At 41.6% G+C, this 288,358-nt stretch overlaps 6 protein-coding genes and 2 long non-coding RNA genes across 11 annotated transcripts in view; 3 read left to right on the top strand and 5 right to left on the bottom strand.

Annotated features, from left to right (window-relative positions):
• The first annotated feature begins 10,473 nt into the window (after positions 1 to 10,473).
• Positions 10,474 to 157,451, top strand: plxnd1 (plexin D1). The gene is made up of 36 exons (XM_061904274.1): positions 10,474 to 11,821; positions 23,937 to 24,113; positions 34,168 to 34,299; positions 37,231 to 37,331; positions 45,600 to 45,729; positions 51,966 to 52,143; positions 53,781 to 53,889; positions 69,181 to 69,280; positions 70,693 to 70,791; positions 72,128 to 72,217; positions 72,386 to 72,485; positions 78,377 to 78,534; positions 85,982 to 86,127; positions 97,201 to 97,306; positions 100,809 to 100,948; positions 104,271 to 104,450; positions 104,652 to 104,736; positions 104,821 to 105,090; positions 112,631 to 112,780; positions 118,121 to 118,235; positions 119,940 to 120,047; positions 127,724 to 127,836; positions 130,834 to 130,938; positions 131,779 to 131,909; positions 134,704 to 134,902; positions 134,983 to 135,129; positions 135,210 to 135,366; positions 135,763 to 135,866; positions 144,251 to 144,314; positions 145,355 to 145,389; positions 145,859 to 145,963; positions 148,396 to 148,559; positions 148,639 to 148,786; positions 154,884 to 155,024; positions 155,107 to 155,181; positions 156,594 to 157,451. The coding sequence occupies exons 1-36, from the start codon at positions 10,610 to 10,612 to the stop codon at positions 156,708 to 156,710; spliced, it is 5,691 nt and encodes a 1,896-aa protein (XP_061760258.1). The 5' UTR covers positions 10,474 to 10,609; the 3' UTR covers positions 156,711 to 157,451.
• Positions 42,262 to 73,487, bottom strand: LOC133554947 (uncharacterized). Its single transcript, XR_009807247.1, has 3 exons — positions 73,221 to 73,487; positions 45,589 to 45,715; positions 42,262 to 44,454 (listed from the first exon to the last, which is right to left on the bottom strand). It is a non-coding gene; the product is annotated as an uncharacterized LOC133554947 (long non-coding RNA).
• An 18,396-nt stretch (positions 157,452 to 175,847) lies between the features above and the next one.
• LOC133554950 (rhodopsin-like) lies at positions 175,848 to 194,982 on the bottom strand. Its single transcript, XM_061904279.1, has 5 exons — positions 194,622 to 194,982; positions 194,387 to 194,555; positions 182,781 to 182,943; positions 182,157 to 182,396; positions 175,848 to 175,976 (listed from the first exon to the last, which is right to left on the bottom strand). The coding sequence occupies exons 1-5, from the start codon at positions 194,980 to 194,982 to the stop codon at positions 175,848 to 175,850; spliced, it is 1,062 nt and encodes a 353-aa protein (XP_061760263.1).
• A 2,284-nt stretch (positions 194,983 to 197,266) lies between these two features.
• On the bottom strand, positions 197,267 to 232,969 carry ift122 (intraflagellar transport 122 homolog (Chlamydomonas)). Its single transcript, XM_061904275.1, has 29 exons — positions 232,604 to 232,969; positions 232,051 to 232,117; positions 231,888 to 231,972; positions 231,215 to 231,293; positions 226,010 to 226,086; positions 225,742 to 225,808; positions 225,497 to 225,643; positions 224,666 to 224,741; positions 223,655 to 223,846; positions 223,124 to 223,262; positions 212,457 to 212,659; positions 211,634 to 211,771; positions 211,326 to 211,490; positions 210,976 to 211,173; positions 210,512 to 210,652; positions 210,246 to 210,299; positions 209,749 to 209,910; positions 208,491 to 208,657; positions 207,235 to 207,406; positions 205,882 to 205,984; positions 204,223 to 204,363; positions 204,030 to 204,127; positions 203,239 to 203,342; positions 200,989 to 201,154; positions 200,760 to 200,874; positions 200,564 to 200,689; positions 198,266 to 198,342; positions 197,869 to 198,033; positions 197,267 to 197,778 (listed from the first exon to the last, which is right to left on the bottom strand). Exons 1-29 carry the CDS (start codon positions 232,645 to 232,647, stop codon positions 197,692 to 197,694), a joined length of 3,555 nt encoding a protein of 1,184 aa, XP_061760259.1. The 5' UTR covers positions 232,648 to 232,969; the 3' UTR covers positions 197,267 to 197,691.
• LOC133554951 (uncharacterized) lies at positions 207,113 to 209,702 on the top strand. The gene is made up of 2 exons (XR_009807248.1): positions 207,113 to 207,278; positions 208,503 to 209,702. It is a non-coding gene; the product is annotated as an uncharacterized LOC133554951 (long non-coding RNA).
• Positions 232,970 to 232,997: 28 nt separating the features above from the next.
• On the top strand, positions 232,998 to 238,313 carry mbd4 (methyl-CpG binding domain protein 4). 2 transcript variants are annotated; one of them, XM_061904276.1, is made up of 8 exons: positions 232,998 to 233,141; positions 235,354 to 235,581; positions 235,657 to 236,210; positions 236,294 to 236,359; positions 236,426 to 236,560; positions 236,633 to 236,782; positions 236,857 to 236,960; positions 237,103 to 238,313. In XM_061904276.1, the coding sequence occupies exons 2-8, from the start codon at positions 235,472 to 235,474 to the stop codon at positions 237,175 to 237,177; spliced, it is 1,194 nt and encodes a 397-aa protein (XP_061760260.1). In that variant the 5' UTR covers positions 232,998 to 233,141; positions 235,354 to 235,471; the 3' UTR covers positions 237,178 to 238,313. The 2 variants fall into 2 exon arrangements, with proteins under 2 accessions (XP_061760260.1, XP_061760261.1); XM_061904277.1 differs by having other exon boundaries at positions 236,687 to 236,782.
• A 2,617-nt stretch (positions 238,314 to 240,930) lies between these two features.
• On the bottom strand, positions 240,931 to 253,002 carry LOC133554952 (protein disulfide isomerase Creld1). Of its 2 annotated transcripts, XM_061904281.1 has the most exons (12): positions 252,745 to 253,002; positions 250,220 to 250,256; positions 249,235 to 249,355; positions 249,082 to 249,164; positions 248,727 to 248,837; positions 248,549 to 248,640; positions 246,766 to 246,945; positions 246,572 to 246,667; positions 246,409 to 246,492; positions 243,656 to 243,751; positions 242,023 to 242,163; positions 240,931 to 241,948 (listed from the first exon to the last, which is right to left on the bottom strand). In XM_061904281.1, the coding sequence occupies exons 3-12, from the start codon at positions 249,349 to 249,351 to the stop codon at positions 241,728 to 241,730; spliced, it is 1,221 nt and encodes a 406-aa protein (XP_061760265.1). In that variant the 5' UTR covers positions 249,352 to 249,355; positions 250,220 to 250,256; positions 252,745 to 253,002; the 3' UTR covers positions 240,931 to 241,727. The 2 variants fall into 2 exon arrangements, with proteins under 2 accessions (XP_061760265.1, XP_061760264.1); XM_061904280.1 differs by lacking the exon at positions 250,220 to 250,256 and having other exon boundaries at positions 252,745 to 253,001.
• A 13,454-nt stretch (positions 253,003 to 266,456) lies between these two features.
• LOC133554954 (interleukin-17 receptor E) overlaps positions 266,457 to 288,358 on the bottom strand; it is a 26,636-nt gene continuing 4,734 nt past the window's right edge. Inside the window, exons 2-17 of one of the 2 annotated variants that reach the window (XM_061904282.1) lie at positions 285,985 to 286,000; positions 285,812 to 285,901; positions 285,129 to 285,217; positions 284,952 to 285,044; positions 284,767 to 284,869; positions 276,552 to 276,700; positions 276,408 to 276,476; positions 276,263 to 276,323; positions 275,802 to 275,983; positions 275,680 to 275,727; positions 271,757 to 271,802; positions 271,529 to 271,680; positions 271,391 to 271,456; positions 271,239 to 271,290; positions 268,226 to 268,333; positions 266,457 to 268,030 (exon numbers count right to left, since the gene is read on the bottom strand). In XM_061904282.1, the coding sequence (XP_061760266.1) occupies positions 267,156 to 268,030; positions 268,226 to 268,333; positions 271,239 to 271,290; positions 271,391 to 271,456; positions 271,529 to 271,680; positions 271,757 to 271,802; positions 275,680 to 275,727; positions 275,802 to 275,983; positions 276,263 to 276,323; positions 276,408 to 276,476; positions 276,552 to 276,700; positions 284,767 to 284,869; positions 284,952 to 285,044; positions 285,129 to 285,217; positions 285,812 to 285,901; positions 285,985 to 286,000 (2,199 nt within the window). In that variant the 3' untranslated portion in view covers positions 266,457 to 267,155. The remainder of the gene's footprint in view (positions 268,031 to 268,225; positions 268,334 to 271,238; positions 271,291 to 271,390; positions 271,457 to 271,528; positions 271,681 to 271,756; positions 271,803 to 275,679; positions 275,728 to 275,801; positions 275,984 to 276,262; positions 276,324 to 276,407; positions 276,477 to 276,551; positions 276,701 to 284,766; positions 284,870 to 284,951; positions 285,045 to 285,128; positions 285,218 to 285,811; positions 285,902 to 285,984; positions 286,001 to 288,358) is intronic. The other variant, XM_061904283.1, reaches the window with a different exon arrangement.

Below are 288,358 nucleotides of genomic sequence, written 5' to 3' on the forward strand. Positions count from 1 at the left end.
GTAGAGAACATCCACGATAAAGTTCGCAACTTTCGGTCGCTAACAGAAAAGCCCTGCCTGTACTGGAAGTCGTAGACGATGATGTCACTCGTTGATGGTTCCTCACATATTCACATTGATTTTAATGGGAGCAGCCAACAAAAACAGCTATTCGGACTGAGAAAACGACATTTTCCCCATTAATTTGAGCGAGGATGAAAGATTTGTGTTTGAAGATATTGATAGCGACTGACTATAAAAAAAAAATTTTTTTAAACGCGATTGCATTGGGACGGATTCAGATGTTTTTGACACATTTACTAGGATAATTCTGGGAAATCCCTTATCTTTCTGTTGTGTTGCTAGTGTTTTAGTGAGTTTAACAGTACCTGATAGTCGGGGGTGTGTCTCCACGGGTGTCTTGACGCCAATGTCTCGGGGAAGTCGACGGCAGCTTTATGGACGGGGAAAGCTCAGCTGATCTCCGGTAAGAAGCGACTTTTTACCACAATTTTCTCACCGAAACCTGCTGGTTGACATTCGGTCGGGATCCATGTTCGCTTGACTGCGCTATGATCCATAGTAAAGTTTCACCTTCGGGAATTTTAAACAAGGAATCACCGTGTGTTTGTGTGGCTAAAGGCTAAAGCTTCCCAATCCATCTTTCTACTTTGACTTTTCCAATATTAATTGAACAAATTGCAAAAGGTTCAGCAACACCGATGTCCAAAATATTGTGTAACTATGCCGTTAAAGCAGACGACTTTTAGCTGTGTGTGTGTGCAGCGCTCATACTTCCTAAAAACATTCTGTGACGTCACGCGTACACGTCATCATTACACGACATTTTCAACAAGAAACTCCCGGGAAATTTAAAATTGCAATTTAGTAAACTAAAAAGGTCATATAGGCATGTGTTGCAATGTTAATATTTCATCATTGATATAAAAACTATCAGACTGCGTGGTGGGTAGTAATGAGTTTCAGTAGGCCTTTAAATCTGTCATTAAGACGGTGTTCAAAGTGCTGCAAAATGAGCAATTATCCCTATGGGCTTTTCAATGACTCACTGTTGACTAAAAATTTAGCAGCTTAGCATGAGGCACTTCAAGTAGAACAGGCAAACACCTGCAGAGCCCGACTACCACTATGGTGAACATTTAGTCAAGTGACCGGTTTCCATAATCATGTGCTACCCCCAACCCCCCACCCCCACCCCAGTTGTTGTGGCCCTAAACAATGGTGTAGTATGCTTATGCCTGTGTTGCACTTTATATCGTCGCTTCCTTGAACTGCCACGTTTGATTTGCAATTACCCAAATGGAGAGGCTATCTGCTCTGACTTTAAGTATTGCATTTATTCAAGCACGAGTCTTCTTAACATTCATTTCCATTCTTATGTGCCAGACACACACAAAAAAATATCCCTCCTCATATTGTTGAGTGGGAGAGCATGTGTTGGGTCCTTGAATATTTATGATGGTAGAAAAAAATAGAAACGTGAATGTCAAAAAAATGGAAAGGTGTGCTAATGTGCCCATCTGGTTGCACTTTCACGGTGCTTACTGTGCCGTGTGTGGATCTGCAGAACTAATGTGAGGGTTGAGGGACGGAGGAGGTGAGATGTGGTGACCTGTCATTAACCTCAAGGTGAGTGGAACCAAAAAAGGGGTTGTCTTCAAAGGAGGTCGACCATCACAACTTCCCAAGGCAGGATAAGGTTCTTCCTATTTGGGCCGGTTGTTTAGGGCCACAACCACTAGGGAGGGTCACATTGTTCTGGCGACTGGTCACTTATTGTACGTAACGGATCATCAGTGTGGTTGTTGTGCTCTGCAGGTGTTTGCTCTACTTTGATGGACTAACTTAAATACTTTTAAACCTTACTAAACTTTTAGTTTTAGCTTTGTTTAGCAGCATCGCAGCCGTGTCCATTCAAACCTCCATAGAAATAATTGATAGTTTAGCATCGCTTCTAAAGCTGTCAGCGGGACAAATTAATGCCCCACTTTTTGTGGTCAAGAGTGATACAACAAACCCTTGTTTGTCGCTGGTGATTGGTTTCGGGCCTGGCCGTGGTGAATTAACTTCCGCAAAGTAGGAATTATTCATTTTAAATTGAATATTTTTCATAGTTGCAGCACAAAGAACACTATCACTAGGCTGCAGTCAGCGCCATATATTCAACTGACACATTCGGGTCAGGAATGACACCATAGCCCTGAATTCAGTTGAAAACTTGGTAGAGGAACTTGGACCACTGTAATCACATTGATTGGCACATCCTTGCATTGCAATTTTCATCTTGCAAGCAAACATAACACTTGGGTCAAAACTTGTGATTTACATAGCTGAAGTGTTCCTCTAGCCATCCCTTCAAGTCAGGGGTTTCCAAGCCAAGGCCCAAGGGCCAAGTCCTGCTCGCACATGAATTATATATGGCCCCTGTACGGGATGATATTTGATTATTGTTAGCCACCTGCACCAAATGGGGTCCCACTTTTTTGTAACCGTTTTGATAACAAATGATACATGTATGCATTATCCTGTTATAGCTCATATTCTCATTTGGTAAAGGGTTGTCGTAAACGTTACTTCATTCATTAAAAAAAATGGTATGCATATGTAAATGTATTCAGTTATTAACATTCATTCACTTTCATTTTTCCTTCATGGATCTAAACCAGTGGTTCTTAACCTTTTTGGAGGTACCGAACCCCACCAGTTTTTATATGCGCATTCACCGAACCCTTCTTTAATGAAAAAAAAATGTTTTTATTTTTTCAAATTCAAGACAAATTTATGTTTTAGGTTTTTTTTTTACCAGTGCACGAACATCCCCTTGTTCAAAGAACAAAACCAACACAGTGCATGAACTCACAACAAATTACACACTTGCAAATCAGATGGATAATGAGAAGAAACATTGTTTAGGGGTATACATAATACTTAGACTTCCTTTTTTTATTGTCATTCAAATTTTAACTTTACGGTACAGATACGCCGATAGGGAGACGTTTTAATTTACACGATTTATTGATTGATTGAATGAGACTTTTATTACTAGATTGCACAGTTCAGTACATATTCCATACAATTGACCACTAAATGGTAACACCCGAATAACTTTTTCAACTTGTTTAATTAAGTCGGGGTCCACGTTAATTAATTCATGAGTCTGGTGGAGGCTCTGCCGAACCCCTAAGGCCGACTCACCGAACCCCTAGGGTTCGATCGAACCCAGGTTAAGAACCACTAATATAAACTCTACCGCTGCCGGGTATTTTTTTTTTCTATACTTCTTTTGTCATATTTCTAAGAATATGATTGTTCTATGTTTGGCCAAAATAAGACATAAAAAACAATCTTAAATTGTCTTTATTTTTTTAGTTTCAATGCCATGATTTCAATAGTCCAGATTTCCCTCCATGCGGACCCTGAGCTAAAATGAGTTGGCCACCCCTTATGGACAGTATTACAGTATATGTAACAGCTGGAGCCAAAAAATTAAATTTAAAAAATATCAGCATAAAATAGAGAGTAGATCCAGCTGAAAGTAGACATTGTAAACAAAGAGAGGTAGCTAACATGGAAGCGGTCTGACAAATTACAAAAAAAAACTTGAGATTTCCTGCGGGGTGGATTTCGGACGCTGGCAGCCCGTGGGTCGTAGTTTGGGAACCCCCGATCAAAACTTCACTGCTGCCGGGTATTTTTTTCTATACTTTTGTTGTAATATTTTCAGAATGTGTTTGTTCTATTTTTGACCAAAGCAAGACAAAGAAAACAATCTGAAGTTGTCTTCATTTTAACATTTAACATGAAACAATATTATCCAACCATCCATCCATTTCCTACCACTTGTCCCTATCGGGGTCGCAGGGGGTGCTGGAGCCTATCTCAGCTGCATTCAGGCAGAAGGCAGCGTAAACCCTGGACAAGTCCCTACCTCATCGCAGGGCCAACACAGATAGACAGACAACATTCAGAGGTCCTAAAGAACAGCAGAGCAAAAATAAATATAAACCAAATTCAAATGTGCATTGTAGATAACGCTGGTAAAAAAGAATTATAGTAAAGGGAGAATTCCGTAGTTTTCTGTTAATGTGGCCTTTACTACCCGTCCCTGTCCTGGCGTGTTACAGTTTCTCACAAGCGGTCAAAGACAGGCTTATAGACCACCAGTCCTGCTCACATTAACAATACCTGGCGGGATCAGTCTGATGACACCAGAGTAACATTCCTGTCTGGTAACTTTTTTTAATGTATGCAATGTCAATGTGGTATTTGGCTACTGAATGATACACTTATGGATACCATCTGATGGCTACAGTATGTGGACTTTTATAAAAACTGCTGCTTTTTATATACTTCTGCACTTTAAATGAAGCTGTTAAAAGACTATAACTGATTTGTAACTCACTTACCCTCTCTATGTATTGTACTTGTGTGGTTTAAATTGCTTATGATGGTGTCATTTTTATATTGTTGTCTACTTTCAACCATGTTTAATTTTATTGTGGATGTTATAGGTGCGCCATGAAAAGGACTACAGATGGGAATTAGCATGGTGTTAAATCTGGTGTCGCCTTCTTTTTAACATGGGGCGGTATAGCTCGGTTGGTAGAGCGGCCGTGCCAGCTACTTGAGGGTTGCAGGTTCGATCCCTGCTTCAGCCATCCTAGTCACTGCCGTTGTGTCCTTGGGCAAGACAAAGACACTTTACCCACGTGCTCCCAGTGCCACCCACACTGGTTTAAATGTAAAAATTTGATATTGGGTTTCACTATGTAAAGCGCTTTGAGTCACTAGAGAAAAAGCGCTATATAAATATAATTCACTTCACTTCACATAACTGTGGCGACTAGTCCAGGGTGTACGCCGCCTTCTGCCCCAATCCAGCTGAGATAGGTTCCAGCGACCCCAAAGGGGACAAGCGGTAGAAATTGGAATGATGGATGGATGCACATTGTCGTTCAAATAAACAAATACAAACAAAAGGGGAAAACACGAAATAACTAAATGTGTTTAAGGGCCACAGGCTAAACCTACTCATGGCCTAGTGGTTAGAGCAGGGGAGTCAATATCATTTTAGATCGGGGAGAAAAATCTACTCCCAAGTTGGCCGGACTGGTAAAATCCCTCCATGATAACTTAAAAATAAAGACACCTTCAGATTGTTTTCTGTGTTTAAAAATAGAAGAAGCACATTCTGAAAATGTACAAATCATAATGTTGTTTTTTTACACTTACATGTTGCGGTTAATAGTATTCTATCTTTATTTGTCGTTATTTATATTTTCTGAATGAATGATGTGATGATTTTCATCAGCCAACTCAATGGTGTTCATTTTCAATCCATCAAGATAAAAAAAATTATCAAAATCAAATTACAGTATGCTATGTATGTAGTTTGATGATTTTCCTCGATTGATGTACTAACATCATGTGATTTATTTTGTACATTTGTACCATCATCCAGAGACACAAAGAATTGCTATTGCAACATCCAGTAGACACATGTAGAAGAGCTGTTTCTTTCATTCAAAAATTTCAGGTTAATTTGTATACTTAGCAAACTCATCCCGCGGTCCGGATAAAACTTGTTCGCGGGCCTGTACCGGCCCGCGCGCCGTACATTTGACACCCTGGGTTAGAGTGTCCGCCCTGAGATCGGTAAGTTGTGAGTTCAAACCCTATAAAAATGGGACTCATTCCTTACCTGCTTGGCACTTAGCATCAAGGGTTGGAATTGGGGGTTAAATCACCAAAAATGATTCCCGGGCGCGGCACCGCTGCTGCTCACTGCTCCCCTCACTTCCCAGGGGGTGATGAAGGGTGATGGGTCAAATGCAGAGAATAATTTCGCCACACCACGAGTGTGTGTGTGACAATCATTGCTACTTTAACTTTAACTTTTTGACACAGCAAGCAAATGCGAGCACATGCTTTTTTTTTTTGATTGCGTAAATTAGATTTCAATGACGTCATTTTACGACGTCAGTTCCCCAGTGGGCACAAAGACGTTAATTCAAGGTTGAAACGACGTTACTTTCCCGTGTTGAAATAACGTTGGAGTTGGGTTGAAAATGAAAGTTGGATCAACGTTTAAATACCGACGTTGAATCAACGTCAATGTTTCAACGTTGATTCAACTTTCAGTTTCTACCTAACAGAGACGTTTAATCAATGTTAAAACAATGTGTGTTGAAATAACGTTAGACTTGGGTTGAAAATTAAAGTTGGATCAACGTTTAAATACCGACGTTGAATCAACGTCAATGTTTCAACGTTGATTCAACTTTCGGTTTCTACCTAACAGAGACGTTTAATCAACGTTGAAACAACGTTACTTTCCCGTGTTGAAATAACGTTGGATTTCGGTTGAAAATGAAAGTTGGATCAGCGTCTAAATACCGACGTTGAATCAACGTCAATGTTTCAACGTTGATTCAACTTTCAGTTTCTATCTAACAGAGACGTTTAATCAACGTTGAAACAACGTGTGTTGAAATAACGTTGGACTTGGGTTGAAAATGAAAGTTGGATCAACATTTAAATACCGACGTTGATACAACGTCAATGTTTCACGTTTGATTCAACTTTCAGTTTCTACCTAACAGAGACGTTTAATCAACGTTGAAACAACGTTATTTTCCCGTGTTGAAATAACGTTGGAGTTGGGTTGAAAATGAAAGTTGGATCAGCGTCTAAATACCGACGTTGAATCAACGTCAATGTTTTAACGTTGATTCAACTTTCAGTTTCTACCCAACAGAGACGTTTAATCAATGTTGAAACAACGTGTGTCGAAATAACGTTGGACTTGGGTTGAAAATGGAAGTTGGATCAACATTTAAATACCGATGTTGAATCAACGTCAATGTTTCAACGTTGATTCAACTTTCAGTTTCTACCTAACAGAGACGTTTAATCAACGTTGAAACAACGTTACTTTCCCTTGTTGAAATAACATTGGATTTGGGTTGAAAATGAAAGTTGGATCAACGTTTAAATACCGACATTGAATCAACGTCAATGTTTCAACGTTGATTCAACTTTCAGTTTCTACCTAACAGAGACGTTTAATCAATGTTGAAACAACGTATGTTGAAATAACGTTGGACTTGGGTTGAAAATGGAAGTTGGATCAACATTTAAATACCGACGTTGAATCAACGTCAATGTTTCAACGTTGACTCAACTTTCAGTTTCTACCTAAAAGAGACGTTTAATCAATGTTGAAACAACGTGTGTTGAAATAACGTTGGACTTGGGTTGAAAATGAAAGTTGGATCAACATTTAAATACCGACGTTGAATCAACGTCAATGTTTCAACGTTGATTCAACTTTCAGTTTCTACCTAACAGAGATGTTTAATCAACGTTGAAACAACGTTACTTTCCCGTGTTGAAATAACGTTGGATTTCGGTTGAAAATGAAAGTTGGATCAGCGTCTAAATACCGACGTTGAATCAACGTCAATGTTTCAACGTTGATTCAACTTTCAGTTTCTACCTAACAGAGACGTTTAATCAATGTTGAAACAACGTGTGTTGAAATAACGTTGGAGTTGGGTTGAAAATGAAAGTTGGATCAGCGTCTAAATACCGACGTTGAATCAACGTCAATGTTTCAACGTGGATTCAACTTTCAGTTTCTACCTAACAGAGGCGTTTAATCAATGTTGAAACAACGTGTGTTGAAATAACGTTGGACTTGGGTTGAAAATGGAAGTTGGATCAAAATTTAAATACCGACGTTGAATCAACGTCAATGTTTCAACGTTGATTCAACTTTCAGTTTCTACCTAACAGAGACGTTTAATCAATGTTGAAACAACGTGTGTTGAAATAACGTTGGACTTGGGTTGAAAATGGAAGTTGGATCAACATTTAAATACCGACGTTGAATCAACGTCAATGTTTCAACGTTGATTCAACTTTCAGTTTCTACCTAACAGAGACGTTTAATCAACGTTGAAACAACGTTACTTTCCCATGTTGAAATAACGTTGGAGTTGGGTTGAAAATGAAAGTTGGATCAGCGTCTAAATACCGACGTTGAATCAACGTCAATGTTTCAACGTTGATTCAACTTTCAGTTTCTACCTAACAGAGACGTTTAATCAATGTTGAAACAACGTGTGTTGAAATAACGTTGGAGTTGGGTTGAAAATGAAAGTTGGATCAGCGTCTAAATACCGACGTTGAATCAACGTCAATGTTTCAACGTGGATTCAACTTTCAGTTTCTACCTAACAGAGGCGTTTAATCAATGTTGAAACAACGTGTGTTGAAATAACGTTGGACTTGGGTTGAAAATGGAAGTTGGATCAACATTTAAATACCGACGTTGAATCAACGTCAATGTTTCAACGTTGATTCAACTTTCAGTTTCTACCTAACAGAGACGTTTAATCAATGTTGAAACAACGTGTGTTGAAATAACGTTGGACTTGGGTTGAAAATGGAAGTTGGATCAACATTTAAATACCGACGTTGAATCAACGTCAATGTTTCAACGTTGATTCAACTTTCAGTTTCTACCTAACAGAGACGTTTAATCAACGTTGAAACAACGTTACTTTCCCATGTTGAAATAACGTTGGAGTTGGGTTGAAAATGAAAGTTGGATCAGCGTCTAAATACCGACGTTGAATCAACGTCAATGTTTCAACGTTGATTCAACTTTCAGTTTCTACCTAACAGAGACGTTTAATCAATGTTGAAACAACGTGTGTTGAAATAACGTTGGAGTTGGGTTGAAAATGAAAGTTGGATCAGCGTCTAAATACCGACGTTGAATCAACGTCAATGTTTCAACGTGGATTCAACTTTCAGTTTCTACCTAACAGAGGCGTTTAATCAATGTTGAAACAACGTGTGTTGAAATAACGTTGGACTTGGGTTGAAAATGGAAGTTGGATCAACATTTAAATACCGACGTTGAATCAACGTCAATGTTTCAACGTTGATTCAACTTTCAGTTTCTACCTAACAGAGACGTTTAATCAATGTTGAAACAACGTGTGTTGAAATAACGTTGGACTTGGGTTGAAAATGGAAGTTGGATCAACATTTAAATACCGACGTTGAATCAACGTAAATGTTTCAACGTTGATTCAACTTTCAGTTTCTACCTAACAGAGACGTTTAATCAACGTTGAAACAACGTTACTTTCCCATGTTGAAATAACGTTGGAGTTGGGTTGAAAATGGAAGTTGGATCAACATTTAAATACCGACGTTGAATCAACGTCAATGTTTCAACGTTGATTCAACTTTCAGTTTCTACCTAACAGAGACGTTTAATCAACGTTGAAACAACGTTACTTTCCCATGTTGAAATAACGTTGGAGTTGGGTTGAAAATGAAAGTTGGATCAGCGTCTAAATACCGACGTTGAATCAACGTCAATGTTTCAACATTGATTCAACTTTCAGTTTCTACCTAACAGAGATGTTTAATCAACGTTGAAACAAAGTTACTTTCGCTTGTTGAAATAAAATTGGATTTGGGTTGAAAATGAAAGTTGGATCAACGTTTAAATACCGACGTTGAATCAACGTCAATGTTTCAACGTTGATTCAACTTTCAGTTTCTACCTAACAGAAGCGTTTAATCAATGTTGAAATAATGGCACTTTCACGTGTTGAAATAAGGTTGGATTTGGGTTGAAAATGAAAGTTGGATCAACGTTTAAATACCGACGTTGAATCAACGTCAATGTTTCAACGTTGATTCAACTTTCAGTTTCTACCTAACAGAGACGTTTAATCAACGTTGAAACAACGTGTGTTGAAATAACGTTGGACTTGGGTTGAAAATGAAAGTTGGATCAACGTTTAAATACCGACGTTGAATCAACATCAATGTTTCAACGTTGATTCAACTTTCAGTTTCTACCTAACAGAGACCTTGAAACAACGTTACTTTCCCGTGTTGAAATAACGTTGGATTTGGGTTGAAAATGAAAGTTGGATCAAGGTTTAAATACCGACGTTGAATCAACGTCAATGTTTCAACGATGATTCAAGTTTCAGTTTCACCCTAAGATCAACCCAATATCAACCAACCAATTATCAACGTAATATCAACCAATATATAAATATAATTAAAGACAACAAAATAGAGTGCATATATAGCTCCAGGCTGAATCCTGTTAATGTAAAATTAAAATTAAGTACAAAGAAAATCGAGAATGTTAATCAATATTATTATTTATTTAGCTTGCGATGCCCATCCTATTCCTCCCTTCCGTCCAGGGGCATATTTCAGTTTATTTTTTATGGCATCATGGACCATCGTTTCGGTCCACTTCTGAGTTTCCAAGACACTATTGATGAAGTCAGAATAAGTTGCGTGTGCATGTTTAGAAAGTTGTGTGCAGAGAGGGAGTGAGCAGAAAGAGTGAGCACTAAGAGTGAGCAGAAAGAGGCACAGCCTGCAAAAAAAAAAAAAAAAAAAAAAGGAAGCACGACTCGCCTTATCGCGTCACTCGCTTTTAGGCGTGAGGCAGGAAGCAGCCTTTCCTCCCAGATTGTCGCTCTTGGAACAAACTCGCAATTTTGTCTTTACTCAATGCAACCCTCGGCCCAGAAGACGCGGAAGCCGAGCAGAAGGAAATATGCCTCCTCCGATGGAGATCGCTCTCCTGCTCCTCGGCGTCATGCTCGCCCCGGAGGCGCGCAGGAGCGCCAGTGCGCTGCGCATCCAGCAAGCCTTCTCGTCTCCCAACCGCACCAATAATTTCGTGCTGGACCAGGCGTCCGGCAAGATTTACCTGGCCGCCGTCAACAGCGTCTACCAGCTGAACGGGACGCTGGGCGTGGAGGCGGAGACGCGCACCGGGCCGGTGGAGGACAACCTGTTGTGTCATGCGCCGCAGCTCCCGCAGGCTCCGTGCGAGCATCCCAAGTCCCGCACCGACAACCACAACAAGCTCCTGCAACTGGACCACCAGCAGAAGGTGGTGGTGGTGTGCGGCTCTGTCTACCAGGGCTTCTGCGAGCTCAGGAGGATGGGGAACATCTCCCAGATAGCCGTGGAGTTCCCACCCCAGGGGGAGAAGACTGTCTTCCCAAGTATGCTCAACATCGCCGCCAATCACCCCAACGCCTCCACCGTGGGCCTCATCTTGAAAGGTCAGGGGGGCAACACCCGGCTGCTCGTGGGGGCCACCTACACCGGGGCCGGGACTCAGTTTTTCCCCAGAAACCACAGCAAGGAAGACCTGCGCTTTGAGAACACGCCAGAAATCGCCATCCGTTCCTTAAACATCCAGGATTTATCCAGACTTTTCACTTATGACATCAACCCCTCTGAGGATAATGTCTTTAAAATCAAACAGGAGGCGAAGACCAAAAACAAGCTCAACTTTGTGCACGCTTTCATCCACCAGACCTACTCCTACATCGCCTTTAACAACGATGCCAAAATGGGCCACAAAGAGAGCCAGCCCAACAGCCTTCTGGCCCGGATCTGTCTGGACACCAGCAGCAGAAAGCCTTCAGGACCGGAGAGCAGAAAGCTGACAGAGTCCTACATCCAGATGCCCCTCCAGTGTGGACACAACGGGGACATTTATAACCGCATTCTGTCCGTCTACCCAGCTGACATCCACACAGAGGAGGCTCAGGGCACAGAGCCGTATCTATTTGGGGTCTTCTCCAAGGGGGACAGGAAGTCTGCACTGTGTGCCTTCAAGTTCGGGGACATCGAAGAGGAGATCCGTCAAGGTCGCAGGAGCTGCTCCAACTACCCCAGCAGAGACGTCCAGGTGCTGGACAGTGTCATCCAGGGCTCTGGAGCAGCCTGCATCCAGAAATGGAACTTAGTGGTAGGAATCACGCACGTTCAATTATTCTCTGTGGGCTACTGTGGATAAGGACTGCATCTACGGATTATTTCTGTCCTTTCGTTTGTTCGATTAATTGAGTAATGCATCCATTAGTTTGTTCGGTTAATTAAGTAATCTATTAATGTGTCCGATTAATCGAGCAAACCATTGGTTTGTTCAATTAATTGAGTAGTCGATCCATTAATTTGTTTGATTAATCAGGTGATACATCCATTAGTTTGCTCGGTTAATTAAGTAATCTATTCATTTGTTAGATTAATCCAGCAATCCTTTTTTTTTTGTTCAATTAATTGAGTAATCTATCCATGAATTTGTTTGATTTATCGAGTAATACATCCATTAGTTTGTTCGATTAATCGAGTAATTAGATAAACCACTTTGTAGGCTCAATGCTCATTTTAGGGAAAATAGTAGGAAAAAACAAACACATTTTCTGCTTGCCATAACCTTCATTACTTTCTTTTGAAAGTAATGAAGATCACAGCACCCATACACCACTGCGTCACCACATCCACACACGGCACAGTATAATCTATTCATTTGTTGGATTAATCGAGCAATCCATTGGTTTGTTGAATTAATTGTGTAATCTACTCATTAATTTGTTTGATTAATCAAGTAATGTATCCATTAGTTTGTTTGGTTCAATAGGTAATCTATTCATTTGTTTGATTAATCGATTAATCTATTGGTTTGTTCAATTAATTGAGTAATCTATCCATTTATTTGTTTGATTAATCGAATAATACATCCATTAGTTTGTTTCGTTAATTAAAAATATTCCATTCATTTGTTCGGTTAATCAAGTAATCCATCGGTTTGTTCAATTAATCGAGTAATCTGTCCATGAATTTGTTTGATTAATCGAGTAATATATCTATTAGTTTGTTTCGTTAAGTAAGTAATCTATTCATTTGTTTGATTAATCGAGCATTCCATAGTTTTTTTTTATTAATTGAGTAATCTCCTTATTAATTTGTTTGATTAATCGAGTAATGTGTCCATTACTTTGTTCGGTCAATTAAGTAGTCTATTCATTTGTTCGATTAATCTATTGCTTTGTTCAATTAATTGAGTAATCTATCCATTAATTTGTTCGCTTAATCGAGTAATTAAAAAAAAATACTTTGTAGGCTCAATGCTCATTTTAGGGAAAATAGTAGGAAAAAGCAAACACATTTTCTGCTTCTTCATTACTTTCTTCTGAAAGTAATGAAGAGCACAGCACCCATACACCACTGCGTCTTTTTGCATTCTATTTCAGCAGCCGTGCGGAAACTACATTCACGTATTTTAAGTTCCGGGCACTACATGTGGTCTGGATTTATGAATTTGTTTTAGTTACACACATTAATCAAATAATTTTTCCCTCATCAAATTAGTCAATTTATTCGATTGTTCGTCGTGGCCCTGCAGTAGATCATTTGTCATTACATATTGATTATTTTAGTAATTGAGTAATCTATTGATTAGTTTGTTCGATCAATCGAGTAATTAGATAAAACGCACTATAGCCTTAATATGCCTATCATCAACATTGAAGTTGCACTAACATGTGCACATCAATGAAAATATGAATAAAATAAACTATTCGCTGTTTGCTACCAGACAGATCATGACACCTCATGCCATTGAAGAGGTCATCCGAAAACTATATCTGTGGAGCTAAAGTTCCAAGCACTACAAGCATTTCATATTTTATTCATTTTCATTACTTGGGCTCATTATTCAATTTTTTTAATCAAAATAATTGATATATACTGTAATCCCTCACCATATTGTGATTCAGATATTGCAACTTGACCACATTGCAGGTTTATGGGGATATTTTGTTGTGTCTAAATTGAGCATTTTCATAAAAATGTCTAAATAGACTTCAAATATCAATACTACAAGTAGTACTGGCCTCCAGAGGAGACCACACCAATCAGAGCACTCAATTCAGTATTGTGACTACTGATTGGCTCAGCCTCAGCCAGCATTACCATATTGGATTAGAAGAGTGTAAAGGTGACTAAAGTGTGTTATTTTGTGTCGGGAGGGCTCTCATAATTTTGAAAAATGTATTTAGATCAGGGGTGTCAAACTCAAATACAGAGTGGGCCAAAATTAAAAACGGAACAAAGCCAAGGTTGAAGAAATTAACCTTTTAATAGTGACATGCAAAGTCGAGTTTCAAATTATCCATCCATCCATCCATTTTCTACTGCTTGTCCCTTCTGGGGTCGCTGGAGCCTATCTCAGCTGCATTCAGGCGGAAGGCAGGGTACACCATGGACAAGTCACGACCTCATCACAGGGCCAACAAAGATAGACAGACAACATGCACACTCATATTCACACACTAGGGCCAATTTAGTGTTGCCAATCAACCTATCAATAATAATTCAAAAATATCAATGGCATATCAAATAAAATGTAAATGAAAATTGGGGGAGGGGGGGGGCGGGTTTGGTGGTAGCAGGGGTGTATATTGTAGCGTCTGGAAGAGTTAGTACTGCAAGGGACTCTGGGTATTACGTGTGTTACGGTGCAGATGTTCTCCCGAAACGTGTTTGTCATTCTTGTTTGGTGTGGCTTCACAGTGTGGCGCATATTTGTAACAGTGTTAAAGTCGTTTATACAGCCACCCTCAGTGTGACCTGTAGGACTGTTGACCAAGTATGCCTCGCATTCAATCATGTGTGTTAAAGCCACAGATATTATGTGACTGGGCCGGCACGTTGTTTGTATGGCGGAAAAGTGGACGTGACAACAGGTTGTAGAGAACGCTAAAGGCAGTGCCTTCGAGGCACGCCCCCAATATTGTTGTCCGGGTGGATATCGGGAGAAATTCGGAAGAATTGTTGCCCCGGCCCGGGAGATTTACGGGAGGGGGAGTGAAATTCGGGAGGGTTAGCAAATGCGTTGTTACAGCGGCCCCGCCCCTGTATGATACCGGCGGGCCAGCTCTAATCTTAATTTGATATTACCTCAAGGGCCAAATGAAATTACACGGCGAGCCACATTTGGCCCATGGGCCAGAGTTTGACACCCATGATTTAGATGGTCGTCAACAGGATACTTAATCTCTAGCTTTGAAAACATTTTATTTATAATAAATATTCATACTTTGCGGAAATTCGTATATCGCGGTCAGGTCCAGAACCAATTAACAGCGATTGACGATGGACTATTGTACACTGTGGTATTTGGCTTGACAACTTCATCAAGACAAAATGTGCATAAAAGCTTCAAAAAGTACCAAGTGTAAGACGACAAAATGTAGGACTTATCATTCCTTTGACTCCATTCCAGCGTGGACAAAGAAGTTACTTGTGATGTATGAAACTTTCTGGCCGGAGGTTATTGTGCCTTAAAATGGTCAAATGCACTCGTGACGGCTGTCTTCTCCTGCCAGCACAAATTCATAATCATGTGTTAGAAGTGAAGGAGGAATCCCCTTTGTCACTAAAAGAAGATACCCCATAGCCAGGCTCAAATGTTATGGGAAGCGAGACTCTCCTCACATCCAGCAGCTCACCCAGCAGAAAAGGGTCATTAGTTAGTTTTTTTCCATTGTCTTGTATTTTCCTGCATCCGCGGTTAGAGTGTTACCGAACCACAAATATGGCGGAGAAGAAAGAGTTGCCTTGTCGCACTCACAAAGTCAGAGCATTTCTCATATTTCCAAATAAGCAGCATTCAATTCATTCATTTGTGTGACTTGAAAGCCTGGTCACATGCTTCACAAGACAAATACATCTTACAAAATGAGCTCTGTTGCTGCGTACTCAAGGGCAAAACTAAAAGAAAGACCCAAACACTTAGATTTAATTTTATTGCATAAAAGCTTATAAAAATGCCAGGTGTAAGACAACATAATGTAGGATTTATCATTCCTTTGACTCACAGCAAAAACATTTCATCCACTTGTGTTGTTGTGAACGACATCATTGATGTAAGATCAATGCACAAACAGTGGTCGCAACTTGAGAGGCTCTTGTTTTTTTTAACAGCCTCTAGCTCAAAACAGCAGCACACTTTCCCTCCCTTCACAATAAAAGCACTGTGTGCAACATGCGGTCTGTCTACGATAACAAAATGAAGTATCTTACATAAACATAATGTACTTGAAGCACTTAATATGGCGTGGCAAAGTTGGGAGAGTGGCCGTGCCAGCAACCTGAGGGTTCTTAGTTCAATCCCCACCTTCTACCAACCTCGTCATGTTGAAGTTAAAAAGTTAAAGTACCCATGATTGTCAAACACACACTAGGTGTGGCGAAATTATTCTCTGCATTTGACCCATCACCCTAGATCACCCCTTGGGAGGTGAGGGGAGCAGTGAGCAGCAGTGGTGGCCACGCCTGGAAATCCTTTTTGGTGATTTAACACCCAATTCCAACCCTTGATGCTGAGTGCCAAGCAGGGAGGAAATGGGTCCCATTTTTATAGTCTTTGGTATGACTCGGCCGGGGTTTGAACTTACGACCTACCAATCTCAGCGTATAACCGCTTTTCCCATTTTTAGCATAACAAATATTTTTTAAAAAGGTCAAATGGGGTGATTTGTTTTGGACGTTGTCTTTACAGTTTTTTTTCTAAAGGTGAAAACATATGTTAAATAAAATATCTAATTATTGCATTTGTGCTCAATCTGGACAGTAATTATATATAGATCTGTTCTTTCTCTAGACAATGTAGTATTAAAGGCTAAATCTATTTTAGTGTTCTGTGAGATACAGTCTGGTGTGCCGTGGGAGATTATTTAATTTCACCTATTTGAGTTAAAATAATTTTTTGCAAACCAGTAATTATAGTCTGCAAATTATGTATTGTCTAGAGCTCGGCAGAGTAACCCTGTAATACTCTTCCATATCAGTAGGTGGCAGCCAGTAGCTAATTGCTTTGTAGATGTGGGAAACAGCGGGAGGCAGTGTGTAGGTAAAAAGGTATCTAATGCTTAAACCAAAAATAAACAAAAGGTGAGTGCCCCTAAGAAAAGGCATTGAAGCTTAGGGATGGCGATGCAAGACGAAACTAAAACTGAACTGCCGACAAAGTTAAAAAAGACAGAATGCTGGACGACAGCAAAGACTTACTGTGGGGCAAAGACAGCGTCCACAATGTACATCCGAACATGACATGACAAACAACAATGTCCAAGCAAAGAAGAATTAAAAACAATAGCAATATTCTTGATTGCTAAAACAAAGTAGATGCGGGAAATATCACTCAAAGGAAGATATGAAACTGCTACAGGAAAATTCCCCAAAAAAGACACCAAAATAGGAGCGCATGACAAGAAGTAAAACATTACACACCGGAAAAACAAAACAAAACTAAAAATAAGTCACAGTGTGATGTGACAGCTCATGACAGTAGACATACTTTGAGACAAGAGCTATATTGATGGATGGTTGGTTATGGTTTAAAGTCATATCTGACAATTGTGACAACAATTTTTTACTGTCAACGGAGTTTTTTTTGGTAATGATTTCTGCTGGTGCTGTGCCTCTGCATTTTTTCAACGCAAAAAAATGTGCCTTGGGTCAATGAAGGTTGAAAAAAACTGTTCTATTCAACCATTTTCAGGTGATGTGTAAAGAGGAGGGGTGTGGCTTATATGCTGTATATCAACATTTACATGGAGTTGTGACTGCCAGATAATTAATCATGTTTGCTGTAAATATTCAACAGAATAGCCTCATAAAAACAGACTTTGAGGAGAATTAGAGTTGAAAATAGCAGCAACCCATTTTCGTCAAGTACCTCAGTTTATGTTAAGAACTAAGGTGTCTGTTGAAGGGCAGCACGGTAGGCCAGAGGTTGGTGGATCTGCCTCACAATACGAAGGTCCTGAGTAGTCCTGGGTTCAATCCCGAGCTCGGGATCTTTCTGTGTGGAGTTTGCATGTTTTCCCCGTGACTGCGTGGGTTCCCTCTGCGTTCTCCGGCTTCCTCCCACTTCCAAAGACATGCACCTGGGGTAGGTTGATTGGCAACACTAAATTGTCTCTAGTGTGTGAATGTGAGTGTGAATGTTGTCTGTCTATGTGTGTTGGCCCTGTTATGAAGTGGCGACTTGTCCAGGGTGTACCCTGCCTTCCGCCCGAATGCAGCTGAGATAGGCTCCAGCGAACCTCCCTGCGACAAAGAGATAAGCGGTTAAAAATGGATGGATGGATGGATGGATGGATGGATGGGTCTGTTGAAAACCCAAACAATTTTACCCATCAGAAACAACATAAATACTTTTGCAAACAATAATAACACTTCTTTTTTGAGAATAATTATAGTTTTATACACAGAAAACAATGCAGGATGCAAAATGCATTCCCATGTAAGCACATATCATCACATAACATCATCCTGATATCATTCACTCTATTTCTTCATAACTTTACTAATAGTGAGGTAACATTTAGAAAATTTTAACGTTCAAGACTTTCCTACTAAGACCCACAAACCTGAACCTTCCCACGTGTCATTACTGCTGGTGTTGCTGTCAATCTACTCAGTGGCCTAGTGCAGTGGTTCTCAACCTTTTTTCAGTGATGTACCCCCCAGTGAACATTTTTTTAATTCAAGTACCCCCTAATCAGAGCAAAGCATTTTTGGTTGAAAAAAAGAGGTCAAGAAGTAAAATATTGCACTATGTCATCAGTTTCTGATTTATTAAATTGTATAACAGTGCAAAATATTGCTCATTTGAAGTGGTCTTTCTTGAACTATTTGGAAAAAAGATATGAAAATAACTAAAAACTTGTTGAAAAATAAACAAGTGATTCAATAAAGATTTCTACACATAGAAGTAATCATCAACTTAAAGTGCCCTCTTTGGGGATTGTAATAGAGATCCATCTGGATTCATCAACTTAATTCTAAACATTTCTTCACAAAAAAATAAATCTTTAACAGCAATATTTATTTGTCCACAAAAATCTTGCTGTCAACACTGAATATTGCATTGTTGCATTTCTTTTCACAGTTTATGAACTTATATTCATATTTTGTTGAATTATTATTCAATAAATATATTTATAAAGGATTTTTGAATTGTTGCTATTTTTAGAATATTTAAAAAAAAATCTCACGTACCCCTTGGCATACCTTCAAGTACCCCCAGGGGTACGCGTATCCTCATTTGAGAACCACTGGCCTAGTGGTTAGAGTGTCCGCCCTGAAACCGGTAGGTTGTGAGTTCAAACCCCGGCCGAGTCATACCAAAGACTATAAAAATGGGACCCATTACATCCCTGCTTGGCACTCAGCATCAAGCGTTGGAATTGGGGGTTAAATCACCATAAATGATTCCCGGGCGCAGCACCGCTGCTGCCCACTGCTCCCCTCACTTCCCAGGGGGTCATCAAGGGGATGGGTCAAATGCAGAGGACAAAGTTCACCACCTAGTGTGTTTGTGACAATCACTGGTACTTTAACTTTAACTTAATCTGTCGCTGTACTTCTTGTTAGAAAAACGTTGTGATATTTATGCTTATCGTCTTCTCATGCGTGAGGCTAGAGCGGCCGTGCCAGCAACTTGAGGGCTCCTGGGTTAAATCCAGCGTTCGCCATCTTAGTCACGGACATTGTGTCCTGGGCAGGAAACGTCACCGACCTTGCTCCTGATTCGTCGTGGTTAGCGCCTTGCATGGCATCTCCCACCATCAGTGTATAAATGTGTGTGTGAATGTGACGTATAATGTAAAGTACTTTGAGTATCGTGCAGGTATAGTAAAAGAGCTGTATGAGTACAGACTATTTATCATTTATGCAGGTGTCTTGAGCCTAACTCGGGGGTCGTCAACGCGCGGCTCTCGAGCCACAAGCGGCTCTTTAGCGCCGCCCTAGTGGCTCCCTGGAGTATTTTCAAAATTGTTTGAAAATGGAAAAAGAAGGAGGAAAAATATATTTTTTGTTTTAATATCGTTTCTGTAGGAGGACAAACATGACAAAAAACTTCCTAATTGTTAGAAACCCCACCGTAGACATTAATTATGCTTCACTGATGAGTTTTTGGCGGACACCATTTTGTCCTACTAATTTCGGAAGTCCTTGAACGCATCGTAGTTTTTTTTCCTTGTTGCTGCCACTGTGAGACGAGTTTTTTACCACTCTTTCTTTGTCTGTATTTGTCCACCAAATTTTTTATATGCTGTGCGTGAATGCAGAAAGATGAGCCTTTTTGATGTTATTGACTTGTGTGGAGTGCTAATCAGGCATATTTGGTCACTGCATGACTGCAAGCTAATCGATGCTAACATGCTATTTATGCTAGTTGTGTGTACATATTGCATCATTATGCCCCGTATTTTAGGTATATTTGAGCTAATTTTATTTGTAGTTGTCCGGATCATGTTTTGGTTAGTTTTGTTAGGTTTAGTTTTGGACTCCCTTAGTTGCTGTTTTGTGCACTCCTGGGTTTATTTTGGTCACAATGGGGATTAATTGGGTTCACCTACCTCTGGTTAGTGGTCCCACGCTCAGCTGCTGTCAACCACTAATCAGAGAGCTATTTATTCACCTTGCTCGCCACGCTAAGGCTGGCGTCATTGTTTGCGTCATGCCTTGTCTACTAAGATTTGTTTGATTGATTGATTGATACTTTTATTAGTAGATTGCACAGTACAGTACATATTCCGTACAATTGACCACTAAATGGTAACACCCGAATAAGTTTTTCAACTTGTTTAAGTCGGGGTCTACGTTAATCAATTCATGGTAAGATTTGTTTGCTCCACGCGACAAATTACGTTGGTTATTCCTGTGATTCTTGATTCTTGTTCCTAGGCTAAGCTTCGCCATAGCTTGCCATGCTATCGGCCCGCTTTTCTGTTTATTTTTGTTTTTGTCTGCTTGTATCTACGGTGTATGATTCATGAGAAATAAATCATCTCTTACCTTCACGCTTTCGTGCGGAGTTGTGCGTTCTGCATCTGAGAGGAACGACCCCGCATGAAGATGCGACCCCAACGTGACAATGTAAACAAGTTGAAAATTTTATTTCGGTGTTACCATTTAGTGGTCAATTGTCAAGAATGTGTACTGTATTGTGCAATCGACTAATAAAAGTTTCAATCAATCAATCAATCAATCAATCAATCAATCATTTTTACCCTTGGCCATTTTAAGCCAGTAATTTCCAGGAGTTATCACACCCTCTGAAAATATTCTGTTTTAGTAATGTTTTCCAATGTTGTAAAAATGTGTTGAATAAATATTACATTTCAACATGTTTGTCAACAAAGATTTGTGTCTGCCTGCGACACATAGTAATTTTGATAGCTAATATGGACACTAGCATCATGTGTTTCCTTCATTATAACAGTATGTAGCTTTATATTTTTTCAGGCTTCAGACAGATTTTTTTTTTTTTTTTTTTGGTCCGCTATGGCTTTTTCAACATTTTGGGTTGCCGACCCCTGCCCTAACTCCTCCCCTGTTCCAGATGACACTTGATGTCTAGGCTGACCCGTGACTAACCGCCAAATTTAGACTCAGAAGTTAAAATGTCAAGACCTTGCCAAGAAACATCAACTGCTTTCAATGTTTTTATGGGCCGATGACACGTGAGTGACTGGTGATGGATGTGATGCTCTGGATGTGGATATTTGTAATGGATTTACCACCTGGAAGCAGGTGCCAGCAAGGTGGAGGAGGTTCCTCAAACAAGTTGGTGTCATTTAGGACATGCTAGTTAGACCTTCTCAGCTACCACATCTGTAGCTGAGTCGAAATACATCAATGCTTTATTTCGAGATGCCTACCAAAACCTGACATTGTTTTTTACAAAGCTGTCCTCAATATAGGAGTGGTTTTACATCCACAATTTGTCCATTCAAAAGCGTTTTTTCATTCATGACATCATTAAACATTAAAAAGTGTCTTTTCACCATTAGAGCAAATAAGCGAGAGAAGTTGTGGATTTATTTTCATGTTTGGTGATCATATACAGGCTCTAAGGACACATATTACTGTTTGAACATCTTTACAAAGTCCGTTTTGCATAGAATACAACCTTTAAATGAAATTTCGGATTGACCTCGAGCACCATATTTGGTCAACAGTAAATTAAAGTATGTGATTTTCCAAATAATCATAAGCATATTGTAAAAATGCTGGATCTTGTGTCTGCTTAGGCCACAAAAATGATAGAGTTGTACATTGAACATTATCCAACTAAGTCAGCCACTTTATTGCAGAACAGTCGTCTTCACAGCTCCCCATAGAGAATGTCATTGCAAGTTGTGTCTGCAACTTGCAACAGATGCTGTATTTTGGCCAGATGCGCTGATATTGGAGAGTAAAAACTGCTTGTGAACGTGGATAAGCACCATTATTTGTTGGTCATTCTGTTATGTATAAAGAAGTTTTCAAGTCAACAACACTGATCCAGTAAAGCAGGGGTATTCAACTAAATTGTTTTCGGGGCCGCATTTCCAGAAAGCTAAGGATCAGGGGGCCGGACTTCTCTTTTCGTTATTATTGTTTTGTATATTCCGGAGAACCATCGTCCTCTATGGTAGATTTGTTTTTGGTATTTATTTTGCCAGAGTTACAGGAGCTACCATGTTGCCATGAATTGATTAACGTGGACCCTGACTTAAACAAGTTGAAAAACTTATTCGGGTGTTACCATTTAGTGGTCAATTGTACGGAATATGTACTGAACTGTGCAATCTACTAATACAAGTATCAATCAATCAAAGCTCTCTGCTGTTTTAAGGACCTTCTGCAAAAAGCTTGTCAAAAGTCATCTCTGTGACAGGACTCTTGTGTTTTTAGAATCTGCTGCAGAAATGTGAGTCACACACAAGTTTTTTTGAACTGAACTCACAGGCCACCAGTTGAATAGCCCAAATGATAAAAAAGAGAGGACCTAAAATGGTCTGAAGTAAACAACACATTAGTTACAATAAATCACATTACAAAAAAAATTTATAACTTCCAAATAGGAGATGACTTAAAGGGGTCCTTTGAGGAACCCCTCACTTATGTAAACTGCAAGTTTGGACCATGAGGTGCTATGTTTGCTAGCAAGGTTAAAATGTCAATGCAAGGATCTGTCAATGTGTTTACAGTGATCCAAGTTATTCTATTCAACAGGAGCACTCTGCAGTTTTTAGGAATTTGTTCCAAAAATGTTGGTCCCCCAAGTTTTGAAAATAACTTGCGCCAGATGTAGTCTTTGGACCACCATTTTAATAGCCCAAGTATGACATGCATGAAGTCAAATGGTTTACATTGATATGGCTCCAACATCTATGCCTAATGCATAACAAATGTATAAATATTTCCCATCAAGGACATTCATTGTGCGTTATGTTTGCTACCCTTGTTTGTCTTTGTATGGATGTCACTTGGCTGCAAGCACAGAGACAAAAGTGTGCACAGTCTCATAGGAATTCCAGTGTTTTATTGTAGATTTGACTGACAGAAGAGAGGTGAGGATAGGTCATTCTTCCACCATTGTGCTGTCAGAGCACAAAGTCAGTTGTCCTTCTCGCTGGCACCATTTGTATGCACACTCCCCCTGTGACCATTCTTCTCAATTGCTCACTCAAACGCCTTATTTGTCTTTCTGTTAAAAAATCTCATTTTCCATGGCAAAAAAATAAAGTTAATCCAAACTTGTGATTATCATTTAAAATTCGGCTGCTACAGACATGTGATCTTTTTTGGTGTCTGCAGTATGAAGCCCAGCATCGAGGGAGCACCACACACAATTTATGATAGGAGAAATAAGGCTGCCAGCCGAAAGACCTGTGGGAAACAACTTTGCAAATATCTCCCCTGCTTAATTCCCTTTTTTTGCTTCAACATGTTTTAAAATATTCAGAAAACTCCCCAAAGATCCTTGTGATCAGTCTCGCGTGACACTGATGGTTTATCACTGCCTGCTTAGCATTTGACAAAAGCCCAGTCTGATGAGTGTTGAAGACCCTTTTAAGGCCCTTTCAACTCTTCAGTGCTTCTGAAGCAAGACTAGTAACATTGTGATCATTCTTGTTTTACTCCGGACTTTCATCACTCGTCCTTGTTCTGGTTTTCTCGTAGGACCGCCGATGCTGACTGATATTGTTCATTGTGTCTGTGTCTGTGTGTTGTAGCTGCAGCCAGAGCAGCTGGACTGTGGTGCGGCCCACCTGCAGCATCCTCTGGCCCTACGAAAGCCCCTGAGGGCCCTTCCTTTGTTCGAATACAACAGCCTCACCTCAGTGTCTGTGGACAACGTGCTCAACCACACTGTGGTTTTTCTGGGGACTAGTAATGGACGACTCCGGAAGGTAAGATACAGACCACACACTCACTCTTAGGTATGAGTCTGCTTTAGGGCCTGCAGATCCAACAGATGGCGCTGATTTGACTTAGATCAGTAATGTGTGTATTCCACAATCCTTCTTATGCACATACCATTTGTCATTTCTTTTTGGAGCAGTTAAGTGGTCTGTTTGCAACCTTTACATGGAGACCGAGAGGGCGCTAACATTCCAAAGTGTGTTAAAGGGGTCATATTGTGATTTTGTTTGACATTTAAAACACTTCCTTGTGGTCTACAGAACTTGTGATGGAAGTTGTTTGGTCAAAATGATGCATAGATTATGTTTTACAGACCATATTCAAGCCTGGCCGTCCCTTTAGGATGCGCCGTTTTGTGGGCGGTCTAGTTTACGTGGCTTTACTTTTCTCCCCGTCAGCCATGTTGTAGTTTTTTAGCCGACCCATATGGAGTTTACTTACAAATATAAATCCGAAATACGCGTTACTTTGTAATAGAAATGGCAACAGCTGGGGATGCATGTGCATGTACGAGCCAGTCTGCTCCACTACAAGAGGATAGAGAAAAAAATTAACTCATTGACAATAACATCAGGTTATAATGGCGTACTCGCGAAAAGCTCTTCTGGTAAAACTTTACCATGAATGGAGCTATCCGCTAACGTCACCAAATTGGGCACATTCCAGATGGCTCGTTTAGAGGAAGTATAAAGGACAGCAAGATTGTTTTGTATTTTTCTCTGCAATGCCTCCATGGTTTGATTTCAAATTTCCGGGAATTATGCAGATTCCATAGACACAAAAATAAAAAAAGAAAAGAAACGGAAGATCAACTGTTCTAAAAAGGGGGTCTATTTAAAAGCTAGAGTATACAAATGACTTTTAAGATGAGACTTAAATGTTTCTACTGAAGTGGCATCTCAAACTGTTACCGGGAGGGCATTCCAGAGTACTGGAGCCCGAATGGAAAATGCTCTATAGCTCGCAGACTTTTTTTGGGCTCTTGGAATCACTAATAAGCCGGAGTCTTTTGAACGCAGATTTTCGAAATAAAGGGAAGGTGTGTTTACCCTGAGGTCAGGATCGAGGTTAGGTCTTTTAAGGAGAGGATGAATATTAGCATCTTAAGCTTGCTACGATGCCAGAAAAGTAGTTTCTCAGTGTAGGCGCTTACAATAACAATGTAATAACAATAGCTAGGTTGATATGCAGGCCCTGCCATGAGGTGGCGACTTGTCCAGGGTGTACCCCGCCTTTCGCCCGATTGTAGCTGAGATAGGCGCCAGCGCCCCCCGCAACCCCAAAAGGGAATAAGCGGTAGAAAATGGATGGATGGATATGCAGGGCACGGCATGTAAACAGTACGTTGCTGGAAGTTTTTTTAAGAATGCTTAATAGTTGGAAAAAAATGAATTACAATTACCTGTTTTGTTAGCCACCTTATACTAGCGATTTTTAACAGTTTAGAATGTACAGAAAAAGGAATTAAATGTGTCCTTATTTTATGTTGTGATTGTGAATGATGGGCAAAATTCCTTTGTAATTCCAAGTGTAATTGGTACAACCCAACACTGTATAGTCGAAAAGTTCAGTTCATTCCTTGCACTTTTTTCAGGAGCGTGTGTAGTTCTGTTCACCTCCGTTAGAGTCTATCTTAATATTATGATTGAAAAGCTCAAACAGCGGTAGATTTAGAGCAGTGGTTCTTAACCTGGGTTCGATCGAACCCTAGGGGTTCGGTGAGTCGGCCTCAGGGGTTCGACGGAGGTCAAAACACACCCGATTCATCGTGTCAATAAAAACTTCCACCTATCGGTGTACTACGGACATGGCAACAGCAGAAGTCACACTGATTTGCAGGTGTGTAATTTGTTGTGAGTTTATGCACTGTGTCGGTTTTGTTCTTTGAACAAGGTGATGTTCCCATGCACGGTTCATTTTGTGCACCAGTAAAAAAAACATGGTAACACTTTAGTATGGAAACATATTCACCATTAATTAGTGGATTATTTACATGCAAATTAGTATTAGGGTCATCATTAAGTACTTATTAATGCCTTATTCGGCATAGCCTCATTATAACCCTAACCCTCTAACCCTAACCAAATAACTCCAAACTAAGTCTTTGTTACTTAAAATATGTTCCCCTAGTGTCAAAAAACCTTTAAATTAAGTCTCTGTTACTGAGAATATGTTCTCCATACTAAAGTGTTACCAGAAACACATAACTTTGTCTTGAATTAAAAAGAAAAAACATTTTATTTTTCAATAAGAAGGGTTCGGTGAATGCCCATATGAAACTAATGGGGTTCGGTACCTCCAACAAGGTTAAGAACCATTGAGTGGCCCAATTAACCAAAGTTAACTCTGATCCATGCAGCAACAAGCTACTCGGTGCCACCACCAGCACCAGCCGACCCCCCTGGCCTATGATGTGGTCATAATAACGGGCTAGTTGGTGGCTGACACCCCAGCTGAAACGCTGTTAACATGACATCTTGACCACGTATGAGTCACTCCCTGCTTTGTTGTGGCGATGCCTACCCTCCACCTCAGACATCAGCAGTGGGTCTAACTTGTGGGAAAAAAAGACAAATGTTCCCGTCCAATTAACAACATTCCTAAAATCTGTCTCAACCACATTCCTAGTCACCCCTCACTGGGCTGCTCTGCGGCAGCCTGCCTGCGAGCGTCACAAGCTGCTCCTCAGCCGCCTAAGAAGGGAAAAACAAAGCAGGAGTGCACTCTAAATGCTTCCTGACCTTTTGCATTAAAAAAACACAACTTTTGCAACATTGAAAACAATCCAGCTGCAGTGTGTTTTTCTCCAATTCTTTTAAGAGTACCTTGTTTCTCTGCTGGAAGGAGAGCGCTGCTTTAGCCATGGTTGAGTATACAGTAATTACTTTTTTTATGCACAGGGCAGGCTTCAAAAGGTGTGCGCCACTGGGCCCATGTGTTTGTGTGTTTGCTTGATTGCAGGTTTGACTGTCTTTTGGTGTTTGACTTTGTCTCTGGAACAATGTAAGCGGTTTGGTAATTTCACATGTTTACCCCGCTGACTTTCTACCCTGTGATCATTGTGCAAGTGTGTGTTTTCTCTCTGTGTGGGCCTTATCCTGGTCCTTATGTGTGTCACCTTGAGCAACGAGCTCAACGCTTTATGGCCTACTAAGATCCTAAATAATAAGTTCTACAAAGAGTGTGCACATGTGTTGCGAGTGAGCTCCTGTACTAAGACTGCTTGCACAACCTATATAAAGTGAAAAAAGAGGTGCAGACCGCCTCAATTATATTAGGCTTATGCGTGTACTACCGGCGGTCACCATGGATTCAGTAATTTTCCTTCACATCTATGGCATCAAGCTCCATCCCTTGGTGGTTTGCCATGTTGAAGAACATGCAGCACACAAACGTTAGTCTGTGACACCTTTTCTGGGGTTATAAAGCACTCCTCCATTGCAATCTACAACAAAATCCACTTTTTAGGACGCCGGAAGGTGCGCTCTCGAGACACCGGTGTTCTGGCGAGAGATGCTCACCATTAGAAATAATTGCACCCTCTCCCTCCCCCCACATGTGCACATTCATGACTATATGAACATGTCACCCATTTCAATCATTACACTAAATAATGTTATAATTTGTTAATTTAGCATAGGTGTTTCAGAACTACAAAAAACTACACTAAGGTTCGATTTATTAGGTTTTGGTTCTATGTGACGTTGTTGAACATGCACTGCTTCAAGGGATGATTGGGAGCACATTCGGTTTATCGGCAGAAAAAAACAATACAACCTTAAAAATCATACATTTGATCGTTTGTGGTAATATTAACAATAATGATAATGGATTAGATTTATATAGTGCTTTTCTATCAACTAGATCAGGGGTCCCCAGACTACGGCCCGCGGGCCGGATACGGCCTGCGGGCCGGATACGGCCTGCCAGGGTCTAAAATCCGGCCCGCGGGAAATCCATCCATCCATTTGCTACCGCTTGTCCCTTATGGGGATGCGGGGGGTCGCTGGAGCCTATCTCAGCTGTTTTCGAGCGGTAGGCGGGGTACACCCTGGGCAACTCGCCACCTCATCGCAGCCCCCAGGAAATCCTAAGTTAAAAAAAAATATATATATATATTTTAAAATTATTGTCGAATTCTGTTTTTTTTTTTTTGTTCTCCCCTAACTCTAAAAGGGTTTTAATATTTTGACCAGGGGTTTCACTGGGACTTCACTCCTTGTTTCAATCCAATGATTAGACAAATCTTTGTTTCTCCTTTCATTTTGGACTTGATTGTCTCTTTTTTTTTTCATTGAATAACTGTAAGGTGAAAAACCTTTGGAAAAGGTTGACAAATACAAAAGCAATTAGAGACCAATATAAACAAATTACAATAAACCATTTTTAAAGCAAAAGTGTTACCAAAAGTACATATAGTGACCCTTAACAGCTTGGATTTGACATTTAAACATTTAACAACCAACCACTTGGCAATTAAAATAAATTCAACATATCAAATCCAAACATCAAAATAATATAAAGTTATCTCACCGTTAGCCACCCTGGTCTCTGTAAACAGTTGTCACTTCTGTATTTGGTAAATTCTCCTGGAGCAGTGTTTGTTGGCCTCTTCTGTATTTGGTAATTTGTCCTCGAGCAGTGTTTGTTGGCCTGAAGTTTGAGCTGGAGCTGCAGACTTAAAAGGAGTGGATTTGATTGCTTCAGGTGAGAGCCTTCCTGATTAGTGATGGTCTTCAGCTGTTGGGATTTTGTGTCTGTAATTCCATGTGTGTCCCCTGGAGGAAATGGGAGCCAAACTCATATTTGAACATGAGGTGTGGGTGAAGGCTTTGGCCTTTTGTACAGTTTGCCAAAACAATTATTATTTTTTAAAAATCTGTCCTTTCTATTTCAATATTCTACCGCTTGTTACTATCAGTGTCTCTTAGCCACTCAGAGTCTCTTAGCCACTCGATCAGTCAATTAGTGTCGTAGGAATATATATATATATATATATATATATATATATATATAGACACCCCAATGCGGCCCCCGAGTCAAAAACTTTGGGGACCCCTGAACTAGATACTCAAAGTGTGAAACATCCATCCATCCATTTTCTACCGCTTATTCCCTTTGGGGGTCACGGGGGGCACTGGTGGCTATCTCAGCTACAATTGGGCGAGAGGCGGTGTACACCCTGGACAAGTCGCCACCTCATTACAGGGCCAACACAGATAGACAGACAACATTCACACTCACATTCACACACTAGGGACCATTTAGTGTTGCCAATCAACCTATCCCCAGGTGCATGTCTTTGGAAGTGGGAGGAAACCGGATTACCCGCAGGGAACCCACGCATTCACAGGGAGAACATGCAAACTCCACACAGAAAGATCCCGAGGCCGGGATTGAACCCTGACTACTCATATTGTGAGGCAAACGCACTAACCCCTCTTCCACCGTGAAGCCCAGTGTGAAACAAAATTACAAATACATACCTTCTATCCATCCATCCCTCCATTTTCTACTGCTTGTCCCTTCCGGGGTCGCGGGGGGTCGCTGTAGCCTATCTCAGCTGCATTCGGGCAGAAGGCGGGGTACGCCCTGGACAAGTCGCCACCTCATCGTAGGGCCAACACAGATAGACAGACAACATTCACACTCACATTCACACACTCGGGACCATTTAGTGTTGCCAATCAACCTTAAATTTCCAACTCCTTGGATTCATACGCAGCGCAGATGCGGAGTAGGCATGAATTCCAATGGAGTGCAGAACAGTGGCACTCACCGTGATGGTGCAATGGAATAATCCCGATACAAGAAGATGCATGTTGCAAAATGTTTTTTCATATAGAAGATATATTAACTAATTTTTGGGGTCTGCTGGCTTCAAATCAACCCGTAAGTCAGTTCATAAGGATGATAGATGACATGTTTACTATATTTATTTCTGACAGTCCAAATATGTTGACACATGCATGGAAGACAGTATTTTAGGCGTTTAAATAATCAGTACATATTCTGCATATACATGAAGACAGGTACTCTGAATGGATTGCGCTCTCTGGTTTGTTCGTGTAAGAGAGGCAATCCTCTGCTCACGAGCTTAGTTGATCAGCTGTGCGTGCATGAATAAGTTTGCACATGTTTTAAAACACGCAAACCTTCACTTCTTCAGGACCTATATCAGAGGTGTCAAACTTGTTTTCATGGAGGGCCACATGGCAGTTAGGGCTGCCCTCAGACGGCCGTTTGTAAGAGTGAATAAAATATGAATGTAAATGTATAAGGACTTGCCTCATGATATTATTACACAAGTGCCATGGCATGTATTTTTTAATGTACTGTGTACACTGTAAAGAAAAAATGTTTGCAGTAGAAAACTTTCAGTACAGTACTAAATGTTACTATAAATTAAAAAAAAAGGTACGGCTTTTTTTACAGTAAAATTCTGGTGACCGTGCTGCCAGGGTTTTTTTTTTTTTCGCTGTAAAGTCTACTTTTTTTTTTTACAGCTTATTATTGTTACTGGAAATTCTGTACCACTGTTTTTTTATGCTAAAATAACTTGTAGCTCAGGAGCTAGGATTATACCGTACAATCTACTATCATTTTTACAGTGTACAATTTGATGGATAACTTGCTTTGAAATCATAAAGCAGATATTGAAGTACTTATTTTCATTTTCATTTAAAAAAGAGGGATTGTATGATGATATAATATTTGTTGCATTATTAGTTAATATTAAAGTTTAAAAGATATACAACTGCATGCAATAAAATTATAATGTTTTTTGTCAAAATGGAAAGAGCGAATACATTTAATAAGGAAAGATTAAGTACTTATTATATAAAAGTATGCATATTATACTCATGTAAAATATTGTCGTGAGCCAAATCTTTGACACCTGTGACCTATATGGACAAAAGTAGTGGGACACGAGACAACAACCCTTTGCAAATTCTACTGTGGAAAAATGATGTCCATTCATCAAGAAGATCATTTGTGAGGTCATAGGTCGCTGGTTTTGGATCGTCTCTGTCAACCCAAAAGGTTTAATGGGGTTGAAGGCCCCCAGGTTCTGCCATACTAAACTAATCAATGTATGCCTTTATGGACCTTGTTTGTGCACCAGTAAACAGTCATGATAGAACCGAAACTCCCTGAGGTTGCAAGCATTAAATTGTTCTCAATATTTTGGCAAAATTTAGTAACCTTAGAATGTAATGAAAATTAAGAGAGAACTACAAAGCTCCTTCCCCCGAGTGACTAAATAGTCAATTAAGAGATGTGTCTCACTACTTTTGTCCATGTAGTGTTTGTCTGGTTTGTTTGGAAGTGAACATATGTTGCCCGGAGGACAGGGCTTCTTGTAGAGGTTAATGGTGCTGTTAGCGTGTGTAATGTGATTCTGACTGTAAGTTTGGCTCAGACTAAACACAAGGGAACAGTGGCTGAGATTAAGTTATGGCTCTTTGACTGTGTTTGAGAGAGCCCTCGCTGAAATCATTTGTAATTACATGCATATTTTTTTAAATGAATGAAGTCCCCCCCTCTCATCATCAGGGCTGACGTCCATTTATGTCTGCTTTTATCTCACTCCAACCTCCTACACACACACACACAAACACACACTTCATCGCTTCATCATGCCCACCCTCTGATGCATTTTGCAAACAAGCAGACTTTATCTTGCTGATGCCCCACCTCCACCTGCCTTTATTCCATCTCCTCGACACGGAGAGAGCAGCTGAGGACTCCCTGAGTTGAATGGGCTCTTTCATGCGTGGGGTAGATAGACCGAGAATAGAGTGGGAGTGACCTTCCAGAGCAGCAGGTGTTTTGTTCTGTGACCTGGTGCCACATCTCTGCTCATCACTGCTTATTTTTCTCTTCTTTGTCGGGGTGTGTGGCCTGCTGTTTACCCACAGTGTCACCCTAGTTACTTCCTGGGATGTTTGTTGAGGACGTTAAGGAACTACGAGTCGTGTGTATGTGTAAACGGGTCAGCGGTGCTAGAAAAACAGTATTATTTGGAAGATGAGATAAAGCCTTTCATCCCAGGTTAGGCTTCTATCTGCTCAGGTTTAACATTAACCAGCAAGTCTCTGTGGGTGGTAATGTTTGAGCCTTTTCCGCGTGCTCGTGGATGAGGAAGCGACATGGCGTGATTGTCACCGAGTTTGTCGGTCCATCAGGACGTCTCCGGTGTGAAGGAAGACCCTATAAATTGCAGACATAAGAGCTTTCACTGTCTGCGTGACAGGAAGTCTCACTCAGCAGGGTTTGTTTTCCTCTGCGGCTGTGTGTGTGTGTGTGTGTGTGTGTGTGTGTGTGTGTGTGTGTGTGTGCGTGCGTGCGTGCGTGCGTGTGCGTGTGTGTGTGTGCGCGCGTGCGTGCGTGCGTGTGTGTGTGCGCAGGACTACATGATCATGTCACCCATTTCATTTTCCTGAGCTGCAGGGAGGTCTGCATGCAGATAAATCACTGTTCTGGAACCAGATTATGCACATCGTAATCATTGTGTATAAATACCGCGTGCAGACACTGAAAAATTCCCAAGTCAATTATAGGAATATTAATAGCAAAACAGATCCGTGTTCTTTTGTTCTCATATTCATACATATCAGTGTTTTTTTATTTTAAAGAAGAACAGAGAGGAGAGGGGTGTATCGTGTATTTGAACAATGCTCAAAGGGTCTTTGTGGTAAAATATTTACTTTCCTAAATGTGAGTGTAGGATTTGAATTGAATCCTTTGACAAGCAGCCTGGTAGACTTCAATTTATATGCAGCTGGTGAGGTGGTGCTAATTTATCAGGATATCTGCCCTACGAGGGAGGACTGAAAACTGAAAACATTTGAAATATTGGTTGCTCTCAAATAAGGAGGGACGACATAACCTAAAATCTATTTTGTGGTATATATTTCAGCCTCCTGCAATAACAATATATACTATGACATGTCATTTTGCATATAAATGATAATACGACCAACCCAGAACAGGTTACAAAAGGCTCCCTAATTTAGCTACTGACATATTGGGTAACACATTGTTGTATTATGTAAAAACTATTATGTATCTACTTGACAATTTGTCGTTGTGGTTTGTGCAGCCCTTTGAGACACTAATGATTTAGAGCTATATAAATAAACATTGATTGATTGATAATATCTGGTTACTTTCTGTTGTAACACAGTTCTACCTACACTTCTGTTCAAATATAATAAGCAGCACTTATTCTTCTGTTGTTTGGCTACATTTTATTAGTTCAGGCGATACTACAAATTTTTTCTGGTCGTCACTGAGCAATATTGGTCATACCAATTTTCATACTCAAAATTTACAGGAAATGAATACAATTTTACTCACAACTGTAATCTGATAATATCAATGTATATTTAAACTATTCCCTCATGCCCTTTTATTACATACAGATTTTATAACAAAGTCAGTAGTGCAAAACCCCCCCAAAACAAAGCAAAAACATTTTTTTAAACAATTACAAAAACGACCAAAAACAATTTTGTGATAGTAAAATATGTTGATTTAATCACTGTATTATCAGCCATATACTGACACTATACTTGGTATCGTTACTGTCAATATTTGTATCGGTTCGCCCACCCCTGCTTACATTTAAGAGTTTTATCTTAGCAGTTAGCTATGCTTTGCTGTATCTTTTCTAGTGTAGTTTGGTTGTCCTCCAGTGATAATAACACTTGTTAGAAACAGAGTTTATTTTCCGCCACAGGGGCGAGGATTAGTGATGTGATTCAGAAACAGCACTGTGGAGGCACATTAGTTGCTAGCTCGCTAGCAAGGACGCCATTGCTTTAAGGATGCCTTTGTTCGCCTGTCACTGTCAAAATTGCGGTACACAACTAGATTGTGTCATCAACGTCGGCGACCACATTTATATAATTTTATTTTGTATATCATCTATATCCCGCAACCCTACTCTCAAACTGTCTTATACGAATGTTTAATTATACATTGTCCTGGTATCTTTTTCCAATACTTAAATCCAACATGTTCTCTTTTTCACAGTTGACCCTCACGCCAAACATGACCTTGGCTAATCAGTGGTCACTGAAGCTGCCAGCCAGTGAAGCAGTCCACCACATCATGACCTTTGACCCTAGCGACAGGACCTTCCTTTATCTCATGACCTCGCACCATGTAAGAAAGAAGCTGCAGTTTGTTTATTCTCTCCGCATATGTCAATGATTAATGACCAAAAACGGCATCACTGGTGAGCTCATGTGACCAGCAAGTCTCCAGCAATGCAGTGAAAAAGATACATCATGGCCCTTATTTGTCCCAATTTAAACATATAGATTCTCCCTGTCACATATTGCCTTAAAATCAACTAAAGAACACATTCAATTATAGTGCAAAAGGTGAATAAAAAAAGCCCTTTGTGAAGAAATGGATGGCTAGTGAATCAACACTAAATTGGCCCTAGTGTGTGAATGTGAGTGTGAATGTTGTCTGTCTATCTGTGTTGGCCCTGCGACGAGGTGGCGACTTGTCCAGGGTGTACCCTGCCTTCCGCCCGATTGTAGCTGAGATAGGCGCCAGCGCCCCCCGCCACCCCAAAAGGGAATACGCGGTAGAAAATGGATGGATGGATAGCAGGTCCATTCAATGTGTCATACTTGATCATTTCGCGATATTGCCATATTTTTGCTGAAAGGATTTAGTAGAGAACATCCACGATAAAGTTCGCAACTTTCGGTGCTAAGAGAAAAGCCCTGCCTCTACCGGAAGTCGCAGACGATGACGTCACATGTTTGACGGCTCCTCACATCTTCACATTGTTTTTAATGGGAGCCTCCAACAAAAAGTGTTATTCGGACCGAGAAAACGACAATTTCCCCATTGATTTGAGTGATGATGAAAGATTCATGTTTAAGGATATTGATAGCAACGGACTAGAGAAAAAAAGAAAAGGCGATTGCATTGGGACAGATTCCGATGTTTTTAGCCACATTTACTAGGTTAATTCTGGGAAATCCCTTATCTTTCTATTGTGTTGCTGGTGTTTTAGTGAGTTTAATATTACCTGATAGTCGGAAGGGTGTCTCCATGGGTGTCTTGACGCGCAGTGTCTCAGGGGAGTCGACGGCAGCTACCTATGGACGGCACAAGCTCAGCTTTTTTCCGGTAAAAACTGACTTTTTAACCACAATTTTCTCACCGAAACCTGCTGGTTGACATGTGGTCGGGATCCATGTTCTCTTGACCTCGCTCTGATCCATAGGAAAGTTTCACCTCCAGGAATTTTAAACAAGGAATCACCATGTGTTTGTGTGGCTAAAGGCTAAAGCTTCCCAACTCCATCTTTCTACGGTGACTTCTCCAATATTAATTGAACAAATTGCAAAAGATTCAGCAACACAGATCTCCAAAATACTGTGTAATTATGCCGTTAAAGCAGACGACATTTAGCTGTGTGCGTGCGTAGCGCTCATACTTCCTGAAAACCTGTGACGTCTTGCGCACACGTCATCATTACACGACGTTTCGAAGACGAAACTCCCGGGGAATTAAAAATTGTAATTTAGTAAACTAAAAAGGCCGTATTGCCATGTGTTGCGATGTTAATATTTCATCATTGATATATAAACTATCAGACTGCGTGGTGGGTAGTAGTGGGTTTCAGTAGGCCTTTAACTTTTTAATATCCAAGAATAATGTTATGCAATTGAATGGAGACAAGTCAAACACTAAAACCAAGCGGAAAACGGCTGGCTGTTCAGGCTAAAGCTTGACCCTGGAGACCGCCCAACAGGCTTATTGATTGGCTTTCTGGGGCTAGCAGCACGTAGTGGCTGACCAATCCGATGGCAGTCTTGTGTTGCAGCAGACATACATGGTGAACATTAAATTAAATCATATTGCAATCTTGCAATCTAAAGTTATTTATTGTATTCTGTTAAGTTAAAGTGCCAACGATAGTCACACACACTAAGTGTGGTGAAATGATCCTCTGCATTTGACCCATCCCCATGTTCACCCCCTGGGAGGTGAGGGGAGCAGTGAGCAGCAGTGGTGGCCGCGCTTGGGAATAATTTGGTGATTTAACCCCCAATTCCAACCTTTGGTGTTGAGTGGGCGATAATGGGTCCCATTTTTATAGTCCTTAGTAAGACTCAGCTGCGGTTTGAACTCACAACCTTCAAGTCTCAGGGCGGACACTCTAACCACAAAGCCATTGAGCAGGTGGTTAATAACACAATTAATTGTGTTATTTTGTAAAAGAAATACAATTATTGAACAATTTGTTTCCTGTTCATATCATTTATCCTTCAAGCCACGCCGCCTGTGCAAAAGCTCTGGCCCGCCACTTCTGAAATCCAAATTTCACTCTTGACTGGAAGTACCTGAACTTCCTCCCACATCTCCAATAACATGCATGTCAGGTTAAAGGGATACTTTAAAATCGTCCATACATATAAATACCTTTATGTGTCCTGTAATTTACTGCTGACTAGTTCAGGGTGTATCCTCCCTCTCGCCTTTACTCACCTGGGATAGGCTCCAGTTTATTTGCTGTAATTTAATTTAATTGGTGCACATAACCCTTTTTTAACCTTGGGTAAATACAGTACCTTTTGTACATTTTCGTCCCTTAAAGGGATGCAAACAGTTTGTCTCCTTAAGGTCCAATAATTAGTCATCTATTGGTTAGTTACATTATTAGATTACTGTATATATGGTAATGCGAATGCACCATCTGGTAATAGAATCGTGCTTCCAACCTCAGATGTTTACAGTCTCGGCTGTAGCAAGTTCTGTCTTTTTCTTATTTGAGATGTTTACAGTCTCGGCTGTAGCAAGTTCTGTCTTTTTCTTATTTGATCAACTAAGAATGCAAATTATACATTTTCTTTCCTGACAATTTTTCCCCAGAGCCCAAGCAAACATATTTTCATTTATATGTAAACAAGAGAGGAAGGAGGAAAAAAAAGATGTCCCACTACAAAAGATGAATTTAATGACCATATTGCATCATTGCTGTAAAAATTGCTGTAGCTTGTGCAACAATAACTGTGTTGACTGCTTTGAAGTTTGGAACAAGTGCATGTGTGCTTTATGTTGGAGCAGATGCTGAGGGTGAAAGTGGCTGAATGTGACCAGTGGACCAGCTGTGGAGACTGTTTGGGAGCGGGCGACGCCCACTGTGGCTGGTGCACGCTGGAGAATAGGTAAGGGTCAACACAAAGTTAGAATATTGTGAATATATCTATCTATGCCTCCTGAGCTGCAGTTATGAATTATTGTAGTAATCATGTAGTTTGGTGATTAGTTTTTTCGATTACCGGTAATCAAATAAAACACTTTATAGAGAAAATGTGTTGAAATAAACAACACTTTTTCACCTGTATAAAGTTGTCCCCCTTATCATTGCAAATACTAAAATAAAACTATCATTTGTTTTTGCTACATTTCAGCTGGTTTTTGCTGTAACATTTTTTGCTGGTGCCATTACGGTTTTTAAGTTATTCTAAAGAACATTTTCTGACAAGTGACTTAATGTCATCCAGCTCCCCGACCTTAGTTTTTATGTTAACGTTATAGTATTCATACCCAATCCCCCAAACCAAATCAAAATCTTTCCCAACTTATCACATTTGTTAATGCTACATTTGTGCTGGTTTGTGATTCAACATTTTTTTTGCCTAACTATTATAAAAACATGCGCCCGGGGATAGGTTGATTGGCAACACTAAATTGGCTCTAGTGTGTGAATGTGAGTGTGAATGTTGTCTGTCTATCTGTGTTGGCCCTGTGATGAGGCCCGAATGCAGTTAAGATAGGCTCCAGTACCCTCCCCGACGCCGAAAGGGACAAATGGATGGATGGATTGATGGATAATATAGTTTCATGTTATTAATGCTTTACTCTTAATAACCGGACCTCCACCTTGTAAACATCTCCAGAAATTTCTTCCAAACATTTGTGCTACAAAAATGATTTGTCTAACTATCATACTTTTTATGTCATTAACGTGATATAGTTATTATGTCATTATTAACGTGTTATTATTCATACCCAGCCCCCGAACCATGACAAAATCTCTCCAAAGATGTACCAATGGTTTGTTCTGAAAAAATAATTTGTCTAACAATTATAGTGTTTGTGTTTCGGGGCTGGTTATGAATAAAAGGACGTTAAAAACATAAAACTTGTAATACTTAGACACAGTATTTTTCACAGCACAAACCATGACAAATGTAGCACAAAAAAGGGTACAAGTTTGAGGTGATCTGGACAAAATGGATGATATCACTTGTCAGAAAATGTGTTTTAGAAAAACTAAAAATCGTAACAGCACAAACAAAATTGTTTACAGAACAAATGTGGCACAGTGTTATTTTAATATTTGCAATGATAATGCGATGTCAACTTCACAAAGGTCAACCGTCATTCTTTTTTTTAATACAAACGTTTGTACATGCACATCATTTATATTGCCTATCAATACTAAAGTAGTATTAGCCATTAGAGGAGACCAATCTAATAAGAGTGCTCTCAGTATCGTGGCCAGTGATTGGCTCAGCGTCAGCCAGCATTATTATATTGGATTAAAAAAGTTTGAAGGTTACTTAAGGGGTTTTTTTTAATGTCGAGAGGGCTTTTGTAATGTTAAAAATATTCAGATGGTCATAAACAGGTTTTTATGCTCTAGCTCTGAAAATGTTTGATAATTAATGATTCTTATGCCACAAAAAAACATTTATCATGGTCCTGTCACTGGTATATAACTGGTATATAGTATATACAGTAAAACATACTCTAAGTACTTTATATGCCTTTTAACATCCGCTTTGTAGTTTGATGAAGATTAGTTCTTGACCTTTGACCTCACCTATGAGAGACCTTGTTTCAAGATTAAAAATATAGTTTTGAAGGACAATTCATTTTTGTTTAGAAATGTGACAATTGAGGCTCTAAATTAACTAAACTAAAGCAGTTCTTACAGTAGATCTTTGAGATTCTTGGGTGGGTTAATAATTGTAACTGTTAGACATTTCCAGACAAATGCTGTGTCGCTCATAACGTTGTGGAGACTCTTGGTTTGCAAATGTCTGTGAATGTTCAATATGTAATAATAATAACATTTTGAGGTTGTCTCGATGAAATTAAAGGTCAGAATGAAGGCCAAATACAGATATGTCTTCCTTTTGGCTTGTCGGGCTGACAGAGCTTTGGAATATGTTTTTTGGAGGCTTGTAGAATGATCAGACTGGATATGCTGGAGGAGTTTGGCTGCAATGTGACGAGCTGGGAGACTGTGCGAGTTCAGGGCTGTGATTAACATGACTCTGTAAGGACCAGCTCTATGGCTCTGTGTTCGCCGGCTCTTCGGGCAGAATGTTGTTTGACACTTCTTGTGTGTGTGTGTGTGTGTGTGTGTGTGTGTGTGTGTGTGTGTGCGTGCGTGCGTCTGTCTGTCTGTCTGTCTGTCTGTCTGTCTGTCTGTGTGTGTGTGTGTGTGTGTGTGTGTGTGTGTGTGTGTGTGTGTGTGTGTGTGTGTGTGTGTGTGTGTGTGTGTGTGTGTGTGTGTGTGAGAGAGAGAGAAAGAGAGAGTTACTTGTTTGGTGATTAAAGCGAATCAGATGTGAGATAGAGAATTTTCTGATGAGTTATGCTGCAGCTCTCAGAAGCTCTGGCACTGCCATGGGCCATTCAGGGCTGCAAGAGTGGACTGATGAACAGTTGTACGTGTGTGTGTGTGTGTGTGTGTGTGTGTGTGTGTGTGTGTGTGTGGTCAAACTGTCTCCCTGTCATCTCCATGTCTCCTCTATTTATCAATCTGTCCCCTTCTTATCCCATTCCTTCGTTTCCCATCACTGCATTGTTTTCTCTCTTCCCCGCCCTTTGTGGACTTCATATTTTCCAGTAGCTTGAAGAATTTCGTTATCCCTCACTCAGCCGCCATCTCTGTCCCTGTAGACCTCGTCTGCTCCTCCCCCTGCGCCCTTGTCCTCCTCTCTCTCTCCGTCTACAAAGGAGCGTTGATTGTGCCGACGGTGGCGGGAGGGAGAGCGCACACTGGCTCTTTTGACAAGGAAATGTCAAAGTGTGTAAGCCTGTGTGTTTCTGTCACTGGGAGTGTGCGGCTGTCTGGGAGCTGATGTCATGAGTGTGTGTTTGATGTACTCTCTGACCAGTCATGTTGGCCGTAGTTGGGCTGGCGGTATTTGTGAGTGTGCCTCCTTAGTCACGTCTTTGTGTTTCTACAAACACTATCCAGCAACAAGCTTAGAGGCCGCCATTGTTTCGCTCCATGTCTGTTGGGTTTTATGCAAAGAGTTGACGTCTCGCAGCATGTCGCCATGCAGAGCGAGCACAAGAACACGTCTGTCCGCTCGCTGGAGTTGGCATTGTCTGAAAAGGGAGCTAGTCTCTCCCCCTGTCAGAGATAAAGCTTGGTCCTTGATCACATGTTTCATGCTGCAGAGCTTTTAATCTGGCGCGCATCACAAGAAAGCACTTAAATATCTTTATTTGAATCAAATCATGCATCATGTGCAGACTGTGCTATTCATAAATTATCTTCCTTATCTGTGGCTTTTTGTGTGTGTGCGTGCATGTGTGGAGGAGCTCATATGTTCTCCTGCTGTTTAGCAATCTCAGTCACTTCCCACCTTATCTGACGTGCACACACACACACGCACGCACGCACACACACACACACACACACACACACACACACCCACACACACAATCATGCAGTGATGAGTTCTCAGGTCATATTTTAGCTGCATGTGTTAACTGTTTATTTTAAGTCGCTGTTTAAAATGTCTGCTGCTTATGTATTTATTCAATATGTGTATGTATCTTATAGAAGAGGAACTGATCCTTGAAGAGGGTCCTCATTTTACAGGTGCACACGTCTCCATATTTGTTGACGTTCCGCCTGTTGCTGAATGTTTTGTTCAGTAGTGCATTCTTAGAGATAAAACATGCTGTTTGCTTCATCGTGTGTTCCCAAATGAGAACAGAGGAAACAATGTTTGCCCTTCACTCTCCAGTGGAATCTGTTTTTCCTCCCTGAAGGTAGTGTAAAAAAAAAGATGCATTTGAAAAAGTGTCCAGCCTCATCTTTTGAAACACAATTTTGGACTCAGATATAACTTGAAAACTGGGAAATACTCAAGATACTGTAAAGGGGTCTAATTATGCAAAAACTACTTTTTCATACCTGTTGGTATCTGCTTTTGTTTATTTAATATCCCCATACAGTAAGTCCTGAAAAAATTAAATCAAACCAAGAAAGCATGGCGGAGTTATTTATAAAACAATCTTGCATTCTTCCAAACTTGCTCGAAAGGAACCATTTTACATTTGAGGATTTTAGTGACGTATTTTGCCCTAGTTACGTCTGCGGATATCTCCATATTTGGTATAGGTTTTGTGATGAGGTAGCGACTTGTCCAGGGTGTACGCCGCCTTCCGCCCGGTTGTAGCTGAGATAGGCACCAGCGCCCCCCGCGACCCCAAACGGAATAAGCGGTAGAAAATGGATGGATGGATGGTATAGGTTGAACTGAGTAGGTTTTTGTGAGTCTGGCGTTTTTGTTCAGATATAGTCCAAAGTTGTTGTCAATACATTCCTTATTTTTCCTCTATCCTCTGGTTGTGGTGCAGACTTGATCGTATTAGGGTTGTTAACGATAAACCGATGCGACCGGATATTCGGTTCGAGAAGTGGCCGGTTCAGCAACATCGGTTACAGCCCCCTCAATAAGACTCGGCTGTGAAACGTTAGGTTAATCGAGTCTAGAGACATAAATTGGTTATCGCGACAAACTAGAATTTAAGTCTATGGTTTTGTCTTTAAATTGACACAGAGAGCGAGTGTTGTCCGTTAAAAGAGTCACACGCGTGTTATGTTAATTACGTAACTGGAGACGAGAACAGACGTATGTACTTGGACCGAGTGTCGTGCGAGATTAGCAATCAGTGGACAGTTTTTCTTTAAAACTCAGCGAAAATCATGGTTGCCCGCCAAATAATTACTCACAAGAGATGTAAAGTTAACACCGTGGAACGTCTCCGTGCTGTGATGTCCATCATATTGTAACATCCCAAGTAATGGCGACTCAGAAAGATTACCGGTTTGTCTTTCTTTATTTCACAAAATGCAATGTTTTCATACAACAAACTCTATTTCTTGTCTTGCTGACCTTTTCAATTCCACAAAACACGTCACCCATTCTTGTCCGAGAAGTTCCGCCCCACGTCAAGCCACACTGACTTGACTTGAATCGTGAAAAAAATATCTTTATTTGATGTTTGCCTTTTTACTTTGTAAAACATCTTTGGGGATCTCAGGGCATTCAAACGATCACAACTGGACTGTCTTTTTTGCCTTAGAATATGTTTTGTCTCTCATCCTAGTAGGCCTCATCACTTTATACCCACAGACTTAAATTGGTCAGATCTAGACTTAGATTGGTCAGTTCTAGTCTTAGACTTAGATTGGTCAGATCTAGCCTGGTCCAGTTGTGATTGATTGAATACCCTGACATTACAGTGACATTACGGGATGGTTGAGAATATCCATAGACATCTTTCGGGATATATGTTGTTTTAAAAAAAATGAAATACTTTAAGCATGTCACTCTTATAGAATGTCCTTTTTTTATTCAAAGATGAATGTGCCCATGTGTGTTGTCATTCAATAGGTTATTGTTATTCTCAAGGCATTCAACTGATCAGTTGTCTTAGAAGACGTTTGGCCTCTCATCCAAGTAGTTTTCATCAGTACATGCTCAGAGACTTGGCTTGGTCAGCTCCACTGTGAGTGCTTGGTGCCAAGGTCCCAACTATTTATCTTCTAACATTAGGAGGGGTGTATGCACAGGAACACATGCTTTTGTTATGTTGTGACTTAAGAAAGAATGTGTTACCACGAAATGTAATCATTCATACACCGTATTTGGGGTGTGGGAAAAAATCGATTCGAATTTGAATCACGATTCTCACGTTGTGCGATTTAGAATCGATTCTAATTTTTTTTTTAATCGTTTTTTTTAATATTTTTTATATATTTTATTGTTTTATCAATCCAACTAAACAATACACAGTAATACCATAACAACGCAATCCAATTCCAAAACCAAACCTGACCCAGCAACACTCAGAACTGCAATAAACAGAGCAAGAGAAAAGACACAAACACGACACAGAACAAACCAAAAGTAGTGAAACAAAAATGAATATTATCAACAACAGTATAAATATTACTTATAATTTAAGCATAGCAGTGATTAAAAATCCCTCATTGACATTATCATTAGACATTTATAAAAATATAAAAAAAGAACAATAGTGTGACAGTGGCTTACACTTGCATCTCATCTCATAAGCTTGACAACACACTGTGTCCAATATTTTCACAAAGATAAAATAAGTTATATTTTTGGTTAGTTTAATAGTTAAAACACATTTACATTATTGGAATCAGTTGATAAAACATTGTCCTTTACAATTATAAAAGCTTTTTACAAAAATGTACTACTATGCTTGCATGTCAGCAGACTGGGGTAGATCCTGCTGAAATCCTTTTTACTTTATAAAACATCTTCTCTATTTATTCATTGAATGTATAGAGAATCCTTTTAAACCGGGAAAAAAATTGTTTTTGAATCGGGAATCGTGTTAAATTGAAAAAAAAAATCGTTTTGAATCAAATCGTGACCCCAAGAATTGATATTGAATCGAATCGTGGGACACCCAAAGATTCGCAGCCCTACACCGTATCCAATCTTCATAAATTTTTCGTACACTAAATTGAATCGTATGGAATCGTTCATACACCAAATATAATCGCATCAAATCGTTCTGTTTTATAAATTAATTATTTTTATATAATTTTCCTGAAGGAACTCTACTGAAGGAATCAACAAAGTATTATCCATCTATCTATCTATCTATCTATCTATCTATCTATCTATCTATCTATCTATCTATCTATCTATCTATCTATCTATCTATCTATCTATCTATCTATCTATCTATCTATCTATCTATCTATCTATCTATCTATCTATCGCATCGTGACCCATGTGCTGCAATGAGAATCAAATTGTCATCACATTTACATCACATGCACACGCATTGTAAAATCGTCTGCTTTTGCCATTTCTAGTAAAAAGTAGTGCATAGTTTGAACTCATATCTTTTCAGTAGATGGTTGATAGGGTGAAGACGCAGTCCAAGGGGGCTTGGCCGTGAGAAGGGCTTCGGCCCATAAATAAGACTGCCAACAAAACGGCGCATCCTGTAGAGACGGTCAGAAAGTGGCTTGAAGATGGTCTGTAAAACATAATCCATGCACAATTTTGACCAACGCACAACCATCACATGTTATGTAGACCACAAAGAAGTGTTTTAAATGTAGAAAGAAAAATATAGTATGACCCTTTTAATAGATGATGATGATGCTGTTGATGAGAGCAGTCATAGTGTGACCGCAGTTTAACAGGGTTAAATTGTAATAAACTGTGTGCTAGTGTGATGGAGTTTGCGAAAAACAGCACTCAGAATTGAGGACAATATTCATGCTGGGGGGATTTTGTGTGGCTTTCAGAGCCACTTAGTGCTATTTTTAGCACGTAGGCTGACCTAATGGCCATTCTCAGCACCTCATTTCCAATGGGACAGAATTTGGACATTCATTTTCTTAACAAACATTAAAGTGTGAAGTCACGCGGACACACACGCATTTGAAAACAACTATGAAAGAAAGAGGGGGAAGTGGGGTGTACAGTATTAACCACTCCCATTATGTTATGGTGCAGCTAAATTGGGACCTCTTTAGTCCCGGCTATCTAAAGTCACTTTGTCGTGCAGATTAACAGTGCCAACAGCCACTGAAGTTCATTACTGAAGTCCAAATATTGGCCCGTCTTGCTTGATGAATGCCTTGTATCTTGTGTCCAAGACATTCATTAATGCAAACATTGTACACACACATTCATAGATGCCTGCACAGTCCCTCCATTTGCTTTAAGAGTGTGTCATTTTCTCGTGGCAAATAGTCTGTGATGGCAGTGCCCCTGGGATGGGTTACCATAGTGATGCGCATGACCTGAAGTCAAGGCTGTTGTGGTGCACCACGTAAGCTGCCAGGTGAGTGTGACTGAAGCGCCTTATAAATTTATGTCAAGCAGAGCATAGAAAAAAAGCCATCTTTAGAATTTGTCAAGCCGCTGAAGTCCGACAGCTGACTCCATCTCAATTACAAACTGCTGACATGCAGTGATGATGATGAAGTTCCGAGATAAGACGTGCTGATGAAACCACTTACGCATCAGTGTGCTGCGCAGGCCAGTGAGAAAATGTGCCTATAGTCATATTATTTTGAGGGAAAACTATGTTCTGTAATCTGATCTGAGCAAACGTGTGGGGATATTATTAACGCTGAACTCATATAAACTGATCACTCACTGTTTCACCAGGTGTACCATCCAGAAGGAGTGTGCCCAGGGGCTGTTGGCACGCTCTTGGATCCCTATGGGTGAAGGCCCCCTGCAGTGTCCTTCCATGACCCTAACACCCTCTGAGATCAGCATCTCTGCAGACATCAAGGTACCTGTTGTCTAGCATATATTCCACAATACAGTATACCTAATATACAATCTTAAAGGCCTACTGAAATGAGATTTTCTTATATAAACGGGGATAGCAGGTCCATTCTATGTGTCATACTTGATCATTTTGCGATATTGCCATATTTTTGCTGAAAGGATTTAGTAGAGAACATCGACGATAAAGTTTGCAACTTTTGGTGCTGATAAAAAAGCCTTGCCTTTACCGGAAGTCGCAGACGATGACGTCGTAATGGTGAGGGCTCCTCAAATTGTTTTTAATGGGAGCCTCCAGCAGCAGGAGCTATTCGGACCGAGAAAACGACAATTTCCCCATTAATTTGAGCGAGGATGAAAGATTCGTGGATGATGATATTGATAGCAAAGGACTAGAAAAAAATAAAAAAAATAAAATTAAAGTTAAAAAAAGAAAAAGGCGATTGCATTGGGACGGATTCAGATGTTTTTAAACACATTTACTAGGATAATTCTGGGAAATCCCTGATCTTTCTATTGTGTTGCTAGTGTTTTAGTGAGATTAAATAGTACCTGATAGTCGGAGGAGTGTGTCCACGGGTGTCTTGAGGCCAGTCTCTGAGGGAAGTCGACGTCAGCTGCATGGACGGCGCGAGCTCAGCTGATCTCCGGTAAGAGGCGACTTTTTACCACAATTTTCTTACCGAAACCTGCCGGTTGACAAGTGGTCGGGAACCATGTTCGCTTGACCGCTCTGATCCATAGTAAAGCTTCACCTCCGGGAATTTCAAACACGTTTTTGTGGCTAAAGGCTAAAGCTTCCCAACTCCATCTTTCTACTTTGACTTCTCCATTATTAATTGAACAAATTGCAAAAGATTCAGCGACACAGATGTCCAAAATACTGTATAATTATGCCGTTAAAGCAGACGACATTTAGCTTTGTGTGTGCGCAGCGCTCATACTTCCTAAAAACCTGTGACGTCTTGCGTACACGTCATCATTCCGCGACGTTTCCAACAAGAAATTGGCATGTGTTGCAATGTTAATATTTCATCATTGATATATAAACTATCAGACCGCGTGGTCGTTAGTAGTGGGTTTCAGTAGGCCTTTAATTGGTTCTGTGATGGAGCTCTTAACTCAAAACAGTTGTATCTCAAATCAAAATTGAAATTGATTTCAATCAATTTAATTGATGCTTACACCCACCCACCCAACATAGCACACTTGTAACCTGTAACATACCTTTTAAAATCAAAAACACAGTTTTTGATAAGATATGCTCAGAGATAGGTTCCAGCACCCCCCGCGACCTCGTAAAGGACAAGCGGTAGAAAATGAATGGATGGGTAGATGCTCAGAGAAAACAATACAATATAATGTACTACAGTAGTTTTATGTAGTAAGGTATTACAGTAAGTGCAACATTTACCTTGGAGAGTGGACTCCTACAGTATCTTTTTCGAGCTGCTTCTCAGTCAAACACACCATGAGCAGCTTTTTCATATTTTCATGGATAAAACATTGTTTGCCATTTAGATGTTATTCAAACATTCTTAGCTGGTTTTATGGACTCATTCTGCTTTAGTATGTTGCAGACTTGGAGTGCTACGCTCAAACTGCTCCGCCATGTCTGCCACAAGCTCTGTCATGTTTTTTGATTCTTTATATCTTTAATTCAATTTATATCACTCACTGTTTCTCAGCGCTGTCCTTCACACTTAGTTTCTTACTTCCCATGGTTGGAAAACTAAAGTTATGTCTGCTAAATGCTAGCGAATTAGACCAAATATTTGGGTCGGATCTTATAGGGTTCACTGTGACATTTGCCACGCCAACTAATGGCAGGCTTGCGTATAACTCAAATTGTTGCTTGCAATCTAGAGCATAACAATTAGCCGAGAGGCAGCGCTTATCTCAGAACACTTAAGTTGGGGCACTTTTAAGTTGAGCTATCACAAATAGATGCATGACTATTGTTGCTGATCAATTTATTATTGTTATGGAAACACACTATTTAAGCATGACTGAGGCCCCCTTTACAACCTAACACCTGACTTTGATAAGGTCAAATACTCATAGTTGATATTAATAATCATGTATGTTAAAGTCAATGTTAATGTTGGACTCCACTCAGTTTATTTTCTACAACGCAATAGCACAAAGTGTGCTGTCTGTATAATTAATCTAGCATGAATCATTCAAGTGTATTATAAACCATCAAATTAGTGGCATCATATTGTTGTGCAATTACCATGTTAGCTGCACTGTTTGTAAAATAGCCAATTATTTCTCCTTAGAAATGATTGCTCCCCAACATTTCCAACGGTGTTCATTGCCAGATGCATGTGTGATTTTTCTTTTTTGGTAACCTGTCACTTTGCCATGTCCCTTGCAGCTTCATGGTTCATTTGTCACCTTCAGCATTGTAATCTATGATTTGCACCACAGGAGCTCATTTGTCACCAATTTGTCCAAGCGCTTTGAACCCAATTTAAATTTAAATATAGCTACTTAAATGACACAATATTATTATATGTCTGAGTGTAATGTGAAAAATCATGACAATGTCACCAAGAGAAAGGCACTTATGTAAATAATCAAATGATCGACCGCTAAATTCCATGCAGCTATTATTGATGGAGATTATAATGTTATCACACTTGTTAATGCCAACACTTGTGCTTTGCCTTATATATAAGTAGTGGCATCTTGCATGACATCCACACTTCCAAATTTGACACTTCAGACTGTGACTGACTAGAGCCAGTCAGTCATCATCTCGCGAGACTTGTGGCGTGTTGTTGATGGACACTCCCAACAGCAGACTTTTCATGAAAAAGTTCTGCCTGAAAGGAATATTTAGCAAATACAATTTTACCTCCGCAGGCTCAGTCTTTGGGTGTGTGTTTGGCGTTTCTTTGCCGGTGTAATCTTTCTCCGTGGTTTGCTTTGTCAGTGTCCACCAACGACGTAAAGACCGTGTCACCTCCTGTTGACCAATTTAGTTATTTTACAGCAGTTACCATGGTTTAATTATTTATTGTATTCTTTATTTAAACAACAACGTTATATAAAACATTGCAAACAAACCAAACATTGTATATCAAGGATATGGTCTTTCAAATCGGTCACGGTCTTTATCATAATGGTGACAATCGACCGTCACTAACTACCCGATCCCTAAAGAAACCGGAACAACTCTACATCCGCTCGGCAGCCTTTAATTAAACAAACTACAAACTGATCGTTCCGTATTCACACCAAATACATTAATATGCATTGCTGCCAAAAGCAAAGTGTACTTTTTGTGTTTGGATACTGATTAAGTAAAATGCCTCATTTAAAAAAAATAACATTAAATAAAAATGGACTGTTTGGAAATCAGTTGGGGATTTTTTTAATCAACAATATTGTTCTCCTTCTCTTTTTGTATTCAATAAATACATAAAACATTCCAAAAATCACAGCACGTGATGTTGTGGAAGCATCTCCGTAAAATATGCAAATGAAGGAAGTGTGCGGCGGACTGTCTTCCTGTACTGATTGTGCTATGGCATTTAGGAGTGTCCCGATACAACGATACCGATATTGCAGCCTTTACTATTGACCTTTATGAACCGCCATCCCATTTCTTTATCCAGAAATAGTCTGGATAAAGAATCCAGACTATATCTGGATCAGTTTGAATATTTGCTACTACCACCAAGATCTGCACCCGCGGCGGCTCTATAAATATGATTCAGCACGAATCATATTTATAGTGTGGAATGTTCGGAAAGGTTTTGTCAAGTGAACAATGGTAGTAGGTAAGAAAAACTGTAACCTTATGATAGACTTATGCTGTCTTTAAATTAAAGTAGCATGGTAATTAGTGTTTTGGCAACACCTTGTTGTCACAATATTTCATTAAGTTAAGCTCATGGTGTAATAAGTTGAATGATGCAGACATGTTTATTACTGAATTCATTTTAATATGTTTTCGCCTTTGTAGACTTGTTGTATTAGCAATTAATATGCATCTAAGATAAGTTTATATCGACGCATGTCATGTTTTAGACTACCATATTGTTTGTACGTATCTAACTTAAATGCTATGGTGCGCTTAGCTGCTCGCTCCTAGTAATTTATATTGATGGGCTGTGATCTTTTTCTCAGCTGTGTTCCGTACGGGCCGCAGTGGTACTCAGTTGTAATACACTTTTCCACTACTTGTGCTAGTGGCAATATCGAACAAACAGTAGAAGTCTGGAGGTAAAGTTATAGAAAAGTTTTTTAGGCACAAAAAATGTACTTAAATGGTGAATCTGTATTTTTATTTGCACTTAAATGTTATTGACAGCATAGTTAAGAAACATCATTATTAATGTAGGTTTTTTTTTGCACATCTATGCAGTTCCTTGTGCTTGGAACATGCTACAAAGAGACTAAGAGCTGACGGAATTTTTTTTATCCTTAAATGCTTTTAAATATAAACTGAGAGCATTTGAAGGAGCCTCAGTTATCTCTAACTGTTTTACTTGATGTCCATCTTGTCATTTTAATGCGTAATGTGAATGTGACTTTTCTGCCTCTTGGCCAGGACTCCCTTGAAAAAGAGGTTATTAATCTCAATGGGATTGTTCCCTGGTTAAATCAAGCGTAAATAAAAGAAATAAAACAAGATTAGTTGAAACATTGATTAGTACTTATTTTTCCAATTAGCCTGACTTAAGGCTAAGGTTTATTTGTTAAAAAATCTTTGAGATTAAAACACATTTCTATATAATTTGACAAAGTTGTAAATTGTGAGTAGGTTAGATAGAAATATCGACTACGATTAAAATCAAGAGTAGGATTACTAATTCAGTGTTAATATTTGAGTAGGCCCGGGCACCTCTGTGGTGGAAAAGTTGGGCCCTGAGGTCATAAAGGTTAAAAACCCCTGGTCTGTTGCCTACCATGTTTACCTTTTGAAATGTACTTGACTAAAACCAAGAAAATACTGACCTTGTGTACTTATTTAGATGTTAACTGGCTCTCGTGCTTTGCGTGAGTAAACACGCTGCAGGACTGATTGTATCAGGGCTTATATCAGAAATTTTAGATGCAAGACGATATCATCCGTTTTTTGCTGATATCACATTGATATCCAAAATAACTATTGGATCGGGACACCCCGAGTGACAGTCACCCTACGAGGTTGATGTGTTGGCTGGCTGGCTATCTGCTCAGCTAACACCAAAGCTAGCACAACATTGTCAACGGGAACACAGAACCCCCCCACCCGGGAATGTAAAGTTGTCCCTATCTTAGATAATTGTGACATATAAGGACTAAATGTGGAAATCTTATTGGGTCACAGAGTATTTTCATCTTGTACATTGTCACTGTATTATTCTGAGTGATATGCATATTTTCTTCTTTAGGCAAGTGTTCATGAAATAAAGTGGACCACACACAAATCCAGACTGAAAAGAAATGTGGGATAAGCAAACTGATGTTATTTTACATTTTCTGGGATAAATCCTTGCTGATACGCTTCATGTTGTGGTGTACAGATTGGGAGATGAGGAAAAAATAGAAATAGTGACAAACGCCCTCGTCTGATTTTAATGCAAACTGGCATGATGATAAAGCCAGCTTGGATGATTCATATTGGTATTGCAGCAGTGCACCTGAAGCATAATAACAATGTGACAATTAGCTGGACCGGTGGAATACATTTGACCCTTAATTACAGCCCATAATTAGACAAGCCCGAAAGATGACGGGTCGTTAATTGGTTCATTACTTGTGGATTAGCCTGTTATGTGGGTCAGCTAAGACAGGCTGTACAAATCTACCAGCTGTCCGGCACCAAGTAACCCCTTTGGAGCAACAGGAAGTCCAGCTCAAGGTTGTCCCCCCCAAACAGGAAGCAGCAGGCAGGAAGTCAGGGCCTTGGCCTGCAGGAAATGATCACTGCCACTGAACAATAGAGGAGATTTTTAAGACACGTTAGCACGTTTGCGGTCACTTCTATTCATATCTGTTCAGCCTCGGAATATTTCGTCTGGCACCTCCTCTCAGTCTCCTGTTTTTCTCACATTGAAATCTTCCAACTGAAATACAGGCACGTCAGTCAGTTGTTATGGTTCTCATTATAGATGTGTATGTCATATTTCATCACTTTGACTACATATAGTCGAAGTGACAAGTTCCTGGTAAACTTTTGGACCAACTTTTTCTAAGATGAGCTACTTGAGCACGTGTTAAACATTTCTCTTTCTGTCACAGGATGTCGGTATTCTAATAAACGGCAGTGTTCCTGATCTGGTCGGGTCCCGGGTCCAATGTGAATATGGCCCCGGTTTGTCTACAGACGCTACCTTGCACCTGGACCATGGTCCTGCTCAGATCCAGACTTGTCCCCTGCTCTCTCGGGAAAACTACCAGCCAATCCTTCCAGGCACAGGTGAGGCAGGCATGTGTTTGTCTGTCCGTGTGCCAACGCCTGCAGCCGTTCTCGTTCTAGCTACAGTTACACTACATGACTTCTTTTCTTTTTGGATTGTGGATTTAGATAACGGTTGATATCACCTTTAACTGTTGGCCCTTAGGGGATTTCAAAGTTGTGTTTTGCTTGAACACACATTGGCAAACATGCTCAAAAACTCCCATATGAAAATGAGCTTTGAATCTTTACATTTTGCTGTATGCACTTCAAATAGGATAGGTTGAGTTGAGTTGAGTTGAGTTGAGTTTAAGTTTATTTCGAACATGCAAGCATACAACAAGACACATCACAATTTACAGTTTCTCTTTTCAACATGTTCGAAAAGGAGTAGGAAGAAGCAGAGCTTAAATTTTTTTTTTTTTTTTTTGGATGTGGATGCGAGGTAGAGGTGTGAATAAATATGTGTTTATTAAATCCAAGGCAGAGCTTGGACAAACCAAAAATGTAGTCCAAACAAGCAGGCAAAAAGTCATAATTGAAAGCAATAGCACAGGTCCAGTGAATGCCTCACAGGGTGCGGCAGTAGGAGGACCACAGGAGTCACTAAAAACCCTTCCGAGCCAGAAGGAAAGTGGCATCGAAGTACTAAAGCCATGTGTTTTCTGCAGAATTGTGCAGAAAACAATTCTGCATCCTGCTCCTGCAACTGCTGGCTTTAAAAGGCCCTCAGTGGTAAACTGTTGCAGGTGTGTCTCCTGGCTCAGCCCCCACCTAGTGAGCACACAGGTCATCTTGGCAGATGGAAAACAAAGTAACTAAACACAAATGAACCACAGAAAAGTGCTACAAAAATACAACAACACAAAAGATCTAAACAAAGCAGTGTGTTTGACGTTTGAGTAATCATTTGACTTGTAACTGAAGCATCCCACAATACCGTGGAAATAAACTTAGATCGTTTTACGTAAAAGTGACGTCATAATAATGTGATACATATTACGGCTGCAAGAATTAATCGATGTATTCGATTCGAAAAAAAAACAACTGTTGAGGATGCGCATATATTGTATTAGAAAAAAATAATTAAGGTTATGGCAAGCAAAAAAAAACAAAAAACTTTTTACTTAGAATACGCATTGAGGTTATACACAACGGTATCCCATTACTCGATTAATCGAACAAACTATTCAAGCGATTAGTAAATTACTAAAATAATCGATAAACTTAGAAATAAATACACTTTGATTGATAGCTGCGGCCCTAATATAGACAATCACATATATATTATTAATAGTTGCTACTGTCTTAATTATGCTACATTGATTGGAAACTGAATATCATTAAAAAATGTTTCAAAAAGTTTCGCTCCAGCATCCCCGCGACCCCGAAAGGGACAAGCGGTAGAAAATGGATGGATGGAAGTTTATTATAAAATGACAACAATACTACTCCTACTGCCACAACCACTACTACCACTGTAATACCACTACTAATAACAACAATTAAGAATAAAGTTATTGATGACTTATGGAACCATTCTGTCAGACTCTTTAGAGTTTGAAGTCACTGTGACTTATGACTTACTAATCTGTGTCCTGATATGATATGTAATGCTGCAAACATGCTGAGTTGTATGCATGCCTTTATTTTGGCAGATCATCTGACTGTTTTCGTGGCAATAAAAGTGAACGGTACCTCAGTGGTGTCGGGGAACTTCATCATCTATGACTGTGAGAGGACTGGCGCAATAAACCCCAAAACCTCGTGAGTCACACCTCTATTGTCACCTGTGTACTGTGAAACCTTCCAGATACCACGTACTACATTGGGAACATCACTACTGTGTGTGTCTCACTCACTATATAACCCTCATATAATATTAAAGGTCCACAAAAATAGAATCTGCTGCTCTGGTCTATCACTTTGGTGACTTTGTGCCTGACTTTTGGCTGTCAGTAGTAGTCATTTGTTCATTGGACAGGAAACACTTGAATGTGACTGTAGGATTCATAACAATGAAAGACTGCATTTTGAAACTGGAACATCTTAAAAGGTTGGTATCAGTTTTGTTGAAATAAACTCATGGCTTGAAGCTGACTGGAAGCGTGATCTTTATATGTAAAGTTCAGCACTGTGAGAGTGTCTGGCTTCTGGAACGTGATGTATTTTCATGGCATGCGGGAGGGACATACAGTAGTCGTGTGATAACATTTTGATTTGAAGGTTGAAAAGAGGGAGATCCGTAACAAACATTTATCCATATCCATATGTGTGTAATCTGGAGCCGTCACAAATCTGCTCCTAAATGAGGATAAACTCTCCCAGTGCAGTCTTGTAATCACATTATTAATGTACATTTTTTTTTTAAAATAAGGTCAACTTAAATGTGTCACAAAAACCCAACGATATGTGGTATGTCCCTCGAAACGTCTTTGTGGTTTTACTGGCTTAAAAAGAATGAATTCTTTTAAATTCATACACGGCAGATAGAAATAATAATTAATCACACTCTGAAAACCAAACACAAACAATAAGCTGCATTTACTTTTCTTTTGTCACGCCCATGAAATCATGTTTCGTTTTTGTCATGTTTAGTTATTTTTTGGACAATTGTTTCCCGCTTTTGCACTTCCTTGTTTCTCTCATTTCCATAGCAACTCATTGTTTTTCACCTTGGCCTCATGTCACGCCCCTGTCCTCAGTTCTCACACCTGCTGGTAATTATCCCTGCTATTATTTAAGCCAGAGTTGCCAAGTGTTCAGCCTGGCAACTTCACATTCCTCAAACTGCCTTCATGCCATGCCATTGTTGTGTGATCATTCTGTCTATGTCACAGTAAGTTTTTGTTATTCATGCCACAGTGCAAGTGTTTTTGTTTCATGTTTATAATTTGTAGCCTTTATGCTAGTCTTTTGGTTTTTCATTAGTCAAGTTTGTTCTCCGCCATTGTGCGCGCCATTTGTTTGCCTTTTTTTAGTTATAATGTTTAATAAATAATATGTACTCACATTCACGTCTCGCTCGTGCTAACTATCCCTTGCGTCGAAGAAACAATCCAAGTCACAGTCCAGTCCTAACACTTTTCTGAATTACAATACAGTTGCACTTGAAATGACTAAACCCTCAAGGTAAATTACATTTATTTCCAAATGTACTTACATTCAATATATGGGCAATGAGAAAAATAGTGACTATTTGTAAAAAATCGATGTGTTGAGCTATTTAGGCAACATTCCACCAAACAACCTGCCAGTTGCCTCGCCCTGGAAATAGTTTTTAAGTGCATGGTAAAATTACCAGTAAAATATTTCTTCATAAAACAAGGTGTCCTGAACATTTATCTGATATTTAATAAATACAACGTAAGCGATTATTTCAAACTACCTTGAATACTGGAAAAATAGGGTTTGTTGCCTAGCCCGTCTCTTAAAATTAGAATTGACCATGAAATATAATGATTTAAATCACTCAGAAATTATATTTTTTGTTGCTTTTTATAATCACTATAATTAAGTTTGTTTTCTTCATTGAAAAAGGAAGTAAAATTTCACACTTTAGTCATGTTCTTGGGTTTTCACTTTGTCTCGTGACCGTAATGCATTACAACCTTGTAAAAATGGGGGCATTCCAAAAATCACATTGTCCACATAAGGTGGTTTAATACTTAATCAACTACACCGTGGACCTGACAAAGATGTAACGACCACATGGTAAACAGCGGGCGCAATCTATAAAACAGCGTGTATTATTAGTAGGCGTGTTGTGTGTGATCTACTACCGCTGTGTGTACAACAGAAGAGTGGTGCAGACCACCTTATTTAAATGACGATTTTGCGTGTACAATATATGGGCATCAACAAGGAGACACTCTCATTTACTGCACATTCTCAAAAAAATACACCTATAACTTATTAAATGAAAATATAGAAAAAACTACCGGTAGTAGTAAAGTTTAGATCCATGAAGGAAAGAAGAAAGTGAATGAATGTTTATAACTGAATACATTTACATATGCATAAAAATGTGTTTTCTTTTGTATTATTTTTTTAATGAATTATGTAACATTTATCACAAAATTTTTCCAAAACACAATATAGAAAGTGAGATATAACAGGATAATGCATACATTTGTCATGTGTTTTCAAAACGGTTACAAAAAGTGGGACACCAAAAATTTACTGTGGGACCCCATTTTTATGACGTGATGGGGTCCAAGGGACCCCATTTTGAAAATTCCTAGAGCCAACACTGATTCATGTTATCATGTTCCTACCAGTGGTGTTATGCTATGTTTTCAAACATGCAGGACACATGTACCTTTTTTTATGGACATTTTAGCAGCAGTCATGCAGTGCATCACAATGACACCCCATTTTTTTTCCCGTTGTTTTTTCCCCAAGGGAAAAAATGCAAAAAATGCACTCTTCAAGAAGTTTTTTAAAAAATACTAAAGGACACCTAAACACAACTATTGAATTTGTTTTAATCAGCCCCTAAGTCCTCTAGCAGCTATAACATTTTAAAATAACAGAATAAATGATATATCTATTTTTTTTTTTTTTCTGACCATCCAAAATGTTGACACACATGAAGGACAGAGAATTCTTGTCTGTCCATCGTCTGTGCAATGCGGGCACTGATCCTGCAGCCGTGTGTGGAACTGTTGTTTTGCACATCCCTCTGACACATGCTAAATAAAACGCTAAATAGTGCTTGCAAAACGATGATGAGTGTCCATAAATCACATTGCGCGTTCTATACAACTATCTTTGCATCTTCTCTTCCCAGTATTGTGGGCGCTTTGATGATCAGCATTACTTTTGCATATTACTGAAGAAAGAGATGCAAAATAGGTAACACGCCTTTTTCTGCTCAATTAACAGACGTAATCTACACGTTTAGTTGTTTAGATTTGCGTATGCTATCGGGTTTGCACATGTTTTACATGTGCCAACCTTTAATTAATCAGGCCCATGGTCCATCCATTTTCTACCGCTTATTCCCTTTGGGGTCACTGGTGCCTATCTCAGCTACAATTGGGCGGAAGGCGGTGTACACCCTGGACACATCGCAGGGCCAACACAGATAGACAGACAACATTCACACTCTCATTCACACACTAGGACAAATTTAGTGTTGCCAATCAACCTATTCCCAGGTGCATGTCTTTGGAAGTGGGAGGAAGCCAGAGTACCCGGAGGGAACCCCCGCAGTCACGGGGAGAACATGCAAACTCCACACAGAAAGATCCCGAGCCCCGGATTGAACCCAGGACTACTCAGGACCTTCGCATTGTGAGGCAGACGCACTAACCCCTCCACCGTGCTGCCCAGGTCCATGGTATTATTCCTAAATGTGAGGTTCCACTTCAGTGTGCATATTTAAGTGTGCTGTTTCCTCCGCTTAAAATTATGGAACCCACATTGTAATTGTATTGTTTTAAAGTATTCATAAACTTGCAGTAGTTTGCAATAGACCAATAAAACCAAACAATTTAAGAGCCATTCCACCAAATTTCTGCCATTTGCTTTTTAAAAAATAAACTTAAAGTCTTTTTTTAATTCTAAATCTGATAATACACATTACTCCAAATATGCATTGGCCCAACTAATGCAGTTATGTGTTTGTGTAAGGTCCCTTATGCAAAGATGACTCATTGACTCATTTGAGTAACAGAACTAAAAGTAACAGAAATTAGTTTTTAGCATAACAAATTAACAAAAATATAGGCACATTACCTTGATTGAACAAAAATGTATGTTAACAAAATAAAAATAAAAAACTTCAAAAAAAGAATGTATGGTAGGTCACAGGACTGCTCTGAGATTTTAACCTCTCTTCCCAAGTACCGTATTTCCTTGATTTGCCACCGGGGCGCTAATTAATTTAAAACCTCTTCTTACTCCTGCGCTTACCAAAGGCATGCGGTAAAAGTAAACATGCGCTATTTATTTTAAAACCTCTTCTCACTCCGGCACTTACCAAAGGTATGCAGTAAACATTTGAGTGTGATGTTAGCTTTGACCTTAAATCCTACTGAATAGCTCTTAATCTTCTTCCCTTTATGCGATTTCAAATTACCTGTATTGAAATCAGCCTCCTCCATTTTGAAAATGATGACAGGGGAAGTGTCACTCGTGACGTCATGAGTTTGACCAGGCGGTAATACTAAGCATGCCCTAATTATTTTGGGAAGCGAGTTTGACCCGGCAGTAATTCAAGGCAGGCGCATACTATATGCCCTGTGGCAATTCAAGGAAATACAGTAATTGTAATAATAAAAACATGTTTTGCCTTTTTGTGGCCTGCAGAGCGAGGGAGGGAGAGAGAGAGACAGAGAGAGAGAGAGAGAGAGAGTTGCTCCTATAAATATATATACATAACCTGCACTGGAATAAGCTAAATATGTGTGCAATTTAAAAGACACCTCTAACCATTTAAGGAACCTTGAAAACAATTGAAAAGTTTTGACCTTCTGAGATTATGTGTTGTAAATGCATGTATAGTGAGTGGCGTTTGAGGTGGGGGTGTTGCAAAAGGTAAGAGAACAGACATTAGTCAATGCTGACATTAAGAATGCACATTAAAATGCAGTTCAAAGCTATTTTCATTAAAGTGTCTAAACATTAAAGTTGGATTAAAGAGGATCTTTCTGTGGACAATGTCACTTGTGGAATATTACACATTTTCCGATTGTGTAATGCTTATGAGTATAGTTTGAATTAATTGTTTAAGTTGTATTTAATTAATATACAATCAGATCTATGTGTGGAAAACATTTGATTATGAAAATATATTTTACAGAAAATTTTACCATGCATTTACATTTTATTCCCAGGGGGAAGCAAATCGCACCGAACACTTGAAATATTACAAAGAGTCACTATTTTTCTAATTGTCATATATTGAATGTTTGTAAATTTAAAATATAAATGTAATTTACCTTCAGGGTTTATTCATTTTAACTGTACTTTTTTCACAAAAGAAAACAATTTATGCAGTCTGTTTTTGGTGTTTAGAGTTTAAAATGGAATTCAATCTTTTTTTATATCAGCTAGGTACATATTTAGAAGCAGATACATTCTTTTTAAGCCAGTAAAACCACAAGAATGTTTCAAGGCACATAGCCTGTGTTGCTTAAGGGTTTTTTTTTTGGCATTATTTTTGTGATTAGAAGCCTGCATCGGAAGAGTTGATCCACATTTAGGAGCATATTTGTGACGGCTCCAGATTATGGATAAGGATAAATGTTTGTTACGGATCTACCTCTTTTGAACCTTCAAATGTTATCCCATGCCTACTGTGTGTCCCTTTTGCTTGTCATGAAAATACATCATGTTCCAGAAGCCAGACACTCTCACGGCGCTGAACTTTACATTTAAAGATCACGCACCCAGTCAGCTACTTGATTTTTAAAAATAAACCCTCCCAAATGGGTCTTGAATACCAATAATCTAAGATTAGCATCATCTGCTAATGGAGGCTGTCGACTTCCAGCCTCACATAAATGTCATCCTGGCATTGTACTGCACATGCTGTGGAGCTGCAGGATTCACCAGCACAGCTTCTGTGCGCCTTAAAGGCCTTTTCCACTTGGTCCCCGGCGTCCTCCTTTTCCCCCCTGCTTACTATTTCAGCCTCAGTGGGTAAATAGTACTGTCACGTTCCCTTGCAGGGCTTATTTTACATTTGGCCCGCTCTAGGTTTTCCGGCGCAGGATCAAACATGCGATTATTATGCTGTAATGCTAAGCCAAAGGAAATTGGATATGTATGTCTGGCCAGTCATACTGATGTTTGTTTTTGAGAAGGACTGACGCTCGTAGGGCCTGGTCACATTTTTTATTTTTTTTTTCATATCTGGAGGAAATCTAGCTGGCTTCCGTCCGCATGTTGGACTATGTCAGAGGATCCACTTTATCTGATGGGCAGATTTGAGGCTCAGAGGCGCATCATGGCGCGTGTGTCTTTGACTGAAGCCGTCAGAATGGAACCACTTGGGGCGCGTGGCTTTTCTTTGCTTTGTGAAAATGGTGTGAAGGTGGATGTGAGCGAGACTTCACCCAATTTGTACGCACCAGCTTCCGTGCGCGGTGAGGCCAGGGAGTGTGAAACTAGATGACGGTTTTCCGAAGGTGATAATGAGCCAAGTGCCACTCTCACAGGATGTGCGTTGGGTTGCAAAGTGGCGGACTGCTGTATTCCATCTGATTTTAATCACTTCAAGCTGTTTTTTTTAATAATCCCTAAAGAGAATCTCATGACCCATTTTTACTCAATGAGGCGCTTTCTTTGTGTGGCCATCACTCGGGTTTTAATAAATGTTCCCGATTCAAATTCCCCATCTGTATGCGTCGGACATTAATGCAAATAATGTTCATGCAAATCATCCGCACAGGAAGTATCACGGTTCCATCGATTGTATTTTTACAATGGAAATCCTATCTTCCGACTTCAGTTAGTGATTTCATTAAAAGAGCACCTCCTAATCGTTGAGGCTTAATGAACATGTTGTATTTACTTACATCACATTTAGATTTCCACATAATTAAAGACAGAATGGCAATAGATAAGTGCCGAGCAAACTAGTAAGGCAATCTTAGCAACAAAGCAGAACCTTCACTGATGCCCTTTGTGGTTTTGAGAAGAGCCTTTAAAATGTCAGAAAATAGTTGCTGTGTAGTCTCAAACTGATCTTGAGAACTCCATTTGAAAAAAGAAAGCATGTGGTACACACTTTGCTGATTTGTGTGTTTACTAGAATTGCTCAAATGTCATTACAGTATTTACGTGTGTGTGTGTGTGTGTGTGTGTGTGTGTGTGTGTGTGTGTGTGTGTGTTTGTGTGTGTGTGTGTGTGTGTGTGTGTGTGTGTGTGTGTGTGTGTGTGTGTGTGTTGCCATGCTCATGTCGGACCTCACATTTTGCTTGGAAGACAGATGTAGTCGTAAAAAGACATTACATGTTTAAACATTTTCACCATCAAGATTCCATCAATCATGAAATGTCAAGTGTGTATCAGTAAGTATGTGTTCAGAGAGTTCTCTAAAGTGGTATCCAGGCAAAGTCTTAATGGTAACCAGACCCCAGCATTCCACTCACACTGACCAGCCCAGTAGGACAATCACCTAAAGCTGCCCTCCCACTCGCTTTATATCTCTCAGCTAAACACACTCTCCCTTAAACAAACTTGTTCCTTGTTTTGCTTCTGGGTCCGCGTCTCAGGTTTTGGCACCTCTTTATTTTTTTCCCCCTTTTCTTGCCTCGCCATGGCTGTACGCTCCCCTGTCCCGGCCGCTCTTTGTCCCCGTGAAACTGATCTTTTCTACCGAACATATTTCTGTCTGACAGAGACGTGATTGAGGATGTGTGTTTAACCGCTGTGTCCACTGAGAGGCCCTGAAAGTGCAGATCTGCTTGTGTATTTAGCGTGTGTGTGTGTGTGTGTGTGTGTGTGTGTGTGTGTGTGTGTGTGTGTGTGTGTGTGTGTGTGTGTGTGCGTGCGTGTGTGTATGTGTAGATGGTCTTTATGGGCAGTATCACAAGCGTTGTTACCAGTGTTGGACAATATGTGTGCGATGTAAAGTAACAGTCAAAAGTTTTGATACATTTTGTCATGCTGTTCAATGTGAAGGTGTGTCCAAACATTTGGTTGATGAGTGATATGTGTGTGAGATGGTGTAGACTTTAAAGCAGAGGGCCACATTTACAGAAAGCTCAGGACCGGGGGGCCGGATTTCTCTATTCACTATTAGTCCTATATTTTGAATTCCTGAGAACCAGCGTCCTTTACAGTGGATATTTAATTTCTGTCCGTATATTTTGTCAGCCTTACAGGAGCTCTCTGGTGTTTTTCAGGATCTTCTGCAAACAAGCTAGTCAAAGATCATCAAAGACAGCACTCTCGTGTTTTAAAATTCTACTGCAAAAATGTTTGTCTCTCACAAGTTTTTTTAAACTGACCTTGTGGGCCACCACTTGAATAACCCAAATGATGAAAAAAGAGGAGCTAAAATGGAAACTTGAGAAACACTACTAGTACAACTAAAGACGTTGAACAAATGTCTACTGACTGCATCTGGAGTTAACAAACGACAGCAACACGTTGGTTACATAAATCACATTACGAAACAATAACTGACAAAAAGGAGAGGACTTAAAGGGGTGATTTGTGGAACACCTCAGTTATGCACAAAACCCAGAACTAGTGAAGTTGGCACATTGTGTAAATCATAAATAAAACAGAATACAATGATTTGCAAATTCTTTTCAACCTATATTCAATTGAATAGACTGCAAAGACAAGATACTTAATGCTCGAACTGGAAAACTGTGGTATTTTTTGCAAATATTAGCTCATTTGCTAATATTTGCAATATTAACTCATTTGGGGCAGCACGGTGAAAGAGGGTTTAGTGCATCTGCCTCACAATACGAAGGTCCTAAGTAGTCATGGGTTCAATCCCGGGCTCGGGATCTTTCTGTGTGGAGTTTGCCTGTTCTCCCCGTGACTGCGTGGGTTCCCTCCGGGTACTCCGGCTTCCTCCCACCTCCAAAAACATGCACCTGGGGATAGGTTGATTGGCAACACTGAATTGGCCCTAGTGTGTGAATGTGAGTGTGAGTGTTGTCTGTCTATCTGTGTTGGCCCTGCGATGAGGTGGTGACTTGTCCAGGGTGTACCCCGCCTCCCGCCCAAATGCAGCTGAGATCGGCTCCAGCGACCCCCCGCGACCCCAAAGGGAACAAGCGGTAGTAAATGGATGGATGGATGGATTAGCTCATTTGGAATTCGATGCCTGCATCATGTTTAAAAAAAGATTGCACAAGTGGCAAAAAAGAGACTGAGAAAGTTAAGGAATGCTCATTAAACACTTGTTTGGAACATCCCACAGGTGAACAGACTAATTGGGAACAGGTGGGTGCCATGATTGGATATAAAAGCAGCTTCCATGAAATGCTTAGTCATTCACAAACAAGGATGGGGCGAAGGTCACCACTTTGTGAACAAATGCGAGAGCAAATTGTTTAAGAGCAACATTTCTTAACCAGGTAATGCCAGGAATTTAGGGATTTCACCATCTACGGTCCGTAATATCTTCAAAAGGTTCAGAGAATCTGGAGAAATCCCTGCACCTGAGCGATGATATTACGGACCTTCAATCCTTCAGGTGGTACTGCATCAAAAAGCGACATCAGTGTGTAAAGGATATCACCACATGGGCTCAAGAAATTCTTCAGAAAATCATTCTCAGTAACTACAGTTTGTCGCTACATCTGCAAGTGCAAGTTAAAACTCTATTATGTAAAGCGAAAGCCATACATTAATAACACCCAGAAATGCCGCCGGTTTCGCTGGGCCCGAGATCATCTAAGATAGACTGATGCAAAGTGGAAAAGTGTTCTGTGGTCTGACGAGTCCACATGTCAAGTTGTTTTTGGGAACTGTGGATGTTTTGTCCTCCGGAACAAAGAGAAAAAGACCCATCTGGATTGTTATACGTGCAAATTTCAAAAGCCAGCATCTGAGATGATATGGGGGGGTATTAGTCCCCAAGGCATGGGTAATTTACACATCTGTGAAGGCACCATTAATGCTGAAAGGTACGTAAAGGTTTTGGAGTAACATATGTTGCCATCCAAGCAACGTTATCGTAGACACCCCTGCTTATTTCAGCAAGAAAATGCCAAGCCACGTGTTACAACTGCGTGGCTTCAAACTAAAAGATTACGGGTACTAGACTGGCTTGCCTGTAGTCCAGACGTGTTTTCCATTGAAAATGTGTGGGCCGTTATGAAGCGTAAAATACCAAAACAGAGACCCCAGACTGTTGAACAACGTACGGTGTGCATTAAGCAAGAATGGGTAAGAATTCAATTTGAAAAGTTTCAAAAATGGGTCTCCTCAGTTCCCAATCGTTTACTGAGTGTTGTTAAAAAAAAGGCCATGTAACACAGTGGTAAAAATGCCAATTTTTTTGCAATGTGTTGCTGCCATTACATTTTAAGTTAAGGATTAGGTTTCTCAGTTCGAACATTAAGTATCTTGTCTTTACAGTGTATTCAATTGAATATAAGTTGAACATTTTTTGTAAATTTTTCTATTCTGTTTTTATTCACAAATTACAGAACGTGCCAACTTCACTGGTTTTGGGTTTTGTAAATCACACAATAGGACCCCTGTGTTCTGTTTGCAATAATGTCAATGCAAGGATCTGGCAACGTGTTTACAGTGTTCCAAGTTCCTTTGTACAACAAGAACACTTTTTGATGCAAAAATATTGGTCTCCCAAGTTTTGAACTGAACTACTGTTTCATGCTCGGCCCAAGCTGCCAGTTGAATAGCCGTGCTATAGGTGTTATACTGTACTATGACACAAAGGGAGTCAGTGAAAACACAAAAGCTGCAGCTGATATGAGTTTTGAGGACCCCTAAGCTTCTCATCAGTTTACACACACACACACACACACACACACACACACACACACACACACACACACACACAAACACACAGACACATTTTCCGATTACATTTTGTCGGTGTGGACCTCCAACACACACGTGCACACACACCTCTGTCCTTCCAATCTAAAACCTTGTGAGGGTGTTGCTATTACTGGAGGCGCTATCATTCCTGGTGTGGGACATCTGTCTCTTCCTAGAGGCTAAACAGTCACACACACTCTGTTCCCTCACACACATTGTACAGCGGGGGTGTCCCACAGCAGGTGGTAAAACATACACCAGTAAGGAACAGCCCAAAACAACTTCTTACATCTAAGGTGATGACAGAAAATCTCTATACATTTAGAAACAGACTACTGCACCTATTGTATTTCCTGAAATAGTGGTTTCCATTCTAATAGGTAGTCTCTATTAATTTTACTGTCCACTGACAGCAAGACAAGCAGGGTCTGTCTTTTCCCCCGGCAAAAAAAAAACTGCTTGATGACAGCAAAAAAAAAAAGTGATCGTTCACCGACAACATTTAACAAGCAGCTCATCCCATTTTAATTTTTGCTGTGCAAAACAACATCACCTATAGATGCACATAAACAGACAATAATCCAGGATTTTAATTTTTTTTAAAAAGATGGATACTGCACATTTCTTTTGATTAGCATTTTACTTGTCCATAGGTTCTTTTCTGTGTTTATGCCTTCAAATGATCAGTGTAAGCAGGTGAGGCAGAGCTAAATTTAAAAAACAAATATGATTGATGAAATACATATTATTTGTTCATCAAACTGTTATACAGTAAATATATTTTCTATATTTTTTAAGACAAAAATTGTTTCTAATGAAAAATCTCAAATTTTTCACAATTACTGATCTTAAAGAGCTGGAATTCCTCAAATGTGTACAAATAGTGGTACAGATTAAAACACAGTGTTTTATTTTCCTATATTGAAACACAGTGTTACTAGTCAAACTGCGTGTACCGTTACATCGGCCAAAATATAAAATATTCTCGTTAAATAGAACTACTGCCTTGTTTTTAATGAATACTAAGGCCTACTTTGCTACTGTAACCACTGCCTTGTTTTTAATGAATACTTAGGCCTACTATGCTACTGTATTTAGGGATCATTGAAGTACTTTCCATTCTATTCTATGGTGGTACATGGAGAGGCGATTTTTTTCTGAGGTGGTACTTGGTGAAAAAAAGTTTGAGAACTACTGATATAGAGCTATAGGAGTTACATAGTTATTTTGATAGTCTGACTCTGTCTATAGAAAAATCATTGTGAGAAGTGCTGTAGTACTCCTTGTCGCCACACACACTGAGTCATTGTGAATTGGGGGTGGCGTACGTGAGCGAGCTACCTTGTTGCTACAATACTCTCTTTTTCCACAGAAGAAACCATCAGATTTTGCTTGGGAAAAAAATATATATATAAATGTATATATATATATATATATATGTATGTCTTTGGAAGTGGGAGGAAGCCGGAGTACCCGGAGGGAACCCACGCATTCACGGGGAGAACATGCAAACTCCACACAGAAAGATCCCGAGCCTGGATTTGAACCCAGGACTGCAGGAACTTCGTATTGTGAGGCAGACGCACTGACCCCTCTGCCACCGTGAGGCCCTAGTGTGTGAATGTGAGTGTGAATGTTGTTTGTCTATCTGTGTTGGCCCTGCGATGAGGTGGCGACTTGTCCAGGGTGTACCCTGCCTTCCGCCCGATTGTAGCTGAGATAGGCGCCAGCGCCCCCCGCGACCCCGAAAGGGAATAAGCGGTAGAAAATGGATGGATATATATATATATATATATATATATATATATATAAGCGATGAGGTGGCGACTTGTCCAGGGTGTACCCTGCCTTCCGCCCGATTATAGCTGAGATAGGTGCCAGCGCCCCCCGCGACCCCGAAAGGGAATAAGCGATAGAAAATGGATGGATATATATATATATATATATATATATATATATATATATATATATATATATATAAGAGATGCGTGGTTTAAGAGATGCGCGGGTCGGGCGGGTGACATGACGAAAAAATAGATTTTAAATAGATTCGGGCGGGTGGCGGTTGAACCAATTCGGAAATATATATTGTAATAATCCCAGGAATGTAGGCTCATAAAACGTCTTTGTTTGTCTTGTCTTTATTGCACAAGATGTAATACAACCACACAACAGCTCTCATGTCTCTAACGCTTTTCCCGGAACAGTCACAACTTGAACTCTCACTTCCTATCGATAACGTCACTTCCCTATCTCTCCCGGAAGTCCCGCCCCCTAGCCAAAGTCATTGGCTAACACCCCGTAGCCAGCCGCTACATTATACATAGTTAAATGTTATGTTGAAGAGGTTCATTTAGCCTACTGATGTGTATTTATAAATGGTTGATTTATACAGGCTAGTAGGTAAAGTGTTGTACCTGACAACACTTGATGGTAGAATTCATATAACACGTCACAGACAACGTCACGCTAACATCACGTGACACCTCTGATGAAGGCTGCAGAAGCAAGGTAGCCCAAACTTGTCAGGTACAACACTTTACCTTACTAGCCTATAGAAATCAACCATTTATAAATAGTTAAATGTTGTTACCCACATACGAAAAACGAGCAGCACTCTTTGAAACAGTATGTGCGCATACTTTTATTTTGAAGTGTCTCGTTTGGTCTGTCGACGGATGTAAGGAAGCTACTTCCGGGTATGGCCAACAAGGTGTTTGTTTGTCATTTGTTAGTATTTTACTTGGTAAAATGTTTGATCCACATGCTGTGCATGTTATTATTTTTACGTTTGTAACATGCTTTATTTATTACAGTTTTCACGGTGAATTTGAAGGGAAAGGAAACCTTCAAATAAATCAGTCCAAGAAAGCCATTGTGTCTGTGCTATTTGGAGGGAGTTACACTTTCTAACCTCACTAATGCCTTGCATCGTCTATATTAGATATATAAAAACGGGTGGGTGGCGGGCAGGTGTGGCTTTGATGAAATGTTGGTTCGGGTGGGTGGCGGGTGGATGACGACTTTAGCGATGCGGTTGCGGATGATATAAGTGTCTATCCGCGCATCTCTAATATATATATATATATACACATACACATTAGGGCTGCAAATCTTTGGGTGTCCCTTGATTCGATTCAATATAGATTCTTGGGGTCGCGATTCGATTATAAATCGATTTTTTCGATTCAACGCGATTCTCGATTCAAAAATGATATTTTTCCGATTCAAAACGATTCTGTATTCATTCAATACATATGATTTCAGCAGGATCTACCCCAGTCTGCTGACATGCAAGCAGAGTAGTAGATTTAAAAAAAAAAAAAAAAAGCTTCTATGGTTCTAAAGCACTGTAATAGACTGAATCAATGGTCATTTGATACAGGAGTTATACAAGTTTTACTGTGTTACAATTTCACCGTTATGGTCATGTAATCCTTTCGGCGCTGTTCAATTGTGTATGAAACCATAAAAACTTAGCCTTGTCCAAGCACTTGCTAATAACAACAACAACATGCGAAGGAGATTCTGTAAGTCAATGATGGAAGATGATTAAACTTTCTTTTTTCGTCTAGTTTTTAGCGATGAAGTGGCTTTCCATTTGTGTAACACAGTCAATTGTCCCAATGTGCGCATTTGGGGTACAAGTCACCAATTTAACAAGCAATTGAACAGCAAAGAGATTCGCTTTAACTGAACATCTTCCACCTAGTGTGTGTCTCTGGAACCTATCCCATCTGACTTAGAGAAAAAGGCAGTGTACATGTTGGACTGATCATCTGTCAATCACAGGGCCCATATAAAGAACCATTCAGTCATTTGAAGAACTACACTTTTGGTGAACATTTTTGTTTATCATTTCATTCAAAAGGGACTCAGATTCTGAACATGTCTTCTATATAGGAGCCCCTATGAATAATTAATGCTTAACCAGCAGTGGAATCCAGTAAAGGTGCAACGGTTGTACTACTAAACTGTGACAAACGACATATGTGTCATCTCTAACAGTAAAAACGTGGAAAAGTTGTATTTTTGAAGAACTTTTGATCCAACACTGCTTATCTTACCTTTTGACATTTCTACTAATTTAGCAGCGTTGCAATAGCCCTTTTAAAAAAAAATTACACCTCACAGGGCATTGTGAAAGTGGTTGCTCACAAAGACAAAACATGTCGTTTGTAGTATCTGAGGGAATGCACACAATACATGAACACATGTTGATCATCTCTCAGATGTAGTAGAGGTCACTTCTACTGTGAACTTTGAAATCCTGATCAAGGCATGGACTTCGTTAAGAAGAAATACTGCTCTTACTCCCATATAGTGGGCTTGAACATATCATCATTGACTGTTTGGATAGAGAAGTGCTTTCAGATTGTGTGCATGTGGACCTGCTGGCTGGATGTGTTGAAACTGAGGAGTGAACACATCTGCCATGTGATTAATCATCACATCGCTTTTCTGTAGTATAACTTTGGTCTTTGCAGTTTAGTTTGTGCAACTAATGAGATGATTGGTGATTGTGCAGACACAGGATCTGACCCTCCCCTATTTGCTTGTGTCTATCAGGTGTGTTAGCTGCCTGAGCACAAGGTGGAAATGCTACTGGGACCAGGACAACCACCAGTGTGTCTCCAGTAAAGATGAGTCAAAGCACAACCTGCTGGAGGTGAGTTAGTAATATTCGAAGTCAGATGGAAGCCAGACTTTCTCATATGCAAGATTTTAAATGCGTGCTGCCCCATGTTTTGAATCAGTCAGGGGTCGACACGAACAAACATGTGGCGTTTTAATGCAGCATGCATGTTGGAATAAAAAACACAGCCGTAACATTGAGCGAAAGGTTCTGCTGTAGAACACTTAAAATACCTTTCCTTTAGTTTAAAAGTCAGCATGCGGACAAGTAGATCCATGGTAATATAATTATTTACTAAACATATTGTATTTCTTCAAATAAATGGATTACACAGACATATAATCATGTTGTACATTATAATAGTCCATATTACCGTATTGAATACTAAACAACCTTTTTTCCCCAGAAAAAAAGTCTGTAAAATATGTGCGTCAAGAGATATATTCAAGCAAGTCAGAGCTTTTCTTCCTGTCACTCACACACACACCCCAATGACCTGAAGAGATTTGAACCAAAACAAAAAAAAGCCACCCCTAAAATGAATGATAATGGATTAAAAAGTGTCTCAAAGGTTGTCAGCAAGCTGCCAAACAACAAAAGAGGAGCTCTGGTGCTTATTTGAAGTTAATGGTGATCAATAAAGCAATACATATATTGATATGATTTTTATTGTAATGTATTTCTGGTTATTTCAATGATATTTATAACAGGATTTTTTTGTCAATAAAAAGTCTGGAAAAAACTTATATATGGGAGGATGGGGCTAAATCCTGACTCATAGTGCTCAGGAGTGTCTCAAAGGGCTGCACAAGAAAAATGTCAAAACATGCTTATATATTGCCTTTAGTCTGGTTGAGGAGATTTGAACCTGAAGCCGTAAGGGTGTTGGTTGTAACGTTCAGTCACACTTTTTCCAAGTGTCACGCCCAGGTCTCCGGTCACCTGATGGTCAAGCTGCTCATTGTCTTGACAATTTGAAAGCTTTATTTTTGTGGAAGTCCACTGTTTATTTTTGCATCACAAGTCCACCACTCAGAATTGACCTGAGTTCATTTGTGAAGTGATACAGATATCATTGGATGTTTGGGAACAGATGTCATGTTTGCCTTTTAATGTCCCAAAGCAAATTAAATCAGATATCAAGGCAGCACAAGATGTTTTCGCATTTTAAGTGAGATCATTTCTAAAAACGACCGAGAGGAGGTGGTGGGTATTTTCCGTCCTGCTGATCCCATCATAGCGTCCAGTGGGTCTGTTATTCTAATCCATCGTCGTCTTTCTATTTGAAGCCGTTGTTGTTTCCCTCCAAGTGAGACTTTACCCTCCCATTTCCTCCTACCTCCTCCAGATAAACAGGACACATATTTTGGTTTGAGGATGTGTGCGACGAAGCTATTGTCTTTTTTCTAACTACTTTATGTCACTTCCTGCACCCCCCACCACAGAATGTAGTTTCCTGCCCCAGCTTGGTAGCCACTGAGGTTCCTCCATCGCCATCCGGTGCGGCCCAGGATTTCACCATATCCCTTAACAACATCCAGGAGGTACCACACACACACACACTCACACACACACACACACGCACACACACACACACACACACACACACACACACACACACACACACAGTGTAGGTCTGAAGTTGGACTTTGGCCAACATACATGTTGTGAAAATAAGTGGAATAAAACAGAAGCATATGGTGTGTTTGCTTCAAACTGAGCGAGGCACAGATGGATGTGTGTGTGCTGTGAGTTTGGTCTGTAAATGAGCAAAAGCTGAGGCGGGCTGATGTGCACGTTGTGAGACTATGAAGAACAGGCGGTGATCTTTTTGCTTATGTTGCTCAAGTTATATCTCTGTCAGCAGCACACAGGCAGCATATTCAATTAAAACATTATTGTTGTAATCCATATTCCTAATCTGAATGTAGACATTTTCACTGGTTAGGACATTTACTTGAATAGTGTCTGCAGACAAATTGCCAGGTGGTCCCTTGTCTAACCTTGCTGGCCTTTTCAAGCCCTTTTCCGAGGTGTTACTATGGTGACAGACTTTGACTCGCGCACAAATGTCCGCACGCGCACACACACTCACACACTCACCCCAGCGAACATAGATCATCAGGGCATCCTTCACAGACTTGCAGGTTTCATTACGGAAGTTCATTCAAACTGACATTGTTTGAGTAACGACATCATCCAGTCACCACTGCGGTGAATCTGAGTCACTTACGCTTGGTTTCTGTGGCAAAGTCATCGCCCATTCACAGATGCTTCTGGAGTTTGTGGGAATACAATTGGATTTGGTCCCACACGGTGGAGGTTGTGTGTGTGCAATATACGTGTGTATTTCTAGTGGCGGTGGTGTTCTGAAGGTCGGGGGGTGAGTATTATTGTCCCTGGAACACACTTAAAAAAACTGCGATAGACATTCTCACTGATACTCTTAGCAACACGTTTGGCCTCAAACCTTCAGACCGCGCACACATTAGAAATGATGGGCATTCCTTGGGCCAAATGGCAGAAAACTCCAGTCTAAAAAGTCATTAAAAAAACATTCTGGTCAGTTAGAACTGTCTGAATCTCCTTCTCTGGTCGTGCTGATATTCTTTGTTCCTAACTTCTCATCTGGCACTTATTTTAAGAGGAATACATTTGATTGATATTGCTGATGTGTTGTGGTCCAGATGCTTATGAGTATGAATTTAGAATTGATCCCATCTTCACCTGGCAGGGCCAGTTACATTCTCCTTCCACTCTAAACGTCATTAATTGGTACCAAACTTCTATTTATTTTTTTCCCTGTGCAGGAAACTGCATCAGATCGCCATGTACTTGTCTATAATTGCTTATTGCTGGGTATGGTGTTTTTCATTACAGGGGGAGGAGCTGGAGTGTGACTTTGGGACAGAGCAGCGATACATAGCCACATGGCTAAATAGCTCCACTGTCAAGTGCAGTGGTGTGACAGTAAGTGCAGACAATTAACTACCACAAATAACCGGAGTCCATTTGGAACAACAAAAGCACTTTAGCACCTGCTGATTTCTAGTAGCAGTGCTTTCATTGTTATCAGGTTTAGGCCCAATCATGAGTCAATTACAGGAATGTCGCATAACTACTTTTGTGTCCGTGTAGCTGTCCACCAACCATAGGAGTCACATTTACCACCTCAACCTGAGGAGGAGAGGATTCCTTAGCCAGGACACTTTTGTGGACAGCCTCATGCCTATGAACGGTAAGACATGGTCCTTATCTAACACACAAGTTTTTTAAAACAACAAAAAAAGCATCTTCTTCAGCAGACACATCAAACTATGACATGCATACCACTAGTGGTACGTGGGTAATTAAATATTCGAACACAGTGTTACTGTTCAAACTGTTACAGTAGCCACGTGTACATGTGCAAAATGTTTTTAATCTGATCATGTTTGGATTGCAATTAGGGCTGCATCCAACAACTAATTTGATAATCAATTAATCTGTTGATTATTACTTCGATTAATCGATTAATAATCGGATAAAAGAGACAAACTACATTTCTATCCTTTCCAGTATTTTATTGAAGAAAAAAACAACAGCCTACTGGCACCATGTTCTTTCAACTTGCCAAATAAAATAAGGCAAATGTTACAAAAATGTTTTTTTTTATAAAGTGCACCATTGTCATGCCAGTAGCAATAATTTTGCTTGGAGGAACAACCCCGCGTTGCAACAAAGGGATAACGTTAACGTTACTTATAAAAAAGAGCTGACGTGCTAAACTCATGAAAACCTGTTCCCACTCAAAACAACACAGAAAACTAAGTCACTGGACCCTCCAAAAAGTACCTAACACTCTGAAAGTTAATACACAACAGTTGCTGCTGCGCTTCCTTAAAAAAATCTCCTTGTTAACAAAAGATTAAAAACACACAAAGACGGACACAACGGATCAATTTTTCCGGACTCTGGACTTATAGTTACGTACTGTGAGTTGTTTCCTTCATCCATGGCTCCAACATGTCTCCTCTTCAGGTTCTCTCGAAGCAATGTTGTCCTTCAATGCCTCGCGAGGTCCATGCTGCACATTTTGCAGGAAACTGTCTTCTTTGAAGTCTTTAATAATAATAATAATAATAATGGATTAGATTTATATTGCACTTTTTCAATTATTAGATACTCAAAGCGCTCACAGAGAAGTGGGAACCCATCATTCATTCACACCTGGTGGTGATAAGCTACATCTGTAACCACAGCTGCCCTGGGGTAGACTAACGGAAGCGTGGCTGCCAGTTTGCGCCTACAGCCCCTCCGACCACCACCTATCATTCATTCATCAATCATTCACCAGCGTGAGCGGCACGGGGGGTAAGGGTGAAGTGTCCTGCCCAAGGACACAACAGCAGCAATTTGGATATCAATAGGCGGGGAGCGAACCAGCAACCCTCAGGTTTCTGGCATGGTCGCTCTACCCACTACGCAATGCCGCCCCTAATTTAAATTAAAGTGTTCCGACACTTTTGACGACTTAGGTCGTACACTTTTCTCCATTGAAGCATTAACCTCCAGATGTTTCTCTGCTGAACTATCGGTACTGCTTTCCTCCGCCATTTTTTGAATGTTTCCAGGAATAGGAGACGGCGTGGTCACGTGAGCTGCACATGACACATCATTGGCTGGATTACTGCCACCTCATGTGACGTAGCCGCAGCTCATGCGAATAGCATAGATCCAATGAATCGATGACTAAATTAATCGGCAACTATTTTTATAATGGATTATAATCGATTTAATCGATTAGTTGTTGCAGCCCTAATTGCAATGTTACTGTGTCCATGGACTCTGAAAAAATTATCCACACCTTAGATTTGAATACTTTATTTTGACATATGCAGCACAAACGGTAAACGGAAGTAGAAGAAGAAGTGAAGTGAAGTGAATTATATTTATATAGCGCTTTTCTCTAATGACTCAAAGCGCTTTACATAGTGACACCCAATATCTAAGTTACATTTAAACCAGTGTGGGTGGCACTGGGAGCACGTGGGTAAAGTGTCTTGCCCAAGGACACAACGGCAGTGACTAGGATGGCAGAAGCAGGAATCGAACCTGCCACCCTCAAATTGCTGGCACGGCCACTCTACCAACCGAGCTATACCACCACCAAGAAGCAGTGAATCCGCTGTAAACAAACATGGCTATGTGCCTTTCTGCTTGTCCAATGTTGTGACTTTATTTATAAAAAAATGTTTCCTTCTGTTGGCTACTTTAGTTTTACCTCTTTTTGAAATGGAGCTGTTCTGCGCCTTCCATGTTGTGATATGTACGGGTTGCTGTATTTTCCATAGTCGCAGATATGACATCATCAGGGCTTGCCTTCATGTTACGTGCCTTAGGCTAACAGTTAGCACTTGGAGTGGCTGTAAGACCACGAATAAAACAGCTAGTTGAAACAACAACGGGATCTCTCCTTTTACTGATACATCGACACATGACACTGCAGACCATACTTTTATTTTTGCTATTCTTTGTTTTAGAGGAATGACCTCAACAGTACATAACGCTACTTTTGTACATGTTGATTGGAGGGAGACTGTAGCAAGACAATCGTTTCATTCCGAGATTATTCTATTAAACCCTCCTTCACCACTCGTACAGTATGGCTGACGTCAAAGACATGCGCCGTAAGGATCATTTCGACCCAAATTGTTTTCATGCACTTCAATCTTAATGACTATCAACATTAACACCTTGTGTCGATTGGAATGAAATTGTGATCCTATCATGTGTAATTGGTTCAGAATATTCCAAATTGCATGTTAACATGGAACGTTTTATTGCAGTTAAGCTTTTAATAAGATTAACCGTGTCCATGTGCACATCGCTATTGTTGCAGTGGCCCGTGTTACAGTGGCCAAAAAAATGTTAAAAACCTTTGCTTTGTTTTTAAAAAATGTTTAGGCCTACTGTGTTACTGTATATTTAATGAGAGCAAAGTTATTTCTGGGGTGGTACTTGGTAAAAAAAAAATTGAGAACCACTGTTCTATAGTGAGGCCATGTCCACACCAGCCACACAAGAATAGTTTCAAAACAGTCTGGCTGCCTATAACGCCTATGTTCATCAATATAGTGATATATTACGTATGATAACATGACTTTCAAATCAGGAAGGTTTTTTAACGGCACATGCGTGTTATAAAGCATACGCATGCATATCGACTGCTACATAATCCTAAATACACTTATGTTCTTTTGGCTAAGGAACTGTTTGCAACTTGCTCCAAGTTAAATTTTTGAAGGCAAAAAATAAAACAAGAACAACTATTAGGCTTGTGAGCAATAAACCAATGTGACCGGATATCTGGTTTGACAAGCGAGCAATTTGGCTGCATCTGTAGCAGCCACTACAATTGATAAAAATCAGCTACATATTTTTAGGTCAATCGAATATAGAAACCTAAGCCGTGTATTGGGCAAGACTAGCAATCGGTTTACAGTTTGTCCTTAAAACCCCGCCAGGAATGTCCCCAAAATGATTCATGCACATGCTCCTGTCAACTTGCCTCATTTAAGACACAAATAGATGTAAAACAGCGCCAGCCACTAATGCATCTTTGCTAGGAAGCCAGCAGCTAACATCCGTCCACAGTGCAGAGCTGCTTCTAAGTCAGCAATCCTCGCCTGCCTGGCAGCAAATAAGCTACATTTATTACAAGTATTACTGAAGGATGAGAAAAGATGAACATATTACACAACACATAGTAGGATGCAATAAGCCATGCTAACCAATGCTAACAGCTAAAATAGTGCTCCCAGTGGTAGGCGCATCGACATAAATGACGATAGAAGTATTGTATGATCAATACAAGAGTGATTAGCTCAATTTCGCTATCACAAAATCTGGGCATTGAAGATAACTGTTATGCTTTAAGTTGCAAGCAAACATTTCCCAAGGCTTTTACTTTAATTGATTGGAACATTCCACCTGTTACATGTTAAGATTATTTTTTTTTTGTGGGGGGGGGTCACTAATTAAATTGAATTAATTTTGTTTCAATGAGCGACGTTCATTTGAGATACAAGTGTTTTATGGATAGAGCTCCGTCACACAATCAATTGAGTCAGTAAATTGAGATATGCTGTAGATTTTTAAAAATGCGTCAGGCTTGGACTGTGTATGTTTGTGCTTCCTCGATGCAAGGATGATGTGGCACGAGTCAGGCATGAATGTAAGTACATGATATTTATTAAATAAACAAACAAACTATAAAAAGGCAAACCAAGGACTCGCTCTGTGGCGGATAATAATCTATACTAAACTTAAAACAAAACAGCACAATGGCATGACTAAATACAAATAAACAAAAGATACCATCTATGGCATAAACAACAAAACTTACTCGGCGTGGACCAAAACGAACAACAAGGACTGAAACAGATTATCGAGGTCGTGAAGGAGGTGCAGCATGGGTAGGGTGCGTGCGAGTGTGAAGATCCCAGACTGATGGACAGAAAGTAAAATCCTTAAATAGTAGCAGTGGTAATGAGAAACAGGTGTGAGAGGCTGATGATCGGGGCGTGACTAGGGGAAACTAATGAGTAGCTATGGTAACAAAACAAACCAGGAAGTGAAAAGACAGAGGCAAATGTCCAAAAAACCAAACCGAACATGACCAAAACAAAACATGATCCATAGGTGTGACAAAATGTCTATACTTTATACAATTAAAAGTTATCCATCAATCCATCCATTTTCTAGCGCTTATTCCCTTCGGGGTCGCGGGGGGCGCTGGTGCCTATCTCAGCTACAATCGGGCGGAAGGCGGTGTACACCCTGGACAAGTCGCAACCTCATCGCAGGGCCCACAAAGATAGACCGACAACATTCACACTCACATTCACACACTAGGGCCAATTTAGTGTTGCCAATCAACCTATCCTCAGGTGCATGTCTTTGGAGGTGGGAGGAAGCCGGAGTACCCGGAGGGAACCCACGCATTTACGTACAGGACATGCAAACTCCACACAGAAAGATCCCGAGCCCGCGATTGAACCCTGACTACTCAGGACCTTCGTATTGTGAGGCAGACACACTAACCCCTCTGCCACCGTGAAGCCCAATTAAAAGTTATATTAAATGCAAATTGTTCATCTGCGTGATAAAAAGTCTGGCTTTAATTGCACTCACTCACGGCTGTTTCGTACTCACGCTCCGGGAATGTGTGTGTGTACGAAACAGCCGTGAGATTATGTCATTATGACACAAACCTCCAAGCTCTCTTTTACTCATTTTATTACAAAAGTCTTAGTTTTTAACGACAAAAGTATAAGAGGCCAAAACGCATACAAAAGTTTTTAAAATATTCATGCTCAAGTGGAGATGGCCATAAGTTTCTGTGCTGTGATTATAAACTTTCAAGGACAATAGCTGCCACCTCTGCTCCCAGAATGCATTTCACCTGTGTTAAAACAATGTCTGCTGTGATGGTTGCTTTTAATTAAACTGGGAGGAGGGGAAAAGTATTCAGAGACAAACATTATTACGCTGTCACTCTCCTGTAATAATAGTACTTTGTGTATTCCAACATATAATTTCACAACAATTGCTAATTTATCATAATTCCATAGCCAGTGGGCATCTAATTACACGTAATGACCGTCGGATATAGATGCAATTTAAGGTGTCCGATGCCGTGTCCACATGTAGAGTTGCAAGCACACTTACATCTCCATGACAACGGAGAGATGATATGAAGTGCTGTTGAACTTGGCGTTCTCTCAGCGGTAAACATACGAGCCAGGCCTTCCCTCTCCCAGGCCCAGATGTGAGGCTCACAGGCCGTGTGAACGCGCAGCTTGAAGCCAGTGCCAAAGTTTGCATGGTTAACGGACATGACGATGCCTCGTATCATGCTGAGTCATCAGAAGTGGGAAAGGAAAACAAAACAGACTTAATGGGATACATACACAGTCTGATATGCAGATGCTCACACAGGGAGACGCATGGGAGGCACAAAAAATTCTCAATTTGCTTTGCCAGCATGTATGCACTATCCTGCTGTCAACTTACAGTTATGCTGCCCACATTGTTTGCCTAAGCCGGGAATGAAACATGTAATTAAAAAAAGTTATCTCCCTCTAGTGGAGGTGTACAACTGTGGAGTGGGAAGCACAGACTGCTCTCAGTGCTGGGGCCGTGAGGATCAGGGACACCTGTGCGGTTGGTGTGAAAACAGCTGTAGACTGAGGGACAACTGCCAGGCAATCAGAGATCAATGCCCAGCTCCAGAGATCCAGAAGGTAAGAGCACAGGGGACTACAAGTAGTTACATTCATAGTTGCATTCAGTCGCCACCTCCTCTCTGTAGCCCTCAGGGTGTATTATGGTATGAATCATGGGGTCACTCACATGGTTTGGTGCCGTAATGCCCTGTCTGTCCACTGTCAGCTGCTCACACACTGTATGACGGACATTAATCAGTATTCAATCGAGTGTTAAATGGTGCTAACATTCCCATTGGCTCCAGTTCTCCAGGGACATTCTGTGTTCACTCAGCAGAGCAACTTGTACCTACATGTCTGTCCACAGTTTGGACAGAGCTTAAAAGGTTCTTTTTGTATAAAAAAAACACTGATAACAAGAATAAGAACCAAAGGGATTGTTTTAGAGTCCGCCCTGCTTGTTTAGAGTAATAGTGTATGTCAGAGAAACACAGCTGGAAACAATTGAAAAAGTAAAATTTAATTAAATTCTTCTGTTGTCACAAAACACAACCATTATAGAACGATTATATGAGTGTGAATATTGTCTATCTGTGTTGGCCCTGCGGTTGGTGTATCCCGCCTTCCGCCTGAATGCAGCTGGGATAGACTTCTGCAACCCGCGCAACCTCGAGAGGGACAAGCGGTCGAAAATGGATGGACAGATGATATGATACATTTCTACAAGATGCGGTTGATAACCTTTCCATTCTAGCCCTGTAGGGGGGCAGTAGTTCTCATTACAAAGTCAATTACTACCAAACAACTTGAAGAAGAAGCTAGCCTGAGATTTAAAAAAAGTCTGTATCTGCACCAGTATTTAAATTATTTATTACATATTGTCGAAGTCTGCTTAAGTATTGGAAAATGTATAACATACAGTAACAACTGAAAAATTGAATTGATTTTAAATTTATGGTACTAAATCTCTCCATTTATTGTCGTTCATGAATGAGTATAAGTCGGGCTGCATCGATTATTTTAGTAATTGAGTAATGTATACATAAATTTGTTCAATTAATCAGTGTAATTCAATAAAACACACTTAAATGCGTCTTTTAGAAAAAACTTTTAAGTAAACAAGGAGTTTTCTGAGGACCCTTATTATCTCTTATTATATTTGCACATAACATTGAAATTGCACTTTTACCACAGGAGCATCACTATTTATTAGGAATGGGAATTTTTCAACAACGATTTCGTTCTGATTCCTGAGTTGAAGATTAGATTTTTATATTAATTCTTGATTCACGCCTATTCTAGCATTATTTGGTACAGAATTGATAATAAAACCTTTTCAAAACAGGTTTGCTGTCACAAAAGCTTCTCTTGGCTGCGGGCGTACGGTGTAGCGCGTAAGCGTTGAGATGGCCTTAAAAACTTATTTTTAAAAATGTATTTACAAAAAAAGTTAATTCACAAAAATTGTAAATCAATCTATAATCGGTATACATTAAAATCGCAATTCGGATGTGAATCGATTTTTCAGCACGTAAAAAAAACCTTTGTTGTCTAAAACCAGGTGATAGATAATAAATGAAGCACAACACTAAACAAAAAGAGTGTCTGATAAAGTATGATCAATTGAGTGACAATGTATTTAACAATTTAACATATACACATTTGAGAAATTATTCATTAGAGGAGTGGTGTTTGATTTTTGGACAAACAACTGGTTAGCAATGAAAAAAAACATGTAGATGTTAGCAGGTCCTCACATGTGTTTGAATAAAACATTGGTTATGCAAATCAGACATATAAGATGGCTATCAAAATCGACGTTTACCTTGTTTCTGATTGTTAGCTGCTCTTAAATATTAAGGATGCTGTCTGGTAATGTGTTGCTTCAGCAATATAGAGTATGTGCCCATGGTGAACTGCCAACTCCGTTTGACAGTGCCAGCAATTCGCCACATTGTCTGTATTTTTCAGTTTAAAGGATCACACAATATTTGGCAGCTTTTCTTGTTTTCTTTGGCCCTTTCCTCTGCTACTCCCTCTTCTTTGAGCCAACTATCTCGGCACTTTGCTTTGTCCGCCACACACGGACAGGCCACATCACCCACAGCACGACCTACATCACCATGGTGCATCTCTCTCACTATTGGTGCAGTGGATTTTTATGAATTCGTATTAATCAAAGTACAAACCCTGTTTCCATATGAGTTGGGAAATTGTGTTAGATGTAAATATAAACGGAATACAATGATTTGCAAATCATTTTCAACCCATATTCAGTTGAATATGTTACAAAGACTACATATTTGAAGTTAAAACTGATAAACATTTTTTTTTTTGCAAATAATCATTAACTTTAGAATTTGATGCCAGCAACACGTGGCAAAGAAGTTGGGAAAGGTGGCAATAAATACTGATAAAGTTGAGGAATGCTCATCAAACACTTATTTGGAACATCCCACAGGTGTGCAGGCTAATTGGGAACAGGTGGGTGCCATGATTGGGTATAAAAGGGGACAGCGTGGCGAGGGGACGGCGTGGCGAAGTTGGTAGAGTGGCTGTGCCAGCTATCTGAGGGTTACTGATTCAATCCCCAGCTTCTACCATCCTAGTAGCATCCCTTGTGTCCTTGGGCAAGACACTTCACCTTTGCTCCTGATGGGTCCTGGTGAGCGCCTTGCATCGCAGCTCCCACCGTCAGTGTGTGAATGTGTGTGTGAATGGGCGAATGTGGAAATACTGTCAAAGCGCTTTGGGCTCCTTAAAAAGGGGTAGAAAAGCGCTATACAAGTACAACCCATTTACCATTTACCATTTAAAAGCAGTTTCCATGAAATGCTAAGTAATTTGCAAACAAGGATGGGGCGAGGGTCTCCAATTTGTAAGCAAATTGTCGAACAGTTTTAGAACAACATTTTTCAACGAGCTATTGCAAGGAATGTAGGGATTTTACCATCCACGGTCCGTAAAATCATCAAAATGTTCAGAGAATCAGGAGAAATCACTGCACGTAAGCGATGATATTACGGAACTTTGATCCCTCAGGCGGTACTGCATCAAAAACCGACATCAGTGTAAAAAGGATATCCCCACATGGGCTCAGGAACACTTCATAAAACCACTGTCAGTAACTACAGTTGGTCGCTACATCTGTAAGTGCAAGTTTAAACTCTACTATGCAAAGCAAAAGCCATTTATCAACAACACCCAGGAACGCTGCCGGCTTTGCTGGGCCTGGGCTCATCTAAGATGGACTGATGCAAAGTGGTAAAGTGTTCTGTCGTCTGACGAGTCCACATTTCAAATTATATTTGGAAACTGTGAATGTGGTGTCCTCCGGAACAAAGAGGAAAAAAACCATCCGGATTGTTATAGGCGCAAAGTTCAAAAGCCAGCATCTGTGATGGTATGGGGGTGTATTAGTGCCCAAGCCATGGGTAATTTACACATCTCTGAAGGCACCTTTATTGCTGAATGGTCCATACAGTTTTTGGAGCAACATATGTTGTCATTAAAGCAACGTTATCATGGACGCCCCTGCTCATTTCAGCAAAACAATGCCAAGCCACGTGTTACAACAGCGTGGCTTCATAGTAAAAGTGTGCGGGTACTTTCCTGGCCCGCCTGTAGTCCAGACATGTCTCCCATCGAAAATGTGTGGCGCATTATGAACCGTAAAATACGACAGGGGAGACCCCGGACTGTTGAACGACTGAAGCTCTACACAAAAGAAGAATGAGAAAGAATTCCACTTTCAATGCTTCAACACTTAATTTCCTCAGTTCCCAAACATTTATTGAGTGTTGTTAAAAGAAAAGGTGAAGTAATACAGTGGTGAACATGCCCTTTCTCAACTACTTTGGCACGTGTTGCAGCCATGAGATTCCAAGTCAATTATTATTTGAAAAAAAAAAAAGTTTATGAGTTTGAACATCAAATATCTTGTCTTTGTAGTGCATTCAATTGAATATGGGTTGAAAAGGATTTGCAAATCATTGTATTCCGTTTATATTTACATCCAACACAATTTCCCAACTCATATGGAAACAGGGTTTGTAATTAAATGACACGACAAAATACAAATAAAAAGTGTTTTCTAATCGAATTCATTGATTTAATCGCAACTATTTTATTGAACAATTGACAGCCATTCCTCTCACCCAAAGTCAGCTGGGATAGGCTCAAGCTCACCTTGCAGTAGAGAAAACGATTGACGGGATTACTCGAGGCTGTGTTTATAGGTCAGTAATGGGAGCGTGTTTAGTGGTAACTTGTTTTGTTTGTCGTTACCAAACACTCCATCAGTCCCATCCCGGCAGGAGGTCATGGGAAGCACGGCTCACATGAGACCCAATCGGGCTGAACTTCCTGTAGATAAAAACCTGAGTGGCCCCGGAGAATAAGCATGTTGAGCAAAGCGGGCGGACACCCACACACACACGGTCTCACACACACATTGGTCCACAATCTGTCATACAAATGGGCCATATTGAAGCATTCATGATATCCCTCATCCTTTGTAGCTGTCAGCACAGTGTGACTAACAGGATGCTGGCACAATAACTTATGTGCACTTCTTACGTGACTGAAGTTAGCGGCAATGAGATTCCTTCGGCGTGGGCAGACCATTGTTGCAAGACTCCCTCCCTCACACACATGCAAACACACAGTATTACTGACTGCCTCTGGAGAGGGGCGGGCCGCTGGAAGGATAGCTGCGCTCTGGCTCTTCGGGGTGTGTGATGCAACGTGTTGGCAGCCATGTTTTCCCAGACATTTTACCAAGGTTAGAGCCTTGGCGTCTGCATTACCAAAGAAAAAACATAGCTTTTCTTCAACACATTTTTTACACTTGTAGAGGTGCATTTTAGTTGTAGTATATTTTACTTGTCAAGATTTGAAGATCATCATATAGCTTGTATGTCCATTTACATTCTAATACGCTTCTGACTTGCAGACGTTGTGTCTGTAAGTAAAATACAACCATAATTATTTGATACTAGTTTGTATTGACAGATGTCATGTTTTAGACTTTAATATTGGTCAATTAAAGACACCTGTTACAGCACACAGCTTGTGTGCTGTGTGGGTTCCCTCTGGGTACTCCGCCTTCCTCCCACCTTTAAAACATGCACCTGGGGATAAGTTGATAGGCAACACTAAATTGGCCCTAGTGTGTGATTGTGGGTGTCAATGTTGTCTATCTATCTGTGTTGGCCCTGCGATGAGGTGGCGACTTGTCCAAGGTGTACACTGCCTTCTGCCCGAATGCACCTGACATAGGCTCCAGCGGCCCCCGCGACCTCGAAAGGCAAACACGGAAGAAAATGGATGGATGGGATGGCTATTGTGTGCTTAGCGGTTGTGTAGCTCCTAACTCTTAGTAGCCTAAAGCCTGCCATGTTTTTGTAAATTACTTCAAAAAAATATAGGAAAAGACCAACCTTGTGAGCTTTATTAGTCCTACCTGACATATTTGCACGGGTACGGTATGAAATTTGGACTGCGTAAGTAAACACGCTTGACTGATTGTACATTAGGGCACTTATATTGGAGATTTTAGAAGCAAGCTGATATCATCCAAAATATGTTTTTTTGCTGATATCGGACAGATATAATGTTGAATTAGGTAGGACACCACTAGTAGTAGCAGTAGTGGTATAAATTGCAGCAGAGGGTTTAGACTGTGGTGCCCCGCATAGTCAAGGAAGGACATGGAATGAGGCAGGAACAAAGTCAGACACAGTAAGGAAATGGTTTTGGATTATGAGACAATTGCAGTGGGTCTCCATGCTGCACTAAATACAAAGTGTGTTGAAATGAAAACAAATCAACCACAATTCTAACGTTGATCAAATGGGGCACTTCCCAACTTGCCCCAGAGACAAGTTTATGCCTTTTCTGCTCAGTTAATTTATTCTAAAGCAAAGCTAGTCCACCTTTTAAAAGCGTCGAGAGCTATTTTTTTCAGCCATCTAAAACAGGAAGTGCTAAACATAGTTTATGTCTAACACGAAAAAGAAGTGAGGCATTACAATGTTGGGGGGTAGGATGGAGAGTTGCTTGGTCAGAAAGAGGGTGGAGAAGCATCCAGTGTAGTCACAATGCTTTTCCTGTGTTTGTTCTCATCTTCTCTTTGATTTGCGTGATGGAACTGCACATGAAAGCTGAAACAATCTATAAAAACCTCATTTGATCAAGCCGCATGAACAATGCATCAGAATGCAAGGAAACATTCCAGTCATCATTCCGAGGCGAGGTTTGTGTCGACACATTTCCACCCTGTGATCTCCGTGGAGGCCTGGTAGAGGCTGAGCTGTAAATCAAACCTCACAGACTTGTAAGAGGTGCAAATGAACAGCACGCCAGCTGATGTTGATGTCAGCGCTCTACAGCACCACAGAGACGTACATTGTGATGATAACATATAACTGTACTTTCTGCTGTGTTCTGTAGAGATGCCGGCTGCCCCAGCATGCCATGTTGTGTGCATTTCATGTAAAGCGTGGGTGTCATAAGGAGGAAAGTGTGTTTATGAATGTGAACAGCTTGTATGTGGTGAAGGTAATAACAGCCGGGTGGCCTTGCAGTAACCACAAAAACATTTCCTGCGTTGTAGATGTCACATAAGGAATGTGAGGTGTTAGCACCAAGCTAAAAAGCTTTACTAACTATTTGATTGAGCCACAATGTCGCTCGTGGAAACGTCAGATTATCAGCATGCAGACACGGACCTTGCCCCCTCACCTAACCCAAACAGAAGTGCTGTTTTTTAACAGGACTGGAGCCAAGCTAATAACACAGAGGTGTCACAGCGACCGCAGCTCAGCCAGGGGTCATTTAAAAAAAAAGCTATATTGGCAAGATCGTTCTCCCGTCTGGGCTTCTGAGATGCTATCTTTGACTGAGATGTTCTCCAATTTCTTTTCGAGACTGTGAATCAGGAGGGGTGAAGGCAAGGGCACAAATCACGTGTGAGACTGGAAACAACAGCAGAGATGGCTACCAACAATTTTGGCAGACACATAAAATCATAAAAGGAAATGACTCTTCACAATAATTGAGGCACAGCATTCTCTCCTGTACCACCATCAGCATTCACTGTGTGCTCTGTTCCTCAAATTGCCTTCACACTCGTCCACCCATCTGCTGAGCTCTCCACCTCTCTCACTCTGTCTGTCTCTCGTGGGATGTGAAGGGGGCTCTTAAGCTGCTCTTTATTTGCATGTGCTTTAGAGGAGTCAAGGCTGAAAAGGCTCAGACAGTTAAGTGTCGGCTTTGTGTGCGCATGTGTGTGTATATACCTAGATTGCAGGTCCTTTCAATTGGATCTTGGTGTTTAGTAGGTGAGCACTTACACTAAACACTTGGCCTTTCATCTCTGCATGACTCTCCACCTAAGCAACATTCCTCATTGGATTTTCAATGATATTTATAATTTGGTCTTCTCCTTAGCTATTTGGCCATCTGCGACATTTTTACAGACGTGTATTTATTCCTGTTGACAGCTTCACTCTGTCTTTTACAGATCTTCCCTATGAGGGGCCCAGGGGTTGGAGGCACCCACCTGACAGTGCAAGGCAAGAACCTGGGCCGCAGAGCAGAAACGGTCAAAGTCTCCATTGGAGAAGTACCATGCAGTGTCCTGCCTGAGCTCTACACTGTATCGACTGAGTAAGTTTACTGTAATATTAATTCATCATATCAAAATATTGAAGAATTATAGATTATCAGTGTCAAACCCGTTTTGATTGGAGGCCAACTTGCAGTTGGCTGCCCTCAGAACAGTGAATATTAGGTGGAACCTCCATGTTTGGATGTATGATCTTTTGGTTCTTGAACGAGGTTTGTAAATAGCAAAATTCCTATATTGAAAGAAATTTCCCAATGAGAAACAATGTAAACATCAATGATGGGTTCCAACCTCGACAAATATCCCTATTTTAGTTTATACACGTTGAACACAATATAAAGCGTTATCCAGTACTGTATATCAAACAAACACGATAAAGGGGAAGATGGATCAACTTTGTATTCAACAACAAAGTCAAAATAACCACATCCACCTTAACTGTCTTTATTTGCACCTATGCACACACTCTGTCACTAGCCTTATGGTGCACTTACAGATTGAAAACACAAAACTCCCTAACTTGAACTGCCAGAGCGCTAAAATGATTAGGAATAGAAACTCAATCAATCAATCAATCAATCAAAGTTTATTTATATAGCCCTTACTCACAAATGTCTTAAAGGGCTGCACAAGCCACATCAGGGCAAGAAAAAACTCAACCTTGGAAATGACCGCAGATGTGGGGTTCCCCACCTGGGTGAACGGTGCAATGGATGCCGAGCAGATACAGTTAATAATGTGAAAATCCAGTCCATAGTGGGGTCAGCAGGGGATCGTCTTGCATGTAGACATGTCCGGGCGCAGAGACATTACCGATAATGCATAAGGAATGGTCACCCCGGATATCAACCTCATAATGTGAAAGTCTAGTCCATTGGGAGGCCAGCAGGGGATCATCTTGAATGGAGACAATTCAGGAGCGCAGCGACATCACCAACTGATGTAAAGAGGAGTGGTCCATCCTGGGTTCCAACTTTGAACAGCTAGTGCCTCATCCGTGGAGGCTGATCCGTGGTCATCTGATAACTTCTCCATGCAGGAGAGTGGGGCAGAACAGAAAAGGGAGACATCAGATTAACTGGTCTAGAAGTGGGTCTATTTAAAGGATGGAGTATACAAATAAGTTTTAAGATGGGACTTAAATGCTTCTATTGAGGTAGCATCTCTAACTGTTATCGGTAGGGCATTCCAAAGTACTGGAGCCTGAATAAAAAACGCTCTAAAGCCTGCAGACTGTTTTTGGACTCTGGGAATCACTAATAAGCCGGAGTTCTTTGAACGCAGATTTCTGGCCAGGACATATGGTACAATACAATCAGCTAGATAGGATGGAGCTAGACTGTTTAGTATTTTATAAGTACGTAGTAAAACCTTAAAGTCACATCTTAAGTGCAAAGGAAGCCATTGCAGGTGAGCCAATAAAGGCGTAATAAGATCAAACTTTCTTGTTCTTGTCACAAGTCTAGCAGCTGCGTTTTGTACCAACTGTAATCGTTTAATGCTAGACATAGGGAAACCGGAAAATAAGAAGGTAAAGTAATTGAGATGGGACGTAACTAATGCATGAATAATGATATCAGTGTCGGTGGTGGACAAAATGGGATGAATTTTAGCAATATTACGGAGATGAAAGAAGGCTGTTAAATGACAGATTTGGTTCAAAGATAATACCAAGATTATTTACCAAGTTGCTTTGTGTATTTGTTTTGTTGTCAAAGTTGTTAAAGTGGTATTATTAAATAAGTGCCGGTGTCTAACAGGACCGCTAATCAACATTTCTGTTTTCTAAGCGTTTTTTTGCTGGGTCTCCATTGTTTATTTCATGTAGACACACCTCCAGATGTCTACAAGCTGCTGTGTTGGTCAGGTTTAGGGGCATGTAGATTTGGGTGTCATCAGCATAACAGTGAAAGCTAACACCGTATTTGCGTATGATGTCACCTAGCGCCAGAATGTAGATGCCAAAGAGTGCAGGGCCAAGAACCGAACCCTGTGGAACTCCGCACCTTACCTTAACATACTCCAAGGTCACATTGTTATGGGAGACATACTGCATCCTGTCAGTAAGATAGGAGTTAAGCCAGTTAAAGGCTAAGTCTGACATACCATCACGTGTTTTGATACGTAATAAAATGACTGTATCAAAAGCAGCGCTGAGATCAAGTAGTAGCAACATGGATGATGCATCAGCATCCATAGTTAGCAATAGATCACTAGTCATTTTTGCAAGGGCTGTCTTCGCAGAGGGATTTGCCCTTTTTTTAAACAGACTGAAAGGTATCACAGAGATTGTTTGATGGTAAATGTTCATTTGGCTGCGTTGCAACAATGTTTTTGTGGATTTTCGAGATTGAGGGAGGGTGGGACACCGGCCGGTAGTTTACCATGAGGTCAGGATTGAGATTAGGTCTTTTGAACAGAGGATGAATAACCGCATTTTTGAATGCCAGGGGAACAGTGCCAGAGGAAAGTGATAAGTTAATAATATTTAGCACTGACGGTCCTAATATTACAAACAGCTCTTTGATAAGTTTCCCAGGAAGTGGGTCAAGTGAACATGTTGTTTGTTTTGTCCCATTTACACACCGAAGGAGTTACTCTAATGTTATTTCTTCAAAAAGAGAGAGATTATTGTAGATGGCAATATCCGGTTTACATACATTCACATCTGCGTTAATAGAACCCAGTTGGAGCTGGGACGCGATATCTTTAAACTCCTTTCCAATGAGTTAAAGTTTTTTATTGAAGAAATTCATAAAGTCATCAGCCGAGTGGGTGAAAGTAAAGGGTGGAGTCCCCCCCTGAACAAATATTTAGGATTGTTTTTATTGAAGCGAATGAGATCGGAGTAGTAATTAGTTCTAGCTAAGGTAAGCGTGCGTTTATAAGTTATTAAACTATGACTCCATGATTGATGGAAGTTTAGCGGCACACGATTTGAGTTCCAGCTTTCTACATGATAGTTTAAGAGCTGTGGTTTCTTCTGTAAACTAGGAGATATGCCTTTTAGGGGCCTTTTTTTTTTTTTTTTGCTTTAGCGGTGGTATACTATCAATGGCGTTACGCAGTTAAAGTTGTTAGTGAGGTTATCGATAGAGCCCACATAATTTGGGAATGAAGCCATTACCGAGGGCAGTTGGTCAGCAAGAGTCGTAGTTGTGATAGCATTAATGTTGTGGCTACTAAAGAAGTGGTTAATCGTCGCTTGTTGACAATGAGTCAGAACTTTAAATTTGATAAGTTAATGATCGGACATTACCTTATTGTACAAGAGTACCATACCTTTGGAAGTGGTGACACTCCGGACAAGAAGTAAGTCTGACGTATTACTGTTGCGATGCGTGGGTTCATTTATTATTTGTGTAAGACCACAGCTATCAATTATAATCTGGAGCACCACGCACAAAGGGTTTGATGGGGTATTCATATGGATATCAAAATCCCTCATTACAATTATATTATTTGCGTGCATCACTAGATCGGGGACAAACTGTGCATTTTTTTTTTTTATGTTTCAAACCACACATTGCTTGTCCATTGCTTTCTTTGGACTCATATTGAACTAGGAAAACGAGAAACATTTTGTAAAACGGCAAAAAAAAATAATTAAAAAGCACACAAAGTAGCACAGTAGCTAATGACAGCACTGCACTGCTGACTGAATGAGCACCGGAGATCGATCAACCCGACCACAGTGGCTGCACTGCTGGCACACAATAGGTGGATAAACAGTTTGTGCATGGAGATAAGGTTTGTATACAAACATAAATAACAATGTTTACTTAAAAGAGGGGTTCATAAATCGAGGTTCCACTCTACATAAATATAAATGTATCATCGCCTGTGATATTATGATACAATTAGCTATGCATTTGATTTAGGATTTTTTGTGTAAAATTTGATGGATAACTTGCTCTGAAATAGTCAAGGAGATATTTTTACTTAAACAAAAACATGTTTTCAATATATATGATAACATGATATTAGCTGCTTGATTACATATTAAAGTTTAACTGATAAGCAATTGCATACAGTACATGCATTGTTACTGTCAAAATAGAAAAAACAACTACATTTTGTAAGAAAGAATAAGTTTATTTAAACACATTATGTCCTGGCCTTAAACAGTTATGTGGCGGGTGAGATCTGGCCCCCAGGCCTTTAGTTTGATACCTGTGGTATAGACGATCCGATGGCAAAATCTGTTTGTAAAACTGTTAAAATCTGATTACCTGATTGTCATGGTAACCCACGTGATGTCTGGCAGGTATTGTAAGTGGCCGGGGGCATGATGGGCATTGATGTGAGAATGTCTCAGTCATGTGCAAAGTATGTCACTTGAAAAGAGAAAACAAATCTCCACCTGCCTCATTATTTCACCAGCCACACTTATTGACTGGGTGAAGCAAGGGTGATAAAACAGCAACACAAATCTACTTCAGGTTACATTCAGCTGAGCAATGACACTCACTATTAATATAACGCAAAACAAGTCATATGAGATAAACATGCTTTTTCATGTGATATTGCCACTCTTTTACATTTACAATCTAGAGAAGCTTTGACAAGACAGTGATAAAGGGCAGCTGTTCTGATTGCCTTTTGTAATTAACACGAGACATATAAAACAATAGGAACATCTCTCAGTATGATATATGTATACATATATACACATATATGTGTATATATATATATAAATAAATGTGTGTGTGTGTGTGTGTGTGTATATATATATACATATGTATATATATATATATATATATATATGTATATGTATATATATGTGTATATACTATATACACATATATATATATATATATATATATATATATATATATATATATATATATATATATATGTATATGTATATATATGTGTATATACTATATACACATATATATATATATATATATATGTGTATATAGTATATACACATATATATACATATACATATATATATATATATATATATACATATGTATATATATATACACACACACACACACACACATTTATTTATATATATATATATATATATGTATATGTATATATATGTGTATATATATATATATATATATATATATATATATATATATATATATATATATATATATATATATATATATATATATATATACATACATACATAAATACATATATACATACATACATATATACATATAAATAAATGTGTTTTATAAAAGTATGCATTGCATTTACAGGATGAAGAGTATAGGCACTTCCGTAAATGCTGGAAATACTGTCATGACAGTTAAGGAATTTATACTAAATATATTATGTTATGTAAAGTCAAAGTTTGATATAACGTGGTCAGTGGGGTCTATAAAGTACTGATTGCGTTATTACTGAGATCGCCTTATATATAGCAATCCTTACTTTTTTACCCTTTTTTTTGTGAAGTGAATGTTGAATTGTGCTCCCACGTCACAGAATGAGGCGGGCACTATCCACCAGTAGTTCTGAACATCAGTGGATCATCCATCCATCCATCCATTTTTCTACCCCTTATTCCCTTTGGGGTTGCGGGGGGCGCTAATGTTTTATTATCGACCTTTTTTTTGTAAATCCCTCTTTTTGGATTTATAGTGTAAGTTTGTGTATATGCAATAATTTGGTTAAAAACAACATGATTGACTCTGGTGGCAATACAACTGGCGAAAGATCAGGGTCCACGCCACGGCCGCGTTATATCGAGCGTTGTGTTATGGGACCGCACTATATCGAACTTTGAGTGTCGGTGTATCTAACTGGTAAGCAATATGTCTAATAAGATTTTGTAAAATTAAACTATCGTTTATATATATTTTTAAACTGCAGGTGTACCTAATGCTGTGGTCTCTAAATGCAACTCAGTCACAAAATGAAAAAATTAGGACTGTCAAAGTAAACAAGATAATAACGTCTTAATTATAATTTCCTTTAACGGCTATCATTTTTTTAACGCACAATTAACGTTTTTGACCCTCAGTCCGTTACGTAGTTTGGGGAAATGTGTAATGGCGTCCAGTTACTGGTGAGCCACATGCTTGAAAATATCTAGCAGAACTGCACAAAGAAAGGGGACCTTAAGGAAATCTCAGCTCAAATAGTCTGGCAAGTCATTCTCCGGGCAGGACAAGAAAATTTTACCTTCAGTTGCCGTGAGACGAAATCATTGGATCAAATGCTCAGCGCACATTGCTGCTTGGAGTGAAAAGGAGCTTCACGTCCATGTTTGGATTACAGTCAAATGTAGATTATCACTCAAACTGCTTTTGTAAAATGGCATAAAAACCCAGCAGAAAAAAAGACAGTAGAGAGGAAGTATAAAGTCAAAGTATAAAGTTTTATCTGAGATTTTCGTCAAAACATTTCAAATATTTTCTTATACCAATCACAGACGTCCGGTTGGCTGCTTCACAATGACATCGCTATGCTTCACACCCGGTCTAACCAACTATCCATCCATCCATTTTCTACCGCTTATTCCCTTTCGGGGTCGTGGGGGGCGCTGGCGCCTATCTCAGCTACAATCGGGCGGAAGGCGGGGTACACCCTGGACAAGTCACCATCTCATCGCAGGGCCAACACAGATAGACAGACAACATTCACACTCACATTCACAGACTAGGGCCAATTTAGTGTTGCCAATCAACCTATCCCCAGGTGCATGTCTTTGGAGGTGGGAGGAAGCCGGAGTACCCGGAGGGAACCCACGCATTCACGGGGAGAACATGCAAACTCCACACAGAAAGATCCCGAGACTGGATTTGAACCCAGGACTGCACGACCTTCGTATTGTGAGGCAGACGCACTAACCCCTCTGCCACCGTGAAGCCTCTAACCAACTAACAACGAAAATTTTTCTTAAAATACCATCATGCTATTCTGTTTTTCTGTGATATTTCTACCCGAATAAATGTCTTCTGGCAGATTGAAATTAAATGTATTGTAATAGCGGCGGCAATATGACAGAGGAAGATTGTCTTTGAACAATCTCGTCTTCTTCTTTGCTACCACTGAGACTAGGTTTAATACTACAGGCATGCCTGCCATTGCCCTCTGCATTCCACATCGGGAAATTCCAGTGCGTGAAGCTGCTATCTAAACATGGAAGTGTAGCTCCTCTCCTTTATATGGAGGTGGTCCTAAAGTAAGAATACAAATTCTGTATTCCTACAAAATACAAACTCTGGCAACACACCAACACACTGCAGGTTTTTTTTTTAATTCTCTTTAAAAGTGTGTCTATATCCATTTTGTTTTGAGCTGTTTCAAAAAGCACAATGTTTTAAAACATACCATTAAAGCGAATTCATCGCCCAGTCGTGGTATTAAAAACTTAAAAAGGATCTGTCCAGGGTATACTTTTAAATGATGAAAAATTATTTCTTTCTGCGATAATTTTTAGTTAACTATAAACAAAATGTGATTAATCGCGATGCATATTTCAATTGTTTGACAGCCCTAAAAAAATAAACACAATGTCACTGGTTGGTCACAAAGTCATGAGACTATGTTTGGGCATTTCTCTGAAGTTTGAATGTTCTCCTCCATTATTGCCTGCAAGTTACACTGGGCAGGCAAGTGGTCAGTGGCTGACAGGACCGGGACTGACCCCTGAGTCACGTTATTGGCTTCACAGGGCAATGTTTTGGCAAGTTGTGAATATGTTTCATCTCACATTCCGAAAATATGCATGGGAGATTAAACGGTGACTCTACATTGTCCACAGGTGAAAACATGAGTGTGAATGGTTGTTTGTATATATGTTCCCTGTGATTGGTTGGCGACCACCAAAAATCAGCTGACCTTAATGAAGTGAAGAAAATGGATGAATAAACCATGTCAGTGCTTGTTTATTTTTGTTTTTACCCATTCAGTTATGGTAAATTCATGACAATTGTTATGCAGCTCACCTCTCACTTTAGATGACTGAGTAGCTCAGGGACTATCACACCGTAACCATGGAGACAGCAGGGCCGGCCGTCAAAACAGAGCTGAGTGGAAGTCAGCCCCTCTACAGTTACATGCAAACTTCTTGCTATGAGGAGCTCAAATGAAACTGTTTATCTGGTCGCGCTTCAGTGAAGCCAGTCATTGCGTTAAAACCAGCGTGGGTGTGACCTGCGGGTCCAAACTGTCAATCTGGTTGCAGAAAACATTCCCCCAGAATGCATATGTACAACACACAGCGAATCGCATTTCACTCCAGGGATGATCTCATCTTGTATCGTCAATTTTCATTGGCTGCTTGTTATGACAGCAAAGCGTATCCTCAACAAATCATAATATGTCACCGCATCCAACAGTGTCAGCATGTCGAGCGTGTACCATGGCTGTTTGATGTAATTGGATTTGATCCTCTGTCATCACATTAACTTAAAGCCTCTGCCTTCCACTTTAACAACTTTAAAGACAGACTTAATGTCCACATTTCACCTAAAGTGTGCACAATCTGAATTGTAAACCTTTGCCTCGAGAAACACACTTGCACAAGTAACCTCACCGTGTTGAAACAGGTGTGTGTGTGCGCAGAGGTGAGAGTTCACATCTGGGTAGCAAAAGGAAACGGCACACTTGTCAGGTGTCAACATTTTAATTAACGGCACAGTCAAGTTGAGATGTGCCTCATTTCTTGGAGTGCTTCTCTGGATATTCACCCCGGATTGCCCTCATTATCATCCTCATTGAGGTGCCCTCACCCTGTCCATTTAGTCAGAGTCAGACAACACGCCATTAAACAAACGCACGCAGACCTGATTGTTGATGATCTTCATCATCCACTCGAGGGAAATGATCGGAGGCATCTTCACAACTAGCCAAAACATCATCCTCTCGAGCCAATAACATCTCAGCAGTGCAGGGATGTGGCTCAGGGGTCAGTCTTGGTCCTGTCTGCTTCTATTTGGAGTGTGCATTATCATCACGTTCAGCACACAGAGTATTGCTTGAAGGCAACCGACTGATTTCGCCATTTTAACTCTTTCAATAGATTTCTGTTGCTGAAAAGCAGATATCACGTGACGTGACTCTACGTGTAGATGATTTCTGTATCAGGTTTCAGACCTGCAGGTTGAATGTATTTAATGTTGGTCATGTCTTTGTCTAAATGTGAAATTATGCAGCAGTCCATGACTGACAGCCTAATATCCAAGCAATATTAGACACGCTTATGTAATGATGCTCTTGTAATTAATGAATGTATCAACTGAAGGCTGTCAGCAAACGCTGGTTAAGATGATTTTAATTGCTATTTGTTTTCCTATTTACGTATGTGGTTGGTATTATGCTGCTGAGGTTCGGGTTTGGATGCAATCAAAAACATATTTATTATCTTCTTTCTTTTAATGTACGCGTTTGACATTAGTAAGCTAAAGATGCCAAGCTGACCACAAGAATCACCTGTCTGAGACACAATTTCAAAATACAGTGAAAAGAAGCAAACTACTTCCACCAATGCAGAAATAAATGCTAAATAGTGGTAGACTTGTTATTAATAAAGGTACAGTGTGACAGTTCCACATTATACCAAACAAAGTCCATAAAGAAATATGTGCATGATCATTAGGGCTGCACATATGAGAAAAAAAAAACGTCTGCCTGAAATCGCAAAAGAGATTACATTTTAGATTTTTAGATTGTATTTGTTTGATTGCATACAACTGCTAAAATGATGAGTAAAGTAATCAAGACTAGGGTTTTTGTGTACATCTTCCATGTTTGAGTACACCATCTTTGCTGCTTGTCTTAGCATCATCGTCCACGTCCACCTGTTTCAAACTAACTTGACCTCCTTCTGCTGTCACGGGGAGAATTTCCTTCAGCCGATTTACACTGTCACCATTAAAACCTTTAGCAGACACTGTCCAGTGATACTGCTCAGTAATACAATGCAAGTGGTGATTATTATTCGTACATTGGCTGCAGTGCACACAAGCTTGCTGTTTCCTGTAACCACTTTTGGTTGGCCAGTTGGTCAACAACGTGAGTCGTGAGACTTGACAATTTCGCAAAAGACGGAGGAGGGGGGAAAAAAACAAACTCAGCCACTTGTTAGGTTAGGTTTTCGTTGCAATTAAAACTCCATGTCTATTTGATGTTGATTAATTTTGCTGCCCTAATGATCATGATGTACATGATGAGTCAGCTGTTTCTTTCTCAAGTTCAGCATCAGGGACCTCTTACCTAACAACATTGTCATGGATGAATGTCTTGGAGCGCTCACTGTATTTTTTATTCCATTTTCCTTTCTTGTGGGTGTCATTTATTTAGAATGATCACAGAAAAAAAGAAAAAAAATGTCATAATCTATAAAAATAATGTCATTTCTTTGGGCCAACACACCACTAAAACTTGAGCCATGGTTGCCCAGTCAAAAGAGCGCTGCCATAATCTTAGCTGTGAGCTCGGCTTGTCAGGGTCTAAAAATACACTCAGCTCTTCCTAAACAGGACCGCTCTTACCCTCGACAGCTCGACCTCAGCCAAGCCCCATTCTACACTCCCCCGCATGTCTTCCCGCCCCTCCCACATGAACCACAGCTCCGCCACAAATGAAAACCCCCCACAATTCCTCTGTCAATCATGCGGTCCCGCGCTGAGAATCTCTAAGCAGTGAAGCACCAGGCACCTGACTAACTAAGCCCATAAAGTGTCAAACTGAGAACGGGTTGAGTTCGGAAGTATGTTTGTTCTCTCCTACCCCATCAGAGCTGTCTTAGGGTTGCCCCCACATTGTTGTTGCTCCTGGGTGCAGCACGGTGTCATTAATATTAGACGAGTGCACACTGATGACACAAGGCTTAATCACAGCCAGCAGGCTAGCCAACAAGCCTCCGGTGTGGCTGCACACATCTGGTCCGAGGTGCTGTGAACTTTACATCTCTTAATATTGCACAGCTTATTGGATTCTACATGTAAATATAATATTGTTTGATGAATGAGTTCATAAGCGCCGGTGTTCAACATTAGTCATGTGCCTTTGTTTAGTTGAATCCTAACCCCGCTTCCTGTTTCTTGTATTGTTTTCTCTTTGTTTTCATTATCATTGTTAGACAGGCTGAATTATTGCCAATATGAGAAACATTGAAAAGTGTTATTTAAATTGTGCAGGCTGGTGTGTGTCACTGGGAAAGCTATACATGACAAGACGGATATCGTCCAAGTGGATGTGGATCAGAGCGGGACGGGTACGTCAAAGGAGAGCTTTTCATATTTAGTAAGTATTCCCTCGTCTGATCTTTGCTCTCCTCTCACCCCTTTGCATTTTTGTCTTCTTTCTTGTTTCCCGCTCCCCGCCGGGAGAAACGTCCCCAGCGAGTCAGCTGAGTGTTAACAGATGCGGTTTATGGCTCAGAAGAATGCGAGTGTGTGGGAATCCTCAAACGTTTATCTGAGCAGCAACTAAGCACCATTGTCATTCTGCACTGGCTGCCAGTAAAAACAAATAATGTCCGCCGGCTGTGCTCGGCGGTCAAAGCGAGCACGCCAGCATTGTGTTAATTGACCTCGACCCACGCTGGCTCCCATCAGTACAGGAGTTTTCAGGAGTGGAAATACCCATAAATACCCCTCGGGTCTTCTTATTTTAATGTTCAGTCACGCTGAAGAAGTCAATCATTGGAGCAAGCTATAGGGACGACACGTTTTAGATAAATTACCCCGCTCTAGATTTTACTTGATACATCAAACATTAAACCTTTTTCGGCTTTGAAAAATTCTGACTGCCTTAGAGTGGAAGAAAGGGGTAATATTTTAGAAGACAGGATATTTGCCTCTATCTCCTTCCTCAATCCTCAGGACGGAAACATCTGCCTCCTTGCACCCGCTCAGGCGCCCAAACATACAATAGGTCTCCTCCATGAGCACGCTTAGGAAGTGAATCCTGTCAGTGAGCATGAGAGTTTTCCCCTGGAGGCGTGGTTCATATAGGGGGTAGAGGGTTCGGACGATGCCGGAATGCTGATGCTGGATAGCTGCAGAGCTGGATATTCATCTTCACCCCACAACTTGTGTGTGTGTATACACGTTGTTTGTGTGTGTGTGTATCAGTGTGTGAGAGCAAGCTTCAAATTTCTTTTTCACATGTTCACTTGTTGTTACAGTCAGAAGCTGTCTAAGCCAATATGAAAAAACAAGATATTGAGGAAAAATTTTATTTTGAGTCAGCTTCATGAGCTACCAGCACAATTTAAGTTGTTCTGTGTCTTGAGCTTGAAAAAAGAGAAACTGTTGAAAACATACCCTATGTATTTATGTGCCATGGCTTCTATTCAGCCATTCGCCTCCTGTTTGTTACTTTGGACTTCCCTCAACAGGGTAACAATAACAGCGGATAGACGTTAAAGCCCACAACACATGTGGCACCCATAACTCCTAATTATGTATTTGTTGACCCCTGTCAATGGTTCTTAAACTTTTTTCACCAAACACTTGGCTGTCCAAGTACCACCATAATGACCAACATTAAAATACAGTAGCATAGTAGGACTACATTGTCTTTAAAAATAAGCCAGAGGTTTTATTCAACAAGTGTATTTAATATTTTTGGACACTTGAACATTACGCATAGTTTGAACAGTAACACTGTGTTTGAGTTTAGGAAAATAGAACACTGTTCTATAATCAAGTGATTCTTCGGCATACCACTAGTTGGAGCCGTAGTTTGATAATGATTGACCTATGTTTACTAACAAGTGGCAAGCTTTTAGTCTCCAAGTACTTGGCCTAAGAAAGAAAGGGTGTCCCATTATGGACCAGAAAATACGTTACGGAGCAAATTGTAGTTGCTGTACAGATAGCAGTGTTTGTGGTAGCCTTGAACAAGGCACATCCACCTTTCTGGATACACTTCCTTGTGTGCTGCATCCTTGCACGTCATTCTGTGTATATACAGGGGGACCTCAATTTATCAACGGAATTGGTTCTTGAACATGGTTCGTAAACCGAAAAAGTCATAAAGTGAAGCAGGGTATCCTATAAGAATCAATGTAAAGGAGAATAATTGGTTCTAGCTTTAACAAAAGTCCCTATGATAGACATTATGATGTGTATTTTTATAAGACATTATAATGTGTATATTATGACGCCGCACCGGATCGGTGCGGCGTCTTCAGTAATGCGGACGTTGTATCGATCCGTTGTGGTGAAGAAGGAGCTGAGCCGGAAGGCAAAGCTCTCAATTTACCGGTCGATCTACGTTCCCATCCTCACCTATGGTCATGAGCTTTGGGTCATGACCGAAAGGATAAGATCACGGGTACAAGCGGCCGAAATGAGTTTCCTCCGCCGGGTGGCGGGGCTCTCCCTTAGAGATAGGGTGAGAAGCTCTGCCATCCGGGAGGAGCTCAACGTAAAGCCGCTGCTCCTCCACATCGAGAGGAGCCAGATGAGGTGGTTCGGGCATCTGGTCAGGATGCCACCCGAACGCCTCCCTAGGGATGTGTTTAGGGCACGTCCAGCTGGTAGGAGGCCACGGGGAAGACCCAGGAACCGTTGGAAAGACTATGTCTCCCGGCTGGCCTGGGAACGCCTCGGGATCCCCCGGGAAGAGCTAGACGAAGTGGCTGGAGATAGGGAAGTCTGGGCTTCCCTGCTTAGGCTGCTGCCCCCGCGACCCGACCTCGGATAAGCGGAAGATGATGGATGGATGGATATAATGTGTATACATGTATACTGTGTGTGTACGTTTGTGTGTGTGTTTGTATATATATATATATATATATGTGTGTGTATATACATATATATATATATATATATATATATATATATATATATATATATATATATACATATGTAAATAAAACACCAACATAACAAAGAGATAAAGGCTCAACAATATCTTTTTTATCCACAAAACACAACATTACAGCAACCTTAAATGTCCACACGCACACAAGTCTTGATGATGCGCTCCAAAACGTTTACCACCATGTTGCTACAATAAAAAACAAAACAAAGAAAATAATTTTACCTTATTTTTGGCATTGTTGAACACTGGGAGTTTCGTATTAATGAACGAGCAGTAGTTTCATTGCTAGCGTTATCACAAACTAGCAGTGTGTGGCAATCCTTCATCGACTTATTTCCCAGTAGTCCTTTCTCTTTTGCTGTAATAAAGGTCCGTTGTGTCATCTTTTTCAGTCTCATCACCGATAAAGACTAGCTGTAGATCCCCTTTCGCTGATAAAGTCCTTGAACTAAAAGTGCCGCAAGCTGGAGGCTAACTGGCCAAAACCCAGTTGTTTAGCAACTTGAAGCTATACAGCGAGACTGTGAGTTTGGACACATTTAAAGCGTTTGTGATCACACAAAGTGATCTCTTAGTCAGGCACACACAACTCTGACCGGCGCAAGGTACGGCAATTGTGAAAATAAACTCGTCAGAAGTGCCACTCGCTGTCGAATCTCTTTGAGATGGCCGCACCTGTGTGTACAGGATATAAACAGGATATGACATAGGGGGCTGCACTTCTTTAAAATGACAATGCCCGCATGTACAGAAATTGATGTAATCAAAACAGCAGCCCCCGATGGCTTCCAGCAGAATGCAAAATGAATGAATGAAGTGTTTGTCCGCCGAGACAAGGTTCGCTCACAGAGGCATATTTGGTGCGATGGAAAGGTTCGTAAACCGAAAAGGATGCAATTACAGGCATTCGTATATCAGGTTTCCGCTGTATGTGACAGTAAATGTTCTTCTTCCTTTTCCTGACATCCAGGTCCCAAAGATGCTCTCCATGCACCCAAAAAAAGGCTCTCGTGCTGGGGGAACCCGAGTGACTATCAATGGGGAACACCTGGGCATCGGTTCTCAGGTTCGAGTGACAGTCAACAACACGCAGGAATGCACCATCACAGAGTGAGTAGTGGTTTTACACTAATCACCAAGGGCCCTATTCTCCCATGTGCTTACCTCTAAGCGAAAAACTGTGCGAAACTTTGCGGATTCCCCCACTTGACTTAGATCCTTCCCTGCACGCCTTCATCCAAAATATGTGCTTTGGGTGGAGCAACTCTTAAATGTCGATGTTTTAGTTAAATCTGGCCTTCCGCATATCATGTACTTAAGTACTTTTGGTCTCACTCGCTTTTTAGGGCTGCAATAAGTCCAGCGCCACAAGAAGGCAAAATATTATATTGCACTTGTAGTTTTGATGCAGTGTACACAACAGGTAACAATAAATTATAGAAAAAAACTTCCAAAAACTATCTAATCTACACAACCCAAAACCAGTGAAGTTGGCACATTGTGTAAATCAAAAATAAAAACAGAATATAATGATTTGCAAATCCTTTTCAACCTATGTACAATTAAAAAGAATGCAAAGACAAAATATTTAATGTACTAACTGGAAAACATTGTTATTTTTGCAAATATTACCTCATTTGTAATTTGATGCCTGCAACATGTTTCAAAAAAGCTAGCACAAGTGGTAAAAAAGACTGAGAAAGTTGAAGAATGCTCCTCAAACACCTTTTTGCAACATCCTACAGGTGAACAGGCTAATTGGGAACAGGTGGGTCCCATAATTGGGTATAAAAGCAGCTTCCATTAAATTCTTAGTCACTCACAAGCAATGATGGGGCGTGGGTCACCACTTTGTCAACAAATGCCTGAGAAAATTGTTCAAGAACAACATTTGTCAACCAGCTATTGCAAGGAATTTAGGGAATTCACCATCTACGGTCCGTAATATCATCAAAAGGTTCAGAAAATCTGGAGAAAAATCACTGCATGTAAGCAACCATGCTGAAAATCAACTTTGAATGCCCATGACCTTCGATTTCTCAGGCGGTACTGCATCAAAAACTGGCATCAATGTGTAAAGGATATCACCACATGGGCTCAGGAACACTTCAGAAAACCACTGTCAGTAACTACAGTTTGTTGCTACATCTGTAAGTGCAAGTTAAAACTGTACTATGCAAAGTGAAAGCCATTTATCAACAACACCCAGAAAACCCGCCGGCTTCGCTGGGCCCAAGCTCATCTAAGATGGACTGATGCAAGTGTAGAAGTGTTAAAAAATTTGGGGGGGAAACTGTAGATGTTGTGTCCTCCGGACCCAAGAGGAAAAAAAACATCCAGACTGTTATAGGCGCAAAGTTCCAAAGCCAACCTCTGTGATGGTATGGGGGTGTATTAGTGCTCAAGGCACGGGTAACTTACACATCTGTGACGGCACCATTAAAGGTACATACAGGTTTTGGAGTAACATACTTTATGTTGCCATCCAAACAACTTTATCATGGACGCCACTGCTTATTTCAGCAAGACAATGCCAAACCACATGTTACAACAGTAAAAGAGTGCGGGTACTAGACTGGCCTGCCTGCAGTCCAGACCTGTCTCCCATTAAAAATGTGTGGCACATTATGAAGCGTAAAATACCACTACGGACACCCCGGATTGTTGAACAACTTAAGCTGTACATCAAGCAAGAATGGGAAAGAATTCCACCTGAAGAGCTTAAAAAATTGGTCTCCTCAGTTCCCAAAGGTGTTGTTAACAGGAACGGCCATGTAACACTGTGGTAAAAATGCCTCTGTGCCAACTTTTTTTGCAATGAGTTGCTGCCAATGAATTCTAAGTGAATGATTATTTGAAAGAAAATGTAACATTAAATATCTTGTCTTTGCAGACCATTCAATTGAATAAAAGTTGAAAAGGATTTGCAAATCATTGTATTCTGTTTGTATTTGCCATTTTCACAACGTGCCAACTGCACTGGTTTTGAGTTTTGTATTCTGATCGCTTCATTTGAGATTCCTGGAAACGTCCATTGAAATGAGGATGAAAGGAACATAATGCCACTCTGAATTAACTATCAAGTGGGATAGATTGATTGGCAACACTAAATTGGCCCTAGTGTGTGATTGTGAGTGTGAATGTTGTCTGTCTATCTGTGTTGGCCCTGCGATGAGGTGACGACTTGTCCAGGGTGTACACCGCCTTCCGCCCGATTGTAGCTGAGATAGGCGCCAGCGCCCCCGCGACCCCAAAAGGGAATAAGCGGTAGGAAATGGATGGATGGATGGATAGATAGTTAATTTAGTAGTCTTCCTGAGTGGAAAAGAAGGAACGTGTGACCACAGCGGAAGGAGCCCTCGTATATCGGCCATGTTTGGACATCATGCTGGACTTTCAATGCGTACAACGATGTTGGCTGGTGAGGCCATGATTGAACTGTTTGACTATTTAATAGCAAACACATATGTAATGTAGCGTCTGTCAATTGATTAGAATTTTTTTTTTACAGTTATTGTCACACTCCCTCTCGCAACCACTCTTACACAAAAACACAAACACATTATCTCATCTTGACGCGTCACGGGTTCACAATCATTTGTACTCAACGTAACTTTAAACGATCGTGGTAGTTATAATAACAAGTGAAACAAAAAGTTTCATCCACTGATTAATATTCACATCCAGCCAGGAAGAAGATCATGTTGTAGTGTGCGTACACAACCTACATCACAATGACAACACATATACAACATCTAGTGCTGCCTGGTTGATACAGCTTTTTCAAATTTAAAGTGTTATCTTTTCCACATATTTCAATGACATTCACAAGTTTTAGTAAAACACCATGTTGCATGATTTTCACACATCCAATGAAAACTTTGTGGCAAAATCGTCCTTATTAAGAAGGCTACCTTTATTCTTGATTTCAACAGATTTCAACAAGAGCGGGGAAGGCAGGGCAAGGATTGGAAAATACGAAAATAAAAGAAATGTGTGTAACTTCAAGCGCGTAAAAAACTCTTAAGTGTAAACGGAAGAATAGGGCCCATAAGGCTTCAGTCCTCATGAGTCATTATTTAAAGATACAATGGTTGCACTGGAATTTGTCTTTATTTTACCTCATGTATCAAACCACTTTTGGAAAACTTAATAAGTCAGAATTTCAGCCATATATGGAGATATCAGCTACATACAAAACTGTGTTATCATTATATTATATTTGTATCAGCATATCATCATAATGTTTTGGCTGGGAAAGGTATGTTAGGGACTAGGTTCATAACAGTGTTTGCGAATGAAAGACTTTAAAAATTGTGTTTCTTAAAACCATAAATATGGAATAGATGTTCTGATGGACACATTTGTTAAATTAATGAATCCAATTTATGAGGGATGGATCCGTGTTTAAGTCTCCCTGTCCTTCTTTTAGACAAACTGATGACACCATCGAGTGCACCATGCCTCCAGCTCTTCAGGCAACCAGTGAGTCAGTGGTGGTGTGTGTGGAATTTGAGAACGTCGTCTGTCACAGTGAGGAACTGAGCACCACATACCTGTATGAGAAGAACCCCACTATCAGCTTCATCAAGCCAGATAAGAGTTTCCTCAGGTTGGTGAAACATCTCAGCCCGCTTAATTACCAGTTCTCACTCCCTCCTGTTGCAGTGTCTTCCCACTCGCATAGTCTGTGTCAGAGCAGCTGTTCTCAGTGGCATGTACCGTATGTGTGGTTGTCTATTTATTTCTTAGTAATTGCATTACAGTATGTCACATTTTTGTTATGTGATTTGCTCTGCTGTGTGTGTTGCAGTGGTGGCAGGACCATCACAGTGGTAGGTCAGGGCTTTGACCTGGTGCAGAGTGTCACCATGCAGGTGCTGGGAATTGGACAAACTGTGAGTCACCAGCCACACCATGTGAAAACAGGATTTCAACATCCTCCTCATACTTTTATGTGTTCAACTTCTTCTTTTTTCCAGCAATGTGCTGTTCTTTCACCCTCCACAATCACATGTCCGTCCCCGTCTTCCAGTCTGTCCCAGCAGACCTCGGTACAGTTCTACTTGAATGGCGTTCTCTACACAGAAGACCGCCTCTCCTCCTCTGATAATGAGATGGATGAGGAGGAGGGTGAGCTGAATAAAGGTCACTTCCAGTTGGAATATGTGGAGGACCCTCAGTTCTTCACCGCCAACAAGGAGAAGCTGATTAAACATCACCCAGGAGAGCAACTGACACTCATCATCAATGTGAGTCATATTAGTGTTTCACTGGCATGCTGCTTGCTAAGCAGTAAGCAAATCATCACCCTTCACTGCAAACTCATATTAATGCATCATTTATTTCCATGACGCTAAGAAAAGTACAACTTCAAAGTTGATATAAAGAAAATATCAAATGATAAGTGCCCTAGTGTGAGCTAATCATATATTTACTCATCAATTCTGTTTAAAATGAACTCTAGTCAGTTTGCTCTGCTATTAGGCTACGGTTTGTCCACTGATACCAGGACTGGACAGGTGGAAGCAAAAATACAGTAGTTACACATACCTGGATCTTTTCAACTAAGGGTTTGTGTTGCTACGGTTACGCCATCAGAAACGCAGTCCCGTTGCTGCAAATCTTTGGGAAACTTTTTGGGAAATCTTTATTCAATTGCCATCCCCTTCATTACATCTCAGCTGGTAAAACTGTAGCATTGAAAACAAAAAGTTTTAAAAGCGACCCATGATGCAAAACCAACTTTTTTTTTAACATTTTTGTGAATTTGGGATGTGCATACCGTAAATCCTGAAAATATGAAATCAAACCATGAAGGCATTGCACAGATATTAATAATACAATCTTGCCTTCCTTTATACTTCCTCCTAACAAGCTGTTTAGAACATCTTGTGACGTTTTCCCAACATGTGACGTCAGCTGATATCTCCATATATGATAGAAGAGACGGTCAGAAAGTGGCTTCAAAACGCTCTGTAAAACATAATCTATGCAAAATTTAGACCAAAGAACCACTATTAAATGTTAAAAATGTATAAAGATTTTTTTTACATGTAGAAAAAAAAAAAATATGATCTCTTTATGTATTTTTGCTTCTGAAATTGAATTTGGCAGTCATTCCCCATAATATTAATTGGTTTTTGAGTAACTGTCACTAACTGTATTTTAATCCCCCTTTTTCCATCGCCAGACTGAATATGCCGCCCCGTTTTAGTACGACATCATCTAAAGATGCCAATTAGTTTCACATCTTTTGCATGTTTTTTTTAAACAGATATGGTTAACATTATGAGCACACAAAAATATAAAATAATCGTCCTTTCCAGACTGCTTTTCCATATCCTCTTCCACAGGCACCATAGCTCATGTTTCCTCATGCTCTTTCATCATCTTGAAGAGAACATCAGTAGAAGAGGACGCAAAATACAATACTAGCAACTTACCTTATTTTTCTCTCGTTTTTGAGCGCCTGGTCTGCTCTTCTTTCTCAGTTTTTCAGCAGGTTCAAACTTAGTCTTTTTCCCTGAAGGTTGCTCCTGATTTTCAGGATCTCATTTGGCTTAAGTCTTTTACCTTTTTCTCATCCAAACGCCGACCAAAACCTTTCTTCTTCGAAGTCAGAATCATTGAAATGCAATCCACCCATCCATTTTCTACCGCTTATTCCCTTTTGGGGTCTCTGGGGGCGCTGGTGCCTATCTCATATACAATCGGGCGGAAGGCGGGTTACACCATGGACAAGTCGCCACATCATCGCAGGGCCAACACAGATAGAAAGACAACATTCACACTCACATTCACACACTAAGGCCAATTTAGTGTTGCCAATCAACCTATCCCCAGGTGCATGTCTTTGGAGGTGGGAGGAAGCCGGAGTACCCGGAGGGAACCCACGCATTCACGGGGAGGACATGCAAACTCCACACAGAAACATCCCCGAGCCCAGGATTGAACCCCAGACTACACAGGACCTTCGTATTGTGAGGCAGACGCACTAATCCCTCTTCCACCGTGAAGCCATCATTCAAATGATCTCTGCAAATTACACTCCTCTCGCTTGGTCCATCCAATTTTACACAAGTCTATTTGATTGGAGAGGTGCATACTTTCCTCATATTCCCATCACTTGGAAATGTATGCAGGCGGATCCATTTTTATAACCTGCAACAACTTATCTGGCAGACATTTCAAAAATTCCTTCCAATTCTGTTTAAAAATGTCATAATTAGGGATGATGCTACCAAAACACATACTACACAATATGAAATTGCCCCCAGTCTTCTGCAGGTGATGTCAGCAAGCTGATGCAGGCCAACAGTGGGTGTTTCAAAATGTGCTAAAATACTTTACAAAACAAGCCTAAAATCACTACTGTGTCTCTTGTGGGGAGAAATTTACCTGTACATACCATTTTTAGATACCATAACTATAAAATGAGTGGCAATGTATGTGATCATGTTGTTTTGGAGGCGTGGCTTTCCTCGCATATATTGTTCAATCGATGCTTGACTTCATGCGTATGCTTTGCTGAGCATTTTTTTGCGCTGATAAAAATACAAATGTGAGCGCTACTTCAACTACTACTGGAAGTGTGAATGTGCCCTAAATTGCAGGAAAGTGATTTGATATTGTTGCACTCAAGGAAGTTTTTACCGGTAGATACTTCGTCACAATCAATAAATACATTAAATTATCCGTCAAAAAGGTTTACGTTAGTCTGGAAGAAAATCTTGGGTTGACAGTCAGAAAGTGCCACTTTTCTCATTCAGAAACAGAAAAATAGGAAAATATTAATGTATGGTTGAAGTTAAAAGAAAGTAGGAAAACACTAAAGAGGGGACAAAGCTATTATAATAAACATGCACTGAAGTGAGTGAAAAAGTCTCCTGTTTATTGTTTGTCTGCAAAGGAAGCTCAGCTGGAAACCTGACTGCTTCCACTGCAGGGTTCCTTGTTCCTGTATGCATATTCACATGAACCAGCGGCAGTAAAACACATTAAAGGACGTGTCCTCTGAGACATGTTGGTCTCTGCAGTGAGACGGCGGTAGGGCGATGGGAGGAGGAGGGTACGTGGGGCAGCTCAGTAGGGCATCCCACGTTCCTGCGTTGTTGTGCCTAATGCAGGCACCTGTCTACACAGATCAGTCAACCCAGAAGGCTGCCCGATGCAACCCTGTGTGTGACATTGTGACATGCTCGCTGCAGCGTCTTATGATGATGCTGCCTTCTCTTTACATGTTCGTATCAGGATGAAGCCTTAGCTGGAAACTACCTGCCTGGATGGAAAACTCTTGTTTCCTGTTTTTTAAGGCTTTGAAATCCACTGGTGGCTGACTTGTAGGCAGAAGCCTTGATAGAGAGAAAGAGAGAGTATTTTGATTATTAAGAACGTTTTGTCAACCACCACTAAAAAGGACGTAAAATGGAATTTTAGTTGGTTTTGTTTTTAGATTTTTTAGTTTGATTTTTTGTGTTAACTATTATTTAACAAGATTCTTAAAGTTATATTTTATATGATAACGTAATGCTCTTTGTGTCAGCATTTTTGTGTGTTCGGAAACATTTGTTGACAGAGACCTGGGAGGTGGCATCCTGCTCTGGAGACAGGACAGGGCCCTGAGGGTGTAATCAAAGCAAGGAAGCACAGTCGGGATAAACACACACATACACACACTTCCTCACTTGTCATGCCTTTTTCATGAAAAAAAAAAGGGAAATTGCAATTCCATCCAAATTGGCTCTTATTTTTGTTATTTTGGCCTTCTTCCCTTTTGGTAATCCCAACCTGTTGGTCGCCAAGTTAATTGCTGAGAAATGTGGAGTAAAAAGAAGTGGCTAGAAACACAAACAGTAACACAATCAAAGCCTCACGTCAGCCACTTTGCTGCGGAGAAAGCAAACAGTGAAATCAAATTTGATTTCCACTTCATTATCAGATTGTTTAACAAAAGAAAACAAAACATATAAGACTTGAAGTGTCTGCAAGGCTTCATTTTACAGTAAGCACTTTTTACACAAAGGAATGCTGGAGCCTGTTTAAATGGAACTTTGAGGGAGCGATGAACAAAAACGTTTTGCAATCTGTTCATGCAAGCCTAAGGGACTGTGATGGCAGAAGAAAACTATCATTAAATCCTTCTTGTTGTGGATTGTATTCCCAATATTGTGATTTACACCCTGTCGGTTTGTGAATATCATCTTGCTCTAGTATTGGACTGAGGTTTTTCCCAGATTGTCTTTGATCCCCTAAAATAAGCTACATCTAAAGTTAAAACTGACAAGGGTTTTCAGTCAGAAGTTGTTAGATATTATTACACTTTTAGACTCATTGTGGAATGTGCACCTTTATCATTTTTAGCACTAATCGTTCAATCGACTATTGCACCAAACTACCTACTTTGTCTCCGTTATTTTGAAATAAATCCACCCTGAGAGACATACTTCTCAGCGTTAAAGAAATTTAGATGAGGAACAGCTCTATTATTAACAAGATTACACAAAAACTTGAAGCTCTTATACACCCACTATCTCAGATAGATTATGTGCTCAACCAAAGACCCTTTTGCACCACATGTGCATGAAACTTTAGATTTTGGTAAGGATAGTTTCTTGAACTAAAAGGTTCCTGTGGCCTACTGGGATCTATACCCATCCATTCATCTTTTTCCGCTTATCCGAGGTCGGGTCGCGGGGGCAGCAGCCTAGGCAGGGAAGCCCATACGCTCCTCTCCCCAGCCACTTTGTCCAGCTCTTCCCGGGGAATCCCGAGGCGTTCCCAGGCCAGCCGGGAGACATAGTCTTCCCAACGTGTCCTGGGTCTTGCCTGTGGCCTCCTACCGGTCAAACTTGCCCGAAACACCTCCCTAGGGAGGCGTTCGGGTGGCATCCTGACCAGATGCCCAAACCACCTCATCTGGCTCCTCTTGATGTGGAGGAGCAGCGGCTTTACTTTGTGCTCCTCCCGGATGGCAGAGCTTCTCACCCTATCTCTAAGGGAGAGCCCCTGAGAGGAAATTCATTTCGGCCGCTTGTACCCGTGCTCTTATCTTTTCGGTCATGTCCCAAAGCTCATGACCATAGGTGATGATGGGGACCTAGGTCGACCGGTAAATTAAGAGCTTTGACTTCGGCTCAGCTCATTCTTCACCACGTGTACCAGTATTGTTTGGTATTGGTTCCTGATTGGGTTGGTCCAGGGAGACCGTTAAGATTCTGAACTAATGATACTGCTATCAGTATTTTTTTTTTATCCAGCTGACCATCGTAATTGTGACACGCTGCCACATTCAGTTTAAGTGTTGTCGACAACACCACACAAAAGTTTGTAAAACTAAAATATTTCCTCCTGGTTCCCAAAGTCATGAACGCTATTAAGCATTCGTGTCAGTTTTAAGTGAACACCACTTCATCTTCCAGTAATTCAAAGGCAAATATTAATCCACTCAAAAAAGTAAACATTTTAAATAATCACTGAGTCTTTTTATTTGTATAATACACACATGACACAGACACATATACGTCGGTAGCTGTACACGCTGCCATCTTGTCCGTCACTCAAAAAGGTCTGTGTGCAACCCAACACGAATAAAAAAATTATTTTGTACACCCACCTAAATGCTAATGGATTGTATTGATTTATACTGTATATTTACTACATTATGTCATGTTAAATGTTTGTTGATAAAGATGAATACAATAAATTATTATCATTTTACTTTATTATTTAATTACTGTTATTTTAAATAGAAGCTGTAAAAATGGATGGATAGATATACTGAGAGTAATTATAATGAATAGAATCCTGAGTGATGGATCTGTGTGACTTTTACAAAATGATGACATACGTAACAACTGCATTGCACCTTGCACTGCAAACATAGTTGACTATTTGATTAGCAGGTGCTAATGAAAAATACTTCCCTACTGTTAGATGTTATATCATGATGTTCCTGGTGTACAATCTCTTGTGCTACTAATAATACTATAAAATATAAAAAATGTTCACATCTTTCATTACATAAAACACATCTAATACCGGTAACAATACCAATAAGGAATACTGATATTGGTGTTGGTCTCGATAAAATCCTAACAATATACATCCCTAATGTTCAGTGTAACAAGGTTCCAGGAACCTTTTTGTAGATCATCTTAAATCATAACTAAAAAGCACAATGAAACGTCAATGTTTTGTTACAGTAATAACAGATTGGCCCCAAGTCAATGGATTTTTTGAACATTTCAAACTGTTATAGCAGTTTCTACAGAGTTTGCATGTCTGTGTCCATCCACATATGCGGTAAACGTATTTCTTTGATTCCATGTTGTTGCACAGATGACAAATCAAACCAATTGTAAATAAGATAACAGCTGTACTCGGAGTAATCGTCCAAACGGATCAGCAAACCCTACGCAAAAGGTTGAGAGTATTCAAAAAGCCCTACCTGACGATGTGGATGTGAAAACTCCAGGTTACAGTTTCTGGGTGGAAAAGGGGCTTATGTGTCCCCCAGCGGAAAAAGCTGGCAGTCACTCCAAACAACACCTTCAGGACACGAGTGAAAGTCATCTATATCTTCCTGTGAGTGTGAGACAAAACAATATGAAGGGGGTGAAAAGTGTGACAGCTCAGACAATAAACAACACATGCCATCTTAAGAACATTTGATGCAGTGTCGTACAGATCTATAGATAATAGGGATTATTCGAGTAAAGACACTGTTTTGTCCCAGCAAGAAGCTCTCTGGTATGATCCTGATGTTGCTGTCTAAAGAAGCACAACATGACATCAGCTATTGGGAGTTTAGCTCCATCTAAGAAGGTCTTTATGTAGATCTGGCAGCACAGAATCATATTCAGTATGTGTTGTGACATACATTACCCCGTACCTGTCTGACAGCTCAACCCCTTTCAATATGACTGTTTGGGAGAAGTAAGGCTTGAGTGTTGAATTTCACACTGGGAACACACGCCTTTGTACTGTACAGCCAATATCCTGATTTGTTCTCTTAATTGTCTCTTTAAATTGCATCCTCTAATAATCTACTCAGAAGAAAAGTTGTAATGATAGTAGACTGCATCTAAACTTGAAGACCTTTGAAGCTGTGTGTGTATATGTGTGAACAGAACTCTTTTTTTTTGATATTACAATGTCTTAATTTTGGTCATGCAATTATGTCCGAACAATCTCTGAACTCTATACAACCTTTGGGTGTCCTGGCTGCATGGTCCACCAAGGTTGTAAACCGCCAAAGCAAATGATCTGGGCAGGTAACAGTACAAGCCAAATTATTTTGAGGGCCTATTTCAAACCATTCTGTTGCTTTGTTCCTATTTTTTATGATACATGATGGTGGATTCACTCATTCAACGATTTCACATTTTTCATTAGTGAAGCATCTAGCATTGTTGTTGATAAACACAGGAGGTGGACCTGTGGGCGGCTGATTGATAGAAATCGCCATGTCGCATTTTCCAACAAACTCCAGCAAAGGCTCTGAGAAAGTTATTTTGGGCAGGTGCAGGGACGCTGTCAGCACATTTGTTTGTGTAGATGAGGCTACTCCATGTGAGAGAGTTAGCGGGATTGTTTGCTGCTTTAAGATGAACTTTAACCCAGACTGGACGGACGTCTGCTGGCCTCCCCTGCGTGACGGCTACGTGACAAGGCCGCCTCAGCTTGCTTAGGAGTGCAATTAACCACCGTGCAATCTTTCCCTGTCTGAGGCCCCCAGGCATCTCGTAACTCACTTGGACTGACAGGTGTTTGTGTTCCTTCCTGTCGCAGAAAGGGCCCAGCAATCTGGAGCTGATGCCAGATGAATACTCTGTAATGATTGGCCCGTACCCCTGTAACATCAGCTTCCATAATGACCAGCTTTTCCACTGCACCATCAGCGGCCTACTGAGCACCCGTGAGACAGAGATGCCCGTCACTGTAAGTATGCAAGCAAGAAGAAGACACACAAACACACTATGCAGTTGAACATTGTTGCAGGGTCATTTAAGAGGGTCACTCATCTTACTGTAGTGTGTAGTAAATAATCCGTTTTAAAAATCCTCAATCCAAATAGTGATCTGGATAACACCCAAATCTAATCACTTGTTCCTTATCCAATTTCTGACATTCAACATTTTAAAGAAACAAATGGAGTAAACCTTTTGTCAGTCAATCACTCTCTTTGTCTCTGTGTGTGGAGGCGGGTGGCTAGCATACACACACAAAGAGAAGTTGAGCTTTGTAACGTAAACGTAAGGTATCGGAAATGATGTGGATTACCCCCAAACCTAATTGCGTGTTCTTTATCCCATTGCTTACATTTCTTTAAATGTTCATGAACATCCTTTTGATTTATGTTGCTAGCTAACTAACTAACTAACTAACTCATTTATCCCATTGCTTACATTTCTTTAAATGTTCATGAACATCCTTTTGATTTATGTTGCTAGCTAACTAACTAACTAACTAACTAACTAACAAATGATTACAAAATACACATATGGTAATAACAGACTCTGTATACTTGGTGCAGTATAAATGTTAATCTGGTGCCTCCAGAGTTGCTCATAGTTAGGCGTTTGGTTCAAAGCCTACAACCGATTTGGACACAAGTGTGTATTTGAAGTTTTCAGCCAAATCCTCATCTTCAACTTCAGGGATTATTTTCTTCTATATTCAAGCACGTTCCAGCAAGATCATTTATTTTGGAATGATGTTTGACATATTTAAGGATCATTCAAGGATTACTTTTTTTCTATGTCACGGCAAGAATATCCAAACTCTATATTGTACATTTTGCATAATATGTAGCTCAAGTCACCCAAGTTTTTTTAAGCTCATTAAAGTTATTCAATGGGCATTGCATTCTCAGTATATGTACTCTCCTAGTACTTTTCCAGTATTTTTGTATGTTTCAAGATATCATAATCCAGGGAAATGCAACATAATGTAGTCTAATTTTTAATCACTATAAGATAAAATAACCGTTAGACCCAGGCAGCAGACTTGGCTGGACAATGTATTGTCCCACAAATTACTGCAAATAAACAATAATGGTTTCAGCATTATTTGGAGACCAAATTAAGCAAAAATGTATTTATAATAGATCAAAATGAAAATGGAGCTATTTTTTCCAAACGCAATGAATTTAGATATTTTTTTTTAAGTTACTATTGTAATTGAAAGGTCCATAACTTTTAATTATCCTAAAAAAATGTCATACTTGCTCATTCGTCCATGTTGATGGGCTAATCTTTCTCATTGAGTGTGAAGCTGAAATATTCCCACTATTGCAATCATCTTTTTTTCTCCTGATTTTTGTTACCTCACAGTGCTTCTTAATAGCAAGTAATGACAGTCATGTGCCTGTAAGATAGCGGTCACTCCTCCACCCACTGACACAAAGATTGTGGATGACTGACAATAGGATCCACTCCGTTCATTTAAATTTAATTAATGAATAAAGGCAGGGCAAGGCAAGTTTATTTGGACGATCCATACACAATATTTTCAGAAGCCGAGCGCGATGCATAGATCGAACGCTCTAGCACCCTGTTTGAAAGTCAGAGATGGAAAAGTACAAACACATGGCGACACGGAATTTTATCGATGACGGTAAAGTTATCAACTTCTTTATCATTTATTGTTCGATTAATAACCCCAATGTATTGATGATATGTCATTATGATCATTTTAACATTTGTGTCATTTATGCCATTGTTTTTGCTGATTGGCTGGGATCAATCAGATGTTTTTACTGCCTCACAGTGAGCCTTTCAGAATGATATGATTCTTTGAACTATAAATGGTAAATAAGGCACACATCTGACTATTTGTTAGCTGTCTGAAGACATGCATCAGTTGTAAACCCAAAAAGACCAAATTGGGCAAATGTAATGTCAGCACCCACACTGATAATTTGTCAGTATTCATGAGCACCCATAAAATCATTACACATGCTTGGCTTACGGCAGCTTTTAATCGGGGTAATGTGCTTTATCTCTTCAATCCGTTATCAATCAACCTGCTATTTTTAGCGAGACACTTTGTCAATATGATACAATCTGCTTATGTGGACACACATGTCGGGCTGAGATTCTCACTCCTCACTGGAGTGTTTCTTTTGTCTCCAGTTTATCTCTGATACATATAGAGCAGGGATGTCCAAACGTTTTCCACCGAGGAATGTATGCTGAAAAAAAGGCCTCTCTGATAATTGTTTTACATTATAGCTTTAATTACATTAAATATGCTAAAACCAATTCAATGTGGAATATGCTAAGCTAGTTAAAAAAGCATATTTTGTGTTATAGGAGAAAAGGCAAATAGTTGTTAGTGTTATATCTAAAATACCTCATTGATAATGAATTCATTTAAAATCTTGAGAACATTTGGAGGGCCAATAAAAAAATTGCTGCTGGCCAAAAATGACCTCTGGGCCTCAATTGCGCTACAAAGACACGATTGACAGACAATTCTCCCTCCTACGTGTACACTTCAACATAGCAGAAATAAACAAATATTCGACATATAGTTTATTCAGCAGCATCATTTCATAATTTCATAGCTGCTGGACAACTTTAAGGTCTGATTAAAACAAAATCAATTGATGCGTTTTGGTGTCATTTAACATTTTTTTTTAATGACGTTCGTTATTTTCACACAGAATATATATTACAAACATATCGTATTTCCTTGAAGTGCTGCAGGGCATATAGTATGTGCCTGCCTTGAATTACTGCCAGGTCAAACTCGCTTCGCAAAATAATTAGCGCATGCTTAGTATTACCGCCTTGTGAAACTCGTGACGTCACGAGTGACACTTCCCCTGTCATCATTTTCAAAATGGAGGAGGCTGATTTCAATACCGGTAATTTGAAATCGCATAAAGGGAAGAAGATTAAGAGCTATTCAGTAGGATTAAAGGTCCAAGCTTACATCACACTGAAATGTTTACTGCATGCTATTGGTAAGTGCCGGAGTGAGAAGAGGTTTTAAAATAGTTAGCGCATGCTTACTTTTACCGCATGCCTTTGGTAAGCGCAGGAGTGAGAAGAGGTTTTAAATTAATTAGCGCCCCGGCGGCAATTCAAGGAAATATGGTATATATTATATAATAAAGATTTCTTGAAGGATGCATTTTTTGCATCACAGTAGTGCAGCCTCCCTCCCATGCATCAAGATGTATAGGACTTTGCTGTCCTGATAAACTCACATTTTCTTGTCCCTGCTGTTTGCTTTCCTGCAGCCTGCTCTGTTTCTAAGGGGGAAAGTATTCATCAATATTTAAATAAGCGCCTGAATGTGAGTGGTTTGCTGAAATAGCTCTGAAACATATGTCAGTCTGTCGCTAGAGAGCTACTGCAAAAACATTTGCTTTTTCCCACACAGAAATAGATTAATTTGTTTTGTTGTGTACATGTTGGCTGCTCCACAACCACTACCATTCTCCTAGAATAAACACTGGCAATTTGCAAACTCACAAAGCGAGGTCATAGGTCAAATACCATGAAGCGGTGGCCTCTTCAAAGAGCATGATAGCAATAAGGATGACATTTGACAAGAACATAATCAGAGGGTGCGTCTTCTGCTCCTTTGTGTTGCCATATTTGCATAAATCTATACACGTTTGCTTGGTGCGGCGCTCATGGCCTTTTTGTGTTTTTTCACTCTCTTTCCAAGGCTAGATCTATTTTTACAAGCCCGTGTTTAGCTTGGCTCTGAAGTGCAGCCGAGCAGCGTAAGCAGACATGGGGAAACTTCGTTTCTCGTACCCCGAGCGAAACAGGAACATGGAACAATGGCATTTTACCCTCCATTACACCCCGCCTGGATGATGCAGGCTCTGCAAGAAGGCGCTCGCTCTTTCTCATAGCGTAAATAAATGTCCCTCGCCGCCAAGACATGGGGGAGCCCCAGAGAGAGGAAAACTAGTGTAAAAGGGATTTGGTGTGAGGATTGGAGGCTTTTATCTCGTTTTATGAATGTTGGGATTGGATGGGGAGAGGGGAGGATGTAAGGAGGAGCAACAGAGATCCTGCTGACTCCTCAGAAGGCAGAAGTGAAAGTCCTTTTCTTGTCACAGCTTGGTTAGGCAGAACCATGTGACTCCTGCTGCTCCATGCAGTCGGGCTATTTTTCACATTCCTCCCTGCACCTGTGTCGTAACAACTGATTTGTGGGTGCGGCTTTGCATTAGTGCAAATATCACATATTTGTTTCCCCATTTCATCATTGCTTAAGTAACAATTATAACCAGTTTGACATAGAAAACCTGAGTCCGGCTTTTGAACAAATTGTAACATTGTCATTAAAAGCTTTCTTCATTGAACATTCTACATAAAAAACGTTTTTTTGTTGGCGATTTTTTTGGTACCTAGCCTGTTGTTGTCCTTCTGAATGCTGGTTCTTAAAACAAACATTTTGTCTTTTTTGACAATGTCAGCTGTTTTTTTAGTTGTGATTTTTTTCCTCTTAACAACAAATGTTTCCCCACAGTGACAGTAAATTTAGCATACACGAAAATCCGTGTCATAATCTGCTATTGTGTTGTAATACTGTCAAACAAGTAATTAAAAAAGGCGAGCAGGAAAACCTGTTAGATTCGCCCCTTAATTTAATGTGACACTTTGTCGTATTAAAATAAAAATATTGCGCTGTAAGCCACAATGAAACTTTTCACCGAGCTCTGATCAAACCCCCTCATGGGTTTAAAGATCAAGTGTAAGATTCAAAATTGGTTGGGCGTATCATTGAAAGAGGACAAAGGCTCGTGGACACTTTGAAAGGCTTTTATGTTTCTTTTTGACATGAATCTGTCGGCCTGATAGACATTAGGATTATTTTTGTCGCTGCTTTGCACTTCTACTGGTCATATTGCAGGCTCACGACCTATGATTTATTTTTTATTTTTTTTATTATACATTCAAAATAGACAGCCAGACGGACAGATAATTTAATATACCCATTGGGGAAATTCAGGTAAAGTATATACTGTATTATGAAAGCATTTGATTGGTATGTTGTGTTTTTTAAAATCCTGAATAGCGTCTGTGGTTGACTGTTTGGTAGCTTGGAAGAAAGTTGAGCCTCCAGTCCAAATCAATTTACATCACATCAACAATTTGACTGATTTACCTCAGCATGAAATGGTTTCTGCAGTTGCCTGTGCTAAATTATTTTCCTCCACTGGCTTTGATGTGCAGCCAGTTGGCTTTTGGTGTAATCCTACAAACAAGCACTCATCTCCAAGTGTTTGTACTACTTCTTTCTTCGCAGGTACAAGTGGGTAACTACCGGCACACCATCGCCAAAGTTCAGCTTGGCGGCAGCGAGTTGGCCATCGTGGTCTCCATTGTGGTGTGCTGCGTCTTACTGCTGCTGTGCACTGTGGGTAAGTCGCCAGCAGCAGCAATAGATAATCCAGATGTGGAGCACACAAACACACTTCATGGATTTTAGTTTCCTGGGCCTGCTTGTCTTCAGGGCCCACAGCACAAAGACATCATTGTTTGTTACCACATGGCTTTAGAAGGTCACATTCTTCACACTATCTGACACAATATCACATTGATTTAAATATCGTAAGTAACATTTGTGTACATACAACTAAACCAAAGAGTCGCTGTCATCTGCAGTGGCCATGTGTGTTTGCATAACTGGGCCATTTAAAAAAAAATATAAAAAAAATTGACCCACAACAAATTTCCAATTCAGAAGACGTTGCATGGTTCCCAGCAGTATACACTGTTGCAGAATCAACATGAAATAACAACACAGTAATAACTCCCATCACACTTATTTATATCAAATTAAAAAGCAGTCAACAATTGTCAAACAACGTGTCCCCATTATTTCTTATGCAGTGGTACCTCCAGACACCCAAAAATGGTAACACAAAACTTTTTATAGAGAAGAATTATAGCAAAAAAAAAATCCAAAAAACAGCTTCACCGTTTCTTAAGCTGCAGGATTCAAAGTGTAGAAAAAAAGTAGGGGCTTATAGTCCCGAACTTATGGTACAAAGAACACACAGACAACAGCTGTGTGCTAAGACTACTTTGTTTAAATCAACTAATGCAATTACATGCAAAACAGCCAGTCAACGCCATATTATCTTTGATTGTTTGTGATCGTTGGGTGTGGTGCGTTCAGTGACAATCTGAAATCACGGACTCTAGGGTTCTTGTTGACTTTGATACTACTATTATTAGTATGCTACAACTTTATTTGGCTCTATCGTGAGTTGTTTGTAGCTGTACAAAAAAAAATTCCGAGGACTCACTGACCACCGGAATTCTAATTTTTTTTAACCACGCTTTGAATCCTGCGCTTTATAAAATAAATCCATCCATCCATCCATTTGCTACCGCTTGTCCTGTTCGGGGTCGCGGGGGGTCGTTGGAGCCTATCTATAATAAATAAAAATAAAATAATGCTAATTTATAGATTTTAGCCTCAATTTAGCCTTGTCACATCAGACCAGTGATTTTGCTGATCGGGTCACGGTGGACCAATCAAATTGTTCACATTAAATCAAAAGCACTGAAACAATCTTCAGTCATTTAGCACGTTATGGACTCACCCTCATCATGCAGAAAACATGATGGAATGCACAAGAATCAGCCCCAAAGCCGAAGACAAACAAGCCGGCCATCGAAAAAGAAAACAGCCACAGAACGGAAATCTACCACCACTAACGGGCCGAAAGACCAGAACGCAGCGCATCCAACAGGACAACTAAAGCAGGGGAAAGAAAAGGACTAAGACAGTGTTCAATGACCTCTTCAATAGGCTACTGTATGTGTGATACAGGGAGTGTCTTTTGTTAAATTTGAACACGAGCGCTTGTGTAAATATTTCATGTTTCTTATATTTAGATGTTCTCTATAGTCAACAAACGACAGTAATTGTACTAAAACCCAAGACAAGGTATGAAAACCAAGACAATCTTTTGCTGAAAAATTCCATCTAAAACCAAATCTTACTAAAACAGGGGCATATGAAAACCGAGGTACAACCATGGTACTTGTTGTACAGCTGACAGTCTGCAGATTGAAACGTATCGAAACTTTTTTTTTTCTCATGTCTGTCTCAGCCCTTGTCGTTTACTGCACAAAGAGCCGGAGGGCAGAACGCTACTGGCAGAAAACTTTACTCCAAATGGAAGAGATGGAGTCCCAGATCAGAGAAGAGATCCGCAAAGGTGCGTTTAACACACAAAAATCACACACACGCACACACACAGTTCCACAATGCTATATCATAAGTCTTCAGACCTCAAATGACGTTTTTTGTCAGTTTACAAAAAAAAAGAGCATTGAAGGAGACAGAAATATCGACCACCTTTGCTTGTGTTGTTTTGTGTACTTCTTCCAGTATTTGTTGGAGGATGCTTTCCTGTTCAAAATGTGCCGGTGATGCATCTGTTGACAGATTTGTGCCTAGTAAGCGTGACTCATAAAACGCAGCGCCTGACAAGTGATCAGTCACATGCAGTCACAGTGATTTCGCCACATCGGCTACTCGGTATAGCGAGGCCTTCACATGCATGTATGTGCGCCCGTTTGCTTGTGTGTGTGTGTGTGTGTGTGTGTGTGTGTGTGTGTGTGTGTGTGTGTGTGTGTGTGTGTGTGTGTGTGTATGTGTGTGTGTGTGTGTGTGTGTGTGTTTGCGTTTGCGTGCCTGTGTGCCTGTGTGTGTTTCTAGGGCATTCGAGTAAAGCTTTGTGAAGGCCACTCCATGTATGAGCCGCCAGATTTATGGCTTAGAGATGGGGGGTGGATAGAGGAAGGAAGCAATAGGTGTAGGAGACAAGGCGGGAAGTGCGAGGAAAAGCAGAAGTGTAACGGAGGAGGAGGAGAAGAGGTTAGTCAGTGGACAAGGAAAGATTTGTGACCTATTTGAGTGTGAGCGTCCACAACAAGACACATGTCTGCTGAGACAAAAGATAAAACAGAAGACTAGGGAGGAAAGCAAGATGGGAAATTAACATGTTCCAGCTTACAGGAAGGGGTGGTCTGGTGTTTGGGCCTTCTGGGGCCAATCAGGAGTTGAGAGTGTGAACTGACTCCTGCTTTAGAGCACATTAGTGAGCGGCAGCATAGATAACTCCAGAAAGAGCTTTTCCTGCATCCCCCAGGTCTTGTTTTCATGTCTTCCCAGGCAAACACAGTCCGAAAGAAAACAGCATTGTAACCCAAATATGTCTCACATGGTGCGGCAGGAAGGGCTCTGTTGTAGAGATCAGCAGCTCTGATTAGAGCAGGACATTATCTTCTCCTATAACACGCCACCATTACAACATGCTGGAACACAGCATGTAAACAGCCTGAACACACTTCTGAGAGATAGTCATTAAGTGCTCCGGTTTCTATTTGCCAATTCTGGGTTAAAATATCTTCTTTTAAAATGAGCCTGGCTTGTTTGGACTCATTTGATCACATTTTAACTGAGAAAAAAATATGAAGTGCAATCCTCTCCTAAGGTCCAACAAGAGTGTCAGGTAATGGCGGATTCCTGGAAAAGTCTTGAAATCTCTGCATTTTTTTGTGAAAGTGTGTAATATTGTGCACAAGAGAAAAAGAAGTCGCAACAAGAACATTACAACTACATAATAACAGCCTGTGTGTACATTGACGCCTTTGTTGTAATTACTGGAAGTGTTGGTTCCAGTCCAGAAGGTGAACTTCCTAACACCTGATGGACAGTTTTCACATTCATAAATCAAACATCTGGCTTATCCTCCATGCAAATCTTCTCCTAGATATAAATGCTGCTTTTTCTTGGAAATGGAATAAGTTAGGTTTGAACCATGCTGTTATAACAACTAGTGATGGGTAGTTCGCAGGAATGTCACAGTATTGTAAATACCGCGGTTTCAAAATCCTCACAATTATGCCATAACATGTGACGGTATCAAACAAAAACTTGGTGAGTGTAGTTTTATTTTGTTGGCCTGTTTGAAAATAAACATAGCATCTCCAAAAATCCTGGAGCATGGAACGCCGTTGTGGAGAGACTTAGTCGACGAGCCAACAGCGGGACAGGGTAAATGGTTGTCCTGACCAAGATGGCGGCCAGGAGGCGGGGCATGCAGCAGAGCGGAGAGGCGGGGCACGCCTGGAGCGACACTGCAGCCATCAGCGTCGAGGCGTACACAACACACCTGCGTTCAATCGTTACATCTTCTGCTGCAGCATAAAAAGGGCGAGGGAGGAGCAATCCTGATCGTTGTTGTCGGGTTGTTCCTCTCCTACTTCTGCCAGGATTGCTCCTCCCTCGCCCTTTTTATGCTGCAGCAGAAGATGTAATGATTGAGAGCAGGTGTGTTGTGTACGCACCTGACGCTGATGGCTGCAGTGTCGCTCCAGGCGTGCCCCGCCTCTCCGCTCTGCTGCATGCCCCGCCTCCTGGCCGCCATCTTGGTCAGAACAACCATTTGCCCTGTCCCGCTGTCGGCTCGTCGGCTCCGCCTCTCCACAGCCGTAAAGGGGAGAAAAAGAGGAAGCCTGCGGGAAGAGTGTGTTTGTAGTAGATAAAAGGAATTGTATTTTTCGGACATTTCCTCAAAATACATCCACAACTTTTTGTTATGTTGCTAACAAGCAGACAAACAAACCCTGGCAAAATCATAACATCCTTGGTGGAGTTAATTAAATATTCGTTCTGTAAAGTGCGTTTCGTTCGTCTGGAGCATTTACTGCGCTAAGGGAAAATGCGCAGTAGGCACGTGGATACAGCACACAACGAACTATACAAGTAATATGAGTAGCTATTGATAAACCATCAGATATTTTAAGCCAGCAAGGCTAAACATCAATCTGTAATGTATTTACATGATCAAAAGTTAAATTGTCAGTTAACTTTTCTGAGAAAGTCTCCAAACTGATATAAAAAATGTCCGCTGTGGAGGACATTATTTCTCAGAAAGTAAAAGTTGAAACTAAACCGAACATTATTGTTGTTACACGGTAGGTTTACATTGTCACTTTAAAGGCACTCAACTATAAATGTATTTGTTTTTTTTTTGTGCTTGAAACAGTGATGGGGATGCATTATCATTTAATGGTTTTATTTGTACAAACCCCGTTTTCATATGAGTTTGGAAATTGTTTTAGATGTAAATATAAAAGGAATACAATGATTTGCAAATCCTTTTCAACCCATATTCAATTGAATATGCTACAAAGACAACATATTTGAAGTTATAACTGATAAAAATTTTTTTTTTTTTTGCAATTATTCATTAACTTTAGAATTTGATGCCAGCAACACGTGACAAAGAAGTTGGGAAAGGTGGCAATAAATACTGATAAAGTTGAGGAATGCTCATCAAACACTTATTTGGAACATCCCACAGGTGTGCAGGATAATTGGGAACAGGTGGGTGCCATGATTGGGTATAAAACAGCTTCCATGAAATGCTAAGTAATTCACAAACAAGGATGAGGCAAAGGTCACCAATTTGTAAGCAAATTGTCGAACAGTTTTAGAACAACATTTCTCAATTAGCTATTGCAAGGAATTTATTGATTTTACCAGCTACGGTCCGTAAAATCATCAAAAGGTTCAGAGAATCTGGAGAAATCACTGCACGTACGCGATGATATCATGAACGTTTGATCCCTCTGGTGGTACTGCATCAAAAACCGACATCAGTGTGTAAAGGATATCACCACATGGGCTCAGGAACACTTCATAAAACCACTGTCAGTAACTACAGTTGGTCGCTACATCTGTGAGTGCAAGTTGAAACTTTACTATGCAAAACGAAAGCCATTTATCAACAACACCCAGGAACGCCGCCGGCTTCGCTGGGCTCGAGCTCATCTAAGATGGACTGATGCAAAGTGGTAAAGTGTTCTGTGGTCTGACGAGTCCACATTTCAGATTATATTTGGAAACTGTGGACATGGTGTCCTCTGGAACAAAGAGGAAAATAACCATCCGCATTGTTATAGGGTCAAAGTTCAAAAGCCAGCATCTGTGATGGTATGGGGGTGTCTTAGTGCCTAAGGCATGGGTAATTTACACATCTGTGAAGGCATCATTAATGCTGAATGGTCCAGACAGGTTTTGGAGCAACATATGTTGTCACCCAAGCAACGTTATCATGGACGCCCCAGCTTATTTCAGCAAAACAATGCCAAGCCACGTGTTACAACAGCGTGGCTTCATAGTAAAAGAGTGCGGGTACTTTCCTGGCCCGCCTGCAGTCCAGACATGTCTCACATCGAAAATGTTTGGCGCATTATGAAGCGTAAAATACGACTGAAGCTCTACTTAAAACAAAATTGGGAAATAATTCCACTTTCAAATCTTCAACAATTAGTTTCCTCAGTTCCCAAACGTTTACTGAATGTTGTTAAAAGAAAATGTGATGTAACCCAGTGGTGAACATGCCCTTTCCCAACTACTTTGGCACGTGTTGCAGCCATGAAATTCTAAGTTAATTATTATTTGCAAAAAAAATAAAGTTTATGAGTTTAAACATCAAACATCCTGTATTTGCAGTGCATTTAATTGATTATGGGTTTTAAAGGATTTGCAAATCATTGTATTCCGTTTATATTTACATCTAACACAATGTCCCAACCATATGGAAACGGGGTTTGTACATATACCACAACAGTACTGTACCGTGGCCTTTACACCGTGACAATATCGTATTGTGAGATTTTGATATTGTTACATCTCTAGTTCGCAAAGGAAAAGGCCCTTACAGTCGAGTCTCTGGAGTGAACCAGCCATCTTATTGGTCGTCTTTTTGTTTCTGTTAAAGGTGATTGTTGAAAATGTGTGGTGTCGTACGTTTCAATGCTGAGTAGTGGTGTTAAATCCCTGCGAAGTCATAAAACTGTCAACAGGAGGGAGTGAGACAAGAAAGAATGAGAAAACGTGCATTGTTAGATATTACATACTGGAAAGGTGAGGAAATTGAGCAGCAGGAAACAAAACTTAAGGCACTTTGTGTTCCTGAATGCCAATATTCACTAAAGACTAGCAAAAGCTTTCCTGGATGCTGCCTTACTGTTACTTTTCCACAGAATTGTTTATATTGTGTTGTTTAATGTTTTGTTGAGGTGCGGCTTTATTGTTGATAGGTGGAAAATATGGTACAAATAATACACACAATCATATTATGGCTATGGCATTAGTTAATATATGCATACAGTTACAATATGGTACATGACATATTTAGAAAGGCTCATTACAACTTGTCCGAAAAGGTGTAGGAAGAAGCAGAGCTTATTTAATCCTACCCCTTTTTGTTTCATAGCAATTTCTTACTCATTTGTTCACTTCCGTTGTTGAATTTGTGACAAACAAATTAATAAATAGTCAATAAAGTTCTAATGAATAAAATAAAAAATAAGCTGTGGTTAATATTAGTTGTTAATAATTGTGATTCACATAATTTACTGAATATGGGAAGAATGATCAAATATGTCTCATTTATTAATAAGATTCAAGATGATCAGGATTCTTCTTCTTTATACTTTAACATGTTAGTACTTCATTTGACTTCTTTGTTGAATCCATTTCATAAATTAATTCAACACACTGTTATACTAAAGGTTTTAAAGGGGAACTGCACTTTTTTATGGATTATTACCTATTGTTAACAATGATTATTAGAGAAATGACATTGGATGTTTGATTTTTTTTCATTCTAAATATTAAATAAATGCGATAAAAAGTCTGCTTAAAATGGAGCCTATGAGAGCCGCGCAATTCCGCCCCTAAAAAACATCCAAACACCTCCATTGACGTTTTACATACATACATTTAATATTTATGTATTTCGCACATTTTAAGCATATGTGGCGCATTAATTTTAAAAAATGCATCACATTTGCTTTTTTTTCTTCTCTTTATTACTCGCTGCAGATTTTATAAGAGCAAACAAACATAATAAAACATCACTTACTGTACATGGTCTGCTGTCATTTGGACACAAACTGCGAGGATGTTCATATATTCCTGTTTAGATGAACAATGACTCGTAATCCTCATGAAGAAACGGGCTAGGGTAGGTGGGGACCAAGCGTCTTTTCGTGTCGTTCTTGCCATTTCCGGGTCCTAAATGGCCGTAAAAATGTCCCAACTTATCGGAATATCTCCTCAGACTTCTTCTTTCCAAGTGAGATGCATGATTTATGATCTACAATACATTTACAGGCAGCAAGGAAGCGAGGAAGCAGTATACCACTCGATGATATAAATATAGGAACACATGATAGTGATCACGTCCCCGCTACAAATAATTTGTCTACATTATCGCTTATGATAACAAAATTATTAATACTTGGTTAATATTCAAGTCACGAAATGTGAATCGAGTCTTTGTGGCGCTTTTTGGAATGGTTGTTTATTGGCGGAATAATAGAGCTCCCATTTGCTTTGCTGTAAGCATACTTTTGTTTACGTTTATTTAAAAAAAAAAATCTATATGTCATGTCTTTCATTATGATTGTAAACAATAGGAAAAATTCCCCAAAAAAGTTTAAGTGTTAAGATAAATTTTCCCAGGTTATATTTCTACTCTTTTGTTGAGAAGATTTGTTGTACATTCTCGGGTAGCAGGTTATTGTTAGGGAATAAAGGAATACTCGTGTAATTATTTCCCCATATTTCTACTTAATTACTCAAATATGGTAAGATTTGAGAGCTGTAGTTAATATGGAGTGATTTTGGTCCAGAAAATATTAATATAAATATTATTATAATATATTAACGTATTTCGTTTACCCTAACAGCATATTTTTATTTGCCTTATCAATGTATTCACTTTGTATTTGTCTTTGACTTTCCGTCTTACTGTTATGGAATAGCATTGTTTTATTTCTACTGAGATTCAATAATAGTCTGTTTTTATCAAACTCTCTTTTTTAAGTAATACATTTTTTCGAGGTAAAACATTCTAGTGTGCAGACAAATACCGTTTTTGGAGGTAAGAGATGACTCTTACTTGCTGATTGTTTCAGCTGTCACTTCAGCCTTTGTCGTAGCTGGCGTTGCTTCCTGGTGTGACATTTCTGACAATATTTCTTATATTATTCCTTTTGTGTTCTCTCCTGAATAGAATGTGGTCGTATCATCTGTAAATAATACTAACTTTAACTGTATAGAGATTATTCAGCTATCTGAACTCACTATATTCTTTGCTTGCTGTACTTATCCTACTAAGTCAGACCTACACTGTTTCAATGTCTATTTCTCTGATGATGCAATTGTTGATGATTGAAGTGCTGATATCACCCAAACCCTCCTCATCCCACCCCAGATTAAAAATAATGTAAATGATTCAATGTATATACTCTGATGATTAACTTGTGTGATGACTGTATTATGATGATAGTATATTTGTACCATGAATTGATTAACGTAGACCCCGATTTAAACAAGTTGAAAAACTTATTCGGGTGTTACCATTTAGTGGTCAATTGTACGGAATATGTACTGAACTGTGCAATCTACTAATAAAAGTTTCAATCAATCAAAAAAAATGTTAGTCCCCCTGGGGTACATCAAAAAATATATTAACAGATGATTAATTGTGTTTGCCTAACTTCTCAAATTGCTTTGGACCATTTGGTCCAAATAACATGGTCTTCAAAATGTGTTTTTGTAGCAATCTGTTACACGTTGAGAACATAAAAAAGCCAAATGAATAATTAACATTTGATATAATTATATTTTTACAATAGAAATTAATTGTACACTTATTTTAATAACCAATTTTTGGGAGCTGAGCAAAAAGAAACAACTCCCCTTAAAATAGCCGTAACAAACACTTACACAGCTTTAGAAAGCCTATAACCCCCGGTGTCCTTTAAGTGTTTTCACCTTGGAAAGCATTTGTATTTGTCCTTTTAGGCTTTGCAGAGTTGCAGACAGACATGACAGACTTGACCAAGGAACTCAATCGCAGCCAGGGCATCCCATTCCTGGAGTATAAACAGTTTGTTACGCGCACGTTCTTCCCGAAGGTGAGAATCTTAGTTTATCTCCTCGATCTGATTTCTAGAGGCACCATCATTTTTCTTTCTGCTGCTGCTGCTGCTGCTGTTGCTGCTGCTGCTGCTGCTGAGCTAATCTCTTCTCCCTACATGTCTATTTCATACTCCCTGCCTCTTGGAATATGCAGGAATATTCACCTTGGGGCTTTGAATGCACAGTAGGTGTAGCAAAATGTCGCATAAATTGGCACCCTGGTGGAGAGTTAATGTGTTCTCAATAGGTAAGCATTTTTCTGACGTGTGATCCACCCTGAAGGGGTCCATCAGTGCGTGGGTATTTTTCCACAAATACACAGGCGTACAACTCAGCAGGCTTTATCTTGTAAGCACAGGCTTTGACTTTCAAGGAGACAGAACAATGGCGGGCACTGAGACAGGAGAACTTTACTTTCTGATTTCGCAAATCACTCTCAACTCACATGCCCACATTACGCTCCCAGTGTGCCAGCAGCCATGTTAATTTACTACACCGGACACACGGATCAGATTTATCCTCTAGTATTTTCCACCCAGACAACAAACATTAGGGGTGTGAATCTTTGAGCACCTAACGATTCGATCCAATTTTGATTCCTGGAGTGACGATTCCTTACGAATGTATTTTAGGTTCTCGCAAAGTGTTATTTGGCATAATGATGACATAATGAAACTTTTTCAAAAAAGGTTACTGGTTAAAATAGCGCAGTGGTTCTTAACCTGGGTTCGATCGAACCCTAGGGGTTCGGTGAGTCGGGCTCAGAGGTTCGGCGGAGGGCAAGACACACCCAACTCATCATGTAAATAAAAACCTCTCTCTATCGGCGTATTACGGATAAGGCAATAGAAGAAGTAATTTGTTGTGAGTTTATGCACTGTGTTGTTTTTGTTCTTTGAACAAGGTGATGTTCATGCACAGTTCCTTTTGTGCACCAGTAAAAATAACATGGTAACACTTTAGTATGAGGAACATATTCACCATTAATTAGTTGCTTATTAACATGCAAATTAGTAACATATTGGCTCTTAACTAGTCATTATTAAGTATGTAGTAATGCATTATTCGGCATGGCCTTATTATAACCCTAACTCTCTAACCCTGGCCCTAACCCTCTAACCCTAACCCTAACCAAACAACTTTAAATTAAGTATGTGTTACTTAGAATTAGGGCTGCAACAACTAATCGATTAAAATCGATTATAAAAAATAGTTGGCGATTAATTTAGTCATCGATTCGTTGGATCTATGCTATGCGCATGCGCTGAAGCTGCTTTTTTTATTAAAAAAAATATATATATATATATATATATATATGGATATATATATTAAAACATTTTTTTTAAATAAACCTTTATTTATAAACTGCAACATTTACAAACAGCTGAGAAACAATAATCAAAATAAGTATGGTGCTAGTATGCTGTTTTTCAATAAAATACTGGAAAGGATAGTAATGTAGTTTGTCTCTTTTGTCCGATTAATAATTGATTAATCGAAATAATAATCGACAGATTAATCGATTATCAAAATAGTTGTTAGTTGCAGCCCTACCTATAATATGTTCCCCTGGTGTCCAAAAAAACTACAAATTAAGTCTTTGTTACTTAGAATATGTTCCCTATACTAAAGTGTTACCAGAAACATCCATCCATCCATTTCCTACCGCCTATTCCCTTTGGGGTCGCGGGGTCGCTGGTGCCTATCTCAGTTACAATCGGTCGGAAGGCGAAGTACACCCTGGACAAGTCGCACATCAGTTACCAAAAACATATACCTTATTTTTCGGACTATAATACGCTCTGAAGTATAAGTCGCACCTACGGCCAAACTATGAAAAAAACCTCGACTTATTGTCCGAAAAATACAGCAACTCTGTCTTGAATTTGAAAAAAAACACTTAAATTGTATTTTTCACTAAAGAAGTGTTCGGTACCTCCAACAAGGTTAAAAAGCACTGAAATAGCGCCTTCTGTTTGCATAGAGATGGCCGTCTTTTTAAAATGTACTATTTAAAAAAAAATTTGGATTTGAAAGGGTTTTTTTTTTTTTTTTAAATGATTTTTGAAAATTATGGGTCGATTTAGAATCAACATGAATTAAAATCGCGATTTGGGTGTCAATCGATTTTTATATGCACCCATACATAAAAGTCCTTAAATTCTCTGAAGGCATTAAAAGCATTTCTGTTTTTTTCTTTTCTTTTTTTGCTCAAATCTTGAAACAAAAATACCAAACAAGAAATGCTTTGTTTTTGTTTTTTTTCACTATGGAGGTTTTTTTGATCAAATTCATTTTCATTAAGTATACATTTGCAAAGCATGGGTTATTTGGCCTGTGACATTATCTGTCAAAAAAAGCCTTCAAAAGGGTCAAAACAAAAATAAAAATATGTGTTTGATATTTTTGTTTGGGATTGAAGTTTGAGAAACGTTAGCAAAAAGGGAAAAAAAAATATTCCAAATTGATTTTACAACTTCCAAATACTAAATGGTTTGTATGTCCTATCATCTTTTTTCTTTTTTAATCGATTTTTTAAAAATTTTGAATCGATGTAAAATCGGGATGAATAAAAATTTCAATTCGGATGTGAATTGATTTATTTTGTGCACCCCAAGCAAACATGGTCCTTGGGATGCTCTTGTTTCTTCACAGGACTACATCTTGGACACAGACCACATGCAAGCCAAACGTAGCTGTCCTATATTGACAGACAGATCTAAAAGGCCGCCACTTGGCCCCCTGTCAGTTGGTCTCCGAAACCATTAGGTCTGGCGATGTTTGGCGTCACGGTGTCATGTTTCCTTTTCAATCCTCACTCTTGAGTCCATTGAAGGGCCTCTCTGCATAAGTCTGCCCTTTGGTTCCGGTCTTGATTTACCCGAAAATGTTCAAGGCTGCCTCTTTTTCTGCTGGTTTTGGTCTCATAGTCATGTAATTATGATTGCAGCTGGCTTTTTTTCCAACCTCCTCTTTATGCGTGTGTTTTTCAGATGTGCTCTGATTACGAGAGGCGTCTGGTCCAGCCCGCCTATGAGTATGATTCAATGGGCCCTCGAGCTCTGCCAGAGACCCACCCGCTGCTCCAGGACTGGCAGGTGAGGGGTTAAGCCATTAGGAAGTTTGCTTGCACACGCTTCTGTGCCTTGATTTGGGTCCTTATTCATTCCTCGCTTTTTTCAACTGGGTCACACAGAAGCTTATTAAGGCTCTACGGCGAGGTTGTTGATGAGAAGTAAAAAAGGAATATTGTGCAGTTTGTGTGTGTAGTTAATGCTTAATGCAGTTTGTGTGTGTAGTTAATACTTAATGCATGTTCTCCCTACGCACCAGATTTGTAAAACACCCCAACTTAGTACACGTCGGACAGCTGTACAGCTCTTGTGGAAATTGTTCTTGTTTTATGAGTGCATGTGAGACGGGAAAGAGGCAGCCATTTGAAGACAGTGGGAAAGTGTAAACTTTCGCACCTTTCCCTGCATGCTAAAAGTGGGAGCACGCATGTGTGTTCACATTACCAGAGAAAGTAACAATCCCGAGCTAGTTTTGGGGTCGGCAGCCAGAGGGGGAGCCTGTCTGACTGTGATGAAGTGCCCTGGATCCGCGTCGTCTTCCCAGGAAGTGTTTCCAGGTCGCGGAAAATAAATCTCACAGGCTAGCATTTATCTTAATGGACACCTCTGTTCTCCTTCTGTCAGCGTGCAAACTGCACCATATGGTTGAAGTCCGGAGGGAAGACTTTGTCACACTGCTGCGTAGTCGCACCCATTGATAGACCAGACTCATTAAGTCGACTCTGCACATTTAGGGAGCTGCAGAAAACGAGAACTGGGTGCTCGCCGGGGACCGGATGAAAGGGATGAAATAGATAAGGAAAGATCAGCAGGTGTGTCAGAGGTCGTTTGCTGAAATAATTATTTTCTGCCCTTTGCCATCAGGCCACCAACCAGACCAGACCCAACGTGGAGGAAGGCATCACAATGTTCGCCACGCTTCTCAATAACAAGCACTTCTTGATCACCTTTGTCCACGCCTTGGAGCAGCAGAAGGATTTTGCTGTGCGAGACAGGTAACCATCTCTTCACTAAATGCGAAAAAACAATGATTATTATTATTAGGGCCATCAAACAAAGCAGTCCTTGCAACTTTTAGTCATCCACACTCCAACAATTTTTGCAAATGTTGAGCCATATTTTTACTTAAAAATGTAATGCCAACAAATTATATTTTGATTATTCCTAAAAAAGAAAATTAAATCATTCATTTTGGTGTCTGCTGACGGTTTTTAATGTTGTTCATGGGTTTCATGTAGGGAGTAAATAATTAAAATGTAAATGATCTCCAACATGAAAAAAAAAGAGTTCCATTTTGGAATGATCCAGACGCACCGTCACAACGCCACATCATTTCCCAGAACGTACCTTCAATTTTCTCAAACTAGGTTATGTTGTCTTGATCTCTCTTCTATATGGCCCAGAAAAGGCTGTGCATATTATCAAAAAAACGCCACCGGTTGGACCATGAGATCCCATAAATGTGTAGGGAAATGAGTGTCTCCATGGTGACAGCCTGATTACACGCAAAATCCTCATTTAAAAAGGGTGGTTTGCACCAATTTTGCCCCTATCAAATGTACATGCAATCTTAAAGGTGCTGTTTGCAACTTCCTCACAGTTACATTTTTCAAATAAAAAAATATAACAGTACCACCACCAACTAGCTTATGTTACCATTAGTGGTTTTACAGAACACCTTTGATTGACAATTGTCTATATTTTTCACAAAGACAAATTTTATGAGATAAAAAAATGTTACGGCCAGAATAAAATGCCTGGTGTGTACGACGGTCACTCATCCAGTCTCGTCAACACATACTCGCAGGGATGGCGTGCACACATACAAAAGCAGTCAAAGTGAAGCCAAAAACAATTTGCAGTCGTGTTGTTGTTGTCATAAGCTATACATCCAATGACAGCTAACGCTAGATATCCAAATTGCTAGTATTAGCTAACAACAGCTAAAGCTATTGTGCGTGCATGTGTTACGTACTTATGTATGTATTTACGTCATTAAATAAGAGAAGCCGTAAGAGGGCGGGATATACTATGTAAAATACATTGGTGCCCTCTCGGCATCTGTGTAAATGTTGCAAACAGCCCCTTTAATAGACCACCCGGCACACACCTACTAATACTACACATAATTTTATAGCTTGCACGTGCTGTTTAGCACTTCTTATTTAAATTTTAGGACATTAGGCCCTATGTCTTAAAACAATATAATAATAATATTCAGTTTTAAATGATACAAGTTATACCAAATGTTTTGAAAGATTTAAATTTGAATTTAATTGGCACCGCCCCACAAGATGTCGCGTGAGAGTTATAGGGAGTGGAATTCAATTTAAGTAACGAGAATGTTTCATGTTTAACAAAGTTTTTCATATTGACTTTACAAACACTGGAATTAAACCCAAACTCCCTCCATTTTCAAGACTTCCATCCATCCATCCATCCATTTACTACTGCTTGGATAAAGTAAAACATTCTAGGAAATGAAGCGTTCTCCCATAACATCAAATTAAATCGGTTTTATATACAAGATGTTTTTACTCTTCATTTTCAATCAGAAATGTTTGCCATCATATAAATATAATATATGAGGTTTATGGTAATAATGTTTCTATGAATTATGTAAATCACTCACAACATGATTGCTGACTACACCCAACATAACTTCGAATTTGACTGACTTTCTGTTTATTTCCTTTATCCATCCATCCATCCATCATCTTCCGCTTATCCGAGGTCGGGTCGCGGGGGCAACAGCCTAAGCAGGGAAACCCAGACTTCCCTCTCCCCAGCCACTTCGTCTAGCTCTTCCCGGGGGATCCCGAGGTGTTCCCAGGCCAGCCGGGAGACATAGTCTTCCCAACGTGTCCTGGGTCTTCCCCGTGGCCTCCTACCGGTTGGACGTGCCCTAAACACCTCCCTAGGGAGGCGTTCGGGTGGCATCCTGACCAGATGCCCGAACCACCTCATCTGGCTCCTTTAATTGAAATTTAATTTACAATTCTACTTCCTCTTTGCAAGCCCAATTCAACATAATGAATTTTAATTGAAATTTGAGAGACTTTCTTTAATTAGTTTAGAATTTTTCAGAAGTGTGATTGACATTTCAAGTGATTTTAATGTATCAATACACTGACCGGCCATACATTTAGGTACACTTGCAAAATACAATAACTTGCCAAGATAAATATGATAAAGTTGACTTTTTATTGGCACGGTTACAGACAATACGTTTATTAATGTGTTTATTCAGTGGCTTTCCCTGGTGGAAAACTGCACGGCATCATACTGAAAACTTAAGTGTAATTTTATTTATGTTTATGTCATAATTGAACACAAGTTGTTATTGTTGGATTATGCAGCTGTGCCAGTAGCAGGCAGGACATCAGTCGATGCATTCTATCAATATATTCATCCATCCATTTTCTACCGCTTGTGCCTTTTGGGGTCGTGGGGGGTGCTGGAGCCTATCTCAGCTGCAAAATAGTGTGTCCTTAAAGGAGACAGTCATTATATACATGTCAGCTCAGTGTCAGCATTTTCTTAATTTTGCTGCATATGAGAGTCTTTTTGTGGAGGAGATCCCCAGCACTTGTGGATTAAGTCATCTGGACATTCCCTGGATCAGAGCAAGTCCTTAAGGTGCCTCTTCTTCAGTCACAGGTGCAGCCAAAGCGAACATTATTGTTTCACTAATGCAGCTGTATTCAAATCTCCACTGACTTTACACTGGCATGTTTGCGTGTTTAACTCATCGCTTCTCCTCTGTTTTTGGGATTTCTCACCGCATAGATGCAGTTTGGCGTCCCTTCTCACCATCGCCCTCCATGGCAAGCTGGAGTATTACACCGGTATTATGAAAGATCTGCTGGTGGACCTAATTGATGCTTCAGCCTCCAAGAACCCCAAGTTGATGCTGCGCCGCACCGAGTCCGTTGTGGAGAAGATGCTGACCAACTGGATGTCTATCTGCATGTACAGCTACCTCAAGGTGGCGACAGAATTTTGAGGGCGCTCCTCCAACAAAAAATATCTCCCATCGTCTTGCTAATGTTCTTATTAATTCCTCAGGAAACCGTGGGTGAGCCCTTCTTCCTCCTGCTGTGTGCAATCAAGCAGCAGATCAACAAGGGCTCCATTGACGCGATCACAGGAAAAGCACGCTACACCCTCAACGAGGAGTGGCTGCTGCGCGAGAACATAGAAGCTAAGCCACAGGTCAATTCCCTCACATTCACTCAATTTCACTTTTACTCTTACGTATGTTTTATAACTGATGGTTGTCTTTGTTTTTGCAGAATATCAACGTGTCCTTTCAGGGTTGTGGCATGGACTCTTTATCCGTCAGGGTTATGAATACAGACACCGTCTGCCAGGTGAAGGAGAAAATCATAGAAGCCTTTTATAAAAACCTGCCCTTCTCCCAGTGGCCCCGGGCAGAAGATGTAGACCTAGGTAAGACCACCGTTCCGCTGAATATTATTTAAATTCTTTGACAGCCTCCTTTCCAAAAGGTCAATTCCTCTCATGAAACTCCACGAACCTGCGGCTGCAATAAAATAAATGACAGGATGCATTGAGGACATTGTACAGTAATAATTGCAGGAATTATTGCTTCCAAATGGCTAAAGAGCCTGCAGTGCTGATTTGATTAACGGCCCAAAAGTATTTCTATGGGCCATGACATGCAGAGTCACAGTACGGCTGACCTCTGTTTCGCATCTTTTATTCTCTTTCTCTCTCTCTCTCTCTCTCTCTCTCTCTCTCTCTCTCTCTCTCTCTCTCTCTCTCTCTCTCTCTCTCTCTCTCTCTCTCCCTGTCTCTCTCTCACTTTTACCTTCTCCCCCTTAGAGTGGTTTGACTCTGGAAGCAACAGCAAACTTCTGCAGGATCTGGATAACACCTCAGTGATGGAGGATGGGCGAAAGAAACTCAACACAGTATTCCATTACCAGGTGTGTGTGTGTGTGTGTGTGTGTGTGTGTGTGTGTGTGTGTGTGTGTGCGTGCGTGCGTGCGTGCGTGCGTGCGTGCGTGCGTGCGTGCGTGCGTGCGTGCGTGCGTGCGTGCGTGCGTGCGTGCGTGCGTGCGTGCGTGCGTGCGTGCGTGCGTGCGTGCGTGCGTGCGTGCGTGCGTGCGTGCGTGCGTGCGTGCGTGCGTGCGTGCGTGCGTGCGTGCGTGCGTGCGTGCGTGCGTGCGTGCGTGCGTGCGTGCGTGCGTGCGTGCGTGCGTGCGTTCGTGTCACCTCATACTGTAACAGGATATTGAAGATGAGAACTGTGTGTAAAATTTGTGGCAACCTTGTTAGTGGAAATGTTGGCGCATCAGTTTGCAATTGCAGAGCTGTTATGTAGTTTCTGCATATGCAGTACACAACTGTTATAAAACCCCTGTTTCCATATGGGTTGGGAAATTGTGTTAGATGTAAGTATAAACGGAATACAATGAATTGCAAATCATTTTCAACCCATATTCAGTTGAATATGCTACAAAGACAAGATATTTGATGTTCGAACTGATAAATGTTTTTTTTTTTTGCAAATAATAATTAACTTTAGAATTTGATGCCAGCAAACCGTGACAAAGAAAACGGGAAAGGTGGCCATAAATACTGATAAAGTTGAGAAATTATCATCAAATACTTATTTGGAACATCCCACAGGTGTTCAGGCTAATTGGGAACGGGTGGGTGCCATGATTGGGTATGAAAGCAGCTTCCATGAAATGCTAAGTAATTCACAAACAAGGATGGGGCGAGGGTCACCAATTTGTAAGCAAATTGTCATACAGTTTTAGAACAACATTTCTCAACGAGCTATTGCAAGGAATTTAGGGATTTTACCATCTACGGTCCGTAAAATCATGAAAAGGTTCAGAGAATCTGGAGAAATCACTGCACGTAAGCGATGATATTATGTACCGTTGATCATTCAGGCGGTACTGCATCAAAAACTGACATCAGTGTGTAAAGGATATCACCACACATGCTCAGGAACACTTCATAAAACCACTGTCAGTAACTATAATTGGTCGCTACATCTGTAAATGCAAATTAAAACTCTACTATGCAAAGCAAAACCCATTTATCAACAACACCAAGGAACGCCGCTGGCTTCGCTGGGCCCGAGCTCATCTAAGATGAACTGATGCAAAGTGGAAAGAAGTTCTGTGGTCTGACGAGTCCACATTTCAAATTATATTTGGAAACTGTGGACGTGGTGTCCTCCGGAACAAAGAGGAAAATAACCATCCGGATTGTTAGAGGCGCAAAGTCCAAAAGCCAGCATCCGTGATGGTATGGGAGTGCATTAGTGCCCAAGGCATGGGTAACTTACACATCTTTGAAGGCACCATAAATGCTGAATGGTCCATACAGGTTTAGGAGCAACATATGTTCTCATCCAAGCAATGTTATCATGGACGCCCCAGCTTATTTCAGCAAGACAATGCCAAGCCACGTGTTACAACAGCGTGGTTTTGTAGTAAAAGAGTGCGGGTACTTTCCTGGCCCGCCTGCAGTTCAGACCTGTCTCCCATCGAAAATGTGTGGCGCGTTATGAAGCGTAAAATACGACAGCGGAGACCCCGGACTGTTGAACGACTGAAGCTCTACATAAAACAAGAATGGGAAGGAATTCCACTTTCAAAGCTTCAACAATTAGTTTCCTCAGTTCCCAAACGTTTATTGAGTGTTGTTAAAAGAAAAGGTGATGTAACACAGTGGTGAACATGCCCTTTCCCAACTACTTTGGCACATGTTGCAGCCATGAAATTCTAAGTTAATTATTATTTGCAAAAAAAAAATTATGTTTATGAGTTTGAACATCAAATATCTTTGTAGTGCATTCAATTGAATATGGGTTGAAAAGGATTTGCAAATCATTGTATTCTGTTTATATTTACATCCAACACAATTTCCCAACTCATATGGAAACGGGGTTTGTACAATGTTTATCTAATGAATGACAATCAGGCTCAGTCAATTTGCCAGCTAAAAATATAAGCAAAGGTGGGTCGACTAGACTAAAATTTACCTCAAGTTAGAGTACCGTCACTCTAGTAATATAAATTGAGACAAACTTTATCGAACTCCAAGAGAAATTGTTTGATGCAGAAGCTCAATTACCAGAAGAAAATATTACTAAAACACTCTCAAAAGCACTAGGAAAAAGGAAAATTGATAATCTAAAATATAGCAGTTGTTATCGCTCGAGCCTCACAGCAAGAAGGTCCTGGGTTCGAACGCCAGGCTCGGAGTCTCTCTGTGTGGACTGTAGAGTTTGCATGTTCTCGCCGTGACTGCGTGGGTTCCCTCCGGTTACTCCAGCTTTCTCCCACCTCCAAAGACATGCACCTGGGGATAGGTTGATTGGCAACACTAAATTGGCCCTCGTGTGTGAATGTTGTCTGTCCATCTGTGTTGCAACCCCGAAAGGGGCAAGCGTTAGAAAATGGATGGATGGATAATAAACAATACCAATTATACAAAAAAGATAAACTATGATAAGAAAACAATAGAATGGGGAGGCTGTACAATTAAATACATTAAACAGTCTTCACATACATTATTAATACATTATTATAAATTAGGCAAAGAAGTATAATTATAAATACTGTAGACACGTAAAAGTAAAAAGTAGTCAATAAAGTAAGTACTTAAGTAAGAGTAAGTAGGTATCCAGTCACAAAAAACTACTTACTGAGTAACTGGTGAGTAACTCCTGATTTGTTTAGGAGGAATTTCTAATAGTACAACTATAGTTGTGTTTGTGTGTGCGTCTGCCCTGTATGTGTGAGAGACAGAAAGACACTACTACAGTATATGCTACAAAAGATGCACATTTTACAGTCACTTTGGATATTATAACTGGGCTAATATTAGCCTGTGCGCAGCTAAAACAATTGAAAAACATCTAAAACCTACTGCAACGTGTTCCCTCTAGTCAACATGGAATTGTTGTAGGCTAAAGTATGAACATTTTTACTGACACAGATGACAGCACCTTATTTGAAAGTTATTTTTTATAGTTTGTGAGTAAATTTTGAAGAGTTGTGCTGCCTCGTCTGACGTCATGTCACCTTTTTACAATGTGAGGTTCCAGTGCGGTCATGTGACTGCTAGACTTTGTTTGATTGGTAAAATGGAGTAAAAGGTCACTTGTGCTTAAAATGGATTGGTCAAACGGAGTCATGTGACAGTGCTAACTGAAAAAAGTCTCTCTAACAACCCAACATAATGTGTCTTTGCATGCAGTAATCAATTGATTATAAAAATGAGTAAGTAAAAGTAAAAAGTATGTTGCATTAAAACTACACTGACAAGTACAATTTATCCAAAAAAGTTACTTGAGTAAATGTAATACAGTAAATGTAGCGCATTACTACGCAGCTCTGGCAATAAGAAATAGACTCCTTTTTTATTTATGGTATGGTATGATATGCTCTTTTGTCATTGATGAAGCACTAATAAATTTCATTTTCACCACAAACCCTTTCAAAATTAGACACCAAACGTTATACAGGAAGACATAACAGGAAAAGGTTGGGTTGCCACTTAACTCGATTGGCAATAAGCACACAAACATTTTACACAGAAACCACAAGACTTGCAACAGGAGGTTAGGGGCCAGGCATCCGGCCCGAAGTTGCCAGCCACCAGGCTATGTTGTCCATCATACCATGTGGGGTGAAGCAGTGGCAAAGATGTGGTGTTGGGATTATTGTGCATATGCTCATTGCCAGGGTGTAGTGTTGTTGTGTCTGTAGGCATGGAGTCACTCTGCAGAGGTTACGAGCAAAGTTTGTCTGATCCAATCATGCATTCTGGCTCTCAATGATAAAGATAGTAAAGTGACTAATAGACATGTTAGTATGTAAGTAAACAAAAATATTCAATTTGTTATTTATAGTTTAAGCTCTAAATGCAATATTATAATACAGAATGTATTTAAATGTTTGATTGGTGCATCTTCAATGTCCACATGTTCAAACAAAATACAATTGCTATTTATCCACATCACACTTAAAATGCATAAGCTGCCTTAAGTAAATCAAACTTTAAGTTTAGCAAATAATAATGATCGTATTTTTTCATTCATCATTAAGTTGATGGTTCTGTTTGAGGTTTCTTCTTTGGAGGGAGTTTTTCCTTGCCCCCATTGCCAAAATGCTTGCTCATGTGGGGTTTGATGTTTTAGAGATGGTTCTAGACCTAGGGCCTCATGTATTAAGAGTTAAGTGGATTTCCTACAAAAAATTGACATACGTTCAAATCCAGTAAACAGAGTATACAAACATAATTCAGATGTTACAAAGTGTTTGCATGCACAAATCCAAACACATTTCTTTTGTACATCCCAATTAACATTTAATTGACTCCAGATGTTTGCATGGCTGGGCACGCTCAGACCATGCAACTGTCCGCCCAATTGGCTAAGTTGGTGCTGTAGTCGCAGATACACATTGTGACAGCTATAACTGTCACAATTACCACCTCGATAAATTATTAGACTTTCTCACTTTCACATACATGTATATGAAGCATGTAATACATTGTTTAAAGATCTCTATGGAAAGTCAAATTAAAGGACTCAGATTTCCCTCTTCCGGACGCGGGTCACCGGGGTCCCCCTCTGGGCTCGATGGCGAGCATCTGGGGGCCGAGCCTGTCTCCACAGCCCGAAAAGGCAACGTGGGGACCCCTCCAATGGACTCACCACCCATAGGAGGGGGCATAGAGGTCAGGCCCAGTGTGAGCTGGGCGGAAGCCGAAGGCAGGGCTTTAGCGGTCCGATCCTCTGCTACAGAGTCTAGCTCTTGGGACGTGGAACGTCATGTCGCTGGAGGGAAAAGAGCCTGAGCTGGTGCACGAGATGGAGGAGTTCTGGCTAAATCTAGTCAGGTTCACTTCGACGCACAGCAAGGGCTCTGGAACCAGTCCTCTCGAGATGGGCTGGACTCTCTTCCACTCTCGATTTACAAGCAGTGAGAGGCGACAGGCAAGGGTGGCAATTCTTGTTGCCCTTTGGCTCAGAGCCTGTACGTTGGAGTTTAAAGTTAAAGTTAAAGTGCCAATGATTGTCACACACACACGGGGTGTGGCGAAATTATTCTCTGCATTTGACCCATCACCCTTGATCACCCCTTAGGAGGTGAGGGGAGCAGTGGGCAGCAGCGGTGGCCGCGCCGGGAAATCATTTTTGGTGATTTAACCCCCAATTCCAACCCTTGATGCTAAGTACCAAGCAGGGAGGTAATGGGTCCCATTTTTATAGTCTTTGGTATGACTCAGCCGGGGTTTAAATTCACAACCTACCAATCTCAGGGCGGACACTCTAACCACTGAGTAGGTTAACCCGGTAGACGAGTGGGTAGCTTCCCTCCGCCTTCGGGTGGGGGCATGGGTCCTGACTGTTGTTTGTGCTTACGCACCGAACAGCAGCTCAGAGTACCTACCCTTTTTGGAGTCCCTCGAGAGAGTACTGAAGAGTGCTCCCTTGGGTGATTCCCTTGATCTGCCGGGTGATTTTAATGCTCACATTGGCAACGACAGTGAAACCAGTGGACACCAGCAGTGAGGGATGCCGTCAACCTGACAAAATAGTCTTATCAGGTCCTTTTTGGCTCATGGGACTCCAGAGACAGCGGACAGATACCGACAGGCCAAGCGACTCCAGAGGCAGCGGACAGATACCGACAGGCCAAGTGGTGTGCAGCTTCGGCGGTCAAGGAGACAAAAACTCGGACATGGGAGGAATTCAGAGAAACCATGAAAAACGACTTCCAGATGGGTTCGGAGCGATTCTGGACCACCATGCGCCGCCTCAGGAAGGTGAAGCAGTGGGCTCTCCTATTTCTAGGGCTGGGGTTGCAGAGGTAGTTTAAGAGATCTGCCCGCAGTTCTTTAAGGCTTTGGATGCTGTGGGGCTGTCTTGGTTCGACAGGACATTGCAACATTGCGTGGACATCGGGGCAGTACCTCTCTTTAAGAAGGGGAACCGGAGGGTGTGTTCCAACTATTGTGGGATCACACTCCTCAGCCTTCCTGATAAGGTCTATTCAGGTGTACTGGAGAGGATTCAGAAGGATGAGTATGGTTTTTGTCTTGGTCGTGGAACTGTGGACCAGCTCTTTACTTTCGGCATGGTCCTTGAGGGTGCATGGGAGTTTGCCCAACCAATTTACATGTGCTTTGTGGACTTGGAAAGGGCATTTGACCTTGTCCCTTGGGAAGTCCTGTGGGGAGTGCTCAGAGAGTATGGGGTATCGGAATGTCTGATCGTGACGGTCTGCTCCCTGTATGATCGGTGTCATAGCTTGGTATGCATTGCCGGCAGTAAGTCAGACCTGTTTTCAGTGAGGGTTGGACTCCGCCAGGGCTGCCCTTTGTCACCGATTCTGTTCATAACTTTTATGGATAGAATTTTTAGGCGCAGTCAGGGCGTTAAGGGGATCCGGTTTGGTGGTGCAGGATTGGGTCTCTGCTTTTGGTAGATGATGTGGTCCTGATGGCTTCATCTGGTTGGGATCTTCAACTCTTACTGCCTCGGTTCACAGCCAAGTGTGAAGCGACTGAGAGGAGAATCAGCACTTCCAAGTCCACGGTTCCTGTCCGTAAAAGGGTGGAGTGCCATATCCAGGTTGGGTAGGAGATCTTTCCCCAATTGGAGGAGTTCTAGTACCTCGGAGTCGTGTTCACGAGTGAGAGAAGAGTGGGTCGTGAGATCGACAGGCAGTGCGGCGTCTTCAGTAATGCGGACACTGTATCGATCCGTTGTGTTAATGAAAGAGCCGAACCGGAAGGCAAAGCTCTCAATTTACCAGTTGATCCTCCTTCCCATCCTCACTTATCGTTATGAGCTTTGGGTTATGACCGAAAGGACAAGATCACGGGTACAAGCGGCCGAAATGAGTTTCCTCCGTCGGTTGGCGGGGCTCTCCTCTAAATGGAGAGGAGCCAGATGAGGAGGTTCGGGCATCTGGTCAGGATGCCACCCAGGACACGTTGGGAAAACTACGTCTTCCGGCTGGCCTGTGAACGCCTTGGGATCCCCAGGGAGGAGCCCGCGACCCGTCCTCGGATAAGCGGAAGAAAATGGATGGATGGATAAATGGATTGGCAAAAAAATTATTTGTGTCCTTGCTTTGATCTATAATATTGTTGAAATCAAATGTTGGCAAAGCCGGAACCACTATGTCCGTGTGTCGCCAAAGTATCCATGGCCTGTAGAAATGCGCATACGTGAAGCAAAACGTTGGCGTGGGGCACTGCACATTTCCACGTCAAGTTCACTCATGATGCATATTATCTTTGCCGTGAAAAATGACTTATGCCAGGTTTTTGTGTGGACGCACACACAATACATGAGGCCCCCGCTGTCTTCAAATAATACCTGATGTGAATTGGACCTTTACATATCAAATAGACATAACTTTAATTAATTATGAATTATAATTAATAATATAATCAATTATTTATTAGAAGTGCACCGCATGGTGGCCTAGTGGTTAGCGCGTCAGCCTTACAGTCAGGAAATTGAGTGCGTATGTTCTCCCTGTGGTGCATGTACAGTATTTTGGCTTCATCACACATTCCAAAAATATGCATGTTAATTAGAGGCTCTAAATTGTCCTTAGGTGTAAAATTGAGTGTGAATCCTTGTTTAATTGTCCTGTGATTAACTAGTGATAAGCCCAGCAAGTACCCTGCCTCTTGCTGATAATCAGCTGGGGTAGAAAATTAGGAGAATCATGCATATTCTAAATTTTTTTTTAAATACTTATGTAAAATTAAAACCTCTCAGTATTCTACATAGTGAAACTTAATAGTCTATTTACCGGTATTTTGCTTGTTTTGACATTTACCAGACACTGGTTTCATACATAAATTGCAACACAAACATAACCAACACCTGCTAACTATCTGCAGACCAAAACAACCAAACAAAAAGTGCAGCAGAATGTGTTGCATGTTTGCTTATGTCTACATTCATTTGTGTTGAAGTAAACAGACATTGCGCGACCCTCAACCTTTAACCTCTTTACCTGTACTCTTAAAGTGCTCTGTTTTGTTTCGCTGAGCAGTGGAGACGCAGCTAGCTGCAGCATGTATTCGTGCACATTCTTGGTTGACTGGCAAAGACCCACAATCCTTTTCAGCGTAGGCAGACTTACAAACGCACAGCAACACGACAACAATACACACAAACTCGCGACTCTCAACATCACATTCCCCTCAAGGGAATTGCCTAATGACACTACTCAGGTGCACCAGCGCTCCCCTTTGACCCCCTGAACTCTGTCTTCTTTTGTCTCTTCTCTCTCTCTTTCTCACTACTCAGATCCCAGAAGGGGCATCGCTAGCCATGAGCATGCAAGACAAGAAAGAGAACACCCTCGGGAGAGGTATGTCACCTTCAAACGCACGCCGACGCTCTGTCACTCACACTCACTTGTGTAAATATGCCTGCTCAATTGAGCACAGTAAGCGGCGAGCGCTCTGTAGATGACATGAACACGATTCGCTCATGTAAACACGCACATGGAACACCACACCTCGCCATCCTCAGAAGACCTAAAGATCTAAGCCCACCTGCACCTAATAAATCTCAACACAAGTTATCCTAACAGTCCATTCGTGTCAAAAAGCATTCATTAGTAGAGCTTAGGTTGCACAAAATGACCCCTTCTGCCTGTACTGGAGGCGAGTGTATATGCAGCCTTTAATGGGCTTGTCGTCCTTTCATTGTCTGGGTTGTACCGTACACAATCAGTACCAGACCAGACCTGTGTTGTGTTCAGGCTGTGTCCATCACAGCGTCTCCTCTCATTCAGACCGAGCCAAAAAAAAGGCTTATGTGGACAAAAGCTGGCTGTGACTTCAAAGCATCAAGGGGGTGTTATGAGCCTGCCGAGCTCCCCTGGCTAATATAAAAACACTGTGATCGGTGTTGAGGGTCTGGATGGAGGCCCAGTGGGCAGCAGCACCACCTGGCAGAGTGTTGCTGCGCTCACCCACCGTCACAATAAACCAACGTCTTGTATTTGTGACACTGGCATCCACATGTGCTCTCATTGCATGTGTTCATACATCGGTAGATCTAAATAGAAAGTGTTTTCCAGCGCTGGCCGAGCATTAGCATTTAATTTCAGTGTCTCCGCAGCCAATCCCAGACTTTGTGTGTCTGTCCCTCCCAATCTCCCGCTCCTTTCTCCCCTTTCACTCGTAATCTTTCTCTTTCATTCTATCTGACAGCTCCCCTCCCCTTCCGGCCCACAGTCCACCTTAATCTCTTTCTCCCCTTGCATGTACTCTATCTACCTTCTTCTCCTTTCACTGTCTCTGTCTTTGAGCTGTCACATCCTCCCGACTTCGCCGCCACCACCTGTCTTCTCCCATTCTTTCTGTTGTTGATTGCACATTGTTTCTTTCTGTGTCCCTCCAGTCAAAGATCTGGATACGGAGAAGTATGTTCACTTGGTGAGTAACTTGGCATACATTCTAGACCCTGTGTGGAGGATGAGGTGAAAAGGAAAGCTGCTATGAGGACAGAGCGGCGCTAATGCAGCTTAAGCTCTTTTATAACCGTCTGCCAAGATATGGGCCCTTTGACTTTAGAATAATGAGTTCTTCGGAATGCAATTTGCCGGGTGAATAGTCCATTTTGAGGACAGATTTGTAGTCGGTAAATTTGCATGGAGGCCTGTGTGTGCACATCAGATACATGATCTCAGAAACGCAGTAAGCAGCAGGCATTTCCGCAGTTCTTTGTGTTATTTGGTCTTTTTCAACTACCCTGATTGGGTTTGCGGATCATGTTTCTAATGCATGAAACAGAAATTCCTTTCTACTCCCGCAAAGACAGAGAAGCATTCATATAGCCTCCTCATGAGGAGCTCTGCAATCATCTTATATGGTGAATGTTGACTTTGAGCCTCTGGTGTCCCAGGTTCTTCCTCACGACGACCTGATGGAGACCAAGAAGTCGCACAGGCAAAGCCACCGCAAGAAGGTGCTGCCTGAAATCTACCTGACACGCCTTCTTTCTACCAAGGTGAGTCCTGATGTCTTTGATAAGTTACAGCTCCTTTGATGTTTTTTTATGGCCATTTAAGCAAACTCACATCAGGAGATGAGTATCCTTTACATCAATACCGATACAAGAACCAAATCAGTACTTGTAAAATGGTGCTGGTGCTTAAACAGTGCCCAAACCAGTTACAGTGTGGTTTGGTCTTGATCCCACGACGCAGAGACAGGAGACAGTGTGCAGGTAAAAAAAAATCTTTAAAAACAAGAACAAAGAAATAGTGCAGCATGAAAGTGCACATGGAGCATATTTATTTTATTTTTATTTTTTATTGATTTATTTATTTTACAGCAACAGTACAATTGAACATTTATACCCATAGGTAACCAATGTCAAGGTATATAAGACTTCTAGCCACAGGCTAATTTGCAACTCTCATCCCTGGTTCGGCTTTTACAAACTAAAAATACATAAAAAATAATTGGTCCCATTTGTCCATACTACAACCAGTTCTAGTACTCACACTTCTGATTTTCCTTAAGCCATTTTTTCCAGTTTTGTGGAGAAGGGTTTAGTGTCCGACTGTGACTTTAACTAGGAAAAGCTATGCATGTTTTAGTCACAAAACAATGAAGCAAAGGCAACATTGATCCAAAAAAGTCAAGCAGGAACTGAAAACCAAAATAGGAGTGCTGGACAGGAAATAAAAAAAAATACAAATACATAGGAAAACAATGTCCAAATCAGTTATGACAGAACCGATAGTAAAAAAAAAAAAAGTCCATCCATCCATCTTCCGCTTATCCGAGGTCGGGTCGCTGAGGCAGTAACCTAAACATAGAAGACCAGACTTCCCTCTCACCAGTTACTTCGTCCAGCTCCTCCTAGAGGATCCCGAGGCCATTTTTTAGGATTTTGTGAAATGCAAGTTGAACTTTAAATAGTTTAACAATGTAAATAAAATGTGAAGTATTAGATTTAATAATATGGAATACAAAACAGCATAATAATAATAATCAAAGCAAAATCAAAATAATTTACAGAACACAGCAAATGTGCAAAATAAGCTTTTGTAGCTATTTTTGTGAAGTGTGAGAGCGGTGAAGAATGAAGTGTGAGTACAGTGGTGGATCTGATGACTGCTGTTAGTGTGTTAAGATTGACAAGAACGACTTTCAAAATAGTGTAGACCAGGGGTCACCAACCTTTTTGAAACCAAGAGCTACTTCTTGGGTACTGATTAATGCGCAGGGCTACCAGTTTGATACACACTTAAATAAATTGCCAGAAATAGCCAATTTGCTCAATTTACCTTTAATAAATAAATCTATATATATATATTAAAAAACTGGTTATTTCTGTCTGTCATTCCGTCGCGCATTTTTTTTTCCTTTTACGGAAGGTTATTTTGTAGAGAATAAATGATGAAAAAAACACTTAATTGAACGGTTTAAAAGAGGAGAAAACAGGAAAAAAATGAAAATATAATTTTGAAACATTGTTTATCTTTAATTTTGACTCTTTAAAATTAAAAATTACCTCCGAAAAAAAAAAGAGAAAAACTAGCTAATTCAAATCTTTTCGAAAAAATTAAAAAAAGGATTTGTGGAACATCATTAGTAATTTTTCCTGATTAAGATTAATTTTAGAATTTTGATGACATGTTTTAAATAGGTTAAAATCCAATCTGCACTTTGTTGGAATATATAACAAATTGGACTAAGCTATATTTCTAACAAAGACAAATCATTATTTCTTCTAGATTTTCCAGAACAAAAATTTTAAAAGAAATTTAAAATACTTTGAAATAAGATTTAAATTAGATTCTACAGATTTTCTAGATTTGCCAGAATATTTTTTTTGAATTTTAATCATAAGTTTGAAAAAATATTTCACAAATATTCTTCGTCGAAAAAACAGAAGCTAAAATGAAGAATTAAATTAAAATGTATTTTTTATTCTTTACAATAAAAAAAATAAATGTACTTGAACATTGATTTAAATTGTCAGGAAAGAAGAGGAAGGAATTTAAAAGGTAAAAATGTACATGTGTTTAAAAATCCTAAAATCATTTTTAAGGTTGTATTTTTTCTCTAAAATTGTCTTTCTGAAAGTTATAAGAAGCAAAGTAAAAAAAAAAAAGAAATTAATTTATTCAAACAAGTGAAGACCAAGTCTTTAAAATACTTTCATGGATTTTCAAATTCTATTTGCGTTTTGTCTCAGAATTAAAAATGTCGAGCAAAGCGAGACCAGCTTGCTAGTAAATAAATACAATTTAAAAAATAGAGGCAGTTCACTGGTAAGCTATTTTTAGAACAGGCCAGCGGGCTACTCATCTGGTCCTTACGGGTGACCCCTGGTGTAGACTGTGTCTGTCTGGATCACGACAGTAATGTGTCAAGGCATCAGTTGAGTACCGATAGTTACTTTTCCTTTTGTCTTTCTTCCTGAAGGGAACCCTCCAGAAGTTTCTGGATGACCTTTTCCAGGCCATCCTCAGCATTCCCCCAGAGCAGCCCCCACTCGCTGTCAAATACTTTTTTGACTTCCTTGAGGAGCAGGCTGACAAACGAGGCATCACAGACCCAGACACCTTACACATCTGGAAAACCAACAGGTACAAACGCAAACAATGTAGTTTGAAGCCTCTTTGTGGTGCAAGTACAGGACTTTAAAAGGTGATCCATTGTGCACAGTTTACCTTTGCGCTTTTGGGTGAACATCCTGAAGAATCCTCAGTTTGTTTTTGATATCGACAAGACGGACCACATGGATGCCTGTCTCTCTGTCATTGCCCAGGCTTTCATAGACGCCTGCTCTATTTCGGACCTGCAGCTGGGCAAGGTCAGTACTTATCGAATATCCATCTACATACTCACATACTGTATATACGGTATATCCACCTTCGTAGCAACACACTGAACTAATCATCTACCACCAAGCTACCTCCCTTAATACTTTTCCACCAATCATTATGCCTGCGTAACCTTCTTACATACATACTGTACACCATCCTATTTATCTACCTTTCTGTTTGTCTGCCTTTCTGCCCTTTACCATTGACATAATTTGGGGGACATGTCCCCTGCACTTTTTCAAAAGACAGTTTTTGTCCGCTACTTTTTTAACATCAAAAATTTATGTTACTCCACTGAATGGAGACAAGTCAAACACTAGCACCAGGTGGAAAGAGGCCACTCAGACTGAAGCTTGCTGCTTTAGACCGTCCACAAGCTCATTCTGGGGCTCCTTCTTTGCCAACAAGACAAATATTGACAGCACACAGCAGCTGACCGATCAGAAGTCAGTTGCGAAATAAGAGGGTGTTGGCCATCCATCCATCCATGTTATACCGCTTGTCCCTCTCTGCATATGAATCACAAACAAGTAAGACAAATAAAACATCCAAACGAGAAGAGTCTCGTGCTCCACTCAAAGGTAGTTATGATGTTGAGTAAGACTTGCACTAAGGGAATAATAACCCAAATTTCAACTGAAGTGTTGGCGTTTGTGGTAAGACAATGGCTTAAGATTCAGTCTTTGTTCCAGCGGACATGGTTTGATTCTCATAATGCATTACGAATGCAATCGTAAAAACGTAAGATGGAGTTGTTTATTTCACTGTGTTCATTTTGTTATTTTGTGCCCCGAAAAATATTTTGTCTACTCTCTACACTCTACTAACATTCAGTTGGGGTCAGATGTTTATACATACATCACGATGTGCATGAAAATCATATTAATTTAATATATATTAATTTCCATTTTAATTGCCTATAAAGTAAATGGTAAATGGGTTGTACTTGTATAGCGCTTTTCTACCTTCAAGCTACCGGTACTCAAAGCGCTTTGACACTACTTCCACATTTACTCATTCACACACACATGGAGGGAGCTGCCATGTAAGGCGCTAACCAGCACCCATCAGGAGCGAGGGTGAAGTGTCTTGCTCAGGACACAACGGACGTGACGAGGTTGGTACTCGGTGAGGATTAAATTAGGGACCATCGGGTAGCGCACGGCCAGTCTCCCAACTGCCACACGCCGTCCCAATGCTCAGAACAATAGAAACATCTGAAACAAAGATTGGAAGAAGATCACAGTCTTTTAGAGACATTTTTAACCAGATTATAAGTTCAAACAATTATATCTAAGTTAGTATGGTATTTGGATGTCTCCACTTGTCTAGAAAAAGACCCAAGCTGATATCAGGTTTAAATGTAAACCAACAACTAGGCACCAGCCTGCCATGATATGGAAACTGCTTAAACTCCAACTGTCATTGTCCACGTTGAGCCAGTTTTACATGCCATGCTCTGAAAGGTTGCCACCCAGGAAAGGAAACCAGTGGAAATGAGCAATTACCTACCTGCTTACCTACTGAGGTTCCTATATACTGTATACCTGATGACTTATCTACCAATGAACATGCTGACTTAGTTATACTACCATCTAACTCTCGTACATACCAGAGATGTCACAATCCTAATCATGGGATCGGTTTTAAGGGGCTGATATTTGCCTTTTTTTAACTGATCTGCCTGCCGACCCCAGAACATCTTCACTGCAGCTGTGTCCCAGTGTTTACATGGCTGATGATTGTACTCACGTGAAAGATTCTGTCAAAAGGGACGCACGCTCAGGGCGACGCAGCTACATGTCCATATTCCTTGTTACACACATGCAGGCACATGAGTTCCAGGAGGGTGTGTGTCTTGCCAGAACATCAAATTTGAGAGCAAGCTGCAACAAACTTGTCGTAACTGAGATACTAATCCTCACCACCATGGTGGAAAGTAAACAAAGTTGCTTCCACATACCATTATCACTGGAGGACCAGAGGAAAAGGAATGGCTAAGCATGCTACACACAGACACACACAAACACACATCAAGCAGGACCCCACAAAAAGCTAACCGCTAAAGCAACGTTCCGTATGGCGATACAGTCAAAACCTAGTATTGTATCAGTAATAAATAGATAGTTTTCTTTTTCTTATTATGAAAAAATATTTGTTTTGTCGTTTTTGTTATAGTTTTCAAACCAAGTGAGTAAGTCTCTGGATACAGAAAGTTTATGAGGGCAAACCCCAAATGATATAAATGGGAGCCAATAGTAGTTTTTGCTTTTGTTGAGTTTTTGTGCACTAGCCACTGCATTGTGTTAAAACAAAATTGTATGTAGCATCACCTGATTTAAAACAATACCAGCAAATTCTAAATTTAATAAGGTAAGCTTGATAAAAAAACAAACATTTATTGTGTTTACTGGGCTTCACGGTGGGAGAGGGGATAGTGCGTCTGCCTCCCAATACGAAGGTCCTGAGTAGTCCTGGGTTCAATCCCGGGCTTGGGATATTTCTGTGAGGAGTTTGCATGTTCTCCCTGTAACTGCGTAGGTTCCCTCCGGGTACTTCGGCTTCCTCCCACTTCCAAAGACATGCACCTGGGGATAGATTGATTGGCAACACTAAATTGGCCCTCTTGTGTGAATGTCAGTGTGAATGTTGTCTGTCTATCTGTGTTGGCCCTGCGATGAGATGGCGACTTGTCCAGGGTGTACAGCAGCCTTCCGCCCGGATGTAGCTGAGATAGGCACCAGCGCCCCCCGCGACCCCAAAGGGAACAAACGGTAGAAAATGGATGGATGGATATTGTGTTTACTTTAGTTATTTGCTGTAAAACATTCTCAGCTGTATCATCTATTGTCAAAATATCAGATCGGGACTTAAAATCAGATCTGTTTTGAGACCAAAAAATGTTGATCCGGACATCCCTAGCATATGTCTCCCTCTCTCTGTTCCAATGTATCTCTTTACCTACCAAGCAAAATTGTGAATTATGACGCATCTTTATTTGCGACGTGAACATCTTAAATAGAATTAAACTTACTATCAGTGCTAAAATTCAGTAGTTTGGTCTCCTCCAAGCTACCAGACTCCAACATGTATAGTAAATAAGATCCTGCTTCTTATAGTGAAAAAAGGCTGCACACTCTGACCTTCAGAATCCCCCTATGAACACCACCAGCCATCAGACTGTCAGCTCCACCTACCGCACCTCATCTTATTTCCGTCAGGTCGACTGATCCAAGGACACAAGCACCAGGGATCTGGCTTGTGGCGCAATGTGTGTGTTGTGTGTTCAAGCATGCATATGGTATACCTCAGTGTGTGTCTCTAAGCTCAGACGTCACTGTTGACACTACTCAAAAATCTGTCTCATCCCTCCAACAACGTGACCCTGTGAACACGCTCTGCTTCCTGTCTCTCCCTGACCAGCTTCCTTCCCTGGAGGGACTCAAAGTCAGATGGTGCTCCTCTGATTGTGTTTCACTGATAAACACTCAGATTTCATACATTTTCGGGCCTGATCTACTAAAGGTGTGCGTGGACTAAAATACATGCAAACTTGATCTTTTAAATGTGTGCAAAGTGGATCACGTCTGTTAAGTGAGCAGAATAAGACGTGCAATCCATCTCGCTGGTAAATGCTGATCATCAAAACGGCCACATTACTGGGAGGTGAAAATGCAAATATATTATACAGCATGGCGCAATATGATTCATCAACACTCATCACCGTTATGCGTTTTATTCAGCATGTCTGAAAAGTATGTTTAAACTGACACGCACATGCATGAGAAATTATCCCGCTGCAAAGACAGACGATAGACAAGAGAATTCTCTGTCATACATTTTTTTCTACATATTTGCTGGGTTCAAATCCTTCCAAAGACATGCACCTGGGGATAGGTTGATTGGCAACACTAAATTGGCCCTAGTGTGTGAATGTGAGTGTGAATGTTGTCTGTCTATCTGTGTTGGCCCTGCGATGAGGTGGCGACTTGCCCAGGGTGTACCCCGCCTTCCGCCCGATTGTAGCTGAGATAGGCGCCAGCGCCCCCCGCGACCCCGAAAGGGAATAAGCGGTAGAAAATGGATGGATGGATGGATGCATAGTCCATCAGGAATAAAAAATATTTGACATTTGTCTATTAAGCAACGTCATTTTATTATTTTATAGCTGAATGTTGGGTGACTTAAGGGGCTGGATAAAACAAATTCAACTGATGTGTGTTGGTGTCTGCTGGCGTTTTGTTGTTTTTTTGTTTTTTTTGTATTTTCTACATGAAAAAAAAAGGAAATATTTTCATTTATAATATATTTTATTAATGTATCTACTATATGAAAAAAGACGTATTCAAGTTTTTTTTATTTATGATGTACAATATTGAAGTTTCTCCTGTAGGAAAACAAAACTTAATGAAAATATATATTATTAACATATTTTTTCATTTATAATACATACTATTAATGTATCTCCAATATAAAAAAAAATATTGACTTTTTTTCATTTATAATATGTATTACTAACATATTTTGTCATTTATAATATATATTACTAACATATCTCCTATACGAGGGCAGCATGGTGGCAGAGGCGTTACTGCATGCGCCTCACAATACGAAGGTCCTGAGTAGTCCTGAGTTCAATCCCGGGCTCGGGATCTTTCTGTGTAGTTTGCATGTTCTCCCCGTGACTGCGTGGGTTCCCTCCGGGTACTCCGGCTTCCTCCCACCTCCAAAGACATGCACCTGGGGATAGGCTGATTGGCAACACTAAATTGGCCCTAGTGTGTGAATGTGAGTGTGAATGTTGTCTGTCTATCTGTGTTGGCCCTGCGATGAGGTGGCGACTTGTCCTGGGTGTACCGCGCCTACTGCCCGAATGCAGCTGGGATAGGCTCCAGCGACCCCCGCGACCACAAAAGGGACAAGCGGTAGAAAATGGATGGATGGATGGATCTCCTATATGAAAAAAATCTTCTTTAAGTGTGCATTTTTTTGCGCCTTGAGCACAGTAAGTGCAGCTACTCTGCCATGAGCAGGAGCATGATAACATGTATGTGCAGTAAATAAGAGCGTCTTTGTGGTGATGCCCCGTATAGTATGCTCATTTAAATAAGGCGCCCTGCACCAATTTTGATTTGTCCACGTAGTTTTAGTAGATCACGCGCAACACTCCCACTAATAGTACACACCATTTCCTAGATTGCACACTCTGTTTAGCGCGTGGTATTGGCATCTCAGTAAATCTCTTCTGAATATGGAGGCCAACTTCACATATGCATGCATCAGAAATAACCATCTCATCTGCATAAGTCTGCGTCATGAGGGTCAAAGATATGAGCACATGCTCTCCTGCGGCCGAAGGAGTTGATCTCAACAGAACCTTCTACACAAGTGTTTACACTGTGCTTGTGAGAACGTGCACGACGGGCTCAGGGCGGTGTAAAAGGCCAGTGGGTCTGGTTTAGCCTGCGCGCTGCAGGTCGGGGCATCAAACGAAGCAATGCACCCCGTTTCCACTGAGACGCTCTTATCTGGCGAGAGGCACCCACCCGCAGAGGTGAGGGGTCACGGTGGGTTGCCGAGCAGATGGGCAAACGGCAGGAAGTGACCTTGCAAACAGGAAGAGAGACGCTTCCCTATCAGGAGGAGCACACAAGGTGACACAAATAACTTATGACACACAAGTTGTGTTGTAAGCACATTTGCTGCCGCTGCCCCAAACCCCCTTCTCCCCACTCTGTCCTACTTCTTTCTCCCTTTCCTCCACGGACACACTAACCCAACTATAGTCACCAATAAAAACCTGAATGTGCTCACAACCGCTCAGCCCAGCGACTCTTATTTCTGCCCAAGTGAGCGCGAGGCAGGAAGTTGCAAGAGTGACATGAAGGAGTATTGCTCAGTGTGGAATGTGAGCTCGGAAAAAAAAAAAAAAGCGCCTTCCCTCCCCTTCATTGTCTCTTCTCAGTAGGTCAGAAAGTTGATAAGACTTGATGTTAATGGGAGTACTCCGTCAAGCTGAGGAGTAAAGTTTATCAAGTTACTGCCGAATAAAGTTCTGTGTATAAATGATGACTTCTTCTGCAGGACTCTCCGACCAACAAGCTGCTGTATGCCAAGGAGATCCCGGAGTACAAGAAGAGGGTGCAGTGGTACTACCAGCAGATACAGGACATGGCGCCTCTCAGCGAGCAGGAGATGAACGCTCACCTGGCTGAGGAATCTCGAGTGAGTAACACAAGTTCGATAAGAACAAACCTTTTAGTTGTGGACTTCAATCTGATGGGAAAATCTGCACTGCGTCTTGCAGAAATACAGAAATGATTTCAACACCAACCTGGCCTTGACGGAGATCTACAATTATGCCAAGAGATACAGAAACCAGGTATGAAGCATCTTCTTTTCATGAGGTCTGAGGTCATTCTCTTTGCGGATTAGCACCTATACATCACTCAGCCACATATTAGTGTCACAGACAAGGATCAGAGTGCTTGCAGCTCACTTACAAGCTGACAGATGGCTTGTATCTCTTATCTGGAGCTAAATGGTGGTTGTTACTTTTTTTTAATGAAGGCTAAACCTCTCAACCTTGTAGAAAATGATGAATATCACTTCAAAGTGGTGCAATCCTAACCAAGCAGTCTGCCTTATTTATGAGTGCGCAACAGTAATGTGATGCAACAAGTCAGTCTGTCTTTACAACGCCATCGATAAGTGGTGTTGTTATTATTGCATGGTGGAAACATTAAGGAACCATCGAGGATCCGAGAAGAGCTGTCGGATTATGTAAAATCCTTTTAGTATCATCAGACTTATTCATCTCTGGCATCAATGAGAGATGGACTGGTGTAGTGTATCAAATGTAGGTCACCTGACAGAAGATTTAAAAAGGACACTGCAAAATATACTGTTATTAATGATAACTGTGCGTGCATGCGTGCGTGCGTGCGTGCGTGCGTGCGTGCGAGCGTGGAGGTCAAGACACACCCGACTCATAAAACTTCTCCATATTGGCGTATTATGGATACCGTCAAACAATGTTTCCTCTAATTTTCCATCTAATTTGCAGGTGCGTAATTTGTTGTGGTTCATTTTGTGCACCAGTAAAAAAAATATAACTTTGTCTTGAATTTGAAAAAAAAAAAACATTTTATTTTTCACTAAAGAAGGGTTGGGTGAATGCGCATATGAAACTGCTGGGTTTCGGTTGCTCCAACAAGGTTAAGAACATCTGTTCTATAAGAAACCTGAGACCATTGGTTTGTTTTCTTGCTACTGAATTTATATTGCCACAGCATCTTAAAAATGGTCAAATCTCTTCAACTTCAGGGGTGATGCTCCCTGAATCCTCAAAAGGGCCCCTTCAACTTCGGCTGATATTTTTCAATTCCTCTATTTTTTTTTTTTAACCTCCCGGGAAGAAGCTTAGTCATTGATGACTGCGCCTTGAAGGAGCCCCTGGAGAAAATAATAGTTAGCGGCTCTCTGCGCTGCAGACGCAAGCTAAGGGCCGAGGCTGCGAGTCGCAGCACTTAGTGAAAGGCTTCTGATTGCCTATTCTCTCGCCCCTGTTCAGTTCATTCCGCACGCTGACGCTAAGAGCTCTCGACATCCCAGCGACTGTGGCGACTACGGCGCGTGACAAAACTCAGCAGATGTTGGTTTTGTAAATATGTGAAGGGCTCTTTGTGGTGCGGAGGCGTGCGTGAAGGCATCTGAAGCAGGTGCCCTCTCCTGGTGGCATGAATGCATCACCGCCACTCAATGTCCTGCTTTTGTTACCGCTCTCTTGTCCAGGTGGTGAACGCCTTGGAGTCCAACCCCACCGCACGCCGCACTCAGCTGCACCACAAGTTCGAGCAAGTCATCGCCCTGGTGGAGGACAACATCTACGAGTGCTGCAGCGAGGCCTGAGTCTCCTCCGCCCGTCGCCTCTCTCTCCGGGCGCCTTGCTCCTTCCTGCCCGAGGCGGGCGGACACGGCGGAATGAGCCTTGACGAGTGTCATTAGCGCTCTCCCCGGCGTGAAGCATAGCAAGGCCTGCATTTGTGAGGTGGAAATGCAGGCTCATTTTCCCAAATCTTTGAACTGAATTCCAATCTGGCTCAGCTATGCTTTAAAGGGAAGCGTGGGGGTGAGGCTTTTTTTCCGGATGTCTGTACAGTTAGTTGGACCTAAAGCCCTAGTGGTTGTCTTAACACACTGAACCCATTCCTCAAGGGAACGAGCCAATGATGCACTGTATTGTACTATAATGTCCATAGCAATATTTATAGATGTCTCGTAATGCTTTCGCCTGGCCTGTGCGTCTGGAGGAAAAGGACGGTGACAAACTCTTCCTCTGTCACTTTAAAGCCTTCTCAGGGGCGACTCACCACCACCGGTGCTTTGAACATTCTGTCCCGATGTGCTTTGCGGTGGACAAGGTCTGGAGGACCAGAGACTGAAGTGGTGTGCAGCTCGCTGGGAATTAAGAGCTGCCACAATCGTGTTGAAGTCATCCATGTGCTTGTAGACCAATCATTCTGACCAAACTGGAGGGAAATTTCAAATGTGATCTCTATATTATCTCATGCAGAGTGTCTCCTATGACTGTATTTGTGATGCCAAATGATTTGTCAGACTTGGTGAAATAAACGACAGTATTTAGGGGTTTATTGCGTCTATGGCCATGACATCATAAAACTACAACTACTAATATCCAAATAACAAGTGCTAAATAGTGTGTGTAAACTATAAAATTATGTGTACTATTTGTGAGCATGTTGTGTGTGATGTACTAAGATTCCGTGTACAGTTAATAACAAGTGCAAAAGTAGTGTTATTTAATTGAGGATTTTTAATGGCGCAGTGGTAGAGTGGCCGTGCGCAACCCGAGGGTCCCTGGTTCAAGTCCCCACCTAGTACCAACCTCGTCACGTCCGTTGTGTCCTGAGCAAGACACTTCACCCTTGCTCCTGATGGGTGCTGGTTAGCGCCTTACATGGCAGCTCCCTCCATCAGTGTGTGAATGTGTGTGTGAATGGGTGAATGTGGAAATAGTGTCAAAGCGCTTTGTGTACCTTGAAGGTAGAAAAGCGCTATACAAGTACAACCCATTTATCATTTTTTAAATGTACTGTCACCATGGATACACTCATCTACTTATGTTCCCCCCTGTGGCGTTTTGCTATGTTTTGAAACATGCAGCTGCCAAATGTTCTGGGCATGTTAGGAGGATTCCTTTAGTGCCAGCTACAACACAACCCACCTCTTAGCACGCTGAGAGACACTGGCGTGAGTCATACCAAACACTATAAAAATGGGAACCATTACCTCCCTGCTTGGCACTCATCATCAAGGGTTGGAATTGGGGATTAAATCACCAAAATGATTCCCGAGCACGGCCACCGCTGCTGCTCACTGCTCCTCTCACCTCCCAGGGGGTGGAACATGGGGATGGGTCAAACGCAGAGGGTAATTTCACCACATCTAGTATGCGCGGTTTGCGGTCTCGTCCGCGGATAAACCGCGGGTCGGGCGGGTGACATGTCGAAAACATTTATTTTAAATAGATTCGGGCAGGTGGCGACTGAGCCATTCGACAATATTTAATATACATAGTTCAGGGTTCAGCCACCTTTGCCACTCAAAGAGCCCTTTTGACCCGTGTCACAAAGTAAAGATGACAATAGGAGCCGCAATCATTCTCGCGGGTGGGTATCTGATGATGGTCAACCAGATAACAAGAATAAGGGCGTGCTATGAAGCCATTGCCTTTGACGCCTTTTACAACATGTACAAACTATTATTATATAGGTGGGCGGGGTTGGGGCCACGGGGGTGTAAAATATACGGTAGTCAGGAAGAGTCATGGATGCAAAGGATTCTGGGTATTTGTTGTGTTGCGTTTATGTTGTGTTACTGTGACGATGTTCTCCCGAAATGTGTTTGTCATTCTAGTTTGGTGTGGCTTCACAGTGTGGCACATATTAGTAAGAGTCTTAAAGTTGTTTATATCACAACCATCAGTGTACTCTGTATCACCAAGTATGCCTTTCAATCTTGTACGTGTATCTGCGGAAGCCACATACAACATGTTGCTGGACTGGCAAGCTGTCTGTACATGTTATAGAAGGCGTCAAAGGCAATGGCTTCATGAAACGCCCTTATTCTCGTTATCTGGATGAGCACCAGCAAATGTTCGCGAGAATGGTTGCGGCTCCCATTGTTTTCTTTACTCTGTGAAACGGGTCAAAATAGCTCTTTGAGTGGTAAAGGTTGAGGACCCCTGATATATAACTACGGGCGGGCGGTTGCGGTTTTGATAAAATGTTGGTTCTGGTGGATGGCGGGCGGTTGCGGTTATGATAAAATGTTGGTTCTGGTGGATGGCGGGTGGATGACGACTTTAGTGATGCGGTTGCGGATGATATAATCTCTAGTCAGTAGTACTTAACTTTAACTGGAATAAACCAAACGCAAAAATATATATATTGCAAGTTGTTTTCAAATAGAGGGCAAATCATAGACAACATTCACACTCACATTCACACACTTTAATGCTATATCTCCATTATGGAAAAACTGCCTGTTAAGGTATACAGTATATAGCCCTCAGAGGGTGAAGTGTCCTATTCACCAAACGGAGGCAGGCAAAATGGAATAACGGGGAGCAACATGCTGTAAAAATGTAAATCCTCTGAAAATATGTCTCATAATAGCATAGCACAAACTGGTGGATATTTTTTAAATGAGTATACAATTTTAAAAAATAGTTAAAAGGTTTAATGGAAAATAGATGAACATCATACTAGGACTGCAAATAATGCATGTGTTCATAAATGGATGACTGATTTAAACACTTTAGAAAAAGACACATCATAGAATGATATTTGCATCCTTTAGATCAGTGGTCCCCAACCTTTTTGTAGCTGCTGACCGGTCAACGCTTGATAATGTGTCCCCCGGCCTGGCGGGAGGGGTTCTTTTTTTTTTTTTTTTTCTTCTTTTTTTTTTTTTCTTTGATGAAAAATTGAGTTTTGGGGGGGTTGGTGCACTAATTGTAAGAGTAATGTGTGTTTTTTTTATGTTGATTTAATAAATAAATAATAATAAATTATTCTGCGGCCCAGTGGTTGGGGACCACTGCTTTAGATGCATTAAAAATAAAAGGAGTCACTTTAACATCTTGAATAGAATATATTTTACACCCTCTCAGTTGTTTAAAATGGGTACAGTAGACAGCAAGTGATGTATAACATGTCAGGCAGCTGAAGGAAATGTTAGTCATTTACTTTGGGGATGTCAGAGAATAAGAGTTGTGGTCTTGTGAGACTACTCTGACCACCCGAGGTCACACGTGAGGTGCGTCACCAGACCTGCTAATGTTAGCCAAGTTAGCTGTCCATGTGTCTGGAAGTGGAGGCTGAAATAAAGGAGTCGTGTATGAAACAAGCTCACCTTCCTCATGAACATGACAAGGCGTTAAGTTAAGGACTACATGCCTACACTCACCAACAACTGGCAAAGTTTGGGCCCCCAGAGCCGTTTAATTTTGCCGTATTGAGGCAGCGCTTTTCACCTTGAGATCTCCAATTTCGTGAGGTGGGGGGCGTTGTTGGGGGCGGGGCGTGTTTAAGAGGGGAGGAGCATACAGCTCCAATCACAAAGTCAAGTATTTCATATACACTGTATATTACCAAATAACCGGCCATGTCCCAATAGCCGCCTGGGGTCTGACCCCATTTTGTGAATTAAAGGGGAACATTATCACCAGACCTATGTAAGCGTCAATATATACCTTGATGTTGCAGAAAAAAGACCATATGTTTTTTCAAAAGGGGGAATTTGGTGATTTAAACGCCTTTCAATTGTTCGCTGTTGGAGCAATGACCTTTCACCCGTGACGTCACAACAGGAAGCAGTCCGCCATTTTCTCAAACACATTACACACCAAGTCAAATCAGCTGTTATTTTGCGTTTTTTCGACTGTTTTCCGTACCTTGGAGACATTATGCCTCGTCGGTGTGTTGTCGGAGGATGTAACAACACGATCAGGGACGGATTCAAGTTGCAACAGTGGTCAAAAGATGCGAAAGTCCCTCGTTTGTTCTGCACACTTTACCGACGACAGCTATGCTACGACAGAGATGGCAAGAATGTGTGGATATCCTGCGACACTCAAAGCAGATGCATTTCCAACGATAAAGTCAACGAAAGCACAAAGGTGAGTTTTGTTGATGTTATTGACTTATGTGGAATGTGCTAATCAGACATATTTGGTCACGGCATGACTGCAAGCTAATCGATGCTAACATGCTATTTAAGCTAGCTGTATGTACATATTGCATCGTTATGCCTCATTTGTAGCTATATTTGCATCCAGCCTTTCCCCCACCCACATTTAATGCCAAATAAACACATACCAATTGTTGGTTAGAAGGCGATCGCCAAATTTTTCTGCGCTTCCTCCCGTGCCGCTGTCTGTCGTGATATGGCTCAAAAGCTTCTGTTTCTTCTTTAATTTCGTTTTCGGTACCTGCCTTCACAGTCCAACCATCCGTTTCAATACATGCATAATCTGTTGAATCGCTTGCGCCGCTGAACTCCGAGTCTGAATCCGAGCTACTATGCTATACCTTTCTGTTCTATCCTACATGTGTGTTTCTGGTGGCTTCACGCTGTGACGTCACAGGACAATAGATGGTTGGATATAACAACGATTAAAATCAGGCACTTTGAAGCCGTTTTACGGGATATTGCGTGATGGGTAAAATTTTGAGAAAAACTTCGAAAAATAAAATAAGCCACTGGGAACTGATTTTTATTGGTTTTAACCCTCTAGAAATTGTGATAATGTTCCCCTTTAACCGTCACTTCCTAATAACCGCCTATGTCCAAATAACCGCCCACAGGCTGTTACTCGCATAATTTAGATTAAAATCATATTGATTTCATTAAGCCCAATTTATAAACTAAAATGAAAAGCAAATGTGCAGTAATTCTGGTAATTACGGTAACTGCAGACGCGTGGAGTACAGAGAGTTACATGACAATCAAAGGCTTAACGAAATCTGTGCCGTGATGGCTTACGTTACGTGGGGATTCTGGGTAATCAACATATTGCAATGGGTCACCGCATATAGCGTAACACACACTCAACGACAACAACAAACCCACAAGGAAAAGTTTCAACATGGCAAGCAACAGTAGCAGTGAGTTGAATGAACAGGATACCGGTACACCACAACTGATGGACGGGAATACTTTAAGCTTTAAGGTAGAAGGAGAACAGAACGTTTGACTTAAAGTTCAAGCTTGCGGTTGTGAAGTTTGCGGAGCAGAATTTTGGTTTGGCAGCGGCCAGGCAGTTTAACGTTGACCCAAAACATGTACGAGAATGGAACCAAAAAAAGGGAGAACTACTATCTCAGTCAGCAATCGATGGAAAACGGGCTCGCTTATCTGGTGAAGGTAGGAAGAAAGTGAGCGACGAGCTTGATACTGAACCACCGTGTGTCCCGCAAAATGATTCGCATTAAGGCCAAGGAGTTGTATGCCACCGCGAGTGACACGAGAGACACCGGGGTGGTGTTTGATGCAACGAGTGGCTGGTTTAATCGATTCCTGAGTCGGAACAACTTTACCCTCAAGACGAGAACAACTGGACAGTAACCATTGTAACCAAATAATGGCCTGGTGCAGACTGGTGCAAAAATAAATAAAAGCCTTGTGCAAATAAGCCGCCTGCTTCATTTAAATGCCCGTCTCCAAAATCAATTTTGTGAAATAAACCCCCAGGCTACTATGGTGGACGGTTGATGACAAATTCACCCAAAATACACCTGGACTCCAAGTCCATCGTCTGCGAATCACTTCATTTGCATGTCGTAGAGTGCAAATGTGAGTGTGAAAATAAAGCCAGTTGTCCACCATTCTGAGCTCCTATGGTCATATATATATATATATATATATATATATATATATATATATATATATATATATAAAAGAAATACTTAAATTTCAGTGTTCACACATAACACTCATTCCTCGGTCTTCTGCTTCGTCTCCTTATTGTGTGCGCAGTTGTGCACTGCACTTTCTAACAGCCGTAGATGTTATTGTCACATATGTATGTTCAGTAGATGGCAGTATTGTCCTGTTTAAGAGTGTCACAACATTGCTGTTTACGGCAGACGAACTGCGTGACGGTAGACGAAAACGTGACTGCTGTTGTTGTGTGTTGTTACCGCGCTGGGAGGACGTTAATGAAACCGCCTAACAATAAACCCACATAAGAAACCAAGAACTTGCCCTTGATCATTCTACAGTTATAACGTCATTGGGCAGACACGCTCTTTATATTGTGGGAAAGCGGACGTGAAAACAGGCTGTCCTCACTCAGGTCAGCATGAAGCTGGAGGGGGCGTGGCCTCCAGCTCCGCCTGAATTTCGGGAGATTTTCGGGAGAAAATTTGTCCCGGGAGGTTTTCGGGAGAGGCGCTCAATTTTGGGAGTCTCCTGGAAAATCCGGGAGGGTTGGCAAATATGCTCGGACCGCAGCTTACAAGAACTTTGGTATCCAGTTTGAAAGCTGCAGCTGGAGAAAAGAAACACACATACAGACATGGCAAGTTATTGATGACGGAAAATTCATTGTTTGATCGATCGGCTCAGTCCTACGATTGTGTATCAATAATTGAATACCTCTGGACATCAATTGTAATGATCATAATTACCATTTAAGGTCTACATTTTTGCAAAATCCATGTAATGACTTATAATGCCAGGCAGAAACCCTGTTTGAGTGAAGTACATTAATTGTTAGAATTTAATTGTTACCTGGATATTTGGCTCCCTGATGCTGGCAGTTTTAGCACATTTGGCCGGCCTGAATTGCAGCCAACAACCATGTGTTCAGTTTTTGTAATTTGGCCTTTTTTGGTTATCTTTTTTCTTGCGCTTTACTGCTCCATTTTTTTTTTTGTCCACTATTAGCAATTTCACCCAAAATACACCTGGACCTCAAGTCCATCTTCTGCGAATCACTTAATTTGCATGTCACAGAGTGCAAATGTGAGAGTGAAAATAAAGCCAGTTGTCCACCATTCTGGGCTCCTATGGGCTCAGTCTCCAGCCGCGGGAGAGCACCGCACTCCCCAGTCTGAGGGTCCCACTCCCCCCACCCCAGCACCCTCTATAGCTCCGCCCCTGCGTAGGATGTAGGATCGTCTTTCCATTATTGGTCTTTGCAGCGCGATCGTCTCCTTTCTCACAGCAATTTGTGCGTAACTGTGCAATCTTGCACTAAAATTTCAGATGTGCTAAATACACAAGCAACAATTTTAGTTTTGATTAATCACATTGTAAGTGCTAAATGAGTAGATCTGCAATTTCTTTCCCCAGTATTCAAACAATCAATCAAAGTTTATTTATACAGCCCTAAAGTATGAGTGTCTCAAAGGGCTGCACAAGCCACAACGACATCCTCGGCTCAGATTTCACATCAGGGCAAGGAAAAACTCAACCCGATGGGATGATAGTGAGAAACCTTGGAGGGAACCGCAGATGTCGAGTGGATCTCGCATAATAGTGTGAGAGTCCAGCCCATAGTTGGTCCAGCAGGAGATCATCTTGAGTGAAGACAGGTCAGCAACGCAGAGACGTCCCCAACTGATGCACAGATGAGTGGTCCACCCCGGACCCCAACTTTGAACAGCTAGCGCGTCATCTGTGTGGTTTGTGATTATCGGCATACATTCTGCATCTACATGAAGACCAATCCATCCATCTATTTTATACTGCTTATCAACTTTGGGGTCTCGGGGGGCGCTGGTGCCTATCTCAGTTACAATCGGGCAAAAGGCGGGGTACACCCTGGACAAGTCGCCACCTCATCGCAGATACATGGATTGTGCTCTCTCTTCTGCTCTATCCTGTGCGCAAGTTTGCACTTGTTTTAATATGCGCAAACATTTAGTAGATCAGGCCCTAAAAAAAGTTTTCTAAAAAGGTGAAATGTTGCAACATTTGATGAGCATCAACATTGGGCTCAGCTCTATGAAAGCCCGCCAGCCAACATCTGGAACTTTTTTAGTTTTCCTCGTAAAAAATAAAAAGTGAAGTAAGAGGAAGGCCAGACAGACGTGGAGTTTTGTTTCTTTTTTTTACTGCAAGACATTAAACAAAGTCCAACAGAACCTTTTTCACAATGAACCAAATCAGCATCATATTCATATATCTTTGATGCCCATCCAGCCACACACACACACACACACACACACACACACACACACACACGCGCACACACACACACACACACACACACACACACACACACACACACACACACACACAGTCTCCCCTAAGAGGCATCATTCAGGTCCATCTGTTTACATTCAGTCCTAGTCAGTGGACGCCTCACCTTCACCCCCATTAAGGTAAGAGAAACTACACAAGGCGCTCTAAAAGCTCAGCCGAGACACCTAAAAGAACTCATTTGTTGGAGTTCATTTGTTGAAAACAAACCAATTAAGAAGACAACCTACAGTGGAGCAAACTAATGCTGTCGACCACCACCACCATTATGTCAGCTTGACAGTGGATTGTCCTCACAGCACATTTACAGTCTATGCTGGTACATCCGTTGCATCATGCAAGCAGCCGTTACAAAAGCAATGTTGAGTGGAAGAAAGTCCAAAAGTGAACAGTTAGGGAGCCACTTAAAAACAGTATTTTTGCAACGCAACAGCTTTTAAAGCTAACCTGTAATTTCCTCCAATGCAATGTTCACGCTGGGACTGTGGAACCCAGCAGGATGTTTGTTGTCTGAAGGATCGGTTGTTTCCTGTCACAGTTTTTCACACTGGAGATATAAAGTAACGTTATTGTCAAAATTATTCCAAGCGGGACAATTTTGAGTTCAAGGGAATTTTAATTGGGTGGAAATTACTGGAAAGACTGAAAATAATGTCTATTTTTACATTTATGCTAATATTACACAATTCTGAGACAAAACAATCTCTTACACAATTTTAAAAGATGCTGCTTGATTCCAGCTCAAGAAAAAATAAGAAAAACGCTTGCCAGACTGCTAAGTCTGTGTTTTTCAACCTTTTTTGAGCCAAGGCACATTTTATTCATTGAAAAAATCCAGAGTAGAAAATGTTTAAAATAATTTAATGAGTAAAAAGTATTTCTCGCAATTGTTGGATATGAATTCAAACCATAACCAAGCATGCATGAATATAACTTGTCTCAATGTAGGTGTACTGTCACCACCTGTCACATCACGTTGTGACTTATTGAGTTTTTCCTCCGTGTCGTATTTTAGTTCTTGTCTTGCGCGCTATTTTGGTGTTTTTTTCCTGTTTTGTTGGTATTTTCCTGTTGCACTTTCATGTTTTCCTTGAGTGCTATTCTCCACACCTGCAATCAAGACTATTTAACTTGTGCGAACGCTACCCTTTAAGGGGACATTGTTGATTTTCATGTCATGTTTGGATGTACATTGTGGACGCCGTCTTTGCTCCACAGTAAGTCTTTGCTGTCGTCCAGCATTCTGTTTTTGTTTACTTTGCAGCCAGTTCAGTTTTAGTTCCGTTCTGCATAGCCATCTCTAAGCTTCATTGCCTTTTCTTAGCGGCACTCGCCTTTTATTATTTTTGGTTTAAGCATTAGATACCTTTTTACCTGCACGATGCCTCCCGCTGTCGCCTGCATATTGTAATCATGACACGACGTGTTCCCGACATCTACAAAGCAAATAGCTACCTGCTGCCACCTACTGATATGAAAGAGTATTACATGGTTACTCTGCTGATCTCCAGACAGCACCGACACTCAACAACAGCACATTATTTGAAAATTATATTTACTGGTTTGCAAAAAATATCTTTAACCCAATTAAGTGAAATTACATAATCTCCCACAGCACACCAGACTGTATTTCACGGTACACTAGTGTGCCGCGGCACAGTGGTTGAAAAACACTGTGCTGGACTAATTTTAATTAAAGTCAGAATGTACAATAAGCTAATGAACGCAAGATATGCTCCAAAAACATGTTTTTTAAGGAGTAGGACAGGGCTTAATTGTGTTTAATTCCCTGAGGGGACCCTCACAACGCCCCACTTCATTAGGGGCCAGACTGGACCTTCACGTTTATTAAATGTTGTGCGCTTCCTCGCATTTCTGAGTGCCTTAACTTGCATGAAATCTCACCAAAGTTTGCAAGTTGGCAAATGTCTGTTTTTAGGGTCTTAAACACAAAATTTACTCAGTAGCGCCCCCTGTATTTTTTTTTCGACAAACGATCCCCTGCTCCTACACCAAAAGGTGTGAGCAGAGCATGGCCACAAATTCTGATGGTCAGTCTGATGATTGGTTGGAGTTTATTTTAGACATGCATACAATTACAACAAGACACATCACAATTTCCAGTTTCTCTTTTCAACATGTTCGAAAAAGAGTCGAAAGAAGCAGAGCTTATTTAATCCTACCCCTTTTCCACTACGTAGCAATGCTAACACTTATGTTCACTTCCTGTTCTCCTTTTATTCACAACATACTCCATAAATGATAACATTAGAACAAATAAATTAATACATAATAAATAGTGAAGTAAGTTTTATTTCATATAGTGAGATGAAAAACATTATTATCATGGTTCTTCAGTTTGATGAGTTTCTTGAATTGGATCATATTTGTACATTGTTTGATTTTCTTTGCTTAATCCATTCCATAATTTAATTCCACATACTAATATAATAAAGGTTTTGATGTGTTGTTCATGCATACAAACCTTTTAAGTTACATTTTCCTCTGAGGTTATATTTCTCTTCCTTCGTTGAGAAAAATTGTTGTACATTCTTGGGTAGCAGATTAAAGTTTGCTTTATTTAGTCATCCCAGGGCGTTCAATCGTTTGCAACTGGACTGCTTGGTGTCTTGGAAGACGTTTCTCCACTCATCCAATCAGGCTTGATATAGTCTGTGCTCATAAACTTAGATTGGTCAGATCTGGTCATTTTAGCAGTTTCCAAATTCACTATATTTTTGTTTCAATAAATAAAGGGTTTGTATGTTCTCTGTATCCAACATTATGTATTTTTCGAACTGATCATTTTTGGAACACTGAAGTGTACTTTTGTACGTATTTCCCCATATTTCTGCACAGCAACTCAGATATGGTAACACTAGCGAGCAGTAGAGAATATGGAGTGATTTTTGGTCAAGAACATGTTTTGCTTTATTCATTACTGACATGTTTCTTGCCACTTGATGTTTTATATAATTATATAGGATTTACAGTTCATTTTATCATCAATCATTACACCTAAAAATGTGATTTCATTTACTCTTTCAATGTCTACTCCATCTATTTCTATTTGTGTTTGACTTTCCCTTCTACTGTTACCAAATAGCATTAGTTTAGTTTTACTGAGATTCAAAGATAGTCTGTTTTTGTCAACCATCTTTTTAATTTGTTCATTTCTTCTGTTATTATTTTTATTAGCTTCTGTTGTGTCAGCAGCAAATAATATTATTTTAAGAAACTATCCGGTAACAAATGTGTACGCATCATTACAGCGTGTTTAATATAATAATTATTGTCGTCAAAAACATGTTAGCACTGAACTACAAAAGTATAAATCTGTCACAAAGTTAGTGTTTTTATATACCTGCCATTGATCAAGACTTTTCCAACATTCCACACTACAAAACAATAAAAGTACTACATGTCCTATTATTAGTGCTGATATTGTATCGATTAATATTGGTATCACATCGGAAGTGAAAAAGTTATATCGGTACATCCCTAGTTTTATACTAGTTTGACACTTCCTTGTATCATTTCCAGCTATGAAAAAACATACATTCAACTGTTAAAAATGCAGACAAGTTCATAATTTCATATGTGTAAGAATACTTTTGGCTTAACAACAGTGAAGTACTGCTAAATTGTATCAGTGCTAACCCAAAATGCAGATATGGAAGTGTACTAAACACTTAGGTACTTGACCTGTTGAGGTGTTATTAAAGTACTCTATATCAGTACAGCTTCTTAGCAACTTGATTATTGCAGAGTCAATGCTAAAGGATCGATGTAAGGTGGTAAAAATTCTGTGGTAATGTAGTAGATACTGCTGTCCTCAGAAAAACATCCATAAGTGACATTATTAAGCATACATCTTTTGATTGGCTGCTTTGTAACTTAAAAAAAACATAATTCACCCTTTTTAACTCTGGATACATTATGGTCAAGTAGCTAATGGACCAGGAGAAGGGTTGAATATTCCCAAGTAGGCTGCAGGCGCAGTGTCAGGTACTAGGAGAGAGGCTCCGGGTGCAGTTTCAGGTAAGTGAGAGGCTGCAGGTGCAGAGTCAGGTAGCTGAGAGGCTGTGAAAATCAGTGTCAGGTAAGTGAGAGGCTGCGGGTGCAGAGTCAGGTAAGTGAGAGGCTGCAGGTGCAGTGTCAGGTAAGTGAGAGACTGCGGGTACAGAGTCAGGTAAGTGAGAGGCTGCAGGTGCAGAGTCAGGTAAGTGAGAGGCTGCAGGCGCAGTTTCAGGTAAGTGAGAGACTGCACGTGCAGTGCCAGGTAGGTGAGAGGCTGCAGGTGCAGTGTCAGGAAAGTGAGAGGCTGCAGGTGCAGTGTCAGGTAAGTGAGAGGCTGCAGGTGCAGTCTCAGGTCAGTGAGAGGCTGCGGGTGTAGTGTCAGGTAAGTGAAAGGTTGCAGGCGCAGTTTCAGGTAAGTGAGAGACTGCACGTGCAGTGCCAGGTAAGCGAGAGACTGCACGTGCAGTGTCAGGTAAGTGAAAGGTTGCAGGCGCAGTTTCAGGTAAGTGAGAGACTGCACGTGCAGTGCCAGGTAGGTGAGAGGCTGCAGGTGCAGTGTCAGGAAAGTGAGAGGCTGCAGGTGCAGTGTCAGGTAAGTGAGAGGCTGCAGGTGCAGTCTCAGGTCAGTGAGAGGCTGCGGGTGTAGTGTCAGGTAAGTGAGAGGCTGCGGGTGAAGTGTCAGGTAAGTGAGAGACTGCAGGTGCAGTGTCAGGTAAGTGAGAGGCTGCAGGTGCAGTGTCGGGGTAAGTGAGAGGCTTTAGGTGCAGTGTCAGGTAAGTGAGAGGCTGCGGATGCAGTGTCAGGTAAGTGAGGGGCTTTAGGTGCAGTGTCAGGTAAGTGAGAGGCTTTAGGTTCAGTGTCAGGTAAGTGAGAGGCTGCGGGTGCAGAGTCAGGTAAGTGAGAGGCTGCGGGTGCAGTGTCAGGTAAGTGAGAGACTGCAGGTGCAGAGTCAGGTAAGTGAGAGGCTGCAGGTGCAGTGCCAGGTAGGTGAGAGGCTGCAGGCGCAGTGTCAGGTAAGAGAGAGGCGGCGGGTGCAGAGTCAGGTAAGTGACAGGCTGCAGGCGCATTTCAGGTAAGTGAGAGGCTGCAGGCGCAGTGTCAGGTAAGTGAGAGGCTGCAGGCGCAGTGTCAGGTAAGTGAGAGGCTGCAGGCGCAGTGTCAGGTAAGTGACAGGCTGCAGGCGCATTTCAGGTAAGTGAGAGACTGCAGGCGCAGTGTCAGGTGAGTGAGAGGCTGCAGGCGCAGTTTCAGGTAAGTGAGAGGCTGCAGATGCAGTGTCAGGTAAGTGAGAGGCTGCAGGTGCAGTGTCAGGTAAGTGAGAGGTTGCGGGTGCAGAGTCAGGTAAGTGAGAGGCTGCAAGTGCAGTGTCAGGTAAGTGATAGACTGCAGGTGCAGTGTTAGGTAAGTGAGAGGCTGCAGGTGCAGTGTCAGGTAAGTGAGAGGCTGCGGGTGCGGAGTCAGGTAAGTGAGAGGCTGTGGGTGCAGTGTCAGGTAAGTGAGAGGCTGCGGGTGCAGTGTCAGGAAAGTGAGAGGCTGCGGGTGCAGTCTCAGGTAAGTGAGAGGTTGCGGGTGCAGAGTCAGGTAAGTGAGAGGCTGCAAGTGCAGTGTCAGGTAAGTGATAGACTGCAGGTGCAGTGTTAGGCAAGTGAGAGGCTGCAGGTGCAGTGTCAGGTAAGTGAGAGGCTGCGGGTGCGGAGTCAGGTAAGTGAGAGGCTGTGGGTGCAGAGTCAGGTAAGTGAGAGGCTGCAAGTGCAGTCTCAGGTAAGTGAGAGGCTGCAGGCGCTGTTTCAGGTAAGCGAGAGACTGCATGTGCAGTGTCAGGTAAGTGAGAGGCTGCAGGTGCAGAGTCAGGTAAGTGAGAGGCTGCATGTGCAGTGCCAGGTAGGCGAGAGGCTGCAGGTGCAGTGTCAGGAAAGTGAGAGGCTGCAGGTGCAGTGTCAGGTAAGAGAGAGGCGGCGGGTGCAGAGTCAGGTAAGTGAGGGACTGCAGGTGCAGTGTCAGGTAAGTGAGAGGCTGCAGGTGCAGTGCCGGGTAGGTGAGAGGCTGCAGGTGCAGTGTCAGGAAAGTGAGAGGCTGCAGGTGCAGAGTCAGGTAAGTGAGAGGCTGCAGGCGCAGTTTCAGGTAAGTGAGAGACTGCACGTGCAGTGCCAGGTAGGTGAAAGGCTGCAGGTGCAGTGTCAGGAAAGTGAGAGGCTGCAGGTGCAGTGTCAGGTAAGTGAGAGGCTGCAGGTGCAGTCTCAGGTCAGTGAGAGGCTGCGGGTGTAGTGTCAGGTAAGTGAAAGGTTGCAGGCGCAGTTTCAGGTAAGTGAGAGACTGCACGTGCAGTGCCAGGTAAGCGAGAGACTGCACGTGCAGTGTCAGGTAAGTGAAAGGTTGCAGGCGCAGTTTCAGGTAAGTGAGAGACTGCACGTGCAGTGCCAGGTAGGTGAGAGGCTGCAGGTGCAGTGTCAGGAAAGTGAGAGGCTGCAGGTGCAGTGTCAGGTAAGTGAGAGGCTGCAGGTGCAGTCTCAGGTCAGTGAGAGGCTGCGGGTGTAGTGTCAGGTAAGTGAGAGGCTGCGGGTGAAGTGTCAGGTAAGTGAGAGACTGCAGGTGCAGTGTCAGGTAAGTGAGAGGCTGCAGGTGCAGTGTCGGGGTAAGTGAGAGGCTTTAGGTGCAGTGTCAGGTAAGTGAGAGGCTGCGGATGCAGTGTCAGGTAAGTGAGGGGCTTTAGGTGCAGTGTCAGGTAAGTGAGAGGCTTTAGGTTCAGTGTCAGGTAAGTGAGAGGCTGCGGGTGCAGAGTCAGGTAAGTGAGAGGCTGCGGGTGCAGTGTCAGGTAAGTGAGAGACTGCAGGTGCAGAGTCAGGTAAGTGAGAGGCTGCAGGTGCAGTGCCAGGTAGGTGAGAGGCTGCAGGCGCAGTGTCAGGTAAGAGAGAGGCGGCGGGTGCAGAGTCAGGTAAGTGACAGGCTGCAGGCGCATTTCAGGTAAGTGAGAGGCTGCAGGCGCAGTGTCAGGTAAGTGAGAGGCTGCAGGCGCAGTGTCAGGTAAGTGAGAGGCTGCAGGCGCAGTGTCAGGTAAGTGACAGGCTGCAGGCGCATTTCAGGTAAGTGAGAGACTGCAGGCGCAGTGTCAGGTGAGTGAGAGGCTGCAGGCGCAGTTTCAGGTAAGTGAGAGGCTGCAGATGCAGTGTCAGGTAAGTGAGAGGCTGCAGGTGCAGTGTCAGGTAAGTGAGAGGTTGCGGGTGCAGAGTCAGGTAAGTGAGAGGCTGCAAGTGCAGTGTCAGGTAAGTGATAGACTGCAGGTGCAGTGTTAGGTAAGTGAGAGGCTGCAGGTGCAGTGTCAGGTAAGTGAGAGGCTGCGGGTGCGGAGTCAGGTAAGTGAGAGGCTGTGGGTGCAGTGTCAGGTAAGTGAGAGGCTGCGGGTGCAGTGTCAGGAAAGTGAGAGGCTGCGGGTGCAGTCTCAGGTAAGTGAGAGGTTGCGGGTGCAGAGTCAGGTAAGTGAGAGGCTGCAAGTGCAGTGTCAGGTAAGTGATAGACTGCAGGTGCAGTGTTAGGCAAGTGAGAGGCTGCAGGTGCAGTGTCAGGTAAGTGAGAGGCTGCGGGTGCGGAGTCAGGTAAGTGAGAGGCTGTGGGTGCAGAGTCAGGTAAGTGAGAGGCTGCAAGTGCAGTCTCAGGTAAGTGAGAGGCTGCAGGCGCTGTTTCAGGTAAGCGAGAGACTGCATGTGCAGTGTCAGGTAAGTGAGAGGCTGCAGGTGCAGAGTCAGGTAAGTGAGAGGCTGCATGTGCAGTGCCAGGTAGGTGAGAGGCTGCAGGTGCAGTGTCAGGAAAGTGAGAGGCTGCAGGTGCAGTGTCAGGTAAGAGAGAGGCGGCGGGTGCAGAGTCAGGTAAGTGAGGGACTGCAGGTGCAGTGTCAGGTAAGTGAGAGGCTGCAGGTGCAGTGCCAGGTAGGTGAGAGGCTGCAGGTGCAGTGTCAGGAAAGTGAGAGGCTGCAGGTGCAGTGTCAGGTAAGAGAGAGGCGGCGGGTGCAGAGTCAGGTAAGTGACAGGCTGCAGGCGCAGTGTCAGGTAAGTGAGAGGCTGCAGGTGCAGTGTCGGGGTAAGTGAGAGGCTGCAGGTGCAGTGTCAGGTAAGTGAGAGGCTGCGGGTGCGGAGTCAGGTAAGTGAGAGGCTGTGGGTGCAGTGTCAGGTAAGTGAGAGGCTGCGGGTGCAGTGTCAGGAAAGTGAGAGGCTGCGGGTGCAGTCTCAGGTAAGTGAGAGGCTGCGGGTGCAGAGTCAGGTAAGTGAGAGGCTGCAAGTGCAGTGTCAGGTAAGTGATAGACTGCAGGTGCAGTGTTAGGCAAGTGAGAGGCTGCAGGTGCAGTGTCAGGTAAGTGAGAGGCTGCGGGTGCGGAGTCAGGTAAGTGAGAGGCTGCAAGTGCAGTCTCAGGTAAGTGAGAGGCTGCAGGCGCTGTTTCAGGTAAGCGAGAGACTGCATGTGCAGTGTCAGGTAAGTGAGAGGCTGCAGGTGCAGAGTCAGGTAAGTGAGAGGCTGCAGGTGCAATGCCAGGTAGGTGAGAGGCTGCAGGTGCAGTGTCAGGAAAGTGAGAGGCTGCAGGTGCAGTGTCAGGTAAGAGAGAGGCGGCGGGTGCAGAGTCAGGTAAGTGAGGGACTGCATGTGCAGTGTCAGGTAAGTGAGAGGCTGCAGGTGCAGTGTCAGGAAAGTGAGAGGCTGCAGGTGCAGTGTCAGGTAAGAGAGAGGCGGCGGGTGCAGAGTCAGGTAAGTGACAGGCTGCAGGCGCATTTCAGGTAAGTGAGAGACTGCAGGCGCAGTGTCAGGTAAGTGAGAGGCTGCAGGCGCAGTTTCAGGTAAGTGAGAGGCTGCAGATGCAGTGTCAGGTAAGTGAGAGGCTGCAGGTGCAGTGTCAGGTAAGTGAGGGACTGCAGGTGCAGTGTCAGGTAAGTGAGAGGCTGCAGGTGCAGTGTCAGGTAAGTGAGAGGCTGCAGGTGCAGTGTCAGGTAAGTGAAAGACTGCAGGTGCAGTGCCAGGTAAGTGAGAGACTGCAGGTGCGGAGTCAGGTAAGTGAGAGGCTGCAGGTGCAGTGTTGGGGTAAGTGAGAGGCTGCAGGTGCAGTGTCGGGTAAGTGAGAGACTGCAGGTGCAGTGTCAGGTAAGTGAGAGGCTGCAGGTGCAGTGTTAGGTAAGTGAGAGGCTGCGGATGCAGTGTCAGGTAAGTGAGAGGCTGCGGGTGCAGTGTTAGGTAAGTGAGAGGCTGCGGATGCAGTGTCAGGTAAGTGAGAGGCTGCGGGTGCAGTGTCAGGTAAGTGAGAGGCTGCAGGTGCGGAGTCAGGTAAGTGAGAGGCTGCAGGTGCAGTGTTGGGGTAAGTGAGAGGCTGCAGGTGCAGTGTCGGGTAAGTGAGAGACTGCAGGTGCAGTGTCAGGTAAGTGAGAGGCTGCAGGTGCAGTGTTAGGTAAGTGAGAGGCTGCGGATGCAGTGTCAGGTAAGTGAGAGGCTGCGGGTGCAGTGTTAGGTAAGTGAGAGGCTGCGGATGCAGTGTCAGGTAAGTGAGAGGCTGCGGGTGCAGTGTCAGGTAAGTGAGATACTGCAGGTGCAGTGTCAGGTAAGTGAGAGGCTGCGGGTGCAGTGTCAGGTAAGTGAGATGCTGTGGATGCAGTGTCATGTAAGTGAGAGGCTGCGGGTGCAGTGTCAGGTAAGTGAGAGGCTGCAGGTGCAGTGTCAGGTAAGTGAGAGACTGCAGGTGCAGTGTCAGGTAAGTGAGAGACTGCAGGTGCAGTCTCAGGTCAGTGAGAGGCTGCGGGTGCAGTGTCAGGTAAGTGAGAGGCTGCGGGTGAAGTGTCAGGTAAGTGAGAGACTGCAGGTGCAGTGTCAGGTAAGTGAGAGACTGCAGGTGCAGTCTCAGGTCAGTGAGAGGCTGCGGGTGCAGTATCAGGTAAGTGAGAGGCTGCGGGTGCAGTGTCAGGTAAGTGAGAGACTGCAGGTGCGGTGTCAGGTAAGTGAGAGGCTGCAGGTGCAGTGTTGGGGTAAGTGAGAGGCTGCAGGTGCAGTGTCAGGAAAGTGAGAGGCTGCAGGTGCAGTGTCAGGTAAGTGAGAGACTGCAGGTGCAGTCTCAGGTCAGTGAGAGGCTGCGGGTGCAGTGTCAGGTAAGTGAGAGGCTGCGGGTGAAGTGTCAGGTAAGTGAGAGACTGCAGGTGCAGTGTCAGGTAAGTGAGAGACTGCAGCTGCAGTCTCAGGTCAGTGAGAGGCTGCGGGTGCAGTGTCAGGTAAGTGAGAGGCTGCGGGTGCAGTGTCAGGTAAGTGAGAGACTGCAGGTGCGGAGTCAGGTAAGTGAGAGGCTGCAGGTGCAGTGTCAGGTAAGTGAGAGACTGCAGGTGCAGTCTCAGGTCAGTGAGAGGCTGCGGGTGCAGTGTCAGGTAAGTGAGAGGCTGCGGGTGCAGTGTCAGGTAAGTGAGAGACTGCAGGTGCGGAGTCAGGTAAGTGAGAGGCTGCAGGTGCAGTGTTGGGGTAAGTGAGAGGCTGCAGGTGCAGTGTCGGGTAAGTGAGAGACTGCAGGTGCAGTGTCAGGTAAGTGAGAGGCTGCAGTGTTAGGTAAGTGAGAGGCTGCGGATGCAGTGTCAGGTAAGTGAGAGTGGTGGCCAGAGAAGAAGAAAAGACATGATTCTTGCTTCTTGATGTTGGTGGGTCTCAAAGCGGGACAGATGGGACACTGAGGATGAGGAGGGATGAGGAAGAAGAGGGTGAGAGAGCGTTTGGGTGTGCGGGTCAAGCAGGGGCCACCTGGCTGGAGGCGATGGATGAAGTCTGGGTTTTAGACACGGCACTGGCGGTGACGTCGTCGTCTCCAAAGGGGTTCTTGCCACAGCACACTGTGGTAATCATGCAGTTTCTAAACTGGAGGATGACAAAAGAAAAGGAGTCGTAAAAGACATGTTTGGATCGGAACTAACCACATCCAGCAGATGACACCGTGCTGAAAAACCTCTGGAATGAATACATATAAATAAATCAAATGTTTACTTTACATCATACATAACAAACAGTGTTTCACAAATGTAGCCTAGAATTACCAAAGGACAATGATGGGCTACAGTTTATACCACGGGTTTTTTTTTTTTAAATACTACATATTTGATTTAACATGGTCATGTTATGATTTTTTTTATACATTTAAAACACTTCCTCGTGGTCTACAGAACTAGTGGTTCTTTGGTCAAAATTTTGCATAGATTATGTTTCTTCAAGGCGCTTTCTGACTGTTTTTTCAGGATTTTGTAGGCGGTCTTATTTACGTGCCTCCACTTGGACTGCGTTTTCTCCTCATCAGCCATGTTGTAGTTTTAAGAGCGTCCATATGGTATCTGCTGACAGATACAAGTGAGAACTATCATGTGCCTGTACGAGTCAGTCTGCCCCACAATAAGAGGGGAAAGGAAGGAGCTTCCTGACTACAACGTTGGAGTACAATGGTCACCTCGCGTAAAGCTCTTTGGGCAAAACTTAACAATATATGGTGATGTGAACGGTTACCAATGAGAAAAACGGCACACATTGGGCAAATTCCAAACAGCTCGTTTTGAGGAAATAAAAAAGAAGGCAAGATTGTTTTATAAATATGTCCACGATGTCTCCATGGCTTGATTTCAAATTTTCGAGACTCATGCAGATTCCAAATACATGAAAACAGACACCAAAGGTGATTTTGCATAATAGGTCCCCTTTATATTAATGCACTACATATCTGAATACATACTTTTTACATTGGACATTGAATAACTCCACTTGACAGTTTTCTTGTTCTCAGTACCGCCAATGTGCTTTGAATTTTTGCGTTTTTTTTGGACAAATACTTTACGTTGGATTTCCATTACAGGTTTGAGATTAAAAGCTTGTAATGATATTTGTGTAGCTTGTTTTGTATTTTCATTAAATGATGAAATAGGGTAAGTGAATTGTAATATATTAACACCTTTTTAAAGCCTCAAAATTGTTAAATAAGGTTAAAAAAAAAAACGTTTAAAAATAATCTAGCTCATTATGTTGTGACACTAAACCACGGGTGTCAAACTCATTTTAGCTCAGGGGCCCCAAGGAAGAAAAAAAATTCCCACACGGGCCAGACTGGTCAAATAATGGCATAATAATTAAAAAATAAAGACAACTTCATAACTGTTTTCTTTGTCTTACTTTGGCCTAAAATTGAACTAGCACATTCCGAAAATGTACATATTACAAATTATCCTCTTGGCAAAACGCGGTTTCACAACACCACAAAGAACACAATTAACTTAGACCTTGTCTCAGTATGTTTACAAATTCATTCAATTTCGAGCACTTCCTGATTAGCATTTCCATGTTGGCAGTTCAACATTAAAAACGAGTTTGGAAAAGCAACCAAATGTTTCCTCAAACCGTCGCATTGGTGACATCCACAACTGCCGCAACACATTAATTTATCATCATTCAAATTTTACAATTATAATATAATCAAAACAATTGTCAAAATGACACCATAATAGCTGAACAATGGTAACATAAATACAACCTTAACCAATGTGAACATGGTAGATTTAGGCAAAAAATAAAATGTAGAAACAACACATTTTACAATGGGGTTCAGAGTGCACATCGTGCAGTCAACAAATTGCAATCATAGCACAGAATTCTAACTACAAAGATTATGTTCATGTTGACTTAAGTCTTTGCATCTTACTGTTATGTATTTTAATCTTTTGAGTGGATACTTTACATTAAAAAGTTTTTTGTGCGTCGTTACAGCATAAGTCTTCCGCCAGCCACAACAGGAGCAGCTGATTACTTGCACCTGCACTGTTTGGAGTAGTGGCAGCCAATCCGAAGGACACATGAAGTCAGCTGACACATAATTTTAGAGGTTTCCCTCATAAGGTGGGTTCTCCTGACGCCGACAGATTTTCGAGAGCCCGGTAGACAGGTTGGATCAAGTCTTTTATTGTCATACAGCAGTATGGTTTGCTTTCCAGCAATATATATCTTGGACTTTTCAGTCCGGCATGTCTCTGCTTTTCGTGTCTCTGTGCGTGTCTCTTTCTCTGGCTTCAACACCAACAACGGGTCTCGGTTCCGGCTGCTGCTAATAAAGGCGACAGGCGATCAGGGTACTTAGACACCCCGCTCCGCGGCAGGCCCGCATACCACGCACCCCTCCACATACCTCCACCGCCAGACTCAGGCCGGGAAGCTGTCCGGCCCTTGTATTCTTACCAGAATACAGTACGTCTCACCCGGGCCGGGGGAGAGCGCCGGAGGGCCGACAACCCGGATCACCGACAACTCGGATCACCTGCCCCACCTGCCTACGCGGAGGTCTCTGATGCGCAAGACTGGGCCGTCCACGCCTCCAGCCCGCCTGTCCAGGCGTTTGAGGGGCTGTCTGTCTGGGAAGCACTGTATCCCCAGCAGCCGGGACCTGAAAGGAAGCACAGGGATGATTAAATGTCCGGGGCCGTGGAACCAGCGGGCCCACCCTAGGTGGGTCGGGACCTGCGTAGCAGAAAAAAGAACAAAAAAGTCAGTTGCGCGGTGCCGCAGGACCGGTGGCGCCGCCTCCTCTTGCGGTTGGCACGGTGTGTGCGGCGAGAGGAGCCACTGGGCGCTCGGCTGCCTCCGCGACTCGCGGTGCACCGCCAGGTGGTCCTCCGCCAGTGTCACTGCTGCTGCCCGGTCTCAGGAGGGTGGTAATGAATCCAGGCCGATGTCCGCGCCGGGTTCACCTCCAAGAACTGCTCCAAGACGACCAGCTCCACCACCCCGCTGTCGCTGTCCCCTGGCTGCAGCCAGCACATCGCCGCATCCCGCAACTGCTGACCTCGCAGGAACAGGCGCTCCTCTGGTCCAAGGCGTAGTGCCCGGAACCGGCTTCGATGGTCCTCCGCGGTGTCCAGCCTGTCCGGGAAGTGCATGCCAGCAGTGGCAGCAATCGCACACCCGATTCTTCTTCACGACATTCACCCGCCACCGCCGCCGTGGCCCCACAAATGTCCAAAAAGGCGTGGGGCTCCTCCATTTCTAACATTCGGTGGATGAGCGTGGACGCTGATGTTGGTGCCGCTGCCCTGACCCGGTCCACCAGGAACCGCAGGATCTGGGTCTGTTGGGCCAGCTGCAGTTGGAACGTCTCTCCTTGCTGCCGGGTGTGCGGAGTGTGCATACAGATGTTTCAGACTGAGTTTCCCTCTGAGATCATATCCAGTTTCTCTCTTGAAAAACATGCTTGAATATTTACTGGTGGTATGTCGTTTATTGACCTGCAGATAATTTGTTTTGTTTGGAAGTATACCATTGATTGATTGATTGATTGATTGAAACTTTTATTAGTAGATTGCACAGTTCAGTACATATTCCCTACAATTGACCACTAAATGGTAACACCCGAATACGTTTTTCAAATAGTTTAAAGGCCTACTGAAACCCACTACTACCCACCACGCAGTCTGATAGTTTATATATCAATGATGAAATATTAACATTGCAACACATTCCAATACGGCCTTTTTAGTTTATTAAATTGCAATTTTAAATTTCCCGGAAGTTTTGTCTTGAAAACGTCGTGTAATGATGACGTGTACGCAGGACGTCACGGGTTTTTAGGAAGTATGAGCGCTGCACACACACACAGCTAAAAGTCGTCTGCTTTAACAGTATAATTACGCAGTATTTTGGAGATCCGTGTTGCTGAATCTTTTGCAATTTGTTCAATTAATATTGGAGAAGTCACAGTAGAAAGATGGTGTTGGGAAGCTTTAGCCTTTAGCCACACAAACACACGGTGGTTCCTTGTTTAAAATTCCTGGAGGTGAAACTTTACTATGGATCAGACAGAGCGCGGTCAAGCGAACATGAATCCCCACCAAATGTCAACCAGCAGGTTTCGGTGAGAAAATTGTGGTAAAAAGTCGCTTCTTACCGGAGATCAGCTGAGCTTGCGCGCCGTCCATAAAGCTGCCGTCGACTCCCCTGAGAGACTGGTGTCAAGACACCCGTGGACACACCCCTCCGACTATCAGGTACTATTAAACTCAATAAAACACTAGCAACACAATAGAAAGATAAAGGATTTCCAAGAATTATCCTAGTAAATGTGTCTAAAAACATCTGAATCCGTCCCAATGCAACCGCGTTTTTTTTTTAAAGGGGAACATTATCACAATTTCAAAAGGGTTAAAAACAATAAAAATCAGTTCCCAGTGGCTTGTTGTATTTTTTGAAGTTTTTTTCAAAATTTTACCGGTTCCCGGAATACCCCTAAATAAAGCTTTAAAGTGCCTTATTTTCGCTATCTTCGAAACCACTATCCATTTCCCTGTGACGTCATACAGGGCTCCCAATACAAACAACATGCCGGTTACCACAGCAAGATATAGCGACATTAGCTCGGATTCAGACTCGGATTTCAGCGGCTTAAGCGATTCAACAGATTACGCATGTATTGAAACAGATGGTCGGAGTATGGAGGCAGATAGCGAAAACGAAATTGAAGAAGAAATTGAAGCTATTGAGCGAATAGCTATTGACGCTATTCGGCCATAGCGTGGGTGTACCTAATGAAGTGGCCCCCATAGCATGGCTGCCTTATTAGCATCGCCGGTAAAATGTGCAGACCAAACGATCAGGACTTTCGCATCTTGTGACACTGGAGCAACTTAAATCCGTCGATTGGTAAGTGTTTGTTTTTCTTTAAATGTGGGTATCTAGTTTTAAATGTACATACAGCTAGCGTGAATAGCATGTTAGCATCGATTAGCATAGCATGTTAGCATCGATTAGCTGGCTGTCATGCCGTGACCAAATATGTCTGATTAGCACATAAGTCAACAACATCGACAAAACTCACCTTTGTGATTTCGTTGACTTAATCGTTGCAAATGCATCTGCAGGTTATCCATACATCTCTGTGCCATGTCTGTCTTAGCATCGCCGATCAAATGTGAAGACACTTTGGCACATTTAATGGGGGTCTGGCGGCAGATTTCTTGCCAGTGGTGCAACTTGAATCCCTCTCTGTTAGTGTTGTTACACCCTCCGACAACACACCGACGAGGCATGATTTCTCCAAGGTTCCAAAAAATAGTCGAAAAAACGGAAAATAACAGAGCTGAGACCCGGTGTTTGTAATGTGAAAATGAATACGCCGGGTGTGTTACCTCGGTGACGTCACGTTCTGACGTCATCGCTAAAAGACCGATAAACAGAGAGGCGTTTAATTTGCCAAAATTCACCTATTTAGAATTCGGAATTCGGTTAAAAAAATACATGGTCTTTTTCCTGCAACATCAAGGTATATATTGACGCTTGCATAGGTTTGGTGATAATGTTCCCCTTTAACTTGTTTTTTGTTTTGTTTTTTGTTTTTCTAGTCCGTTGCTATCAATATCCTCAAACACAAATCTTTCATCCTCGCTCAAATTAATGGGGAAATTGTCGTTTTCTCGGTCCGAATAACTCTTTTTGTTGAAGGGTCCCATTAAAAACAATGTGAATATGTGAGGAACCATCAACGGGTGACGTCATCGTCTGCGACTTCCAGTAAAGGCAAGGAATTTCTATTAGCAACCAAAATTTGCGAACTTTATCGTGGATGTTCTCTACTAAATCCTTTCAGCAAAAATATGGCAATATCGCGAAATGATCAAGTATGACACATAGAATGGACCTGCTATCCCCGTTTAAATAAGAAAATCTCAATTCAGTAGGCCTTTAATACTCCTTTGTTACAATCATTTGTAAAATGAGAGGATGCACATTTCAAGCCAACACTTAATGTGGGATGATTATTGAAAGATGTTTAAGATAATGAGCAATTCCCAGGACAAGAAAAAGTGTGACAAACAACTTCATTCGCCACCCCTGCATATTAGTTTCATTTAGTTATTGTCTGTTTTTTTGTTTGATCCACTGGTAGTGTAACTGCAAGTACAACATATCCAGTAAGTGAGAAAAAGAGATTAGTGTAGTGGTCCTGTTTTTTTACTTAAAAAAACTATCATCTTTTCACTGTTGTGTAGAGAAAAACAAGGTAATCTTTGCTCCACATACCTGCTTATTGAGCAGAATGTAGATTACCGGGTTGTAGAGCGCAGAACTCTTGGCAAAGAATGCCGGCGCGGTCATGAACACTGGTCCAAAGGCGACTCCTTGGTTGGCGAAGATGTACCAAGCCACGCTGGCGTACGGCACCCAGCACACCAGGAAGGACATCACCATGACGATGACCATGCGAGTCACCTCTCTCTCGGCTCTCTGGGTGCTTTCGGACTCCTGCTGCTGGGCCGCAGCCTGCCCACACAAACACACAACCGTGAGATCCACATGCAAAACAAAGCCACACAATGTAGAGCTGTACTTGTTATACCTTCTGCTTACATTTTACAACACAAGTAATCGCAGGTGACTACATAAATTATGAATTTCTAGGTTATTATTCATGAAGGCATCAGGATGACACAGTGAGGCAGCTGGACTACTTGGCTCTAAGCTGCCTTCCTGGCAATCCTTTGCCCTCCTGAAGTGCCCTTTAGCCGTTAGACCCTGCCCTCTCCGTCGCACTCCCTGCCTCCCTCAAGGACGTGTGGGCCGATAAGAAGAAAATCGCCTGCATGGATGGAGAAGATGTCCCATTCTGAATGTTGCGTATGGCAGGGTGTGGGGGAACCATACCACTCGCACGGTGCAGAGCAGGCGACCGTAGCAGAAGAAGATGACGACAAGAGGGATGCTGAAATGCAGGACAAACATGTAGATGACAAATGAGGTGTTGTTGAACTCAGGGTTGGGTGTGTAGTAGTCAATGCCGCAGGAACACTGCATTCCCTCTGGGATGTACCTGCAATCACACACGCACACGCACACGCACACACACACACACACACACACACACACACACACACAGTCAACAATCTCTTTTAAAGAAGCTGCTTTTCATCTTTTATCTACTGCACCTCAATGTGAATTAATTCATTTGAACTGCTTTGCAAAAATGTATTATATCTTTGTTTAACCTTTTAACGGCCAGTATCATTACATAACACCGCAGTACTTATTGAAAAACAAATACAATCATAAAGTGCACTTGAAGGAGGATTCATTTATTACTATTATTGTAATTCGGCCTGAAATGCAACATTGTTTTTCATCGATTTTCATGCATTGTTATTTTCTACAGTGTCAAAAAACATCACACTTAAGATCTTAATGACAAAAAATGGCCCCTTCTCAAAAGCTGCAGTAAAAATAATGAATGCATAGATTTTTTTCAACTTAACACAAGTTTTCCATGAAACTTTAGCCAGCAAAAAAAGATTTCAAATAACTACATTTGGTGTTTAAAGGGGAACATTATCACCAGACCTATGTAAGCGTCAATATATACCGTGATGTTGCAGAAAAAAGACCATATGTTTTTTGACCGATTTCCGAACTCTAAAAGGGTGAATTTAGCGATTTAAATGGCTTTCAATTGTTCGCCTGTCGGAGCAATGACCTTTCACCCGTGACATCATAACGTGAAGCGACCCGCCATTTTCTCAATCTTATTACACGCACCAAGTCAAATCAGCTCTGTTATTTTCTGTTTTTTCGACTGTTTTCCCGTACCTTGGAGACATTATGCCTCGTCGGTGTGTCGGAGGATGTAACAACACGAACAGAGACGGATTCAAGTTGCAACAGTGGCCAAAAGATGCGAAAGTCCCTCGTTTGTTCTGCACACTGTACCGACGACAGCTATGCTACGACAGAGATGGCAAGGATGTGTGGATATCCTGCGACAGTCAAAGCAGATGCATTTCCAACGATAAAGTCAACAAAATCACAAAGGTGAGTTTTGTTGATGTTATTGACTTATGTGGAGTGTGCTAATTCGACATATTTGGTCACGGCATGACTGCAAGCTAATCGATGCTAACATGCTATTTAGGCTAGCTGTATGAAAATATTGCATCAGTATGCCTCATTTGTAGCTATATTTGCATCCAGCCTTTCCCTCCACCCACATTTAATGCCAAACAAACACATACCAATCGTTGGTTAGAAGGCGATCACCGAATTAGTCCGCGCTTCCTCCAGTGCCGCTGTCTGTCATGATATGGCTCAAAAGCTTCCGTTTCTTCTTGAATTTTGTTTTCGGTACCTGCCTCCATACTCCAAACATCCGTTTCAATACATGCATAATCTTTTGAATCGCTTATGGTGCTGAAATCCGAGTCTGAATCCGAGCTAATATCGCTATACCTTTCTGTGCTATCCGCCATCTTTGTTTCTGTGTGGTCACGCTGTGACATCACAGGATAATGGACGGGTGGATATAACAACGGTTAAATCAGGCACTTTAAAGACGTTTTTCGGGATATTGCGTGATGGGTAAAATTTTGAGAAAAACTTCGAAAAATAAAATAAGCCACTGGGAACTGATTTTTATTGGTTTTAACCCTTCAGAAATTGTGATAATGTTCCCCTTTAATGACAAAAAATGGCACCTTCTCAAAAACTGCTGTAAAAATAATGAATGTATATATTTTTTTCAACTTAACACAAGTTATCCATGAAACTTTAGCCAGCAATATAGATTTCAAATAACTACATTTGGTGTTTAACCCTTTAAAGACCAGTATGCTTACATTACTCAACTGTTTTTCAACATATGGAAAACAATCCATTAAATAGATTTCAATGAAAATGTTACCATTATTATTTGTTATTATAATAAGATTTTTTTTTTTATACGAGTGGTTTTTAAACATACCACCTCAAACAAACTTGCCTCTCCAAGTACCACCATAATGACCAACAATAAAATACAGATTCATAGTAGGCTTAAGTATTCATTAAAATCAAGGCAGAGGTTTTATTCAACAAGTATGTTTAATATTGTTGGCCACTGTAACATTACACACAGTTTGAATATAGGAAATTAAAACACTGTACTTCAATCAAGGGATTCTTTGGCGTACTACTTGGTGGTACACGTACCACAGTTTGAGAATCCCTGTTCTATACCACTAATTGGAATCATGGGTAAGCTGGAGCCTATCCTAGTTGACTTCAGACGAGTAGCGGATACACCCTAGTCTGGTCGCCAGCCAATCGCAGGGTACATAAAGACGCCTATGGACAATTTTTTAAAACTGTCCTGTCATCCATTGTAGATTTTGTAAAAATATACTTTACAAAAGAGAAGTGTGGCATACTTCTCTTGTTGCATTATTAGTGTTTAACTTTACGAAAGGTTTGGATATATTTAGTGTTTGACACAACTGGACCGAAAAAGAAAGTAAGAAGAAAAAATAATTGTGGGGACAAGATAATTTAGAGTCTCCAATTATTTATTAATATTGAAATTATCGTTGTTATTATTATTATTATTATTAATAGGTGCATAGATGGTCCAACGATTTGGCGCAACATTGATTTTAATGCACCGGTCCTAATGACAAAGAATGGATTTGATCATTTTATGCCGGCATGTTAGTATTTTTTCAACTTTAAACAGGTCAATCTTTTAAAATAGTTCCAGCCGATAATATACATATCATTGTATATACATACAGTGGGGCAAAAAAGTATTTTGTCAACCACCGATTGTGCAAGTTCTCCCACTTAAAATGATGACAGAGGTCTTTAATTTTCATCATAGGTACACTTCAACTGCGAGAATTCACATTGTAAGAATTTTAAAGAATTTATTTGTAAATTATGGTGGAAAATAAGTATTTGGTCAACCATTCAAAGCTCTCACTGATGGAAGGAGGTTTTGGCTCAAAATCTCACGATACATGGCCCCATTCATTCTTTCCTTAACACGGATCAATCATCCTGTCCCCTTAGCAGGAAAACAGCCCCAAAGCATGATGTTTCCACCCCCATGCTTCACTGTAGGTATGGTGTTCTTGGGATGTAACTCAGTATTCTTCTTCCTCCAAACACGACGAGTTGAGTTTATACCAAAAAGTTCTATTTTGGTTTCATCTGACCACATGACATTCTCCCAATCCTCTGCTGTATCATCCATGTATCCATTTTCACATTCTGTCTCTCACAGTTGAAGTGTACCTATGACGAAAATTACAGACCTCTGTCACCATTTTAAGTGGGAGAACTTGCACAATCGGTGGCTGACTAAATACTTTTTTGCCCCACTGTATACATATATATCATATATTGTATACATAGGAGTTTGCACGTTCTCCACGTGACTGCGTGGGTTCCCTCCGGGTACTCTGGCTTCCTCCCACCCCCAAAGACATGCACCTGGGGATAGGTTGATTGGCAACACTAAATTGGCCCTAGTGTGTGAATGTGAGTGTGAATGTTGTCTGTCTATCTGTGTTAGCCCTGTGATGAGGTGGCGACTTGTCCAGGGTGTACCCCGCCTAACACCCGAGTGCAGCTGGGATAGGTTCCAGCACCCCCCACGACCCTGAAATGGACAAGCGGTAAAAAATGGATGGATGGATGGATATTTACACACACACACACACACACACACACACACACACACACACACAAACACATTATATCATCCAGATCTATCATCCCTCAACAAGCGCAGTGAAATCATTTCAACATGCCGCCACAGACGGAAAAACCTCCTAGGTAACTTATGAGCCAATCACCACACCCTACGCCTGCCTGTACCCACCCACTCTGTGCCCTATATAAACCATAGTATGTGAATGCTTCCATTAAAATCTCCTGATGATTGAGGGAACCCCTCATGAAACAGTTCTGTAGAGATGAAGTAGTCTTGTGATTTTTCCCACACCTACATATATATATATTTACACATAATTTATTCACGTGTAAAGAAGGGAGTCGAATGAGAAGTGTCAAAAGAGGGAGTTAACTGTTTAAATGACATTCAGCAACTTACAATAACAATAACAATGGAGCAGTACTTTACATCCATGCCTTTCTCTAGTCTGTGCACAACAACGGAAATGCATTTCCTTATGGATGTGTACTATGGCTATGAGTTTTTTTCCCCCCTTGGCCTCAGTCTGGACCCCCTATACAAGGGACCCAGGCTTAGACCGATTTATTTTATTTTATTTTATTTTATTCTACTAGAATCTTTTTTTTTTCCTCCCATTCCCCCCCACTTGTTTACCTGTATCCCACCTTTTTTTGTAAGGGGCGCCGGATGTTGGCAGACCCGTCAGCGATCCTGTTTTGTCTCCCTGTAATGTTTGTATGATTTTGAATGGGATTGTGCTGAAAATTTTAATTTCCCCTCGGGGATTAAAAAAGTATGTCTGATTCTGATTTTGATTCTGATTAAAACCCATCTGACCGGAACTCTCTAACCATAACTCAAGTTCCGTGGGTGATTTAAGTAAACCCACTAGACAAGCCCCCCCAGAATTTTGCCACAGTCACAGCCCCTGCTGTAGAGACAGCAGGGGCTGCAGGGAGTGGGGGCGTTTAGCCGTAGCTAGACAACCCCCAGGGCAAGGGGGAATTGGCGCTAGCAGAGGGCACCCCGATTGGATTAGGGGAGGTCGCGGCATGGGACCTGGGCCATTTACAATGGCCTTGACATACTGTATCTACATCGGCCGGCTTGATACTGTCGATGGAAACTGTCTCAGGTCTGCCAACCAACGTCCACAACCATGCTCTTAACACACATACGCTGACAAACGCCCGAGCCATATCAGCGGTCAACGATGACGCAAGGGGAACGGCTTCCGGCCAGCAAGTCATCCTGTCCACCATCGTGTTGTAGGACCTTTAATAGTCTGTCTGAAGGGGGGGCGGGCGCAAGTGTCCATGGTGGGCGTCGTGACGAATGAAAACAAAATCCGCCGAGCGCAGACTGGGGGGACCATGAGAAGCAGTGAATCAATGCTGTGATGTAGGAACGGGTGTGAAAGCATCGGCAGCCTCCTACAGGGCAGACTGCTGCCAGGCCTATGGACCAGGTTGCATTGACCACCAAAATTAAATCCCCCAGAACTTGCAACGGTGGAATCGCCAACACAAGCCCTTAGCCTGGGGATGGTAAGTGGTGGTGCGGTGCAGCTTGACACCCAGCACCCCTGCGACTTCGTTCCAGATCTGCGCAGGAGAGGTTGGAAGGGGTTTTGAAGCATGCGACCCACATGCCGACGAACGCCCAAGCCAACGATAAAGCGAGGGGAACGGCTTACGGCCAGTGGGTCATCCTGTCCACCATCGTGGGGAGGTAGGTGAAACCGTGTGAAGGGTGAAGTGGCCCCACAAGGTGTATGTTAACATTGTCAAACTTTCTCTCTGAGACAGCAAACAGCTCCAATGGGGGTTTTGTGTGGCAGTGTACTTTTGCGCGCTGACAGGGCACACATGAGTAGACCAAGGCCCTTAAGTCCTTCTTCATCCACCTCCAGACAAACTTCTGAGCCACTAGTCTTGCAGACACCTTTCTACCAAGGTGGGAGAGATCGTGGACTGCCTCAAAAACCGCCCGCTGCACGCCTACTGGGACTAGGGGCCTTGGCTTGCCAGTTGAGAGAACACACCACAGCTTAACCCCTGAGTCCCCGACCACGACCTCTTACAGGCGCAATCCAGTGTCTGAACCCTTAAGTATTAGAATCCCGTGGTATGAGGCCTGGTCCGCACCATATGTGAATTGTCAAGACCCAGCTGCACCGTGCCGATGATCAATCCGGACAGGCAGTCTGCGACCACGTTGAACTTGCCCGCAATGTGTTGAACGATAGCTGGTGGGCGGACCACAGCTTAGTCACTGGACATTGAAAACTTGAGGGTTTTGTGGTCCTCTAAAAATCGTAAACTCACGACCTTCCAGAATGAAGCGGAAGTGGTGGATTGCCAAACAGGCGCCGAGCAGCGCTCTATCAAAGGTACTGTATTTACACTCCCTGAGTATCAGCTGAAGGATAAAAAAGGCAAGCCGGTGTCAGCCGCCGTTGACCCACTGCTCCAGCACAGCGCTGACGGCGCAGTTGGATACATCTGTCGTGAGAGCGACTGGGGCTTCCGAATACAGGTGGACCAACATGGCAGCCCGGCACAACGTGACCTCCACATCTTCGAGTGCCTTGTTCCTGTCCGCTGTCCAGTCGACATCCTGGTTGGGGGACTTACCCCTAAGGGCCTCGTACAGCGAGCGCATGATGTGGGCTGCCTGACGGACGAACCTATAGTAAAATGTAACCATCCTGATAAATTTTCAGAGCTTCCAGGCCAAGCAAGGGCAGGGAAAAACAGAACGGCTTCCACCTTCAAAGGTAGGGGTGCAGGCCCATCCTTGCTGATGAGGTGCCCGAGGAACTGGATGGACGTCACTCTAAAGACACACTTGGCCAGGTTTATGTTCAGTCCGTGCTGGTTAAGCCTCGTGAAGAGGTCCTGGGGCTTTGTCAGGAGGAGCTGACGACCAGTACATTGTCCAAATCGACAAAAACAAACTGCATGTCTCTAAGTGCAGAGTCTCTAAGCGCCGAGTCCATCAGCCGCTGGAAGGATTGGGCCACGTTCTTCAGTCTGAAAGGCATCCTGAGGAATTCAAACAACCCGAATGGCGTCTCCGGAGCAGTCTTAGGGATGTCTGCAGGACGCACAGGCACTTGGTGGTAAACCCGTACCAGGTCCACTTTGGAAAACCGGAGCATCCTCGCCAGATGCGCAAAGAACTCCTGAATTTGGGCAACCATGTAGCGACTGGCCGTGGTGGCATTATTGAGGCGCCGGTTGTCGCCGCACGGACACCATCCACCATCCGGCTTCGGGCAATGTGAAGCGGCGAGCCCCATGGGCTGTCTGAGCGGCGGGTGATGTTCCATGCCGGCTAATTCGGATTTAGCTGCCGCCAGTCTCTCCGGGTTGAGCCGTTGTGCTCTCGCATGGATGGGATGGCCTTTGGTCATGATGTGGTGCTCCACCCCATGATTAGTCGTGATGGCCGAAAAGATGGGCCGTTTCAGAGCGAGGAACCCACTGAGAAGTTGTTAGTATTTGTCGCATTCAGAGACCAAGCTGGAAAGACCGTTATATGTGCCCTCATCACGAACACATGACATCCACCGGAAGCCCGTGGGCGCACAAAAAAACTGCACTAAGGAGGGGAGAGGAGATGTCAGCTGTGACAAAGTCCCACGTAAACCGTTGCCTGCGAAACATAACTCCACGGTCTTTGTATCATATGTCCGTATGGGGGTGTCGCTGGCAGACTTTAAAGGTGGCCCATGCTCCCGCCGGCAGCGTCGTCAACTGTAGCTGGCAGGACGCTCCTCTGGACGCCAATGTCACAGAGGACTCAAATAGCAGCCAGCCCTTTGTGCCTGCATTCATGGCCACTACTTAGAATTTAAGGGTGGCGGTGTAGCTACAATGCGAGCGGCACCTCTTAGCCTTGGCACAAAAAAGTGCATGAAAGTAGCACAATCCAGAGCAGGCACAGCTGTCGGTGACGGTGTTCCTCATGCCCGGGTGCACACTGGCGCTTGAGGGCCAGCGACTGCGCGTCAGGGACAATATGTCAGGAGTGAAGCACTGAGTGGCCAGGATGAAGCTGTCCGCTTCCTCTGCCAAAGCACGTGGCTCAGTAGTAACTGTATTAGAGAGCGCAGTCTGGACGTGTGGTGGCATGTGTAGCAAAAACAACTCTATGAAGAGGAAATTTGGCTCCTCTTTACACAGCAGGTTCAACATCATCTGCATGTGTTCAGAGGGCTTGCTTTCTCCCATGTCCTGAATTGCTGGGAGACGTCAAGATCGTTCTGACCGAAACAGTTCAACAATTTTGAGCAGATAAGCTTTAAGCACTGCATATTTGTCCCGGGTAGGAGCGGATGTAATAAAGCTTACTGCTCTGGCCACCATGCAGCTCCTTAGTGCCGACACGACGTGATGATAGCATCGTCCGTAGTAACACGGAGGGCGAACTGGGCCTCAGCCTGTGCGGACCACGTCGTCACAGACGATTCACAAAGCTCTGGCAATTTGAGAATGACGGAATTTGTCATGTCGCTTCGTTCGATGTTCAGCACGGTCCCGGGAACATCGGGGTCACCAATGTAGCATGAAAAGAAGGGAGTCGAAAGAGTGTCAAAAGAGGGAGCTAGTTTTATGACATTCAGCAACTTACAATAACAATGGAGCAGAATTCTACATCAGTGCCTTTCTCTAGTCTGTGCACAACAACGGAAATGTGTTACATTCAAATCCGTCCGACCGGAACTCCCTAATCATAACTCAACTTCCGTGGGTGAATTATGTAAACCCACTACACAATATACTTATACACATACAGTCCTGGTCAAAAGTTTACATACACTTGTAAATAACATAATGTCATGGCTGTCTTGAGTTTCCAATAATTTATATAACTCTTATTTTTTGTGATAGAGTGATTGGAGCACATACTTGTTGGTCACAAAAAACATTCATGAAGTTTGGTTCTTTTATGAAAATATGACCAAATCTGCTGAGTCAAAAGTATACATACAGCAATGTTGATACTTGGTTACGTGTCCCTTGGCAAGTTTCACTGCAATAAGGTGCTTTTGGTTGCAATCCACAAGCTTCTGGTTGAATTTTTGATCACTACTCTTGACAAAATTGGTGCACTTCAGCTAAATTTGTTGGTTTTCTGACATGGACTTGTTTCTTCAGCATTGTCCCCATGTTCTCAATGGGGTTTAAGTCAGGACTTTGGAAAAGCCATTCTAAAACCTTAATACCAGCTTGATTTAGCCATTCTTTTACCCTTTTTGACATGTGTTTAGAGTCATTGTCCTGTTGGAACACCCAACAGCGCCCAAGACTCAACATCCAGGCTGATGATTTTAGGTTGTCCTGAAGAATTTGGAGATAGTCCTCCCTCTTCATTGTCCCATTTACTCTCTGTTAAGCACCAGTTCTATTGTCAGCAAAACAGGCCGAGAGCATAATACTACCACCACCACGCTTGACAGTAGTTCTGGTGTTCCTGGGATCAAAGACCACACCTTTTCTCCTCCAAACAAATTACTGGGTATTTTGGCCAAACAGCTCAATTTTTATTTCATCTGACATCACATGGACAAAGATAAGACCTTCTGGCGGAAAGTTCTGTGGTCAGATGAAACAAAAAATTAGCTTTTTGGCCACAATACCTGCAATGAGGTGGCGACTTGTCGCCTGATTGTAGCTGAGATAGGCTCCAGCACCCCCCGCGACCTCGAAAGGGATAAGCGGAAGAATATAGATGGATGGATGGATGGATGGATGGATGGATGGATGGATGGATGGATGGCCACAATACCCAGCAATATGTTTGGAGGAGAAAAGGTGAGGCCTTTAATTCCAGAAGACCATTCCCACCGTCAAGCATGCTGGTGGTAGTATTATGTTCTTGGCCTGTTTTGCTGCCAATGGAACTGGTGCTTTACAGAGAGTATGCCGAGCACCCACGTGGGATTGCTGGCAAATTCTTTCTCACCACAAAGCAAAAACCGCGCATGCTCAGGCCCCTTCTACACTTTTCCGGCTAAGGTTATCCAGGGTAAATCCCACCTAACCTTATCCTTGTCCACACACACACACAATGGTCGTTCAAAACCCCCTCTTCCCTCCGTCAGTCGGCGCAACGCCACCTAGTACGCATCCGCGGAAAATGTGTACGTCATAGTCACCTTCAGTGTTGCTTTGTGTGTATGCAATCCTCTTCTGTCTCCCTGTAATGTTTGTCTGATCTTGAATGGGATTGTGCTGAAAATCTTAATTTCCCCTCGGGGATTATGAAAGTATTTCTGATTCTGAATTTCTTAAATTTAACTTATCTGAACAATATCCAGTGTTGTGGTATTTCAATAACTGGAATCCAGTGTGCTGTGGGGCCCTATTGTAGTGAATCACACCTGAGCTATCATAAATTAATCAAATCTTTATTGGACACGTGAAAGTAAACAATGTGATAAAGAACATTTTACATCAATCAAATTAGGAATCTAAATATCTGGTCAGGACACTCCCCACTCTTTTGCCTACACCTTCATTGTCCATTAGTTTTTGGTGACTTTATATACTCTGGACACAGACGTTGAGTCTGCGACATACATGACGGACAATAACTGATAGTCTGTTTTGCCAGTCTAAATGCATTCGCCGTTTTCCATAGCTAGTCTTCCCTCGAAGGCGAGGTAATACAAAGCACACGCTACCTTTTTTTTAATCACATCCACGGGAGCTTGTATTCTCATTGACTCTCCTTCGACAAATGGACAAAGTTTTTCTGTAAGTAGAATCACAGCTGACCTGGACATTCGAAAGTACTCTTGCCGTCTGAGAAGTGCTGTATCCCAAATAGCTGCAATCGCGTTCTCTTAAGGTATTCATGTGTGATTTACACAAGGGAGAAACACGGGCATGTAGAAGGAGAAACACTGGCATGTCTGAATGACTCGCCTCCATATTTCCAATGGTTAGCTCCGAGTTACAAAACCGCTTTATTATGAAACTGGCAGTGGCGTGTTCTTTCTGACGTCACTTCCGGTGTGGGGCGCGGTCCTTCTAGCGTCACTTCCTCTCCGAACTCAGTTTGTAAACGATCAATGAGTCCATACAAAGCTAAGAGCCGGAGATTCAAGAATTTTACCAGAGTAAAGAATTTATCAAAGTAAAAAATTGTCCGAGGAGGGGGACCAGAAACGCAGATTTAGTGTGGCTGAAACGGGGCTTAAGCTAAATAATTATTTGTTTAAAGCAACGTCTGATTTACCGCCCGTCCGAGCACCCACTGGCGGAAATGTAGATCGGCGCCTTACATTTTCAATGTCAATTTTTTAATTAAAAAACAAACAAAAAACACAATCACTCGAAATTGCATTAATGTACGTAAAAGTGGGATCCAGAAAAGGACGTGAAGGTTTTTGTGTAACTTTGCAATTTTTGGTTACTCTAAAAAAAAATAAAAAAAATTTATATTTTCAAATTGGTATTTTCTGGCAAATTATGAATTAAAAATAATAAACAACCACTTCCAAAGACATGCACCTGGGGATAGGTTAATTGGCAACACTAAATTGGCCCTAGTGTGTGAATGTGAGTGTGAATGTTGTCTATCTGTGTTGGCCCTGTGATGAGGTGGCGACTTGTCCCGGGTGTAAGCGCCTCCCGCCCGATTGTAGCTAAGATAGGCGCCAGCGCCCCCCGCGACCCCAAAAGGGAATAAGCGGTAGAAAATGGATGGATGGATGGAAACAAATACAAAATTTGAAAGCACACAAGGTCTAAATGGTTGAATAAGTCCAAATGCTATAGTAAAGAATGTAACAGTTAAATACCGTGACCATCCAAACAGCGGTGGAGCAGCACAGGTTAGAGCCATGATCCATGTAAATCCCAGTCCAGCAATGGCATGTTTCTCCTCAAAGCGGAAGTTGGCCATCGGCTTACAGACCACAACGTAGCGTTCGATTGCCAAGACCACCAAAGACCACAGAGCAATCTCTCCTATACAAACAGTAAATAGTTTAGACTTGTCACATGAAAATAACATGACAAATTCCTGCCTCTTACCTCCCAAAGTGGCAAAGAAACCCTCAATGCTGCAGCCAGTGACACCCAAGCTGAAATATCCATGCAGTGACGTGAAGAACGTGACAGTGAAGCCCCCGACCACCATGAAGAGGTCAGCTACAGCCAGGTTGAGCAGGACATAGTTCAGAGGTGTCCTCAGTTTTTTGTGTTGAACAGTGACATAAAGTGTAAGGAAATTGATGGGGAAGGCTGTGATGATGAGGAAGAACATGTAGGCGGCCACCAGAGAGAACTTCCAAGGCTCGGCGAGGTAGTACTGAGGGTACTCGAAAGGGTTCCGAACCACCCCGGTCTTGTTAGACATGGGGATGTAAAAGTTGGGTCCTTCTGTGCCGTTCATGGTTGCTCTGAGAATTTAGGAGAGTATAGGAATATGTGTGTCTCTTTTATCCGTCCTGCTCGAGGAAAGTGGGGTCAGTGGTAGTGTTGAAGATAAAGGTGCACTATGCAGCCCGCTGACAAGCTGCAGCACCTTTTAAACGACCAAACGGATTAAGGACAGAGTTAGCAGAGATAGAATTAAGACACTCTCAACTCTACAAGACAGAATCTGATCGTTTCAAGGTCAGAGGTCACAATCAGAACAATTACCTCCACGTGCACTTAATATGTTGCACAACATTTACAAACCCTGTTTCCATTTGAGTTGGGAAATTGTGTTAGATGTAAATATAAATGGAATACAATGATTGGCAAATCTTTTTCAACCCATATTTAGTTGAATATTCTACAAAGACAAGATATTTGATGTTCAAACTCCATCCTTCCAACCATTCTCCACCGCTTATTCCCTTTGGGGTCAGGGGGGGCGCTGGTGCCTATCCCAGCTACAACCGGGCGGAAGGCGGCGCACACCCTGGACAAGTCGAAACCCCATCGCGGGGCCAACACAGATAGACAGACAACATTCACACTCACATTCACACACCAGGTAGGGCCAATTTAGTGTTGCCAATCAATGCACTAACCCCTCTTCCACCGTGAAGCCCATGTTCAAACTCATAAACTTTGTTTTTTTTTTTCAAATAAAAATAAACTTAGAATTTCATGGCTGCAACACGTGCCAAAGTAGTTGGGAAAGGGCATGTTCACCACTGTGTTACATCACCTTTTCTTTTAACAACACTCAATAAACGTTTGGGAACTGAGGAAACTAATTGTTGAAGCTTTGAAAGTGGAATTCTTTCCCATTCTTGTTTTATGTAGAGCTTCAGTCGTTCAACAATCCGGGGTCTCCGCTGTCGTAGTTTAAGTTTCATAATGCGCCACACATTTTCCATGGGAGACAGGTCTGGACTGCAGGCGGGCCAGGAAAGTACCCGCACTCTTTTACTACGAAGCCACGCTGTTGTAACACGTGCATTGGCATTATCTTGCTGAAATAAGCAGGGGCATACATAATAACGTTCCTTGGACGAGAACATATGTTGCTCCAAAACCTGTATGGACCATTCAGCATTAATGGTGCCTTCACAGATGTGTAAGTTACCCATGCCTTGGGCACTAATACACCCCCATACCATCACAGAAGCTGGCTTTTGAACTTTGCGCCTATGACAATCCGAATGGTTATTTTCCTCTTTGTTCCGGAGGACACCACGTCCACAGTTTCCAAATATAATTTGAAATGTGGACTCGTCAGACCACAGAACACTTTTCCACTTTGCATCAGTCCATCTTAGATGAGCTTGGGCCCAGCGAAGCCGGCGGCGTTCCTTGGTGTTGTTGATAAATGGGTTTTGCTTAGCATAGTGGAGTTCTAACTTGCACTTACAAATGTAGCGACCAACTGTAGTAACTGACAGTGTTCCTGAGCCCATGTGGTGATATCCCTAACACAATGATGTCTGTTTTTGATACAGTACCGTCTGAGGGATCAACGGTCCGTAATATCATCGCTTACAGTACGTGCAGTGATTTCTCCAGATCCTCTGAACCTTTTGATGATTTTACCGAACCGTAGATGGTAAAATCCCTAAATTCCTTGCAATAGCTCGTTGAGAAATGTTCTAAAACTTTTCGACGATTTGCTTACAAATTGGTGACCTTCACCCCATCCTTGTTTGTGAATTACTTAGCATTTCATGGAAGCTGCTTTTATACTCAATCATGGCACCCACCTGTTCCCAATTAGCCTGCACATCTGTGGGATGTTCCAAATAAGTGTTTGATGAGAATTTCTCAAATTTATCAGTATTTATTGCCACCTTTCCCAACTTCTTTGCTGACATCAAATTCTAAACTTAATGATTATTTGCAAAAAAATGTTTTTTATCAGTTTGAACATCAAATATGTTGTCTTTGTAGCATATTCAACTGAATATGGGTTGAAAAGGATTTGCAAATCATTGTATTCCGTTTATATTTACATCCATCACAATTTCCCAACTCATATGGAAACGGGATTTGTATCAAAATTCTTAGTTGCGAGGAAAATGCAAATAAAGTTAAAACTACACAAGTGGACAAACACTTGTCCGGTATTAGTGCTTATTGTCTTTCATAAAGCCTGACTTCATAATACACACTTTATAAATAAGTTCAATCACATTAATTGCATTAATTCTGTAGTTTAAGAAGGAAGAATGATACCATTGGCGTTGATGAAAATGAAAATGTTGGCAAATCTTTGAAAAGTTTTTATTGGTAACAATATAAATATAACAAATACAACACTATAAAAAAATATGTTCTCATAACTGAATAACAGATAAACGATTATAAAACATATGCTACAGCTATGGAGTAGAAACCTGAGAAATGCAGGTTTCCATTGATAAATGTGATATTTAAATACAAAGAAATATAATAGATCAAAAATAGTGTTCTTGTCTTACAAAAATGTTACATCAATTTACATTCCATTTAAAATGATGTACTTCATCTGATTCCACCGTTAAGTAATCGTGTACTCTACAAAATGTGGAGTAAGCTACATGTGTTCTGACCCTTCATAAATGTGAAGGAATAATAATATGTACCATACTGAGACAATAAATACAAATCTGCAGACACTGTAGTGACTGCGAAGAACAGCTGATGTCTTCATTCAGTTTGGTTCGTCTATGGGTCTCCGACAGAAGGGACAGCAGTTGTGCTGAAGCACAAGAAGTTCATAGTCTTCACTGTGGAACATCTGGTAAAAAAAAAAAAAAAAAAACAACCAAAATACAAAAATCCGTGTAAGATAAGAAAAGGCAAGTTTTCTGTCTTTTAAACGGTGTACCTTGAAGCAGGTGGGACACATGGTGATGCTCACGTCAGGAAGCAGGGAGCGGAAGTATTCCCACTTGAGTGGCGCAGGCCAACGCTTGATCAGGACGTCCCTCCTACTCATGGAGCGCAGCAACGAGCGATTCACCTTGACAGGGACAAAGTGCGAGCCGCCCTGCTGTTTGGACACACATACATTCACATGCACGTGCGTGTGCACACGCACACGCACACACACACACACACACACACACACACACACACACACACACACACACACACACACACACACACACACACACACACACACACACACACACACCTTCATGTTCTATTGTGGGCCTCATCCTTTAACCTCGCCAGCTGGTGCAATATGTAACACCTTATGTCCACCTTCTCTTCTTTCTTACCTCAAAGATCATTTTCGGTGTGAAAGGGTCTTCCTCTGGATCCTCCCAACTGTCATCCATCTTTAAAACCTGCATATCTGGTTTGTGTTGGACCAAACCAATTAGTAATGCATACAGTTAGTTGCAGAAGTACATAAATTGGCCATACTATTTAAACCTATAAAACAGTGCCTATAGAAAAATTAAAGATGTGTTTGTGTGCAGACTTCTGGTTTTTAACTTAAGAAGTTTCAAAATAATATGGTTTCTTTATGCACTTTAATTTAGAAGATTAATATATTATATATATATATATATATATATATATACATACATATATATATTAGGGGTGTGGGAAAAAATCGATTCGAATACGAATCGAACCGTTTACGTCGTGCAATTCAGAATCGATTCTCATTTTTTTTTAAATCGATTTTTTTCTTTTTTTTATTTTAAATTTAAAAATTATTTTTTTTAATCAATCCAACAAACCACTACACAGCAATACCATAACAATGCAATCCAATTCCAAAACCAAACCTGACCCAGCAACACTCACAACTGCAATAAACAGAGCAATTGAGAGGAGACAAACACGACACAGAACAAACCAAAAGCAATGAAACAAAAATGAATATTATCAACAGTATGAATATTAATTATAATTTCAGCATAGCACTGATTAAAAATCCTTCACTGACATTATCATTAGACATTTATAAAAATAATAAAAAAGAACAATAGTGTCACAGTGTCTTACACTTGGATCGCATCTCATAAGCTTGACAACACACTGTGCCCAATGTTTTCACAAAGATAAAATAAGTGATATTTTTTGTTCGTTTAATAGTTAAAACAAATTTACATTATTGCAATCGGTTGATAAAACATTGTCCTCTACAATTATAAAAGCTTTTTTTTTTTTTTTTTAAATCTACTACTCTGCTGGCATGTCAGCAGACTGGGGTAGATCCTGCTGAAATCATATGTATTGAATGAATACAGAATCATTTTGAATCGGAAAAATATCGTTTTTGAATCGAGAATCGAATTGAATCGGAAAAAATCGATATATTATCGAATCGTGACCCCAAGAATCGATATTAAAACGAATCGTGGGACACCCAAAGATTCACAGCCCTAATATATATATATATATATATATATATATATATATATATATATATATATATATATATATATAGTATATTAGTGCTCTCAAATATAGTTTTTAAAACAGATTAATCACACTTTTGAACGTAGATTAATTAATGATTATTCACAGTTTATTACTGGCTTGCCTAATTTGAATTAACCTAAAAAGAAGGACCTCAATATTTGGACACAAATGCAATTTTATTGTCAGGATGTCATACAATGTTGTTAATTGTTTTAGTTTAATGCATGTCATTTATTTGCTAAAAACTGGCTGAGTTTTATCTAAAGTACAATCAGGGTTTATTTTGAAGTGAAATGTGCCAGAGAGCACAGCAGTCAGAGTCTCCTCACTGATCTTTGCACTGACGTATATGAACAGTCAAAACAATTGTGAGATTAATTTGTGTACATACATGATTAATGCAATATTTTTGACAGCCCTAATAAATATATTTGTATTGTTAGGTATTTTACTGAAGAGTGCATTTGAAGTCAGCAAGACCCACAAACTATTAGTAATGTCAGTGGATTCCACATTTTGGTGATTTATAAATTAGGGTTGTATTTATAAATATGTGACTTTGTCTAAATACTTTAGAACACTTGAATGAAATTTTGCAGACAATGTCTAAACGTAAAACACTTTTTTGTCAAGAACCCCCTTCAATAATTATGGTTATATAACATACAAGCTATGTAATTGTTCTATTACTTGTGAAATCATTAAACACAGTTCATGTCCATCAAATGTTGTTGTAATTACGTATAAATTGTGAAATCCTATCTTTTAAAGAGCTTACGTATTAAAAATGCAACATCAGTTGTTTTTGCTACTGGCAATGCCGCTGTGCAACAACATAGTGCTTGGGTACCCTTGAGTGGCTGCCGGCTAATGCAGGTTAATCCCACCTCTAGGCCTGTGGCTGTAGCTCTCAGCGGGTTAGTGTCATTAAGATGAGACAGGAGAGTCTGCCTAACCCTATTAGCTGAAGAGCTAAGATGACTTAGCGACGACAGCTTAACTACCGACGCAGAATCGAGGCTACGGCGACTGTGCAGCCTGTTAGAAGTGTCACAAGAAAGACGACAGTGGTCTGAGAGTTTTAAGGCATGGATAAAAGCTCAAAGGATAGTATTTATGTGTAGGCAATTAAAGTGTACCGTTGTCAATATTCTGCCAGCGGTCATCCGTTCTCTCTGTGTGAGGAACTTCTAGGTCAATAAGAGAGACAGCCTCTTCATCACTGATGCCCTCCTCCAAGTAGAATTGCACGAGGGGCAACACTTCTGCACACAAACACATGTGTTATGTTAAACACACGATTTGATGGTGGACATGTATTTGCACTCCACACACCGTATGATGAGGCTGAAAAAATGAAAGGCTGGTTGCAGTTGAGGCACGCTGTCCCTTGGTTGTTCAGCAGGGGCTTGTTGGAACAGCGGTAACACATTAAGGCTTCAGTCAGTTCCTAAAACACAAATGGAATTAGATAAAACATACGATGAGATTTGTTTGGGTTTACTGAAACCGGTTTGAAGGATTTGAATAGAGTCTGTGTGTCGTGTTGTAGCCTGTAACACACCTCACTGTCATGGAATGGTTTGGCCCGGATTGTGAGGCTGTCCAGTTCTACGGACTCCTGAAAGCGAGAGGGAATGTACAACTTCTGGAGCTTCTCGTAGCAAAGCCTAGCCAGTTTATATGCACCAAGTTTTCTGCTTTGCTTGGCCAGGGCGTACAAGGTATTACTTACAGGCAGGTCAAGGAAACTAAGGTAGACTGTTGTGTATAAAAGAGTTGCTACATGATAACAATACAGCGCCAGCAACACAGGCTAAACCTTGGTGGGCTTGCGTGTGAGTGTCAATAACCACCTGAAGTTCTGAGTGGTGCTGCTTATTTGTATGTACATGGAGACAGTGTTTTAAGTGTAGTAATGGCAATGAGTTGCAGCTGCAGAAGCTTTATATTGGTGCTCCCTAACTTTGAAAATACCACTTTTGCACCCCCACTGCTTCTCCCAGAGTTCCAGCTCCGTTTTGGAGATAAATGTGTGCCTCCTTTAAGCACGTATGTATGTAGCACAGATTTTTTTTTTAAAAACAGTCCAATATACAGTGGGGCAAAAAAGTATTTAGTCAGCCACCGATTGTGCAAGTTCTCCCACTTAAAATGATGACAGAGGTCTGTAATTTTCACAATAGGTACACTTTAACTGTGAGAGAGAGAATGTGAAAAAAACTAATCCAGGAATTCACATTGTAGGAATTTTAAAGAATGTATTTGTAAATTATGGTGGAAAATAAGTATTTGGTCACTTCAGACAAGGAAGATCTCTGGCTCTCACAGACCTGTAACCTTTTCTTTAAGAAGCTCTTCTGTCCTCCACTCGTTACCTGTATTAATGGCACTTGTTTGAACTTGTTATCTGTATAAAAGACACCTGTCCACAGCCTCAAACAGTCAGACTCCAAACTCCACTATGGCCAAGACCAAAGAGCTGTCAAGGACACCAGGAAAAGAAATGTAGACCTACACCAGACTGGGAAGAGTGAATCTACAATAGGCAAGCAGCTTCGTGTGAAAAAAACAACTGTGGGAGCAATTATCAGAAAATGGAAGACATACAAGACCACTGATAATCTCCCCTTTGATCTGGGGCTCCACGCAAGATCTCATCCCGTGGGGTCAAAATGATCATGAGAACAATGAGCAAAAATCCCAGAACCACACGGGGGACCTAGTGAATGACCTGCAGAGAGCTGGGACAAAAAGTAACAAAGGTTACTATCAGTAACACACTACACAGACAGGGAATCAAATCTTGCAGTGCCAGACGTGTCCCCCTGCTTAAGCCAGTGCATGTCCAGGCCAGTCTGAAGTTTGCCAGAGAGCACATGGATGATACAGCAGAGGATTGGGAGAATGTCATGTGGTCAGATGAAACCAAAGTAGAACTTTTTGGTATAAACTCAACTTGTTGTGTTCGGAGGAAGAAGAATACTGAGTTGCATCCCAAGAACACCATAACTACTGTGAAGCATGCGGGTGGAAACATCATGCTTTGGGGCTATTTTTCTGCTAAGGGGACAAGACGATTGATCCGTGTTAAGGAAAGGATAAATGGGGCCATGTATTGTGAGATTTTGAGCCAAAACCTCTTTCCACCAGTGAGAGCTTTGAATGGTTGACCAAACACTTATTTTCCACCATCATTTACAAATAAATTATTTAAAATTCCTACAATGTGAATTCCTGATTTTTTTTTCACATTCTGTCCCTCACAGTTGAAGTGTACCTATGAGGAAAATTACAGACCTCTGTCATCATTTTAAGTGGGAGAACTTGCACAATCGGTGGCTGACTAAATACTTTTTTGCCCCACTGTAGCTGGTCCAAGTCTATACAATTATAGGGACAGAAAGGCTCATTCTCAAGAGATCCCAGCTGTGCTCCCATGTGAAACTATACATTCACTGGACACTTTATTAGAGTATTTTGTCAGTTTCATATGGCACAGGTAAATACCTAATAAACATGTGTATAGCTTTTCTGTGTAATGGTGGGTAACTTTGTGTGTTTCTATCAAAATTACAGTCTATTGTTTTGAGTTTTTGCATATGAAAATGCACATTCAAGATTCAGCAGTTACATTTTTGGTTTATACAAGCTGGACCACTGCTTGCCATTCGTGTTCCTCATCAACAATTTGCTTTCTTGCTGCAAAAGCATAATTCCAGCTGCGGCAACAACACTTTAGCATTTCTCTAACGTTCTTGCCCAGATATACTTGAATATACAGATATGGATGACATGGATAAGGGAAGGATACACTTTAAAGATTCCTGGTGGTGGGTTGTCCTTGGGGAGATTGCTCAGGAGAAACCTACAGATGTTGAACAGCGTCTCTGGCATGAGGGAACTGAAGGGCTCATCCTAAAGATCAAAAATGACATTAATGAAAGATAAAAAGTAAAGACAGACATTTGCTCCATCGCAAAAGTCGCTAAGACATATGAGGTCCTGGATCAAATCAAAGCATAATGGAGTGGTGATCACAGCCAAGCAGAAAGCTGCAACAACAAACTGAGAATGGTGACACAGGCCAGGCCACCCATAAAGTGCTCAAGGAGAGGGGGAAGCTTTGTCATTATGATCAATCACACAGTTGGTTACCAGGGTGATGGCAGTCAAGGCAGTTTAAGAAAATGACCTCCTTTCACAAAATGATAGTTATCCTTGTAATCACATGTAATGTAAGTTCATGAAGTTTGCAGAAAGCATATTTTCAAAAGTCTAATGAAGTTACTTTTTGTAATTCATTTTATTTTGAACACTCGTTTTTTTCCAGTTTATTTTCTTATACCCTTCCTCTCCACCAGACTATTTTTGGATAGACACAATGGTGCCCAACCAAGAGCTCGGCTTTGTCAAACTATGTGTATATGCTCAGCACAACAGTTGATGTTAATAGGACATTATTTGAACCACTCTTGATATGTAGATCTTTTTACATCCTACTAGAAACCCAAGGACAAAGCAGCTACTGTATTCAGGGAGTCATGTTTTTCGAATGTAACGCAAAATGCAAGGCATGACTATGATTGACAAAGTATTGCTTACCGTGTAGCGCTGAATAGGGTGATAGACGTGGTAGAGTTCGGCAAGATTTTGAAAATGTTCAAACTTTTTTAGCATTTCGTCTTGCTGATCTTCATTGTCTGTTTCACCAAAAAACAAAACATTCAAAGAGGTGGGCAGGAGACCAGAAATGCATGAAGAAATAGTTTCAAGTTTAGGTTTCTCTAGGACTCACCTCTGGCAATGTCAAGACACTGCATTGAGAGCATCCAGTAATAATATCCTGCGTCATCGAACCGCCTCTCCACCACTGCGTTCTGGGTAAGCTGCTCCAAGACTTTGACAGCTTCATTCTGTCGCCCGGCCTTGTGAAATGCTAGAGAATGACATAAGGTTTGGTTTTTACTGTGTATTTGGTATTACTGGATTTAAAAGCACGTCAAATGTATTTCAATATTTATGGTTAAGGTCGTTTGTGCAAATAGTCATTCTTGTGGTGTTACACTACAAGTGCCAACATACTCACATAAATCAGTACAAAAGGCATTTGGCAGGGGGGGAAACTGACGTCAAAGCCTTAATAAACATGTGTGCTATTCATAGTGTTCCTATCAGAGGGTAATTTGAAACAGCTTTAAGGACTACAGCCCACCAGCAAGACTGCCCGGAAAACTACAGCAGGGGGGCTAGCTATAGTGCTGTCAGTTATTTAGCAGTCCAACTACCTGGGTAAAAACAACACCAGAAAAGCAATAACAAAGTATAGATTAAAGATATATGTATATCAGTAATGATCAATTTATTGGGCTTAATCTATCTGCTTGTCCATCCTCTTCTACATTTAGTCTAAAGGGAAAAAAAGTCCAAGGATTACACTAAGAAGTGATGGGAAAAGGTCACATGGTCTGATGAGTCCAGATTGACCTAGAAGAGAGGTGAAGGAATTATGTATTCATCATGCCTGAACCGTACTAAACGACTCATGACCTGATTTACAGAAAGATCAGTTTTTTCTTCAGCGATAGTACAGCTGATTGGACAATGCTATTCATTCAGAGAACATGACACATCTCGTCACACATGGAATGGCTCCCACTGAATCCAGACACTTACACTGATGATTTGGGGAATGTATGGGAGACTTAAGGCATGGGTACAATTATATCATAAATACATAATCGTGGCAAATAAATAAAACTTGTGATGGACACAAAAGCCACAGCAAGCATGGTAATATAAACACAATTCCATGTAACTAATGTATGACTCGCTTTTGCCAAATAGAGTATATTTTTAAATGAGAATGTAAACATTGACTTGTATGTGAGGTGACTCAAATATGTGCCCAGTCATGTGAACTTTTTCTGTGGAGGGAAGACCGACCAGAGCCTCAGACTAAATTACAATCAGTCGTGGCTCAAAACTGTCTCACTTCCTCATTAAAATACACAAAATCAGAAAAAAAGTGCAGGACAGTCGGCATCTCCACAACGATCAGACCTGCTCAGGCATGTACATGTATTACACACTGAGACAATGCAGGAAAATTATGAACAAGAGGAAATCTGCCTGATGAGATCATAATTATAAATCTATGAGCTGGTTATACCAATGGGTACAGTTGGTAATCATCATCAAAGCAGCTTCAGAGGCCCGGTGTTTAGAACCATGCATGTCATTCAGCTACCATGCAAAGCAGCTCAGTTCTGCTCCGTTCCGGCAAACAGAATCATGTTTTGCAGTGGATGCACACAATTTTGTAAAATAAATAAAAACAGTCCAGTCGGGCTTTGAGATTGCCTAATGTGTAAACATTTGCAGTTTAATTTACTCTTAAAGAGATTGTAACAGAACACAGACATAGACAAATGAACATGAGAACGTACAAACTCACCTTTTTGCGCCTCCTCAAAACGGTCATTCTCAGCCAACCACTGAGCATAAGGCACAAAGACATCATTTTTAAACTGGGGGTGCTTGTCTGCCAGTGTAAAGGCCTGAGAAAATGACAGACAGGAGTACAGCTTTTAGTCATGGCACTACATTCACAGGGTTCATTGCTAGTCTTGTAAATTGAAACATTTAACTTACAGAGTCCCAGCCAAGGTACTCATGGCCATTTAAGGACTCATGGATTGCAAAATATCCCCAGTCAAAAGATGGCTGCACCAATCATTAATTAACTGAAAATAAAGCATGTAAGCTAAGTGGATTTCACGCTTAATTAGAAGTGCAATTGCACCTCGCTGTTGAATGACGTGGTATGAAGGACACTGTGCACATGTAAGAGCTCTGACAGCAACTAATGAGTCTAAATATCCTACAAGGAAACCACAGCCAAAAAACACAAATGAGTTTAACCGTATAGTCGAAAGAGAGAGCGGGTGTTTCAAGACTGTTAGTCCAAGGATGTCTGAAGAAATACTTTATTTTAGCGAAGTCAATATCCTCCATATGGGCCATGCTAAAACTCACTCTGCTGTCTGGCTCCACCTCCCATAATGAACGTTAGAAAAACAGTTCGGTAATAAATAGTAAATTATTTCCTTTTTTAATTGAGGATAAAATAATAGGAACCTTGTGCAAATAAAACAATATATTTACTTGGCTCTTCTGTTTCAGCATGCAAATCAACTACTGTATGTGTCTCTCCACTGATGACAAAAAATGCAGCATTTCCGTCTAGTCAAAGCAGCATCCTCGGTTCTGACAGTAAAATGTGACTGCAAACAGAACAGAGCAGGAAGATGATCCTCTGCTAGAATGTTGTGGTATGCTTTTCTAATCATCTTGTGGCCATGGATTCCGAAAACTCCAAGCTATATGACTAACTCTGGAGCGTATGCATGGTTTCACTTTCACTTTGTCAGCAGCTTATAAGGTAATTAGGCTTAACTTATTAAAATGTTGCTTACTTCTCAAGAACCATGACCACAAAGTTCTTGTTGTGTACATATTTCCACAGCAGTTTAATAGCACAATCTTATGTGCCTGCCTTCATATACGTATGTGACTGGCTAAGAACTGTATATGTGTGTATACATATACACGTACAATTGTGTGTGTGTATATATATATATATATATATATACGCACGCACGCACGCACACACACACACACACACACACACACACACACACACACACACACACACACACACACACACACACACACACACACACACACACACACACACACACACACACACACAGCAGGTGTGCCTCCTGTGAGTAGAAATGTGTCAGACCTCGTCCCAATGCTGGGTTTCCACATGCAGCTGCACCAGCGCCTGTAAGTCCCCCATCTTGGAATAAGTCTCAGAGGCATAACCGTGGTGCTTCAGCTTCTTAAAATAGAAAGCGCATTTCGCCAGTGGTTCTCTTTCAGCTTTGTCCAGCTTACGAGTCAAGTCTATCAGCCTGGATGAAAGGTGAAAGGGGGGATGGGGATAAAACAGATCAAGTGTCATTTGGTGGTCGGGAGTATTTAACATTGTGACAAAATTACTGTGATCACTGTCTGTAGTTAAAATGTGTTTGTTGTGCCGACCCACTAGTAGAAGCTTAGAGGTCCACGCAACACGACGAGTGGGTGGCGTCATCTCATAGGACCACATAAAGAGGCTTCAGATTTGGCGTTTCATTTGATTTGCATTTATGAGTGAAAGTTAATAGAAAGATAAATGCAGAGTAATTATCTTAGTTGGCCAATGTACTGCAGTTTCTGTTGTAAAACTAAAGTGAGAGGAGCTGGATAGCAACAGCTACATTTAAAATGTGACCCATTGTTATATTGCCATTCCCACTTTGAAACGCTAGCCCGCCTCTCCTTCAACATAAAAATGGAATTAGAGTTACCACCTCATGGCTGGACGCCCACACAAACCACTTTAGTTGGAATTTTCAGCTATGATTGTCTAGACTCAATATTATTGTGATATAAATGTTCCAAATGCTTTTTGGCTAACACACAAACGTCTATATGAATGATTGTACATATTATTGGAGTAAAAGTATAGTCTTCACAGCAGAAACTAGTATTGCTGAAGACTGATAGAGAATATTGTCACATGATGCCACAACACCACCGTTATCTTGCTAGAAAAGTGAACTGCTATTAATGGCTAAAAGTGTTTTTATAGAACATTATGATACCACACTAAAAATAATATGAAGGTATTTGGATTTAAAAAAATTATCACTTGATTATTTTTTAGATTAAATGTTTCATTTCGGCAAAAAAAAAAAAAAAAACATGTTTGCAACATAGCCAATAATCTTGACTATTGATTGCCAAATTCCATTTAGCTTATCCTTAAGAACGAGTTAACATTTACAACAAAGAAGAATAATTCCCTCGAGGCTATGCCAAGATGTTGCATTGCAAAAAGACCGCAGTGACCTTGACTGAAAGCCATCCCTCAAACATCCTTTAGGATTCTTAAATTGTAACAAGTAAAAATGTGTTTTGTGCAGTCACGAATCTAAAAAGTGTAACACCTACATGTCTGCCCAGCCATGCTCCCCTAAAACGTCGATGGCTTTGAGATTCTCCCCGGCTGAGATATACATCTCTGCTGCCGCCTGGGGCTCCTTGCTGCACTTGGCCCAGTCAGCCTGCTTGGCCATCAGGATCCGAGAGGTCCTGGGATCTGTTGCCCCAATATAGTCCTGCAAAGGAAATACAGCCATGTGAAAAAGCAACACACAAGTGTCATGGTTAAAATGGAAACTGGAATGCTTTGTCCCAGTCTGACAGACAAATGGAGGTCAAGTCCGAGACAGAAGGGAGAGAATCACACAACAGCAGGTGTCCGGGGATCCTCCAATTCCGGTATTCATCCTACATAAAACATACAGGCTCTGGGAACAGATGGCTGCACAGCCACATAAATATACAGTAGCCACATCCAATACACATACACACAGTCAAATAAATACACACAAGCAAGTTATGCATGTGTCATCTGCTTAGGCAATATGCATTACATTGTGGACTGCAACCATCGGCTCTTCTGCCTCCTTGTTTGGGCTCCCTGAGATTTTGTTTAACCCCGGAGTGAGAAAATTTTGCATTCTCTAATTTGAGTTCTAAAATTTCAGACTACTTTTGAGGACATAACTACGCACAGGCTGAGTCCTGAGGCGCAACAAAGGCAAGTAAAAGAGACTTGAAGCTTGTGTGCTCAGTTCAGCTTCTTGAGTGTGTAACTACTTGTGTAAGCTAACTATGAGTACTTGCCTTGAAAGAAAATAGAAAAGGGCAACAAGTTTAATTTCACATGAACTGATTGGTTTTCCTGTAGAGAAGTTACAAACATTTTAAAAGTTTATAAGCTGTGTTATGTTTTGCATCTATATACTATTTTTCTATTGCAGAAGAGGTGGCAAAATGTGTCTTTTAATAGTAAAGGTTACAAACCCAAGCATTAGCTGATTAATATCAAAGTCTTTCCATACATAAAAAAACAAAAAAACATTTTTACTTTTTTCCTTATTTCTCCTGACATCTGCACTGAAGAATTCATGCAAAATTAGAAGCTCCATTTCCAACTCAAACCAGTGTCTGAAAGTTGGCTTTGTGTTGTGAAATAATACATGTGTAAAGGCATGTTGTTAATGTACTGTCACCTGATTTATGTGGAGATTTCAGTGAGCACCTGATATAATAAAAAACAGCCCAACCAAACACTGGACACTTTTGTGAACACGCAAACATCTGTGTGCATTGTTTGTCTTAAGGGTAAATCACAGTCAATCACCTTTGCATACTCGAACATGCGCAGGTCAGTGTACATGCTCAAAGCCTTGGGTTCCTGGCCGGTACGCTTGTAGAGCTTGGCTGCCTCGTGGAATTTCCCCTGGTAGGCGTAGATGTCTGCCAAAAACAAGTCATTGTCGTTTTCTCCTCGCTTCTTCCTGGCCTGCAAATCAAACAACACCGATACTGGCACGTGTGTAGAGATAAAATGCTTACATGCATTCATGACCTAGCCACACACTAGTAAGATGCAAATAAAGCAACTGTTGGACCACAGTTAAACTTTTCTACCATGTCCCATACAATTTGAATATCCAAATATTTAGCTGCATTTCCATCCATCCATCCACACAGATTGACAGGCAACCATTCAAACTCGCATTTATACACCGATTAAAAAAACAATCTACACATGCTGTACACTTTTTATATCATGAACATTACATTCTGTAAACTTTGACTGTGAAATGGCCTTACAAAACAAAAAGTGACATTTACCTCAATACTATTAATGAGCTCCAGGTAGCGTAAGTCTTGTATTCTAATAAAAGCCTGTATGGGAGAAAGACAAGTGATGATTTAGATGACACATAGGGTTTCTGGTGTTATATGTCTAAACATTTGCCTCAAATATTATATTGCAAGTTGTTATTTGGGTCATCTGGAAGGTCTGCGGTACACTTGTATTGTTGTGTAAACATTGAGTCATACATAACAGGAAATGTGTGTGTGTATGTGTGCGTGCGTACGTGCGTAATACTTGCCTTTTTGGCAATGTCAAAATCAAGGCCCTCTAGAGCTTCTGTAGCCAAATTCCTCCAATCGCTGTCTGTCACACCTAAACAGGCTATCTGGTGGGCCTCTTTAAACATCTTTCTTTCTAGATACTGGTACATGGGTGCTGACTGTGAAGATTTTACAAGATCATAAGAATACAGAGCACAGTAATGTAATGCAAGCAGCTGCATGAGATGAAGAAATATAGTAGTCGTCATCATACACTTAATATTTCTCTAATAGTCTTATTGTTTTAAAAAGGCTATAACCAGTGTACTGGAGCTAATACCGTTTTTGTAGCAGTTCCTTCCAATTTTTACAATCAGCCTACAAAAGTACAGTTTTGGTTTTGGAGATATTGTAGATTATAACAGTATTTTAATATACAGCGAGCTTTAGTATCAGTATGCTACTGTAGATCAATGGCAATGCCTCTACACTACATACCCACCTGAGGTACTTCCACAGCAGACATGGAATAGACATGGAGACAGAAGATTTTGGAGCCGTTGAAGCCCACCATGAACCCCTGCATCTTTTGCTGGTGTACAGGGAAGTTACTAGCCTTGATGTTAAGGTAGCCATTACCAGAGAAACACAGCATGACCTCACACTGAGTATTCCAGGCGACACTGTTAGCGTTAGGTTCCTAAAAGGAAAAAGGGAATGTAAAAAATGAGCACGCTTCAATGTAAATTCATCATAAGTACATGCATGTTTTCTGTTCTATTCATTAATTTCAGTGAAATTAAAGCAACAAATGTCAGCCAGAAATTTTCAACCAAAATTCTACTCGCTGACCTGAAAAAGCAGTTCTTTGCTGTTAATGTCATAGACCAGGAGGGTATTGTGCTCGTCCACCACTGCCAGTTTTTTTCGCGAGGCACTCATATCCAGACATCGCACAGATGTTGACAACTTCAGCAGGGTAATAGGGAATGGGTTGTCTACAAAAATCTTTAAGATCTGCAAAAGAACATAAAAGTAGTTTGAGCAAATCAAGCAAGATATTGTGGGAACACATAACAACTACGCATGCTTGATAAATTAATTTCTTATTCCCATTTTAACCAGTTACTGGATCTATTTTATCCTCTCAAACTACTCACAGCTCCATTTTTTAATCCCACCAGGAGGCCCTCTCTGCCTGGTGGACCACCGATCACTTTGATGTAGCGAATTAGAGACTCCATCACCCATTCTTTTTCTTTTACACTGGAGAAGGACAGACATTGAAGTCTCTTCTCCTGCAAAACAGAACAATGCTTCAATTGCTTATGTGTCATAATGTGTAAATCACCTGCCTTATTTCTATCAGCAACATGTTTTTGGCATTCAACAACAGTTAAGAAATCTTAACGGATTGCTCTCTTTTAAGCAACTAGTAGAAACAAGAGGCCGTAACGATAAACAAAAATGTGCTTTGACCCAAGAGGCTCATATCCCTTATGAACAAAGCACATTTTGACTGTCTAAAAGCTGTCTAAAGACTTAAACATGAGCATGCCTACTTGAGGAAGATCTGAAAGCTCCCTGTCACACAGGCAGATTTAAAAGGAAATAACCTATGTGTTATGGCCGCTCCTCCTCCCCACTGGTGTTTGTCAAACACAGAGAGACAAGAAACAGGCATACACTGGATCGGCACCATGTGGTAATTTTCCTTCAGTTAAATGATATTATTTTATTTTGTTGAAGGGAGTTAAGAGGGGTTGGGAGACATGTCTAGCAGAACATTTGAGAAACAATTCATTGTATTTTTCCCTTTAGGCTCATACTGAAGGACTGAACACTGGCTTTGATGCCGCTTCCCCCATCCTCCATGTGCCAAAGTCTCTAGAAGAGTCTAAAATATGTGCTTAGAATGAAGAGAATAAAAAAATAAAGAAATTTGTTTTCAAAGACATTACAGAAGAATGTTGTCTTCCTAACCTGACACAGGACAATGTGATTGGAGCAAACCACTAGCAAGTTGCACTCAAACTTCTTGCAGATCTTCTCTTTGATGCGGTAGCGCATGTCTGAGGAGTCTTCCGAGACAAGCTCGTAGATTGTTATCTTCTCGGGCAACTGGATGGCAAGACGGTTTTTGTAGATGGCAATTTTCTTTACAAGCTCACCACACTTAATCCTCACTAAAAAAGGAGGGCACAACAGAGGGAGAGAGTGAATATTTGAGGTCAAATTTTCTTTTACCAACATAAAGTATCCTGTTGAGTGAATCCAATCCGTTACCACGCTGCTTTTTTTCCAGGGGGAAATATTATGTGCACCACTGCAATGTTCATTATAAAAAATGTTGATACATGTATATATATATATATATATATATATATATATATATATATATATATATATATATGTATATATATATATATAGACATACACATATAAATATATATACATATACATACATATATATATACATACATACATATATACATACATATATATTTACATACATATATATATATATATATACACATACATATATATACATACATATATATACAAACATACATATATACGTACATACATATATATATAAATGCATACATATATATGTATACATACCTTTATATATATATATACATGCATACATATATATATACATGCATACATATATATATACATGCATACATATATATATATATATATATATACATACATATATATATATATACATGCATACATATATATACATACATACATACATACATACATACATACATACATACATACATACATACATACATACATACATACATACATACATACATACATACATACATACATATATATATATATATATATATATATATATATATATATATATATGTGTGTGTGTGTGTGTACGTATATCCAACCATTTTCTACCACTTATTCCCTTTGGGGTCGCTGGTGCCTATCTCAGCTACAATCGGGCAGAAGGTAGTGTACACCCTGGACAAGTCACCACCTCATCACAGGCCCAACACAGATAGACAGACAAGATTCAAACTCACATTCACACACTAGGGCCAATTTATTGTTGCCAATCAACCTATCCCCAGGTGCATGTCTTTGGAAGTGGGAGGAAGCCGGAGTACCCGGAGGGATCCCACGCATTCACGGGGAGGACATGAAAACTCCACACAGAAAGATCCTGAGCCCGGTATTGAACCCTGACTACTCAGAACCTTCATATTGTGAGGCAGACGCACTAACCCCTCTCCCGCCGTGCTTCCTGCCACTTCCAAAGACATGCACCTTGGGATAAGTTGATTGGCAACACTAAATTGGCCCTATTGTGTGAATGTTGTCTGTCTATCTGTGTTGGCCCTGCGTTGAGGTGGCGACTTGTCCAGAGTGTACGCCGCATTCCGGCCGATTGTACCTGAGATAGGACTCAGCGCCCCCCGCGACCCCAAAGGGAATAAGCGGTTGAAAATGGTTTGATATATGTATGTATATATGTATGTCTGTATATATATATATATATATGTATATATATATATATATATACAGTGGGGCAAAAAAGTATTTAGTCAGCCACCGATTGTGCAAGTTCTCCCACTTAAAATGATGACAGAGGTCTGTAATTTTCATCACAGGTACACTTCAACTGTGAGAGACAGAATTTGAAAAAAAAATCCAGCAATTCACATTGTAGGAATTTTAAAGAATCTATTTGTAAATTATGGTAGAAAATAAGTATTTGGTCAACCATTTAAAGCTCTCACTGATGGAAGGAGGTTTTGGCTCACGATACGTGGCCCCATTCATTCTTTCCTTAACACGGATTAATGGCCCTGTCCCCTCATCATAAAAACAGCCCCAAAGCATGATGTTTCCACCCCCATGCTTCACAGTAGGTATGGTGTTCTTGGGATGCAACTCAGTATTCTTCTTCCTCCAAACACAACGAGTTAAATTTATACCAAAAACTTCTATTTTGGTTTCATCTGACCACATGACATTCTCCCAATCCTCTGCTGTATCATCCATGTGCTCTCTGGCAAACTTCAGACGGGAATGGACATGCACTGGCTTAAGCAGGGGGACACGTCTGGCACTGCAGGATTTGATTCCCTGTCGGCGTAGTGTGTTGCTGATGGTAACCTTTGTTACTTTGGTCTCAACTCTCTGCAGGTCATTCACCAGGTCCCCCCGTGTGGTTCTGGTATTTTTGCTCACCGTTCTCATGATCATTTTGACCACACGGGATGAGATCTTGCGTGGAGCCCCAGATCGAGGGAGATTATCAGTGGTCTTGTATGTCTTCCATTTTCTGATAATTGCTCCCACAGTTGATTTTTTCACACCAAGCTGCTTGCCTATTGTAGATTCACTCTTCCCAGTCTGGTGCAGGTCTACAATTATTTTAATAGTGTCCTTCGACAGCTCTTTGCTCTTGGCCATAGTGGAGTTTGGAGTCTGACTGTTTAAGGCTGTGGACAGGTGTCTTTTATACAGATAACGAGTTCAAACAGGTTCCATTAATACAGGTAACGAGTGGAGGACAGATGAGCTTCTTAAAGACGAAGTTACAGGTCTGTGAGAGCCAGAGATCTTCTTTGTGTAAAGTGACCAAATACTTATTTTCCACCATAATTTACAAATACATTCTTTAAAATTCCTACAATGTGAATTCCTGGATTTTTTTTTCACATTCTGTCTCTCACAGTTGAAGTGTATCTATGATGAAAATTACAGACCTTTTTTAAGTGGGAGAACTTGCACAATTGGTGGCTGACTAAATACTTTTTGCCCCACTGTATATATATATATCTATATCTATATCTATATCTATATATATATATATATATATATATATATATATATATATATATATATATATATATATATATATATATATAGATATATATATATATATATATATAGATATATATATATATATATATAGATATATAGATATATATATATATAGATATATATATATATGTGTGTGTGTGTGTGTGTACCGTAATTTTTCGGACTATAAGTCGCAGTTTTTTTTATACTTTGGCCGGGGTTGCGACATATACTCCGGAGCGACTTATGTGTGAAATTATTCACACATTACCGTAAAATATCAAATAATATTATGTATCTCATTCGCGGAAGAGACGAAGAAAATTATCAGCAATCGTCACACACACGTCAGCAGTCGTCACATACACGTCAACCAATAAGAATTCGGCCGGGGAGGGTCATGGCAGAAGTGCATTGTGGGTCATGGAATGCTAACTGCTATATGCTATATGCTACTGCCGTTGCTATTAAAATGGGTAATTTCATCATCGGCGGTAACTTATAAAAACTGAGAAGGGCTAAACAACAATTGGACCGAAAAAGAAATCATGTCCTGCAGATTACAAGCTGGACGTAGTGAAATATGCAGCAGAAAACGGCAAGAGGAAACGGCGCATACCTTTAGAATTGGCAGAGTTGTTTATAAGCGACATCGAGGAAGAACATTTCATCAGATTTATCGATTAGGAGTGACAGATTGTTTGGTAAACGTATAGCATGTTCTATATGCTATAGTTATTTGAATGACTCTTACCATAATATGTTACGTTAACATACAAGGCACGTTCTCAGTTGGTTATTTAGGGTCCGCCCTGCTTATGGCAAAGGACTCCACAGTCATATAACGTACACTTATTCAGCCTGTTGTTCACAATTCTTTATTTATTTTAAATTGCCTTTCAAATGTCTATTCTTGGTGTTGGATTTTATCAAATAAATTTCCCCCAAAAATGCGACTTATACTCCAGTGTGACGTATATATGTTTTTTTCCTTCTTTATTATGCATTTTTGGCCGGTGCGACGTATACTCCGGAGCGACTTATAACCCGAAAAATATGGTATATATATATATATATATATATATATATATATATATATATATATATATATACATATATATATATATTAGGGCTGCGAATCTTTGGGTGTCCCACGATTCGATTCAATATCGATTCTTGGGGTCACGATTTGATTCAAAATTGATTTTTTTTTAATTCAACACGATTCTCGATTCAAAAACTATTTTTTCCCCAATTTAAAAGGATTATCTATTCATTCAATACATAGGATTTCAGCAGGATCCACCCCAGTCTGCTGACCTGCAAGCAGAGTAGTAGATTTTTGTAAAAAGCTTTTATAACTGTAAAGGACAATGTTTTATCAACTGATTGCAATAATGTAAATTTGTTTTAACTATTAAACGAACCAAGAATATGACTCATTCTATCTTTGTGAAAATATTGGACACAGTGTGTTGTCCAGCTTAAGAGATGCGATGCAAGTGTATTGTTCTTTTTTTTATATATATATAAATGTCTAATGATAATGTCAATAAGGGATTTTTAATCACTGCTATAGTGAAATTATAACTCATTTTTGTTTCACTACTTTTGGTTTGTTCTGTGTCGTGTTTGTGTCTTTTCTCAATTGCTGTTTATTGCAGTTCTGAGTGTTGCTGGGTCAGGTTTTGTTTTGGTATTAGATTGCATTTTTATGGTATTGCAGTGTATTGTTTTGTTAGATTTAAAAAAATGATTTTTTTTTTTGCTTATGCACCAAACAGCAGTTCAGAGTACCCACCCTTTTTGGGAACGCTCGAGGGAGTACTGGAAAGTGCTCCCCCGGGTGATTCCCTTGTCCTACTGGGAGACTTCAACGCTCACGTTGGCAACGACAGTGAAACCAGGAGAGGCGTGATTGGGAAGAATGGCCGCCCGGATCTGAACCCGAGTGGTGTTTTGTTATTGGACTTTTGTGCTCGTCACAGTTTGTCCATAACAAACACCATGTTCAAACATAAGGGTGTCCATATGTGCACTTGGCACCAGGACACCCTAGGCCGCAGTTCCATGATCGACTTTGTAGTTGTGTCATCGGATTTGCGGCCTCATGTTATGGACACTCGGGTGAAGAGAGGGGCGGAGCTTTCTACCGATCACCACCTGGTGGTGAGTTGGCTGCGATGGTGGGGGAGGATGCCGGACAGACCTGGGAGGCCCAAACGCATTGTGAGGGTCTGCTGGGAACGTCTGGCAGAGTCTCCTGTCAGACAAAGTTTCAATTCCCACCTCCGGAAGAACTTTGAACATGTCACGAGGGAGGTGCTGGACATTGAGTCCGAGTGGACCATGTTCCGCACCTCTATTGTCGAGGCGGCAGATCGGAGCTGTGGCCGCAAGGTAGTTGGTGCCTGTCGGGGCGGCAATCCTAAAACCCCTTGGTGGACACCAGCGGTGAGGGATGCCGTCAAGCTGAAGAAGGAGTCCTATCGGGTCCTTTTGGCTCATAGGACTCCGGAGGCAGTGGACAGGTACCGACAGGCCAAGCGGTGTGCAGCTTCAGCGGTCGCGGAGGCAAAAACTCGGACATGGGAAGAGTTCGGGGAAGCTATGGAAAACGACTTCCGGACGGCTTCGAAGCGATTCTGGACCACCGTCCGCCGCCTCAGGAAGGGGAAGCAGTGCACTATCAACACCGTGTATGGTGCGGATGGTGTTCTGCTGACCTCGACTGCGGATGTTGTGGACAGGTGGAAGGAATACTTCGAAGACCTCCTCAATCCCACCAACACGTCTTCCTATGAGGAAGCAGTGCCTGGGGAATCTGTGGTGGACTCTCCTATTTCTGGGGCTGAGGTCGCTGAGGTAGTTAAAAAGCTCCTCGGTGGCAAAGTCCCAGGGGTGGACGAGATCCGCCCGGAGTTCCTTAAGGCTCTGGATACTGTGGGGCTGTCTTGGTTGACAAGACTTTGCAGCATCGCGTGGACATCGGGGGCGGTACCTCTGGATTGGCAGACCGGGGTGGTGGTTCCTCTCTTTAAGAAGGGGGACCGGAGGGTGTGTTCCAACTATCGTGGGATCACACTCCTCAGCCTTCCCGGTAAGGTTTATTCAGGTGTACTGGAGAGGAGGCTACGTCGGATAGTCGAACCTCGGATTCAGGAGGAACAGTGTGGTTTTCGTCCTGGTCGTGGAACTGTGGACCAGCTCTATACTCTCGGCAGGGTTCTTGAGGGTGCATGGGAGTTTCCCCAACCAGTCTACATGTGCTTTGTGGACTTGGAGAAGGCATTCGACCGTGTCCCTCGGGAAGTCCTGTGGGGAGTGCTCAGAGAGTATGGGGTATCGGACTGTCTTATTGTGGCGGTCCGTTCCCTGTACGATCAGTGCCAGAGCTTGGTCCGCATTGCCGGCAGTAAGTCGAACACATTTCCAGTGAGGGTTGGACTCCGCCAAGGCTGTCCTTTGTCACCGATTCTGTTCATAACTTTTATGGACAGAATTTCTAGGCGCAGTCAAGGCGTTGAGGGGTTCCGGTTTGGTAACCGCAGGATTAGGTCTCTGCTTTTTGCAGATGATGTGGTCCTGATGGCTTCATCTGACCGGGATCTTCAGCTCTCGCTGGATCGGTTCGCAGCCGAGTGTGAAGCGACCGGAATGAGAATCAGCACCTCCAAGTCCGAGTCCATGGTTCTCGCCCGGAAAAGGGTGGAGTGCCATCTCCGGGTTGGGGAGGAGACCCTGCCCCAAGTGGAGGAGTTCAAGTACCTAGGAGTCTTGTTCACGAGTGAGGGAAGAGTGGATCGTGAGATCAACAGGCGGATCGGTGCGGCGTCTTCAGTAATGCGGACGTTGTACCGGTCCGTTGTGGTGAAGAAGGAGCTGAGCCGGAAGGCAAAGCTCTCAATTTACCGGTCGATCTACGTTCCCATCCTCACCTATGGTCATGAGCTTTGGGTCATGACCGAAAGGATAAGATCACGGGTACAAGCGGCCGAAATGAGTTTCCTCCGCCGTGTGGCGGGTCTCTCCCTTAGAGATAGGGTGAGAAGCTCTGCCATCCGGGAGGAACTCAAAGTAAAGCCGCTGCTCCTTCACATCGAGAGGAGCCAGATGAGGTGGTTCGGGCATCTGGTCAGGATGCCACCCGAACGCCTCCCTAGGGAGGTGTTTAGGGCACGTTCAACCGGTAGGAGGCCACGGGGAAGACCCAGGACACGTTGGGAAGACTATGTCTCCCGGCTGGCCTGGGAACGCCTCGGGATCCCCCGGGAAGAGCTAGACGAAGTGGCTGGGGAGAGGGAAGTCTGGGTTTCCCTGCTTAGGCTGTTGCCCCCGCGACCCGACCTCGGATAAGCGGAAGATGATGGATGGATGGATGGATGGATGGATTTTTTTTTTTTAATGAGAATCGATTCTGAATCGCACAACGTGAGAATCGCGATTCAAATTCGAATTGATTTTTCCCCACACGTCTAATATATCATATATAATATATATATATATATATATATATATATATATATATATATATATCATATATATATTAGGGGTGTGGGGAAAAATCGATTCGAATACGAGTCGAATACATTGTGCGATTCAGAATCGATTCTCATTTTTTTAAAAATCGATTTTTTTTATTTTATTTTATTTTTATTGTTTTTATTATTATTTTTTTATCAATCCAACAAACCACTACACAGCAATACCATAAAAATGCAATTCAATTCCAAAACCAAACCTGACCCAGCAACACTCAGAACTGCAATAAACAGAGCAATTAAGAGACACAAACACGACACAGAAAAAAAAAATGAAACAAAAATTAATATTATCAACAACAGTATCAATATTAGTTATAATTTCAGCATAGCAGTGATTAAAAATCCCTCACTTACATTATCATTAGACATTTATAAAAAAAAAAGAAAAAGAACCATAGTGTCACAGTGGCTTACACTTGCATCACATCTCATAAGCTTGACAACACACTGTGTCCAATATTTTCACAAAGTTAAAATAAGTCATATTTTTGGTTCGTTTAATAGTTCAAACAAATTTACATTGTTGCAATCAGTTGATAAAACATTGTCCTTTACAATTATAGAAGCTTTTTTTTTTTTGATCAACTACTCTGCATGCATGTCAGCAGACTGGGGTAGATCCTGCTGAAATCCTATGTATTGAATGGATATAAAATAATTTTGAATCGGAAAAATATAGTTTTTGAATCGAGAATCGAATTTAAAAAAATCGATATATTATCGAATCGTGACCCCAAGAATCGAATTGTGGGACACCCAAAGATTCACAGCCCTAATATATATATTTACATATACATGTATATTTACCGTACATATATATATATATATATATATATATACCTACATACATATATATACACACACACATTTCATTTATGTATATCTACATACACACACATACGTGTACATTTATATATACATACATACAGTACATATATATACACACACACACACACATATATATATATATATATATACATATATATACATGGGCTTCACGGAGGGGTTAGTGCGTCTGCCTCACAATACGAAGTTCCTGCAGTCCTGAGTTCAAGTCCAGGCTCGGGATCTTTCTGTGTGGAGTTTGCATGTTCTCCCCGTGAATGCGTGGGTTCCCTCCGGGTACTCCGGCTTCCTCCCACTTCCAAACACATGCACCTGGGGATAGGTTGATTGGCCACACTAAATTGGCCCTAGTGTGTGAATGTGAGTGTGAATGTTGTCTGTCTATCTGTGTTGGCCCTGTGATGAGGTGGCGACTTGTCCAGGGTGTACCCTGCCTTCTGCCCGATTGTAGCTGAGATAGGCGCCAGCGCCCCCCGCGACCCCGAAAGGGAATAAGCGGTAGAAAATGGATGGATGGATGGATATAAATACATATATATACATATATATATATATATGTATATGTATATATATATATATATATATATATATATATATATATATATATATATATATATATATATATATATATATATATATATATATATATGTATATATATATATACATATATATATATATATATATACACAAACCCCGTTTCCATATGAGTTGGGAAATTGTGTTAGATTTAAATATAAACAGAATACAATGATTTGCAAATCTTTTTCAACCCATATTCAATTGAATGCACTGCAAAGACAAGATATTTAATGTTCAAACTCATAAACTTTATTTTTTTTGCAAATAATAATTAACTTAGAATTTCATGGCAGCAACACGTGCCAAAGTAGTTGGGAAAGGGCATGTTCACCACTGTGTTACATCACCTTTTCTTTTAACAACACTCAATAAACGTTTGGGAACTGAGGAAACTAATTGTTGAAGCATTTGAAAGTGGAATCCTTTCCCATTGTTGTTTTATTTGGAGCTTCAGTCGATCAACAATCCGGGGTCTCCGCTGTCATATTTTACGCTTCATAATGCGTCACACATTTTTGATGGGAGGCAAGTCTGGACTGCAGGCGGGCCAGGAAAGTACCTGCACTCTTTTTTTTACTAAGCCAGGCTGTTGTAACGTTGCTTGGATGACAACAAGTTGCTCCAAAACCTGTATGGACCATTCAGCATTAATGGTGCCTTCACAGATGTGTAAGTTACCCATGCCTTGGGCACTAATACACCCCCATACCATCACAGATGCTGGCTTTTGAACTTTGCGCCTATAACAATCCAAATGGTTATTTTCCTCTTTGTTCTGGAGGACACCACTTCCTCTGTTTCCAAATATAATTTGAAATGTGGACTCGTCAGACCACAGAACACCTTTCCACTTTGCATCAGTCCATTTTAGGTGAGCTCAGGCACAGCCAAGCCGACGGCCTTTCAGGATATTGGTGATAAATGGTTTTGGCTTTGCATAGTACAGTTTTAACTTGCACTTACAGATGTAGCGACCAACTGTAGTTACGGACAGTGGTTTTATGAAGTGTTCCTGAGCCCATGTGGTGATATATTTTACACACTGATGTCGGTTTTTGATGCAGTACCGCCTGAGGGGTCAAAAGTCCATAACATCATCGCTGACGTGCAGTGATTTCTCCAGATTCTCTGAACTTTTTGATGATTTTACGTACCGCAGATAGTAAAAACCCAAAATTCCTTGCAATAACTCGTTGAGAAATGTTGTTCTAAAATAGTTTGACAATTTGCTCACAAAGTATTGACCCTCACCCCATCCTTGTTTGTGAATTACTTAGCATTTCATGGAAGCTGCTTTTATACCCAATCATGGCACCCAACTGTTCGCAATTAGCCTGCACACCTGTGGGATGTTCCATATAAGTGTTTGATGAACATTCCTCAACTTTATCAGTATTTATTGCTACCTTTCCCAACTTCTTTGTCACGTGTTGCTGGCATCAAATTCTAAAGTTATTATTTGCAAAAAAAAAAAAACGTTTATCAGTTTGAACATCAAATATGTTGTCTTTGTAGCATATTCAACTGAATATGGGTTGAAAAGGATTTGCAAATCATTGTATTCCGTTTATATTTACATCTAACACAATTTCCCAACTCATATGGAAACGGGGTTTGTATAATATACACACACACACACACACACATATATATAATATATATACACACACACATACATACACACGTACACACCTGTATATATGTGTTTGCGTGTGCATGTGCGTGTGTATTGTTACTTTACATGCAAACTGCTAAGTCAAAAGGTTTTGACACACCTGCTCTTACACTAAACTATTCCATTTTTAATCATTATTGGCTGCCAAGAAAAAGCACACCTTTTGCTTCAGTGATGAGGTGCTGGACAATGACATCAGTCATGTTGTCTCGGTAGGCATAGCGGTCCTTGTAGAGGCCGTGAACTGTACTGAAGTTAAGTTGGTAGCAGGCGATTGTCCCATCTTGGCAGCCCATCACCTATAGAAGAGAAAACAATGTAGCAGTGCATCTTATTAACACCTCTAAGAAAAGACTGTGAAAGTGGGAAAATGTTCCTGTGGTTGGAATATCCACATAGAAGAACTGAAACCTTTCAGCTACTAATTTTCTCTTGCATGCCACAACATTACCAGCTAAATAAAGTGGAAGAAAAGCTGTAAAGGTGTTAGTGTAAAATAAAATGACTTCTGTATGAGTGTAGTTAAAGAGGTGCTGTTGTGTAAGATCAAAAAATTGTTGTCCCTCTTTTATCACGCTTTTGAGCCTGCCTCATCTCGCATTCTCAAATACGCCTTTTATTATCTATAGTACACATTTAAAGGCAGAGAGTTTGGTATATGTACATTTAGACTCACAAGCTGCTAACTCACCACAAAGTTGGAGTCAGGCTTGACCCGGCACGTGCACACCCTGGAACTCTGCTCTCCAATGACGCCCAGTCGCACACCATCTTTTGTGTAGAGAGAAGCCTGTTTGTCAGCGCCGCCCATGACAATGTACTCGCCTTTTGAGAAGTAACTAACGCAACATGGATCATAACTGAGAGTCCTGTCCTTTCCAATCTGTAAGGGACAACAAGAGGCAAGGATCAGATTCGGAAAATGCATCCTTACTATTTATTGCACAGGCCTCAAGCCAACATTTCCCACTGTCTGCGCCGGCAGCATTCAAACTCAACACCACATACACATACAGCCATACTTTTAGGAGTTGGCTAAAAAAATTAAGGACAAAAAAGTGAGGCTTGTGTTCAAATTCAAAGTGCACATTGTATTATATACACCTCCCTACTCATTTGTTTCTTCTCTCTGTGTAAAAAGCAGCCTGACGACCCACATATGATTCTCATTCATTGCACACAATTCCTTACTTTGTAATCAAAACTGAATGTTCAGTGAAAAAAAGTAGGTCAATGACAGTATATATATGACTGTGGCATAAAGGTAGAATAATGAACACTGAATATTTGTGCACAATTATGGCGCTGCCCATAGGAGGTTTAAAAGGAAGGAGTCATTAAATCATAGCAGGAATAGGACCAATACAATGGAGTTGCTGTTATACCAAAAATAAAACCCAGACCATTACGTTTTTAAGAGCCTATTCAGATCTTAAGCAGTTGTGTATTTTGGACAAAATTATACTAATTGATATCAATTCTGTATAAAGAAATACTAGCCCATTCAGGACTAAAATGCCTTTAAACCCAATCCCTCTATATTCAAATGAAAATTAATGACACCCCATCATTTTAGTCAAGGTGCCATGTTTTCAATTTGTTCACACACACACACACTCAAGACTGTTGACACACTATTGACTGAGCACAAACAATACAGCACTGTATCAGTATGCAGATGACAGTTACTTGGGATGGTTACCTGCTTTCCACTGAGTTGATAGAAGGAAAGCTTCTGACCCCAGTCTGCCACTGCCAAAATGTCATGTTGCTCATCCCTTTAAAATAATACAACAGAAATGTGTTAGGATTTAAAATTCTAGAATTAATGTACTTTCACTCACTGAGAGAATGTCAGTTATCTAAATATTGAACGTCAAAAGAATGTATTGTAACTGTTTATATACAGCCATCTACTGAAACATCTAATCTACTAAACACATTTGCTGGAAAATAATTATCTAACCAGAAGTGTCTATGAAATATTTGTGCAACCACTTAGATGTTCTGTGAATCTAATATAAACAACAATATCTAAAGTATATAAACGACAACTGTCACATATTATCACTGGTATCTTAATGTTACCTTCTTTTTATAAAGGCTATGCAGCTCGTTGGTCGCAAATAAATGTGCAGTCTGTTCTATGGTTACTTGCTGCCCCCTACTGGCCCCGTATAAAACCGCCACATCAATTAACCTTAACATTTACTTTTGCGATCACGTTCAGGCATTAAATGTGAAGGGATGTCTTAAAGTGTGAATGTACAGCCATCCATACATTTTCTTTAGTGTTTTGGTTGAGATGGAGGATGTTCCATTTAACCTCGGGCAAGAGGCGGCGTACACTTAAGAATTGTCACCAGCCAATCATAAGACACATAAAGACGAACAACCATGCATATTTACACCTATGGACAATTCAAAGTGCATGCATGTGTTTGGGATGTGGAAAGAAATTAGAATACAATGAGACTGTGATATGGGTGTGAATATACATTTTCATCAAACCCAATTAGTAGGTGATACTAACTTGGAGGGGTTCCAAGCGATGGACCAGATTGGGCTGGAGGAATTTCCTGAACGATCTATCTTGACTTTCTCCTCGCCGTTCTTGTTCCGAATGCTCACCACTCCATTCATCATACCAAGAGCAAGGTACTGCCCATCGTTTGTCCACCTGTTTTTGTTGTTGTTTTTTTACATGAAAATAGTGTAGCCCTTTTAATATAAATGTGTTTCATATAGTAATAAAAAACTGAAGGAGAGTTGACTCACCCGCAACATGTTATTTTGCTGCTCACTTTGTGTTTGTTTACAGACTTTTGCTCTGGCGACCACAAACCTACAACAGATCACTCAGATCTAATTATGTCATTAAAAGTCTCAGTCCATATGTTAACTCAAGAGGTCCTATATTTCGATAACAACAACTGAAAATACTGTCAATATATACAATTTAAACAAAATGTTTAGAAAAAAAATAAAAACATGGCATGTGTGTCCGAAAAGGACCAGAAAGAAGCAAAAGCTAAGAGGTACTTACCAAAGTCACCAGATGAACAAGATGCAAGTTGGTGAGTGACTGGGTTGTAGGCAACACACTGGATAGAGTCATAGTGTCTACACATGACAAAGCATTGAATAAACACACCAATTGATACATTGAAAAACATATATAACAGCATAAGTGTTAAACTGCAACTATAGTGTAAAGCAGTGGTTCTCAAATGGGGTACGCGTACCCCTGGGGGTACTTGAAGGAATGCCAAGGGGTACGTGAGATTTTTTAGAAATATTCTAAAAATAGCAACAATTCAAAAATCCCTTATAAATATATTTATTGAATAATACGCCAACAAAATATGAATGTAAGTTCACTTACTCAGTGGCCTAGTGGTTAGAGTGTCCGCCCTGAGATCGGTAGGGCGTGAGTTCAAATCTCGGCCGAGTCATACCAAAGACTATAAAAATGGGACCCATTACATTCCTGCTTGGCACTCAGCATTAAGAGTTGGAAATGGGGCTTAAATCACCATAAATGATTCCCTGGCGCGAGACCACTACTGCCCACTGCTCCCCTCACCTCCCAGGGGGTGATCAAGGGTGATGGGTCAAATGCAGAGAATAATTTCTAGTATGTGTGTGACAATCATTGGTACTTTAACTTATAAACTGTGAAAAGAAATGCAACAATTCAGTATTCAGTTTTGACAGCTAGATTTTTTTGTGGACATGTTCCATAAATCCATCCATCCATCCATCCATCCATCCATCCATCCATCTTCTTCCGCTTATCCGAGGTCGGGTCGTGGGGGCAACAACCTAAGCAGGGAAACCCAGACTTCCCTTTCCCCAGCCACTTCGTCTAGCTCTTCCCGGGGGATCCCGAGGCGTTCCCAGGCCAGCCGGGAGACATAGTCTTCCCAACGTGTCCTGGGTCTTCCCCGTGGCCTCCTACCGGTTGGACGTGCCCTAAACACCTCCCTAGGGAGGCGTTCGGGTGGCATCCTGACCAGATGCCCGAACCACCTCATCTGGCTCCTCTCAATGTGAAGGAGCAGCGGCTTTATTTTGAGTTCCTCCCGGATGGCAGAGCTTCTCACCCTATCTCTAAGGGAGAGCCCCGCCACACGGCGGAGGAAACTCATTTCGGCCGCTTGTACCCGTGATCTTATCCTTTCGGTCATGACCCAAAGCTCATGACCATAGGTGAGGATGGGAACGTAGATCGACCGGTAAATTGAGAGCTTTGCCTTCCGGCTCAGCTCCTTCTTCACCACAACGGATCGGTACAACTCCTCTCTGAGCTACAACTCCTCTCTGAGCTGCTATCTTACCGTGGTAGAGGAGTTTGCGTGTCCCAATGATCCTAGGAGCTATGTTGTCTGGGGGCTTTCATGCCCCCTGGTAGGATCTCCCAAGACAAACAGGTCCTAGGTGAGTGATCAGACAAAGAGCAGCTCAAAGACTTCTATGGAATTACAACAAAATGAACCCAGATTTCCCTCGCCCGGACGTGGGTCACCGGGGCCCCGCTCTGGAGCCAGGCCCGGAGTTGGGGCACGATGGCGAGCGCCTGGTGGTCGGGCCTGTCCCCATGGGGCCCGGCCGGGCACAGCCCGAAGAGGCAACATGGGTCATCCCTCCAATGGGCTCACCACTCATAGGAGGGGCCATAGAGGTCGGGTGCATTGTGAGCTGGGCGGCAGCCGAAGGCAGGGCACTTGGCGGTCCGATCCTCGACTACAGAAGCTAGCTCTTGGGACGTGGAACGTCACCTCACTGGGGGGAAGGAGCCTGAGCTAGTGCGCGAGGTAGAGAAGTTCCGGCTGGATATAGTCGGACTCACCTCGACGCACAGCAAGGGCTCTGGAACCAGTTCTCTCGAGAGGAACTGGACCCTCTTCCACTCTGGCGTTGCCGGCAGTGAGAGGCGACGGGCTGGGGTGGCAATTCTCGTTGCCCCCCAGCTCAAAGCCTGCACGTTTGAGTTCAACCCAGTGGACGAGAGGGTAGCTTCCCTTCGCCTTCGGGTGGGGGGACGGGTCCTGACTGTTGTTAGTGCTTACGCACCAAACAGCAGTTCAGAATACCCACCCTTTTTGGGTACACTCGAGGGAGTACTGGAAAGTGCTCCTCCGGGTGATTCCCTTGTCCTACTGGGAGACTTCAACGCTCATGTTGGCAACGACAGTGAAACCTGGAGAGGCGTGATTGGGAAGAATGGTCGCCCGGATCTAAACCCGAGTGGTGTTTTGTTATTGGACTTTTGTGCTCGTCACGGATTGTCCATAACAAACACCATGTTCAAACATAAGGGTGTCCATATGTGCACTTGGCACCAGGACACCCTAGGCCGCAGTTCCATGATCGACTTTGTAGTTGTGTCATCGGATTTGCGGCCTTATGTTTTGGACACTCGGGTGAAGAGAGGGGCGGAGCTTTCTACCGATCACCACCTGGTGGTGAGTTGGCTGCGATGGTGGGGGAGGATGCCGGACAGACCTGGCAGGCCCAAGCGCATTGTGAGGGTCTGCTGGGAACGTCTGGCAGAGTCTCCTGTCAGAGAGAGTTTCAATTCACACCTCCGGGAGAACTTTGAACATGTCACGAGGGAGGTGCGGGACATTGAGTCCGAGTGGACCATGTTTCGAACCTCTATTGTCGAGGCGGCTGATTGGAGCTGTGGCCGCAAGGTTGTTGGTGCCTGTCGTGGCGGTAATCCCAGAACCCGTTGGTGGACACCAGCGGTGAGGGATGCAGTCAAGCTGAAGGAGTCCTATCCGGTTCTTTTGGCTCATAGGACTCCGGAGGCAGTGGACGGGTACCGACGGGCCAAGCGGTGTGCAGCTTTAGCGGTCGCGGAGGCAAAAACTCGGACATGGGAAGAGTTCGGGGAAGCCATGGAAAACGACTTCCGGACGGCTTCGAAGCGATTCTGGACCACCATACGGCGCCTCAGGAAGGGGAAGCAGTGCACTATCAACACCGTGTATGGTGTGGATGGTGTTCTGCTGACTTCGACTGCGGATGTTGTGGATCGGTGGAGGGAATACTTCGAAGACCTCCTCAATCCCACCAACACGTCTTTCTTTGAGGAAGCGGTGCCTGGGGAACCCGTAGTGGACTCTCCTATTTCTGGGGCTGAGGTCGCTGAGGTAGTTAAAAAGCTCCTCGGCGGCAAGGCCCCGGGGGTGGATGAGATCCGCCCGGAGTTCCTCAAGGCTCTGGATGCTGTGGGGCTGTCTTGGTTGACAAGACTCTGCAGCATCGCGTGGACATCGGGGGCGGTACCTCTGGATTGGCAGACCGGGGTGGTGGTCCCTCTCTTTAAGAAGGGGGACCGGAGGGTGTGTTCCAACTATCGTGGGATCACACTCCTCAGCCTTCCCGGTAAGGTTTATTCAGGTGTACTGGAGAGGAGGCTTCGCCGGATAGTCGAACCTCGGATTCAGGAGGAACAGTGTGGTTTTCGTCCTGGTCGTGGAACTGTGGACCAGCTCTATACTCTCGGCAGGGTTCTTGAGGGTGCATGGGAGTTTGCCCAACCAGTCTACATGTGCTTTGTAGACTTGGAGAAGGCATTCGACCGTGTCCCTCGGGAAGTCCTGTGGGGAGTGCTCAGAGAGTATGGGGTATCGGAATGTCTTATTGTGGCAGTCCGCTCCCTGTATGATCAGTGTCAGAGCTTGGTCCGCATTGCTGGCAGTAAGTCGGACACGTTTCCAGTGAGGGTTGGACTCCGCCAAGGCTGTCCTTTGTCACCGATTCTGTTCATAACTTTTATGGACAGAATTTCTAGGCGCAGCCAAGGCGTTGAGGGGTTCCGGTTTGGTGGCCACGGGATTAGGTCTCTGCTTTTTGCAGATGATGTAGTCCTGATGGCTTCATCTGGCCGGGATCTTCAGCTCTCACTGGATCGGTTCGCAGCCGAGTGTGAAGCGACCGGAATGAGAATCAGCACCTCCAAGTCCGAGTCCATGGTTCTCGCCCGGAAAAGGGTGGAATGCCATCTCCGGGCTGGGGAGGAGACCCTGCCCCAAGTGGAGGAGTTCAAGTACCTAGGAGTCTTGTTCACGAGTGGGGGAAGAGAGGATCGTGAGATCGACAGGCGGATCGGTGCGGCGTCTTCAGTAATGCGGACGTTGTATCGATCCGTTGTGGTGAAGAAGGAGCTGAGCCGGAAGGCAAAGCTCTCAATTTACCGGTCGATCTACGTTCCCATCCTCACCTATGGTCATGAGCTTTGGGTCATGACCGAAAGGATAAGATCACGGGTACAAGCGGCCAAAATGCGTTTCCTCCGCCGGGTGGCGGGGCTCTCCCTTAGAGATAGGGTGAGAAGCTCTGCCATCCGGGAGGAGCTCAACGTAAAGCCGCTGCTCCTCCACATCGAGAGGAGCCAGATGAAGTGGTTCGGGCATCTGGTCAGGATGCCACCCGAACGCCTCCCTAGGGATGTGTTTAGGGCACGTCCAGCTGGTAGGAGGCCACGGGGAAGACCCAGGACACGTTGGGAAGACTATGTCTCCCGGCTGGCCTGGGAACGCCTCGGGATCCCCCGGGAAGAGCTAGACGAAGTGGCTGGAGATAGGGAAGTCTGGGCTTCCTTGCTTAGGCTGCTGCCCCCGCGACCCGACCTCGGATAAGCGGAAGATGATGGATGGATGGATGGATGGATCGGTACAACGTCCGCATTACTGAAGACGCCGCACCGATCCGCCTGTTGATCTCACGATCCACTCTTCCCTCACTCGTGAACAAGATTCCTAGGTACTTGAACTCATCCACTTGGGGCAGTGTCTCCTCCCCAACCCGGAGATGGCATTCCACCCTTTTCCGGGCGAGAACCATGGACTCGGACTTGTTCCATGAATATTGATATTAAAAATTTAGTTTTTGTGAAGAAATGTTTAGAATTAAGTTCATGAATCCAGATGGATCTCTATTACAATCCCCAAAGAGGGCACTTTAAGTTGATGATTACTTCTATGAGTAGAAATCTTTATTTATAATTGAATCACTTGTTTATTTTTCAACAAGTTTTTAGTCATTTTAATATCTTTTTTCCAAATTTTTCAAGAAAGACTACTACAAATGAGCAATGTTTTGCACTGTTATACAATTTAATAAATCAGAAACTGATGATATAGTGCTGTATTTTACTTCTTTATCTCTTTTTTTCAACCAGAAAGGTTCACTGAAAAAGGTTGAGAACCACTGGTGTAAAGGACTCAGACATACTTACGTGTACTTTAAAATACCCTCCAATTTAGATGTCCAAATTATAATGCTTTTGTCTGCTGAGCCAGAGGCAAATCTTTTACCTGCAAAAAATGTAGTTAAAGGACAACAGCAGTGGCTAAGTATAGAAACCAAATACCGTATTTTTCGGACTATAAGTCGCAGTTTTTTTAATAGTTTGGCCAGGGGTGCGATTTATACTCAGAAGCGACTTATGTGTGAAATTTTTAACACATTACCGTGAAATATCAAATAATATTATTTAGCTCATTCACGTAAGAGACTAGACGTATAACATTTCATGGGATTTAGTGATTAGGAGTGACAGCTTGTTTGGTAAACGTATTGCATGTTCTATATGTTATAGTTATTTGAATGAGTCTTACTATAATATGTTACGTTAACGTACCAGACACCTTCTCAGTTGGTTATTTATGCGTCATATAACGTACACTTATTCAGCCTGTTGCTCACTATTTTTTATTTATTTTAAAATGCCTTTTAAATGTCTATTCTTGGTGTTGGGTTTTATCAAATAAATTTCCCCCAAAAATTGCGACTTATACTCCAGTGCGGCTTATATATGTTTTTTTCTTTTTTCTTTATTATGCATTTTCAGCAGGTGCGACTTATACTCCAAAAAATACGGTACACAGAAATGTTTCTTTTTTTATTACCATCCTTGGCATAGGCTACACAGTAGACTACATCTTTATGTCCTTTTAAAGGTTGAATAATAGTTCCATCTGATGTATCATATACCTACAAAACAGCATGAATCGGTTATCATTAGAAAGGAAGTATTAATGGGATGCAATAACTCGGCAAAACAAGACTTACCAAGACATGAAGACCTGCCGCAACAATGAGCTGGCTGCCATCTGGTTTGAAGGCAAGGTCATAAACACTGCAATAAATAAATAGAATTACAACTTCAGTACAAGATAAATAATTGGGCAAGTTTGGGCCCCAACACCCAAGTGTCAAACAAACAGAAATGATCACATCAATTGTTACTTTACAAACAGAGAGCAGGGGGATGTTTAATGAAAATGTGTCAATGTTATTTAGACAAATTCAATATTCATTTAGACGCGTTCATTCACTGTATACTTAACACAGCAGCCTGCTAGCTTAGACGTCTTATTGTGTCAGAGACAAAACACAACGTCCGAAACAAATACTGCGCATTTATGTAGCATAGTCAAGAAAAACATAAGCTGTTTCACCGTCTACATTTGTGCCGTTTGTCAGCAAAAACGCCAGTTGTATTTGCTGTGGTGCTAACAAATGTGAGCTAGCTAGCTAACAATGGTTGACATAGCAACCACAGTTGCTAATCACGTACCGTAGCATCCCGCAGGAGCACCAAATATACAAGATACATGCTCACCAGTGTTGACGTGTTGTTTCTTTCCATACCAGGACGGCTCTCATCTCTTTACAGATTAAAATGTATGTTTTAAACAACAGGTTGTTTTGCCTGCTCAGGTCGTCATCCTGGCCCCGCCTTCACATTGGTGCCCTGACCGCGCAGACTCAGACTGGATTTCCTGCTTGCGACGTTAAAGCTAATCTTGTTAGCAGAGAGATGCCAAACGGGCTAAGAGGACGTGGAGTAAAATATATTCAACGCTGCAGTGAATGCGTTAAGGAGAATCTATTGGCGCCTTGAGTTGTAAATCTGTGGAAAGTAACGTGCTTTGTGTCCATTTGCGGTATTCTATACAAACTCTTCTGTTTGCTGCCCCCGTGCGTTGATAGCGTCACACGACAGCTGAGCGCCAGTTCCTGCTCACGGGTGCGCATGCGTAGGAGCAACTAGGTCTTCCGGTTTATAAAAGCACAACACATGAACACAAGACTTGGCATTTATCACTCTTCGTCATTTGTACATGACTCTAAAGATACAGAAGCTGAAAAGTGTAGAGGTACTTTCTTTAACATTTTTCAAAAATATTAGCAACAATTGTGCTGTATTGTGATTGATTGATTGAAATACACCTGAACAAATAAGGATTGATTGTGGAATTCCACAAGGTTCGGTTTTGGGACCTAAATTCCATCCATTTCTACCGCGTATATTTCCTTTGGGGTCGCGGGAGCGCTGGTGCCTATCTCAGCTACAATTGGGCGGAAGGCGGAGTACACCGTGGACAAGTCGCTAGCTCATCGCAGGGCCAACCCAGATAGACAGACAACATTCACACTCACATTCACACACTAGGGCCTATTTAGTGTTGCCAATCAACCTACCGTATTTCCTTGAATTGCCCCCGGGGTGCTAATACATTTAAAACCTCTTCTCGCTCCTGCGCTTACCAAACACATGCGGTAAAAGTAAGCATGCACTAATTATTTTATAACTTGTTCTCACTCCGGCACTTACCAAAAGTATGCAGTAAAAATTTGAGTGTGATGTAAGCTTGGACCTTAAATCCTACTGAATAGCTATTAATCTTCTTCCCTTTATGCGATTTCAAATTACGAGGCGGTGTACACCCTGGACAAGTCGTTACCTCATCGCAGGGCCAACACAGATAGACAACATTCACACTCACATTCACACACTAGGGACAATTTAGTGTTGCCAATCAAAGTTATTGAAATTTGTTTTATTTGCAGACGACACCAACTATTATAGTTCGGGACATGACTTAAAAGCATTATCAAAACATTATTGAACAGAAAATGATTGAACTTAAGAGATGGTTTGATGTCAATAAATTATCATTAAATGTTAAAAAAAAACAACAACTAAGTTTTTGATTTTTTGTGAGAGGAAAAGGGAGGAAACGATCAAACTGTCTATAGATATAATTTATTTTGAAAGGGTTTCTGAACTTAGATTTTTAGGACTGATACTGGATGACGGTCTGTCATGGAAATCTCATATTGCACATGTATGGAAAAATATGTCTAAGAGTATATTTATATTAAACAAGGTAAAATATATGTTCGATTATAGGGCAATGCGTATATTGTATTGTGCACTAATATTGCCGTATATCAGCTACTGTGTGGAAGTGTGAAAGAACACTTATAAGAGTAACATAAAGGCACTGTATCAACTACAGAAAAGAGCTATAAGGATTATTAATAAAGTAGATTACTTAGAACACACTAACATATTACTTATTAATTCTGGTTTATTGAAAGTACAAGAGCTAGTAAAGCTACAGACATTGTATGTCATGTTTAAGGCTAAAAGTAAAACATTACCAGCAAATTTATGAAAAATGTGTTGGCCCTGTGATGAGGTGGCAACTTGTCCAGGGTGTACCCCGCCTTCCGCCCGATTGTAGCTGAGATAGGCGCCAGCGACCCCGAAAGGGAATAAGCGGTAGAAATGGATGGATGGATGGAGGGTTTGTCATCACTTCTGAGCATACAGAGCATAGAAGAAAAGGTCATTTCAAACATCAGTATTCAAGGACAACTTTAAAACAAATGTGTACATCAGTGGTGGGGGTTCAACTATGAAATTCTATTTACAATGAGATAAAACACTGTAAAAATATATTCCAATTGAAAAAAATATATATAAAGAAAGAATAAGATCATATAGACAGCCGTAAGTGTTTACATTTTGCTATTTATTTATTATTTTACTTATTTTTTTGTCTGGTTTTGTATCATTCCGTGAGGTGTATATTATTATTATTATTATTATTTAGTTTGGTTTGTACTTCATGAAGTTTTGCACTTGTTGTGTTTTTCTTGAGTGTTTTTTGTTTGTTTTTATTACATTTGGATGTATTTGTTGGTTTGTATGCTATCCATTAAGTAACACTACGTATTATGTTGAAGGGGGCAGGAAAATATAAGGTTTTTCTTCATCCTGCTCCTTCTCAGGCATTGGTGTGTAAATGTAAAACTGTATAATTGAGGTATAATTGTCTATCGATCAAAGATGCACATCAATGAAGGAGATAAATTAAAAAATGAAAATTAAATGAAAAAAAAACTTTTATCAGAAGATTGCACAGTACAGTACATATTCCGTACAATTGATCACTAAATGGTAACACCCGAAAAAGTTTTTTAACTTGTTTAAGTCGGGGTCCACGTTAATCAATTCATGGTAGATTGTGAGAGATGGTACGTGATTTTGATAATCGTTTGAATTTTGGTATTTTTTAGACAAATAAGATTTTGAATGACCGCTGATGTAAACATGAGAGACCAGGTGAACCAAGTCTACACATCTCATCATGGACAGGCGTAATCGCCATTTCTCCAAGCTGTTTTTTATCAGAACATGGATAAAAGTGAGTCCTGCCATGGCAAAATACCTCCTGGTTGGACCAGAGACGTCAGGCAGCGACAAACAGGCAAGACCGCAGGCAAACTAGATGTCTATGTCATGAGGTAATCATCTATTTTTAACTTTGCAAACTTTGAAACAAAACTAGTGCCTAACAGTTTTGTTTACGTCTTTAAAAGCCCACAAGGCCAGAGGTTTCGATCAAGAGCTTCTCTGAAAGCATTCCTTACGAAAAACGGTGAAGACATCGACATCGATCTCTTTGATTTCACATCAACCAAAAAAGATGTCACCTCTTTGCAAAGAAAGAGAAAAAAGAAAAAGCGCACAAGAGGTGGACTGAAGGACACAAAACAAACACCGGATCCTGTCGATGGTGACATTAAGGACGATCCTAAAGAAGCAATGTGGGAGTGCAATGACTCAGGTGACAGGAGTCTGCACACCAGCCCGAGGCAAGCGGAACCTACACCAGTGTATGATGATGATGTCACGCTGCAGAAGAGCCCTTTGACGGCGGGCCTGCTGAGGGCGAAGCTTCTCAGACTGGATCCTCTTGGAGCTTCACAAGAAAAAGAGACAGTTTTACCATCTCTGAATGTTGAACCTCCCACTGAAGATGAAGATGAAGTGCAGATTGACATAGGAGATAACGCACCCAAACCTGGACTGGTGGCTGACAAACATCAAGAGGTGCAAAAGAAATATGTGCCACTGCCAAAGTCCAAGAAAAGTAATGACACACTTTCTCTATATTAAGAGTCAATTGTTATGTGCTGCTTTTTTATAATATGTTGTTTTTTCCCTGCTTTCTAGAGGTCAAGATTTCAGAAGACAAACGCAAAACAAGCCCTTATTTCAGCAGGAATCGTTTTGCAGACGGTAAAATAAATTCTTGTTTAAAGGTGACGTGTTAATGCTTTTATTTCTTACATATAAAGTGTGCAGATGTCAGTCCTCCTCGCAGAAAGGCCTTCAAGAAGTGGACACCTCCTCGTTCTCCTTTTAACCTGGTACAAGAAACCCTCTTCCATGACCCGTGGAAGCTCCTGGTGGCCACCATTTTTCTGAACAAGACAAATGGTAAGGTCATCGCACACATTTTACACACACACAGTAAAGTGAGTCTTGCTACTTTTCTGTAAAATATTCCAGGTAAGATGGCCATTCCAGTCCTCTGGCGATTCTTTGACCTTTACCCGTCTGCAGAGGTGGCCCGCCAGGCTGATTGGAAACCCTTAGCTGAACTCCTCAAGCCACTTGGCCTGTTTGAGATCCGGGCCAAAATAATCATCAGGTTCTCAGGTGAATGTTTTTTATTGCGTTACATTAAATTCAACCTATTATCCCCTTCTTATCCTCTACCGTCTCACCTGCAGATGAATATCTAAGCAAACAATGGCGATACCCAATAAAGTTGCACGGCATCGGGAAATACGGCAATGACTCCTACAGAATCTTCTGTGTGGACGAATGGAGACAGGCTAGTCTTACCTTTTTGACTTTGACTTAAAATTAGCTGTATGTGAAGAAGGACACATCTATGGGTTTTGTATTTACTCATTATATGCATATTACCGGAAAGTCGTGGTGTCAAAATTGTCATTTGCTGTCTTTTGTTAAAGGTGACACCTACAGATCACAAATTGAACAAGTACCATGCCTGGCTTTGGGAGAACCATGAGACTCTTGGAGTTTGAAGAGCGGTATCCAGAGACAGACCTTCACTGTTTATCATCAATACATCAGCCTTACTTTTGCATTATGTAATACTTTTAAGATCTAATTTAATACATGTTTATCGTTAATATTTCTGAAATGGTTCAACTTATGCAGATTTATTCATTTGTGGAACACTTTTTCTTGATTTTACAGCAGAAAGCAAGTATTTGATGGCATGTGAGGGGTGGTCTAAAATGTACTCTTTATTATTGACCTTCCAATATATTGAAACACCCTGATAACAGTTATACCTAGAAAGGTCTAATTGTTTTTACACTATAGTCAGAATATACAGTAGAGGAACAAATAGTTGATCATCTGCTTATCTGGTTACCTCCTTACAAAGATATGAACGACCCAAAGACGTTTTTCCTTTTCTTAATCTATTTGCACAATTTTATATTGTATATAAGGAGCTGCTTTTAATCTTATTGTACATGGTTATAGTGACAATAAAAGTCATGGTGAAGGGCTAGTCCAGAAATACAAGAGAGGGACTGGTTAATAATCAGTCACGAGGTAAAAAAATAGTACACACTTTGCTTTGATGGATTGACTTCCTGCAGTGTCCACCTGCTCAAAAAGGGCAAGCAACACCTAACTGACCCAGCCAAGCCTTGGGAGACCTCATGAAGACTTCACCGCATTGAGGGGCTGGTAATCAGGCCTTTATCCGTGAAATTTTGGATGACAACTATGCTGGCCCAAGCCAGAACACTGAAGCTGGGGTCGTGGATGAGTCTTCCAACGTGACATTGACCGAAAACATACTTGTATACACATATCACTCGTGTGTAGAACTTAACAATTTGAGGAGAGGCCACGTTATGCATGAAAACGCGAATGAAAAAATCTTCCTATGAAAATTTACCACAAACATATTCCTAGCCCCTCCCTGCTCCGTCACTGATTGAATGTAATGGCAAATGTTCCCCGTGGCGCGCAGTGATTGAACACAGAGTTGTCAGGCACTAATGTTGTGTATCAGATATGTGAAGTATCACTTGCATTTATTTTTGTCACTGGTGTTGCTGTAAAAAAGCAAAGCTTGCTCATTTGACTTTGTGGCCCAGACTGCTCTGTTTTAAATTGATATTAAAAAGTGAACAATTAATTGTGTTTATATTATTTGTGGGAGGGTTCCACATCAAAAAATTACTTAAAATAATAATGAAAAATATATTTTAACAGGTTTCACCATTTACGAGATATTTGTGAACTATTTACACATCTGTCATATTTCCCATATATTAAACTTATATATGCTCTGGTGTGGATGTCATGTAAAATGACAATCAATGAATGACAGGGGGCTTTATCTCAACCGTATTTTAGCACCACCCTGCTCAGTCACTGATTAGAAAATAAAATATTTCTCCTGTGGCATGCAACGTTTCTGCTGGTCTTGTAAAACAGTCGTATACTGGATTAAATTAAGGTCATATATGTCTCAAGGTTTGCAAAATTATGTTTTAATTTGTTGAAAAATGTCTTTCAGCAGAATTTTTTTTTTGGTATGAATACTTATTTCCCCCAGAAAGTGTCACAACTAGAGACCGAAACATATTTGAGAATTTTTGAACTGTCTGGACGAGCATCGATAACGTTACACACTTGCTTTGTTGAAATCTGGTTTCCATGGTTACTGTTGCCATCGCAAAAGATTCGTGGAGACGGGACAAGCGTCCGTTTAATATATAACTAGAAGTGACAGACACCCGGCTATATTTACATTACAATATGTATTGCTAATGTAGATCAAGTATAAAATGTTATTGTGCTTTGTTTGGTTTTTCAATAGCCTACCATAAAGAGTGGACTTGTCCGCAGGAGTCTGAGCAACGTAATGAAACTCCGTAAGAAAACAGCTCTTTTAAAATCTAATTTATGTAAATACCTACTACACTATCAAAATGTTTGTTGTAAATTAACAGCAAATTACTACTAATAGCATTACTTTCAGAGTAACATTTACAGTAATTAACTGCAGAGCTGTGATTTTAGTTATTTACAATGCATGTAAATGCTGTAACTTCAGTTGTAATTTTTGTACTTAACTACAATACAATTACAACTAAATGCTGCAACTTCACAATTGTAATTTTGTTACTCCATCGGTTTACCAGAACCCACTGTAATTAATTTGTTAGGATATGATTACAATATTTTAGAGTGGAAATAACAGTTAATTTATGTGAAGTATAAGGGCATCATAAGCCCCTCAAGAGGGGCAAGCAGTATAAAACGGATGGATGGAGACTTTTGACAGTCTGTTGTAATGTTACAGTGAATTGTGATTACATTAGGCTGTGTTGGCCCTGCGATGAGGTGGCGACTTGTCCAGGGTGTACCCCGCCTTCCGCCCGATTGTAGCTGAGATAAGCGCCAGCGCCCCCCGCGACCCCGAAAGGGAATAAGCGGTAGAAAATGGATGGATGGATAGGCTATTTTACTGTGGAAAAATACTGTTAAACGCTGTTTTTTTTATTTATTTTTACTACATATCGTTTCTAATGAAGATCCATCCATTTTCTACTGCTAGTCCCTTTCGGGGGCGCTGGAGCCTATCTAGGCCGCTAATGAAAATGTCAAATACAAATCTGCTAACTTTGCAGCTGCCATTTACATAGCTGCCACACCAGTGCACTGTCCTTCTCGGCCATGCTCCCTCCAGCAGAGCCGCAGTCAAATTGTCACACCCATCACATTTCCTCTCATCACGGAGTTCTCCAGCCAACTGTGCACCAGCAATCAGGTCAGTAGGTCTGGGTGACTGACTGAGTCTTTGAGTTTCAGAACTAAAATCATTCCAATGCATTATGTAGGTTATTCCAAGACTGAACCCTTTGTGTCCACTGCTGGTCAGTAAACGCACCGTCAGTCTGGAAACTCCCGTTGCTCACCATCACAACCAACAGAGGGCACTGATCATGCAGAAGAGAGAACATGCCAGGTTGTCACACTTGGACCAATGACGGATTTATTTGAGAGTGATCAATAATTTGTTGACAGGTATCATCAAATATGGCAACGACCGTTTTATGGAACCAGTATGGAGAAAGAAGAGTACAGGTACATGGTATCAATGTGTTTTTGACTTCCGTCTTCTGACTCCTGACCAAGGAGGATTGCATCACGTTATTGATATGTTGCAGGAAGGACTTGCGTGAGCAGCTCAAGAGACAGATGGAGGAGAAAAGTGTCCCACTCAAGCTGCAGTTGGCCAGCAAGGTGAAAGAAGCGGAGTATATACGTGAGATGGACCGCCTCGCCCTGTCCGCAGAAAGAACACAAGCGCTCCAACACAGGAAAGCAATGACCTCCTACAGAGACGAGAACAAGAGGGTACTCATATTCTCGTCGTGTTCAAAAAGGGTGTCTTAGCTGAGGTTAAAGAGGTCGCATCTGTGCTGGTATTTTTTGTAGCTAATGGAGCAGAGGTGGAGAGACAGAGCATTAACGCACTCCCAGGAGGTCATGATGGAGAGGGAGAGGCTGCGCCTCAACCCCATCAACTGGAGTGGAACATTAAAATAGGTCAGTATTCACTGTTGTCTCACCCAAGGCTTCAACTACTGCAAGAATATGCAGCAAACCCAAGAGCATCTTTCAGATGTGGATATGGTCACAAGACAACTGACTGCTGTTCATCACTAATAGTTCATTCAAACCACCAATATTCATTTGTGATAATTACAAAAACCTAAATAAAAAAAAGCCCACAAAAAACAGACTGTCCTATTTTTTATGTAGCGATAAAAGGATGAATACAGCTGAACATGAATTTAAGGGAAGCAACGCAGACTATGTGATGATTATGACAACTTATCACAACAAAAGTTAGGTCAACAAACCGGTGGAAAATATGTGTTTGAATAAATTAACGGTATACACAGGATATGTCAACAAAAATAAAAGAAAATGTGTTTAATAAATATTTTTGGACAAATAAATTAAAGGCAACAATTATAGCTTGAAACTAAGCAAATTCCCTTTTACATTTTGTAGCAGGGGCATGATTCTGCATCTGTTACAGGTCATCCATGCCAAAGACAATAAATGAATGCAAATCATGACTTGTTCTTTCATTCCAGTGTCATGCATTGTTACTGCAGAGAAGGATTCAATAATGGAGATTCCCAGAGTTGTGATGAACATCATTGGTATTCCGTACTTCACAGCATTGAAATATATGACAAACAATGGACATGGTGACATGTTGAAGATTAGTTAATATCATAAATGACTTGAACAATCAGTTGAGGTCTTTGCAAAACCATTTTCCCTACCAAATGAGGTACGGAATTCAGTTCCTTTAAAAATCAGTGCAGTGTGGTTTCATTCTTCTTCACACTTCTCAGTGCCGTAGTCTTCAGGTTGAGATGTTCTCCATTGATGAACACAAACATACTTAAGACCCTTCCAATGACTTCCCAACCCATTTGAATCCCACTAAGGCTACAAAATTACCCATCCCCAGCTGAGCTGTCATTAGTTCACACTTACATGCAGCAAATCCTCCAACATCCTAGCGACCCTTCAGGAATCCATCCAACATATAGTCCCCCTTCTCCGTCAGCCAATAACCTGCCATCGCGGCCACGCCGCCAATAAAAATAGCGGTAAAAACCATGTCGCCCTTTGCAGCCAGCGTCGCCAGGGCACAGATCACGACACCAAAGAACATCTGTTGCAGAACAAGAACCTCGTCGTCTGTCATTTCGTCAAAAAGCCCTTTCTCTGGATCAACTAGGAATACAAAGTTAAAGTTTAAAGTCAAAACATAGGTAAATGTGTAATGTATGTTTGCATAGTAATTTTACCTGGAGGCTTATTTTCTACACAAATGCTGTCTCTTCTGATGAAGCCATCAGCACAATCACAGTGGAAGGAGCCTACCTCGTTGATGCACGCCTCATTGAGTCCTGGGCACGCTATTGCACGTTCACTACATTCATCTACGTCTGTCAGAGGAAACAACAGTCGTTTTCTTAAACAATACACCATGAATAAGATCCTAGGCATAGTGAAGGTATTGTACTTTCAAAATAACATACTATGAGTTCAAGGCAGATTAAAACATCCTTATGGGCAGGGACAGACCGGAAGACAACTTGTCAAAAGGTTTTCAGATGTAATTTTACATAGTTGAAGGATATAGGGGACGGGAAAGCAGGGGAGTGGTTAGCAAGAGTTGAATGTTTGTATGTACAACACTCGCCAGGGATTGTTACTGTTGTGTTTTTGCTTGATACAAATATAAAAATAAAGTAGTCGTTATGCAAGGCCATACTGTCATCTTTCCCATGAGTTCAAGTCAAGAGTCGTCACAGCCTGTGAGTATTGATGGACGGCTTGCCTGGAATTTCGGGGTTAGGGGTAAAGCGGTGTTGTAAATCTTTTGAGGGCACAAAGGCTAAATGACAGAGCAGGAAGGCCATCAAATAAAGCAATGAATTGAAGTCCAAGGTCATTATTGTTTCTTAAAGGTTAAAGATAATTACATTTTGAATATGCATTACTTTCAATTAAATAAATACATCTGTTTATTTCACAGGGTTGTTTATTCCTTAATAATTTAGTATTTATATTGCCCACAGTGACAATAACATGTTGAGGCTTTATTTTTTTTTTAGTGCATGGCCAGGAGTGTTTTCTTCATGCGGTGTTCTAACGCTGAACTCACATGGCTGAGTGAGTTAGAGAAAACTGCAAAACCCGCACAAATCGTGGCCTTGCGCTGCTAAAAATGAACAGTGTGTTACATAATATATGCTGTAAATTTGTCTTCTTGTGCTTTCGCAAATGTATCAAACTTTCTTACCTTAGCTCATCCGACGTCTTCACTGGGTTTTGAGGAGCCGGAGACATTTGCACATCCGGATTATAGGCTGCTATGCGCGATGGATTTACCCCTTTTTGGCCCTGTGATGCTGTGTGTTGTACAACAATGTGCTGTGTGTAGGACTGTGACGGTTCATACCAGATAGAATTAAACTCAACACTGGTCAAAGAAGTTGTAATGGCATGAAAAACTCAGCGGAGGAAAAATGATGCATCTGTTGGGGCAATATGGCCAATGTGGCCGTGGCCTATATAATTTTTTCGAGGGGCACACAGCCAAACAGAGGGTCAATGAGAGCAATGCCCTTTGTGGCCGTCGTGAAATTCGTGCCTGATGGACTGCAAATCTTGAGACGTTCAGCGGTGTTGCCATTCAGCAGCCGTTACGTATCTCAAATGGCAGCACCAAGTTTATTTGCTTCTGCTCCTATGCAAGGACAGAATAAACTGTCTGTGGTTCACTTTACTACAAACACTGCGCATCAGAACAGCGGTGGGGATTGGCGGACTCCGGAGAAGTTCCATGGCAGCACTGTTACGCACCCAGGAGAAGGGTGGTCAGTTTTGCTAAACTCAAGCGGCGACACTAAAAAAAACAAGCAATATCTTTACCGAGACACTTGGCTCCTTTCAATTTGTAGCCACGTGCACATTTCTTACAGCGGGCAGGACCACTGCCCATGCAGCCCACACATGCCTGGTCACATCCTAAGCATTGGAGAACAGAAACAACATTAATATTGACATATTTTCAAGTTAGAAAAAAATACAAACAGATAAGGTGCATTCATCCCAAGCCATGTCTACACAAACATGGACACTTTTGTTTTGGCCTCTTGTCCATGTGTAAACGTGTACTTTTGCCCTTAAAAACCTCAAACTTTTGAAAACGCTCCAAAGGGTGAGGAGTTTCATAAGTCAAATCTTCAGCGTGGGACTGAACGATTTTAGACCAAAAATAAAATCCCATAATTTTCTCTGAAAACTCGGTTTTTGATTTCGATTTTCATTTTTGTGTTAACAAAAACTTTATATGACAACAGAAGATTAGGGGTTTTAAATAAAATTGCAATGAAATGGGATTATAAAAGGCTAAAAAATCTTATACATATATTCAAAGACTCTGCCAGGGCTGCCGTTTTTCACTGATTCTCTGCACAACTTTTATGAACGGAATTTCTAGGCGCAGTGAGAATGTTGAGGGGATCCAGTTTGGAGGATGCAGGATTACGTTTGTGCTTGTAGCGCACGATGTGGTCCTGCTGGCTTCATCTGGCCAGGATCTTCAGCTCTCACTGGATCTGATTGCAGATGACTGTGAAGCGATGGATGAAAATCAACACTTCCAAATCCTAATCCATGATTCTCCCCCAAAGAAGGGTGGCATGCCATCGGAGAGGGGGTCCTGCCCCAAGTGGAGGAGTTCAAGTACCTCAAGGGCTTGTTCACGAATGGGCGAAGAGTGGATTGTGAGATCCACAGGCGGATCGGAGTGGGTTTGCAGTGATGCGGACCCTGCATCAGTCTGTCGTGGTGAAAAATGATCTGAGCTTGAAAGCAAAGCTCTGAATTTACTGGTTGATCTACGTTCCTATAGTCACAAATGGTCATGAGCTTTGGGTTATGACAGAAAAGACAAGATCACGGGTACAATCGGCCGAGATGAATTTACTCTGTCAGGTGGCAGGGCTCGCCCTTGGAAATAGGGTGAGAAGCTCTGTCATTCAGGATCAGAGTAACGCCGTTGCTCTACACATCGAGGTGAGCCAGATGAGGTGGTTTGGGCATCTGGTCAATATGCCACCCAAACATCTCTCTGGGAAGGTGTTTAGGGTGCGTACGACCGGTAGGAGACCACAGGGAACACCAAGGACACGGTGGAGAAAATTTTTCTCCCAGCTGGCCTGGGAACGCTAGCTGGGAGGTCCAAAGTGTCCAGGTGGACAGTTGTATGCACATTGTGGAGGAAGTCTCCCACAGCGAATACTTTGCCTATTCTGACCGTTTGTATTTGATTACCTAATAAATGCACGATGCAAAGAGACACTCCTCTCTTTCACTTTTATTGCATACGTGTCCTCGCTAAATATAGCGTCAAAATCACAAAATTGCCACCACAGACCTTTTCTGCTGCATTTACTGGTAATAGTCTGACAAAGTAGGTGTGAAGCGGATTCATAATTCATCCGCCACACTTTCATTATAATTTGTTTATGAAAAAGGGTGAACCCAGTAGCACCAAAGCTGTATTTTTGAGTTTATTTGTGGCCACAAATAAATTAATGAATGGGAAACATTGACGTGTGTGGGGAGCGCCTGGGGTTCGGACTTGAGTAGAGAGGGCTCTCTTAGGAAGGAGAAACCTAGCTTAGAGATGCGAGAGATGATGGATAGGAACATCAATACAATGTTTTTTTCCCCCCAAACATAGTCATAATTATTTTTATCGGATTCCGATTTAAAATTGATTTATCATGCAGACCTACTTCAGCGTGTGCGTATGGACAGGATAAACGGAGACTTATGGCTTATCCTGGCTTGACGTCACGATTGCGCACCGTCATTTCCAAAATAATAAGGTAAACAACAATAGTTTTAAACACACTAAGAGGACGTATCGTACTATATGTTTAAACGTAAAAATACTACTACTTTCACTTTCATTGCTTAAAAGACATCAATATGCTGCTGCTGCTGCTATACTCTCCAATTCTGCTTTGACACTCGAACCAGTGCAAGCGATGGCGGTTTTGGACAAGATCCTGGTCGGGCGTTGAGCTCGTAGAACAACTTTAAAGTTATTGTCATAAAAATTTCCGGCATTATTTCATGTTTTACTCTGATTTACCAACAGAAAATGACATTATTTACTAACTCATATGGGTTTCATTTCATGCAGTGACGACTGAAAAAAACGTCCAGATGTTTGCTGCACTCTTTGTAAGTGTGCGCTAATTTAAAAGATAATGTTAATTTCATTGTACATGTAATATATCACTATACTGATGAACAGATTCTTTATAACACCACAAGTGTTGGTTTCATTTCGTGCAGCAGCAAATACCTATTTGCTGATTAAAACAAAACATTCATAATGTTTCCTGGGCTTTGTGTTAATGTGGGCTGATTTCAAACATGTCATTGTACATCCAGCAACAGAGACGTAATGTTACAGTCAGCTGTGGCTGCTCTTTCTGGGTTTCTGATTGGACAAAATGTGCATAATTTTTTGTGTTGGCCAAGACTTGTTTTGAAATTACACTCCCTTGGATGGAAATCTTTTTAACACTGGAAAAGCTTTTTAAGATTATCCGTGTTGGTGTGGACAATGGCCTAAGAGTGACAACTCTAGCGGGAGCGCCTACCTCTGCACTCATGGGATCCGTCCGTATTGTGACAGTATGTGTTAGAAGGACAACGAGACAGCTCTGTACCACACTCATCAATGTCTAGGGGACACAAAGATGAGTAAAATGATGTTCCATTATGGCTACCTAGTCACTGCATGGCCTCATTCATCACACTTACCCACGCATTTGTTGTCGTGAAGCATCCAGCCAGGTTTGCAGTCAAGACATTTGTAGTCCTGCGGCGCTGAGCATTTCTTACATGAGTAGAAGCAAGCTGTCATTGATGTGGAAGGCGACACGGAAAGGGTCAAACATGAATGCCCTTATAAAAGACAATAATCACTACTTGTAAAACGTCTAAATCTGAGGCACCTGCACAGGCTCCAGTGCTGCTATTAACCCTTTTCTCTCTGTAGTACCCATCAGCGCAGTTCTGGCACAAGGGACCCGAATATCCAGGATCGCAGACACAATCTCCATCTCCCATTCGAGTCCCCTCGCCTTCACAGCGGCCCAAACCTCCACACACACCACCAGGGCCTGATGGACACTCTGTATTTGATAAGGGTGTATATTAGAAATAATGTGCTTACATTCAAAGTATTTTGAATAGATCAAAAGATTAAATTCATTCATTCATTCATTTTCTATACCGCTTGTTCGCTGTGAGCTATCAGTAACGTGCCATGCTTCTCTGAGTAGGTCGCCATTAGGTTCCAGTAATGTGACGTGTTATTATGCAGCGCAATCAGCTGCTTTACACTGGCCGAACGATAAAATACTTTGAATGGCTCTTTTATGTGAACAATGAGTACGAATTCGCACAATAGTATAAGATAGAAATTGGGATTCAATTTTTAGAGTTCCCTTACATCGTTCAAAAAGCGGTTTGTTCATGGACATCACATCGCTCAACCACACAATTGCTAACTTTAGAGAGTTAGAAGTGCCGTTTTCAGTTGTAAGTACTGTAACATCATTGAGGTAAAGAAAAAAAAATACATGTGAAATGTACATTATATTGTTATACCAATTATTAAATCAATTATGATCTCCACACTGTGCGGAGGTGAAAACCTGTCTGTGTGCCACCTGAATGTGTGCATTTGAACCTACTGGGACTTCCTTTTAAAATGAGGCTTTATCGTTGGTTGTATGCATTGCAACATTGAATAGGGATTAAGTTACTCATGTGACATTTTAAATCAAAATTTGACCAAGTCTGTATGACCATTTTTTTCTTTTACCTGGAATTATTGGGACATGTCCTGTCATGTAGTCACTTTAAACAACCATCTACTGTATGTGTGTGTTATTGATCTGTATAAGTAGGGTACATTAAGGTAAACATATAAAGTCAACTAAACTAAAAAAATGCTGAACTCTACAGGTTTTGAAAATGTCATTGAGTTGGGATAAATAATAAAGTTTTGCAGCTTTTAAGTCCATTGTAAAACAATATGGAATGGCATCATATTATCTTCTAACAAACGTTACTGTAACTTCCTTACAACTGAAGTTACAAATGTTAATTAGATCAAATTTATATTTTGATGCGTTATCTGATTATGTAAATTACAGGCATGATAGTATACATATGTAATAAATAATGTGTATTATAATTTGTGTGTATAACAAATGTATGACAATATTTGTGAGGAATAAGCCTTTTAGGTATATAGTAAAAGTTTTAGATCTTTGAGTTTCACTCATGAAAAATGGGGAAAAAAACAAAAGTGTTGCGATTATATTTATTTCCGGTATATTTTAATTTCATAATCTGAGATACACCAGAAATTCAACTATTTTGAAATACAAGATGGATATTAACACACATTTATTTATATATAAAATGAGTTGTGAATAGCAACATATCGTTTATGTTCTGACAAAACAAGCTAAATAAATTTGTTTGGGTTGAATTAAGCTCTGAAAATATACATGGCACCAAATAAGTACAGCTTGGCCATTATATTTTGTCAAAGTAGCTCTCACAAGAATGGTTGGAGACATCTGATTTATAGTATCTAACTAACCTAAATGCTTTTAGAATGTGTGAGGAAGCTAGAGTACCGGGAGAAAAAACACACATGCACGGCGAGGACATGCAAATGAGAGTCAGTGATTAATTCTGCATGAATGAAGGCAAACCCACCTTTACAGTCAGGTCCAAAGTGTCCAGGTGGACAGCAGAGTCTCAGCTCCTCTATGCATAGCCACTCCCACAGGTCGGGAGCTTCTTGCTGCCTGCAGGACACATGCAGTGTACCTCATTGATCAGCACAATCTGTTCTATACTGTCCAACATTAAGCACACCCTGCATTTACTGTACCTGTGGAACCACCATGTCTCCACCTGGTCCTCTATCTTCTCCAGCAGTTGGTTGCATTCAAAGTCGGTTTTCTCACATGCCCTCTCCACTATCTCCAGGAGGCGAGTCTCGCTGCAATGGACAAACACAGTAAATACATATGTCATTAGAAACAACAGATTTGTATAATAAGATCCATGTAATGTATCAAAAGTCAACCTTTACGATGATAATGATTTGATTAGGTTGTTTCTTATAATGTGCCCTTCTCATGACTCAATGTAGTTCAACAAAACCTTGTATCGTAGCTCATTAGACGGTATAAAGGGTGTACCATAGTAACTCTTTCCTTATTTTGTCTGTATGTCTTCTTTACCTGCGAGCATACTTTGCCAGTTTCTCTTCCTCCCAGGCAGTGTTTCCTCCCCCAAAGTTTTTGTTGGCCGTTCTCTCCAAGCCCTACAGAGGAAGATAATCTTGAGGCCCTGATCAGTAGGAGGTCAAAGTGCATAACATTTAACTGAAGTACCTTTATTAAACTCTCAGCAAGTTTCTGGCAGGTCTGGCATGGTGCCGTCTGGACCGTCACCACCGAAAGTTCCGACAGAAGCATCAGAGCAGGCAGGAATGGCCAAGCCCACCACATGATGCTTTGAAAAGATTACACACACAGAAATAACATGATAAAATAGAGATACACCATAGACAACCACAATGTCTGCCACATAACATCTTCTAGAGACAAGGTTTCAAAGTATGGCACAATAAGGCTCCCCTTAGAAAATATTACTGTATATAGTTAGGGGATGCTAGTTTTGACTTTACTTGTTCACTTTAGCAAATAAAATCTATTAATTTGGCCTTTGACAGAACTGACATTTTTTGGTCAACTTTGAAAAAGACGTGTTTTGTCCTCTAAAATCTTCTGGTTAGGTCTAAGCAATATGGCAAAAAAATTATCACTATTAATTTTTTCATATCATCCGATCTCGATTTATATCACAATTATTTTAATTTTCATTAAAGGCAAATTGTCCCATGCAGGATTATAGTAAGTACCGCATTTCTACTGTTTACTACTGTAGTAGCTTGAAACAGACATATCCGCCATGTTTGATCAAAATAATATATGCTAGCAGCTGACAACAGTACATGTAACTCATGCTACGGTCCGGACCTCTGTTTACCGCTTTTTTGGTACATTTTGTGGGGGTGTTTTTCATCCACAAACTCAAAAATGATTTGAAGACAAAATGTCTGTCTACAGAGTTTTTAGTACATGTTATATCTGAGCAGTTGAATATTTGCAGATACACAAACAATAAGTCTGATAAAATGTTTATGTATAAAAATGCCTTTTTCTGATTAAATTAGTGGGTGTGTTTATTCTCCCAGTCCGGACCAATGCTAATAGTAATAATAATCATAGGTTTTTTCCCCACTTCAGACTAGGCCCCCTTAGGAGTCCAGACTAGATTCGAATTTTTTACTCATCTTCTTCCCCAGCGTATTACCTTTTTCCCACCTTTTACGGGGCGCCGATGATGGTTCCTGGAGTCAGGATGAAACATGGTGAAATTATGTTCAGTTTTATGCTCCTAAGATCTGGAATAGTCTTCCTGGAGATGTAATATGTTGGCAATATTCGTATCCAGGCTAAAAACCCTTTTTTAAACAGCGCATATGACAACTGAAAGTGTTTTATTTTAATCAGAATGATGATTATTCACCTGCTCAGTGGCCTAGTGGTTAGAATATCCTCCCTGAGAGTCGTGAGTTCAAACCCAAGCTCAGTCATACCAAAGACTTTAAAAATGAGACCCAATATCTTCCACTCAGCATCAAGGGTTGGAATTGCGGCTTAAATCACCAAAAATGACTCCCGGGCATGGCCTCCACTGCTGCTCACTGCTCCTCTCACCTCCCAGGGGGTGAGGGTGATGGGTCAAATGCAAGTGCGTGTGACAATCATTGGTACTTTAATTTTGTATTTTCATGTTTGCCCTCTGTAAAGTACTTTAAATTGTTTTGCGGACGAATTGTGTTCTATAAATAAATTAGCCCTGCCTTATCTTATTACCACCACTCTACAATAAGACTAACTCATCCTGATATAATTCAACACAACAGTTTACAAAATAGTATTTCATATTACCTTATGTGTAATAGCAAAGTTGTGCCAGTGCTTTGCAAATGTTGTGTAGTCTGGTGCAGTAAATATTTGGAACAGGGGTCACCAACCTTTTTGAAACCAAGAGCTACTTCTTGGGTACTGAATAATGCGAAGGGCTACCAGTTTGATACACACTTAAATAAATTGCCAAAAATAGCCAATTTGCTCACTTTACCTTTAACTATATTTTATTATTGATACAAACTAAAACTAAAAACAACAGCACTGGAAGGAGAAAATAATATGACATGAAGAGAAGGTTGATTGGCAACACTAAATTGGCCCTAATGTGTGAAAGTGAATGTTGTCTGTCTATCTGTGTTGGCCTTGCGATGAGGTGGCGACTTGTCCAGGGTGTACTTTGCCTTCCGTCCGATTGTAGCTGAGATAGGCGCCAGCGCCCCCCGCAACCCAAGAGGGAATAAACGGTAGAAAATGGATGGATGGATGGATAATTAATTATATTAGTCTTTGTGAAAACACTGATCATCTTAATGATTTTTCACAATAAATATATATAGAAACAGATAAATATTAATATGCAACACATTTTTTATTTTCTCTAAGTGCACGTTTTTCAAATTGAACATTTTCAAATGATCACTTCCAAGACTGTCTTGTGAAATCACAATATCCCATTTTAACTAGCTAGCCATTAACATTTTTTATCAAATCATGAATTACTTTGCACCATGTTTGTACAAATAACTCATGTAATATACAAAAGTCAACTCTCAAATTTTTAAATAAATCATGTCACACTTTGAACTGGACACCAAATCTATTATCTCTTTCTTTGTCAGTTAGTAGGAAGCCTGGAATTGCATGCTGTTAACTAGTGTGTTGTACTCTGGTGTGTAACTTGACACTGCAACTCTGAGTGAGTCTTGCAGATGTGCATCAGTGAGGCGTGTTCTGTGTTTGTTCTTGATGAAGTTCATGTCAGAAAAGGCTGATTCACAAAGATAAGTTGAACCAAACAGGCTCGCAACCTTCGTAACTTTTGCGCATACACCACTGTACTTTTATGTGTCAACAAGGCACCAAAAGTTTGGTGCAGCCTGGTGGGCTTTAAATTTTAAATTGTCAGGAAAGAAGAGGAAGGAATTTAAAAGGTAAAAGGCTATATGAGTGTAAAAATCCTAAAATCATTGTGTGTATTTTTTCTCTAAAATTGTCTTTCTGTAAGTTATAAGAAGCAAAGTAAAAAAAAAAAAATGAATTGATTTAAACAAGTGAAGACCAAGTGTTAAAAATATTTTCTTAGATTTTCAAATTCTATTTGAGTTTTGTCTCTCTTAGAATCAAAAATGTCGAGCAAAGCGAGACCAGCTTGCTAGTAAATTAAAACAAATAAAAAAATAGAGGCAGCTCACTGGTAAGTGCTGCTATTTGAGCTATTTTTAAAACAGGCCAGCGGGCTACTCATCTGGTCCTTACGGGCTACCTGGTGCCCGCGGGCACCGCGTTGGTGACCCCTGTTTTAGAAGGATCCAGGAAATATTCACATAAATATCAGTTGATTATTTACGAGCGTGTTTTTGGCAGCTGGGTTATCTCAATGCAAATAGAGAGTGCGTAACGTTGCAGTGTAACGTGATAATATCGATAATACACCACATTTGTCACAGTCAAACCACTCCTATCTCGATTTAGCCAGCTCAGCATCAGCACCAACGCCGGTTAGCCAAGTAGCTGCCATAAGGTCAAGAGTTAGCCGCCTAGCAGCCTTGGCTAACGTGATTTAGCTTAACTTAACGTGCATTTTAAAGTGAACTCTGCAATGAATGAAAGTCGCTGTTGTCGCTGACTCTACAAACAGTGAGTGTCAAATGAGCTTAACAGTTAGCCGAGCCGCTATGTTACCTCAAGTCAGGAGAGCCTCTTGGTCCTCTGCCCTACCGAGGATGTCCCTTCGTGCGCCACACACGGGAGACGCAACGTCATATTTTGGGAAGCCGGATTAAACGTGTTTAGTGCGCCATTTTAATCGGCAAGTAGTAAAAGTGAAAAGCTAAGTAGTTGACACAGTGATACAACACGTGAATTTATTAATGAACCTGAGCTTCTTTCTAGTTGCTTCTGAGTCAGAGATAGAAGCCCCGCCCCAAACCCGAGTTGTCCGTCGACCAATCACCATCATTTCAACCAGAGTGACGTCACAAGTCTGCGTGATTGCGTTTATTGGTTTCAAATTAAAACATTCACGAGTGCTTGATTTTGTGTTTCATTGAAGAGGGATAATTTGCTTGCAACAGTAAATTCAAACAATTTACAGATCATGTGAGCAGCTTGTTGTTATTCTGAGTACAGTATTTTGAAACCCACTACTACCCACCATGCAGTCTGATAGTTTATATATCAATGATGAAATATTAAAATTGCAACACATGCCAATACGGCCTTTTTAGTTTACTAAATTGCAATTTTAAATTTCCCGGGAGTTTCGTCTTGAAAACGTTGTGTAATGATGACGTGTACGCAAGACGTCACGGGTTTTTAGGAAATATGAGCGCTGCACACACACACAGCTAAAAGTCGTCTACTTTACCCGCATAATTACACAGTATTTTGGAGATTTGTGTTGCTGAATCATTTGCAATTTGTTCAATTAATATTGGAGAAGTCACAGTAGAAAGATGGAGTTGGGAAGCTTTAGCCTTTAGCCACACAAACACACAGTGATTCCTTGTTTAAAATTCGTGGAGGTGAAGCTTTACTATGGATCAGAGCGCGGTCAAGCAAACATGAATCACGACGGAATGTCAACCAGCAGTTTTCGGTGAGAAAATTGTGGTAAAAAGTCGCTTCTTACCCGAGAAAAGCTGAGTTTGTGCCGTCCATAAAGCTGCCGTCGACTCCCCTGAGACATTGGCGTCAAGACACCCGTGGACGTACACCTCCGACTATCAGGTACTATTTAACTCACTAAAACACTAGCAACACAATTATCCTAATAAATGTCTCTCAAAACATCGGAATCTGTCCCAATGCAATCCCGTTTGTTTTTTTTACTTATTTTTTTCCATCATTTTTTTTTCCTAGTCCATCGGTATCAATATCCATCCATCAATTTTCTACCGCTTATTCTCTTTTGGGGTCGCGGGGGGCGCTGGCGCCTATCTCAGCTACAATCGGACGGAAGGCTGGGTACACCCAGGACAAGTCGCCCCCTCATCGCAGGGCCAACACAGATAGACAGACAACATTCACACTCACATTCACACACTAGGGCCAATTTAGTGTTGCCAATCAACCTATCCCCAGGTGCATGTCTTTGGAAGTGGGAGGAAGCCGGAGTACCCGGAGGGAACCCACGCATTCACGGGGAGAACATGCAAACTCCACACAGGAAGATCCCGAGCCTGGATTTGAACCCAGGACTGCAGGAACTTCGTATTGTGAGGCAGACGCACTAACCCCTCTGCCACTGTGAAGCCCCCGCTATCAATATCCTCAAACACAAATCTTTCATCCTCGCTCAAATTAATGGGGAAATTGTCGTTTTCTCGGTCCGAATAGCACTTTTTGTTGGAGGCTCCCATTAAAAACAATGTGAATATGTGAAGAACCCCCACACTTGTGATGTCATCGTCTGCGACTTCCGGTAGAGGCAGGGCATTTCTCTTAGCACAGAAAGTTGCGATGTTCTCTAATAAATCCTTTCAGCTAAAATATGGCAATATTGCGAAATGATCAAGTATGACATAGAATGGACCTGCTATCCCCGTTTAATAAGAAAATCTCATTTCAGTAGGCCTTTACCTTTTAATTGTTTGCGTGTAAAAAAAAGGTACCTTATCGACGTAGCTGTGTATTAATGACTAAATATCCATCCATCCATTTCTACCCCTTATTCCATTTGGGGTCACGGGGGGCGCTGGTGCCTATCTCAGCTACAATCGGGCGACAGGCGTAGTACACCCTGGACAAGTCGCCACCTCATCGCATGGATGACTAAATATGAAACAGGTAAATACGATTAAAAAAAAAACACTACTTTCAATAAATTATCGAGGTAGATTTGCAGATAGTTTTAATGTGCACATAAAGAGCAGAAACTAACAGGCACATAATTTAATATGCAGATTATGCATATATTTCTTTAGTTAAAGTACCAGTGATTGTGACACACACACACTAGGTGTGGTGAAATTTGTCCTCTGCATCTGACCCATCCCCTTGTTCACGTCCTAGGAGGTGAGGTGAGCAGTGAGTAGCAGAGGAGGCTGTGCCCGGGTATCATTAGTGATTTAACTCCCAATTCCAACCCTTGATGCTGAGTGCCAAGCAGAGAGGTAATGGGTCCCATCCCCGGGGTTTGAACTCACAGCCTACCGATCTCAGGGGCGTACACTCTAACCACTAGGCCACTGAGTAGGTCATTTGATGTATATAATTTGCTTTACCCTTGTTTAAGATACATCATGCTCATGATTTCAGAATACAGGCTTGCTGTTAAATGAGAATTTAGTGCAACTTTGGTGTGCAGTGTTGATTTATTGGCTTTTGAATGAGTTTATGCTTATTGTACAGTGCATTGAGAAAGTAGTCACGTCACTTCACGTTTTCCACATTTTGTTGTCCAAGTCTTATTCCAAAATGGATACATTCATTTTTGTCCTTAAAAATTCTACAGACAATACCCTATATTGACCATGTAGGAAATTATTTTTTAATTTCTTGCAAATTTGATCAAATAAAAATAAATAAATTCCATGTACATACTGTAATTATTCACATCTTTTTGCTCGGTACTTTGATGCAACATAGGTAGCAATTACAGCCTCAAGTCTTTTTTAACAAGATGCCACAAGATTAGCACATTTTTCTTTGGGCAGTTTTGCCCATTCCTCTTCGCAGCACTTCTCAAATTCCAAGCATTGGTTTTAATCCATGCTGTCTGTGTACATTGCTGCAATTATCTTAGTATAGCCAAGGAGGTGACCAAGAACCCGATGGTCACTCTGTTAGAGTTACAGCATTCCTCTGTGGAAAGAGGAGAACCTTCCAGAAGGACAACCATCTCCACAGCAAACCACTTACCAGGCCTGTACGGTAAAGTGGCCAGACAGAAGCCATTCCTTCGTAAAAAGTACAGTATTTCCTTGAATTAGCGCCGGGGAGGTAATCAATTCAAAACCTCTTCTCACTCTGGCGCTTACCAAAGGCATGCGGTAAATTTAGGCCTGCGCTTAGAAATTTGAGTGTGATGTAAGGATACCATTATGAAAGGCACATATAATAAAAAATCGTTATGTAACATAAAAAATGCAGATGGCCTTAAAACGCCAAAACACTCAGTCACCTTCTCTTTCTATGCCACATCAATGTGGAATGCACTCCCAACAGGTGTAAAAGTAAGTGCATCTCTATTCTTCAAATCCGCTCTAAAATAACCCCTCGAGGCAACTTCAACCCTTTACTAATACTCTCCTCCATTCACATCCCATCTCCCCGGGTTGTAAATAACCTAATGTAAGTAATCAAATGTATTTCTAATGTATATACAAACCCCGTTTCCATATGAGCTGGGAAATTGTGTTAGATGTAAATATAACCGGAATACAATGATTTGCAAATCATTTTCAACCATATTCAATTGAATATGCTACAAAGACAACATATGTTTGCAAATAATCATTAACTTTAGAATTTGATGCCAGCAACACGTGACAATGAAGTTGGGAAAGATGGAAATAAATACTGATAAAGTTGAGGAATGCTCATCAAACATATATTTGGAACGTCCCACAGGTGTGCAGGCTAATTGGGAAAAGGTGGGTGCCATTATTGCGTATAAAAGCAGCTTCCATGAAATGTTAAGTAATTCACAAACAAGGATGGGGCGAGGGTCACCAATTTGTAAGCAAATTGTTGAACGGTTTGAGAACAACATTTCTCAACGAGCTATTGCAAGGAATTTAGGTATTTTCCCATCTACGGTTCGTAAAATCATCAAAAGGTTCAGAGAATCTGGAAAAATCACTGCACGTAAGCGATGATATTACAGACCTTTGTTCCCTCAGGCGGTACTGCATCAAAAACCGACATCAGTGTGTAAAGGATATCACCACATGGGCTCAGGAACACTTCATAAAACCACTGTCAGTAATTACAGTTGGTTGCTACATCTGTAAGTGCAAGTTGAAACTCTACTATGCAAAGCGAAAGCCATTTATCAACAACACCCAGGAACGCCGCCGGCTTCGCTGGGCCCCAGCTTATCTAAGATGGACTGATGCAAAGTGGTAAAGTGTTCTGAGGCGTCCACATTTCAATTTATATTTGAAAACTGTAGACGTGGTGTCCTCCGGAACAAAGAGGAAAATAACCATCCGGATTGTTATAGGCGCAAATTTCAAAAGGCAGCATCTGTGATTGTATGGGGGTGTATTAGTGCCCAAGGCATGGGTAACTTACACATCTGTGAAGGCACCATTATTGCTGAATGATCCATACAGGTTTTGGAGCAACATATGTTGTCATCCAAGCAACGTTATAATGGATGCCCCTGCTTATTTCATTAAAACAATGCCAAACCACGTGTTATAACAGCGTGGCTTCGTAGTAAAAGAGTGTGGGTACTTTCCTGGCTCGCCTGCAGTCCAGACATGTCTCCCATCGAAAATGTGTGGCTTCTTTTCTTTTTCTCCTCTGTCGCCCCCTCCCTTGTGGAGGGGGTCCAGTCCAATGACCATGGATGAAGTACTGGCTGTCCAGAGTCGGGACCCAGGATGGACCGCTCGTCGAGACCCAGGATGGACCACTCGCCTGTGTATCGGTTGGGGACATCTTTACGATGCTGATCCGACTCTGCTTGGGATGGTTTCCTGTGGACGGGACTCTCGCAGCTGTCTTGGATCCGCTTTGAACTGAACTCTCGCGGCTGTGTTGGAGCCACTATGGATTGAACTTTCACAGTATCATGTTAGACCCGCTCGACATACATTGCTTTCAGTCCTCCTGGGGGGGGACATTTGAGGTCCTCTCCAAGGTTCTCATAGTCATCATTGTCAGTGGCGTCCCACTGGGTGTGAATTCTCCCTGCCCACTGGATGTTAATTTTCCTTGCCCTTCTGTGGGTTCTTCCGAGGATGTCGTAGTCGTAGTGGTTTGTACAGTCCTTTGAGACATTTGTGATTTTGGGCTATATAAATAAACATTGATTGGTTATGAAAATACGACAGCGGAGACCCCGGACTGTTGAACGACTAAAGCTCTACTTAAAACAAGAATGGGAAAGAATTCCACTTTCAAAGCTTCAACAATTAGTTTCCTCAGTTCCCAAACGTTTATTGAGTGTTGCTAAAAGAAAAGGTGATGTAACACAGTGGTGAACAAGTCCTTTCACAACTACTTTGGCACGAGTTGCAGCCATGAAATTCTATGTTAATTATTATTTGCAAAAAAAAAGTTTATGAGTTTGAACATCAAATATCTTGTCTTTGTAATGCATTCAATTGAATATGGGTTGAAAAGGATTTGCAAATCATTGTATTCCGTTTATATTTACATCTAACACAATTTCCCAACTCATATGGAAACGGGGTTTGTACTTGTTCTTATGCTATCTGAACTCACTATGTTCTCTGCTCGCTGTACATATCCAATTAAGTAAGACCTACACTGTTTCAATGTCCATTTCTCTGCTGATGCAATTGATGACTGAAGTACTGATATCAACCAAAGCTCCTCATCCCACCTCCCGGATTGTAAATCATGTTAATAATTCAATGCATATACTATGATGATAAACCTGTGTGATGACTGTATTATGCTGATAGTATATATTTGTACCATGAATTGATTAACATGGACCTTGACTTAAACAAGTTGAAAAACTTATTTGGGTGTTACCATTTAGTGGTCAATTGTACGGAATAGATACTGAACTGTGCAATCTTCTAATAAAAGTTTAAATCAATCAATCAACCGTATTTAAGTACCCAAAATAAAGACTCGACATAAATATAAATTCAATCGGATCAGAAGCATTGGAGGAAACGGGATTAAAACCCAATGCTAACTGCCCATAGAAAATACATGGGTACGGCTAGTAGCTACTAATAGCAAACAAATTCACTTACCAACTCGGCTTAACATCTTAACATCCCCACACTCTCTCATCGCAACTCGGCCCCGTGGTCGGCACCTATCCATCCATCCATCTTCTTCCGCTTATCCGAGTTCGGGTCGCGGGGGCAGCAGCCTAAGCAGGGAAGCCCAGACTTCCCTCTCCCCAGCCACTTCGTCTAGCTCTTCCCGGGGGATACCCAGGCGTTCCCAGGCCGCCCAGGAGACATAGTCTTCCCAACGTGTCCTGGGTCTTCCATGTGGCCTCCTACGGGTTGGACGTGCCCTAAACAGCTCCCTCGGAAGGCGTTCGGGTGGCATCCTGACCAGATGCTCGAACCACCTCATCTGGCTCCTCTCGATGTGGAGGAGCAGCGGCTTTACTTTGAGTTCCTCCCGGATGACAGAGCTTCTCACCCCATCTCTAAGGGAGAGCCTCGCCACATGGTGGAGGAAACTAATTTCGACCGCTTGTACCCGTGATCTTATCCTTTCGGTCATGACCCAAAGCTCATGACCATAGGTGAGGATGGGAATGTAATTTGACCGGTAAATTGAGAGCTTTGCCTCACGGTTCAGCTCCTTTTTCAACACAATAGATCGGTACAACGCCCGCATTACCGAAGACACCGCACCGATCCGCCTGTTGATCTCACGATCCACTCTTTTAGGTATTTGAACTCCTCAACTTGGGGCAGGGTTTCCTCCCCAACCCGGAGATGGCACTCCACCGGGAGAGAACCATAGACCCGGACTTGGGGGTGCTGATTCTCATTCCTATCGCTTCACACTCTGCTGCGAACCGATCCAGCGAGAGCTGAAGATCCCGGGCAGATGAAGCCAGCAGGACAGCATCATCTGCAAAAAGCAGAGACTTAATCCCTCAGCCACCAAAAAGGAACCCCTCAACACCCTGACTGCGCCTAGAAATTCTGGCGATAAAAGTTATGAACAGAATCGGTGACAAAGGGCAGCCTTGGTGGAGTCCAACCCTCACTGGAAACGTGTCCAACTTACTGCTGGCAATGCGGACCAACCTCTGACACTGATCGTACAGGGAGCGGACCGCCACAATAAGACAGTCCGATACCCCATACTCTCTGAGCACTCCCCACAGGACTTCCAGAGGGACACGGTCGAATGCCTTCTCCAAGTCTACAAAGCACATGTAGACTGGTTGGGCAACCTCCCATGCACCCTCAAGAACCCTGCCGAGAGTATAGAGCTGGTCCACAGTTCTAAGACCAGGACGAAAACCACACTGTTCCTCTTGAATCCGAGGTTTGACTATCCGGCGTAGCCTCCTCTCCAGTACACCTGAATAAACCTTACCGGGAAGGCTGAGGAGTGTGATCCCACGATAGTTGGAACACACCCTCCGGTCCCCCTTCTTAAAGAGAGGGACCACCACCCCGCTCTGCCAATCCAGAAGTACCGCCCCCGATGCTGCAGAGTCTTGTCAACCAAGACAGCCCCACAGCATCCAGAGCCTTAACGAACCCTGGGCATATCTCATCCACCCCTTGGGCCTTGCCACCGAGGAGCTTTTTAACTACCTCAGCAACCTAAGACCCAGAAATAGGAGAGCCCACCACAGAATCCCCAGGCACTGCTTCCTCATAGGAATATGTGTTGGTGGGATTGAGGAGGTCTTCGTAGTATTCCTTCCACCTATCCACAACATCCGCAGTTGAGATCAGCAGAACACCATCCGCACCATACAGTGTTGACAGTGCACTGCTTCCCCTTCCTGAGGTGGCGGATGTTGGTCCAGAATCGCTTCGAAGCCGTCCGGAAGTCGTTTTCCATGGTTTCCCCAAACTCCTACCATGTCCGAGTTTTTGCCTCCGCGACCGCTGAAACTGCACACCGCTTGGCCTGTCGGTACCTGTCCGCTGCCTCTGGAGTCCTATGAGCCAAAAGAACCGGATAGGACTCCTTCAGCTTGACTGCATCCCTCACCGCTGGTGTCCACCAACGGGTTCTAGGATTACCGCCCTGACAGGCACCAACTACCTTGCGGCCACAGCTCCAATCATCCGCCTCGACAATAGAGGTGCGGAACAGGGTCCACTCGGACTCAATGACCAGCACCTCCCTCGTGACATGTTCAAAGTTCTTCCGGAGGTGGGAATTGAAACTTTCTCTGACAGGAGACTCTGCCAGATGTTCCCAGCAAACCCTCACAGTGCGTTTGGGCCTGCCAGGTCTGTCCGGCATCTTCCCCCACCATTGCAGCCAACTCACCACCAGGTGGTGATCGGTAGAAAGCTCCACCCCTGTCTTCACCCGAGTGTCCAAAACATGAGGCCGCAAATCTGATGACACAACTACAAAGTCGTTATTGGAACTGCGGCCTAGGGTGTCCTGGTGCCAAGTGCACATATGGACACCCTCATGTTTGAACATGGTGTTTGTTATGGACAAACTGTGACGAGCACAAAAGTCCAATAACAAAACACCACTCGGGTTCAGATCCGGGCAGCCATTCTTCCCAATCACGACTCTCCAGGTTTCACTGTCGTTGCCAACATGAACGTTGAAGTCCCCCAGCAGAACAAGGGAATCACCCGAGGGAGCACTCTCCAGTACTCCCTCGAGTGTACCCAAAAAGGGTGGGTACTCTGAACTGTTGTTTGGTGCATAAGCACAAACAACAGTCAGGACCCGTCCCCCCCACCCAAAGGCGGAGGGAGGCTACCCTTTCGTCCACTGGGTTGAACTCCAACGTGCAGTCTTTGAGCCGGGGGGGCAACGAGAATTGCCACCCCAACCCGTCACCTCTCACTGCCGGCCACGCCAGAGTGGAAGAGAGTCCAGCCCCTTTCAAGAGAAGTGGTTCCAGAGCCCTTGATGTGCGTCGAAGTGAGTCCGACTACATCCAGCCGGAATTTCTCTACTTCACGCACTAGCTCAGGCTCCTTCACCCCCAGTGAGGTGACGTTCCACGTCCCAAGAGCTAGCTTATGTAGCCGAGGATCAGACCGCCAAGTGTCCTGCCTTCGGCTGCAGCCCAGCTCACATTGCACCCGACCTCTATGGCCCCTGCTATGGTTGGTGAGCCCATTGGAGGGGGGACCCACGTTGCCTCTTCGGACTGTGCCCGGCCAGGCCCCATGGGAACAGGCCCGGCCACCAGGCGCTCGCCATCATTCCCCACCTCCGGGCCTGGCTCCAGAGGAGGGGGCCCCGGTGATCCGCGTCCGGGGGGGGAAATCTGGGTCCTTTTTCTTTAACTTTTCATAGAGGTCTTCGAGCTGCTCTTTGTCGACACCTAAAAGTTTACAATTAGTTGTAAAATGTTGGACAGTTGTTTTTACGATATGCAGGCAAAAGACAACTTTAAAACATACCGGCTTCAGATGTCCCCCGGCTTAGCCACCGCACCTGGCAGCCATCTTGGAACGCTGGATTATATAGAGCGCGATAGGCTACAGCGGTCACGTGAGCGCCTGTGTTAAATTAGCGAGATTAAACGTGGAAACGGCGCAGGTAATATGAGGGGATGCCATGAGAGGAAATATGGCTTATTTCCCACCCGTGTTACACACTCGTGACGTGACGAGTTTGACCTAGCGGTAAAACCGAGGCATGCGCTAATTATTTTGCCAAACAAGTTTGACCCGGCAGTAATTCTAAGCATGCGCTAATTATTTAGCAAAACGAGTTTGACCCGGCGGTAAAACGAGGCATGCGGATAATACTGTATATACCCGGCAGCAATTCAAGGAAATACGGTATGCCTAAATGCACCTGAATACTCAAGACCATGATAAAACAAATTATCTGGTGTGACGAGACAAGGATTGGAATCTTTGGCGTGAATGCCAGCCGTCATGTTTGGAAGAAACCAGGCATTGCTCATCACCAGGATGATAACATGCCTACAATGAAGTATGGTGATGGCAGCATCATGCTGTGGAGACGTTTTTCAGCCGTAGGACCTAGGTGACTCGTCAGGATAGAAGGAGGGATGAAAGCAGCAATTTACAGACATATCCTGGATGAAAACCAATGCTTCTCATCCAATCTGATGGAGCTTGAGAGGCACTGCAAAGAGGAATGGGCAAAACGGCCCAAAGATGGGTTGTGGCAATGTATTCAAAAAGGCTTGAGTTTGTAATTACTGCCAAAGATTCATCAATACTGTGAATACTTCTGAACATGTATTTTTTTTTCCATTTTTTAATACATTTGTAAAAAAAAAAAATCAAAACAATTTTGAGGACAAAAAATAATTTATTCCATTTTGAAAAAAGGTTGTAACAGAAAATGTGGGAAAGTGAAGACTTTCCGGATGCACTGCATGTATGGTGTGACTATTAATTAGTATACTGTACAGCGTAAAATGAACCATGAAAACCCTTGTACTCACACTTTTTGTTTCATCCTGAACATAAATTTGGACCACACACCGCTAGTCGTTTGTAAAGCAGTATTTTAAAAAACATGGCTGTCCAATAAAAATCATGTACTGTATTTGCATGAGGAGTAATTTGTGGAAAATCAAAAACTTCTTATGTATTCACATGTTTTTCAAAATCACAAAAATATCAGCATTAGGAACATATATGATGGGTCTTTTGGAATTTGTTGCGTATTATAAATTTACATTTGCATTGCATCACATTGTATATTTAAATACATGAGTCATGTGTTGAGTTTCCGTCAGTAACATAACCTGTTTTGCCCACTTTTTCAGCAGGTGAGCTACTTATCAAATGACCAAGTTAAGGGGATCTACATCATGAATATATATATATATATATATAAATATACACACACACACACATACATACATATATATATATATATATATATATATATACACACACATATGTATATATATATATATATACACATGCATACATATGTATATCCATTTTCTACCGCGTATTCCCTTCCGGGGTCGCGGGGGGCGCTGGCGCCTATCTCAGCTACAATCGGGCGGAAGGCGGGGTACACCCTGGACAAGTCGCCACCTCATCGCAGGGCCAACACAGATAGACAGACAACATTCACACTCACATTCACACACCAGGGCCAATTTAGTGTTGCCAATCAACCTATCCCCAGGTGCATGTCTTTGGAAGTGGGAGGAAGCCGGAGTACCCGGAGGGAACCCACGCATTCACGGGGAGAACATGCAAACTCCACACAGAAAGATCCCGAGCCTGGATTTGAACCCAGGACTGCAGGACCTTCGTATTGTGAGGCAAACGCACTAACCCCTCTGCCACCGTGAAGCCTACATATGTATATATATATATATATACATACACACACACACTTATATATACATATACATATATTCACATACATACAAACCCCGTTTTCATATGAGTTGGGAAATTGTGTTAGATGTAAATATAAACGGAATACAATGATTTGCAATCCTTTTCAACCCATATTCAATTGAATGTACTACAAAGACAAGATATTTGATGTTCAAAATCATAATGTGGAGAGACGCAGCCAACGGGCTGACAGCGGGCTGAGAGAAGCGGTCCTGACCATGATGGAGGCCAGGAGGCGTAGCATGCGGCGGCGAGGAGAGGTGTGACGCACGCGGAGCGGCACGAGAGTGGCAATCTGAGTCAGGTGCATAAGACACACACCTGCTAACAATCTGCTCATCTTCTGCTGCAGTACAAGAGAGGCGAAGGGGGCACGATCGGAAAAAAAGACAGAGGAGGAAACCACGGCAACCAGACCACGAGCTCGACAACCGAGACCCAGAGCGAGATGAATCCCCGCAGCGGACGCAAGCGCCAGACGCCGAAAGGCGTGCAGCGGCGGCAAGCAGGCAGTACCCGCGCACTGAAAAGTGGCGCGACCAAAGGGCCAGAAGACGGAAGGTTTATTGAAAGAATAAATCAAAGTCAAACCTGCTACGATGCGGCTTGTGTCCAGTGTCCCAGCAACCCACACCAGGACGGCGGGAAGTCTGTCACACATAAACTTATTTTTTTTTGCAAATATTAATTAACTTAGAATTTCATGGCTACAACACGTGCAAAAGTAGTTGGGAAAGGACATGTTCACCACTGTGTTACATCACCTCTTCATCTAACAACACTCAATAAACGTTTGGAAACTGAAGAAACTAATTGTTGAAGCTTTGAAAGTGGAATTCTTTCCCATTCATGTTTTATGTAGAGCTTCAGTCGTTCAACAGTCCGGGGTCTCCGCTGTCGTATTTTACGCTTCATAATTTCGATGGGAGACAGGTCTAGACTGCAAGCGGGCCAGGAACGTACCCACACTCTTTTTTTTTTTTTTACAAAGCCACGCTGTTGTAACATGTGCTGAATGTGGCTTGGCATTGTCTTGCTGAAATAAGCAGGGGCGTCCTTGAAAAAGACGGCGCTTAGATGGCAGCATATGTTGTTTCAAAACCTGTATGTACCTTTCAGCATTAATGGTGCCTTCACAGATGTGTAAGTTACCCATGTCTTGGGCACTAATGCACCCCCATACCATCACAGATGCTGGCTTTTTAACTTTGCGTCGATAACAGTCTGGATGGTTCGCTTCCTCTTTGGTCCGGATGACATGTCGAATATGTCCAAAAACAGTTTGAAATGTGGACTCATCAGACCACAGAACACTTTTCAACTTTCCATCAGTCCATCTTAGATGATTTTGGGCCCAGAGAAGCCGGCAGCGTTTCTGGATGTTGTTGATAAATGGCGTTCGCTTTGCATAGTAGAGCTTTAACTTGCACTTACAGATGTAGCGACGAACTGTATTTAGTGACAGTGGTTTTCTGAAGTGTTCCTGAGCCCATGTGGTGATATCCTTTAGAGATTGATGTCTGTTTTGGATACAATGTTGTCTGAGGGATCGACGGTCACAGTCATTCAATGTCTGTTTCCGGCCATGCCGCTTATGTGGAGGGATTTCTCCAGATTCTCTGAACATTTTGATGATATTATGAACCATAGATGTTGAAATCCCTAAATTTCTTGCAATTGCACTATGAGAAACGATCTTAAACTGTTTGACTATTTGCTCACGCAGTTTTGGACAAAGGGGTGTACCTCGCCCCATCCTTTCTTTTGAAAGACTGAGCATTTTTTGGGAAGCTATTTTTATACATAATCATGGCACCCACCTGTTCCCAATTAGCCTGCACACCTGTGGGATGTTCAAAATAAATGTTTGATGAGCATTCCTCAACTTTAGCAGTATTTATTGCCACCCTTTCCAACTTCTTTGTCACGTGTTGCTGGCATCAAATTCTAAAGTTAATGATTATTTGCAAAAAAAAAATGTGTTTATGAGTTTGAACATCAAATATGTTGTCTTTGTAGCATATTCAACTGAATATGGGTTGAAAATGAATTGCAAATCATTGTATTCTGTTTATATTTATATCTAACACAATTTCCCAACTCATATGGAAACGGGGTTTGTATATATATTATATATATATATATATATATATATATATACATACACAGTATACACACAAACAAACACATATATATATATATATATATAATTCCATTTTCATTTATTTATGAAAGAGACGTTTTTGTTAACATGTTAAAGGTGTTTAATGATAATACAAGCATGTTTAACACATATAGATTCCTTTCTTTCATGAAGACAACCATATAAGTTGGTGTATTACCTGATTCTGATGACTTGCGTTGATTGGAATCAGACAGTAGTGCAGATAACTTCCACACTTTCAAATGGAAGAGAAAAAAAGTCCTTTCTGTCCAATATTACATTCAAATGGTTGGTTTTCGGCATCTTATTTGTCCAGCTTCCATAATTGTTTTTATACACTTTACAAGAAATACATTGAAGGAAAACTCCGTAGCTTTCTAGCTTGTGTGTGCTAGCTTTCTGAGACTCGTATTTTGTTAGCGCAGGCAGGATGGAGCAGGGCTTTCATTGTGAAGACAGTAACTGTGCGGTCGATCTTTAGGGTTTTGATAGCATCTACGGCGTGAGAGTGTTGGAATAAAAAGTGTTTCTCACCTTCCTGCCGGTCGTTTTTTCTTAATGAGCTCGCAGCAGCCAGCGCCATATAACAAGATTGTCTGGTGCCGTGAATGTCAATCCAGGGACAAAAGTATTGTCATAGTGAAGACTAATGATTGCTCATTTTTAGGTCTGCTTTTGTAACGCCTGGCTGGCGATCGACTGTCACACCCTCCACGATCGACCTAATGGACACCCCTGCTTTAAAGCATCTCTACTGTCCTTTGCGAGAGAGCCTCATCCTCTTGCTTTGTTCCTTGTGTATTTTGTACAGACATCATCCGCCTGAAGGACGTAACTCTGCACTTTGGACCTTTTGTCCTATGAGTCTGAGGCAACAGCGTTTGCAGTTTGTCCGTTAACTGGCGCACAAGCCACACTGACATCCCCTTTGACACAAGTCTGGGCCAACAGTGCCACCAAGATGTAGTACTGCTTCTCCTCATGCCTCCTAGCTCCCGGATCAGACCACTGAAGTCCTGAGGGATACAGTAGCGGGGAACATCTCGGAAAATCTTTGGGAAGTCCCTGCTGTGGCAGAGGCGCTGGAAGTAGACGAATGCGACTTCCTGACCTTTGCGCTCGTGTAGCGCCCCTTCTAGGCAAGACAGAGCCGCTGTGAACACCGGCTCTATCACTGCAGAAGGACTGTCCTGCATTCCACAGTCTTTGTCCTTGCATGTTCTCAAACGATCCTCTTTATTCAGTTTACGCCTTGCATCGTGTCCGCAATCATCTTCCATTTTGTTCTCACTGTTTTCGTCATCTTTGCAATGTCTTGTACGCTCCCACCACTTCTGACACGTCCTTTCAGCTTCGGGACTCCAGATGATTAATACTTTTCCTTGTGCCTCGCGCACGGCCTCCCACTGCCCGTACAGCCAAGGAAGCGGTCCTAGATCCGCTACAGCAGTCCCGGTGCCGGCCTGTCTCTGTGAGCTTTGGGCAGACAGCGCCATGTGGACCGTGGCACTCAGATCCCCCTGAAGCAGAGAAGCCAGGGCACATGCAGCAGATATGTGTGCTGACTGCTCCGACGAGCACACTAGCAACACTGGCTTCTGGATATACAGCCAATCTATGAATGATCATACCAAGAGAATCACATTTATCATCAGGCAGGTGAAAAGTATAATTATGGTTACTATTGGTACGCTACTGATAACTTTATTCAGCTATAAAACTACACTTAATGGGATTTTGTAAAAAACAATATGCTAGGAAGTAGCAATGAAATGAAATAAAACAAGTCAATATGAATGATTTAACTAACCTGCAGCTCCCCTCTTGGTTAGAGAATGGATGAAAAGTCCCAAAATTGCAACAACACCTAGAAGAATTAAAATTGCCACAGCTTGTGCACCCCACCTGATGCGATCATCTGCATGATAAAGAGGCAAGGGAGGGGAGTTAAATTCATCATACATGCATGAGTCATGAAGGCATGAGATGATACAGTTTGTATTTGTGGTTAGGATTGAGCATCAGGCATTGATGGGAACCAAAACTAACATTTCGAATCTTCCCAAAATTTTGTATTTTTTAGAGGTCGATTCCTATTTTCGACGCTCAGTCGACAAGAAAAAATAGCTGCCACAGCTAAATGTTTACAGTATCTCCATACACAGTGTGGAGATACTCGCCTAGGTAAAACATCCTCCATCGCAGCAAATAAAGTATTTTTTTTTAAATAGTACTATCACTGGGGGAGCCCTCATTGACTACATTGTTAGCGGACATTTTATGTAATTGTTTATTTACAACTTAGAATGCATAAAAAAAGAAAAACATACAGTACGTATTCATGTCTTATAAAGAGATTGTGAATGATAGACAATTTTGATTGATACTTTTATTAGTAGATTGCACAATTCAGTACATATTCCGTACAATTGACCACTAAATTGTAACACCCGAAGAAGTTTTTCAACTTGTTTAAGTCGGGGTCCACGTTAATCATTTCATGACATCTCTGTCTAATTTTCAGTATGATTGATCTAATAATATGGTCAGAGTGCAGACGCATTCCCATTGTGACGTCAATCTTCGGAAATACCCAAAGGTATTCAGAGCGGAATATTCAAAATGAATGGCCGACTGAATTTGTGGCATTTTGTAATGTTTAAACAGTGTTTGTACATACTTTGCAGATTGTAAATACAATTTGAAACTAAATTGGCCCTAGTGTGTGAATGTTGTCTGTCTATCTTTGTTGGCCCTGCGATGAGGTGGCGACTTGTGCAGGGTGTACCCTGCCTTCCGCCCGATTGTAGCTGAGATAGGCGCCAGCGCCCCCCGCGACCCCAAAGGAAATAAGCGGTAGCAAATGGATGGATGGTTGGTTGGTTTAATGGATACCATGAAACATAATTAGGCATATAAAGTCGACTTGTTTTTCCACTCTACTGGTACATTAAGAAGTATAAATGGAAGCATGTTACTGCAAAAAGTAAGCAGTTATTAACAGGAAAATAAAAAGTAAATTAATAAGTGTCTAGAGATAGACAATATCATAACAACACCTGCAGCTATTTAGCGAACACTGCCAGGCATGCACTTTAAGGGAAGACGGATCGATCCATTAATTGTTAGTGTTGATACCAAGAGTAATATGATCAATACTACAGGGATTATATGGATATTTTTATTTTCCTAACATCTTTTTTTGTTGTTTAGGATAAGGTTTGCAACTTCAGGGAATATGCCCCTGGACACAGAAGGACTTTGATGGCCTAAAAAGTTTTGAGTAATCCATAGCGCTTTTAGTTTTGGTTTTGTTATTTTGCACTGTTATTTTGTCATTTTCAAACAATTGTATGTAATAAAAGATAACAGGAAACTAATTTAAGGTGGAACTGCACTGGTTCTGGAATGTTGCCTATTGTTCACAATCATTATGAGAGACAAAACACACATTGTTTTTTTTAACGATTTTAAAGATAAAAAACGCTTGAAAAGATGTGGCTAATGGGAGTCAGCATTGTAGCCTTCGAGGCCCTCTAAAACAACTTCAAAGCCCTCCAGCAACGTTTTATATACACACTGCAAGTCTATATATTATGTAGTAACAGAAATGTTCATAAAAATCTAATATGCTCAATATTTACCATATTTTTGTCATTTTAATCTAATTTCTTCTGCACATTAATTTCTGTTTCCATAGCAGTGCACCTCTGACTTCTGGTAACAACTTGTGTTGCTACTACTGGAATCAAACACGAGTGTGTGTTCTAATCATGCCGAACTCAGTGACAGACAATGAAGACGACTATTTTTGGACAAATGAGGATTTACAACCGTATACTTTTGCACAAAGGAAAGGGGGGAGCAGACAGAAGCTGGGAGAGTGGGATGAAAGCAATTTTGATGCTATAAATGTGGAACTTGGAGCCAAGGTTTAATAACATAAATGGCGTGCTTACCCAAACTGAACTGGAAAAAACTTCCCTGGCAGGTGGACCAAACGGACAACTGTACATCGAGTGAGTCACATTTTAATATTGATCATGATACACGCAACACATCAGACTTGTTATTACAACTACAGTATATAAGCTGTCTGGCTAGCTGTGAACAAACAAAACATACAATTTGGGCTAATATTTTACAGAAACTGTAATATGATTGTTCATGATTTTCAGTCAGTACAAATTTGTCCTATCGCACTGTTGTGTAATTACAAACAAATGCGTTGTGTTGTTGTACAAGTTGACAGAACGTAAATAAAGTATTGTTGGCGGTTTTTGAATGAATTTTCAAAGTGATTTTGAGGTAAAAATGAGTGCTCTCATTAGCTGCATTACTAGCCACCTAGAACGAGCTGATTTTTACATGTAAGAAAACAACAAATTTTGTATTCTTGTCTCTCATAAGACTTGTGAACCATTCCAAAAAACGTGCAGTTCCCCTTTAAATATAGTGTTGATATTGTTAAACTGTCAATAGCACTCAACATAACTACACAAACATATATTACAGTTAATACATTTGATCACTACTGGCCGATTTCACTCATGGATGATCTCTTTTGAAATCGGCAACTTTGGAAAGAAATTTTAGAGCATAAATATTCAAGTTTAAATGATTGATTTCATTATATGGGTTGAAAATAACCTTGTGAGAAATTTATAGTACAGTTGTTGACCCATCCTATTAAAATAACCGGAATCAATAATTGTTGTGAATCGGAATCAAAACAAGGATCCAAAATAGGAACCGGAAGTGTCAAAATTAAAATAATGCCCAACCTTACTAGCGGTAATAATTTAAATCTTAAGCATACTCACAGTCTGGACACATAATTCTTTTTCCATTCAGGGCAGGATCTGACTGCCACACCTACACTCGTTTAATTAATACAAAAAGGAGGAGGAGGGGGGGGGGAACAGCACCATTATTCATGAATGAGATTTGCGTAGCATAACGTGATGAAAGTTACCTGCACACACGGCCTCTCTGCAATCGAGTGAAGATGTACTCTTATTTTGATCTCCCAAGTTGCCTCCTGCAAGATAAAATAGAAGTTTCATTTCTGTGACTCGCAATGAAACAAATTGCTTGTTTGGTGAACAATTACCGCCTTCTCTGAGAAGATGCGGCCTCTAGGTGCACATTCCTTCTCTTTCAGGATGCATAGCTGAGCTGAGAATGTGACTGGGACAGTAGATGTGACACATACGGACAGGATGTACTGCTGTGGTTCCACATGAGCCTGCCATGAGGACATATCTGCAACACAGTGAGGCATTCAGACTCCTCATTGTGCATCCTGCATCAACAACAAAGTTCCATGCTTTCAACTCACTAGCCTGGAAGGGGCAGGAGATGTTGTGGCTTCCTTGTAGAGAAAACTGCAAAGATAAAAGTCAATTATAACCAATGTGCCAGTTAAAAAGGCAGCAGGCATTGCTTTAGGCAGAGGAGGAGGGGGAAGAGGCCAGTGAACCGTAAAACACAGGGGTGCTCATACTTTTTGCTTCCAAGGGCCAAAGTTAAAATGTGCCAATACCCTGCGTGTTAAACACAGCATTTTTAATCATACAACAGCACCATGTTAGGAGTTTAGCCCCATACCGCCATATTTAAATATATGGTAGTAGACCTCATCAAATTCAATAGATGGCAACAAGTTAGCCAGTAAAAAATGTTTTATCTTACTGTAAAAACCTGGCAACCCAGTCACCAGAATTTCACCATAACATTGGCAGTGTTTTTTTTTTATACCAAATTACTGTAAATTAGCATACATTGTTGTCGTTTTTACAGTAAAATTCTGGGGACTGAGCTGCAAGTTCTATTTAATTTCAGATCAACATGCCACTGTATGGGTCACTTTCTCCGAGGATGAGCCGTTTTAGGAGACAATGTACAGGAGCAAATTAATCACATTAAAACCTACGCCCGGTGGGCGCAATCAGTAAACTGTATATACAGCTGTGTGATTGGCCCATCTTTTTATCTTTCTGGAGCGTATGGGTATGGTTTTGAGATTGAGACATGATTATGTGAAACTATCGAGGGACGCAGTGCAATGTCGGGGGACATGTGTGACCTTAGGGGAGGGGGGGGGGGGGGGGGGGGGGGTGACCGCTGCCCTGTGGTACTGAATACACTGAGTCAGGGGACAGACTTCAGTTGTGAACCAGACCACCACTATGTTCCGGAATCATTCTTACCCTCCTAAGCAACATGACAGATTGCCAGTCCTTTGTGGCAGAAGTGGGCAATAAAACTTGTCCACGGCAGAGAGATGGGTCAAGCGTTTTATTCAACCTACTTGCTTTTTTCAGAGAAGGACGGAGGTCTCTTTTGGAGGGGGGCTCACCTCACCTTCTCGAACTGGAGGCTGGGTATCGGGCCTTGGTGTATTTTTGTCCCCTGATTTGGGGGAAACGTGTTCTTCGGACTGAGAATTCAACCGTGGTTTCCTACATCAACCACCAGGGAGGTCAGCGGTCATGGTTCCTGCACAACCTGGCACACAAACTCCCCCTATGGGCTCATGCTCAGGGTGTATCCCTGAAAGCCATCTATTTGCTGGGGGAGGTGAACGTGGCAGATCGCTTGTCCAGGGGCAGCCCCAGGCTGTGGAAATGACAAATACACCCAGATATTGTGGAAACCATTTAGTCTCGATTCAGACTAAATGGCCTCACAGCAGACCACGCACTGTGGTACCCAATAGCGGAGCCGGTGGGAACATTGGGGGTTGATGATCTTTCAGGCCGGTGGCCCCAGAGCCTGCTTTATGGGTTTCCTCCCTTCACCCCTTTACCAGCCGTTCTGGCCAAGGTGAAGATGATGAACGCCAGGGTTGTGCTTGTTGCCCCAGATTGTCGTAGATGGTGACCTTGCACAGGCTGCTGGCAGGAACCCCATGGTGTCTGACATGCCTTCACAGGCTGTATAAGGGCAGTTCCAGCACCAGAACCCGGGGTTTTACAGGCTGCATGTCTATCCCGTAGATGGGGCATGCCCTGCAGCTAAAATCCTGCTGTTATGGCTACCTGGCAGGGAGCCAGAGCTCCCTCTACCAAGGTGATTTACGCTGGTAGATGGAGACACATCTGCCAGTGGTGTGCAGGAACCCAGTCTCCTGTGGGACACAAAGGGTCCTCTTAGTTTTACAGACACGACAGAAGAAAGGGCTGAAAGAAACCACCTTAAGAGGCTACGTGGCGGCCATACCTGCCCGATCTGTGCATCAGTCTTGTCTGAGATTAGGAGGAAAAGGATTTGTCATCTCTCTTCTGCCTAATCCAGTTATTTTTTTTTATCATAGATGTTCCCTCGCCCTTTTGTGTTGAAGCCCTTTCATCTTCCTCATAAATCTGAAGAGGCAGCCTAGTTGCACTAAGTGTCTGGCCGGGTCCCTGAGAATGTATATTGACCACACATGCCCTGTTTAACAGACTGATCAGCTCTTTGTGTGCTATGGGGAAGCTAAGCTGGGCCAAGCTCTGTCCAAGCAGCGTTTGTGCCACAGCTCTGGCCTATGGTGGTACTGGGGCGCCTCCGTCTAGGGGAGTGTTGGCCCACCTCACCAGAGCAACTCTTGGACGCTCTTCAAGGGAGCTCACTTGGAGGACATTTGTGCGGCGGCCAGTCGGGCCTCTTCTGGGACCGTCGCAAGGTTTTAAAGGCTAAATGTTGCTCCATCAAGGGCCTCTGCCATTCTGGAAGAAGGCCAGTGAACCATGCTGTCCCTGCCATGCTGGACCGTAGCTTCAAAGAAGTGGGTGTGAACCCTGCTGAGGTGGACCACCGCTTCAGGGTTGGTATTTACCAGGTGGTTGTGTTTTATTGATTAAGGAGGTTCTTTTTATTGGGACATTTTTCTCAGTGGAAAATGGTTTCTGTCACAACAGGTGGCCTTTATCTGCCTTTGGCTGTTTAATCACAGCCTAAGGCTATGTTTTGAGCCAAACTGCTGTTCTCAGAGTTTTTGGCCTCACTTTACCTCCTGTCTGACCTAATTTGGTATACCGTTGACCTGATACAGTATTAAATAGAACGGATGGTTACGGAAGGTAACTAAATAATTACTGTGAATAGAAAACTGTACGACTTTTATCTTTACAGTATCTTTGCTATCATTTTTACCATCATATTTGTCCATATCATATTTACTGATGTTGCTCTATTGTTGTTGTTATTGTTGTGTTTGTATGGCTGTCTTATCCCCCTCTTGTCCCCACAATTTCTCCCTCTGTCTTCCTTTTTTTCTCTTTCTATCCCCTCCTGCTCCGGCCCGGCTGCACCAAATGATAACATAAATACATTAAAATAAAATCAAATACAAATAAGGCAACAAGAGAAGTGTCCTACAATACTCTTTTGTGAAGTAAATCTGAACAGCCGATATGGTCATCTACTTCAAGTATATGATTCGCCTGAGAAGCTGGACAGGACAAAAAAAATTTAAATAAAATAAAAAAATCTTTAAAGTAAAATTCTGGGGACTGGTTTGTTAATGTTTTTTTTTACCTACAAATCTGTGTGCGTTGTTTTTACACTGCATGGAAAAACGTTCCCACGGTTATTTCACTCTAAAGTTTTAGCAACAGAGCTGTCAGTCTTTTTTTACAGTAAAATTTACACTAATTTATTTTGCAGTGCATTGCTGTAAATGGAAAAACAATACCACTTTTATCATCACAGTAAAATTCTGCCGACTGAGCTGCTACTTAAATTTAAGTGTCAAATATACGGCAATTGTTTTCACAATGCATTACTGTAAATGGGAAACCGGTAACACTTCTTTTCTACAGTATAATTCTGGGGACTAAGCTGCTAAAAATGTTAAAGTAAAATCTATGTTTGTTGTTTTTACAGTGCACGGTCAATTGAAAAACAGTACCACTGTTATTTTTACAGTATTTTTTTTGTAACAGAGGTACCAGTTCTTTACAGTGAAATCTATCATTTATTTCACAGTACATTGCTGTAAATGGGAAAAAACAGGACCACTGTTACTATCACAGTAAAATGATTGTGAAGCTTGAAAGAGGTCCGTATGAATTACCATTAACTTTGATACACATTACATTTAATTGATTGCATCAATTTAGCATAAAAGGAATGATGAAACAGGCTTGAATGACATGCATCACACATGATAAATGTTAATTTGTGACTATATATAAACTATATTTATTGCACTCTCAAAGCACCCATATGGATGAGTTTGTGCACATATGTTTATATGTTCTTCTGTTGCATACTCACCTTCACACACATTTGAGGGTGTTTGTCCACAGACGATGTGTTGAATATCTGAAAAAACATCAAATCAGGTAATCGATTATGCTGTTAAACATAAAACCCGAATTGAACTCTGTGGAAAGTACCAGGATCCGCCCATCTTCTTCCCCTGCCAGTGTGGAGTTGAGTAAGGGGATGCAGAGTTGTTTGTGAGGCCTCCAGCAGAGGGAAGCAAAGATCTTTAAGTCTCCAGCTGGACACAAAGAGGTCCAAGTAAAACTGGACTCGAACAATTGCACTTCAGAGGAGAGCCAAACATCTTGTGCATCTGTTGGCATATGCAATGCATGTTTGGATTATGAAGTGTCGACAAATCAACAAGATCATTTTACATGACTGATTATGTGCATTCAATTGGTAAAATAGAAGGCATGTGCAGAAAATAACAGGATTCTGCATGAAACTGTGCTAAATCACATTTTCTTGTATATTCATGTCCATGTCACTGATTTAGTTAAGCGTGGACAATCCGCCATTTGTGTCTGCGATATGCAATAAAACGACTTGGAGTTTTTTTCAAATAAAAATTGAGATGCCTGTTTTTTACCTGCCACAGTGTGAAAAGGGCACACCGGTTTCCGCCGGGCGTCTGTGAATGTGTAATATACCTGGCAACAGAGGACAACACAATCAATCAATCATTCTCTCATTCACAATTGTAAACCCACGACATTACAAAACTTGTGACATACTTGTACACAGACACATGGAAGTAGGTAGGGGAATCTGAGAAGAGCAGAGTTTGATTGAGCTGGATCAATCTGAAAAACAAAAAAAATATATATATTTTTTTGTATGGTTGTGTGCATAATTTGAATTGTGCCACAGACTCTTACAATAGTTAGATTGGAATGTGACCCTTGAATGCAGTAGTGTGCATTCTGTTTGTAACACCACCTTGCATGGACTTTATCCTCAGACTGTACCGTTAGATTGAAGGATTTAGATGCATTGTCCACAGACCAATGAAAGATTGGTATGGGATCTAGAAAAAAAGTTACACAGAAAATGGAAGCATTTAAAAAAAAAGGAGCTGAAACACATAACATTGTGATATACGCCCATCCATCCATCCATTTTCTACCGCTTATTCCCTTTCGGGGTCGTGGGGGGCGCTGGCGCCTATCTCAGCTACAATTGGGCGGAAGGCAGGGTACACCCTGGACAAGTCGCCATCTCATCGCAGGGCCAACACAGATAGACAGACAACATTCACACTCACATTCAAACACTAGGGCCAATTTTTAGAGTTGCCAATCATCCTATCCCCAGGTGCATGTCTTTGGAAGTGGGAGGAAGCCGGAGTACCCGGAGGGAACCCACGCATTCACGGGGAGAACATGCAAACTCCACACAGAAAGATCCCGAGCCTGGATTTGAACCCAGGACTGCAGGAACTCCGTATTGTGAGGCAGACGCACTAACCCCTCTGCCACCGATATACGCCTCCATGCGTAACGTCCAGAATGATGGACATCATCACCATTAGGCTTGGGTATTTTTTTTTCCATAATTTACAGAATTATTTGAGAGCGAAGGACACACGCAAAGGCAGTGACACTCCTTAATTATTTACAGAGCATGTAAATGATTCTCTAAAGAAGCTGTGTGTTTACACTACTGGTTACATCAGAGGGGTCCAAACTTTTTCCACCCCAAATTCTATTACTAACACTTTTATACATGTGGTACATTTCAAAAAGTATTCTATTTACTTTTGTAAAAGTAAACCATTTGAAAAAAGCATTAACATCTTATTTTTTGTGTTCTAGGTAACAAAGCAAATATTTACCGTAATCTCTGATGATATATTTTATGTTTTCATTGTTGTGCTTTGCAACCAAAAACTGACATTTGAATGAATATTGGAATATGTAACGTTTAAACAGTTGTATTAATACTAGAGTCATTTATATACTTAATTATGGAAAATGTAGTCAATGAAGCCAGAGGAAAACACTTGTAAAACCTTACATGTACACTAATGACAATGTTAGTGTAGTTGAGTCACACATTCTATAACTAAGAACTTTTTAACTCATCACAAGTTGCATTAAAGTTAAGTTAAAGTACCAATGATTGTCACACAAACATGAGGTCTGGTGAAATTTGTCCTCTGCATTCGACCCATCCCCTTGATCACCCCCTGGCAAGTGAGGGGAGCAGTGGGCAGCAGCGGTGCCCCGCCCGGGAATCATTAATGGTGATCTAACCCCCAATTCCAACCCTTGATGCTAAGTGCCAAGCAGGGAGGCAATGGGTCCCATTTTTTTTTACAGTCTTTGGTATGACTCGGCCGGGTTTTTAACTCCCAACCTACCAATCTCAGGGCAGACACTCAAACCACTAGGCCTCTGAGTAGGACTTGCTATTTGCAAAATGAATTTTTGTCTCTTAAATATGGAGGGTCAAATGAGACAAATTAAATAAATGAACAAATATTTGAATAATTACATAGATGTGTCGGGCTTAATCTCCTCTCTGAGCTGCAACCTTATCGTGGTAGAGGAGTTTGCGCGTCCCAATGATCCTAGGAGCTATGTTGTCCGGGGGCATAAAGCCCCCTGGTAGGGTCTCCCAAGGTAAACAGGTTCTAGGTGAGGGATCAGACAAAGAGCAGCTCGAAGACCTTTATGAAGAAGAAACATCATGGACCCAGATTTCCCTCGCCTGGACGCGGGTCACCGGGGCCCCCCTCTGGAGCCAGGCCCGGAGGTGGGGCACGATGGCGAGCGCCTGGTGGCCGGGCCTGTTCCCATGGGGCCCGGCCGGGCACAGCCCGAAGAGGCAACGTGGGTCACCCCTCCAATGGGCTCACCACCCATAGCAGGGGCCATAGAGGTCGGGTGCATTGTGAGCTGGGCGACAGCCGAAGGCAGGGCACTTGGCGGTCCGATCCTCGGCTACAGAAGCTAGCTCTTGGGACGTGGAACGTCACGTCACTGGGGGGGAAAGAGCCTGAGCTAGTGCGCGAAGTCGAGAAATTCCGGCTGGATATAGTCGGACTCACTTCGACGCACAGCAAGGGCTCTGGAACCACTTCTCTCGAGAGGGATTGGACCCTCTTCCACTCTGGCGTTGCCGCCAGTGAGAGGCGACGGGCTGGGGTGGCAATTCTTGTTTCCCCCCGGCTCAAAGCCTGTACGTTGGAGTTCAACCCGGTGGACGAAAGGGTAGCCTCCCTCCGCCTTCGGGTGGGGGGACGGGTCCTGACTGTTGTTTGTGCTTATGCACCAAACAGCAGTTCAGAGTACCCACCCTTTTTGGGAACGCTTGAGGGAGTACTGGAAAGTGCTACCCCGGGTGATTCCCTTGTCCTACTGGGAGACTTCAACGCTCACGTTGGCAACGACAGTGAAACCTGGAGAGGCGTGATTGGGAAGAATGGCCGCCCGGATCTGAACCCGAGTGGTGTTTTGTTATTGGACTTTTGTGCTCGTCACAGTTTGTCCATAACAAACACCATGTTCAAACATAAGGGTGTCCATATGTGCACTTGGCACCAGGACACCCTAGGCCGCAGTTCCATGATCGACTTTGTAGTTGTGTCATCGGATTTGCGGCCTCATGTTATGGACACTCGGGTGAAGAGAGGGGCGGAGCTTTCCACCGATCACCACCTGGTGGTGAGTTGGCTGCGATGGTGGGGGAGGATGCCGGACAGACCTGGGAGGCCCAAACGCATTGTGAGGGTCTGCTGGGAACGTCTGGCAGAGTCTCCTGTCAGACAAAGTTTCAATTCCCACCTCCGGAAGAAATTTGAACATGTCACGAGGGAGGTGCTGGACATTGAGTCCGAGTGGACCATGTTCCGCACCTCTATTGTCGAGGCGGCAGATCGGAGCTGTGGCCGCAAGGTAGTTGGTGCCTGTCGGGGCGGCAATCCTAAAACCCCTTGGTGGACACCAGCGGTGAGGGATGCCGTCAAGCTGAAGAAGGAGTCCTATCGGGTCCTTTTGGCTCATAGGACTCCGGAGGCAGTGGACAGGTACCGACAGGCCAAGCGGTGTGCAGCTTCAGCGGTCGCGGAGGCAAAAACTCGGACATGGGAAGAGTTCGGGGAAGCCATGGAAAACGACTTCCGGACGGCTTCGAAGCGATTCTGGACCACCGTCCGCCGCCTCAGGAAGGGGAAGCAGTGCACTATCAACACCGTGTATGGTGCGGATGGTGTTCTGCTGACCTCGACTGCGGATGTTGTGGATAGGTGGAAGGAATACTTCGAAGACCTCCTCAATCTCACCAACACGTCTTCCTATGAGGAAGCAGTGCCTGGGGAATCTGTGGTGGACTCTCCTATTTCTGGGGCTGAGGTCGCTGAGGTAGTTAAAAAGCTCCTCGGTGGCAAGGCCCCAGGGGTGGACGAGATCCGCCCGGAGTTCCTTAAGGCTCTGGATGCTGTGGGGCTGTCTTGGTTGACAAGACTTTGCAGCATCGCGTGGACATCGGGGGCGGTACCTCTGGATTGGCAGACCGGGGTGGTGGTTCCTCTCTTTAAGAAGGGGGACCGCAGGGTGTGTTCCAACTATCGTTGGATCACACTCCTCAGCCTTCCCGGTAAGGTTTATTCAGGTGTACTGGAGAGGAGGCTACGTCGGATAGTCGAACCTCGGATTCAGGAGGAACAGTGTGGTTTTCGTCCTGGTCGTGGAACTGTGGACCAGCTCTATACTCTCGGCAGGGTTCTTGAGGGTGCATGGGAGTTTGCCCAACCAGTCTACATGTGCTTTGTGGACTTGGAGAAGGCATTCGACCGTGTCCCTCGGGAAGTCCTGTGGAGAGTGCTCAGAGAGTATGGGGTATCGGACTGTCTTATTGTGGCGGTCCGTTCCCTGTACGATCAGTGCCAGAGCTTGGTCCGCATTGCCGGCAGTAAGTCGAACACATTTCCAGTGAGGGTTGGACTCCGCCAAGGCTGTCCTTTGTCACCCATTCTGTTCATAACTTTTATGGACAGAATTTCTAGGCGCAGTCAAGGCGTTGAGGGGTTCCGGTTTGGTAACCGCAGGATTAGGTCTCTGCTTTTTGCAGATGATGTGGTCCTGATGGCTTCATCTGACCGGGATCTTCAGCTCTCGCTGGATCGGTTCGCAGCCGAGTGTGAAGCGACCGGAATGAGAATCAGCACCTCCAAGTCCGAGTCCATGGTTCTCGCCCGGAAAAGGGTGGAGTGCCATCTCCGGGTTGGGGAGGAGACCCTGCCCCAAGTGGAGGAGTTCAAGTACCTAGGAGTCTTGTTCACGAGTGAGGGAAGAGTGGATCGTGAGATCGACAGGCGGATCGGTGCGGCGTCTTCAGTAATGCGGACGTTGTACCGGTCCGTTGTGGTGAAGAAGGAGCTGAGCCGGAAGGCAAAGCTCTCAATTTACCGGTCGATCTACGTTCCCATCCTCACCTATGGTCATGAGCTTTGGGTCATGACCGAAAGGATAAGATCACGGGTACAAGCGGCCGAAATGAGTTTCCTCCGCCGTGTGGCGGGGCTCTCCCTTAGAGATAGGGTGAGAAGCTCTGCCATCCGGGAGGAACTCAAAGTAAAGCCGCTTCTCCTTCACATCGAGAGGAGCCAGATGAGGTGGTTCAGGCATCTGGTCAGGATGCCACCCGAACGCCTCCCTAGGGAGGTGTTTAGGGCACGTCCAACCGGTAGGAGGCCACGGGGAAGACCCAGGACACGTTGGGAAGACTATGTCTCCCGGCTGGCCTGGGAACGCCTCGGGATCCCCCGGGAAGAGCTAGACGAAGTGGCTGGGGAGAGGGAAGTCTGGGTTTCCCTGCTTAGGCTGTTGCCCCCGCGACCCGACCTCGGATAAGCGGAAGATGATGGATGGATGGATGGATGTCGGGCTTAACGGTGGAAGAGGGGTTAGTGCGTCTGCCTCACAACACGAAGGTCCTGCAGTCCTGGGTTCAATCCCAGGCTCGGGATCTTTCTGTGTGGAGTTTGCATGTTCTCCCAGTGACTGCGTGGGTTCCCTCGGGGTACTCCGGCTTCCTCCCACTTCCAAAGACATGCAGCTGGGGATAGGTTTATTGGCAACACTAAATTGGCCCTAGTGTGTGAATGTGAGTGTGAATGTTGTCTGTCTATCTGTGTTGGCCCTGCGTTGAGGTGGCGACTTGTCCAGGGTGTACCCCGCCTTCCAAGGCCCAATTGTAGCTGAGATAGGCGCCAGCGCCCCCCGCCACCCCAAAAAGGAATAAGCGGTAGAAAATGGATGGAGATAGATGTGCCATTAACCAATTTTAATTTGAATAAAACTCAGAAATGTGGTATCATGTATGTCAATTACTTTTTTGAATAATTACAATTATCATTCAACTAATGATTTCAATATTTATCAATTATTTAATAATTGTATAAATATTGGTTTTATTATTTAATTATTTATTTCAACATTTCAGTAAGCTTTGTGGCAGCACTTCTTGAATGTATTGCATTTGTCACACATACCACAATTTGAGAATCACTGCTCTGAAATATTGAGCACAAACTTTTGAAAAAATATGAGTATATACTCATTAGAAGTCATTTTTTGAAAATAATTCCAAAGTTCCAGACTTCAGACCAAAGAAATCATTGGACGAGATTAGCCCAACCCACTGACTTTGATGGTTGAGTTTGAAAAAAGTAATACATTCATATAAGCCAATACATTTATTTAAAATCACAAAATGATGAAATTAAGAATTAATTAAATAAATAATTAGGTCCTGAAATAATAAATAATATGATAAAATAAATTAAGATACTTTTAGAATAGAATAGAATAGAATGTACTTTATTGATCACTGGGGGAACTACCCTCCCCTCCCCTTCGTTGAGGTGGGCGGGGTTTGGTGGTAGCAGGGGTGTATAATGTAGCCCAGAAGAGTTCGGAATACATGGTATTTGTTCTGTTGTGTTACAGTGCGGATGTTCTCCTGAAATGTGTTTGTCATTCTTGTTTGGTGTGGTTTCACAGTGTGGCGCATATTAGTAAGAGTGCTAAAGTTGTTTATATCACAACCCTCAGTGTAACCTGTATGGCTGTTGAGCAAGTATGCCTTGCAGTCCTTTATGTGTGTCGGCAGAAGCCTCATACAACATGTGAATGGGCTGGTAAGCTGTTTGTTACGGTTGTAGAGGGTGCTAAACGCATTGTCTTCACAGCACACATTTATTATTGTTGTTTGGGTGAAAACCAGCAGACAGTTGAGAGAATGGTTGCTCTGAAACTCTGTAGTCTCCCGGAAAAATTGAGATGGTTGGCAAACGTGATGTTGTCAAGCGGCATTCAAATAAAACTCGCGGGCCGCACTAATATTAAATTTTCATATTAAGTTGCAGCCCGCCGCGTGTCTAAAACCCCTGGTCAATATATAGCACAAAGTAAAAAAAAACTTTGTACACTGTGTTATTTCATTTTAAATTTCAAAAGAGTCTTGTGGCTCCCATAGTTTTCTTTATTTTGTGAAACGGGTCAAAATGGCTCTTTGAGTGGTAAAGTTTGCCGAACCCTGCTGTAGATGATGGTACATATGTACAAAATAAACCAAATGATGTTAGTACATCAATCGAGGAAAATGATCAAACTACATACATGGCATACTGTAATTTGATTATGATATTTTTTTATCTTGATTGATTGAAAATGAACACCATTGAGTTGACTGATGAACATTATCACATCATTCATTCAGAAAATATAAATAACGACAAATAAAGATAGAATACTATTAACCGCAACATGTAAGTGTAAAAAAACTACAACATTATGATTTGTACATTTTCAGAATGTGCTTCTTCTATTTTTAAAACACAGAAAACAATCTGAAGGTGTCTTTATTTTTAAGTTATTGTGCAGGGATTTTACCAGTCTGGCCCACTTGAGAATAGATTTTTCTCCATGCGGCCCCCAATCTAAAATGAGTTTGACACCCCTGTTATAAGCGCTAACGTCAAATACCTATTTAGTGGTGCCGTGATCACAGACAGCTAACTAGCTAATGCAGCTAGTATTGACATACTGAGCTACGTCACCTCTGAGTTGGTAAAAGTTAATTCTAAATTATAAATCATGCCCCTCATTTGTAAAGTATAAGACTTAAAAACCAAGAACTTTGTCAACTTTGAGGTTCAACTTAGACATGGAGATGGCGAGAAAAACACAAAAAGACAATGATTTGTGTAAAAATGTTTTACCTGCTTCAGGATTATGATTAATTCTTCTCTTGAAAAGGGAATAAATGAAAATCCCATCAGTCAGCATTCCAGTGAGAGAAGACATTGTACAGTAAATTATTGGTTAATTATTTTTATAGTTTGTATTTCTTGTTGAGCACTTAGCAACACTGCTACATGGTGCTTATACTGTTTTACTAAAGCTGAATCTGTGGAGCACACAGCTTCTAAAACTTGTAGATCATCCTCTGCATATTCAAGCTCAAAACATAAGGTTCTGATCCTCATTTGTTAAAACGTATTATTTGTTGGCTCTCATAAAGTCTGCCATCATAGTAGTTGTTGTCATCTTTGAAGGGTAAAGCAAAGGTTTTGATGCATCTGTGAAATTAATACGCCATTCACTGTATGGTTAAAATGATCAGAATACGTAAATATTGCATATTATAAATGTGCCTGTTATTACATTACATAAATACTTACAGCATGTATATAAAACATTGATGGAGGTTTTTATATGTTTTTTGAAGCATTCTAAAAGGCGGAGTAGAGTCCCATTAGCTCCAATGCTTGACTTCTGATTGCGTTCCTGTCTCACATAAGGATTGTGAAAAAATAGGCAACATTCCAAAAAAAGTGTTTTTTTTCTGTAAATAAACTAATGACACATTTAATAACACATGTATGTATTTAATTCCAAATACAATTATTGAATGAGACGTTTAGGTAATCATTTAGAGCTGTATCTATTTGTTTTTGTCCCAATTTCTCTCCCTACTTAAAGGACCCCTTTACTTCCTGGTTGTGGCACACCACGGCATTCACTCACTGGCTAGTTCAGATATCATAAAATATGCATCATGTTTTGAATGATTAGAAGTTGCTACCTGGTATGGTGTAATTAATGCTGCAGCTCATTGATGTTGTGCTGTAGGAAACGGTGACAGGATGTTGCACCTCAGCCTTCACACAGTCATAAACAAGCTCCCACTGGAAAAACAGAATAATTGTAATATTCAGGAACATGGAGCAAAAGGTGTAAATCTGTCTGTAACAGGAAAAAGGATCTTACCAGGGTTAAACTACCATTGCTGTGTGTTTGGCTATTTTGGGTAACCTCGTTACACCAGACTCGGATTTCATCTGGGTTCTTTTTCACGTGCCACTACAGAAATTAAACAAAGATGATCCTATTGTTCAAACGGACTCAAGAACAACAACAAAAAAAAACAAAAACATCAGCACAGACATTTTTCCTAGTTCTTTTGTATTTTAGGACAGGCCGGATGATCTCTTTCCCCAAGGAACGTACTTCAATGGTTGGGCCCTGACGGAAGTCTGGAAGAATGGGAAAATTTCCTCAGACAAGCAACACTAAAAGGACTAAAATGATGATAAATTGTGTTCACATAAAATACACAATACATACAATGTCATCTTGTACTTCACTACTTTCAAAAAGGAAGTGTTTACTTTTACTGCATTAGAGATTTCAATATCTAATATTTATTGACTGCTCTTAGGTACTCTAATGAGATTTCACAACTCTATCCCCTAGATCTGTTCCTGCACCTACTGTTATCTAGCCCATTCTGGACTACAAGTGAATGTTCCATCTGTTGCTGCATTTCACACCCTCTCTAATCTATCCCCGATTATCTGTAATTCTTCTCTGTCAATCCCCTTTTAAAACATATATTATATTGTAGGGTTCAAAATAAAATTTTAATTTATAAATGGACTACACATTTGATCCAATGGAAAAAGAAATACCCAATATGTGTTCACACAAGAGTTTTAAATTGTGTGTAAATTGTTAGTTGATATAACAAAACTATGAATACAACCTACCATGTTTACACTAAATATCATACTTCAAAATAAGAGAGTACTTTGCAACAAGTAAGCCTTGTGTTGTGTTTTGACTCATACCGTCATCTTCTACGCCAACATGGACAGTGACACATTTGGTATCCGAGTCTCGACGAGTGGTTTTCACAGGGCAGGGGTCTTTAGAATATTCTAAGTACACAGAGGAAGTCTTCAATGAGGAGATCAATAATAATACTATTGTATAATTAGCATACAAACTGAAAAAGACTCACCATTTTGAGCTGCCCTCTAAAGCGGGTTTGGAAAAAATGTGATAAAGAGGGAAAATATGAGTAAAAAAATCTTACAGTTAATTGAGAGAGAAAATGTTTAAGATAAATTAATATGTCAGTTTTGATTATATAAACACAATCTAACAAATCCAAATAGCTGACAAGTCTAGTGAGCCAGCAACTTTAAAGGAGACATATGCAATAATGTGGCCAGAAATGGTACTGGAATCACGGTCAAAACTCTGTAGCCCCCCCCCCCCCCCCCCCCCTTCTCTCTCCCTGACTGACGTTAGATACGCAGCTGAATCCAGCTCGATCGACTGGGCCCCTCCAAGAAACATCAAGCTTCCACTGCCTCTTACTGGGGTTGAGGTGCTAAGACCATAATAGCTGAACAGACAAGCGTTTTGTCAATAACAAATCTCTAACCAACCCATTTTACACAGATATTAGGCTATTTTCAGGAAGATGTACGTCATGCCTGCGTACAATAGCACAACAAATATTTAAGCTTATCGTCAGTATTATCAGAAAACAAAGACCAAAACAAACTACAACCAATGATAGCAATGGTTATACTGGTGAAAATAAGTAGAGCATGCTTAGCAGCCTAAAGTTTGCGCAAAACTAAAGAGGAGACATTTAACCAAGGTATGCCTATAGACTACATGGATGAGGAATTATTTTATCATGTCTTTTGGCTGTTTCCATACGTTTCATACCCATTTTCTCAGCGTATTAGCATATTGAGACGAAAAAGGCACTGACACTACCCATATCCACATTGGTTTCATTTGTCGAAAATACATTTAGGCCTGTCAGTTGGAATACAAATCGACATACAGGCTAACGGGCAAATATTTCCCCCGTTAGCCTGTATGTCGATGTGTCAGTGACCGGGCTAGCATGCAAAGCATTACATTAGGAGCACCATCAAAGCATTTGTTGCATGAACATACAAACTTTGTTAGACAAGATCATGGACTGTATTGTACAATATGATTTATATACAAAATGTCAATTTCCATTAATTATAACTAACTGTGGACCAGCTCTATACTCTCGGCAGGGTTCTTGAGGGTGCATGGGAGTTTGCCCAACCAGTCTACATGTGCTTTGTGGACTTGGAGAAGGCATTCGACCGTGTCCCTCGGGGAGTCCTGTGGGGAGTGCTCAGAGAGTATGGGGTACCGGACTGTCTTATTGTCGCAGTCCGCTCCCTGTACGATCAGTGTCAGAGCTTGGTCCGCATTGCTGGCAGTAAGTCGGACACGTTTCCAGTGAGGGTTGGACTCCGCCAAGGCTGTCCTTTGTCACCGATTCTGTTCATAACTTTTATGGACAGAATTTCTAGGCGCAGCCAAGGCGTTGAGGGGATCCGGTTTGGTGGCCACGGGATTGGGTCTCTGCTTTTTGCAGATGATGTAGTCCTGATGGCTTCATCTGACCGGGATCTTCAGCTCTCACTGGATCGGTTCGCAGCAGAGTGTGAAGCGACCGGAATGAGAATCAGCACCTCCAAGTCCGAGTCCATGGTTCTCGCCCGGAAAAGGGTGGAGTGCCATCTCCGGGTTGGGGAGGAGACCCTGCCCCAAGTGGAGGAGTTCAAGTACCTAGGAGTCTTGTTCACGAGTGGGGGAAGAGTGGATCGTGAGATCGACAGGCGGATCGGTGCGGCGTCTTCAGTAATGCGGACGTTGTATCAATCCGTTGTGGTGAAGAAGGAGCTGAGCCGGAAGGCAAAGCTCTCAATTTACCGGTCGATCTACGTTCCCATCCTCACCTATGGTCATGAGCTTTGGGTCATGACCGAAAGGATAAGATCACGGGTACAAGCGGCCGAAATGAGTTTCCTCCGCCGTGTGGCGGGGCTCTCCCTTAGAGATAGGGTGAGAAACTCTGCCATCCGGGAGGAACTCAAAGTAAAGCCGCTGCTCCTTCACATCGAGAGGAGCCAGATGAGGTGGTTCGGGCATCTAGTCAGGATGCCACCCGAACGCCTCCCTAGGGAGGTGTTTAGGGCACGTCCAACCGGTAGGAGGCCACGGGGAAGACCCAGGACACGTTGGGAAGACTATGTCTCCCGGCTGGCCTGGGAACGCCTCGGGATCCCCCGGGAAGAGCTAGACGAAGTGGCTGGAGATAGGGAAGTCTGGGCTTCCCTGCTTAGGCTGCTGCCCCCGCGACCCGACCTCGGATAAGCGGAAGATGATGGATGGATGGATGGATACAACTAATAAGAAAATGTAAATGCCTGACTTCCCTATCAAGTAAGAAAAATCTTCTCTGCCTTCAATCATCTCAATCTTTCAAAAAGGTATCCGCGATACAAATCTTTGTTTTGTTTCTGGGGGCGTTTTAGATTTACTAAGGT

The sequence above is a fragment of the Nerophis ophidion genome, linkage group LG06 (assembly GCF_033978795.1).
Source record: "Nerophis ophidion isolate RoL-2023_Sa linkage group LG06, RoL_Noph_v1.0, whole genome shotgun sequence".
Taxonomy (NCBI): Eukaryota; Metazoa; Chordata; class Actinopteri; order Syngnathiformes; family Syngnathidae; genus Nerophis; species Nerophis ophidion.

What these genes read in the sequence shown, in the direction of transcription:
- LOC133554952 (XM_061904281.1), bottom strand. Translation starts at nt 249,351, where the DNA reads ATGTGGTGGGCTTGGCCATTCCTGCCTGCTCTGATGCTTCTGTCGGAA. An exon ending in TTGCTGAGAGTTTAATAAAG is followed by an intron (nt 249,165 to 249,234) that starts GTACTTCAGTTA and finishes CTTCCTCTGTAG; the next exon opens with GGCTTGGAGAGAACGGCCAA. An exon ending in GAGACATGGTGGTTCCACAG is followed by an intron (nt 248,641 to 248,726) that starts GTACAGTAAATG and finishes TGTGTCCTGCAG; the next exon opens with GCAGCAAGAAGCTCCCGACC.
- ift122 (XM_061904275.1), bottom strand. Translation starts at nt 232,647, where the DNA reads ATGAGAGCCGTCCTGGTATGGAAAGAAACAACACGTCAACACTG. An exon ending in TTGTTCATCTGGTGACTTTG is followed by an intron (nt 225,809 to 226,009) that starts GTAAGTACCTCT and finishes GATCTGTTGTAG; the next exon opens with GTTTGTGGTCGCCAGAGCAA. An exon ending in TTTTTCAGCCTCATCATACG is followed by an intron (nt 200,690 to 200,759) that starts GTGTGTGGAGTG and finishes GTTTGTGTGCAG; the next exon opens with AAGTGTTGCCCCTCGTGCAA.
- LOC133554950 (XM_061904279.1), bottom strand. Translation starts at nt 194,982, where the DNA reads ATGAACGGCACAGAAGGACCCAACTTTTACATCCCCATGTCTAACAAG. An exon ending in TTTCTTTGCCACTTTGGGAG is followed by an intron (nt 194,556 to 194,621) that starts GTAAGAGGCAGG and finishes CTGTTTGTATAG; the next exon opens with GAGAGATTGCTCTGTGGTCT. An exon ending in GCCTGCTCTGCACCGTGCGA is followed by an intron (nt 182,397 to 182,780) that starts GTGGTATGGTTC and finishes TTGTGTGGGCAG; the next exon opens with GCTGCGGCCCAGCAGCAGGA.
- plxnd1 (XM_061904274.1), top strand. Translation starts at nt 10,610, where the DNA reads ATGCCTCCTCCGATGGAGATCGCTCTCCTGCTCCTCGGCGTCATGCTC. An exon ending in CAGCTCCAGAGATCCAGAAG is followed by an intron (nt 78,535 to 85,981) that starts GTAAGAGCACAG and finishes TGTCTTTTACAG; the next exon opens with ATCTTCCCTATGAGGGGCCC. An exon ending in CGGACCTGCAGCTGGGCAAG is followed by an intron (nt 148,787 to 154,883) that starts GTCAGTACTTAT and finishes CTTCTTCTGCAG; the next exon opens with GACTCTCCGACCAACAAGCT.
- mbd4 (XM_061904276.1), top strand. Translation starts at nt 235,472, where the DNA reads ATGGATAAAAGTGAGTCCTGCCATGGCAAAATACCTCCTGGTTGGACC. An exon ending in ACTGCCAAAGTCCAAGAAAA is followed by an intron (nt 236,211 to 236,293) that starts GTAATGACACAC and finishes CCTGCTTTCTAG; the next exon opens with AGGTCAAGATTTCAGAAGAC. An exon ending in TTTTCTGAACAAGACAAATG is followed by an intron (nt 236,561 to 236,632) that starts GTAAGGTCATCG and finishes AAAATATTCCAG; the next exon opens with GTAAGATGGCCATTCCAGTC.